This window comes from Catharus ustulatus, chromosome 2, assembly GCF_009819885.2.
Source record: "Catharus ustulatus isolate bCatUst1 chromosome 2, bCatUst1.pri.v2, whole genome shotgun sequence".
NCBI lineage: Eukaryota > Metazoa > Chordata > Aves > Passeriformes > Turdidae > Catharus > Catharus ustulatus.
Window position 1 is genome coordinate 58,892,261 of NC_046222.1, and position 266,585 is coordinate 59,158,845.

The following is a 266,585-nucleotide window of genomic DNA, read 5'->3' on the forward strand; positions in this document are numbered from 1 at the left end:
CCTTTATCTGGGCTTGCATAGGGATGGCGGAAGGAAGTAATAGGGAAAGAGAGTCTCCTTTTTTTTTTGAAGTGGGTGAGATACAGCAAGGGTGATTTGAAAGGAGAAAATCTGGCACAAAGAGAGAACTGCTTGTGCCTCCGTTCTTGATGGAGTTTTGAGTCATTCATGCAGTGCAGTAGCTAGGGAGCCTGAGTGACTCATACATTGCTAACTATGGAGGAAAAAAATTTCTGAAACATTCAAGCATTACTCACATTTTCACTTAGTATCAGCTGATTCTAGTAGCCTTATTCCACCTTTTGGGATTCAGTACAATGGGTTATATAAAAGGCAGATTGGGCTCAAGCTTCCTTTTAAATGATGTGCTAAATATGGCATCAGACACCTTGCCTAGATTAGCAAGTATTTTGAATGCTTCTCAGTTCAGCATGGAACTTACTATCTTTAACAGGGAAGAACCTTGCAAAATTCACATAGTTGACTTCAAAGCTCTTGATAACTATCTTAACTTACATGCTGTGATTTTCACCCCAGTCTTCTCAAATGTTTGGTAAACACAGCCTATCCAGAGATTTATTACCCTCTGTTAAACTGGTACGATTTCTAGGGTCTTCAGAACCCACAATCATGGAAGCATAGGAAAAAATTGATTGACTCTTTTACAAGATAAACAAGCCCAACTCTCTCAGCCTCCCCTCATATACCATGGACTAGTCACCTGGCCAGTTTGGTGGCTCTGCAGTGGGATTGCTCTACTATGCCCACGCCTTTCAGTATGGGAGAGCCCAAACTCAGACAGAGCATTTGGTCCAGATGTGTTCCCACTAGTGCTGAGTAAAGGGCAATGACCTCTTCCCTTGACTTGTGAGCCATCATTTTGCTATCACCAGTGTTTGTTTGGTCTTTGCCCCAAGGACCAATGCTGCTCAAGGGCACTCAGCAGTGACAGGGTGTGGACCAGGGCAGGCACATCCTGTGGCTGTGCAGTACAAAGATGCCAGGAGATACACATGTGTTAGGAGATCTACATATGGCCATGCTGTCCATAATTTCATCTACTTTCTGTAAGACTGTGTAGACTATTTGGTAGATCCCTGGAGTGAGACCTGAAGTTTGACATTATTAATTTCCTGATTTATTAGATAAAAATGAGTCATTTCAGTTTTAAAGTAAAGCAAAGTTATGTAGACCCGTTTTGCAATTTTTTTGAGGTCTATGGAGAAGTGCTGTGTAAGAACGAGACATCACTTTCTATAGTTTTTTGTGAATGTTTGTGTGAGGTAGGTCCCTGCTACAAAAATTCAATCTCAAAGTAAATTTTCAAATTCGTGCTGAATTACTTTAAGAACTTTATTATAACACTCTGACCAGGAGTTTAGTATAAATTAAAAGGAAACTGGATGTTTTTCTGGACAATAGAAATACCCAGTTTGTTGGGCAAACCTTACAAAATAAGTAAAACCTCTGTGAGTTCTGGAAAGGCTGAGGATCCTAAGTACAAGGCATGCTTGTATTCTGAATGAACAGGATGAAAAAACCATTTCTGTTAGAGTATTTCCACAATGGTCTGATTCAATTTTGTGCTTCTTCCTCTGAAGTCCCTGAAAGTCCTTCTCAAGGACATTGACATCAGATCTGAGAAGGTCCAAGATTTTCAATGTTGAGAGACAGAAATATTTCACCAGAGACCACTGACAGCCTTCACTTGTGGCTGAGACTGAGGTTGAATGTACCATGGATTGCCCAAATATGAAACATCTGGACAGACTGATGTTGGTGCAGTGTTGTGCTTCCCCTAGCACGCCTTCTCCAGCCCTGGTGTCCCTAGAGATATCCCTTTTGTAGCTCTCTGAACTCCTACCTTAACCCTAATGGGGGCTTGGGATTGAGACTAAAGTCCCTGGTACCATGAGTCATCAAGATCAGGAAGCTGCGGATGGAGCAATGTTGGTGCAGTGACGTGCTCTCCATGACATGTCTTTTTCAGCCCTGGTCTGAAGCTTGTAGGCATGGCCGTTCTCTGAATCCAAATCCTAACCCTTAATCCTAATGACAGCTTTCTACTGAGGCTGAGGTGGCTGCACCATGGGTGGCTCAGATAAGAAATTTATGGAGAGGTCAAAATTGGTGCAGTGCTTGGTGTGCATTTTCCCAGTGACACCCCATGGCCCCCTCCTCTACTCAACAGTATGCATTTTCCTGCAGCTGAATGAGGAAGAATCAGAGGTTTTGAGATGCTGAAGTACAAAAAAACATGGATTTTTCTCTTCTCTTCTTTCTCACAGGGAAATATGGGCATGGATGTAGACACAGCAAGATCAGTCTGGCTCTGTGGTGTACTAGGTTAAGTCAGATGGCAATCACCAGGGCTAACACTACAACTAAGCCTAATTCCAACTCATGATGCATTTACTTAGGTGCCATGCCTTTGCCAGATAGATAGATAAATAGACAGATAGACAGATAGATACATATAGACATCTTTTTGAATGTAATTAATAGTTTTTAATGGATTTGAATCCTTTTAAAATCTGGCTAATATTTGTTGAAGCCAACAGGTTTCAGTGGGATGAAATAGTGCTTCATCCTCTGTGTGGCGATCTCCAGTGCTCAGGACTGTCACAGGGGAGGCACAGGCAACACCAGGGCTTAGTCAGGCATGTTCTGCAGTGTGCATATTTCAGTTAGAGACAGATGGTTGTTTGCTCACTAGAAATATGTAGGTTAATTCCATAGAGGAATGCATACATCTTTACCTGATTGCACTTCAGGGGAAATTTGAGTAGAACAACTTCAATGGGAACTGTGGGAAGCACTGAAAAGTCAGGTCACATTTCCTGTGGACTGAAGTGTAATATTAGACAATACTGTTTGAAACTGTTAGCTAAGAGGTAAGATAGTGCTATTGAAAAAGGTTTAAAGGTTTTGTAAGGTTATTGTTAGGAAAAGAATCATTAATAGATCAAATACTGTTATATTACTAAGCAATGAGTAGTCCAACTGTGAATGCAGGATGCAGTGGTTTTCCCCCATCTCAGAGCTAGAAAATTTCGAGAGGAGGGTATGAGTATAAAGTGCTTTCCTGACTAAAAGAAGCAAAGTGGATCAGGAGTCTCCACGCTGGTTTACAGCCAGCTGAGGTTCTGTAGAGATCTCTATGTTCCATTGGGGCCCATTGAACTTAGGATGCCACAGAAAAGAGTGAAAGAAGTAAAGGTCATTTACTATTTCTCACAATGTAAGACCTAGAGGAACTCCAGCCATCAAGTTTTGTACAAAAGTACAAAAGAAAGTACTTTTTTCACAGAGTACCTATAAAATGATGGAAGTAGTTGCTGTACAAATTGTGAAGGTGGAAACCATACAAATATTCATGACAGACTGAAAAAATTGCCTCTGACTGTGATTATTAAGAATGATATTGCAGATACAATCTCGTGCTCAGAAGGTCCCTAATTCCTTGCAGTGGGTTTATACTGGCCAGATGACAGGTGTCCACCAAAGCTGCTCCATCACTTCCCTCCTTGGATGGGCAGGGAAGACAAAATATGATGAAAGGCTCATGGTCAAGATAAGGACAGGGAGACATCATTCAACAATTACCATCGTGGACAAAACAGGACAAAACAAATTCAACTTGGGAAAATCAATTTAATGTATTGCCAATCAGATCACAGGGTAATGAGCAACAAAACCAAATCCTTAAATTACTTTCCCTCACCCCTTCCTTCTTCCTGAGTTCAGTTTTACTGCTAATTTTCCCTACTTCCTTCATCCCAGAGCTGAATGGGGATGGGGAATGAGGACTGTGATCACTCATTACACATTATTTTTGCTGTGCCCTCTCATGGGACAACACGTCACACTCTTCCCCTGCTCCAGCAGAGGGTCCCTCCCACAGGAGACAGTCCTCCATGAAGTTTTCCATCATAAGAACTTCCCATGTCTGCAGTTCTTCACAAATTGCTCCAGTGTGGAGAGTCCTGCTGGTGGTGGAACATACTAAAGGAGGAATCACAGGGAGTAAAGGCTCCTGAAGGCACTCTGGAGAGGGACAACCTTGCAGGTGTTGTGAGACAACCCAACTACACACCCTTACTGGCCCTTTTCTCCCACTGCTTCTAAAGGGAGCTCATATCTCTTGGCATGACACTGGGGAAAAGGTTATCTGCATCTGAGGACATTCAATGCCCCATCCTGCTCAGGTGCCCAGTGTTGGTGTTGCAGCATGCAGGTCTCTGGCAGTGGTGAGCAGTAGCAGAGTGGTGCCAGGACCTGTGCTGTCCTTGCAGCCTCACTGCTTCTGCAAACCCACTCGATGGCACTGGGGACACCCTGCTCAGGACTTACCCCACAGGCAGCTGTGCCCCACAGCGTGACCAGCTCATGTACCCAAGTCACCCCAGCCACGGCACGGTTCACCTCTTTATCCATAACCTCCCTTCTCCTTCTGCCTCTGGCCTGCCTTATCCCATGGCTAGGCAGGGATGGACATAGCCAGGAAAGGAGTTGTGCAGTGGTCCAGGTTTTGCTTTGTCAAATGTCACCATGCACATGTCGTGCAGTGCTGTGCAATCAGGAAAGGAGGGCATCCTCTTGCTGCTCCCAGCCTCTTCATCACATTAAGCTTCTGCTTTAGAGTGGAAATGCTGGAGTACACTCTGCCATTTCCTATTATTCTGTGCATGACTTGGCACAACAAAGCCCTCTGTGGCAGGTCTCCAGGAGCTACTGTAACTCTGTATGCACTCTATACATTCTGGAGGAATCACAAGGGAATTAACACTGCTGTTTTCAGCCTGCTGTTGCAATGCATGAATAATCACAGAAAAAAAATTGCGTTCATTCAACAGTATGTGGGAATGTTTAAAATATAAAACTACTTTCATTTAATTAAGGGGGGAAAATACCAACAAAAAAAATCATTGTTCATGTTAGATAGTCTGAGATCCTTCATTTGCTTTAAATGAAAAGGTCGATGCCATTTTAGGTTCAGTCTAGAAAGATGAATAATTTGTTTGATCACTTGAGAAACAGGAGATCATGTTGCCCAGTAACTTGTTATTATATTTCAGCAATAGTGCTCTCACTCGAGGTTAACTAGAGGTGTAGAACCAACAAAGCACTAAGCTGCTGTGTCTCTGGCTCCACATCCTGTGATAGCTTCAGCTGAAGCAGAAGATGTCCTCACAACGAGACACAAAAATACACAGGAATAATAAAGAAAAAACTTTCTCTTGAACCTCTGTAAAACCAGTTTACATTTATGTGAATCAGCTGTATTTGTTATTTAAAAAAAAAACCCAAACAAAAAAAAATAATGTAGGAATTCACAGTAGCCAATTATTTCTTGGAATCACAACCTTTTGATCAAAGAAAGACCTTCAGGGGGTATTTTCATTTTCCTGTTCACAGAACAGAATCTCATTAATATGAAGACTGTCTTCTCTTGCCTGTACAGTGTAGGTCAGTCACATTTCTCATCCTTCAACTGGACAATGCCTTAGAGGAAGATCCCAGATGTAGGGTTTCTGGGTTCCACAGGCATAAGGGTGTGTGACAAAGTGATGGATGTGCAGTTCTGTGCCAGCCCATCTGCTCATGTGTCAGAACTGGGGGACACCAGGGGGGATGGTACTGCAGATGTGGGTGGTGGTGGTGCACATTGCTGGTGCTTACAGAGGACCTGTCCTTGCACCTTTCCTGAGCAGGATTTGTCCATCCACTCACTTCTCGTTAGGCATAAGTGCAATTGTAGGCTACAGTTCCTCTCCTTCTAAGGGAACCCTCTAAACGCATTTAGCCTATTCCTGCAAAAGCACTGCCTGTCTCCCAGAAGTGCTGTGGGTGACCACCTCATGCCCTGGCATGTGCTGCCAGCAGACACAACATGCCCTGATTTGGGGAGCCTTTTCCCTGCATGTGGCCTGGTCAGCCTGGCATTTACAGCTGCAGGGGGCAACAATGCTAATGGGCTACAAAACATGGGCAAACCCAGACACTGATGTGCCCTGGCTGGTAAAGCATCTTGTTGGCCTCTCTGACAGCCTTTCACACCCAGGTGATAATTATCTGACACGTCACTGCAGCCTTTGCCCTTCTCCTCCATCCTGTCATGCGAACCGAAGTCAGTCTGTGAAATGTCACGGTTCTCTCGCCAGGATCTGTGCCCAACTGCTCCCTCCACCCCACTGCCTGCTGCCGATGTTGCTTGTTGCTTGCAATGTTGTCCCTGTGCTTATGCTGCTGGGACATTGAAACAAAGGACTGGGTCTTTTGTTTCTAATGGGAACTGCTGGTTTCTGGGAAGAACATAGAGGGTACTTCCTGATCAGAAGCAGTCACTGTGGTTTAGGAAGGGACTGCTGCTTTAGTCCTAGGCACTTTATTAACTAGAAGAGAATTTGTATGAGGACCTCAAGCTATGGGCAAATCTGGGTTTGTATCCACTGCCAGATATCCACTGTATCTGCTATTGCAGGTCCAGACCATGGCTGGTGTGGTTATGAGCTCAGGAGGACCCTTTAGTCCTTCTCCTTCATGACACATCCTTTTCAGATTCCTCAGGTGACTGCTCCACCCTGAAAAGAGCCTCGACCAACACAGTATCTACTTGTCATACCTAAACACTGAGTCAGGAAGCCTTTGCTCATACTTTTTCTTTTTATATAATCCACCCCAAGACCCCCAGTCTGAGGATGTGATGACTACTCTGGACTTTTGTATTTCTCCTTATCCAAATAGTGCAATTAGAAAAAATTATTCCCTCTGCTCCTGCTTCTATGCTGTCTCTTTGCCATTTTCCTTTCCATAATGTTTCATCCATCTGCAGTGCCTGACGTGTGCCCGGTGAGCTTTTCACAGCACAGACTATATTTGGTTTTTTGCATCACTTGCTAGAGAAGCTCCTTCAACCTGACCCTTTCCTCAACAGGCTGCTACGAATCAAACTGCTGTGAAGTGCAAGAGGAAGAACAAGCTCCAGCTGTGTAGGTGGACCAAAGGTGCTTTACTTCATCTACGCCCAAATAAATACCGGTTGGTGAAGCTTGTGCATTCACTATGCAGCATGCATCTCACATGCAGTAGTAGCTATTTTCTGACAGCCTGCAGTCCCATCCTGGGGCCATCTCCTCCGGGCAGCAATGTCAGGACTTCTATACAGCAATAACACATCAGCCCTGTTGCTGCTGTGGATTTCAGGTGAGGTAGTGGCTGATGTATGAAAAACTACCACTCAAGAAAACAAGTGGAGGCTGATGAAAAAAGTCATTGCACAAGCCAGTACCTCCTAGCATATAAAATATTTTCTCAATGTCTTTTCACTGCTATTTCACCCTCAGCCTCACTTTTCATTTAAGACGTATTGCAACAATCAAGGGTTTTTGAACAGAAAAATGTTTTTTTTTTTTTCCTTTTTTCAACCCCAGCACCATTCATCTCGCTGTAAAGCAAAGGCTTTATGAACTCTAGAAATAGCATCAGTACCAGGGAAAATGAAAGGGTGAAAACCTCAAACCAATGTTTGTAAGACTGGGCTTCAGAAATGTGGGTGGTAGTCCACCTTTGACTTCCTGAACACATTGTCTAAGAGGTGTTACACAAACATGGAGAAATATCATTCAGATGCATGCAAACCAACAGGCCTTTTGCAACCTGTCTTTTCCAAACGCTTGTCTCAGCTCTTATATAGCTGACATTGTCTTTCCTGACTTCATTATGTTCCTTTTAGCTTAAAATTCATTTGATGCAGTCTAAGTTCTTGTTTCAATGGAGTCATCCAAGAAAGTAAGACAAATTCAGCTGGAAGTTAGGAGGGTGTGTTCAGTGACCAGATGAATATAGGGTAACTCAAGCTTTCCATTGAATAGATAGAACGCAAGAGCAAACCATCCTTGAGCATGGTGTGTGAAAGGAGTAACACAATGCAGTTGCCTGAGATAGCCCAGGCATCCTTTTAGGCCCTATGATTCACATGCATCATTGAGATTTGTGCCTTATTCTCAGCTTCTCAAGTATTTGCCTCTTTCTGTTATTATTTTTAGCTTGGTTTGCTAAAGAAGCAAGCCTGATGAGGCTGCCCATCTGGCTGTCTATTGCTCCTACCTACCCATTCTCCCCAAACTCCTGTGACCCTGTTTCATTCCAGTCTGATGGTAGGATGGACATCTCAGGGTGAATTATTGTACAGGCACCATGAAAATTGGCTGCTCCTCAGGGAAGGACTCAGCTCTTGCTGGAGATAAGGACAGAATGAAACCAGCTGTGGGTGCCCTGTCTGTGATAGCGTCTGGGTGGGTGCTGGGCACGTGCTCATTTATCAGGCCACTGGGACACAGAACACTTGAAGCCTGAAACACCTGATGCTGTCTCTTGCCTGTGGGATGATGTCCTAAAGGCCACAGGGCAGCTGGGTTATTTACATGCAAAGGCAAGGGGACGAAGGGCACATTTTCCCAGATAAACAAGACTTCTGTGTCTGCAGCTCACTGAGCAACTCCTGCATCCGTAACCCTGGGTAACTAACGGGTAAAGGATTCAGCTCTCAGGATGCAGCTGATTTTCAATGTTTGCATGCTGTTTTCTGCTTTGTATGAGCTGCTTCATACATATATTTGATGTGACTCCTGAAGCTGCTCATGCCTTGTTTGCACCCCACACCTACTCCAGTAGGAGAGGAACATATGAGGTCTCTTTGGGGAGCTTTGCCATCCAAGCAGGAGCACTGAGTGATCAGTCCCAATTCTGCATTTCCAGAGATGCTGACTTGTCCACCTTTCACATTGCCAAAGTGGTATATTAGCCCACAAGCAGATGTGGGAATGTGGCAGAAATGTGTGCTCAGATTTGTCTGATGGGGCTGCTCTGCCTCTAACGTTAACTGCGTGTTTTTGCAGGAACAAGACTGTTCTGTGCAACATTCTCATGCCTCTGAAAGCTTTCAAGATTGTTTGCATTTTCTCCCTTTACCAGACTGTCTTACTCTTCATTCTTTCAAAGCTACATTTCTTTTTCTGCAGGGCATTTCCTTCCTTCTCAAGTTTTGCCTCTGCTTTTTGCAGGCATGAAGGAGCACACACTCAGGTGTTCCCAGGATTCCTGTCTGACTGGCAGACAATGAAAGATCTTGTCATTTCATTTTCATGCTTTTTTGCTTCCAAGTGACTCAACAGCCTCTGCAGATCCTCACCTCCTCAGCCAAAGGGAGCTCATCTCCTTTCCATGCCTTTTTAAACTTAACAAAATTTAGTCCACATGTTAAACAAGGAAAACAGTGCAGGGTTATGTCCTGGCAAGATCACTAATGGCAAAGGCGGGATCTGGACAGGTAGCTGCCAGAGTCAGACAGCTCGTACACTGCTCCTTTTTTACCACTTCCATTAGGATCCTGCTCTGTAAATGTCGTGCTTGCTGTTTTGATGCCTAAGTTTCAACTGCAACCCCATGATCTGCTTGTCCATGATCTGGACTCGCCTTGTTTTAAAACGTGAATTAAAGTCATGAATTCATGCTTGGCTAAACTGCATGTTTATTCCTATACTATGAACTCTGCTCCTGTGGAGAGGAAATCATTATACACGTCAATGCCCCCAAAAGGGGGGGGTCTGAGGAGGAAGTAGCACAAACATCAGGAAAAAAGCCTAACGTGGTTGTTATGAATAAAATATCCATCCCAGCTTTAATCATGGAACAGAATGGCTCCAAATGGCATCGGAGGCCTGGTTTATGAGGCATAGGACTGATACTTCCCCCTCCTGCCATAAGAGCTTTATTTTAGGTGATAAAAATGAGGAAAAACCATTGAAAAATCAGGGTAAAGTGGAAGGATGCTTTGCAGCACCCGTGTCAGTTCGCATCTGTGCGGTGTGCTGCAGAAAAGCAGTTTCACCACACCCTGACCTCGCCAAAGCTCCATTCCCAAACATGGGCTCTGCTGACAGTCAGAAAGGAGCTGTTTGGAGGGGGCAGCAAACCTGCTGTGCTGAGGGACGGGCATGCAGGGACTGGCTGGGGATTGTGCTGCTCCCTCCTTGGGTGATCCCTGCACAAAGAGGGGACAGGTATGGACAGCATCGTCCTGCAGTGCAGCTGAGGATTCCCCTTTGCTGGAAACACCTTCAACAGTTTCCTTCCTGGCACTGTTGGAGGACACATGAGGCGTCCGTAGGTCACTGAAGTCTCCTCCCTTACGTGAAAGGCTGAGGAGGACATGGCTCATAAGGACATGGCTGACATAAGGGATACTGAGCCCTCTCTTCTCTTTCCAAGGCTCACTTTTATTTCACTGGGAATGGTTGCAAAAATACCTTGGAAGTATATTTTCTGCACACCAGCATCTCTGCACCATTCATAGCACTAAGTGGCATTTATTCCCTACATCACAGCAGTACTGTTTGGGGTGTCTCTTCCCAAAAGCAACCACATCTGGGTGATGGTAAAGGCTTGGGACATCTCCAAACAGCACATTTACCACTGCCATTCTTCAAAGGACAAGCAAGGGCGAATCATCCCTTTCTGGTTCCTCTTCCAAACAGGCATTTCTTCTACAGCAATCTTGTTGTATATGAAACTATAATCAGCTTTGATAATTGACTTTAGTAATCCAGCTCTTGTTTTGTTTCATAGTTTAATGTAACAACTATTAATTACCTTGTCTACAAAAAGAGTTTACCCCCTAATTATTTAATAGTGTGAAGGACAAACACTTTTAGGTTTTCAGTGCATTATCTGGTAGGTTTCTAAGAGAGCAGGTTTGTCCTCAGAGTCACCACCAGTTGTGGTGAGATACTATAGAACCGGGACAGAGCCTTAGGCCAGCAGCAGCTCAATAGCAATGTCCTTCAATGTTCACTTGACATCACTGGCTGGCCCTGAGTCCTTTCTTATCAACAGAGAGAGAGCTGTAGCAACACTGAACTGTGTCTGGAATCAAAACTTGGGGTGAAATAAAAGCCAGAACTGTTGACCTCTCTGTAGCATCATCACCTTGCCTGGTTTCCATCAGCAAAGTTCTGCTACAACTTTCACTGCAGTGAGAAAATCTATTGCTGTTTTCTTCTTTTTGCTGGCTTCAGGTCAAGAGGAGTCAAATGCAGCTTTTGTATGGAGTTGAAAGCTCGTAAGGACTTTTGCACCTGGGGCACCTTTGCCTCGGCTATCTGGTCCTATCCAGGTGCTGCCTTTGGGAAGACTTCTCTGTCTTTCTCTGGGGCAGTTTCTGGGGTCCCTTGTTGAGCTTTGATTCCTGATACCTGCATGATTCCAGTGTCAGTCATTTTGGGAGCAACGGGAGAGTCAGGAAGGTTTTCCTTGGAGCATACCACACATTTCACTGGCCACAACTCTGTAGCTTTAGCTGCATGTTGAACTGGCTGGAGCAGCTTCTCCAGATCCCATTAGTTCCTGGAGTCAGCAGCAATGGCATGCTTCCCCCTACAGATCTAGGAGCTGCCAAAGAACTTCAGCTCAATGCGTACTTGCCTGGTGCCAGACCTTGCATCCAGCTGCTGGCTCGCTGGCTGGAAGGGCAGAGATTCAGCTATTGGTTGAAACATGCCCAGTTATGCTGGCAATTTTCTACATGGATTTAGCACATCCGCAAATGCTATGGCCTATTTGGATGAAACCATCCCCCATGGCTGTCCCCTCACTGGTTTAATGTCCTTCTCTTGTGTTGCCAACAGCAATAATGGGGCCTGGCTGAAATGCCTCTGAATTTCTCAATCCACTCTGGTAGACCAAGGATGCAGGAACCCAGTGATCCACGGACAACTTTACCACTAAGGGAGATCATTTTCTTGGACCAACAGTACCACTAAATACCTTGAATTTGTGCAAGGACTGGCATTTATTGTAAGTACTTTATACTGAGATGCCTGAAAGGTGAGTAGTGAGCATCTCTGGCAGCAAGAAAACTTCTAATCATGTGTCTAAATCTGAACGTTGAAAACTGTGGAGACAGGGCCCCCTTTCACCATGCCTCCTCTGCCTCAGGGGAAAGCAGAGCACCAGCAGGGCTCTGCCAGCCTGCAGTGACCAGTGGCATGGAGCTGCAATGCAGGCAGGGACCTGTGGCTCTCCCATAGGTGTTGCTGCAAAGGACTATTGATAATCACCTCACTGTCAGTACTGCACCTTCTGAGACTTCCTACAGGTCATCAGCCCACTTGCATTCAGCTCCCTGCCTCCCCTGCTCATTCTTTTGCCTAGCTGTCAAGCTGGGGGTTAATACCTCTCAAATTAACAGTAAAAATTCATATGAACATTAAGTTCTTTAAACATCCTGTTCTAGTATTTCCTCTGTTTACAGTCAAATCCATTTCTGGCCTTATTTCAGATATCAATTGTTCCATGTAGAGCATCCTTCTTCTTCAGTTTAATATGTAGGGAAATACTGTCCCATACCATCAAAGTTTCTTGTTTTTGCACTGTCTTTTCTTCTGTGGCAAGTTTGTGCATGGATTACTGAAATTATTTCTTACAATTTCCAACAGAGGGAGATGAAATTGGTGTGTAGGTTCAGGGCTGTGTTTCGCAGCCTCCCACCCTTCTGTAGGGTGACTTTCTCATGTACATGTCCGAGTTACCAAAGCAGCTCCCAGGGATGACGATTCCTGACACTGAGTATTCGCTGAAGCCTTTCTTAGCAGCACAGAGAGGAGCTTCTCTCCTGTCTGGTTAGCTGTGAAAAGAGAAGTGCTGGCATGGGGGAAAGGGCTGCTTCTCTGGGTGAATGGAGCTGGTACCCACCAAAGGCAGTGTGCCCTGCCAGACTGAGCAGGGGCAGGGATATGCCCTGCTACTCTCCTGGCTCAAGGTGTACCCTGTCCTTTAGTCTTGAGGAACTGCTTTTCAAGTAACTGGTCTGTAAAACAGGGGTGAACCCTCCTCTCACAGCCATTCCCAAAAGATCTGGTAATGTTTTCCTTAGTATTTTCAATATATGGTGGTCCCTGGGGATACCTCCCGGCCTTGCTTGTGGTAACAAAGCCCAGCTCTCCCAGTGAGACCTTTGTTTCTGACTTAGCGTGACTCTGTGACTCAGCTCTGAAATGGTGTTTTTCCACTAATAATTTTGATAAGTATAACTTTAAACTTGGCTACATTACAGATGAGAACCCAAGAACGTTTTTAATCTCCTGTTATTTACTTGTAACATCATGAATCATAGCATTGCACAGTGTACATGATATTCTCTGATGATATAATTACAGAGCTCTGTATACTGTGCTTTCTTAATTCATTGTATTCAACATTCACCTTTTATCAAGGCATGCTCTAGTTCTCAAATGCATATTACTCAGCTCGAGATTAAACATGGGAATTGAAAACAAGACTCCAGATATCACAGCCACATCACAGTGGCCATGTGTCTGCTGTGTTTCCCAACCTAACACTGTAGCCTTTGCTCTCTTCCCACACATGAGCAGCACTGGGTTATTACAGGGTAGTTGCAGCTGTACTTTAGAATGCGTGACTGGGGTTTGTTCTCAGCCTTATCACCTGGGGTGTGTTTACATTATAAAAATAACTCTGAGGTGACTTGCAGTTGCTTGTTCTTGATGGGGGAGGTCTCAAAGTTATGTACTGGCAGTGCTGGGCAAGGTGGGGAGTCCGGGCACCTGGTTGGTGCCCTTAGCTCCCTCCTTGAAGACAAACAAACATGACAAATTGTGAGGAGTACTAGAAGAAACCATCTCCCACAGTGCCTCCACACACTGTGTCCCCTAAGCTCAGTCAGGAAGTGAAGTTCAGGGGCTTCACAGACTCAGGGGCCTGGAACTGTTAGTGTCCAGGGTGGGGAGAAGCCTATTATCCCATCTCCAGGCACAGCAGACTCCATCAGGATAAGCAGGGCTCATGCCCACATGGACTAGCTCCCATTCCTCCCCAAGGATTGCTGCTCTCAGACCATTACAACTGGCCTGGATGCTGGTTCTGAGTTTATCCAGCACCTTCCCCTTGTTCCCCATCATTATTTCCAGGTGAGTCCCAACTCATATTTCTACAGTGACGCTTGCCAGAAAGGAGGAGAGCAGCGTTTCCATATCCAGGTCCTCATCCGAGGCTAGTTCAAGAAAAGCTGGAAATGCTTGTTGAGGCTCAGTGTCAGATTTGAAATGCTGCTGGATACTGAGCTGCAGTGGATCTGCCTGGAGAAATGCCTTTGGAATTGCAAGCAGCAGCATCTCCAGAGCCTCCTCCAAGTGTGAAAGTCAGAGAGCCATCTGAATCTGTATTGAACAGGAGCTGATCTGGAACACCTCCTGCAAATTCCAGGGAAATGTCATTTGCCATGATAACCTTTACTGAATCAAGCATTGATGATTAGGCAGCTCTCCAACACCCAGGCCTTTTACCCCAAGCCTTCTTAAGATTGTATATTAATGGTTGGACTCTATGATATTAAAGGTCTTTTCAAACCTAAATGATTCCATGATTCATTATCTGCTGGGTTCCCAGCTCTCTCAAATTTGTAAATTTGGAATTTAGTAATAAAAATGTTTGCCCATAATCTAATTCTCTCCAAACCTTGCAAGAAAGATGCCAATAATTTTCCAGATTTGTCCCCTCCCTCCACAGTTTAGTCAACATTAGCTGCTGCTGTGTCACTGAGGGGCCACAGCCACCAAAAAGGTGAGTAAACAAAGTGCAGGCTACCAGCAAGCTGCTTTATGGGTGTTTTCCCATCGAGGACCACAGCTTACGAAGCCTTGGATTTTCTTTTGTTTCCTTGCCTTCTCCCACATCTAATTTTCATACTTATGAACATGCAAATGCAACAGGGAAATTTAGGAAATCTGTTACTAAGGCAACTGATTAGGTGATGATGCAATTACCTTGTTATTTGAAAGTCATGGTGCTGTGTGTTGCAATAAGCTCCTACCAAAGGGGGAATAAAAGTTTTCATAATACTTTCCCACTCAAAGGCAGCACAGCCCTAAAAATTACTTGCCTTGAGAACAGACCAAGAATACCAGAAGTCAGCAAAATCTGGCTGCCTTTGTTGTATCAGGAACCAAGGCAAAATCTCCTCCTTTCTCCTATGCCAACAGGATCAAGAGGGGGTAACACACTTTCAGAAGCTGTCAGGAAGTCCATGAGAAAAAGCACTCATGTGACATGAGCAATTAACAAGACATATACCTATAATTACGTTTTATTATGAAGAAAATAAATCATAGCAGCAAAGATTTAGGCCTTGAAACACAAACATTGTACCTAAATGCAATTACAGAGATGTCACTGGACCCCAGCACGCCTTGTTTGCAGTGAGTAGCCCAAAACTAGACACAGGAATTGAAGTGTGGCCTCACCAGTGCCAAGTACAGGGAGACAATCCCTGCCCTGGTCCTGCTGGCCACACTATTGCTGATACAGGCCAGGGTACCATTGGTCTTCTTGGCCACCTGGCTCATGTTTAGCTACTGTTGACCAGCACTCCCAGGTTGTTTTCTGCTGGGCAGCTTTTCAGCCACTCTGCCGCCAGCCTGCAGCACTGCAGGGGTTGTTGTGACCCAAGCAGAGGACCTTTTACTTTTCCTTGTTGAACCTCACACAATTGACCTCAGCCCATGGATCCAGGGATGCAGTTGAGTCTGACCTGGTTGTGCTGTTTCAGACCCTGTCTTTCCCTGCTTTATCCTCCTATGGCTCTGCCACAGGCATACCTACAGCATTTTCCTTCCCCCTTTGTGATGTCTCCACATATGCTGCCTCCCTCCCTTCTATACAGTCTTGGGCCCATGCAGCATTTCTTTCACTTGAGTGGTGCCCAGAGGTTCTGTCTCTGCATCAGACCCTTGCCTTTGACTTCAGCATGTGCTGAGCTGGGGAAGGAAGGGCCAGGGGCCAGCACAGGTGATGGGGACCTGGTGAGTCCCCAGTGAGCATGGCATCTCTTTCATTTTCCTCCATGCCTGTCCTTAGTCCATTCAGTCTCTTCACTGCCTGACACACCAGGATTTTCACTCCAGGTACCTGCTGCCTGTGCTTGGTGCTGACATTCCTCACTGGAGGAGTCAGCTCAGGTCTGCTGCTTGCTTTGGGACCCTACTCAACCCAGTGACGCATGCAACTTGGCTGCCTCTGCCAGCTCCCACTGTGAGTTTCCATGTCTCTCTGCACAGATCTGGCTCCTTCCAAATGCCAGGAGTCACATTCTGGGTTTTTTTTTTTTTTTTAACCTCTGCTTTCAATGTTTTTCTTAATAAGTCCTCACACTGCTGATTTGCTCACAGACAAGCCACAATTGTCATTTCTGGGAACCAAGAAAAGGTGGTGGAAGAATCAATAAAAGTCAGCAGATACAGATCTGAGGTGGTAGGGGCTGTCAAGAGATGCCAGCTGTGGCTGTTGGGAGGGCTGCTGTGATAGCCAGAGGCAGGGAATCTATCCTGTTGGAGAGTGTATGCTAAAAAGGAAAAAAAAGCTGGGAGAGAAAGCAAGCCTGCTGCTTCTGGTCCAAGATACCAGGAACCTTGTAAACGACCAGATGTTGACTTGCTGTTCTAGACTCGATATCACCTCTTTAGCCCACATTATTGCCCTCTTGTAGTGCATTGAAGTGCATTGGAAGTCATTGTTTTGAATAGCTTCAAAAGCAAAAACTCACTGAAGCTGGGGCTTGCCCAGTGAGTCTGGTATCACACAGCACCGCATGGGTCCTGAGATGTGTGTTGGGGCATCGGTCAGGCTGAAACACACAGACACTGTTTACCCTGCCAGAGTGCTTGGAGGTGATGGTGTCCAAAAACCTTGTGGAGAAATACCTCCTGAGGGAGCAGGCTGGAAGAGGTGCAGAAGACCTGCTCGCACTGCTTTGCTATCCAGCAGCTTCCCAGAGCCAGACCACAGTTCAGAGAATGCCACAGTTGGGACTGCACCATAAATCTCCACAGATGTCAACTTTACCTCTCAGTGCACTTCTCCCTGATCCTCTTCCTTGACCACATCATCCTGGTCACCTCTTGTCTTCCAGGTGTGGTGCTGAGAGGGTGCCAGAGCTGCCACCACCTGTGGGCCACGAAAAAGCAGCACACTGCTTCTGTAGGCCATTAATTGTGGAAGTGGTGTCATGGCCCAGGATAAGCTGCTTTTCCAAAGAACAGGGGCTGACTTGAAAATGCAAAACATATTGTTCATCCTCCTCTTTTGGGAAGGTGTCCCACAAAAGAGCCCAAAAAGCATAGGACAGAACTCAAGGGAGCTGCACACAGCCTTCAGCCTTAGGTAAAGTGCCATGGCTAATGCCAGAAGAGGAGAGCTGCTGCATGATCTCCTATCAGCCATCTGAACTGAGGCCTGCACTTGGCTAAATCCACCCTCTCTGGAATTGAATTTGCCATTGAGACTTCTCCTTAAAGTGGAAAGGCAAAGCCTTGGTGGGAATCCCCTTGCATGCAGACTCCTTGTGTGATGCAGCAGGCACCTGATTCAGAGATGCTCTCTGTCCCCAGCACCTGTTCAGGGCTGGCACTGGCCCCCACCATGTATGTGTATGTATGTGTGTGTATGCAGCTCTGGGCTTGCTGCAGTGATTTCCCAGTGGGCCAGGGAGGAAAAATGAACAGGACAAACAAAATTGCAAAACCACGTCTGCTCTGTGGGAAGTGCTCAGGTAGTATGAATTGTCACAGAGATGAGGGAACCCCCTACCACTTTCTAAATAGAGCCTGCAAGGGTATGCAACACTAATAAAGCTAAAATGATTATCACCTTCCCCTTGAAGAACTCATACACTTCTGAATTTATTCTCCTGATTGCTATAAACTCTGCTCTTTTTTCCCTTTTTATTTTTTTTAATACATTATCTTGTACCACTCTTTTACAGTTTTACAAGAGATGGAAGCTTGACCACAGCAAGTCAGTGTGTACATGCTGAAATCCAATACAGCAGTCAGGGCCACAGCAAGGTCCCTGTGGAGAAAAGCAGAAGTGAAAAAGTCAGTGAAAAGTGAAAAGGTAGTGAAAAAGTGCTTGGGGAAGGAACAAGGGTGCCTGCAGGATGTGGTCCCATGCAGGCAGCCTCCTTGGTGTTTGTTTCTGTCCAGGCAGGCCCTGGGCTTCCGTATGAGGCATTCAGATATGATCCCCTTAACACCTTTGCTTCTCAAAATCTCCATACCTCTAACACCACCCTACCCCTCCACCTAGGATTTACTTGTGTTTCTGAAATGGCTTTCCTCTGGTGACATCCTTGCTGGATTATATGGACTTTGCAACATGTGAGATGAGAGCAGCCAAGTCATGTCTCCCATCTGTGCTCCCCAAAGTGGGAAGCTGCTCAGGCCTAGAGGCAAAAGCAAGGTTTGCTTTCAGCTGCCTGAAACAAGCCTGTTGTCTTCATTTGTCTCCTGTGGTGTTTTACAGAGTGCCCTATGCCAGAGGAAAGAGGGTGCAAGGCCATGACCACACCGAAGTGTTTCCCACCTCTGTTGTCCTGGGAGTCAGAACAGCAGGGAGAGGGGTTCACTGGAGTGCTCCAGATGTGCACTGGCGTGCTCCTGCTGAGGGTCTCATGGGCAGCTGGAACAGCCACCGAGACTCCCAGTCCCCAAGTGTTTCAGCCACCGCATCTTGAAAATGATGGGGAGCATCCCAACCCTTGAAGCACAGGCCCACAGCTCAGCCTGGAGAATCACTTAGACCTATAGAGAACAGGAAAATCCAGGCACAAAACCACTTTAACTCAAGTCTACAAAATGGTGATATCAAGAGGTCATGATGTCAGGAATTTCCTCCCTTTCTAAGTCCAGCTCAAAGCTCCTGCCCTCACATAACTCTGCTTAGCAAGTTGCTCCCTTAGCCTTTAGCTGCAGTGAAGAGCTCACTGCTGAAACCACTGTTTTTCCTTCCTAGAGGCAAACATGGCTTGACCTTTTTGCATGCTTTCTGGGAAATATTTGCTTTGGTTCAGCTCAGAAGGACTTTGTGATGCCTTTAAAGAGCACGCCAAAGAGATGGAGATCTCCATAGTTTCCATTTAGGTTTTCTGCCTTTAGATATTTATTTTCCTGATTGTAATGTACTTTTTTGGCCAAAAAGAATTGGATACCGCAGGTAGAAGTCACCCTTTATTTTCATTGTAATGTTTTATATTCATGGCACTAATTATGGGTTAATTATGATGGTCAGTTTGCTTTCAAGTTGTTATGCTTCTGTAACAACTTCTGTAACAAATTCCTTACATACATGGAGCCATGCTGAAGCTCACTCTGAAGGGTACTCCAAAACTGTAGAGTTATAGGATTTTTGATGTGCATTTTTGTACTGTTTGGGAGTCAGATCTGAACTGAGAGTGATTAATGGAAATTCACTCTAATCGAAATATTTTCCAGTGCTGAGCCCTTTACAAACCCTTCAGCCCACCTCTGTTTCTTCTATAATTTCATTTGTCCTTCTGCTTTTTAATCCAGGAGTTGACATTTTCATTGGGTTTTTACAACAGAGTATTGTACAATACCATGACTGCTTTCTGTGAAGAAGCGCTGAACAAATACAGTCATAGAATCATACAATTGTTAAGGTAGGAAAAGATTCCCAAGCTTTCAAGTCCACCACTAAACCATGTCCCTGAGTGCCACATCTATACATCTTTGTGTCTCTAGAGATGGTGACTCAACCTCCCTCCAGGCAGTCTGTTCCAATACTTGATGACCACTTCCGTAAAGAAAATTGTCCTAATACCCAATCTAAACCTTCTTGGGTGCAACCCAAAGCCATTTCCTCTTGTCCTATTGCTTATTGCTTATTGCTAACACTTCCTTTCACATAGTTCCAGAGACCCAGAAAGTTTCCCCTCAGTCTCCTTTTCTCCAGTCTAAACAGCCCAAGCTCCCTGAAACGCTCCCCGTATGACTTCTGCTTTGGAGCCTTCACCTTCAGTCATGGAATCACAGAATATTTGACGCTGAAAGAGATATCTGGAGGTCACCTTGTAGTGCATGAAGCCTGGCTGATAGACCAAAAGTGTGATCCTCTTACTGCTTGTGGCAATATAAATCAGAAGTTAACATTCTCTGTTAGCTTTAGATTTCAGACCCACAGTTAAGCCTGAGTTGATTTGTTTTGGTAATATGTTTGAATTGCTTTGGGAGGCAAACTCCAGAACTTCAGAGAGGATCTCAGAAGTAAAGCTTTGCCTAATCCCCTGTGATCTGGACTTCCAATCAGAATAGAGTTCATTTGCCCTGCAAAATATGAACTCTCATTTTGCACAGCAAGCGCAGTATTACTGACTTACAGAGCCAGAGAAGAACTCAGGCTAGGTAGGGCCACTGAAGGTCATCCCTCCACCAACCTTCCACAGACTGGATGTGGGTGCAGTCCATCCCTTTAACCAGGCCACTGAGAGGCATCTGAGAGGATGCTTGTGGAAAATGGGAAAACATCTCCTGAGTATGGAGGTCAGTCTGAAGTCAGGAGTACGTCAGTGTAGGGAAGGAACAAACCTGAGCCAGGATCTGATGTAGAGGCAGCCTGGCTGAGAGGCCCACCATTACCTGCACACAATGGCAGCACACTCATCAATTGCTGCCAGCAGTGCCAAATCCTATTTTCCAGGTCATCAATCTTACCAGTCACAGCAAAACATTATATAACTCCACTCTACTTGATATTCAGCTTTCATCACATCTCTGTAATGCTTAAGCCAAAGATCTGGGCAGATTTTGCAAAATCAGATCCAGCCTGTTAATGGGTGCCTCATGCTTTTGTTGTTGTGGCTTAGTGTGTGCTGCTCCCTGCCTCTGAGACACCATGTCTCATTCACACAAGTTGTGCAAGGGCTGTCAGGCATCCCCCCAAAAGATTACTAAAGTGTGCTACCAAGCTTGATGTAGCGGGCCACCCAGTTAAATATCTGGGAGAAGCACGTATCCACTTGATGAAATGAGTTGCTTGGCTTTGCTGGAGTGGCTTTCTGTAGCATTGAGCCTGTGGCAGGACCAGCACTGGCTGGCAGTACTCCAGCCTTGCCCTCCATCCTCGCTGATGGGAGACGCACGCAGTCCAGAGTGAAGAATAAACAGGGAGGGTATGCTCAAAGGAGGAGCTCATCTCTTTGAAACCCCAGTAAAAGGCTGTGTGCTGGGTCAGAGCATTTCTCAGAGCATCCCTTAGGGCTGCCACACAACCCACAGGGTTGGTTTCTTTGCTCCCTGCATCAGCATTCCCTAAAATATCAGCCGACATTCATTTCTGTTCCTTCAACCCGCAGTCCAGACTGAGGTCCAGTGTTACCCAACCACACAGAGCTCTACAGTTTCCTGTAGAGTATTTTTACAGAATCTGTTCTTCACCTTATTCTACTCGAAAATTTTGCAAAAGGCAGGAGACAGTTCCAAGGTGTGACAGTTTCAAGTGCAAGAGGTAAGCAAATGAGGACAGCCTTAGTGGACCAGACCAGAAGTCCATCTAAGCAGGAATTCTGATGGTCCGTGGATGGAGGAAGTTGATGCATAGGAAAGAGTGCAAAGACAGCATGGGAGAACCCATTGTACAGCTTTCCAGCTGGATAGCAAGCCTACTGCAGCTAATAACCATCTAAGACCATAAAAATAGGAACAATCACAAATCTTCACACCCCCTGCATGCAAGATGCATTGCTGCCTTTTTTCTTAACGTGCCATGCGGGTGTGACAAGAAAAACCAATAAAAACGCGGAAAGTAAACTCTCCACAAAATTCACCATGGGGTTGCTAATACAATTCTCTCCTGAATGACCAGCTGGGGGATCAACCACACCTGAGAGACTTGAGTTGCTTTGCCAGGGCACCATTAGACAGCACTTGGATTTGGTGGAGATGACGGTCCTGGCCAGCCCTGCCTGGAGTTCAGATATGGCTCCTGCCCGCAAAATCTTTCCCCCGTGCTCTCTGCTAGCATTTAATATCTGTGCTCACAAACACTTCAAAGCCCCAGCTAGTCACCACAGGCTAACTCTGCATTTAAATATTTGTGGGGGATAGATATCACATTATATGTTTAGGATAAGACAAATCACTCTTTGCCTTGAGTTGGTTAGACAGATGACTGGTTGGTATGAATCACAAATGCTACAGTCCAATACATAATTCCAGATTGAGCACGGTGTTATGGCACATGGTTATGTTCCCTGATTTGATGGCTTATTTAACTAATCAGCACAGCAGGAGCAGTTCATTTCAACTATTCCAATAAATGAGAGCTCTGTAATTTGCACATGCAGCTGTAATAGTTGTAATGCTTCATTCCTGCTGTGCTGCTTAGTTACATAAACCATCTAGTTGGAATCAATACTTATTTACTGTACCTAATCAACACAGTTTGAATTATAAACATTCAGAATTTGCATATAAGGTGAGCTGCTGAGATTTCCCCCAGGTACAAATATCTGAGAGTTTCTTAATCCGCTCAAAAGGTCAGGAGAAAGAGATGTAAAAAGCAGTGGAATGACTAACAGCCCATGTGAAGGCTTTCTTAGGTCTTTTCGAGGGAAATGCAGGGGTTTGACATTCATAACAACAGGCTGGAAACCATGAGGCAAATACACAAGAGCAGCCTCTCCTGTGCTGCAGAAACTTTGACCAGTAATTTTCTGGCAGCTTTCAATTAACAGTGGATGGGCTGATGGGCTGGATGCAGAAGGAGATGAGAGACCGGATCTCATCATGAAGCCTGGTGACATTTAACAGCACCTGGGGCAGGCAGGGGCTGGTGAAAACTTCCTTGCACATCAGAGTTTCTGTATCCCAGCTGGTGAACAGCACTCCCAGAGGAGGCCTGGCAATAATTGATCCTGTCCATTTCCTACCTGGTATCTGATAGATATCTGAGGTACACAGGGCTCATCCTATGTAACACTGCTTCTTTTCAGACCCCCCTCAAGCCTGAGCTCTTGCCAAAACTGGTATCAGCAGCAAAAGATTGTTTAGGGAATGGCTGACCACCTGCTCCATAGCCCATTCTGGCATCCCCCTTGAAATGCTGACCACAGAGTACCCCAGGTGCCATTGGGGTGAGCTGTGCAGGCGGCAGAGAGGTCTCTGCTTTCATGGGCAGAGGAGCTGCTGGGCCAGGTGGGGGCCAGGGCTCTGCTGGACCCATCAAGGTGGCAGCCAGGATCTGCCCAACTTCCCCTCACAGTGCACTCAGCTTGAAAAGTTAAAAGAGCACTGTACCCTATGTCCGTTTGAAAAGGAACTGGACAATTTTGATTCCCAAGATAATTTCCTCCTTGTATAAAAATAATAGAGGGAAGAAGGGGGAAATTGAAAAGAACTTCATCCTCTAAATGACACAGGTGAGAACTCCCAGTTCTCAAACAGGTTTGCCTTGTCAGTTTTGTTTTGGTTTCAATTTAAGATCTTTGTTTTAACAGAATATTCTCCTGGAGGAATGCATAGCCAGTTTACCACAAACATGTTTAATCAGAGCAGATGGAAGGCAAAAGCTGGTGATTGCTGTGAGCTCGTGTGCCTTCACATGGTACATCTGGGGCTGTCTTTCAGAACTGGCTCCAGGCTTCACAGTAGTCTATGCAAAACTGAGTTTTTCAGCCCAAAGTAGGCAGATGAAATAAGCTTGCCTGGGGAGACAGCTTTGCTGCCCTGGTATGGGAGAAGATGCTGTCTCTGCTGGTATCCCACTGCACAGCCCCTGGCCCCTTTGGGAGCAGCAAGCTGGGGAGCACTGCTTCTCAGGGTGTCAGTGCTTGGTGCCTCAGCCCTCCAGCTGAACAGCCCTCTTAGCTCAGGTGCACAGGCACCTGATTCTGTTTTCAGTGCTTCAGCACATCTGAGACGTCTGTTTGGAACAGCAGCAGTGGCACAGGTCATGGGGCAGCAGCTAGGGGCAGGTCTGGTTTGTTGGGGTACCTTAAATGCTCATCTATTAAGCACCATGTTTTAAAATAGGTAGAGAAACTGCTGAGTGTTGTATTCCTGTATTTGGAAAGCAGTAAGACACATGAAAGAAGCTTGTGGACTCAAAATGTCTCTCTGAAGCAGAGTACATACTCCCTGTACTTTCTGCACCATGGAAAAAATATCCCAGTACAATGCCACCAAAATACCTTGCAAACCATAGCCCTCTGGGCATTAGCTTGCTTTATGCATCTCCCTCTGGCTTTTCCAACAGTGCTGAAGGAAATTACATCAAACATGACAGCCTGCTCCCCTAGGTTTAGCAGGGCAGGTCCCTGTAAAGTGCTAAAGGCTTTACATGGGGGCTATCCCAGCAGATGAAGGCCAGTGTCCCTGATAGGAGGGTGAGTTCTGTTCCCAGCCTACTGAAAGACTTCATGAGGCAAAGACATGGGCTCTGCATGTGCTTTTCCCGCTAAAACGTGATGAAATCTTTTTGTGCACAAAGTATGTGACCTCGTGAGAACAGAAATCTGTGCTTCTGAAGCAAATGCAGCACACCAGTGAGCAAGCATGAGTGTCTTCTAAAAACAATGTTATGGTCAGCATAGAGAAGCCTATGTCCCAAGGTTAATTTTTGCTATTAATTTAACAGGCATCCTTTGATGTACCTGGAATAAGCCTTGAATCCTCTCACCCCCACTACCTGTGACTGCAGAGTTGGACATCTGCTCCAAAATTCAACAGAAAACCCTTCAAATCCCACAGTCTTGTTAGCAATATTTGTATCATGGCACTTGGTTGGAGCATGCTTTTCACAGCATCCCATACCCTGAATGCATTTCCTAGCTGAGCTTCATGGAATGCTGGACAAAAAGAATAAATTGAGCACTACTCAGATCTCAGCTTGCCCTTGTATCCAAAGTGTTCAAATCCTGTGATCAAAAGAAACAGATTTAACACAAACCTACAGACTTTTCACCTACAAGTCCATGCACTCTGGCGGCCTCTGCCTGAGTCTGGGGAAAATCTAGTTATGGAAATTGAATCTCAGAATCACTTTGGGCATCAAAGGATCCCCTCCCTTAGGACAGAGGTACCAGCCAAGGCAGGCTGTTATCCTGGTGCACAAAGGTGATCCCCAGTGTGAGGACACCCCTGTGCACACATGTTCCCAGTATACAAGACCAGAGGAGACCTGCACCGAGCTGCCTGGCTGTGCAGGTAGAAAGCCTTGAACACAGCCCAGCAGGTTCCTGCCCTTCTGCTCCTCCCTATTTTGCTTTTTTGCTGGGAATGCTCTGCACTTGCCAGTTTTATAGCATCACAGCATCCTGCTGGTAAATGGCTGGTAAGACTTCTTTAAAACCCATCACAGCTGCTATTGCATTTGCATCCTGAGTTTGTCCCAATGCACTTAGCTTTTGGCTTTGCTGCCTTGTCAGGGGGTTCTGTTCACAAAATCTTTGCTTTGGGGTGCTTGTTACTGTGTTCAGGTTATGGGTGGAAACTGGCAGAAAAATGCAAGGGTCTCCCCCTTCACTTTTTATTTCAATCAAAATATGTTTTCAGTCATTACTTATTCTGTGTCCATGAGCATTTCAAATAACTGATTGGATGTGGATACTCAGATATATTAGTTGGTGCTTGGGTTTACTCCACTACTTGAGATACACACAGCTGAAATATAAGACTAGGAAAAATCAAAGTATTTAACAATGTTTTCATTGGGGTTTTTTTGGCTTTTTTTGTTGGTTTTTTTTTTTTTCCTCAACAAAGGATGTTATCTTTTTCTGATATGTTGGTCCCAGATTTTAAATAGCTGTCTTCGCTCCTGACACAGCGCAAATTCTATTGTGTGAACATTTTAATCTCGCATTTCTGCCAATAACCATATATGTACCTATATTTAGTCATAGCTCTCTCTCCATGACAGGGAAGAAAGCAATTCTGGCATGAATGTACTTGTTCACATGCTAAATTTTCATTTGCTTGAATAAAATTCCCGCTCCAGACATCTGTTTATCTATCCATCCAGACAAGCAGAAAAACCCATAAAAATATTTGCAGAAAAATAACCCAAAATGGGTACAGTTGCAGTTGTAATAAACTGTAGGTAATGGAGAATCTTATTTTTATATTTTTTTTGACAACCCATCCCTCTCTGATTTATGCTGTGCTGCCAGTATATTTATGAAAGGAAAACTAGTTGAAGAAAACAACTAGTTGTCGGTTGAGCAGTTTTTTAAACTCTGCTTTAGTGTTGCTGTTTGCCTTCTGAAATATTAGCAAATGATCAGGAAAGATAACTTGGAGAGAAATTCTGCTAAAATCTTTCCTCTGGTGTGTTTTTTCAGGCAGGTATATTAAGTAATAGGAAGAGACTTCTGCTTTTTGACAGATGGTATGTAGGTAAGAAATGCAAATGTTTTAAGAATTAAATTTGTTTATCCTCAAGAAGGGGAGGCTCAGGGGGGACCTCACTGCTCTCTACATCTCTCAGAAAGGAGAGTGCAGTGAGGCTGATCTCTTCTACCTTGCCTGCAGTGGAAATGGCCTTAAGCTGAGACAAGGGAGTTTCAAATCAGATATTGGAAAAAAAAAAATCATTCTGACTGTAGTCAGGCCTTGGAAAAGGTTGCCCAGGGAGATGGTTGAGTGACCATCCCTGGAGGTGTTTAAGAGGCGTCTGCATGTGGCTCTGGGTGATGTGGTTTAGTGCTTACAGTGGCAGTGCCGGGCAGGTGGCTGGATTGGATGATCTTAAAGGTCTCTTCCAACACTAATGATTCAATGATCCCCTCGTGTCATTATGATAAACATGGTACTAGCCAATGGTGGAGGGAAGAGCTCTGCACAGTAATGCTCAGTACTTAAATCTTCCAGGTGCAACTTCAGTGATTCTTCAGGATTCAGAAATAGGTGTGGAAGAGGTTACACAAAATTAAGTCTGACAAAGGAATGTATCTGAGCAGAAGCATTGAAGTATTTTTGCTCCTTCACATGGTTTTGGCACCACAGGCAGTAGACCTTAGAAAGATATGAAAATTACATATTTTCTTCCTTTTGACTAGTTGCAAGTTTGTGATACAATACCCCAAGAACACCTAAGCAGTGCTAAATAAATTATCTTCTTATGAAATTGTCAATTTTTGCAGCATTCTTCACCTTCTCCCCAGTCTTCCTGCACGCCTCATAATTTCCTAGCCCCACCTCCCACAAAAGCATGACCAAAAATAAATGTCCTTACACTCACTGTCCTTCACCAGGTATTTGTTGCTTTAGGTCCTCCTTGGACTTGATGGATTTTGCCCAGCCACCCTCCCTGGAAAACAGCATCTCTCCAGCTCCATCATGCAATACTCTTTTCCCTTTGGGTGGTCCCTTCTTCTCCCTTGGAATCCAACAGGAGAGGTGCAATAAACAGCAGGTGAGGGAGGTTCCTGATGGGAACATCCTCCTTGATCAGCTCCACCGAAGCCTCTGCAGGGAAGGGTCTTGGCCAGGTCAAACACAAGTGTGGAGATGATCTTACATCTTTTTTAAGCTGACCTGGCATTGTAGGGAAATCAAAGTCAGTATGGGACATGCCAGAATACAATCCTGAGCTTGTGCTGCTCTCTTTCCCTAAAGCTCAGGAGGTTTTCCATTATTTATTCCTTACACACCAAAGCCATTGATTTATTGATATCTCCATCCTAAGGAAGTGTCTAGATTCCCTTGTGGGTTTGATACCATCAATAATTTAGATATTGCTTCAGCTGTGAGCATTGCTTCTGCTGGTCCCTAAGGATTGTGCCCTCCCTGGGCTGCTCTGGTGTGGGTATCATCCCTGTTTTACAGAGGATATTTAATCTATAAAAGCTATTGACAAATCTATGTCAGAAGGAAAGCAGAAAAATCTGTAGGTGATCAGACTTTGACATCTTTGGTTTTAACATTAATACTCTAGCACATTTCTATACCATTTCTATGCCATGTACTTCATGTTATCACTAGAAAGGTGTGTTGAAGCCTGTGGACTAAATAATCTTACAGGGTACTGGAACTGAGTCTCTAAACTAGGGAAATTGTGTAGTTCAGATATAAAAATGGAATGTGGTAAGCTAACAAAGGGAAAGCCAATTCCCTGTTAGCTCCCAGCAGTTCCAAGTCAATTTAGGGCATGCACATCACAGAATCTGACAATGGGGAAAACCAGGCATATTTCATTCCCTGCCTTTCAAATCCCAATAGCAATGATGAACTCCGGACAAAGTACTTGTTTGGGAATTTATGATCAATTGAAGTTATTGGCCCTTGGCCTTAGGTCAAGCAGGTCCCTAGGGGTCATTAATATCTATTAAATGCTCTGCATCTCTTTTATTGCTGTTTAAATGATGAGTAACTGGGAATTATAAGAGTGTGAGCCATATATATCTAGTGTTTCAAGGTTGCTAAGTCTGAAATACATTAACGGAGGCAAACTGAGCTCTAATTAAGAGTTTGTTTCCATTCACTTGTACTTCCTGTCAGACCTGGTGGTTGGGCTGTACAGAAAGATGAAGTGAAATAAAATTTGCAATGCTTTGCAGAAAGAAGGAAAGGAGATACTGGAAAATACAATACAAAATTATTGTCTACAATGCCATTTATTGAATGAGATATGCTTTATATTGGCAGCATGAGTCTTGGAGGAGACATAAAGATGGGGAAAACAATGACAGAGGGAGTGTATTTTTGCATACATCTCATTTTCAGATAAAAAGAAAAGAAAACATGAAATAAAACAGTTTCTTAATACATAATGTATTTTAAATAGAAAAAAAAAAAAGCATTCTGAAGATCCTTAACCTTGTATTCAATTGACCACGATGGACAAAGTAATATTTACAACATGGTTTTGGTAAAAAAAGAACCAGTGTGAAAGAGAAGCTGCTGTGAGCCACAAGTGTTATTTTCTAAAACAAAAAGTCCAATACACCTCTCAGGAAAAAACTAAGCAGTATTGTATATGGGAACTGCTTCTGGCCCTAAACTTAGAAATCCATATGAAGTTTCCCAATATTGGATGTAAAGCTTTGCTTGAGGCATCCCTCTGCACGGTAACTTTTTCTGGTGCAGGGTTGTGTGTGCAGGCTGGACTGGACACAGGGAGGAATTTTGGCAGCTAAGATACCACTGACCTCTGCTGGGAGTAACCAGACACATTTAGCTTCTGTCCTGGGTCCTGTGCTGCTCAGATGTGGTGGAGATTCCTCTGGCAGAGGCTGAAGTGTGTGTGTGTGTGTACCTATGTGTAGCTGCATGCACCTTCCATCCTTGTTGTTGCTTCAATTTCCCAAGTGGCCAAGTGGTTCCAAGAAGTAAAATCCATCCTGGACTTTCAAAAAGAAATTTTCTTGGCAGTGAGGAAGATTTAGACCTCCTAAAGAGAAGAATCCCTATCGGATTTCTCTAGAATACAACATACAAATGTACGAGATTCATGGGTCCTTGAGTTCCTTAAGGGTTGAAGGGTGATGATGGGATTCTGAAGACCTGGGCTGGAACTGATGTGACTGGAAAGCAGAGGTGTTAGTAATGATTGACACAATTTCCAGTTTCCTGATGGACACACTGCAAATGCACCAAGCATGAGCAATACAGCTCCAGTTAAGTAAAGGTTTGAACTGGCAATGCACAAAACAGAGACAGATTGTGCAAATAAAAGAGCACAAATAAAGAGGTGTCGTAGAGGAATCATCACCTTTCAGTACAGCTAGTACTGAATCATTTTGTCAATAAAGAGAAAAGATCTTTCTCTCCATGACATCCAGTGTAGCCATTTAGTCTGTGGCTCAGAGAAGAGCACAAGCTGGAAGCAGCCCATTGGAGAAAGTGTTCTGACAGGAAGAGCCAGAGATTATAAACTGAATTAATGTGTGCCCTTATAGTGAGTGCATGAAGTAATTACTGTAGAGCAGAAAACAGATCAGATGACCCTACAATGGAGTAGTAAAGGAAATTCAAAACACCACATGAAATTTTATTCAATAATGTTGAAAAGTGGTATTGGCCATAAAATTAACAGCACATAGAACAGGACTATATCTGAAGTCTGCTCTGTCCATGAAGAAAAGTCAGGCCATGATAAAACAACAAATCATTCAGATTTAACAAAAAAAAATGTAGACAAGCAGGATTTATTCCCATACTGAAACATTCTAGCAGCATCCAGTTACCTATGTATTACAGGAATTTATTGCCATAAGGACAGAAGATGAATCAGGTGTTAAGACTGGAGACAGCAATGAAAAAAGACTGATCTTGATTTTTAAAAAAAGGAATGACAAGGTTTAATGAGACAAGATCCAGTGTGGTTGAAAAAGAAAAGAGAGGTCAGCTTACAGGACAGAGACAAGAAAACTGAGCTGTCCACAGTGACAGATAATGCAGAAAAGGTCAAAGGGAAGAGACCTGGGTTTCATTGTAAGGAGCTTACATTTAGATAGTGAATAGACATGCATAAATGTAGAAGAAATTAAAGGCAAAGCTGAAAGAGAGAAGTTGAGCTAGGTTTGAAGCTCAGCCAGAAAAACAGTATCTGTAACCTCTGGGAGAGGTTACAGCGGCCATTGGAGAATACATTAGAGGCGAAAACAGAGAAATAGGAGGCAGAATCAGGAGGGGGGAAAGTATTTTAAATATATATAAGGAGAACCATTTTTTCTTTTCTAGACATTTGGATGATCTGGCAATATCTTCACTTAAGTTGTCTCTTTAGTATGGAGGGAAGCTGTCAGTAACAGAGGACGCCAGTGAGAAAGGACTGGAATTAAAAAGAGCTGGTTGGACTGCACCTCGAACTGCAGCAGGATTTAGTTCCATTTTCAGGCAGAAAATAATGAATGTACCAGCTGCTAAACATTACTAATCAGCCATGGAGATCCATCCTGTGCTAACAAAAAATTCCGTGTGACCTTCAAATAGCCACACAAGGCTGTTCAGCACTCTCCAGCTGGGAGGTGGCAGAAAAGACAACTGTGGCAAGTCCCACATGAAAAAGGAAAACCACATCCTTTGTGCTGCGCAATAAAAAAAGACAGAGGGCTACTTCTCCTTCCTTCAGGCTCTATGGGTTGGGTTTTTTTAAAGCAGCTTAGCCTTTGACAAAGAAGAGCCATCTGTGGGCTGTCATCTTGTCCCTCCCAGTTGCAATGGCCATACAGATGCTGTCAAACTCCCACCTCTTGGTGGGTAACACAGGGCCACACTCAGGTGGCACATATGCCACCTACCTGTCTCTTCTAAAAACAAACCACAGTTCAAAATCTTTATGTGTTTTTAGTTATTTTATTTTTGCTTATCTGAGGGAAAGGACACACTTTAATGCTCCCAATGCTTAAAATTCCTAAATATTTCTAAATAGATACTTCAGGTTGTCCTTTCCAACCTTGAAGGACTTTTAGGCATGGACACGGAGGCAGCTAGAACTGAGACTGTCTGTCCTTATGCAGGCCAGATGGTAGAATTTTTTTCCCATGTACATTTTTGTCATATTCCATATTAAAGACATTAGCACTGTGGTTTGTCCCTGTGCATGTTTCTGGCTGCTCCTATGAACATCCCAGAAGAGACAGGAATGGATTTGCTATGTGAGATTGTCAGAGTCATAACTTAGCTGTTCAGAAACTCACTGGAGGAAACAGATTTTGCCAAAACCAGGTGCACACAAAGATCTCCTATTGGGTTATGACTGTGCTGAAATACTGAACTAACCCAAGCTGTTGGGCAACAACTTTGGAGCAAGGTAAGTACCATGAAGTACTGGAACCAAAATTTCAGCAGAAAGCCTACAGCTTTTAAGAGCATAAAACCTGATATTGATGTGCATCCAATATCATGCTTATTAATAACAGATGCAGAAGAGTTAGCAGGGAAGGAACACAGGACCAGTGCGGAAAAAGTTATTTTAGATTAGTTTATTTGATTACCTGGAACACAGTATGGGTGGAAGCAGTAGGTGCCTTGTGCAGAGAGAGCAGCGTAGGTTGTACTCATCAATGTTAAAGCAATTACCTGTACAGATGCAATACCAGGCTCTGTTACAGCACTGAAATATAAAGTGTTACTGTATTGCTATCACATGTTCATCTTGTCAAATTACTAGGGAAGGATCCTGGATGGGCAAATGCCAAAACCCTTTTTCTTAGGAGGTAATAGCTCAATTTACCAATCTGATTTGATGGATTTCAATTTGGGAAGGAGACAAATAAAAGTGCTTGAGTGAGCGTTTTGTGGGTTGATTTGAGGCTTTGCTGATATTGATCAAACTGTACTGAAAACCCAGGGGAAGAAGTTGCAGTTGCAAATTTCTTTGTGATTTAGATATTTGGGGTGGGATCCAGGTCCAGCTTGGATTCCTCCACCTGGGTGTCTATGCTGCCAGCTCCAGCCAGGTGCATCTTGTCACCTCATGCCCTCTGAAAGGCTCTGTGGCCCTATAACACCTTGTCCCGTGGCAGAGGGGACACAGTGATTATAGTAAGTCCATGCCATGTTAGACCAGATAGAAAGGATATCCTGCACCATTTAAATCAGTATCAGGTTGACACCACAAATTGGCTCCATGTTTGTAGAGATATTTGGACAACTGAAACCTAGTTCCATGTTGGTACAGCCGCAGAAGCCTAATGAGCCTCTGAACTGAGCAGTTGTGAGAGGGGAGTCTCTGCTAGCATCTGTCATACCCTGGGGTGCACTTGGGTACTCCAAGGTTCATTGTCATGTTTCTTGGCCCTGTGACCATGTTGGAGGATTGCTCAGTGGCACTTCATGTGAGTGGCTGAATTGAGCCTTGAGTCACCACTGTTGAAAATTTAGGCTTCTCACTGACACAGAGACTGATCTGCACCCTACCCCAGTTGTATGTGACGGTAGGAGAGCACTGAGTGTGTGTGGACCTGTTGAGAAAGGGTTTTCCCTGCACCCTGAGATCTGGCAGCCCCAAACAACAGGTCTCAAGACCAGCAAGGGATCACCATTAGGCTTGTTTGGGAATGGACTCATGCCTAAGACACTTCTGTCATGACAGTGAAAAGTCTCTGATAGACCAGGTTTGTCTCATGCCTGTCCTATGAGGGGTAGTTTTGAGATGGTTATGCAATAAGAAGTTAAATAAATCCTTACAAGAAAACTTTTCCCCAACAACTTTTTCCAGGCTTCTCAGGCTTCTCTTATCTCAGTCCATGTGGGTGGTAGGCGCCCAGGGAAATGGCTGTCTGCTGCTCCAGTGCCCAACCATGTCCATGGTGTGGCTTGCTGTGCTCTGCTCTTTCCACCTCTTGTGACTGACAAAGCAGTTTCCTGGTGTAAGGAGGATATGCACTTGTGTGTGGACATTTATAAGAGTTTGCTCAATGCCCAGGAAATCCCAATATAAAAACAAGGTTTGCAGCAGCTTTTCAACTCTAGTGCTACTTCATCTGTAAGGTGTGGTATGATCTGGAGCCGTGAGTACCTCAGCATATAGCAAGTTTTCAAGCTAATGATTAAGTAAATTATCAAGTATTCTGTTAATGATAGGTAGATAACTTAGCTGACTATATTGATTAGTCCCTTTGTTTAAATCACCAACAAATTGTTCTCTTGAGTTCTTAAGTTTTGGTCCTTGGTGGGTGGGCAGGTGTCTGGAACAAGCAGAGGCATGCAGGGTGAGACATGGAGATGTGTCCAACTCCAGCCAGACATTACAGATGAGAAAAACATTTTGAACTGCCACTCATGAGACCTTAGTTCTCTGCATGTGCATGTATGGCTGTGGATGTGTGTGAGCAAGGGAAGGATGTGAGACCTTACTTTACAATCCCTATGGAGAAATCCTTTCAGGCTCTCTCCACCTAACAAATCCAGTGACACCCCAAATAAACAGCAAAACATCCTTATTTTCCACCCATTAATTGTTTACCAGAAATTCACTTTTACTAGTACTGTGGGAAAACAAGATGTTTTATAATAGGAAGAAACACTGAATCTCTATTTTTTTACCATGGCACCTACAGATTCCTGTACCCTGCTCCTGTTCCCAGTGCACAAATCCTACACCCTTTTGTGTACCTTACTATAAGAGAATATTGGTCTAGCTGGGAGGACAAATGATGGCAGCCTTTTGTTCTGTGGGGCAGTGAATCTGAGTGTCTCTCATCTCCCCAGCATCATTATAAAACATACACTCCTTTAATATAAAGACCAATTTCTTAAAGCCTTCACCCCTCCATTGTCAAATGGGGTCATAACTGGCTTGCACATTCAGAAGTTGGTGCAGGGAAATGACAGGCTGATGACATGGTCATTTAACTTTGTTTTTATAGTGAAGCAGGGTAAAAATACAAATGATAGCAAGCATTTACAGGGCTGAGCTCCTGGGGAGAAGCAGAGGTGATGGTGGTACTGTCAGGGAAGAAAAAAGTACTGTCCCCAAGGGGAATTGCTGGGAAACATCATCAATCCATCTCCTGGGTCCTCTGCTTTTGGCAGCTCTGGAAGTTTCTGGGATGTAGTTACCAGCTGTAGCAGGTGCTCAGATCCCTCATTCATCCCTCTGCATCCTCCATTAGATGGGCTCATCTTTTACAAGAGGTTGAAGCTGAGCAGCACCCACGAGTATTTTCACAATCTTTAGCTGTGAGTAGGTAGCAGGAATGACCCATGACCAATTGAGGATATTTCCTTCAACTCCATTTCCTAACATCTCCTTCTGTTCCTCCTCCCTCCAGGCTGTAGTCTGTGGGTAATGGGATTTGTCTGTGATAACCAAGAATTCATTGCCTTATACATTTAATCTCTGTATTTTCCTTGCGGAGATTCTTTGTGTATGGCTGAAAGCACCAGAACAAAATGACCCTAGAAGTGACTGTAACAATGCATTTCTCCTCCCTGATCACTTCATTTTCTAATGAAAAGTCTTTATTCACCTGGGTGCATTCCCAGCTAATGGGCTATTTAAAAATCCATCACTAATATAGTGAAAAATATGTTTTCTCCCCTCAGAACAATGTCAGCAGCTCTCACATTGGCTGCACCTGGTGATGGCTGATGCAGCTAACCCTAGATTTCCCTGTAGGCAAAGTCACAGGTAATAAAGCCATAAACCTTGCAACTGGTTATTGTTAATTGGAGCAACCTTTACAAATGGATCTTGAGTGCCTGTGCAGCTCCTTTTCCTTGTACCTGACCCTCACATTCAGTCCAGTTCTGCTGCTGTTGTTCCAGAGCTTTACATAAAACTGAATAGCCCCAAAAAGGCAGCTGAGAGAGCTCAGTCATGAAAACATCCCAGCATGCTGGAGATATCCAAGTTGTCACGTTCCTGTTTCTGCTCTCATGGGGAGCTCTAGAGATTTGTGCTGCTCTTTGTTGACAGAGTCCTGTGGACCTTGCCTCTGCTCCAAATCCTGGAAGTCTAGGGATAGGGCACAAAGAATCGATTTCTTTATTTTTGTATTTATGTAGGTATATGAAGTAAAAGAAAACCATGTCAGGCTAGGGGGCTGTCGTGTAGGTAGGAGGTCACATTACTCATACCTCTGGCAGCCACTTCGCTGAAGGACTGATTTTGTTCCATTTTCATGTAAAGCAAGGCTAAAGCCATTCACAACTGGTGAGAGATCCTCCGAAATTAAGCCTGAACATAAAATCTCCTATCTCTCACAGTGGTTGTTGGGAAGGCTTCTTTCCCAGCAAGATCTCTGGTCTCACAGTCTTCAGGCAGTCAATCTCTTTGGAAATGCAAGCAGGTAACGAGGAAATCTGGGATTTTCAGGATACCTACAGCACCTTCCCCCAGCTATTTGGGGTCCATATTTCATGACAGCCATGGATCAGACTGCCAAGGTCAGCTCTGAATGTTTTTGCTGGATAACATCACACCATCTCACCTTCCTGCTCCTGCACAGGTCCATTTTTACGAGGAACTGCTTGGTTACAGTCCCTCTTAACTTAGAACTTATATGAGATAATTCTATGAAACAAGGAGCTTATAAATCCAAGCCAACACATGTTGATTCTCTGTCCCAGGAGAACAAAATGCTCATCCTCAATAGTCATCCTGAAACATCTACATTTTTAAAATGTGTCGTGAGCTTTGAGTCTTTGCTGTGAATTTCAGTTCCTTTAATGTTTCTGGATGCATTGACTCTGATTGCTGGCAACCACCTCTCTTCTTGTCCTTTATCTGGAGTACTGGAGACTGGATACCTAAGAGCTTAACCCTACTCTTTCATATGTCACAGTGCATCACCATCAGCCCATCACTGTGGAATTGCTCTAGCATAGTGGGAGATGGAAAAGCCCAGCAGAGCATCTTGACAGGACTGGTGGATATTTTTAATTGTCTAAGACCATCACTTTAACAGCCTTAAATCATCCAGCGCTGACACAGGGCTATATTTGTCCTCAAATCCAGAGAGCTCTCTCTGCATTTTAATGTGTAACTTGAGTGTATGCAATTTATTGGTACAGTGTATTTTTAGCAAGAAAATAGGCTACCTTTGTTTGGCTCAGATAGGTGAAAGTTTTTCACTTAAAGAGCTTGATGGTATCATCTGTATGTAAGGATTTACTTCTATGAGCTTGTTCTGTCTGTTGCTATGTGATGGCTGCATTTTAAAAGTTTGCATTGTTTTATTGAAAAATCACATTTAGGAATGTCAGGCTGCATGCAGTAATTATTAGTGTGAAGTTGATCTAAAAGTCTATGTGTTGGGGCAGGATTTGGTTAATTTATTTTTTTAGAATTTATTTTTATTTACTGCAAGGTTGCTCATATTTTGTAGGCAGTTTCACCTATAGGAATCCAAAGCATCATTGACCTCTGTGGCACTACAGAGGATTTACACACTGGTGCAACAAGGCAAAGTTATTCATACTCCCAGGGCCCTACTTTCAGCTGAAATTCTTCAAACTGATAAAAACCTCCTCACTTGCAGTCTAAGTATGGAGACATTAGAGTTACTGTTTTACATCATACAGGTTTCTGTAATACTTGTTGCATTTTGTTTATGGGAGAATAAAAAGGCTACATGTTTAAGTGAGTGTCTCAAACTTGCGTAGTGGAGAAGTAACAGAGTTTGCTTGGCGCAGAAGAAAAAAGGTCATAGTACAAAGAGGCTGCCAGCGCACCAGGGCACTTTCATCTCTCCTTATTTCAGACATCTCCACTGTAATCAGCACCTCAACCCAAACCTTCCCCTGATGTCACTGTCTGTACCTCTACACCACTAAAAAGAATGGTCCAGGGTCTCCTATTTCACTCTGAGACTGAGTGGTGCAACGTGGCTCATGCCCACATGCTAAAACTCTCTTCCTCTTTGCTCCCATGTGAGCAAAGCCTTCTAGAGTGGTGTCTCAGACCCTCTTGCTCTCTCTACCTCTCAAACATGCAGCCTGTAAGTTCTGGGTTCTTTCAGTCATAGCTTGATGTATATTAAGATTTTGCATAGTACAGTAGTTTCACGAATACAAGCCGCACGGATTATAAGCCGCACCCCCGGTGCCTCGACAATGTTGCTGTCTTTGTCAATAGATAAGCCGCACCCCGAATATTAGCCGCACTTTCGTTCGTCGCGAGAATCCGTGCGCAGCTTTCACAAATTGGCCAATTAGTAACAGGATCGCGGCATAGCGGGCTTTACTGGCTCGGGGCGGGGCCAGGAAGGCTCGGCCCGCTCATGGTTGCCGACGGGGCTGGGTGGCCCAGCTCAGCGCCACGGCTCGGCGGGGCTGGCCGGGTGGTGCTGCCGCCGCCGCCGGGCTCGCTGGCCCCCCTCTCCCGTCAGCACCGCCCCGCTGCTGCGTTCGCTCGCCCGGCTGGCAGGGCTGCCGCCGCCGGGCTCGCCGCCCGCCCCGCTGCCGCCTTCGCTCGCCCTGCGCCGCGCCTCGCGAGCACCGCGCCCGCCCCGCGGCGCTTTCGCGAGCGGCGCTTTCGCGAGCGGCGCTTTCGCTCGCCGAGTGGCGCTTTCGCTCGCCCCGCCGGCAGGGCTGCCGCCGCCGCCACCAGGCTCGCCGGCCGCCCCCTCCCGTCTGCACCGCCGCCGTGTTTCCTCGCCCTGGCCGGCACTGCAGGCCCCCGCACCGCCGGGCTCCCCCACGCTGCTGGCCCCGATTCTGCTGGGCTTCCCCCGCTGCCAGGCAGCCCCACCCGCCGGCCTTCCTGCTTCTGCCATGCTCCCCTGCACTGCTAGCCCCAGTTCTCCCGGGCTCCCCCGCCATGCTGGCTCAGGCTCTGCCGCCCGCCCCCCACACTGCTGGCCCTGCCTCTGCCAGGCTTTCCCACCTCTGCCGGGGCCGGCCGGGCTCCAGCTTGGCTTGGGGCTGCCGCGGGCTCTCACTTCCGTGTTGGCAGCTTTTAGAATTTTGTTAATAGATTAGCCGCCCCGGAATATTAGCCGCACTTCCGGGTTTCCACCAAAATTTTGGTCAAATTGGTGCGGCTTGTATTCGTGAAATTACTGTACTCTATTTGCAGCATGTGTCTTCCTCTCTGTCACTGAATGGCTTTCCTTCTTTGGACTTCAGCAATAAGATCTTCTGTCTATCTCCTTTCCCCTCTCTTCTGTCCCTTTTCTTTTGCTTGTACATTTCCATACTGCCCACTGTTTCTCCTTTTTCTCCTAGTCCTCATGTCCACACCAATGTATACTTTCCTTCCCTTTGCTTCTCTTTTCCTTTCCTTGGGTCAGTGCCTCACTCCATTTTTCTGCAGCTGCAGAAGAGACAAGTTTGCATGGTGCCAGAAGTTAGCACCGAAACACAATTATAGCCATACTCCCAGAACCAAGGAGCTTCTTTCAGCATTCATTCTGGTGCAAAGATCCTTCTTCCCAAGACATTAATTTTATCAACATCATCTTTCCCTGATCCTCCTCACCGAGGCCAGGTCCTGGCCCTCTCCCAGCAGTAAGAGCAAGGAACCTGTGTCTGCCTGGCTGACTCCTCACACTTCCTCCCCAGGGGCAAGCCATTCATTCAGACACTGACACCATTTCTTATCTGACAGAAATAAGGAAAGCCAGAGGACTGTCCCTGGACCTGTGAGAAAAGTCCAGGTCTGGTGCCATAAGCTGACTCATGCTATAATGGGTTATCCCTCTAAGAAGTTTCCATTTTTGTTTTCTTTCCCATTTCCCTTTCTTCTTTCCCTTTCTCCCCACCACTCTTTTTCTGCTTCTGTTGTCCCCTGCTTCCCTCTCCTCACATTGCTTTTTTTGTGTGCGTGCTGGTACAGTAGATGGGAAGGTCCCCACTTGACCATGTAGATCATTGTGGTCTTGCCAGCAACCTGTTCCCTAGGAAATATTTTATAGACCTATCCCTGACTGGAACGATTTCAGGCTCCTTAAGTTGGTGTGACAACATTCACATGTTCTGATGTCACCAGGAAGTAAACATTTCAGTATCTCCCTCAAGTGGAGGTGCACTCAATGACTAGCAGTCAGTTCTGCTACTTAAGAAGGAGCAAAATAGACGTAGGTAAATGAGTTCAATAATAACTAACAGATGTTTATCCTTCTCTTGAGAAAGGTCACTGCAAGAAATGCTGGGGAAGGGAATTAAAGTTTGAAGGACCTTTGGACTGTGGATCCTCCAGAATCAGATCCGAAACTCACTCTTTTTTACCTTACTATTGACAATTCTAGCACCAAGCTTTGGTATACTATAGAGAATTTAAAGCAAAGAACTTTTCCATCCTCTTTAAAAACCTGTGGGAAATGGAAATCAGGAGCAACTTTAGTAGTGCAAAACATGAAACCACACGCTCTTTGAGTGTCTCCACATCACTAGATAAAAGAGAACCAGGCCAAGCCCAGAGGCTGATTATCTGCTTCTCTGCACACTGTTGTTTCACTCCCAGCTGCATTTTGGAGGATGTCAGCTGGTTCTATCCAATGCACTTCTATATGACAGTGTGGGTGTAAGCTGGTCTGGGCTTCTTGACCTCATCTTTCTCCAGCAGTGTAGGAATTGCCATAAAGACTAATGACAGAAAGCAGAAAAATTATTTTTCTCTGATGGAGAATAAAAAGTTGGGCTGTATAGAAGTATGCTAGGTAGCCACGGGGCAAATATGATCTCCAAGAATGTGATGTAACCATGAGGTAATCCACTGGGGTTTGGAGATTTACCAGTCAGGTAATTTAATGACAAGGCAAGAAAATAGACCATTGCTGATTTTTCTTTCACTTGAGCTGAAACATTGCGTACAGCTCTAAACATGCACACCCAGGAAGATGCACTCAGCCCCAAGTGGAGGATGATCGGGATGATCAAAGCAAATGGAGACTCTGTGCCACGAGTATGTGACATGTTTAACCTAGCAAAAACTAAACCAAAAATGTATCCCCTCAAAAGTATACCTGGCAGACAACCTCTAGATGGAGAAGAACAGCTTTGCAAAGCACAGGAGACAGTCATACAGGAGAGTGGGAACTGAAAAGTTATTTCTTGCCATCAAACTACTGTCACCTGGAAAAACAGTGTCAAAGAAATCCTAAGTAGTGTAATCCTTTTCAGGCAACTCTGATTAGTTTGTGTAGATGGACATGTGGTGATGCTGCTGCCAGCAAAAAGCACCATTTCCCAGAAGTCCTCTTCCAGTGCTGTGCCCCTGCAGTATTCATGAGTGAGAACTGGAAGATTTAAGATGGGATGTGTCTTGCCCAAATGTAGTTATTTGTAAGACAGCAAAAAAAGGCTGGAACTAATCACCCTGATTAGAGGCAATGGGAACAGCTCCTGTCAGGGTGACTCATGGAGCAGGTGGGGATGCCTTGGCTGACAGTGGCACTGGCCCAGAATCTGTCCACCAGCCGGAGATGCTTGGCTGGTGGAGTGAGTGCTATGCTGCAGGAAACCAGCCTGGGCAGAGATCAGGGAAAAAGGAGTCAACCTCTGCAAGGACAGAGCAAAATCCATCTGGAGGGGGAGAGCCTACCTGATGGGATGAATTGGGGAAATGTCAAGGAGCTGGAGCTGGTTCCCTACACCAAAGATCTGAGGAAAATGATGTCTTATCTTGCATTGAATTGTGTTAAGAAATGGCACCATGTTTTATGTGCTGGAGTGTTTTCTGAAACATACTGGGGCTTCCCTCATAGCCCTCCGGCTTGGGACATGTATCTCCAGGCAAGATTATCCAAAGTGAATCTCTTGCACTGGAGTTTTATAGCTGACCATGGTCAGAGGTACTTGGGATGCTTTCAGTCCACATCCTCACTATGTGACCTCTTTACATTTCTCTGAACCTTTCACTGTTATGATTTCTATCCCAGCTTGGTTTGTGAAAAGAAAATCCTTGCTCTTTTGGGCACTGTCTTGCAGATTTCCACACAGTCATGGTTCAAACTTTCATTTTGTCTAGACACCCATTCCATATAGGTTTATTGTACACCACAGTATGGTACAGAAATATTGAGGTCTAAATAACCTGACTAATTTTAATTAATCTTGCTTAATTCAGTTCAGGAAGGCATCTGACCACACAACAATGCACAACTTCATGCTCACGAATTTGATTTTCTTAAGAGTTATGCTCTTTATACTCCTCTTCCTACTCAGACTTACTTTTTTACCTAACTCATCCCATAGAAATTAAGATAATTCTCAACATCCTTTTGTATATTTCTTGGGTTTGGACACAAAATACTCTGCTCAGAGTTTGAAAATCTACTATCAGTGCAGTTTGTATCTTATTTTATATTTTTCCACAGTTGCTAGAGGCAGCTGGTCAATCCCACAGTTCCTGAGCAGAAGTTCCCAGAGCAGCACAACATTCTGACTGTTCTCTTACCACGTCCACTTATGGTACATCTTTTCTGAAATGATAAAATTTGATTGCTTCTTACACATTTGTGTATGAGAAGAAGATGTAATACTGTCTTCTATTGGTAGATTATATTGGCCTTCAAATCAATTTCAATTTCTCATGAGTCTTCAATATCATTTTATTTCAGCTTTATTTTTGGGTATTACATTTTCATCACTTCATTCTATTTTAAAGATTGGAATTCTCCTGATGCCCTCCACAATGATAAATTAGTTGTAATTGGGAACATTGCCTTTGATAGAAGTGAGTGGGTTTAATCCTGAGTATTTTAATAGGTACCTTTTACTTTCTTTAGTGGGATGTTGAAGGGTTTGAATTTTGTGAGATCGCCTTCTTTTCCTCATACAAATGGAAATGCTCAGGACCCCAGGCAGCATGCAGTGATCTCCCAAGGAACTTGTGCAGAATTTCTCAAAATGCAATGTCAGCCTTGCTGCTCTTAAACTCTTGTTTGCGCATGCTGGTAGTGCTTACACAGAACACAGACATTTGCATTTTGGGAAGGGACAAGTCTACATTTGGGAATGATGCTTTGTGACATCTTTCTGCTTTCCTCTGGAGGTGTGAACCTTCCAATAGCACATTTGATCTGACTAACAACAGATTTGATGTATTTTCCTACACACTGTGGTCTGAGAAATATCTGTGGACCCCACCAGCCTGTGCACCACAGGGTAAGAAACGTTATTTTACTACACCAGCATCAGGCCAAAAACCTGTTCTTAATTTCACAGCTGTCAGTAAAGATTTTTTAAATCTTTTCCACATGGTTTTCCCAAGTGTGAAAAATAGACAGCTTGTCAACTTCTTAAAAAAGACAGCATGTCAAAGGTTTTACCTGTCACCTCAGGCCTAAGAGGGAGTCACAATGAAACTGGAAGCAGAAATTTTCTTATAATAGGAATGTCAAACAAAATTCAGCAAGATGTAGGACAAGAGGCATTTGGGTTTGAATTTCCCTCTCTTGAAGAACGCTCATCAGAGCAGGTATGAATTTTGATGCATCACTTAGAAAACAAGTTGAACGTTCTTATACTTCAGATCTACATCACAATTTCATGATGAAGCAGTGTTAGTCCTGAATATGTTATTTTTAAAAATCCGTTACTGAGATATTAATGAAATGGGGTTATATAAGACATTAGTTTTGAGAGCTTTGAGGCTAACTGCTAAACATATATTCACTGACTTTTCAAATTAAGGTCTGTGGTCATGTACATACATATATAAACACATAAAAATGCGAACATAAATAAATAAATAAATGAGAGTGTATGTTTCTGTATATATATATATGTATATATGTCTATATGTATGTATGTATATATGTGTATATGTATACACTTAACTCTCTTACTTACTATGGGTAAAGAATTTTATTTTTCTGCTGCTGTCTTTAATTACTGGATGCGAAGTATAAAATCCAAGACTAATAAATCACAGAATCACAGAATGGATGGGGTTGGAAGGCACCTGTGGAGATCATCCCATCCAACACCCCTGCTAAAGCAGGCTCACCTGCAGCATGTTACTCAGGATTGTATGCAGATGGTTTTTGAATATTTTCAATGAGAAGACTTGTCTGGACAGTCTGTCCCAGCGCATGGGCACAAGAAGTTCTTCCTCATGTTTACATGGAACTTCCTGTACACCAGTTTCTGCCCATTGCCTCTTGTCCTATTGCTTGCACCAGTGAGAAAATCCTGGATCCATCCTCTGGCATTTCCGGGGCACTAACATAATTTAGCAGCAATCCTAAATTTTCACTGTCTTTCCCTTTGTTACTTGATTGCTTGAAAAAATAAGGAATCAGGATGGCACTCTGAAGGCAAGTATATTATAGTTCTGTGAGATGGTGATGATAATGCCTGTTATAAGCCAGAAATTAAATATCTTGAAATGTACTGTGTGTGAAACACAAAGAAAATTCTTTGGTGTGAGATGCAGTCTAAGCAACAGAGGCATAGTTCTTTGTGACTTCTGAGGCTCCTTCCTGGTACAGAAGTTCAAAGTAGATGAATTTCTGAAATGGTGATTTGGCCATGACTTTCTGTTCACAGAACACAGAATCACAAAATACCTTGAGTTAGAAGGGACCCACAAGGATCATGAAAGTTCAACTCCTGACCCTGCACAGGACTCCCCAAGAGTCACACCACGTGCCTGAGAGCATTGTTCATTGAGGGCTGTCAAGCTTAGTGCTTCGACCACCTTCCTGGGGAGCCTGTTCCAGTGCCCAACCACCCTCTGGCTGAAGAACCTTTTCCTGATATCCAGCCTAAACCTCTCCTGACTCAGATTCTTGCCATTCCCTTAGCTCCTGTCACTGGTCACAGAAGCAAAGAGATCAGTGCCTGCCCCTCCTCTCCCCTCACAAGGAAGCTGTAACTGCAGTGAGGGTTCGCCTCAGTCTCCTCCAGGCTGGACAGACCAGGAGTGGCACAGCCATTCCTCACACGGCTTCCTCCCAAAGCCCATCACCACATTTATAGCCCTCCTTTGGGCACTCCCTAACAACTTAATGTCTTGTTTATATTGTGGTACCCAAAACTGCCCCCAGCATTCAAGGTAACGCTGCCCCAGCTCAGAGCAAAACAGGACAATCCTCTCCTTTGCCCAGCTGTGATGCTGTGCCTGATGTACCCCAGGACAGGGCTGCTGGGGCACTGCTGACTCAGATTCAGCCTGCCACTGATCAGAACCCCTTGGTGCTTTCCCAAGCTGCTGCTTTCCAGACTCTCATTCCCCAGTCTGTCTGTACATCCAGGTTTGCCCCTCCCTGGGTGCAGTATCCAGCATTTGTCTTTGTTAAACTTTATATAGCTGGTGATTGCCCAGCCCTCTAATCTGTCAAGATATTTCTGCAGGGCTTCCTTGCCTTCAAGGGAGTCAACAGCTCATCCCAATTCCTGGAAATATATATAGTATAGATATATACTAGGAATAGTATTTCTCATAGAGTTTTGCCAATTTTCTTGATTTTTGCAGCTTTCTGAGAAAGTCTTTGGCATTCGTGCCCTGGCTGATGATTTCTCTTTGCCAAGTGACCCAGGGTTGCCTATGAAAAATGCAGCTGAGTCAGTCGTATCCATGGTCAATTCAATATTTTCCCTCTGGTTCTCTGTTCATTGGACTTTCAATGTGAGAAAGTGGTCATATATCTGTTTGAGTGGAGAAGGGGACAGGGAAGATGGGCAGGTGTCAGGATATTCTTGATGGCCAAGCAGCTCAGGAACAATTGCTGCCATTGTCCTTTCTCTTCTGATCAGGTAAAAATCCTCTGTCAATATGTCAAACTGTCTCTAAAACTACCTTACTCACATGGGCCCTGTCCTTAGATGGGGTACAGACTGTAGGGGTGGAAACAGCAAGGTTTACTAGACCAGGACAGGCATAGGAGGGGGGAATTTTGATTTGGCAGCTTCCTTTTATCAGGAGGTTTCTCTGAATTGATCTTGCTAGCTTGGCTGAATGGGTAGCTCTGTGTGCAGTCTTGCTCTAGAGGATGTCTTAAAAGAGCACAGGTGCCTAAGGATTTTCAGTAAGAGATCCTGTGGCCTTTGAAAGCTCTTAGTGATGCTTTATTCAGGGTAGTGGTGTTGGGAAAGGCTTGTTTAGATGTGCTCTGTCTTTGCCTCAGCACGCTGGTGACCATGGTGTCTGCTCCACTGGTGATGGGTTGGGAGTAGCTCCACCCATGGTCATTTGCAGTGCCTTTGAATAAAGCCAAGGAACATCTCTGTGGTGGATGGTGGCTTTGAGGTCTGATTTTTTCATGGCTTTGAATAATCCCAAGATAATATGTGGGGAGACAGCAATAACACTTTTCAGTGATAAGAATGTTTTGACCCTTGCCAGTGTAAAGTGAATCACTGAAATTGGTGTCTGAAGCACATTCAGCATTTCCATATATTTTCTCTCCCACAGTACAACCCAAAAAACATGTTCTTCTCCCCATGCCAGCCTGCCCGTGTCATGTCCTCCTGTGCTGCTGAGCTTTGCTGATTTTAGGGGTCTCCAGGTTCCCTCCAGAAAGACAGACCATAGATCAAGTGGTCAGAAAATAAAAAGACACCACAGACCATGTCAGTAGTCCTTGAGCTTATCTTGCTACTTGCAAGAGTGAAGATAGATTCTCCCTGTGAGAGCATGGGCTGCTACTTGCTCTGTGATGGTCCTGACAGTAAATGCCACAATGAGAGATGGTTCTGCAGGTGAGTGTCAGCTCCTTTATCTTTGGGCATTGACTTGAATGTCCTATTCCTCTGAAAATAGGGTGACATGTCCCTATGCCATTACCAGCTGGGCCATATGTCGATCCACTCTTACATTTCACAGGCCAATTTTCATCTCCATAGCCCAGCTAGCTCAGGTGTAACTAGATGCCATTAGGAATTGGAAGGGAAAGGAACAGGGAAGCAGCCAATCTGGAATTGTGCCTGGCACTAACAGGTCAGTGGAGGCGGCACGGCCAGACATATCACTTGGGCGTGTCATGCATGCTGGTGGCTGCTGGAGCATGTCCTTCCCATCTGGTCTCTGCACCTGGTCCTCCTTTCCATGGCAACCAGCACACACAGGTGTGGGAAGAGCTGGGTTTGTGCAGGTGTGGAGTCAGGTGTATCTGGACTGCTCCCAGGCAACAGAAACGTTCACAAACCTGGCTGGCCACAGGGCATCCTTCTGCCCAGCTCCACAGACTGCCCCAGTGCCTGTGAAAGACTGCTGTGTGCCTGTGAAAGGCTGGGGTAGCAGCACTGAGCCGGGTACTCCACACACCACCTCCACTTCTGGAGGATCCAGGTGTGCCTGTGCTGCTGATAGCAGCTTTACCAGGGAAATTCTATGATATTCAATGTCTTTAGTGGTTGCGTGAGTGAGATTCAAAATTAAGAAAATAAAACACTGAGAACACTGGTTTTTAGAGCATATTCTCATTCATTATCTGCATTGATATTGTCTTTTTTAATGGGGAGGGACCACCAGAAGAGACTGCTCCAGCTGCAGAGTTAAAGATCAAAAGATGTATGATGGCTAGTTCTTGAATGGGATTATTTTTCTCATTCCTGCTGGATTGTTTTTCCTTATAGTTGGCAAAAAAAATGCTAACCCACAGCATGTAAGGAGTATCTCATCAAAGAGCAAAAAATCCTTAAACATCCTGGAACTCTGGTGAGAGATTGTTTGCAAGGGGAAACTAAACACAAGAAGGTATCTATCTGTTATGGAGGGCTTTTTGGGCTGGACATCAGAAGGGTCCTGGAGCTGATCTGCCAGAGACAGTCAGGGTTCTTGCCTCCAGAACAGAAAGCTAGTGATAATGTAAGAAAAATCTGCAGAGAACAAAGATCCTCTCTTCAGGGGTTTCTTTGCCAAAATTTTTGTCATGAAACACAGCTCCGTGCTGAGTGAATCATCCCCATTGCATCTGCCATGGCTGTTCAGAAGACATAATATCATCCAACAGTTAACATGCTCAGCATCTCAGCATTTGAAAATGCAGACAGCACACAAGACAAGCAAACCTGCCAGCCACCACTCAAGCTCACTTGAGCATTCAAGCTTTGAGTGATGCAATACGAGAGGCGGACCAAGGCCCAGAGCTTTATTTCTCAGCTTCAGAAGTAAAGGCTCACATTTTGCTCCTGTGAACAGGAATGTGACTTGTGTGAACAGGTCCCTGTGTTAGGCAGCTTCATCCTTTCAGCTGTAAAATCAAAGGGAGAGGCAGTGGTGCAATTCTATCCAGTTTTTCTGAAAAGCAGAAAGGGAAATTGGGACAAAAAAAGTTACTTAAGTTCTTTGGCCTCCTTAAGCTGTTGACTGGTGGATGAACAGATGTAGCTACATAACATCAGCTGAATGCAATTAAATATACTGCTTGTCTTTGCAGATGTCCAGGAAGGTTCCTGTATATACACAACACAACACATGAGAGGGACAGGACTGCACAGCATGTTGGGACAGTCACAGTGCAGGTCGTGCTCAGTGCTGGCCAGGAAGCTGATGCACCTCAAGCAATGCTGGACCCTAAGGAAATCTGTGCTTGCACATCATTTACACTGTCTTTTGAATAGACCAGCATTTAAACTGCCTCAGATACAATTCAGGAATTCTAAACACTAGCTCAGGGATGGCACCACTGTTGAAACAGCTTCGGACTCCTCTTGAGTGTGATTACACTTGGTTGTTTTGGATAGATCTTATTTCCACTCCTATCAGCAGCAGGCCATTTCTATCTTGCCCATCCCAAAGGACCAAGAGCAGTCAACACCTCTAAGATGGAGAAAAAGTCTGATGCCTGCTCTGCTGCCAGGACAGCATGCTGCTGTAGCATAAAGGAATAGGCACCTTGGGAGGAGATGCTGATCAGCCAAATCTGCACCCTTTTCTCCCAACACACTTCAGAACCAAAGCAAAATATAAGCTATGGTGACAGTATGCGTGTTGAGGAAGGCAGAGGATGTATCATGAAAATTAGTGGGATAATACATAGATTAAAATAAAAATAATAAAACCATGGGATGATAGAATGGTTTGGGACCTTAGAGATCACCTAGGTTCAATCTTCCTACTGTGATCAGGGATATATTTCATTAGACCAGTGTGCTCAAAGCCCCATCCAGCCTGACGTTGAACACTTGGAAGGGTGGAACATACACAACTTCTTTGGGCAACCAGTTCCAGTGCCTCACTACCCTCACAGTACAGAATTTCTTCTTAATTTCCAGTCTAAACCGGCCCTCTTTCAGTTTCAAGTCTTTTCCCCTTGTCCTATCACTACGTTGTCAAAAGCCCCTTTCCAGCACTTCTGTAGCCTCCTTAAGGTACTGGAAGGTGTTATAAGATCTGCCTGGAACCTTTTTTTCTTCAGACTGAAATACCCTCAGCTCTCTCAGCCTGTCTTCATGGGAGCGGTGCTCCAGCCCTCTGACAATCTTCATGGCCCTTCTCTGGACTCACTCCAACAGGTCCAAGTGTTTTCCATGTTGGAGGTGCCAGAGCTGGACAGAGCTCTCTTGGTGGGATGTCCTGAGGGTGGAGTGGTGGGGGAGGATCGCAGTCATGCCATGCTCCCCTGCTCTCTGTGACACCACTCCATCAGGCAATCACAGCCATACGTGGCCTCAAACTGAGGCTTAAAAGCTGATGTGAAGAGTGGCATTTCCTTCTGCTGTCTCTCTATGACTCTAGCATAGCTTTGAATGAAAAATTAACTTTGTCTAGAAGTACCAGGGGTTCCCAGAATGACAGGAAAACGTGCATATGAAGGTAGATTATTTGCTCCTGCTTAAGGGTTCCAGTCACTGAAGGACTTTATTTCCTCTTCTTCTGTTTCCTTCAAGCTCACAAGTTTACTGTTGCTTTAACTTTCTATGCACATAGCTAGTCTTAGATTTTGCCTCCCGGAAATCTGAGGAAACATATCAATGTACTTTTTAAGGGGAATGTGGTCCCTTGAGGGACCTAGAGGCACTGCTAGCAATTTAACCGTCAGGAGCTTTATTTTTTAGAATAGATATGTTGGTGATTTTTTAACTACATTTTTTACTATGATACTTCCACAGTGAAAAACCTTAATCTTTAGCTCTGTGAGTAGAGACATGCAAAAGCAGTAAATGGAGAAAAGGCAGTAAATGGGAATGTGACATGTTATACAAGTGTTGTTGAAACTTTGGGAGAAGATCCCTAACAAGGATGGTCTTGAATCATTTCGTAAGTAAATCATAATTTAAAAATTCTATTACTTTATCTGCACCTCATATTTTGACTCATGTTCCCCACTATTTTGTCAGTAAAGTGAATAAGGCACCAGGATGTTCTCACACCTCCAAGGACATTTCAGTCTTGTGAAATGATGACCCACTTACAGAAACTCAGCATCTGTTTCTTGTTCCTTCTCCCCTGCACTCAGAGGAGATCCCTTGTTAGCTGTGCGATCAATGAAAAACGTATCTTCAGCCACGAGTAAATCTAGTTTATTAAAACACAGGTCTCACAGTTAATTCAATTGCCAGCAGAGTTGTAGCATGGTCAATACAAAAAAAAGTGGCCTCATAAGTGAGATACATATATCCTCTAAATGCAAAATTATCTGATAATCGGATGCACTGGACAGATACAGACAGAAGCATGTCAGTGAGATTAGACTGTGGCTAATTTTTTGCATTCTCTTGCAGTATTTGAAGTGGGTGGTGTCTCATACTCTCAAACTTGTCACTTGTTGCTGCTCAGGTCTACTCCTGACATGTGAAAACCACAGAAAAAGAATTTGCCCCTTGCTTCCAATTATGTGCCTGCTATATCTGCACAGTTACCATATCAATCATATTCCCATTGTAAACCACTGCTAATATTCTCTTTTTCATCAACAGCATGGGATCAAGGAGTTCACATGGCATCATTAGGTCAGCTCTCAGGTATGCTGTTGCATTATTGAAATAAGCATTTGGAGCACGAACTTCAGTGAAGACTTCCGATAAAACTCTCTCCTTATATCAAAGGCAGCATTGAGTGAGTGAAATAGATTGAACATAACCCTTAGACAGCCAAGAGAAAATGTGCCTTTCCCAGTGATTTGCCAAGTATTTTTCCACCTGACCAGCAATGATTTGTTTTCTGCATATTTCAGACAGAGCTAAAAATAGCTTACTGCTGTTATTTTTGTTTGGGAGCAATAACATTCAATTTATGGAGTTCTTTCTCCATAAAAAGTTCAGAGCATTGAGAAGTATCTTCACAGGCAGAAACTTTCCTTTGGTTTAATTTCATGGTGAGAGAAGGTTTTCAGCATTTTTGTTCGTTTTCATGTAAGTCCAGCTGCTTTCTTGGAAAATATGACTAAACTTCTAGTCTGTTTTTAGTAAAAGATGAGGTAATTAAACCCAAAATCTAAATATGGTCTAACTGAGTTTGGAGCCTGTTTTCACTCAGGTCTGATTTTCAGAAAACATATTTTAGAAAATATTCAGACTCACAAATACAGACAGCTATTTGATGAAATTTTCCAAAGTACACATAGGAGTAGATTCCCATTGCTTTCTAAAAAAGCTCTCCTCCACCTTCTCTGTTGCCAGTCCTTCCTCTTGTGCCTGGATTAGTGCTTGCCTGTTGCATTCTTTCATGTTTGATGTAGGAAATTAAAACCAACAGGAAGTTAATCCTATGAAAAAAGGGATCAGTTTCCTCCTCAGAGGAGACTGAAGATGAAGGATTGGGAATGCCTTTGGCAGCAGTTTGGTGTCAGACTGATTTACTCACGCAGAGGAAACCACTCCCTAACTACCCTTTTGGACCAAAATAATTTTAAAAGATTGTCTTTGGATCCCTGCATGAGAATGGAACTGCTTAGCCTTGGTTTTGTGAAAAGCGCTGGCAACACTGGGCACAAAAACAAAGTGTTGTAGTGACCTTGAAGGAATTGACAACATATGAAGATGCAGCCCAGTGTCTGGGCACCTGCATCCTGCCCTCACTGCCAGCAGTCATCTTATTCACAACGCTCCAATGCCACTTGCTTGAAATCATTCTCTCACCTGACAACCTGTGAAATGTTAAGCAGAATACCTTGGTGGCTGGCTCCGAATGGAAAATTAAGAAATTTAATAGTTAGTGACTTCTGAGCAGCCTGAGCCAGTGCTGGGTCCTATTTGCTCTCTTCCTGCTTTTTAAGTCAACCTCCATAGAAAGCATCAGCGATGCTTTACATTTCTTTATTGTGAAACCCCTTTGCCAGTGTTTGCAAGGGGAATTGGCAGGATACTGTAAATGTGTAGGGAATCATGGGGTCTGAACCCCTGCACATGCAGGGAAATGGAGCGTTGAGAGGTTCAGGCACAGGCATTGAAGTGGTCAGGTGAGCAGTTTCCCTTTCAGGTTGCTCAGTATGGTGAAATGAAACAAAAGGACTCCAGTAGCAAGGTGAATTCCTTTCAATGCCTTGTCCTGGGGAGGGTGAGCAACAGCGGCATCTCTACACTGCTAAAGAGAGGACAACCAGGGATCATATCCAGCCACTTGACCTCTGATCATCTCAACTCAGTTTTGATCACCCACAAAGAGCTCTTTCCCAAAGACTTCTACTCCAGAGATGCCTGACAGTGAGCAGCAGAGCTGCAGCTGGCCAGCAGCACAACACACAGCCTGTCATTGAATAGCACGAGCCCAGTCTAGAAATCCCATCAAGATCACACATATACATATATGTACACATATTGTTTTGCAATTCTGCACCAGCTACCTGCAGCACAAACTTCTGATTTTTGCTTTGAAATCTTCAGCAGCAAAGTAATAGAGGAAGGGATCGAGGCAGCTGTTCATGGCAGCGAGGCAGAGAGTGACCACCAGGGCCTGGTGCAGGCTGGCCTGGCTGCAGCTGCTGTGCATCAGGTGGGCAGTTCGCAGGATGTGGTACGGCAGGAAACAGATGAGGGAGAGGATGAGACTGATGGTAATGGTCAACAGCGCCTTCCTGTGACTGATTGCCCCCTTGCTCAGAGCAGCCCTGGGCTTGAGCAGCGCTCTGATGGCAAAGACATAGCAGAATACAATTGTGCAGAACGGCAGAATGAAGCCCAGGACGAGGACAAAGCTGTTCATCATGAGGAGACTGTGTCTGCTGGAGGGATGGAGGTCCAAGCATTTGACTGGGTTGCGGTAGCCAGCGATTCCCTTGTTTAACAGAGGGCTGGCAGCTGCCAGCACAAAGATCCAGATGGCCACACAGGTTATCCTGGCATACTTCCTGTTGGTCACTTTTTCACGTTTGAACGGGTGGACGATGGCTATGAAACGAACCACGCTGAGTACAGTGAGGAAATAAATGCTGCAGTACATGTTCACGTACAAGGTGTAAGTCATGATCCTGCAGAGGATATCGCCAAATATCCAACGTGATCCCAAGAGGAAATATGAGGCCCGAAAGGGCAAAGTGCTCACAAACATGAGGTCTGAAATAGCCAAGTTCTGCATGTAAATGTTTACTGAGGTCCTTTTCGAAGTCTGGAAGAAAACATAAATGGAGAGGCTGTTTCCAACAGCACCCAGGAAGAAGATAAAGAGATACATGATGGGATAGATTACTTGTTTGAAACCATCAATTGTGCAGTTGGAGGAGTCATTAGTGAAGCTGCCATCTAGCATCATCTTGGAAATATTCACAGTCTGAGTCAGCATCTCCATTTTTCTGCCAGAATGAAAAGAAGTGGTGTGAGTGCTGGGTTACAGGTTGGGCAGGGAGTTTGGCTATTTGGGACTATTTCACTGAGGGTAGAAATTGTGAGATGCAGACAACAGTGGGAAGTAAGGGCTCGTTAATAAGTAATTACTTGTGATGTCCCAGTAAATGCACATCTCAAGACACAAAGCCCCAAGTAAGCTCTAATGAGTTTCAGTATTACAGCAGCTGGTTGTTGTCTCAGCCTGTAAAAGTGCTGCCTTTTAGAGGTGCTATATGTGTGTTTTAATGACAAGTCTCTGATCTTTGCTGTGCAAAACAAGCCAACTTGCTGTCAGCCATTTTGTGGTGGGGAAGTTTTGAGTCCCCAGTCACCTACCATGGAAACATCAAAACCTGATCAGAAAAGAAATCACTACCCACTGCTAGGCCTGCATTTCAAATTAGGATGGAAAGCCAAAAGAACTGAATTTGCCTTTTGGAACCAGGGAAATTTTTCTAGTATGCTTTTGGCAGTATTTCCTGTGCAATACCAGATGTATTTTGATACATGTAAAAATTAAGGACATTTTGACCTTAAACACTGTGCAAACACTGCGCTAATTATGCACGGCTCCTGTTTTAACTCCCTTCTCCTTGCACTGTCTCTTCTTTCTTGTTGGTTTCTAGTGGCTTTCTATGTCTCTTTTTGTGGGGCTTTTGCTTCACGTACCACCCTCTTAACCTCTTTTGTGCTCAGCTGTGCTGCACCAGTCAGTCATCCACACACACTGCAGCTTTAGGGCAGCCCACATTTGCAGCCCTAATGAAAATGGCCTCTGAGAAAATGGGCTGTGCTCACAGAGAGAGGCATTTTTCCTCCTGTGAGGCTATAATTCAATCAAATCAAAACCACTCACCACTAAAACACTCAAAATAATAATTTTTTTCCTCATTTGTGCCTATTTCTTTTCTGAACTCTTGATTTCTTATCTCGGCTATCCTGCAGCTAGCAGTATTTTCAAAGGAAGGTGTCAGTATTATTTCTTGTTTGACAGTGGGAGCAATTCCCTCTTTGAACCTGCCAATATATTCTAAAGACGGGACATGGAAATTTTTAGCCTGAAAACCACAACTATATGGCATTTCCAGATGCATGAAAAAGAAGCTTTTAGTTTTCCCCAGTGAGAGTGAAAATGTTCCCATGGTACATGACTGCATCCTATCTCTTATTTGGAACTTCACTGGCTTCACAATTTGAAACTAATTTATTTGTAGAGGTGGAGCCTCACTGGGCATAAATTTGGCTTTACATTTGGGTGCCTCAAACACCCAGCTATCCTGTGTGATGTTGCCAGTGTGCTGTAAGTGGGAGCTAATTTGCAAACTAAAGCCATGGTGTGGGAGTCTGAGCTATGTTCAGAGCAGGCCATGGTATCTCCAGAGTCTGTCTGAGTCCCTTAATACAGCAACCAGCAGGTGTCTTTTTATCCAGCCTCACTGAGATGGGAAGCATGGGAGGCACAACCCAGGCTGGGCTCCCAAGGAGAACTTCATGGATATTGGGTCTCAGCAAAGCCCTGGACTGACTAAACACATGCTCCTAAAGGTAATCTCCTCCTTGTTTGAGATCCTCTTTCTTCATGGAGGAGATGGAAGAGATAATCTTTCTAGAGAAAAATTTTTGCAATCAAAGGACTTTTAATGTTTTGATTTTCTTTATGGAATAACTGGGATCAAAGACCAGTTTTTCTCCAGATTGAATATGATCCACCAGTTTTGCAGGGAAATATTACAGCCTGAGGTATGGCAAAGGGAGGAGCCCTTCTGATTCTATTTTCCTGTGGTCCAAGCACCCTTGCCTTTAGAAACCCCAAAATAAAAAGTATTAGTGGAAAGATCTGCCACCTGTTGAAGCATTCTCGTCTGTGAGAGCTGTGAGGTAGAAGAGTCAAATGAAGTTGTGGACAAATTCCTAGCCATGCTCAGCGCTATGAGTGATGGCTTGTGTCCAGTGCTATCTGATGAAGGATGGGATTGGGGTGATGAAGATTCAGTTGATGAAAAGCTCTTGGTCCCTGCACCCTAGGGAGAACACTATAAGCACAGTGGCTGAAGCACTTTGCTCAGGCTCCTCATATGAGGATATCTTGCTAACAGCTGCCATTTAACCTATTTTGTCCTCTAGCTGCACAAATGCTCCTCAATTCTCTTTCCAACTAGACCAAGACTAAAAGTAGAATAGTGCACGTGCAATTGAGAAAATTCAGTATCCTTGACCCTGGCAAGAAAATCTGTTCTCAGACTCCTCTCCAAGTTATCCAAACACAAGTTTCAAGCTATTATGGGATGTCAAAGAGAAAGAAGCTGGAGATGAGTCAACAGAAAGCTCTTAAAGCACCATGGTGCCTGCACTCAGTAAAGGGTCAATAATGACCCAGGCAATTTTATATGTAGACACTCCCGATAGCTGTGACTTGACACACAGATCAATGCAGAAAGGAAGGTGAAGAAATATTTCACATGGAACTACCTCAACCAACTACAGATGACAAGGGGAGAATTTTAGCGTTCCTTGAATCCCAGAACTGTTATTAACCAGGTAAGATTAGGAGATGGCTCCTAGATATACAGAAAGAATGATCTAGCTAAGGACAGGCAAAAAACTTTGTTTTCAGCAAAAGTATGCAGATGGTCTCCTGGGTCAGGAATTAACAGGATGGGTTAAGGGTGAGAGACTAGACCTATAGGAATTTTCTGTGTCCCCCAAAAGAAGGGAAATTTACAGTAAGATCTAGCAGCCCACTCTTTAAAACAAAACAAAACAAAACAAAACAAAACAAAACCACAAAAAAAAACCCCACAACAACAACAAAAGACAAACTGAAATGGGATTCTCTCTTCAGTGGTACTGCAAGACTCCCCTGTAGAAATTCTCTAACAGGAGATTTTTTCTATATGCGAGTTTCACTGATGGAAGCTATCAAATGGAAGCAGCTGACACATGTCCTGAGGCTCTGACAATTTCCTTGGCATGAGAAAGAGAAGATCAGCTGGGAAAGAAAAAGGTAGCCTTTCCTGAAATAATGGCAGCATGAGTAGATTAGATGCAGAGTTTGGGTGTGATTTTCATCTTTTCTCCATCTCTGTGAAATCTTAAAAAATTATTTACATCTTGATTGGCATGGGTTTTATAGATAAATATTTACCTTTCATTACAAATTACATCTATATTATAAATGACACGTATTTATTTATGAATATGTATTTTTCCCTTTTTCTTAGCCTGGCTTGAGTGCAATTTTAGATAAGATGATAGTAGAAATTGCCTAAGGTGGATTTTACACCCTTAAAAAATGAATGGGTAGACATCAATGCAATAAATGCTAGACAGGTAGGGGGCTGATAGAGCAAAGGTAAGAGGAGATTTATTCAATTGAAGTAGATACTAAACTAATAAAAATGCCCCAAACCTGTCATATTTTAAGCTCAGGATCCAACTGCCCACAAATTCAATAGACTGGCACATGCTATCTTGAATGTCTGATCAAAACCAAACCTTACATGTAATTCTGCACTGATCTCAAACCTGAAAAAGAGACAGGGCACCCATCAGGCTTGGCATGAGACCAAAACCCTGGTGCAAAGGAAACCTCAGAGACCTGCAGGAGAAAGGATAATCAATAGAAGCCTGTGTTGCCATGCGACCAGTTTTATGGTAATGATACTGTAGGATGCTGGGGTGGAGGAGTGGCGCTGTGCAGGAGGGACTGCATAACTCTCAACACTGTAAAAATATTGTGGCTAAAGAGAAGCGCAACAGGGTTCCTGTAGGCAGCCTCTAATAATAAAAATATACTAGTAGGAATGCACCACCAGACTCCTTACTGTGATTATGACAGCTGCCAGAAAACATTAAGTGAGGGTAGGAAGATGAAAGCAGGTAGCAATGGGAGGAGGTTTTGGGTGTCTTTATAAAGATGCAGTGCTGCAGCAGGATGAGATGTTGTGTCTATACGCAACAGCCCCTGATTCCTAGAATAATTAGTCTTGCAAAAAAAAAGTTAATGCACAACACAAGATGCCATTCTGCCTTGGCATTCTACCTCTACAAGATGCCACTCGATCTTTAGCGCTGCACAGGCCCTCATCCAAGCAGGTTTTGGTGGAGGGAGCTCTGTTCTATTAATCACAGCAGAGCTGGGCTCAGCAGCATTGTAGGACAGAGAAGCAGTCCCAGAAGAAAGAAGCCTACAAAAATTTGCGGTCTGTTTTTGAAAACAAATAGAAAATTCAACAAGCTTACATTCCAAAAGAAATACGCATTCTAATAAATATTGAGCCCAACGTCTATCAGCAAAATAGTTACCAAGACTACTATAAGGTGAAGCTCTCCATTTGGAAAGTAGAAGCCTTGTCAAAATGAGGACGACAGGAAAGTCTGTATCATAGCAGATCAAATGTGGAAAGGAAACTGGAGCATTAAAAAAAAAAAATAGCGAAGACCTTCTGGTAAAGGATGTTCTGGGTTGACAGTAAGTTTTGTAAACTTACTGAAAGATGAAAAACCACTTGGGAACTGGCAGGGGAGTTTGGTGGCAAAAGATCTCTTAGGAACAAGGTCATAGTAGGAAAACTCAGGGAATTCACTCTTCCCAACCAAAGATGCCAGGGTATTTTCATGGCTAGTGCAGTAAAAAGGACAGAGGAGTCCGCTCCACTCAACAGATGTGGGCAGGAAGTATTAAACCAACTAGATAAGTGAGAGTCCAATAAGTGATTGCGACCAGATGGCACTCATATCAGTATCCCAAAGGATCTCAACCGTGAGACTGCTGGCCAAGGCACGTAACCCACCATTGCAATCAGGCACTGTGCCAGGGCACTCATGTGTCATCAGTGCAGATCTCATTTACCAGAAAGCCTTGATAAGGCAGCTCAAGGCAATGAGCTGGTCATCAGTCCTGGGACTTACTGACCACTAAGATAAATTTCCTCCTCTGGGACTTTTTGGGGGCATCTGTAATGAAGAACGAAGGCACTGAGCTCATTGATATGCCAGTCTTCTAGGAAAAAGTAATTATGTCTTGTGAAGAGGGAGATCCTGTTTGACTTACCTACTGAAGGGTTGTGATGACAATGGATGAAGGGGACCCAGTGGTCATTTTATACATATATATATATGGATGTACATATAAGGCCAACGGAGATTTTCTCCTCTGCTTTGCTTTTGAGAGACCCTGCCCAAGCACTGCATTCAGCTCTGAAATCCTGGCATAAGAACATCATGGACTGGCTGGAGATGGCTCAGAACAGGATCATGAAGATGACCAGAGAGCTGGAGCTCATCTTCTGTGAAGACAGGATGAGAGAGCTGGGGCTGCTCATCCTGTAAGAGAAGACCCCAGAGACACCTTACAGCACCTTCCTGTACCCAAAGGAGCTCTACAAGAGAGCTTGAGAGGGACTTTTCTCAGGGATGTGCAGTTATAGGACAAAAGGGAATGGAATCCTTGGAAGTGTTCAAGGCCAAGTTGGATGGGGCTTTAAGCAACCTGGTTTAGTGGAAGGTGTCTCTGCCCATGCCAGAAGGCTTTGAATGAGATGGTCTCTAAGATCCCTTCCCACCCAAACCATTCTATGATTCTATGATTCTATGATTCTATGATTCTATGATTCTATGATTCTATGATTCTATGATATATGTGCATTTATAGAGTTGCATTTTTCAAAGCCTTCTTCATAGCTCTGCAAGAAAGGTTTCTTAAGTACCGAAGGTGCCAGAGAGCTGGAAAGCATGCTCTTCTGTGGGCTGAAAACTGGCTGAAGTGTAGGAAGCAAAGTGGGGGCTCAATAAATAAGCAATGGAGTCCTCTAGGGTTTGGTACTCAGACCAGATGTATTGAGTGCCTCTATCAACAGTCTGGAGATGACAGTTCTCCTCGTTGACAAATGCCATGCTGGAAGGGTGGCAGATGATAATTAGTATATTTCAACATAAGGTGATGCATGTTGGGGAAAAATAATCTAAATTTTACCTAATTACGTGAACTTTAAACAGGCTGTTGCATTCAGGAAAGGCATCACTGACCATTTGCTGAAGTCAGTTCTGCATTGGCTACCACAGCAGAAGCAACCAAAACTGTCAGCAGAATGAGGAGGGTATCACCTTCCATAAAATCTTCATGCATTGCCATAGTGGACAGTTCTTGTCTCCACATTGAGGACAGAGTTATGGAGTTTGAGAATGTGCAGAGAGAGACAAGTAAAGTAGTCCGCAGCCCTGGGCTACCCCTGTTCTTACAGAGGGCAGTCAATCAAGTAATCTCAGCAGATTATGGGACAGATTTCTGTGCCAAGCCTGGACAGAAGGGCACAGTCCTTTTGAAGATGTGTGGTGGAGCGGCACTGCTTCTGAAGGGCTAAATATGACACCTTCACTCTCTCTAAAGGTGTAAAAAACCTCTCCATTTCCAAACTGCTGATCAGAAATCTGCTGCTCTGAAACACCGCATTCACTATAACATGAGGAACGACAAAACAACAACTTCATTTTAATAAGATGTTCTCCATATGCAAAGTTAAATAGGGAAATTAGGCTGTTCTATCAAAATATACTACTTTGCTGTGTAAAGTGATAAGTGTATAGAACCTCTTGTATGCCAGGAAAAAAATATGATCTTTGCATCTCTCACAGTAACCTTTTGTCTGAAGAGGACCCCAGACACCTGAGTCTGTTGTTTATTGCCTAAATAAGAAGCCAATTATAGTATTGCTGCTATAGAGGAGATCACTTGCATTTGCCACTGAACTTCCAAGAAAAACAGAAGTTCTCATGTTTTTTTAAAGTTACTACTGGCTTTCTTGCTAATATTCACTTCATGTTTCAGGCACAGCATTACCAAGAATAAATGAAAAAAAAAAAAGTAATATTTGGAATTAACACTAAATTCATCAAAACATGGCATATTATTAACCTTTCTAAATGCACAATAATGAAAAAAACCCAAGACTCTGACATTTAACACCTTTTATTTTTAAAGTTTACCATGAGCCAAATACATGTTTTTCATCTGTTTAAAAAACAAGGCTCACTTAATCAGATCCACAATTTCATTGTTATCTTCCATCTGGCAAACAATTCTAGTTACATAAACCTACCCTTCTTTTCTGCCAAAAAAATTTCTCAACATCAGCTTTGTTATAGAGAAGTTTTGTGACCTATCACTGTTTCTGGCAAATATACCCTAACTTCAAATAATGAGAAGGTTATATTTTAATCATTGCAACCATTTTATCTACAGCAGAGAAGGTAGACAAATCTTGTCTTACCTCAGCTCATGGGCCTTCTGATGTGTTCAGTATTTCCTTCTTTTGCTTGCTGTTGCTCACAGACTTCAGGATTCTTAATGGACAAGAAACCCACAAAAACTTGATGCAAATACCAAGTGCTACTAATGCAGAAGCCAAAGAAAAACCATGATCGGGGTAAAGGGAAGTAAATTCTGATTAAAAGTTCTTACATATTCTTAAAAGAGAAATGTTCTCAGCTCAAGGAGTGGTGCTAGCAATCACAGGGCAGTCTTTCATTATTTTCACTCAGAGGTTTTACAACTACATCATGTTGAGAAGCATTCTGAATTTCTGTGTTTGGGCCCACACTTCTATATATGGCCTTTCATTAGTCAGAGTTGCCCAAAGTAGTAGTGGAGATGCCCAAATAATCTTCGCATGAATCATGAAAAATGTTTTAAAATTAGGGAGAGGATACTTGGTTTTGTTTACTTCCCAGAAAACACATAAGTTACAGAAATGTAAACAGGCTGCTAGGATTTGATGGGTAATCTCATTCAATTTATAATTCACGGTTGAGTTAAGAGGCTGAAGGAATAATTTTCCTTGAATTTTTATAGAAACAGATAGAGCTCTGTTAGGCCATGAGCAAATGGCTGCAGTGAAAACCCCCTCTTAAGTTTCACCATTTCTAAGTGGAGCAATGCTGACTGCACATCTGGGTGCTCTGAGCCCACTGCTTTGTGAAATAGGTTTCTATACACACTGTAGGTGTAAAAGCTTGTGTAAAAGCTGTTCTTGTATGTGCTGTCAGCACGTGCAGGTGGACCAGGCATATCCAAGTACTTTCTGGTTGCTGTGCTGTATTTCATATTGGCAGCAGGTCAGGAGTCTACACATGGCTGCTTAGCACAGCAGATGGAGAGTCTCCAAAAAACCCAACCTTCTTGCCTCCCACACTTGTAGTTATCTACACCCCAAGTGCTTTGGATAAAGATCTCTTCTCTATCTCTCCTCTATTTACCACTTGTACATGTCAACTTGAGAACAGCCAAAATAGTCCTTTGGGTGTGCTCCCCATGGGGGATCATAGTGCAACGTGCAGTGGCTGCAAAGACTTGTGTCACCAGAGCTCACAACTCCCTAGACCTGCAAACAGCTCTGTGGGTTCTCTTTTTCAGAGTGGAATTGAAAAGGGACATAGAAAATCAGATTATCTAAGAACTAGTCTAACTCTTTTGCTTCCAAGGTGGGTATAAAAAAGTGGGTTTTTGACACTTGCCTGCATTTGAGTTGACAGAGCAAAGTCAACTTAAAAAGCTTCCCAATAGAAACCCACATCAAGTGAATTTTCAAGGTGCCACACAACAATGAATTAGGACCCTCCTGAAACCATTGTTTGCCCACTCTTGTGGTACCTAAGCCCATGGATAAGTGTTCTCTTCCAGCTGTGGTTGTGCTGGCAGCTTTGGTTGCTGTCCCAGCTGTTTCCCTGTCTGCCAAGATCTGCCTGCAGAGAGGCTCCTGGGTGCTCCCTAATCCCACCCAGCCATTGAGGCAGGTACTGCAAACACCTGAAACAGGATGTATCTTCTCACCCAGGTCACATGGACTAAAGCAGGGTGGAAATGATCCTGTGAGCATCTTTGTGAACAGAATCCTTTAGGAAAGAGACATGACATGCATCAGGGACTGATGTCAGTGAGACCACTGCCAAAAGACAGCTCTGGCCTCAGTCTTCTCTTGGGCATTGCCCCAGTAACTCAGACTGCATCTTATCTGCAACTGGCAGAGACTAATTTAAGCATTGCAGTAGCAGTATGATGACATCCCCATCATAAGGCATGTGGCGATAATCACTTTGGGACTGATAGGCAGGCTGTTCTCCGATACAGAATCAGAGACTGAAACACGCAGAAAAGTTAAGACATTGATCACATTTTATTTTCCTGAGATATTTTGAGAACATATTTTTCGCCATGTGATATGAATATCTTCATTGCCTGGGTAATTTCCCACATTCACCTTCTTAAATGCCCTGCTTTCTGGAGAGTACTGCTTCCTCCCTTTTATAAAGTAATTCTATGTTTTGCTTTTAGCCTGGCTTTGAATAAATGAGGTTGACTGCCAACTCACTCTGCACCTGATGAGCTAGATCCGGAGTGACTGCTTGGAATTTTTTAGAAACATTCACTGTATGACTCAGCTTCCGAGGAGAGTTTATTACATTTCTTACTAATAAAAACTTCAGTAATTCTGGAGAAGACATCTCAGAATATCATGAAAAATCAAAGACTTTCATCACAAGATGATGCATGAATATCACATATTTAACAGTTAATAGCCTAGACCATTTCTGAATTTGAGTCCATAAAATGCATAGATGCTTATGGACAGCAGAGTGCAAACAACTTCTCTGGGCTGCAGTCTCCATCCTGCCTCTGTCTCTGTCTCCTTTTGCATTTCTGGCTCCACAGCAGCACAGTTTCAAGACAGAAATGCAGGAGGGGGTTACTCATCCTATTCCTTTCCCTTGCTCATAAAACCACATGCCCTCCAGCCCTGCACAGGGGTACTGCCCACAGGGGAGGGCCCCAAATGTGTGAAGAAGACAGAATTTGAGCCTGGAATAAGTACTCCAGGCAAGTAGAAGCAAAAATTTAGATTTTCCTTCACCTTTTCAAAGTTTCCTATAGGCTAATTCAGGTTCCTTATGGGCTGAGCAGTGTCTGCTGGGGATACCAGTCAAGAAGTCTGTGTACCACACTCCTGTGTAGTACACCTTGGGCAAATACACATCCCAAATACACATCATGCCACCCTAAAGTCAGGTGAGGAGCATCTCGGAATGGTCCATCCCTACCCCCTTTTCTGGTGCATCCCTCAGCAGAGCAGTCGCACTGGGACTCAGCTGATTCACACTCAGCAGAGATGCTGAGAGCACCTGGAACCCACGTGGGTCTTGCTGGATGCACACAGCCCAACAGAGTCCTGAAAGCTCATCAGCTCACAGAGTATGGACACCCTTGAACAGCTCCAGTATTTCAGCTTCCCACAGACACAAGGACTGTGCATGGGAGGCACAGCATTTCCCAGCACCAGAACTGGGAGAATACCAGGTCTCCCAGGCAACCCAGGTGAAGGAGCCTGCATATTTTTCCAGTTGCTCAGTCAATGTTTTGCTGTCTGGAGGCACAAACTTCTAGTGGCAGAGTTTCACTCCTTTTAATGCCAAAAGATTTTTGGTAAAAATGGATCTGTCAAAGAACCAGAAGGGATTACCTCCATTGAAGATTTTAGCACTGCATGATTTCAGCATGGCAGCGTAGCCTACTAACACATATCTATTTCCAGACATCAAATTTACAAGCCTACATTCATTTTCTGTGCAATCCAGAAAAAAACAGCATCCTATGTTAGTAGCTCATCTGCTGTCAGCCATAAGGCTGGATGGATGGGAAGACAACAGTGACAGCAGCATGAAGAAGGGGAAGAAGCAGGGGCAATTTTAAAAGGAATTATGCAGAAAGGAGAAGCACAGACGGTTTTCAAGCTGTTTCTTTTGCAACATTAGGAATGACATCTTTTTAATTGCCTCTGGTCCTTCCTTATTTGTTTGCAGTTCCTCATTAAAATACTGTTGAGAATGGAGGAGAATTAATATATAGTTGGGACGGAAAAAGACATCTAATGCTGTCTTTAAGTAAAATAAACTCTTCTTTTTTAACTATGAAGCACTAAAACTGGTGATGCTTTTGCCAGCTCCTTCAAGGGTGGCTGTGGGCCTTGGGAAAAATTGATTGTCTCCAAAAGCTGTGGAACTGATGGCAGCTGAAGCATTAATGCCCTTCCCAGAGAATAATCGATCCAATTCTTGATTCTGAAAAGACTGAACTGGAACAGGACAAAACACCAGACACCTTCTAGGGCCTTCATCTAAAACCCATTGAAAGCACTGGAAAGAATAGTGTCTCTTTGGCTTAAAACCTAAGTAAGACAGACTCAGAAACTGTGACTGTAAAAAAGCAGCTCTTTTTTTCTTTTTTCTCCAGGTAGCTAAAAGCATTTCAGATCTAACATGTGCAAGCTTGTCAGCATGTCAGGTATATTGTCTTCTCCATGTAATGTAGTTCTCAAAACCTTTCTGCAGCCATTTCTCCACCTACCAATCACCATGGTGCTGGAGCTGCTTTCTGCTTGTGTTATTATTTCTGGTTTGTGTGTTAGACATTGCAGGATTGCAAAGTGGCAGGATAATGAAAGTGCATAATTTGAAGGATTTGGCAGTGAATCTAGTTACTTCTGTCTTAAAATTCGGTCTCCTGAAGACTTGTTATTTGTAAATGTTGGCACATGCATGCACACAGTGTTGTGTTTTGGTCTGTGTTTGCCACATGTTAAATGTTCTGTGAATCCTGAGAATTCCGCTGAACTCTACTTCCTCATAAATATAGAAACTCAAAGGAAAACAAGCTTCTTTTTTTCTCTCTTTGGTGATGCTTTCACAATATCCCTGAACCAAGAGCTGGATAAAATCCAACCACAACATTCTAAAATCAAAATGACCAGATGTAGGTACTCTGCTTCTTATATGTGATGGCGAAACACCACTGCAAAATACAATCCTTATATAATGGACAAAGTTGCTAAATTCGCAAACCCAGAGGTGTGAGCCACAATGGGGGGGCGGTGCCGTGGGGGTGTTGAGTTGTGAGGGGGGCGGGAGCTGGCAGGAGCTGTGCGGGGAGGGAGGGAGCTGCCCCGGCCCTGGCTTCGGCACGGGGAGGGCACCTGGGGCTGCATTTAAAGGTTACGCCAGTCTGTGAAAAATGTTTGCAAACTGCCAGTAATTAGTTACTTTGTTGCACGCGGCTCAGCTCCTCACTGCGAAAAAAAAGTGCAAACCGTGAGCCGAGCCACAAGGCGGGGCAGGAGCGGCCAGCCCCCAGCCAGCGGCGGCCGCGCAGGGAGAGAGGAAGCGGGCAGCCCCCAGTCAGCAGGAGCCACACAGGGAGAAGAGGGAGCGGGCAGCGCCGCGCCGCCCCGAGCTGCAGACGGTCCCGAGCCGCCCTGAACCGCAGCAACCCTGAGGTGTGAGCTGTGGCCGCCCTGAACAGTGGTAGCCGCGAACCCCGCCTCGCTAGCCAGGGGCGGGCGGGAGTGCCAGGGCCCGCACACGGGGAGGGCGCCTGGGGTTGCATTTAAAGGCTACACCAATCTGTTAAAATGTTTCCAATTTGAGCACATGCCAGTAAACTCCACAATCGTGGGATTCCGTTACTAATTAGTTACTTTTTTGCGCGTGGCGTGGATCTTTGCCAAAAAAAAAGTGCGCCTTATAGTTCAGTGTGCCTTATATGATCTACAAAGTTGCGAAATTTACCAACTCCTGGGGGGTGTGCCTTATAGTCCGGTGCGCCTTATAGTCGTGAAATTACTGTAATTAGCTTCCAAATAGTGTCCCCCCAGATAAAAATGAGAATTCGTTTAAGCTCATCTTTGTCACAGGCTACATGTTTTTGTGACACGATCTGTCACTCCTCATGGTAATGAGTCCCCTTTTTTTTTATCCTTCTTATCATCTTTTTTTCAGATAGGGAGTCTCCAGCTCTCCAGTAATCTCCTCTGTATCTTCTGGTTACTCCAACATGTCCTTGAAGGGCCATACATTCAAGATCCCCAATATCCTATCTTAGACTCCCACAAGCTTTGTTTGTTAAAGTTTACCAGGGTAAGTTTAGCAAACTTCAGGTTTTGGTAATTTAATGATCAAAGTAGCAATTAAAGTCTGTGAAAAAGGAACTTAATTTGTGCTGGCTACAAGTGGGCACTGCTTATAAATAATAGAACAACTAATTGAAAATTAGTTGGGAAAGTTACATAATTTCCAATATCAGCACCACTCTTTGTGGTTGGTTATCATCAGGTGTCCTTGTTCACCAGTTCAAGTAGTGTGGGGGACCATTCTTGGTAGCTCTGAGCTGCCTGGCATAGGCTGGCTACACAACTGGATGATAGTTAGTCAATCTTGCATAGGGTTTTACAGTAATGGCTAAACTACCTTATGTTTTGCTTTCAGAGTCCTCAGTCCAATGTGGAGAAGCTGGGCAGAGGCTGACTGGTCTTTTGCTGGAAGAAGAAACTAAGGAGAAATACACAATTTTATTCAGTTTTGTTTGGCAGAGATGTTTCTTCCACTTTGTTGCTGTTGCTACAAGACCAGAGATGCAATTCTCTGGAAATACAGAGCATGCCACCAGAGAAGAATTAACACAATGGTTTTAGTTTTATGCAACTTTCTCAACACCCAGGGACTGATCATTGAGAAGAGAATAAACAAAATGAAGTAAGCAGTTTGTTCAGCATGTTCCAACACCCGTCCATCTGCTTCCTTTTGTACTCACAGTCTCTCAGCCACAACTTTTCTTATCAGCCACATTCAAAAATATGACTCATTTTTCACATAATAGACTGGGTGGAAAGTAGAGAAGTTTTTATATGCAATAAAGCTTTCTCTTGCCCAGGATCTCCTGCATTAGCTCATATTCTATTTCTCATTAAAGAGAATGACACAATGAAGATGTACTCTTTGTAGCTCTAGTTAGCTGCAGCAGGACACACTGTCCGTGCCACAATTAGTTCTTCTTGGCTTTTCAAGGGACCAGCTACGTGAAACTTTGGTATGGCTGATTCTAGGACAAGGAGGAGCCACACGGGGACTAAGTGTTAGTGCAGTTTATACACAGCCCTCTTCTCTCTACTCAGGCCTCTTGTAAGCTCAGCTAAATCCACTTACATGGCTGCAAAGCAGAAGCCACTCTGAAGTGTGAACACTGACCAAAACCTCTGCCCACTCAGCTCCCTCAGGTTTTGAATTTGTGTTACAACACCATAAAAGCCATATCCTCAGGCAGATGAAATGGTCCCATGGGAAAGGTCCGTGTAGTCTTGTGGATGCTGTTGAAAGCTCAGGGAAAAATCCTAACTGGATTTTCCCAGGCTGAGAGCTTTCTCAGTCTCAGCCCAGGTTTCTTTCCCAGCCTTGAAGTTTTCTCAAAGGTAAACATAAAAAGAGAAAGGATTATAACCAAAGATAAACACCTGCTGGATGCATGAGAGCCATGACAAGAGGCGTTGTTTTCTCTGGACCAATGAGCTGCTGTTCCTTTCCTTGCTTCCGATCCTTTCTATAAATGTAACACTGGTTTGTAATAAAGTGCTCCTCTTCACCTCAAGAAGAGGGGTCATGTTACTGTGTGTCCTTTCGCCTCTCCACAGCCCCATACACCAACATAGCCTGCCCTGCTGGTGACATCTTCAGTAACCATCCCTTTTCCATGGTGTCACGTACTCTGCTGGCAACAAGGCCGATCCTGGATTCCCAGGTGAGGGCTTTGTTTGCCTAGCACATTTATCCCCGCTCTTGCTTTCCACATGCTAGACTGGTTTTAACAACATCTTGCCTGGCTGAGAGACAAGAGGCAAAACACACAGCAGTCTGTCAGTAGATTTCTAGCACAGATGAAATCGCATGGCTTTTGTCACACAGATTTCGTGCTTTGTCCCAGTGAGACCCTCATATGCATCAGACAACCACTGCCTTGGCAGGAATCTCTCACAAGCTCAATCTGTTTCCCCGGGATCAGAACATCATTTGCCAAGCAGAAAGGGGAGATATCCCGTACCCTCAGAGGTGCCCTCCCAGATCTGCTGGGGCCTCTGAGCCACTCATGCAGTGTGTGTGTGTGGCACTGTGCTGGGCTAAGGAAAGCTCTCATCAGTGCAAATTATGTCTCTGACTGACAAACTGATGTTTTGCATTTCTCAGTGCTGAGCAATGCAATTTTTCTTTCTTGCTACAATCACAAGTACCCATCCATAGGACAAGAGTGGGACTGAGGACCATCACATCTGGTTGAGATGATCAAACTTTGCTAGGTTATTTTGTGACACTAAAGTTATTACAGAAAGTCAAAATGCTTATATAAGATGAAGTTAATATGCTTTAAAATCAAGGCAGCAATTTACCTTTTGTATCCGATAATGACTTGATGGAACTACATGATGCAGACTCTAAAAAACATCACTGAGGAAAGCTCCAAAGAACAAGACCTTTAATACGTCTTTTGCACCTCATTTGCTCCATTCTACATTTTAATTTCCAAAGCATCGCCTAAGTGCATTCAGTAGGATAGTAAGTATAATTCCTATGAGCTAGCTAAATTACTTCTAGCAAATTTGTATCAGCACTTATATTGTATTAGCATCATTACATCATAATTTAAACCTTTCATTTCACCACTAATCAAAGACAATTTTTGCAAATAAACCAAATCTTCTAATTTGCCTACAGTGTCACATGTTACTTTTTTCAATAAGTAAGCATGGTCACTGTAGCCTCTCTAGGTAACAGAGTAGTTTTTATGTATCAACAACATTTGCTTTTTGTCAAGCAAAATTCCTAGGTCTAATGTCCTCTGCTTGTATCTCTGCAAAGCAGCATTATGTACAATATCCACCAGATAGAGCACTGGAAAATTCTGCTTCCTTTTGACAGGCAATACTGCAAACATCTGCTAGTGTAAGCAAATTGGCTGAGGAAACTGCATGCTCCCACTTTAGGAATGTTTTCTGTTCATTTTTCATCTCTCTAGTGCATAGATCCATCACTTGTATTGCTGACACATATTAGAACAGGAATTGTAACACTGAAGTGCTGGAATTATCCAAAAGACAAAAGCACAATTTTGCAATGTCAAGAGTTTGCAAATGGGTGATAGAGGCTATTTTCTATTTAAAATGGCAAACTATATAAGCCTAACAAAATTTTAAATATTTTTAAATCATAACTTCCTTTGCTTCAGCACAAGAAATCTTAGCCACAGCTAGAATTCTCATCAATAAAGATACCATGTAAATTATGTTAGGCTCTTTCTTAAGAAACAATATACAATGTCTGCAGGCCATAGCCATAGAAACATAAATATTTCACTTTGCTTTATGTAACTATTTGATAGAAGGAAAAAAGAAATCAAAGTAGTTATGAAGAGCTGGTCTATATGTATGAACTCACTTCTGCCTGGGTGATCATCAGGCCATGCTTGTGTTCACCGGCAACAGGAGAGACTGTAGCTAGAAAGCAGGGACTGCCTTTGATAGTGCACAACAGTAGCCTTCTTTAAACTATTCAGAATGATAAGCAATGCAAGAAAAATTAGCCTTGTATCTCAGTCATTTGAGTGTTCCTGGGTAAAAGATCTTTTTGGTGTCAGTGATGGAATTAAAAGAGATTATATACCCAACATACTGCTGCCAGCTGACTGTTAAAAAAAAAACAAAAAAAAAAAAAAACAAAAAAAACCCAACAAGCTTTATCCTGAAGACAGGTTTTGGAAGATCAAACCTATGGATGTACACACACACATTCTTCACATCACTGCAAGAGCAGGCCAAATGTCAAAAAGGCCACACAAAATCAGTCAAGATGCTCGCTTTACCTGGCACCCTGATTGTAACAGGGACAAATCAAGGATGCCTGTGGAGCAGTTCAATAAAAAACAAGTACATAGTAATGTTTTCCTAGAACAGTCTTTCAACTGTCTACAATTCTTGCTTAAAGATTTGCTGCAGGAGAAAAGTCTGGAGATTTAATAATCCTTGATGGGTTCTCCTTCAATGGATGTCAGCCTTTGGTAACACAACATCTTGTACAGAAGAATTCCTTTGAATGAGTACATATCATGGTAAAAAATGCTGCAGAATTAGATCACCTACATTACACATATGTACATTAGAACTATCTGCATGAAAATCACATTCTTTCATCTTTATTGCACCTACTGTCACCTTTCTTTGAGACTCCTTGTTTCTTCCACTGAAAAAGGAGACGAAAAAGATTGTTCCTTTCTACATAAGAAGAAAATGTGTGGTTCAGAATGAGGATGTAGCTAGAGCAGCATTCCGTCTTCTGTGTGCGTGACAAAGAAGTACAGGAACAAGGCAAACTTATGTACTACTTCCCCTTAGTATTTTCCCGTCTTGCAATTATTTTTAACATGGACAATTTTGTTTGTTTACTCTGAATTATTTTTGGCCCCTTGAGCCAGTACAGAAAATCATGGTGCATTTGAAAGAAAGCAAGCCTCTTACTGGCATTTACACAGGTGAAAGATTTTCTTTGATTTCCAAACTTGGTGTGATATAGTCAAATTTTAACCACCCCTTCCCAGCTGTAGACCTTTGGCACAACCCCAGGTCATGTATGGCAGGCTGGAGGGTCCCAGCCTACACATTCATTCCATGTATGGAAGCCAGGTTGCTCACCTTGGCCATTTTAAACTCTAAACCTTATTGGAGTTAATAACGACTGGGCAGGGCCGCTTGATGTTGCACAGAATGTTAAAAACTCTGGATTTACCCAGTGGCACAGTAACCTGGGGGTTTTGTCTTCTCCTGAACTCCTAGATCTTCATACAATGAACTTTTGTGTTTGAGAGGCAGTTGTGAGCTCAGAGCGCTCCATCTCAGGGATAAAGGTAAAACTGCTGAACACAGAGGCTTCTGATGAGCATCATTTTGCATCCATCTCTGCTAAATTTTATGTGTCACTTAATTGCTCCATTATTCATACTCACATGGTGCTTTTGCAGTTCTTCAAAATCAATCGTCATCTTTGCTATTTTGCAGGATAGCAAAGTATTCTGCATATCGTCTTCAAATTTGATCTCCTCACCTTTTACCTTCTTTTCTGGATTGTTCCATTATGTGGAACAGCTAAGTCCCAGCAAAGGCTTTTGGAACACAACAGTAGCAACCCCTTTTTGCCCTAAAAAAATATTCTTTTTTTCTACCCTTCCTCCTGACTATTAATACAAGGACCTTCCCTTCTATTCACCAGTTGCTCAATTGTTTGAAAGGTTGACATTTAGATTTTTCAATATTATTTAGCTATCATCAGATATGTGGAATCCAGACCACCTTGATTCTCATAACTTTTCATTCAGCGGAACTCAATATTTTTTTTGTGACACAATTTAGCACTGTAAAATTTCTTTCTCACTAGAAAAAGGTTCAAAGGTTCTTCCTCACACTGTCTGGTTTATCCATGTACCCACTAATTCTCTCTGGCTCTTTAAGAACATTACTAGTAATTTGCCCAGTACACATGCCAGGTTTCTGAATTAGTGGCTTAATTTTTCACATTAACTCTCTTCCATTCCTTTGGTAGTAAGACAGCTCTAAGTGCAACGTTCTACATTACAGTGAGAAATGCAGCACTTTCTGTCTTGGGTGCACTTTGGATAAAAACCATCAAGTAATAGGGACTCATTAATGTTAATACTGTCTGCTTGTTCCAAGACACTTTTAGTTAAAATTGAGACGTCCACTGACACATTCTCTGCTAGAAGGTCTATCCAGACTCTTCTTCAGTAGATACATCCAAAAAGTATGAATACTTTTTTTTTTCTGCCTGTGGCTTTTTCTTCCTTGCATGTTTCCCACTCCAATCATTGAGCTACTGAAACAAGCCCCTGTTAGGCTTTCTGAAGTGGTTTTAGGATTTATTAACTGATTTTAGTAAATAATCCCCTAGATTATTTGAATTTGGAAGGGATTTTTAGGAGGATGTTTTTGGGCCTGCCTTGCCACTTTTGCCCTTAATTACAGCAAACAGATCTTCCCATTCACCCTATCTGGGCACAACTTCAGCAGCTCAAAGGAAGTCTTCTTGTCTATAACAGCATTCCTTTCAATGGTGACTATGTATGCTGCCTTCCTTCTGTGCTTTCTCAAATCTTTTTTGATTAACAGACAGCACTTGTTTTTTTTCCCCCGTCTGTGGAGCTCTCACCTGGTACTAAAGTTGTGTGCAGAGATTCAATGCCCTCGTAAACACCTAGTAAGCACCCTCTCCTTCATATAGCGCCTCTTAAAAGTTGTAACACAGTTGTTGTTTCTTTGAGTATTCTTGCTTTTTTTTAATCCTGAAAGTGTCGTAAATTCACATACACCACGGTCACAACGACCAAATGGCTCTTCCACAGTAAGTGTCTAAATGCTAATATTGTTCCTTCCTGAAGTCCCAGGTAACCTACTCCATCTGAGGCAGAGTGACTGGACTAGACAGTATACAGAGGTGCCTACAAGTGTTCTGTGATATTATTAAGTAATACTATTTAATAGCAATAACATACCCAAAAATAATGTAATATGGTGTTATGATTTAACCATGAGGTTGTTGGCTAAGAACAGTACAATAATTGAAATAAAGTTAAATATAGTACTGCTACTAATAGCAATTGTAATGAAAAGGAAGATTGCAAAAAATGAGAAAGTAATAAAGCAATACTTAGTACATTTTACTTACTGCCCACTGTCCAATGCCCAGGCAGTTCCTCTGCATCCATTGGCACCTACTACCTCCCTCCAGCTGGAATTACATCTCTGCCTCTTCTTGGCCTTGCACGGTGTGCCAGGGGCCTTTTGGACAGTAGAGCCAGAGAGGTTCTGATACTCAGCTTTCTGCTGAACACAGGTCACAAGTTCCAACCTCTCCAGTATTCCCTAGAAGTTGGTTCAGATGTACCTTGAGGTTCACTTGGCAAGCAAGCCACTGCTATGAGCTCAGTTATTTATGTGGGTGATGATCAAACTGCCACTGCTACACCTTTTCCTCCCTTCCATGGGTATCTCTGCTTCCAGAGATAACCTTCCAGGTTAACCTTATGCAAGCAGCTTAAGTCCGATATTTAAGACTTGGGGAAAGAAAGGGAGTGATGGCAGCTACTTCATTCTGATTAGTAAGGGAAATACAGCAATATCAGGGCACCCTTGGGAAAAAATTCATCTTCTTGTGGTTTCCACTGTAAGGTAGAAATACTTCAGTATCAAGTTACTCCTGAAAGAGTTATTTAAGGACTTAATAAAGGACTTCATTCCTCAAATTAAAGATCGGGGGATTAATTTTAGCTTGAAAAGTACACATCTGATGCGGGAGAATCTTTTTTATAGAAGCCAGTAAGTCAGTTGTAGGCCACACTTGGATCATACTGGAAGTGAAATGCCTTCCTAAGTGACATTAAAACTCCATGGCAAAAAAGGGGAAGGTTTTAAGACTGAAGATTTAACTGAAAAGCTGTAAGGGGGTTTCTTGAAGTGCAGGAAGAGTAAAAGAAATCAAGGGGAAAGAGTGGATTTTTATTTTTTTTTTTGCACAAGATGACTAACTCAGACACTTTTAGTGCTTGTCAGACCGTGACTGGAAGGACTCAGAAGGTGGGCAGAGATGTCTCTATCTCTCCCTGTGGCATCACTAATCAATAGATAAAGACAGGCTGAGGAGCAAAGCACACAGATCAACACTAAGACCTGAACTGACAGAGACAAGGAATTGTCTTGTGGGAATTACAGTGTGTTCATCGCAATTATATCTGCTTATACTTGGAAAAGTATTCATAAAATGTGCACAGCAATAGAATGAGGTGGATTGTTGCTAACACAGCTAAGAAAGAACATTGATATTGCAAATGCTTGTTTCTCTCCCAGGAACTGGGTTGGTAAAGTTGGGTTTGATGGAACCTTGAACACTATAATTCAAAATAGTGTTGGGAGAGAATGTGGGCTTTGGTGCTCATATTTATTCATTAGGAGCACAAGTCAGGTCTTTTGAACGTTGTCTTGGGTTTGAGCATCCAGTTGCTGCATGGCTAAAATTCAGCCCTGCAGGAGGACAAGAACCAAGGTATGCAATTTGTTGAGCATGACTTTTTAAATCAAGAAACAAAGGAAAGAATAGTTTTGTTAACAGATTTCATCCAGCTGTAGGAAGGATATCAAAGAAAGTCTGCAACATATAGAAAGGACTGGGTACACCAGGGAAATACAGCGAACAAAGAAGTATCCTCAGTTTCTGAGGCAGGGGAAGATTGTCAACAGGATCACCAGCTGTACTGTGTCCACTGGAAACTGTCCCTGGGATGTCCTCAAGTAGGGATGAGGAGGTTCTGGCAGCAATTACCAATGACTCTGTGTATCTAAGAGCTGAGATTAACAGTAAACACTAGCAGCATTTGCAGTAGGAAAAATGCTAACCTTAGATGTTATTTCTGGAAACCCCCCACTGGGAAATCTCATAAATGGATATTCCTAGGGAGACCATGAGTCTATGAAACAGCTATTTTAAGACATGCAGGCTATAATTAGAAGAATGAAATTATACATGCCCAGAGATGTTTTCAGATGTCAGAAATGTTCCTGGATAGTCTGCAGTGCTAAATGGTTAAAACAGTCTGGTACTGGGAATGCCAGCCTGGGGACTTCCAATTTCCATGTATGTTTTGGAAGTTACCAGGGTCATTACGAGGGGTCATTTGGAAAACAGAGAGTCATAAAGACTGAAGCTGTCACAGTTTTGCAATGTGGGTGTTCAGCTCAGTGTTAGGGGATGGCTCATTAGTATAGCCAGAGCTATGGGAATTGGGATAGGTCTGGGAAGTGAGCTGAAAAATAGGTATGACTAATACCTATCAGAGCAGACTCATCTTCTCTGATAATTCAGAGATTCAGGACAAGAGCTGAGGCACGATCTGCTTAGGAAACAGCAGATTTCTGAGTAAATAAAAAATGAGTTTATAAGAAAACAGACAGATCTGAATTGAGGGAGAGTAACCTTGGCTGTAAAAACAATTTAGAGTGGCTCCCAAAGCAGGGAAAAGATATTGAGGAATATACTAACAATTGCCTACCATGCAAAGACATCAACACTAATTCAAATGAGCTGAGCATTCCTACTTTTAATATAAATATCTTGTCCATGGAGAAGATTGCAAGGAGATTTTACAAAACCACTGCCACTTGGCAGGCGTGCATACTGATTCAGCAGTTACAGGACTTGAAACATTTCCCATTAAAGGCAAAAGAGAGAAAAACCTACGTGGAGATGTCCAGGAGAAGAAAGACTTTGCCAGAGGAGCTGCTTTTTTGGGAGACATTACTAAATTGTACCTCAGGTCCAAAATGATGAATGAATTAGCCAGTGAGCCCCTATTCTCCTTTCCCTCAGTGCAACAAACCCACAGAGAGCACACCAGCTATGACATATTTTGATTTCACTGCAGCAGAGAAAACAATACTAGAATACTGATAGAAAATATTCCAGTAAATTTAAAGGATGCCTCTTTTTACTTTGTTTCTGGTGATGCACAAACACCTGCCTATTGGCATAGGGTGTTGCTTGAAGTCTGGTTAAAGAATTATTTGCCTGAACCAAGGTAGTCCATGGAGCTGGGGTGTGCAAAGCCTTGCAGAAGTACGACCAAAATGTGTGCAAAGGAAAATGAAGACTAGTCTTACAACCCACCCATCCATGTCTCTTCTGTCCAAAAGACCAGGTATTCTATTAATGCAATCTTCCTTGTCTCCAGAGCAAGTCTTGAAGTGATGTCTTGTCTTTGTGACTGTACTTACAGGTGATGGAGTGATATTTCACTAAGCAGGGTATGTACACTAAGTTGCAGATAGCTTTTTATATAAACTATTGTAAAACTCCCAAAATAAGCTGAAGGAGCAGCCTGTTTTATTTTAGAGTGCATCTGACTGAGGACCTGAACTACTTATGCTAAACTAAACCTTTGTCTACTGAAATTCACGTGGATATATTTTTGTTTAAAGACTGGTTGTTCATGGCAACTTATTAGCAAAAGCAACAAAAAGATTTTAGAAAATGGCTTAAGGACTTTGATCTAAGCAGTCAGCAAGCAAAAGCTGCAGATGTCTAATGCATGCATGGACAAATAGGAAAGGGTCTTTTTTATATAGCAAAATTACTTACCTCTGAAGTAAGAAAGGTTCTTTGAAGTGAATCAATATGTATTCATTTCTGATAGACACTAAAATCATGGTTTCATCAGTGAGAAAATCATGACAGTGAATAAAATGCAAGGTTATTAATTTTAAAATAATTTTGGGCTGTTGTTTCATTATGATTGTATGCCAGAAGAACGTAATGTTCAAGGCACTTTGTAGATCCCACCCGTCCAGCCTACCTGTGGAAGGAACTTCTACTAAGCAACCATCTTCATAAAGGTATACAAAATAAGTCTAGAATATACCAAGGAGCAGCTAAATTATATCTATTTAGGGAAATATCTATAAGAGACTTCACTTGGAGCTCTTCCTTCCCACACTCTGGTATATTGGTAACTGCACTGCCTACCCGATGTGCCCAGGAAGATGAAGACTGCAAAATACAGAAGTGTTACTTAAGGTACAGCAACACTGATTCTCAAATGCAGTATTTTCTTTTCAGTTGTATGTGTTTCTGGTTACTAACTATAGGTAAATTATATGGCACCTAAAATAGTCCCTCTGGTACTATTGCAAGTAATGGTTGTGCTGTGCACAGCACATGAGCTCCCAAGCCAAGGCTTGAGGACAAGGTCATAAAGTGCACCGAGTTCATTATGTGCTTGATCTCTTTCCTGGCCAGGTGCTAATGAAGAGTGATGGGTTTTGTTGGGTTTATTTTGGGTGAGAGATGATTTGCCAAGAATGATCTGAGAGGTGACAAATCCCTGACTGTCAGAAGGGACAGAGACACTTCAAGGATCCCAGGGGTGCTGCAGCCCCTCAAGTGAATACTCCAGCAGAGTTGGAGCGCTCTGAAGAAATTAGATAGCGGAAGTTACATTTTAAAGGGCCAAAATGTGGATGGTCACCTCCTCAACACAGCGCTCCTTGCATTTCAGTTCTCCAGTTCAATAATATCTCCATGCAGACAGAAGAGAAAAAAAAAATCCAACAAACAAGCCTAAGCAAAGAACTAGCTGAAAGCAGAGTTGTGATTTCAGAAGACACATTTTAATGTATCTACAGTTTTATGAACTACCAAAACAAGCACAGGCAGACACTGAATTAAGAAGTACTTCAACACCCTCTACAGGAATCAGAAATGAAAAAGAAAGTAATTTATACCTGCGTTAATTCTGACAAAATTTAACAAAAAGACTAAAATTATTTTGGATTACTCAACCACTGTTGGAACTCTCATTTTCCTGACCAGTTTAATAAGTGTGTTATATCCTAGAAGCTATTACATGTCTTGGTTATATCTCAGAAAACATGTCTTGAAGGATACAAACCTTCCTCACCTTGTCACTGGCCACTGTTGGTTTTAGGAATGAATTGTTACCACCATGCACTTTCTAAAGAACTTCACAATGTTAATTTTGGAAGTAAATTTAGTCCAAGCAGTCCATGCTGTATCTAGAAGCCAAATGTGCCTCTTGGCCAGCATCTACTATCAACATTGTAGATAGTTTCTGTGTAAAATTCTAAGCCCTAACTTACTTTGGAAGTGCTGGGAAGTATTTACTTAATTCCTACTAGCTCCTATTGTGCCTCAGCACACGAAAACATTGTTTTCACCAAGGTGGCTTCCTCCTGTCACAGAACAAGGGAGAACAAGACCAGGTGGTCATGAAATAATGTAGACAGACAGACAAAGCACCAGCACACTGAGGGCTGCTTCTGGCATGTGAAGGAGACAGGCAGCATCAAGAGAACTTTTGGTGACACAGCTCCACAGATCTCACTGTATCCCTAGTCTGTGGCACAGTGAGGCTCCTCAAAGAAAGATGCTCTCTTCCCAAGTGGAGCTTGTGGGAGAAGTCAGTCACATGTACCCACAACCCACATTCCACAGGAAATCACCAAGGCAAAATCAGGGCTTCAGTTGTGTTGTTTGGGTTTTCTCTCTCCATCTGTTATTTAAATCTGGCCATGTGCTGCAATGCTCTGTGCCCTAAAGGCCTATCTGTGCTGTCTCTGTCAAAGTGTTGGGAGGGTGATGACAGATGTTCAAGCCAAGACAGGCTGTGGCTGCAAACAGCAGCTACTCAAGCATAAAATCTCTTCAAGCACATACCTGTTGTGAGGAAAATTTGAGTTCCTTGGCAGTGGGGCGGCACTGAGGCAGGAGATGCCATTGAGGGGTGGTACAAGGTCTGAGCAAGGCCAGATGTGCCAGCTGTTCCAGACTGGGACTTGACAGCAGAAGAGAGGAGCTTGCCTATCCTGGTGTGTGACAGCACTTGGACAGCAGTGCTGGAAGAATGCAGGATTTGGTCTGAGGTACTGCTGACAGGGTGGTACCTGTGTAAATACAGGCAGAATGCCAGAACGTGCAGCCACAGTGCCCACAAGCTTAAACATCTCACATAAAATTGGATAATTTGTGAGCCACAAGCCTCTTGCCCCTTCTTGTAGCTGACTTTATTAGCTTCTCCTAACAGATTTGATGTGATTCAAGACATGGGATGGCAAAGCCTCTATTAGCCAGAGCTGTTCACAGTGAAGCTTCAGTTCATCTTTGAAAAGGTCAGACTTCTCGCTTGTGTGTTTGGAAAAAGGAACAATTGTGTTATAGAAATACTAAAAATACCTAAAAACTGACCTGGAATTACTTCTCAAAGAGGTGTCAATCTGCTTGTTAAGTGAATTTGTCTGAATAGGGAGAATTGGTGTGAATAGGGAGAGTAGAATTTCAGGCATGCTGGTTCTTGCAGTCTCTTAATGGATGCCTATTTGTCATATAATTTTGCCATTTGCTATTTGATTAAGGGGTTTTTAACTTTTCCAGTAATCTGCTGAATTATGTGTGATCTGTGGGTGTGAGCATTCTTTGATCTCCATTTATATCTACAGAGTTAGCAAAAGTCCCTGCCAGTTCCTGTTAAAGGAAGAAAGCAAGTTCTTACGTGTAGAGTGGCTCATATGACACTTTGCAATCATCTGGATTAAAAACAGTGCTTTTTTTTACTGAAGTGGTTTTAGGATTAAAATTCCTCAATTAAGCCTTTTTCAGTCTGAACTCAAAACTTGCTTTCATATACATTTCTATTCTCTGTCTCTCTGTTCCATGCATGTTGAAAAAGAGACCAGGGAGTCTTGTTCTTTCATATGATTGGAGCATGTGGGCTATTTTTAGGAACACCACTGCACAATGGCAGAGGACTGCCATCTTTGTGCTTATGATGCACCAGGAATGTTCAGAGAGGTGCACATGCAGTTCTGTTTGCAGGTTCTGCAGCTGATAGCTGACATACACTCTAATGCTGGAAGTTTGTTTTTGGAGGAAGCAAAAAAACACCACAGGAAAGAGAAGATAGAAAGGGGAAACTGTGTGCCAGAACCAGGAAGAGCAGTGATGGGGACCTGAATGAGACGCCTCCTTTGGTTGTCCCTTAGGTGCAAGCATTGCATGCAAATTTCCAGACAATGTCCATTGAGTATTTAAATTATTTCTATCTACTTTACTAAAAGCTGTGTTTTGGGTTTCTCTGATTCAAACTACAAAATGAGAGATAAGGAAAAAGAGGAAATAAGGGCAGACTTATGCCAGTGGTAATTGTCTCCTGTGAAAATACATTACAACCATGTCTGGGTTTGCAGGTACAAAACCATAAAAAGAGCATGAAAAACAAGAGGATGAGCCCAACCCCAACAAGGAAAAGGCACCACTTCAGAAGTTCTGAAATCTGCTTCCACAACAGCTGTGGTGAGAGGCTGTAGTGCTGGCAGTAAAATGCAGGCTGCAGGGCTGCAAATAGCAGGACCTCAGCACAACCAAGGCAGTGGTATTGAGGTATTGAAGGTGCAGAGCAGCACCCCTCCTAGAAGGTGGGTAGAAAAGCATCAGGTCCAGGCACAGATGTCTGCTGCAGCAAGGCTACCTCTTCCCTGGGCCACCCAGGCTGCTGCTGGCTGCTGAAACAAATCTCAGCATCAAAGCAGTGAGTCACAGACAGATGTTTTCAGTTCAAGATTTCCAATGGGGAATGAAATCCCGAAGGAAACCAAAATGATAAAAACTGTTATTAACCTTCATGTATTTCACAAAAATCCTCCTTCTTCTTTCAACATCCCTACTAGAAAAGCCAGAAAATCCCAGTTCCACTGAGGGCGTTTGGGGGTTTTGGATGACACATGCTATAGAAAACCTTGTGACAGGTATGGATTTTGACTAGCAGAGCAATATAATAAAAAATCTGTTAGGCATGGTGGGTAGACAAAAAAAAAGTTAGCCCAGACTTTAGAAAGCAACATCATCCTTGTAACAAAAAACATTACTTTAAGGAATAGTTCTTTATACCTAACAGCTCCTTTTCTTGGGTATTTTTATGATTCATCTGAAAGTAAAAGGTATCAGCTTTTCTTGAAACAAGTGGGTGTGGAAAATCACATTTCTCTGTAACCAGAGACATGCATCCTGCAGGAAAGAACCAATTTACATTAGGTGGTAAAGCATTTAAAACTACAGTGGCATAGAGAATACAAACTGAACTGCCTCAGCTACATGTGAAAGGACACCACAAACCCCCTGATTTCCTCCTTGCACATGAACTGCAATACCTCAGCACAAACAGGCTCCATTCTGCTCTTACAAAATGTCTGTTTGCTCTCCTGAGGGCCCAGGAGCATGTAAAAATTACAGTAATTTCACAACCATAAGGCGCACCGGCCTATAGGACGCACTTTTTTTTTGCAGCGAGGCTCCGCCCCCAGCTCACCCAGCGCGGTTACTGGCTGAGGCCCCGCCTCAACCTGGCAGCCATTGGCCCCGGGGCCCACCTGTACCCGGCAGGGGTGGTGCCGCGGGCCCCCAGGCCCTCCTGTATCAGGCAGGGCCGGGGCACGCCCGCCGCTGCTCCACGCCGCTTCTCTGGGGCCGGGCTATGCCTGCCACCCCTCCGTGACGCCTCTCTGGGGCCGGGCTATGCCTGTAGAGGGGCCACCCCACCTGCACAGGGCCGGGGCGAGCCCACTGCCGCTCCGCCCCGCCTCCACCTGGCAGCCGCGGCCCTGCCGGCTCCCCCCGCGGCTCGCAGCTCTCACTTCCGGGTAGGAAAATTTCTGAACTTTGTGCATCATATAAGGCGCACTGGACTATAAGGCGCACTTCCGGGTTCGGGGGAAAATTTTAGTCAAAAGGGTGCGCCTTATAGTCGTGAAATTACTGTAATCTTCTTTCATATTTCACATTAACTGGCATGTTCCATTTAACAACAATAAGGCATAAAACAGGTGTAAAAGAAATACTAAAAAAATGAACATCTGTAGAAAATATTCCATACCATAAAATCAAGACTGTGTGAAAAATAATATCCACTGGCAAAAGTTAACAGAACAAGATGCAAACCTGGCTCTTGGCAAATACCCATTTCAGTCCTTTACATAAGAAGTCACTAAAATAAAAACGTAAAAATAAGATACATGGAGAGCAAGGAGCCATCTCAGTAATGAGACACTGGCGCCATCTAGAAGAGGAATAGAACACATACAAAAAAAAAAAACAAACGTGAAGCGCAGCACAAAAAGCAACTCAGCCTGGTTTACAGAGTGTAAAAGGCATTTCATATCCACAGTACAATTATGTACAATTATGACTCATTTCAGTGAAAAGTGTTCTCCACTTTTCCAACTCTCAGTGATTCTAAAAATACTTAAAAGTGTCTTAATCCTGTTTTTACACTTATTTTTCATGTGACTTAGACCCTGGGTGTTTCTGCCCCATGAAGCAGGAATTTTGAGGGAAGACTTGGGCAGCTCCTTCCCCCACTTTTCCTATCACTGGGAGGGCCATAGCAAGGCTGACAGAAGCACTGTGAATTGCAGTGGTCTGTGTGACTGTGGCTTGCTGCTGGGAAAGTTTAGGGAGGAGTGAGGGCAGGAATGATGGCTTTTTTCTTTCTTTGCCACAGCAGACAGTTTAGGACAGATGAGGAACCATTTCCAGATGGGAGAGCAAAGGTGAGAAACACAATTAGTTTTGGGGGCATGTTGAAAATTAACTCTTTCTGTTGTCCTTATTTGTACTCTGGTATTCACAAGCATTTTGGACATTATTGAATGTGACACAAGAATCACCACTCACATATTTGATGGATATGTGGAGTCTCTCCCCTCCTTTTATGAGAGAGATATTGCACCACATTCCTGCAACAAGGAGATACAGCAGATGCAGCTCGTCCTCTCTGCTAATAGAGTAATACAGGAGAAAGACCAGACCAGATGAGCCATAGCACAGCTCAAACTGGCCTGATCACCACGAATCAGAGGATCCAAGATACCCCATTAACTGGGAATTCCCATCTGCAACTGCCATGTCTTGAAAGCATCTACCCGAGCTGTGTTTTTACACACACATCTCTAATTTTGAAAACCTGTCTTCTTCTTCGTGTGTTTTACTAAAGATCTGACTGCTCTTCTTAGCTCCACTTTCCATTAAGAAACTGTTCTGCCCTTTCACTTACAAAGGATAAATCAAGGGCTCTAGCAGATGCCCTCTTCCAGGTTTAAATTCCATCTGACATCCACCTGGGTTCAAATGACTCAGTTTGATTTTGTTTCTTTTGTGTGCTTGAGTCAACAAATTTCATAACTGTGGTAGAAAATCTCTAGTATGTTTCCATGAGATAGACAGGCCATAATTTCTGAGTTCAAAACCTGCCTACACATCCACACTGCTCAGAAAATATGTTCAATCCATAAATTAGCTAAAAAAAGGGAGAAGGAACACATAAAAGTATTGTAATTTGTGGTTCCAGTACAGAACATTTGGACAATATGGTACTAAGCAAAGAGAGTTTTAAATGCCTATTTACCAGAAGGTTTATGTGTGATTTATGTGCCTTGTGCATCCATTCACAGCAAAATCCAGGGCAGAAGCCTTTAACGGGGGTCATATTACTGGGTCATGTAAGTTCACAGAGTTAGCTACTTGAAACACCAGGGATAGCATCACCAACAAAGTAGGAGTAGCTGAATGAAAGTATGTGAATATGATGCATCTGCCTCTGTGGCTGCCAAACAACTGGCTTGGCAGGGCTGTGTTTTTGAGCTGCCCACTGCTGGCATTGTCCGCTGGTCACTGCCGCAGGGCAGCTCCAGAGGCCCTGCTTGAGGAATTGCAAGGGAAGAATCAAACATCTGCCTTTGAAGGGGCAGCTGTCATGAGACATGGGTAAGGTCACTGAGAGCTTTCAAGATCCTAATATAGCCATCATGACATAGACATAAACTAACTATGCTTGACCTGTGGGGAGCAGCCAGAAAATATCCAGAAAATTACATGATTTGGGCAATAGCTGAGGAATACTTTTGGAAATGCCCCCCAAGCTCATTACCCTTACATCTGCTCTTCCTCTAGCCAGAAAAGCATCTTGTGAGCATGAAAAACATAATAAGCTAATATAAAGTTATTCTTTGCGATTTTATTTTAATACATTGTAACAATTATAAACATTAGCTCTTCCTCCTGATTTCTGTTTAAGCTACTAACTTCAGTGTTACACTCTTGAAATGAGTTATCCAAATAATTCCCAGCTAAAATAAGTGTTCTGCTGGCACTATGCCCAAACTCAAGCTAATCAGATGGAATTCTAAGAGTTTAATTCCAAGAAAACTGAGATGAAATTAAAATCCAAAAGTGGACTCCAGGCTTTATGGTCTCTGACGTTTCAAAACATTCAGACTTGGTTCAAGATGTCGATATGGAAAACTTGAAATGTAGGAAAGTTGTCAGTCGTGTTTGATTCTGCCTCTGAACTTTGAAGGCTGGCACACCCTTTTCCCTTGTGGTAAGCATAAAGTAATAGCAGTCATGACATGACACAAAGTCCATAGGGCCAATATTTTAATGAGGTCAGGCTTTTCTTTGGATGAGAAACCTACAAGCAAAGCCAAAATGTGACAAGAAAAACTACTGCAACTGGAAGATAATTTATCTGAACCAGAGCCTCAACTCAATGCTGGAGCTGACCTATGCACTGCTGGATATTCTCTATTTCAGATGCAGCTTCAAACCAGAGCCAAGACAGTTACTTAATGCCAAGACAACTTTTTAAAGAAGTTTCCTGTAAAGAGCTGTTCCTGGGAGACCCTTCCACTATACTGAGGGTAGCTGAGGAAGTTTCCTGATGTGGCTCAAGGGAATGAAAGCCCAGACTGAGGTAGCTGGAGAAGTGAAGGGGACCAAGAGGAAGGCAGACCTGGAGCAGGAAGACCTGAACTAACAGAAATTGTAAGACAACTGATTAATGAGGTAAGGGAAGGAGAAGAAAGCCACGCAGTTCAGCTGACAGAAAGGTGCTGTGGAGTAGGAAACTCTGCCCTTTCCAGGAGACAGTATTGTGAATGATGCTGAGCAGATTGTCTACTCAGGACCACTCACAGTGGCTCACAAAGTGCATTTTTCTGGGCTTGCCCTGAATCCTGTGACATGATCTGGAATTCATGTATCGATACAGAGCTACAGACAAAGGCAACGAGAACTCCCTCTCAATTTATATACAATGCAGAGTACACAGAAGCCAAAATTAACAGGTTTTTAAATTGTTATTCAGGATACCAGGTCTCAACAGACAAATGGGAGTTGTGTCATCCCCTCATTTTAGAGAATCTTGAAAAAATATTGTAATTTGGAAAGCACTAAGATACTGAACCAATATGTAGCATGGCAAAGCACATAGGGAAATTAGCCATTGTTTGGAGAAAAGGAACAGAATATTTTCTGTAAACAAGGCCTATGGAACAGCTTTTGTTCACCTAAATAAATGCTGATTTAAAGCGCATGATACAAGCAGTTATTCACCCTAGGTTCCCTGCTGCAGAAAGGTGAGTAAGAAATGCTTCCAGAAAGTAACTCAAAACCTATGCTGAACTGAAAAACTGTAAGGAAGCACTATTGTCTTTTCATTGACTCCAGAGAGAGCTTTGGACAACTGTCCTCTAATTCCATTGCCAGTAAATCAGGCCAAAGGCTGAAGGCTAAAGCAGGATAAAACAAACTGAGAAGCAGCCCTTGAACAGTCAGCACTCTTCCTCTTTGTGCAGATCAAGGCAGAAATTCTTTGGAGGAAAATTAACAGCTAAAGCCCCTATTATAACATGTCTGTACAAAGGAGAAAAATTATGGTTGCCTGAGCTTTTTTTTTCCCGTGGCATTTCCTAACTTCTTAGAGATTGGGTCCAAAGCATCCACGCTCTTTTAGCACAGCTTGTTGTGCCAGATGTGCAGGTAGCTCTCATGCATTCAGGCTGTCTCTGTTGCCAGCTCTAAATACATCAGTCTCAACTCATTGGGCAAAATGGTAACCAAAGACCAGTCTTAATACTTGGCCTTTTTTCTTTTTGTTACCTTTCAGTTTTCAGTTGGATACAGGATTTGTTTAAACATCAGAATTGCTCTGTGAATGTGTGAGCTGGGTTTTAGATCATGCAATCTCTTATTTTAAACACAATATGCTGAGATGTATTATAATACACAGTATATTTAGGAGTAGCGTTAGGTAATAAAAACATGCCTGAGTGAAGAAGATTTTTTAGAGGAAATAACAATACCTCAGTGATGACTGGATTCTGGTTTTCCTTAGATTTTGTGAGATGAAGAAATGTGGCTTTGACAACCCCCTCTTCTGTATTGTGTTAAAGGCAACAGAGCTACTCCCTTAGTGAGGCTGAAAAAGAGGTTACAAACAAGTTGCCTAATTGAAGTACAGATGTTTCCAGAGAGGATGTAGAGCTCATTTCTAAAAAGCAGTGTTGAGCAGCTTCAAAGGGAGCTTTCCAGGAGCCACAGAACATTTCAGCCTGCAGCAGCACCACTAGCAAAATGCCTTTGGCCAGAATTGCTGGTGAGGTGCCACTTCTCATCTTCCCCTTTTCCTGCAGCTCTGGGTGGAAAAGTCACATCACTGCATATCTGGAACATATGCCACTGTATATGAAAACATTATTTATAGAGTATAATTGTGGAAGTATCACTGTGTTTGGGTTGAATTGCATGCAATGTCTTTCCTCCTGTAGTTCTCCCTGCTAAGGGAATTAGCTGCTGCCACTTGAGTAGGAATATTTGAGTCAAACCTTTGGTTACTATTGTTATTGTTATGTTAGGAAAACAGCCATGTTATAGCAAGCTATTTTGGTGAAGTTTCACTGGAATAAAAGATATTTTAGGAAAGAGGATTTTGCTTCCATTTCCAACATCTGCCATCAGATGCAAGCAAGCAGTGACAAGTTACAGCTATTGACACATGGCAGCACCCACAGACTGGCACAGCAAACAGTGCTGTGGTTCACAAAGCAAATACAGCTGCACGGTGTCATGCAATCTACCTGGCCTGCTCTTTCTTGTGCTTTTCCAGGAACACAGAATTATAAAATTATAGACAATCTAGAATAAAATCTAGAACCAATTATAGGCTTTGGTAAAATTAAGGCTGATCTCTTCCTTTATTTATTTTCTGAATCTATATCTATCTATGGTCCGTCAGGATTTTTCTCCACGATCTAATTTCTGGCTCATTTGTGGCCAGGAGTCAAACTTCGAAACCATTTTGCTTCAACTCAGTAATTTCTCCGTCTGCAGTAGCTCTAAGTGTTGGCACTGCTCTCTTGTTTTCAGTTATTTCAGACTGAATATCCTATTACATCCATGATCTGATTCAATTCATAAAGCATTGGCTAGGGTCACAGGAAATGTTCAATGTGCCTTTTAATTCTGAGAGGCAATTCCAATCCAAATAGTGTCTTACTATAAATTCCAAGCAAGCTGGAAGACACTATTATAGTGATACGGAAAATTAAAATTTGGTTTTAAGGTGACACAGTTTCTGAAGTAGTAGTAGTAGCACAAATTTTACACAAACTACAGTCTGTGTAGATATATTTATATTCCATGCTTTCTTTGCAGTAAAAGGAAGTGAGTAGGCATGTCTGAGGCAGTGCACCTGACATAATTCAGACATTTAAAGAGGAATCAGGCCCCAACATCACTGTCCCTCTCTAATGACTCACAATCAGCTCAGACACAAGTGTGGACACAATACTGCCCAATTTGTTCAGAAAGATCCTACACAAAAGCTTTAGCTTAATAAGTCAGTATATAAAAACCTTATACTTACATGAAAATAAGAGCATGATTGTGCTTATACAACCTGCTGAGAGCAAAGGCAGAGTGTGGGTGCAGAGCCCAGGGAACAGGCATTGGTTGCTGTCAGCAGAACTCCTGACTGCAAGGACATGATGAGCTCCCTCTTCTCTCCTGTGTGCCACATCCCGTGAGTTGTGCCTTTCCATCTCTCCCTGCCTGTTTGTTCAGAAACACAGGTGCTGGGCCTTGCATCTTGGGCACAAATGCCATCAAACTCAATGTCTGTAATTGTTTTTCACTGGCATGTGGCCTGTGGAATCAGAGATGATGAAATACCATGTGGCTGATGTACTTTGCCATGAACAAATGCATACATATCATGTGATTCTCCCCTAAGAGAGAACAGGCTCACAATAAAATTGAAAGCAACAACTTCCTGATTCTTTGGTTCCCTTCCAACACATCTAAAATTAGTCTGTAGATTCTCCTGATTTGCAGTAATCAGCCAATGTCAGCTGTACATTGCAGGAGTGGGACACAATTCTGCCACTCCTTGAAATAAAACTGCCAGCACAAAGAGGAGTTGAATCAGGAAGTTTTCTCCATAATCTTTCCTCTATTTTAAACAGGCTAATCCACACTAACTCTTTCTTCAAATTTTGCTTCAGACTTTCTTTTCCAATCCAGAAGTAAATTTTGAGGTCAGAAACTCATCTATCACAGCATCTCCCTTGGTTCACTGCAAGTCTAGGTATCCATCAGTCCAAACACAATGATCTGCCTTACAATTTGTGGTTCAAAACATAAAATTCTCTTATGGGTGAAGTAATTGCAATCCGTGAAACTGCCAGAAGAAAAAATAGCTTATTTCCATTTTTTGGGGAAAAAAAGCACGTTTTTAAGTTTGAAAATACTGTAAGTACTCCTAGAAAAGAACAATAGGAAAAGGGTATTTAGGCTTCAAAATCCAGTAGCACTTTTCTGGAAGATTGTGTTGATCCCACCAACCCCAGTCATCATCTCTGGAGGTATTTAGAAGATGTGTAGGTGTGGCACATAGGGACATGGTTTAGTGATGGACTTGACAGTGCAGTGTTAATGGCTCGACTCAATGTTCTCAGAGGTCTTTTCCAACCTTAATAATTTTTAGATTCTTTGATTCTATGCTCCTCAGCAAATTACCCAATCCACCCTCATACCAGATTATGAATTTTTAAGAGAAAAGTTTCAGGGCTATATGTGATAAGGAGTTAAAAAAATATTAATTATTAACATTATTTTTCTCTTTCAATTTCCTCAAGATGTACCAAGGTAAGAATTTCAAAATATCTAATGTTCACAGCCAAGGTGGGGTAAAGTCTCTTCTGTGCTAGAGTGTTACAAACTTTACAGGGTTAAGGTTTTTACCTAGTTAGTACAAAATCATGAGAGTGCCAGATGCATCATGATCTCCTCCTTACAAAGTGATAATTTTTTCTTACAGTGACATCCCAGTTTGAGTTAGAGCCCAAGCCCCAGAGTGGAGGGGCTGGTCTGCCCATTTCAGGGCTGTGGGTAGCTCACCCCATGCCAAGAGAAAGTTGCCATGACCAGACTCAGATGGATCCTCCCATAAGCAGGACATCTGGGCAAGAGTTTCAGGACTGAGCTTCATCACCCAGTATCTGAACTTCCAGACGGGTTTTTTGTCTTCAGACAGCAACAGGTTTCTGCACAGGGCAGAACAAGCCCAAGGAGTTTTTCCAATCACATGCAAATAATGAAACTGAAACAAATGCATTTGTACAAAAAGGAGTTTCAGTTCCAGATAACTGGCATTTTGTGTTGACAGTTGCCTTTCTGAAAAGCTCTTAGCCATGTTAATCTACATGGAAAACTTTATTGAATGTTGCTTCTGGTTTGTGTCTCATTCTGCCTTTTGCACACACGCACTTGTAAAACATCAAGCTCAGAGGCCACAATCCCCATTCTACAAGTAGTGAGTAAATGTAACACTAATTGCAGTGTATCCACAGTGTGTGTCATTCTCTGGCACAGAAATAGCAGCTCTGCCTCTGAGTTCAAGGAGTTCAGGTTAAAACTTTGAGCTCACAGACCACTTTTCCTGGAATTTTACATACTTTTCTTAAAAACACTCTGAAAAGCTTATTCTGAGGCAGTGAACCAAGGTCAAATGGACTCTGCTTTCAGTCTGTTTGCATATTTGCACAAGCTCAGAAAGCTCTTATCAGTTCATTTAAACAGGGTAAAGTAAAGAAAAACAAACCAGGGGGCAAAAAAAAAGGCAGAGAAATCAGAGAACATGATTCATGAAAGACACAAGTAACAGATAAATTAGACTTCTTGATTTGGTACCACTCCCTGTATGTGCACTTAAGAGCTCATCCTACAGTAGCCCAAATTCCCCCCAAGTCCCCTTAGAGTCCTCCAAGGACCACAAAAATAATTGCATATTGGGGCCAAAGCAGTGTCAGGACTGAGTTTGTTTGTCCATCAGCAGCACCTTTTGTCCAGCTCTTTCATCTTCCTAGCTGTCAGTGTTCACAGATCTGGTAGGAATGTAATTATTCTGAAAATCCCTCCCTCTGTTTTATTTTGTTGAAACAGGATAAGAGATGTAGAAGTCATTTGCTGAGGGGATGGGATGGGGAGAGGTCAGCAAATGAAGTGATCACAGGGACTTCATTTTTACAAAAGTTGGTTTAAAACTCCAGGAAAAATTTAGACAGTGAGGAAAACACAAAATAGGAAGAAAGAGAAACAGTACTAGGATTATTATTAGCATGACAAAAAAAGAAAGTACTAGTCAGTGACAAGAATAGATATCAATAATTAAACCTTCAGGTCTGGGAATTTTCAGAAAGCATTTTGCTTTTTAAGTAACCCAGTACATAGTGAAACGAATAATATCCAATGTCTGTTTTATTTTTTATGTCAATGTTCTAAAGAGATATCAAGGTTTTTTAAAATTATATTGTTTAATATCGTAACTGCAATTTAAATGTCCAAAGAAGTTATCAATTTAAAATTAAACCTGTTTATTCAAAGATTATGTTCAGCTTTTTCTGATGGAGTGAGAGAATGGATATTTTTAATTCTTTGTGCAGATCAGAGTAAAAAAAGTATGACTTAAAGTTATTTGTCCTGTTGAAAATCAACTGAAAGCATCAGATATCATTTGTAGTCCACCACAGTGTTGCATACAACACCAAAGAGACAACCTCAAGTTCTAATTGTCAAAAGATTTTCCAAAATCTCAGTGCATTTCAGCAGATAGTCATGCTGTTGCCTTGTAAACAACCATGTTCCCATGAAGACTAGTACCAGTGATGGATTTACCCCACCAAACAAGGACTTCTGTGCCAGTCACCATCCCAAATTCCAACTACATTAGCAGTGAAAAAGAGCCACTGCCAGGATTTAATTCACCTTGTCCTACAGGAGACATCTAAAGTAAAGTAAATCACCCCTTAAAATGTGGATTGGTCCTCACTGATTAGAAAGGATTCATAGGTGATTGTAAAGGTCTGCCCTGTGGACATCTAAAGGTAGGAAAGATGCTCCTACCTGGGATGCCTGCTTCTGTGGGGACTGGATCTGGCCTCACTGAGGAACATAAACATTGCAAACATCGCTCTCAGCTCATGCCACTGTGAACTCCAGTCCCTGCTTAAGGGATCATGGCATGTAGAAAGGAATACTTTAGATTCATTAAAAAGGGAAGTCATCTGCACTTCTGTGAGGCCTCTTATTTTTGGAGAATCAAGCCAGATTCCTCTTGATATCCCACATTATAAAAAGACTCACTTTTAGCATGGCATCCTTCAGATGGATTAGCTTCTACACATATTTATTTAATGTATTTTTTGCCTGTCTCTGACACATTTTCCGATAGAGTAGATGGCAAAGACTACATGTGCTGGGAAGATTAAGGTATGATTTGAACAGCACTTCTTGGTTCATATTTTAATTCCTAATTACCTTGCTTCACAGAACTACATGCTATCAAGATTCCTGTTGCTCAAGCAGAACAATGAACAAACTGAAGCTTCAAATATGATTTAAAGCTTCCTTAATTTAGGCTGTGATACTGAAGTTAAGCTGCATCCCTAATTTAGTACTTACAAAGGCAAACCAGTATTAGTTTGGTTTTTTGCCTGGTTTTGATTTTTCTCAGTTAAATTTCAGGTTTGATTAGCCATATGGATTCAAACAGGTAGAAGAAGTCAAAGTTTTCTTTTAAAAGATTGGGTAGACAATAGAAGAGAACTGGTTTTATAGGATTGTAACCATATGTCTTCCTTAGAAAGAAATTCCACTAAGGAGGAATAAAAGCCAAAGGAAGAGATTCTGAAGAACAATTCCCTATACACAAAGCCCCTGTGGGGGGCAAAATTGTACTGAGGTAATACTTTTGGCAAACTGGAGCTGGGAGAAACTTCTCTTGAAATTTTGAATAGCTCCATCCCAGGATTCTCCATATGAAGATTGCACCCAATGAAAAAATATCTATTTTGACTAAACCCCATTTAGTCCCATTTTGCTTCTTTATCTGTCCACTGAACCATGCTAATCTGTACCCTTATCCCTGCTGCATGTTCTGTCTCTTGTCAGGCAATATGCTTAGAACTCTCCAGCCTTGCTTCAGTCCCCTGGCAGCAAGTCAACCAGTCAGATGGCAAAGCTGGATAATTACTGCTTAGCCCTAAGGAGCTTGAAGTTTGTTTGCATGGACCTGTGTCCTGGCAACACCAAAGCATTGAACCAGAAGGCAAATTTTCCTTCCCCCTAACAATTTCTGTAAGTGGAGGAACATGGGGAACTTTTAAACAGACACTAAATGGTGGTTACCAGGAAGGACTACCAGGTACTGAGATATGAGGACTATCTTCTATGGTTGATTTGCTGTCACTACAAGGTAAAATAGACCACTGGGCTTCATTCTTCCTTCCCTCCTTTATGCTTTTATAGAAAACTGTACATGGCCTCACTGGTCAAAAGGGGTTTTTGGGAATTGCCTTTGTGGAAGTACTTAGAAGACCTGAGAAGCAGGCTGTGGTAGAGACAAGACAAACATAGACATCAGGTTACACATTCTAAGTAAAGCTGATGTTTTCTTTGTTTATTCAGTGCTATTTGCTCAGGATAACTTCTGTCTTTCAATTTCTCCCAATTGTTATTGTTGTTTTCCATGGCTGAAGCAGCCTGGCTGGCTCCATCTGGAAGAAATGACACACAGGTCAGGACGATAAGGAATGTAATTAAGTAAGACTGAGCCACATACAGCACTGTTCCTCTTGGCTGGCTGCTCCATGGTGTCCGTGTACAGTGTGTAGGATGCTACACTGGAGCACCACCAGCAGCTGAAGAACAGCTGCCCTTCGTGTCACAGTCATGCCTGAAGTTAGGTGATCCTACAACCACAGAATGGAAGCCCTAAAGTACAGTAGTTTCACGAATACAAGCCGCACGGATTATAAGCCGCACCCCCGGTGCCTCGACAATGTTGCTGTCTTTGTCAATAGATAAGCCGCACCCCGAATATTAGCCGCACTTTCGTTCGTCGCGAGAATCCGTGCGCAGCTTTCACAAATTGGCCAATTAGTAACAGGATCGCGGCATAGCGGGCTTTACTGGCTCGGGGCGGGGCCAGGAAGGCTCGGCCCGCTCATGGTGGCCGACGGGGCCGGGTGGCCCAGCTCAGCGCCACGGCTCGGCGGGGCTGGCCGGGTGGTACTGCCGCCGCCGCCGGGCTCGCTGGCCCCCCTCTCCCGTCAGCACCGCCCCGCTGCCGCGTTCCCTAGCCCCGCCGCCGGGCTTGCCGGCCGCCCCCTTCCGTCTGCACCACCGCCGCGTTTCCTCGCCCTGGCCGGCACTGCAGGCCCCCACACCGCCAGGCTCCCCCACGCTGCTGGCCCCGATTCTGCTGGGCTTCCCCCGCTGCCAGGCAGCCCCACCCGTTGGCCTTCCTGCTTCTGCCATGCTCCCCTGCACTGCTAGCCCCAGTTCTCCCGGGCTCCCCCGCCCTGCTGGCTCAGGCTCTGCCGCCCCCCCTGCCCCGCCCTGCTGGCTCAGGCTCTGCCGCCCGCCCCCCACACTGCTGGCCCCGCCTCTGCCAGGCTTTCCCACCTCTGCCGGGGCCGGCCGGGCTCCAGCTTGGCTTGGGGCTGCCGCGGGCTCTCACTTCCGTGTTGGCAGCTTTTAGAATTTTGTTAATAGATTAGCCGCCCCGGAATATTAGCCGCACTTCTGGGTTTCCACCAAAATTTTGGTCAAATTGGTGCGGCTTGTATTCGTGAAATTACTGTACTTCCTTGCTCATAAATCATCTTGAAAATGTTGGCAATCAGGTTTTACAATCCTGTTCATAGTCTGAACACAAAGCATTAAAATAATCTTCAGCATTTGACCTAAGTACCCTCATGTTTCAGCTGTGCTGCTTGTAGCCACGTAACTCCAGCAGCACTCATGCAATTGCATTTGTATTGCAAACTGATTAGCACTGGGGTGATGCAAAGCTGTGTTAAATATGATGGGTGCAGGGAGAGATGTAGCAAGACACCCTGGAGACCAGTGTGAGCATCACGAAAATAATGAGGGGAGTTGCATCCTACCTCATTACTCAGCACTGCTCCGCAAAAGCAAACTTGAATTGCCTTGGGACCAGATTTTCTGTTTGTTCACAAAAAGCCTGCGGAAGTCTTCTGAGGCAGCCTAAACTGTATGTCCAGAGAAAAAAAATACTGCTTTTTCAGAGAGTTCTCAAGGTGTTTGTCAGCCCTATAGTCCAGTCCTGCAGTGCCTGACCTCTCCAAACCATTTCAGAACATACAAATCACTCCACGGTGTTTCCTGGAGGAACACCGGCTCTGCTGTCAGGGAAGGTAGATGCGAAGTATAAATAGCCTTAAATTGGGATAAGAGAAGTGTAGATGTTCAGGGAGAGGTTTAAGAAATGCTTGAAGCTTTGGGTTTGCAGCAGAAACATAAAGATATCTTTAGAGGGCTTTTTAAGACAGAGAGGCTGTGGTTTGGTGTGCTTCCCTGAACCTTGAGCATTAGGTACCAGAAATACATTGTGCCTAAGACACTTAATCCAAATTTATTCTTGAACATATTCTACCTATGTCCCTTAAAATGTTAGATGAGCCACAACTCTGAGGAGTTGTTATTATCTGGCAACAAATGGCACCCAGCATCTCAGGGATCTGATTAATGATTTAGAGATGCTTTTTACTTGAAATTTTTATGTGGTTGGAATAGTACTTAATATGTGATATTCCAGTGCAAACTTCTCTTACAGCAAGAATACCAATCACAACTTGCAAGGTTACTGTGTTTGTCCATTAACAGCATGTTCCTTTTTTCTAATTCAGGTGGGAGGTTTTTTGGAAAGGTGTGTATGGGGCAGTTGTTGAACTTTTATGGATAAGCAGTTCCAAAGCAAATTTTTTAAAAATTTTGAAAATGTGCAAAGTGCAAGTCTATTCTCTAGTTACTGATGTGCTCCCTTAAATCTGTCTAGCAAAATAGATGGCATCTTAATATTTTCTTGTTTACTTAGCAAATCCTGCGATGCTGATGTAATCTTGTTTTATTTTCTTGGCTGGTTCAACTAGTGTGGCAGAAACATAAAAACTGTAGTGCTTCCATTAATGATGCATGGGAAGGAGTGACAAGCACTTCACTTGGAGAACTTACGTACTGAAGCTGGGATGTGGATGGAATGCCAGTTCCTGATTCCACATTGTTATGAAAACTGCCAAAAAGCCATTGCCCAGCCTCAGACATGAGTGTCCTCAAGAAGCGAGCACAGCTGGATACTGGCCCTGTTGAAAGGCTGAGATTCTCATTTGTTCCTTCATCCTGACCAGCACTCAGGGACAAGAAGAGACAGATGTTCTGGGCACATTCCAGATGGTCATTTCAGGGATTCTTTGGGTTTGCTTGGTCCATCTTCTCCCAAAAGGGAAGTAGCAATGCACATGAAAGATGCACAAAATCTGGCTTCTTGACATCGGGAAAGAAAGTCTCCAGCCTGTACTGCCTACAGAGCTCACAGCCAGGCCTCCTTCTCTCAGGTGCAATCACACAGGTCAGGTCTGAAATCTGCATTGGCCCAGATGCCAGCTGAGAGAAAGCCATTGGATGCACAGGCATACAGATCTGGAAATGGCATTTGGACTCAGTTTGGGAGATACAGTCAAGTCCTTGAGAAACTAGGCCTTTGTGCTCTTTCAGAAGTTATTGAAATTCAAATATTCATTCTTCTCCTGCCTGGGAGAAAGAGAAGGCTCCTCAGGGAGAGAACTGGTCTCATTAGAGGGCTTCTCTAGCTGAATACACAAAGTGCCAGCCTCTCCTGGCTGGGGGTTGTTCTCCAAGGGAGCCTTTCCCCTCACATCCTTTCCATCTGCTACAAGGATGGTGCCCCGAAAAGCCTGATGGCAGTGGCTAGAGCAAGCAGCTAAAGTAGGGCACAGCTCTGCTGCTTATCCCCTTTCCTTCAAATGAGAACTTTACACTTGTTTTCTTTCTGAAGCTCATCCACCCAGACCATGGGACTTGATAGGAAAGAGCAAATTAAGACGTGATACAGCTGTATCACAGCGTTCCTGGAGTGAACTGTTCCTGTCTGATGGGATTAAGTAACTTCAGGGCTAACATAAACCATTATGTTGTATCCAGTGACCTGGCAGCTGGAGTCCTATCATCCCACTACACAATAGCTTTTATACACATATTTTTAAAATTTAATTTAGTTTTGCTTGTTTGTTTGTTTAATCTGCCCCCATTAAATTATTTCACAAGCTGTAGGATAAAAGTTTTTTCAGTCATTAAAGTCTTCCTTCACATGAGCAGAATACCTTTAGAGATGGTAGACGTGATTTACAGATAAGCAAGGTGTGGGTATGGAGCAGTGACACAAGTCTGCCCTTTGAAAACTGAGTCAGTGAAATGCATATCTACAAGGTGAACTTCTGAAAGTGATACACACAGGAGTTCTTAAGGATTTCAGTGCTAAGGTGGTCCAATCCATTATCCAAGTCCTAGCCTTTTTACAAATTAATATGTAGAACCAACATCTGCATAACAAAGCAGTGCACCAAATGTTGGTAACCCTTCTCTGAAGTTAGAAAACAAAGGAAAGACTGAACAGGCTGTATTTAAGATATTGAACTTTTCTCCAGGAGGACTTACTACATTCCTGGCTGCACTCGAAACCCTCTGATTTTGATCAATGTATTTTCTAGTTTAGCCTCTGTATTGGATTTGAAAAAGGAGAGGAAATAGTTCACAGCAAGGATGTTTATCATTGTAGGATCTTAATGTTTTAGATAACAAGAAGTACTAATACACTGATGGAAGATAAGTTACTTAACTCTCTTCTTCCAGAGAATCCCAATTCAGACACATTTTTTGGACAGTCAGGACCAGTTGGGACCCTTCTGCCTTTATCGCAAAACAGTGAATGAGAGAACACCACTAACCACAAGTAGAGTTGTGGTGAACACAAAACCATGTGACCTCCACTACTGAAAAGAAGTGGAATTGACCATCACTTGTATTCCTTGAACATTGTCCTAGGAGAGTTGTGTGCCTCAAACTTGACCCCAAGACTTGTTTATACCACACAGCAGTGCTTATGCATGATGCCCAGACGCAGAGGAAGTAGCAAAGAGGAGTGACATCTGAAATGGTAATTCTGTTTTGGTGCTTAATTATAGGTCTGGGCTAAGCACTCTACTGAAGAATGTGATTTACATATCAGAAGTGTTTCCTGGACTTCTGCATCTATTGTTTTAACAAGTGGGTTTTGTATTATAGTAGGGCAGTCAGAGCCCTGCTTTGGCCACTTAATGACCAGGCCAGAGGCAAGATTTGAATGAAGCAATTTCACCCCATTTGTGAGATTTTCAAGACCACTACAATACAGGAAAGGTAGAGGGTCGAGGGAGGAGAACGGAAGGAATACTATTGAATATGTGGTGTATAAATGTGCAGTAGTAAAAGAGAAAAACATTGCTCTTAAAGACAAACAAGTGGAACAAAAAAGATATGTAATTAATTTTCCATGCAAATCAAGAAATTGAGATTAACTATTCTGTTCCATTGCTGAACTGTAACACATTATTTGTATCTATGACTCCAATAAATTGATTTTACTTATATTAAAGGTTTTTGACATTAGAATTAGGACAAAATTATAATTTTGGCAAGACATCTATATTTTTCCAACTTCTCTTGCAAAAGCAAAAGTTCCCCTGAATGGCAGAGTTTCCATCACATTTTTCAGAACCATCTTCATTTTTCCATTGGAAGAGAAACTGACAGGGTGACTGATGAATTGTCACACACCATGACTTGCACTTAGAGAAACATATGAAAAAGCTGTGAAGCACAGTGTGAACAATTTCCTAGGCTACAAAAAAGAACATTGAAACCTTGTGGTGATCCAAAGACTCCTGTCACTGGGAAAGATTAAGAGTTTCAGGAATATTTCAAATGAAGCTGAGAACTCAAATTGTCCGTATCCAGTTTATAGCTCCAGCTTTTTCCCCTGAGCAACTTGTTTATTTTCCTTTCCCCCATGTATTTCAAGAACTAATGGTTACACAACACTTCAGGGAAAACAAAACATGATCACTTCCTCAAGTAGACCAAGATGTGTTGCTTAATTGATTTGTCTTCATTTCAAATTCTCAGTTAATTTTTGATGTTGCTGTTTAATAAACATGACCATCTATTTCCCTTATGTAAGGAGCTCTGTAAATCATCTTTAGAGCTGCTATATCACAGATTAGTGTAGCATTTTAAGTGTATCAAGACCTATATATGGAGTAGACTTCATAATGTATGCTTTAGTATAGCAGTATATAAGACACCTTCCGTGTTAAAGTCAGTGTGGGTTTGGGCATGCCAAACCCAGCTGGTCATACATGGAATTTCTTAGACTTGTCCAAAATCTTCAGTGCCTCCGACCTTAACAGAGAATAATCCTTACATCAACAAACAGCAGCAATGCTTATATTAAAAACAAAACATTAAAAAAAGACTCAAATCCCAGAAAGCATTGAGCATTTCCTCACGGGAAATAAAAAGTGCATATCAGTGTTATGCAATGTCAAAAGCTAGACACATAATTAAACATGCTCTACATAAGGACACATAATGGGAAAAGTGCCATAAAGGGTCAGGTCTTCTAACAAAATCTGTTCTCTGGCAGTGAGTTAGAAAAGAACAGGGTAAGTAAATATGAAACTTCCTTTAAATATTATCCTAGGCTTTGAACATTCATAGCTCAGAGATTTCTCAGCAGGAGACCCTCATGAGCAATTTCAGTCTAGTGCTCTCCCTTGACTTGTTCATGCAAAGGTTTAGCCCTTCCAGAATCTTAAAATGTAAAGTTCTGAAAGTTGAATTGCAGGAGGAAAACTGTTTTTTTTAACTCTTAGCATTAATGCTTTACATTGAAAATAAAAACAAAAAGTCTTCTTCTGACAATTAATTGCATAAGTTCATACTTTAATAGCAATCATAAGCAATATAACATTGTTCTTGGCTTCTGATAAAACAAGATGCTTCTATCATCTGAAACTTTCTTTATAATACATATGCAAAAAGCAATTGCTTGATTTTATTTAGCTTTTCAACAGCCTATAGAGTGACTTGCAAATTATTTCCAATGAAAAAGATGCAGGCTGTTTTCAAATTGTTTGCACTAAGTAATATAAATCCCACAAAACCTGAGATACAAGTCATTACCTATTAAAAGGTCACTGTGTACGTTCCTTGTCAGAAAGACATCTGAGAGCAATGCTAAAGCATTTGCTTAAAATTAGCAATCCATAAATCCATAAACAGCATTCACTTTGCCTTACTTATTATTTATTGCTAGAGTCCAATAATAGAAAATCAATCTACTCTAGCCTCACCATTACTGGATTCAGTGCAAACAATTTTGTTTCCTTTTGGAATTATAAATCAAGGTTGTGAGTTCATTTTCCTGTTCTACAAACATGTCATATTTTTACACTCATCCTCAGTGAGTAACGTGTCTGATTACATCAGTGCCACCTTCTTTCAGATGCCTGAATAGATTGTGCAGTCAGCAAAAGGCTGCATGACTGGCATCAACTCTTTGCAAGAATACTTCGTTTACTCTCTTCCAGTCTAATTAAAACAAACAAAAAAACAAACAAACAAACAGCCCCCAAAAGACACCACCTTTCAGATTCTGTTTCCTTGGATATTTTTCAAAGAATACATTCAGGATGAGCATTCAAAAATAGTTATACATAACAAATCAATATTTTTTTTTTTCAACTCTATGCATGTAGGCTTTTCCCAAAGCCTTGACCTCCACATTCTTCCTTCCTCAGGCCTTTCGAGCAGACATAAAGTTTAAGGCAAAGTGTTATTTAGACTCCATAAACTCCTCATGCCTGACCACTTGATCTCTGATCACCCAGGCGGCTGGTTAGCAGACTTTCCAGCACACTTGGCCTGTGCCAGCTAGAACAGTTCAAGTGTAGTGCATGTTAAACACCATTTCCAATGGGCTCTGTGGATAACCCTGCTCCAAGTCCGCCTTCTATGCTATTCTCAGACTCCCTCAATGCTACGTCAGCAGGTGTTGCACCCTCAACTACTTAATGCTTTCATTAAAGTGACCTAATTTAGGTTGTTTAAAAAAAACCCCAACCAATCAACCAACCAAAAAAAAAAAAAAAAAGAAAAATGTGGAGGTGAAACTTTTAAACAATAGGTAATAAACTGTCACTTTCAAATACAATGAACTGGATAAAAATCCCTGCAGACATAAGCAAGTCATGTTTGAAGGCTACAGGATGACAAACAGCACAGGGGAGCTCCAGGGCAATTTGAGATGTAGTGTTGATTGGCCAATCTGATCTTCAGGGGAATACAGCCCAAAATAATATGGACATGAGCTAGGCTGTGTCTCCAGGCAGGGAGAGAGGCTGTGTCCTGGCCATCTGCAGTTTAGCAGAGGCATAGCTAAAAATGCCTCCAATCTTTGTGTGACTGAGAACCAGACTGAGCTGTATGCAAGTGATACCCTTACCACTTACAAAGGAAGTACAAAGGTAGGTACAAAAATGGCAAAAGTGGTTCTGCTGACTGAAAAGATATTTTGGTAGCTAAAAAATGTGATTCATTTCACAGTTCTTCAATGAAGTCTTCTTTTAATATTAGCTTGCAAGGAAGTATTGCAAAGCTGCTTAGAAAGTGAAAAATTCCTTCTGGTATTCCTCAGGTCAATTCAAGTCCAAGTCTGTATTAAACAACAAGATCCTACATGAAGTCCCACCTTCTCATCTAAAGTTATTTTGGAAGCTTACTGAAACCACTGAGCTCACAGCAGACAATGCTCTATTTGGAATATTGAGGAACCTCCACCCTTCTGGGAATTCCCCGTTCCCAGAATGCTGCCTGTGTATTGCTCTTTCATTTATTGCTCCAGATGAAGTTGAAATGAAGGGAAATGGACAATATAAAATCTTGTATGACATTATAATTAAATGTGTGACTTGTCAAAACCTTTGTTTACCAGGATGAGCACACTTAGCCAGATCCCATATGTGTGTTAATTATAGCAAGAAAGCAAACAAAATGTCAATAGTTAAAACAAATCCTAACAACAGGAAATGGTTATCAAGCTGTGATAAAATGTTTATCAGGAAATGTTTTTACACTATCCAAAACATTTCCTGTCTGTAACATTTTTTTTGTGGGAAAAAGAATATCTGTGGTGCCAGAAATAGCATCTTTGCAGGGAATTAAATGACAGTGCTTATAGAAAATAGCAATAGTCACAGATCTGGCTTCTTTCCTGTTTTCTTCTTTGTACATAGTATGATGTAACTCTGGAAGAAAACTGTTTACACAGACATCACTAAAGTAAAAAATAATTCAAAAGCAAATTTTTCATACATAATATCTAAGCAATGCAATCATGGAGGTACTGGAACCTCGATCCTTTGCTCACTGAGACTGATAGTGAAACAGTATTTTTATTAAAATAGCTGGGAAAGATCAAAAGAGATTAATTAGGCTGAAAAACAATATATTGAAGGCATGAAAAGATGATACTCAAGGGGAAGAGGAGCCAGACATTATCTGTTGAAATGCTTACTCAAAATAAAAATCATGAAGAATTATTTTTCCATAGTCATGATTTTCAAAATTAGGAAAATTCTGATTTGTTGTAAACATTATGAGTAGTGTCACAAAATCACAACAGAGGTGGCATTTGAATATAAGCAATCTATGAGACTTCTGAATATAGAAGCATAATAGATGATTCTTTCTAGATTTGTTCTATCAGCCATATGACGTCTAACTTGTGGTCTGTTATTCCATTCTTAAAATACTCCATCCTCCCAAAAAAGAACAGTGAGCTTTAACGGTTTTTTAAAGAAAATTCAGCCACTAAAACTGCTCAAGTACTTGGAAAAATTAGGTTTTTGCAAAATAATCTTTGACTTTTTGCTTTGGTTAAAAACTGTTATTTGTTCCTATTTTAATAGTAGGTTCTATACCTTTTATTGCATTTTTTTCCCCTGTACATGGAAACTACAATGGAAAACTAATTTCTTGTACAATGGAACTAATGATAGAATCCTAAAAGTGGAAAGGACTTCAATAGATCATCTGATCAATTTTCATAACCTGAATTAGGATTTAAAAAAAAGTTACTTTAATTTTGATCTACAAGCCCAAATAATGGAAACTACAACTTCACTGGGCAATTAATTCCCAGCTTTCTTGTCACTGTGAAAGCTGTTTTCCTCATTGACAATGATGAAACTGCTTTGCTTCAATAATTTTACTGATCCTGCAGTGATCAAAAATTCTCCTTGCTCTTTGCAGTAGCATTTTCTCACAACCCAGCAATGTTTCCTTTCTAAGATACTATTTTTGAACATACCAGTATGAGGTTTACCTGTTTTTCTGTAATGTGATGCTATTGTACAAGCTAAAATTGGACTGCCTTGCAGTGCACCATCAGTCCTTCCCAGCTTTATGTCAAACAGAAATGGAATGAGCATCATCCTTGCCATTAATTGAAATATTGGAAGGAAATACAAACTGCTTGTAAGATGAGACAGGCACATATCAGAATCATACAATCATAGAATAGTTTTGGGTTGGAAGAGACCTTTAAAGGTCATCTAGACTAACCCTCCTGCAATGAGCATTCCTTTCCATTCCAATTCTCTTCCATTCATTGCTGCTGAGTTCTAAATTTGGCATTACATTTAGGAAACAAGAAAAACAATCAGGGACAGTTCAAATGAAAGGAAGAAAGCAAGACAGGAGTTCAACAAATAGCATGCAAGGAAAGGCAGAAATAACTGGATCAGATTTTTACTTGAAGGCATAAATAATGGAGGCAACTTTCCACTTTCACTGTCAGAAATGTGTGTACCATTTCTAGTTTGAACTCCTGAGGCTTTAATATATCTCCACTGCTTCTTATTATGTTTTTTTCTTTTCCATTAAATTAAAATGCCACTCAGTACCTACCTAATATTTTCTAAGCTATAAACCACAATTACCTTTGAAGTCTTTCCAATAAGCTAAACAAATAATCCCTTTAGCTATGTCTTATTTTCAAACCATTGATCATCTTCATGTAGCCTATCCCATTTTCAACATCCCTATCAAAATGCATAGTAAAATTATATGCAGTATACTACTAGCTGGTCTAAAATACTAATTACTGGATGCAAATTACCTTTCAATTACTGTTGATTCCTCTCTTGGCACATTCGTGAATGAAATTAGCCTTTTTTGCTCCTACATCCTCTGGCATTCAGCTGTTGTTCAGAACATTTAGCTGTTTAGCTAAATGTTTCAGAAAGCAGTTTCTCTGCATGTAGATCCACATCTATTGCTTCTAGGTTTAGAGACTTCACTGTATCAAACTGCATTTTGTTTCAGAGGATCAAAATCTGTTACACTGCCTCTAAGTTCAACCTTCAGCCTAACACAGTATGCAGCACTTCTGTGAGTCAAATCCAGCATAACATCTAGAAAAATATCCAATTTTTTTTTTAAATATGCACTGAAGAATCGGCACACACAGTCGTTTTAGGGGACAATTACTCTTTGCTTTACTGCCAGTCTGAATAGTAACAGCTTCAGCTCCCACTGGGTTTTGTTCCCACTCTCTGCTTGGCTGAGATCATCGGGTATTTTATTATACCTATACACCCATCTGAGATCCAGCAAGGCCAGCCTGAATGGGGCTCTGAGCCACTTGGTCCAGTGGAAGACAGTCCTGCCCGTGGTGGATGATCTTTAGGGTTCCTTCCAAGCCAAACCATTCTGTCAGTCTGATTCCATGCATTGAGGAGCACATCAGGGAAGAGCACTGGTAGCTGGCACAGCCAAGCCAAACCATTCTGTGAGTCTGATTCCATGCATTGAGGAGCACATCAGGGAAGAGCACTGGTAGCTGGCACAGCGCTGCAGGCACTTCATGTGTGATAAAGGTGAAGAATGGGATGAAAGGCACGTGTACCCTACAGACTGAGACTGCCATGCAACGTAGCAAGTATGGAGAACATACACCTATGGATCCTCTGCTCCTGTAGTAACTCTAAGGGCAGGGCTTTTGCAACTTTAGGTACTTACACAAACCTCATTTTTGGACAGCCAAAGACTTGCATCTGAGTACATCAATCTTAAAATGTCAAAACATCCTTATGAAGCTGTGATTCTCACAAGAAAAACTGAGACCCTCCCTAGGTCATAAAGGAATTTAATTTTTTGCAGGAAATCAGTTCCTTAGCTCCAGAGCAAACTTCCTCCTTCTGAGTATTCCACAGCAATAATGTAACAATATCGTTGGGTATGGCTGCAAGGGTCTCTGAGTATTCCCCACAGCAAAGTAGCAGGCAAGAGACACAACCAAGGTAAGAGACACAACCAGGTGAAACAGCCAGGGTGCTGCTTTTAGGAAAACTTATCAAGTCTATCCTCTTTGGGAGTGCTTGATTTTAAACATAAGCCGTGGGGTAAATAGAATATTTAATACCCCCTCAGTTCCTCAGGGAAAAAAAATACATGATCGCCGGTTGGAATAGCAATATTTGATATTCCCCTTTGACCATGTCTCTCAGTGTGTGGTTGACACGGGTATTTCGGCCCAGGCAAAAGCCTGGAACGGGCTGCCCGGGGACCTGGTGGAGTCACCGTCCCCGGAGGAGTTTAAGGAGAGACTGGATGTGGCACTCAGTGCCCCGGTCTGGCTGCCATGGTGGTGCAGCGCCACGACTTGGGCTCAGGACCTCAGAGGGCTTTTCCAAGCTAATCGATTCTGTGATTCGGACGGGGAAGGGCTGGTGTCTGCCCTGTTGCCGTGCTCGCTCAGGGCACGTCTCTTCCCAAAGCAGCCACGGGCCAGGCCCCGCAGACAGCTCCCGCGCTCCCCACAGGGAGAGCTCTGCTGCGGGGCCCTCCGCCGCCGGGCTCCGAGGACAGCGGCTCCTGCTGCAGTGGGTGGAGCCCTGGGAGGTGCCAGCCGCTTCCCTCCCCTTCCCCTGGCCCTCCCGGCTCGGCGGTGAGGAGGCGCCTGAGCGCGGCAGCATCTTCCCGGGGCGGGGGGAGGAGCCGCCGCCTGCGGGGAAGGAAGGTAAGCTGGGGTGGGAAGGGGAGGGAAAGGAAGAGAATGGGGCTGGCTCCCCGCCTTCCCTGCGCTTCCCTTCCCCGGGCGGCCCGCGGTGGGCAGCGGAGCTGGGGCTGAGGGAGGGCGCGGCCGCCCGAGCTGCGTGTGCTGGGCCGGGCTGGGGCTGCGCTCCCCGAGGCCTCGCTTCTCAGGCACCCGGTCTGTAAATGGCCGATAGCGGGGATGGCGGTGTGTGCCTCTGTGTGTGTCCGTGACTCTGTCCGTGTGTGTGTGTCCGTGCGCTCCGCCCCTGTCCCGCCTCACGTCGGTGCGGTGCCGGTCGCGCTGCCCGCAGGTGCGCAGAGGTGTGATGGTGCTGGCGGCGCTCCAGGCGAGCTGAGCTTGGCCAGCCGGTCATGGTTTAAAGGAATAGAGAGGATACTTTGGAAATCAAACCCTGTTTATTTATTGTGTGGGAGATGGGAGGATTTCATGGCGTTCCCTTGAAATTTCCAGTATCGGGCGCAGTCAGCAAAGAGGTTTTACTCGGGTTACGAATGGGGTGAGGTCTGTAGGGAATGATGCTTGTACACCGTCAGAGACCACTTGGGTTGATGGACCCATGTGCCTTGCGGTACGTGAAGGGAGCTTACAGGAAAGATGGGGCAAGCCTATTTACAAGAGAATGTAGTGACAGGATCTAATTGAAGGGGAGTACATTTAGATTAGATGTTAGGAAAAATAACACTTTCACTGTGGGTGGTGAGGTACTGGAGCCGGTTGCTCAGAGAGCTGTGGATGCCCCATCCCTGGCAGTGTTCAAGACCTGGTTGGATGGGGCTCTGAGCAACCTGGTCTAGTGGAAGGTGTCCCTGTCCATGGCAGGGGTTGGAACAAAATTGTATCTATGGTCCCTTCCAACCCAAATAATTCTATGATTCCATGTTGGAGGATGTGAAAGCAAACACAGGGTAAATGAAACATTTAGAAGCAATCATCCTGCTCAGTGTTGATAGAAGGGATAATACTGTCCAGATATAGGAAATAAATGTGATAGAATTATGCAGGATGTGAATGATATGATGGACTGTCAAGTTGCAGGAAGAGACTGTGTGGATAAAGAAAAAGAGTCAAGCATATCATTGCTTTGAGACAAGAGAATTATAAGAACTTTTGATGGTGTCTGCTATAGTCCACAGGAGTTGGAGTTGTATAAGCATATCACTTACAGATATCACTTCTTTCTTAGACTGTAGAATCACAGAATGGTTTGGGTTGGAAGGGACCTTAAAGATCATCTGGCTCCAACCCCCCTGCCATGGGCAGGAATGCCATTCACTAGACCACGTTGCCCCAGTCCCATCCAGTGGCCTTGAACACTGCCAGGGATAAGGTGTCCATAACTTTTCTCAGCAAACTGTTTGTGCCCTCACCACCATCTGATTAAAGAATTCCTTCCTGGGATCTGATCTGATTCTGTCTTCTTCTTGTTTAAATCCATTCCCCCTTGTCCAATCAATACCTGCCTGTGTAAAAAGTTACTCTCCCTCTTTTTTATAAGCCCCCTTTAAGTAGTGAAAGTGAGGTTTCCCTGGAGTCTCTTCTCCAGGCTGAACAGCCAAGAGATACAGATGATGGCATCATTTAGACATACAGTGTTCCAGAGGATCTTTTATACAACTGCTGTCAGCTTGCCAAATAAGCTCTGAATTGCCTTTCAGGTAAGCAGTGTGAAAATTCTGGGAAAAGGTGGTTCATCAGTCAGCTTGTGATCTTGGATCACATTTTAATTAGATTAAATAAATAGAAATAAAATAGGTAACTGAACAGGTTTGGGCAAACTTGGAAAAATCAAGAGGATTAATTAGTGATGTTGTTTGTACAGGAGTCCCGAGGGCTCTAGAAAGTAACAAAGGTAAAAAGCTGTTTTATTCCAAAGGTAGAATCCATTTGGAATTTATATCCAAAAATATTTTTAAAAGGTGTATTGAAAACAACTTCAACCCATCAAAAAGGATTTTAGAAATAAAGACTAGAAAAAGGATAGTTAAGCAAAGTGAAAATGAAAAGGTCAAGTACCAATTCAAGAGTAAAACTGGCAAATGTAGTTCTGAGTTCGTTATAGACAATTGTTTTTTTAAGCTCCTTTAATCATGTCAGTGAAAACAATAATAGAAATAAGACCATGGAGTGGGAAAGTTCAGGTAACATGGCCTTGGCATCATGATGCATATCACCTGTTGCAATATGGAGTGGACTACTGCAGTGGGTAGATTTAATGTTAGATGTTCAAACTTTTACCTCGAAAGAATAACAATTTGTCTCTTAATTATTTTTTAAGGGTTGAGAATCCCCTGTGTCTTAGATCTACTGCTCTTGCCACTTAATGTTCAGCAGTTCCAGTACCAGAAGACTGGAACAGTACATTTAGTATCATTTATTGGTAGAGGAAGTGGGGTATAACTCTTCTTTCTCATTCACATTCTGTTTACTGTTTTATCTCTCCTACAACATGCAATGTCTTTGTATGCAGACATTAAGAGTTTTAACGATCAGAATTCTTAGCTCCAGACATGTAATACCTGTTTGATGTGTATACCTAGGTAAATTCTGGCTTGGTCAGGCTCCCACATGCAACTGAAGCTGCTACATGATTCATCCTGGACAACTGTCCTGTTGGTGCTTCTTGAAGCTTTAATATTTTCTGTATTACAATTCATTAACTTCATTAAAAATAATTTTAAAAGCTGCTTCTTTTGCATATTTACTGCACTATTCTGAATGGTTTTGTTCTGTTGCCTGGTCAATATTTTTAAGAAAGTTTTTTTTTCTTAAAATGAATCTTTGGATTAATTTTGTTTCCCTAAAGCTGGTTCTGTGACCTCTCATGTTGGAAGATAAAAATGAAGATGAGTTTTCAATTCTACCAAATCAGTTGTGTGGTAAATGATGTTTTGTGTAGAATATAAAATAGGCAAGAACCAACAATTACAACAGTTGTATTTTATTATGTTTGTGTTACTCTATGGATTGCAGGAGTTGAAGTTTGGGTAACAATTCACCAAAGAGAAGGAACTTTTGAAGTTAATTTTCTGAAAATCTTGGATTAGCCATATCAAAATTGTGAACAGGTGTTTTTCTTTAGCACCTCAGGCTATATTTAGGTTACATTAGATTGCAATGCATGAATGACATCTTGTTCCCAAGAGACTGTCTGTCAAAATGTTTGATTATTTTAACACATCTCAAGGTCTAGAGATAATGCTCATTATGTTTTTTTCCTTTTACTGGAGAAGTAAACCAGTAATTATGTCAAAGTGACTCCAGCATCTTTCTATAATACTTTTCCGTGCTTAAGTAGTTCTTACATTTTTTCCATGATCTGAAACACTTGTTTGCCTTCAAAAGGTACTTTTGCATTTGTAGAAGGAAGTGTAAATACTTTTAAGTGGAAATGTATTTTGATTGACATTTTCTTATGTTGATATTAAGTGTACTGGAGGCTTAATTCTTTAATAAACTCTACTGTTTTCTTGTCTTTTTATTTCTGTCTTTCATTTGTTTGTTATATAGCTTCTCTTTCTTAGTAGTTACCAGTCACTTTCTTCAAATCTTCTTCTTTTTTTAAAGTCAAGTAGATAGAAAACCAAAGGTGTGGGTTCTTTTTTTCAGTTTGACTCTAAGGTTTGTAAAATGAGAAAAGAATTTAGGATTATTTTTTTATTTCTGCTTTAAATATTTTCCTTCTGGTGGGTGATGATGATTTTTTTTCCAGAGGCTTCCTCTCTTGTTGCTGACTGGTCAACAATCCACCATTCTACATCAATGATGGTGATAGACATTTCTAAAGGGGAAAAGTAACTGGACTAGGAATGAGAAAAATGAAGAAACTTAATATGAGCACTTGTCTTACCATCACTTAGAATATGCATTCTGTGCATGTGAACCTCTGGAAACTTCAGTGGGGTCATACTGGAGTTCCATCCCTGGAGCCAACAGGTAGAACTGGACGTCATGCCAAAAGAGAGGTGGTGTCTGACAAGATGCTTTTGGCTGAAATTTTGTCTCTGAAGGTGGAACCAATAAAGAGTTTCTGGGATCTAGCCTCTAAACCGTGTGTTGATTTGCTTGTGTAATGAGTAGGCACACAGTGGAACTTGTGTTAGGAGCAGAGAATTCACAGTCTGGTGTCATGAAGCAAGAAAGGAAGATTATACTTCAGTTGGAGTTAGAAAAACAACCACTCACTGTTTGTCAAGGTCTGCAATTTCTTGGTAGTGGAAAATGCCACCTCAGTGGAAGAAAGAATGACAAGCTGAGTTCTGTCAATTTTTTGTCAGCACTGGATATCGTACTGGCATTTCACTGTATTCAAAGAAGGAAGATAATTTTGAAAACAGTCTTCCTAGAAAGGAATGTGACCTGTTCAATAGGAGTACCTGTTGGCAATATTGCTGATCTGATCTCTCCTGCAAAGTGGCTTGGACCGCTTAGCATCATGTAATGACTACTCTGGTGGGAAACTGCTGAGGAATCAGGAATATCAGAGAAGATTAGATTCCTTTTCTGAAAGTCTCATTGAGTCCCTTTTCTCTGTGACTTTTTGTTTGTAATCTTCTCTAAGCCTGTGGTTAGAGTCCTTGGGGAAGAATCTGCAGGCAGACCTTTGAATCAGCAGATGAGATTCATAAATGCTCAAGTTAAGTGGGAGGAAATACTAAGTGGAGTTCTGAAAATTTTTGTTTGCTTGCCAAGTTCCTAGAGAGAGAAGCTACAAGAATGTTTACATTCGGATGAGTCAGTGAACCTGTTTAAATATTTAGGGTTAAATGGTCTTGGACTGCTAATGAAGCTTGGCTACTAGAATTGGTATTTATGTTCTTTAACTCAATCTTATGTGTACTGCAGAAATGTGTGTGTCTTACCCAAAGATCTGTGGTGGCTGGACCAAAGCAAGGGTCAGAACTCCTAGTTTCCAAGATCTAAACAGACTTCCAGAGTATGCTGTCCAGATTCTTAATTGAACTTGAATTCCAGATAAGAGATTTGTGGAAGTTTAATATAAATATTTTTGTATCCAGAAGCAGTGCCCGTCCTCAATAAATGGATGTTTATAATAATGATGTTTTCTCCTTTAGATCTGCACTTCGGAATTTTTTGGGGGAAATAAAACTAGTGAAAATTATAAAAAGTTTTAACGCATGAGAAATGTTTCTTGTTACCTTTTAACTTTCTAAAGTATTGAATTCTTTTAAAATGTAGTGACTAGCTATTTGAAAGTAAGGGGTTTTAGCATTTATGTACATATTGTAAGATTTAGGAGACAAACAAACCCAATAACTTGTCTGAAATAGCTAGGATATGTTTTTCTCCTGTACCTGATTTACTCAAATATACAGGTTTTTGTCTTTTCATTTTTGATGAAAATACTGTTTTTTTCTTTGCTTGACTGTATTGACAATGGTTATTTTTCTGGAGGACAATTCTTGCAAGTGGGCAAATATAAATCATCACTAATATGTTTAAAGTATATGTTCTTAAACAGGCTCAATTTTTTTTTTCTGTCTTTATTTTCGGGATTCCCCGGGTGAATATATACTGTTAATTCAATTACAGGTTTTTAGAAAGAACTACTTTGCAGATACAGTTATGTGGCACTCAATATGTACTTTCATTAGAAGAGATGAATTTGAATAAAAGAATAAACTGGCATAATTTGTGTCACCCTGTGTACTCCTGTGGGGTTGCTTAGATATAAGGTGTCTATGTTTGCAGAGAAAACTGAAAATGAAGCTGCAGGGTAATTTTCTCATATTTATATATAAAAGTTAAAGCACGTTCTAACTTTTGAGTTGGGAGGACATGTAACTGATCTTTGTTATTGAAAAGTCAAGGCAAAGCTGTTGGGAGTCTGAAAAGTAATGAAGTGGAGCACTTTTTATTAGTTAACTGAGATGGTTAGATCATAATGTATCTTTATACTAGCAAATCAACTGCTTTTTACAGGAAACTATGCTTTTGTCTGCACAGATGCAATTGAAGTGAAATACTAGAACCTGAAGAATCATGGATATCAGTTTTGTATCAAATGGCTTGAGGAAGGAAATATGGAATTCTATGTTTGTTTAAACTAGAAAATTCAGTTAGTAATTATTCTTTTGGGGTCTAAGTGTAGGCTGAGGATGGTCAAGAAGTGGGTAACATATGTCAGCATTGCTAGGGAGTGTTGGAAATTGATGCTGCAAAATATTGGATGGCCTCGATAATCAGCTTCACAGTAGGACTACTGGCATACTTGAAATAAAATGTTTCAGAACAGTTCAGTAGTACAGGCAAAGGGGGTTTTGTTTCTACTTTAAATAGGGATAATGCACACAAAATCAACTGGTTGCATTCTTATTTGAACAAGCACGTTGAAGAAAATAAGAAATTGCTTAACCACAAGAGCTCAGCAAGTTCCCGCATTTCTCTGAAGGTGTAAAGCTTGGTAAATGGCTGTGTGTGCTTATTCAGGGCTCTGCTCAGTAGCACAGGCAGAACTGTCTGGTGCCATTTAGCTCTTGGCTGCTGCTCCAGCTTGGCATGGATATGTGGATATCCTGTGGGTCCTGTATCGTATCTGCCAGCACCATTTGGTGTCAGGGATCCCCAAGGTCATCTCAAATACCAGTATTGATGTGTAGGCTACTGAGTCAGCCCTTTAGTTTGTTCTAGTTGAAAGGGAATATAACTCAGCTTCCAGTTGTTTCAGTTTGGTTGTGTGTTTGAGCCTTAAGCTCAACCATGGACTTTCACACATGAGCTGAATTCTTCATTTAATGTCTCAAAAAATACACTCTGTGTGTGGATTTGTGGGTTTTGTTGAAGCTTGTCTGTGAATATTCAGTATGGACAAGGTGCAGCATTTTTTCAGGTTTTTTAGCATTTATTTATTTTTTTATTTGTTTGGTTCACGAAAATAATTTTTGTCTGTTCATTCCATAGATTACATGGTGCGTCATTAACATTTATAATACTTAAGTCATACTAATTTAATCTATTTTATGTAATCAGATTAGGTCTCATGGCATGAAGTCTTACATAAGAGACATGTCTAGTAGTAAGTTAGGTAGTTTTTTGCAGTTACATTTGATACTTGTTTTAATGTGGTATTACTCTGAAAATTAACTCAGTAAAATGGTAGCTTGTTTGTTGGATGTTATTCTGCCTATAGTCAGAATTTTACAGACATGTAACTTTATGTGAGAAGTAAGCAGATTTTTAGCTATGTCTGAACCAATGTTCCTCAAAGAAAATGATGTGCACAACTTTCATCATTGTTCAGTGAAAGAGGCTTGTACAGCTTCAGAGCTGCTTCTCATTTTTGTAGTTCTACTGAAAATGGAGTTGCATGGCTTTATGTTAGGAAATAATTTTAAGATTTTAGGGTTTAGAATTGTGCATATTTGTGAAGAAACATCTGGTCTGAAATTCTGTTTCTATTGATAATGTATGTCATAGAAATTATACAGGTAATTTACATGGCTGACAATATTTTCTGAAGCAGAATGAAATTTTTAGCAGCTCTCAGTAAACCTGAAAAGACACAAATGTTTTTCTAACATTGGTTTCAGAATGGAACTGGAATAATTGCATTTGAAGGCTTAAGCCAGAAATTGAATTCTCTGAGCATTGTGCTTTTTCTTTGCTGAAAGAAATGTCTTAAAGCATTATGTCAGGAAGGTTCTCAATTTATTTTTACTGCAATGAAAAGACATTGGAGTATGGTGCTCATAAAACATCTCTTTCCAATCACAATCTAAGTTTCCTACTTGTTTTAAAGCAATGTTTTGTCCAAGAATTAATATTTTAGATAAGAATACACAGTCTGCCTAACTGATCACAGTACAGTTGTATATAAAAGCAAAACTGAGAGAGCTTTGCATTTCTTGTTTTCTCACCCCACAGAAGAAGATAGTTCTGACTTAATATTAAATGTGCATAGTTTCAGAAAGTATTGTTGCAGCAATATGATATGATGAATTTAACCACAGTTCTCTCTCCACAGGGTGACACAAGCACAAATCCATATGGAGGATGAACCTCCTCCTCAAGGAGTCAGTGCCAAGGTCAGAGTGTCGATTTCTATTGGGAATTCTGTGCTGCTCTGCTCAAAAGGTTCCATTTAGCAGTAGCTTAGTACATGCAAGTACTTTTCAAGGTAGACAGAAAACAAAAACTATAGGTAGAAGAAATGGTACTAGGTGAAGGAGTCTTGTTCTTCCAATATTTTTTGGATGACTTAAGCAATGTATACATATAACATCTGAGATTCATGTCTAAGTCTGCCTTTCATGACTTTGTGCAATATAATGAGGGAACTGATCACTTACAGGATATCTAAGAGTTGAAGCTGGTTTTTATATTTTTGAAGCAAAATATAATGTGGAACTGTGTGAGGTGAGAAAGTCTTGAAAAGTGGAAGAATATCTCTTACTGAGTTGAGTGTCACTAATAATTCCAGAGACAGGATTTAGGTTATGGAGGTTTTTATGTCTGATAAAGTTTTGGTTAATTCTTTTTTTTTTTTTCTGAAGATTAGTATCATAAGTATTTCCTTGGGTGGTTCTTATAAGAGTAGTTGGAGATTTTTTCTTTCAGTATATTATTTTAGTGTTAACAAATGCAACAGTTTGGGTTTTGTTGGTTTGTTGGGTTTTTTTTAATCTGTTAATTGTGAGCGTAGGATATGAGTGCTTTGAAAAACAAGGTTAAAGAAAAAACATCTGGGTTCTGACCCACTGAACACTTGGAATTTGGAGCCCACATTATAAAGAAACAAATATGTTATTCCAGTAAAGGGATCTGTAAAATTGAAGGACACCCTGACTGTCCTTTTGCATTCAAGGCTTCTTCAGTCTTGAGCAAAAGTGGGATGCAATTTTGTTGATGCAGTTGGAAAAACAGTCTCTGATGCTTTTAGTATTTATTATCATATCTTAAGAGGGCCTAAAATTCTCTGTAGAATAAATGGTTACCTCTTAATATCAAAGAAATTATTCTGCAAACAGCAAATGAACCGACTGATTCCATATGGATTCTAGTCCTTCATCCCTGATAACCCTGCTACGTGTCACAGGGGAACAGTGTTTGCTAGGATTAGCTTAGACCTACTTGCTCACTGACTTATTTCATAACATAATGTCTGTTTGTCCAGCTGCCTGCTGCCAAGCTGATTGTGTCAGCAGAATCTTACTTCCCTTTCACTTGCAAATTTGGCTGAAGTTGGTCAGTTATTTGCTGCAAGGAGATGGGGAAAGAACTGGTGTGATTAAAACCACAACTTTTTTTTCCTGTGAAGATGGCCAATCCTTCTTTCCCCTCCTCAGAAGTATATAATAATGAAATGTGTGATTAGCTGGTATTTGTCTGGAAAAGAATTTAATTTAGGATTAATTTAGGGTTTTGGTTATGATTTTCTAATGTTCTGTATATTTCTGTGTATATTTTTTCATAGTCAGTGATACTAATTGAAAAAACAATATTCTTATGGCTGATATGTTCCAGACTCCAAACTAGAATTTATTCACACCTTCGTATAATTTGGTGGTAGAAAAAATGCATACATGAAAACAAATATCTATGTTTCTCAAAGATCAGTGTGTTCTTGGGCAGACTTCTTTTATGGTTTCTTATTTTAAAAGCAATTTTAGCATCAATGGAAAATACACAGATTTCAAATTTTGAATATACACTTTACACTTTATATTGGAATGCTGTCTTATAGAATTCTGTAATTATATTGAATTCTGTAAGACAGCACTTATATTGTATATACTATCATATAATTAATATAATATATTAATATAATGAAATATTATTAATATAATGACTATAATGAAAATACGACTTCACCATTTAACCTCTTACATGGCGCTTTTCTCCAGGTATATAGATCCTTTATTTCTATTTTTTATGTCTTCCTTTCAAGCATTGCTGTAGAATTAAAATACTGGTTTGTGGCTGAAAAAGGAAATGGTGCTGTTTATCTAATTTTTTACTATGCAAAGGCATGTATTTCTCTCTGTGCAGGTATTTGATAGCATTTTTTTATTATGCCAGGCCTTGGAGGCAACACTGTTGTCAGCCCTGAAGATGCTGGATGTTGGGAAATGGCCGATTTTTTCTCTCTGTTCCTCAGAAGAGATCAAGTTAATTCGTCAAGCCTGTGTCTTTGGTAGTGCTGGCAATGAAGTGTTGTATACAACTGAAAATGATGAGGTAATTGTCCTAGAGTGTGTATGAACATGACATGTTTAATCAGTTATGTGTCAAGTTTTTCTGAAGGCTCAGTAGTTTAATAGCACAGCTAGAGAAAGTTGCATGCAAAAATAGATTGTTTTGTTTGCTACTGAAACATTTTCAGTTTTAATTTAAGGCTTCCCACCACAATGAGAGAACAAAGAGAAGATGGAGTTAGACATTTGTTGCAAGTGCTTAGTGACAGACGAGGAGCAGTGGACACAAACGGCAAAATGGGAAGTTCTGATTCAGTACTAGGAAAAAATTACCATAAGAGGGGTTATATCCTTGAGCAGTTGTGAGGTTTTTTTCCTTGGACATATTCAAGAATCTTTTGGATGTGGCCTTGAGTCAACTGATCTGTTTAGATCTTTGTTGAGCATGAGAGTGGCCTAGTTGACCTTTGGAGGAGGGTTTCCTTTGCAGCCTAAATTATAAGTGTGATTCTTTTATAACAGGTTTTTGTGCTTGGCATGAACTGCAGTGGCTGTTTGGGAACAGGAGACATGCAGAGCACTATTGAACCAAGGAGGCTAGATTCCCTGTGTGGCAAAAAGATAGCCTGCCTAAGTTATGGAAGTGGCCCTCATGTTGTTCTTGCTACAGAAGGTAAAGTATGATCTGAATATTGCTTTTTCAGAGAGTCCACTTAAATTCCTCCAGCAGGTGTGAAAGGTCTGGGCTGGTAACATAAGAGAGAGAGCTGAGTATTCTGGGCTGTTAAGTCAGAAGTATTTTAATAGGCAAACATGACATGTCAGCTAGCTTGTTATTTTCAGAAGTTTTTCAAGCCCTACTTTGATCTTGTTACTACTTTTGGAAGGGTTTTTTCTTCCACTTCTCAGTTAAGTTTGAAACTTCCGATTGCTCTTGAAATGCATTAGTGACTACATTATGCCCCTGTGTTCTTGTGCCAACACTGTCCTTCAGCTAAAATACATCTTTTCCCTCCAGTACCTACTTTTTGATGTGCTTTAAAAACCCATTATGTTGCTTCCCAGCCTTCATGCTTCCTGCAGTGACACTCTATTATCTGCATCGTGGTAGTGGCTTTTGTGTTCATAATTATGTTACTCTTGAGGAAAAAAATTATTTACGTTATGTTCCCAGTAAGGTTCTGTTAGAGCCTAATTGATGATATTCACACTTATTCTGTTAATGAGAGGAAATGTTTTTCAGTATTCTAGATTATGACTGAAAGCAGGTGAGGGGAATTATGTTGTAAATGTGTTCTTTTACATTCAGTTGTGTTCCATCATTTTCTCCAGTCTTCATGGCAGACCATTCTGTGTGCTTTTTTATGTATGCATCTGTATTCCTCTGAACTTTGTTACTGGTAACAAAATGTGTCAGATCCCACTGACACACTCATACTCCTTAACCTGATGATGAAGTACTGCCAAAGAGCAGGTCCAGAACTCATCCTTGATGATTTTTACTCATAACTCCATTTGCGTTAATGGCTTTTCTTCAGCACAACGTTTTTTAACTTGCCTTTTAGAGGACTGTTGTATGTTACACAATTATTTTGTTAATTATTGTCATTTCCACTTTGCTGTATGTTTCTGTGCTGTATGTTTCACATGTTTACTGAAATTTGCATTCACATTCTCGTGAACTGAGCAAACTGTTGTTCACTTTTGATAGGATAAAGTATTTAAATTGAACCAATTATTATAGAGAAGTATTGCTTTAGTGTAGCATATTTTGCCTTTGTAGTTCTGGGGAACTAGATAGTATATTCCCTTCTTGGGGAATATGCATATTGTAAGGGAATTAAAGCTTATTAATTGAATTTTCCAAAGTGGGAAACAGTGCCAAGAAATTCTGATTGATTGTCTGTAACAAAGAAATTGAAATGGGAACTCTGACTGTCATTTAATACTTTTCTCTTCTGTATTACACCATCCCTTTTCTTGCAGCAGTATGTTTTCCTTTACTATGATTATGGTGGTACTACCCTTTTGGATTTGTGGTCAAAACTATGTGAGCCGGGTAGCATTGGGACATCCATGGGCTGAACAGCCCCATAGGTCATATAATATGATACGCTTATTGATACACATAAGTATGCATATTGTTACTGAATTTGACTTTTTAGTTTGTAATTTTATGCTGTGTACTCATTGGAAAACTTGAGATTTTTCAACCTGGTCTTTACATTTTTCTTGCAGAAGGAGAAGTGTACACGTGGGGTCATAATGCTTATAGTCAGCTGGGCAATGGTACCACAAATCATGGTTTTGTTCCCTGTCAAGTCTCTACAAACTTGGTGAACAAGAAGGTCATTGAGGTTGCCTGTGGCTCTCACCATTCAATGGTGTTAACCTCTGATGGAGAAGTGAGTATAGTGGGAACCAATATCTCTTTTCTCTTAATGAAACTCATGTATGGGAGAAACAGGAAAACACTCTGCACCTATAGCGTTAGACTTTGCTTCCTGCAATCCTCACAGTGCTGATGTAACACAAATGTTTCCAACAAATTGAAATTTGTGAGGGTGTAGTTGTTTTGAAGTGTGTGTAGAGCACTGATTTTGTGCCACTTCTGCTTGTAGTAAATTATGCAGTTCCTTCCTATGCTATACTCTAAATGCTTAATGGCATTGAAGCTGATATTGATGTAAATCACATTCACTGTAAGGAATTCTACCTGCCAAAGTAAAAAGTTTCCTGGAATTTGCCTTGTGATGCCATTTGTGCCACTTACCTATTCAAGTTTGGATTCTGGAAAAGTAGCAAGGGGTTGTTCCAGCATTAACTGCAGCCATCATGTTTCCTCTTACCTTTGAGTGGAGGAACATAAAAGAATGGAATATATAAATACTGAGATTGGCATATTTTTGTTAGAAATGCTTCAGTTGTAAACCTATGTGTCTTCCTAGGTCTGTAAAAAAATATACCCACTTTCACATAAAAATTAAATTTTTTATTCATACAGCTTTTTCCTCTCTTGAATATATGCTTTGAACTATGTATTATAAAGCTGTCTTTGATGACAATTCTTTTGCAACAGGTATACACGTGGGGTTACAATAACTCAGGCCAGGTTGGATCTGGTTCAACAGCAAATCAACCAATTCCTCGTAGAGTTACCAGCTGCCTACAAAATAAAATAGTCGTTAATATAGCTTGTGGACAGATGTGCTCTATGGCTGTGGTGGAAAATGGAGAGGTAAGAAATTTCAAGTGAATATTTGGACTGAATTTTACATCATGTAATAACTTGGCATGTAGATAATTTCAAACCTGGTAGTAATGAGCTATTATTCAGAGAGGACATTTACGTTTCCAGACTCCCTCAAGTCTAGCAGCTTATACTGATCATAAAAACCTTTGTTATTATACCACTGTTGTCTTTGATGTGCATAGACAAATACATTATTGTCTATACTAGAATCTAAGTATTGTGAGAATAATCAGTGAATGTGAGAATAATCACCAAATGTTATTTTAATTTTTAGTGCTCATATTCACACATCTTGAGAGAAAAAATAGTACGTTGTATATATTTGTTGTACTGGAGTACCTCTTGAATCTCTCTCATATTTTTTTATCCTCTTTGCAAACATACAAGGAGGTTGTAAAGGTCTTGATTTAGTTCATATGAGCTGATGATATTGGGCAGTATACATCTTGCTAGCTCTATTTCTCCAAACACTTGAGTTTAGAACTAAGTAGCTGTTGACTGCAGTAAAACGTATGTCACTGAAATTATCAGAGCTCAGTATTTTCCCTTTTTCTTACGTTTGGCATAAAGCTACCTACTCGAAGTGTTGTGCATAGCTTCCATTTTATACTTATTCCAGTGTGTTTTCTGTTAGAAGATTTTGGAATGAGAAATCAGCTCTTTGGAAATGGGAAGTATTATGCTGGATTTACTCTGTGCTGGCAAGCAGCCATATGAATCATTGATTTTCTGTTCTTCATATTAAAATATTGTAGTCCTAAGTAATCTAGCTCCTAAATAACATGAATGTGTTCTAGATGAATTCTAGATGAGCACGTAAGTGGCATTTTAAGCAAAAATGTGTGTGTATACATGTTTATATAGATAGGTATATGTGTGAATATGTTTGTGTTTACCTAAAACAAAAAAAAAAGGAAGTGAATAGTGTCAAAGAGCTAAAAGTACCTGTCTCTGTTTCAAGGTCTATGTCTGGGGGTACAATGGGAATGGTCAGCTGGGGCTGGGCAGCAGCGGCAACCAGCCCACGCCGTGCCGGATCGCGGCCCTGCAGGGCATTCGTGTGCAACGGGTATGTCTGTGCTGCTCCTCCCCACAGCCTCCAGGAGCCTCTGCGGGAGTCCTGCAGGCAGCACGTGCTGCCTTTGGAGGAGATAGTGAGACTTGTTCAAAGTGGCATCAGAATAAAAAATGTGTGTCCTAAAACAGACCTCTGCCAACAGGGGGGAAACTGTGACCCTGTGGAGTTCAGTGGGAATTTTGCCATTGACTTCAGTGAGGTCAGGATTTTACTTAAAAAGGACTAGACCATTAGAAACGTTTGTTTTATTTTGTTCTTTTTTTGTTTTCCTGTCAGAGTTAATTAAAAATATATTTCTGTTATTTTAATAAGTAAGAGTCTTTCTAGGCTATTCCATTCTTCATTAAACCCTGCCTTTTTTTTTTTTCTGGAACAATGCTGCAGTTTAGCATTTTGTCTGTCTTGCAGGCTGAATTTCATTTTAGTGACTTACTGGTGTTTGGAGTCTGAACAAATTTCCTCCCACTGCATTTGGCTAACATTTGGGATGATTCCACAGTCAGTCTTGACCTTTGGAGGTTGTTGCACTTTACCAAATAACAGAGCTGCCACCAGTGTAGCTAGCAAACTCCTAACTTCTTTTGGCTAATAAGAAATATTTAAGATGACTGCGGGACTGATACTGACAGTTTGTAATTGTTTCATGCAAAATAGAGGATACTGTCAGGAAAATGATACAAACTATTAGAAAATATTGGTTTTGTAACCTAGTGAAAATTTGCAAGAGCATTTTGAACTTTGGATACTATATATTGCATTTATTCAGGAAAGCTATGGATTTTTAAAGTCTTTTAAAAGAAACTCATTTAATGACATAATTTTACATTCAGGGCCTAGGATGTAGACAGTAGCTTTGTTGGTAGCAACTACTGTTGGATAGTAACATAATAAAGTGAGTATTATGTTCCCCTGTATTTATTATTCTGTTTAGAGAGTGGATGCTCCAGCAAGTTTGGCTTAGATTATGCTTCCATCCACTTCATTTACTTGATATTGATTAATACCGTGTTATAGATCTCCAGTCAGTAAATAACTTGATGGTTGATTTCATTTAAAGTACATCACATGCTTCATGGATGTCAGTGGAGTATATGTGTTTGTGGTGTATCTTTGCAGACCATGTAAAGATAGATGAACTAGTTAGGAATAATGTAAATTGGTTTTTGGTAGCAGTCTATCTCTACGAAGTTACATTAACTCCTGCAGAGCAAGACTGTTGCTGCTAGTGTTACCACTGTATCTGTCCCCCGCCAACTGAGGGGCATGTGCTGCATAAATTAAGTGGATTTTTTGAACAATCTGATGTGAAGAGGCAGTTGATACAGTTGTGTGCTACCATCAGAATGGAGAATTTTGTTTCTTTTCTCTCTGTCCTTGCTGATTGTTCTTGTTGCTTATCTTGTGTCGTTCTCAGACTGTACTGTGAGAGTTTTCTTCCAGTGATGTAAATCTGGAGAATCACAGAATGGCCTGGGTTGAACAGCACCCTACAAACCGTTCAGTTCCACCCCCTGCCATGGACAGGGCTGCCTTCTACTAGACTGGGCTGCTCAGAGCTCCAGCAAACCTGGCCTTGAACACATCTAGGGATGGGAGTTATCTCAGCAGAGGGTCCTCTGAGCAGTAGAGCTGGCACAGGAGCAGGCAATTTTGTGTGGCTGTCAGTCAGGGATGAGAGGATCATACAGGGAGACCTTACCTGTTTTTCTGGTGAAAAAACAGTTGCCCGTGGAACAAGGTCAATGCAAGACAGACAATCTTCAGTTTTCTGCATATTGTTCAAATTTGTCATACAGCTTTTCTTCTTTCTCAATTTCCAGCTATTCTTTTTGCTCTGCTCTTGAGATTATCTGTCAGGGTTTCCCGTTGGTAAATTCTTTTCCCCAAAGTCACCTCATCTATTTTCCTGCCGTTTTTAATAAACTTATCTGTATTTGTAATTTTTATACTAGTATAAAATCAATGGCATTAACCTATAGCATAAGATGCATCTATCTGTATTAACTTATTATTACATAAAAATTAGATTTTCTTCTTTTTGTTATTCCTTACAGGTTGCCTGTGGCTATGCACATACGTTAGTGCTAACAGATGAAGGTCAGATATATGCCTGGGGAGCCAATTCATACGGCCAGTTAGGTACTGGGAATAAAAGTAACCAGTCTTACCCTACAACAGTTATTGTGGATAAGGACAGGTAATACTTACAGTCTTGCAATCAGACATTGGTTGACATACTCACAGAAGAGCTACATAAAATGATGGTATTTTTAATCTATATTTGGGGGAGAAGAAGCCTATAATTTTTTGCAGTGGTGCATCTGCTAAATGTGAACAGAATTTTCACAGGGAGTGCTTGAATCAGCCCCATAACCATCCCTGTGAAAGAGAAACAGAATATTCTGAGCCTGAATATGCTATTTTCTGCTTCAGCTCACACTGTACTTTACAGGCCTTAATTGCAGTTTCCCTTCAGTGGTGTAGTTTCATTGCTTGAAATCAACAATAAAGGCTTTATTATCTGTGAATAGAAATTGTATTTTAATATGCTACTTTTGACAAGAAGTGTACTCAGAAAAGGTGAAGGGTGGACATCTGCAATTAAATCTGGCTCATAACCCAGGAGAGAGAGAAAAGGATGAGTTCTTTCTTGATATTGTTGCCTAAAAATTAAACTTCAATTTTTGCAAGTTAAATATTTTCCTCTAGGTCCTTGAGTGACAGAGGGGCGGTTATTTCTGTTGCTGTTGTAAAGCCATGCATGTATAGGGTCAAAAATCTTGATTTTGGGCTCCTGTTGTGAATAAGAAGGAAAGCGAGATGTCCCTCTCAACCCTGTGTCTGAGTGTATCATTGTGAGGAAGTGGCATCACTTCTCTGTGGATGAGACATGGCCTGAACTTGAACATTGCTTTGTGTGTACTTGTGGTTTTGCTTCAAATGTTACTGGTTTTATTCCCAGACACTTTAGCTGCAGTTAAAATGTTATAATAAAAATTTTATACAACTCTTAATGTTGCATGCTGCCTTTGCCTTTTGTTGGTCAGAGTATAAATTCTTGGTGTCAGTGAAAATATTGCCTCACTAAAGCCTGCAAGATTTGTGCATACAGCTTTAAACAAGTTGTTTCCCTGCCATTATCCCCAGGCAGCTGAGAACACAAGTAAACAAGCAGTAGTTCAGACTGCAAAACAGTGGATTGTGTAATGCTGTACACAGTGGGAGTTTTGAAGTCCTAAATCAACCTCAGGATTAGAGACGTAGCCTAGCTAAAAGACACTTCGAAACAGATTTAAGTACTGTTTGATTCTAAATTTTAATTTGCAAAGTGCAAGTCCCTTAAGCATAAGTAATAATAATTGTGTGAGTAGGAAGTATGTTTAACTTGTTAGTTTATAACTGTTACCAATAAGCAAACAGAAAAAAATTCTTCAATTATGTTTCAATTATAAACCAAAAAGCAATATTTATTTTTTTTTAATATCTCCTCGTTTCCTTCTTCATCTTCTCCAAGTATTTTTTCTCTACAGCTTAATACAGCCACTCATCTCACTGCCCAGCACCACCAAGGACATTCAGAGACTTGAAGCTCATCATAGCTTTGCTTGAGAGAGCTGAGGGGTCAGCAGAGCATGTGCTGCAGCAGATACAGGGCTCTGCTGCAGCACTGGCTACTCGCTCCCCAGATGCTTTTCCAAAGAGAAACTTGGAGTGCATGCTGTTCGCAGAAACACTGCCAACCCTTTTAATTTTGCTATGTATGACCAGAAAGCATTCTTGCTCGCATGCATGCTTAAAAGTATGCCTTACTCTAGAGAAAGCCAGGAGGCAGTGAGTTTATTCACTGCATTTTGTTCTTGATGGGAGTGACTTGCTTTTTTCCTTGTGTTTGTTTTCCTTGCAAATTCAGGGTTGTGGAGATCGCCGCGTGCCACTCTGCGCACACGTCGGCGGCCAAGACCCAGAGTGGCCAGGTGTACATGTGGGGGCAGTGCCGGGGCCAGTCCGTGACCTTCCCCCACCTCACCCACTTCGCCTGCACTGACGATGTGTTCGCCTGCTTCGCCACCCCTGCTGTCATGTGGCGCCTGCTCTCCGTAGGTGAGCTGGAATACTTTTTTCTTCTGGCACCTTCTAAGTAGAAGCATTGGTTCATAAAACAGTTTCATGTATTTGAAACCCAAATATAGTTCCTCACAGAAATTTACACCAGGAAGCGTTGTCATAATGATACGTTACACTTTGTAAGTGGTAATGTGGAATTGTAAAAAATTGCTAAAGCCTGAAAGCAGGGCTAAATAATTGTCTGTTTTATTGATGTGGCTCATTTCCATGGGAAAATGCCTCAGGTTTGGGAGAGATTTTTTAATGTAACCTCTGTATGTGACTGTCAGGTGGCTCTGGGTGGAAAAGCTGAGTTTGAATTTGGAGATTTGAGTTTAGGAGCTCTGAAGCTTTCTTTGATACACTTAAGTAGACTACTAAAAATTGAGGGATCCAAATTCCCATGTCCTGAATTGACCACAAGCACTCAGTCTTGTCACAAGTGATCATGACCTGGCCTTCTGAAGAGACAAGTTGCTGGATCTCAGATGTTTGATGAGCATTGAGATCTGTCTTGCTGGCCTTGACTAGAAAGAGTTAGGTATATAGCACTGGCTCCCAGAGAGCTCATTCTTCAGCTATCATTTAATCCCATAATGGTTTCTAATAAAGTTGCTGGGGTGTTGTTTTGTTTTCTGTTTGGTTTGTTGGGGTTTTTTTTGTTGCTGGGGTGATTTTTTGTTTGTTTCTTTTGGCTTGTTGTAAGTTTTTATTTATTGCTGTTCTTGGGGGGGGTTGTGTATTTGTTTATTTTGTGGTTTTTTTGGGGGGTTTGGGGTTTTTTTGACCTTGACTTCTTGGTCCCTTTGGACTATAACACTGTAGTAACATCGTACCAAAGCATAAAGTGAAACCCAACAGGAGGAATAGGTTACTTTATTTTTAAACAAAATGAGTTTCAGATGCACTTTTAAAGCCACTTTTTCGTATGTGCCAAGTAATCTCTCCAGCATCCTGGCACTTTTCAGGAGGTCTGAGCAGGGTTCCTTGTGATAACACAGGATAAAGGATGCTGGCTATCAGGCCCTTGTCATGTCTCCTGGGTTGTTTTTAGTTAGGTGACTCTATGCTGGTTTCAGTTATGCCTTTTTGCACACTCCAGGAGCTGAGGGTGTCTGGCCTCTTCATCCTGTCCCACCCTGGCAAGCTGTCAGGACTGACTCACTGTTGTTTGTCATCTGATGTGTGCATGGCGAGAATCCTCAGGCAGCTGTGCCCTGGGTCCTAGATCTATATGCCATGGACATCTGCCATGCTTACAGCCCTTCTTCTGTCCTTTTTATTCTGATGCTTTCACACCCAGGCATTCCCATTCTCTCCATGTTTGTGGCAGTTCTGACATTTCTGATACAATTCTTAGCACTGGCCACTAAGGAGTTTTCTTGGCTTTGTGCCTTGTCAGTGGGAACTGCCTCTTCATTTCCTTCCTCCAGTTCCCCTTTCACTGCTCTAACAAATAAAAGCATCTGGTTTTCCTCTAAGAGTTTCAAAGCTGAGCCCCACTATATTCAGTTTTCCTCTGATGGCTGTAGAAGTCAACTGGAGATGTGTCTTGGTGGACATATGGATTGCCAGTTAACTTCGAAGAAGAGTTTCAGCTTTGCATTAGTTGCTAAAATGCTTATTTGTTTAGCTAGCAGAGGTCTGAATAAATAAACCACACATTGTGCAAAATGAGAACTAACAAAGTATTTTACAGTACCATTATTTCAGAAATTTTTTTTTTTTAAATCATCATTATATTTGGTTTCTTTTGTCCATCCATTTTAGCTGTACCTACCCAAATTGTGTATATGTAACATTCTCTAAATGAAATGCAAAATGACTATGCTAAACAAAGTGTAACAGTATCAAAGTGTATGTGTGTGTTAAGCTTTTTTAGAGCTTGTGGGGAAGGTGTTTCCATTTCCAGCAGCATACTATTCTAATTTCTAGCTTGATAGGCTACAGGACCTAGCATTTATGTAATTTTCTGCAGAGAGCAACTAATTACTGACCCACAAGATCTGTGTAAACCCATAAAGTGTATTTATATGGTAAGAAGATAAAATGTTGTCACAGTTAAGAATGAGGTTTGGGGGTGGAGTGGGTTGTTGATTTTTTTTTTTGTGGTTTTAAAGAAGATGCTTCTCTGATGGAGATTTGAATCAGTTCGGGAGGTAAAAATTTTGTATGCAGATAGTGGAATTTTCAAAACTGTTTGGTAAATTTATAGTGCAAATATCATGTGCACGGTGGGATATACAGACATGACACAAACAGGAATATGAAGACATGGACACACTGTGCTTCTAACACCATTAAGTCTAGGGAAAACTAGTATTTTAGAATAAACTTGTAAGTGTTGGTATTTACTTTCAGGGACATTGTACTGGGCAGTTTCACTGCAAACCAATGTGTTGTTTCTGTAGTCGTTTCATTTGTGCTGTAGTATAATGTCTCCTCATGGGAGCATTTCAGACAAATTTATTATGATTTTTAATTGATCTTTTGAGGATCTTATAATAACTAACAGTTTTAATTTGATATAATTTACTCAGTAATGGTTGGTAGCGTTTTCTATCGTATGGAGCAGTGTAACTTCTGAGACTGTTAACTTTTATTTTCTCCTGGCCTTGTATAGATGAGTTAGAGGAGTGGAAATCACAGTTTTTTAAATAGAGATATTTGTTTGGAGCGGGAAACTAAAAAGGACTGAAGAAAACTGTCCTTTCTTTGCTTTTCTGGCCCATACAGAACACATAGACTCCTGGGGGTTTTAGTAGCCGTAAGGAGATGTATTTATGAAGAGTGTTAATTGCTGACTGATACCCAGAATATTGTAGTGGGAGATATTTGTATTGCTTACTACTTTATAGTAAGTCCCCTATTTATTCTAGAGCCTGATGACCATCTAACAGTAGCCCAGTCACTAAAGAAGGAATTTGACAACCCTGAAACTGCAGATCTGAAGTTCCTAGTGGATGGGAAATACATTCATGTTCATAAAGTTCTTCTCAAAATTAGGTAAGAACAAACCTATAAATTGTATAAACTTAACTGTGTAGTGTAGTCCACTGTGCTGAGTCATTACTGCAAAAATTTCTGGACTTATTCTTAAAAATTCCCTTTTCCCTGAGCCAAGGATTCATCTGCTGTTCTTCACTGTTACTCTCTTTGTAATTATCAAACATGTTGCTCTAGTACCTGCCTTTCCATCACATCCCTTCATCTGACATTTATCCTCCTTTGTGCTCCTAAATGGCCTTCACCTTGATTTCCAATAACCTTTTCCTGCCAGGGAAAAGGCTCGCTTCCTTCTGCTGTCTTCTCAGTAATTAGAATCTGGTTTTTTTCTTCCTTTATATGCTTGGTTTCCTCCACCAGAATGATTTGAGGGGGTTGTGTTTATTCTTGGCACTCTTTCCTTTTACAGGACCCTTCACTTGTTTCAGCATCTTTTTTCCCCTTTTATGACAGATTCCTTGTTCAATGTGTTTTAAACATTCTTATCAGTGAGTTTGATTTTTAAGCTGTCTTTTTTTTTCTGTTTTTGCAACTTTTTACAAGTTAAGACCACTTTACGGTGAGATTTGACATAAGCAGATCTACAGAATGATCTCGTTGTTAACATGCAGAGAGATTAATTTGCTACTGCTGCTGTGGTTTCTCCTGTGATATTTTAGAGACACCACTTTGCATCTCTTCTGCCTTGCCAACTGCTTCTGCTTCATCCTCCTCATTGTTACAGTATTTTTTTTTGCTATTTTTTTTCTCAAAGTACTTGGCTATCACATTCAGGTTATCACCACTTTTATCTTCCTACTTTTGCTCCTGAGTCCTGTTAGTGATTCCTTGTGTATTACTGTGTAAAATTAAAAATCCCTGTTAATTCTTGCCTGTCCATGTTTTGTTGGGGTTTTTTTCTGCCCTCCTCTTAACACTCTGATTATCTGTGTTACTTTTGTCTTCCCTTTACTGACTTCATTGCTTGTACATTACACTTGTGCCTATAGTACACCCTCTTCATTTGGAATGCCATGTGTTCTCCATCAGATACCACACCAAATCTTGTGTATGTCCAAAATGTTCCCTGAGGTTTGTTTTCCTGATAATCAGATATATGTAGCATTCCCTTATTTTCTTTTTCTTGCTCTACTTTTCTCAGATTATATGACATTCTGTGAAGGAAATATGTCTAATTCTAAAATGGATTTGCATATATGGTGTTACCAAAATACTATGAAGGAATAATAAAACATCAAGCAGAGTCTGTAAAATCAATCTTTTCTTTACTGTCATGATGCAACTGGATCAAAGTATTTAAAATGTTTTGCAACATTTGGTCTCTTCTGGAGCACTGTCACAAAAGCAGTGCTAGTAAAAATTCCTTTTCATTGTTTAGTAATTTCTTTATTTCTCATGAGGACTTCTTTCCATCTTGTTCTATTCCTATTCTTGACCTGGAGCCCATTGTTGGTGGTTACATGCCAGCCCATGTTGGCTGGCAGTGGTGAAGCAATGCCAGGGAGCACCCAGCTCAGTGAGAGCAGCCCACGGCCAGTGCTGCCTGCAGCAGCAGACACCCCAGTGTGCTGTGGGATTTGCCAGCTCTGCATTCAGCCAACCAGAACTGGGTGTCTGGGCTGTGTCTGCTGGGGGATAGTGAGAGGGAGTGAGACACTGCAAAGGATGAGTCACTCCAAGATACTTTGCAGACTGGAGGATGCGTGCTAACCAATTTCTGTTTTCACTTACTGATTTTTAAGGGATCAGTGTGTGCCATCTTCTTTCTGACTTTTGTGTGGTGTAATTGAGGCACAGACCATTCCCAAGGTCTGATCCATGCTGGATGGATAGCTTGATTGATCACCACTACTTAGCTTGGGGCTCTGGGAAGCAAAACAATGAGGTTTTGTCTGCCTCTCCCGATGCCAGAAAGTGGTAGAAGATGTGGCAGAAGCTAGATAATGGCTTTTATTTTTTTATGAATTTGACAAGAGGTTCCATTATTTTACTAAAAGCCCCAAAATACTGAGATTAAAAATTCTCTCAATAACCCGTAAAATGTGAAGAACTTAAGTCATTATTTAAATAATACTTTTTTATTTGGATTTAAGTGATGCTGTCTTTATGTTGTAGTTTTGTCTCAGAGACATTAAAAGGAAACCATCCTACTTTTTACAGGAAGGTTTGGGTAAAAGAAAATTCAGATGTGGGAGAGCTGCAAATTAGTGTAGCACAAAGAAGCATAATTAAATTAGGGTTGTTATAGGAAAAGTTATCAGAAGAGGAGATGTTAATTTTTATCAACAAAAATTTTGAAAACAATGCATATGTTAGGATGCTTTTTAGTGAACAGTAAGTTACAGTGCATTGTAAATTACTGTGAACTGGAAGTCGCAAATTACAGCTACCAAAGGCAGTGCTTTGTCCTTGTTTGTATCTTGTTTTGTGTCACAAAAGTATTCAGACTTGTTAGAAAAAATAATGAAAGATCTGAGTGAGAGGGTCTTCACTTTCAGTAATTTAATCCTTGAATGTAATGATTAATGCTAAATTGTGTATGGACTCTGACACTGGAATAAATTATATTTAAAATTATTAATAATTTCCCTCTTCATTAGGAAATGCTGGAGAAATCAGGGTCAAATCTCAGAAATGTCTGAGTTAATTTTTAATTTTATCTGCTACAATGCAGGTAATAAAATCGTTAATGTAAAATGTATTTAAGAAAATGGCATCAAAGCCGGATGGATAATCCTTGTAGATATTGTAAGTAGAAATGGAGCGTGCCATAAAATATTAACAACAGAAATAAAATTCTGAATTGTATGTATCAGGCTTAAAGAAATGAGCATGTTCAAAGCAAGAAATCATCTGCTTGTGTATTTAGTCTGTTAGGACTGATCTATTTTTTTTTACCAACTTTTTGCTGCAGCTCATCTTTCAAGCTTAACTCTTTACAGTGTACAATCTTTGTTCATGTTTTGTAGGTGTGAACATTTTCGCTCCATACTCAATAATGATGATGAAATTATAGAAATGAGTGAATTTTCTTACCCTGTTTACCGAGCCTTCCTGGAATATCTGTATACAGACAACATTAGGCTCCCTCCTGAAGATGCAATAGGTATTTGCCATAAATGGAAATTACTCCAGATTATTGTTTTTGAGAAGTTCAATTTATGTATCATTACAGAGTAAGGAAAGCAGGGCTTGTTAATTTTAGTTTCATTAGCACTTAAATCTTGAGTTTGGTAGGTGTCAAGAGAAAAGGATACAGTAGCAGGAAAAATGCCCAAGGACAATGAATGGTGGGCATGGAATGAGATCAAAGATTAAAAGTTTTCAGAAAGAACTCATGTTGCTCTTTTTAAGTACTTTCTTTTATTTACAAAGGAACTAATGCCATCCTGAAACTTTACTTGAGTAGCTGTGGTGATTTCTGATCCTGAATGAAAAGGGAACTCTTCCTTGCATGAATTTAAGAGGATGTAAGTCAGCAATTGATGTCCAGAATGAGAACAAGAGAATGGAATGCTTGCATAGTAATAAAATGGTTCTTTTTTTGAAAGATCTGTAGGGAACCTTAAAAATGCACACATCTTTTAGGGGGAAAAAAACCAGAGCAAGTCTTTGATTAATTCAGCCTAAAACAAAAGGGTAATTGATTAATTTGAAAAGACACTAATATATTTTGCACCAGAATAGTTAAAGCTGTATAAATTTTCACAGGCCTACTAGATTTGGCAACACTGTATAGAGAAAACAGACTGAAAAAGCTTTGCCAGCAAACGATCAAACAAGGCATTTGTGAAGAGAATGCCATTGCTCTTCTTTCTGCCGCTGTCAAGTATGAAGCTCAGGTAAGAACTTCTCTTCAGGTAAGCAGTTGTTTTCTGAGAAATGAAGCTGCCTAATGTAAACATGACTGTATTTAACTGATGAGGCATGATTACTGTAATTTCCCTTTCTGGCTTAACAAATGTCTGTTTTCCCCTTTTTAAGCTGTAAAATAAAAACTAAAAAAACCCCAGTTTAGTGTTTTCTTCCTGCCCTTTTAGCTTGCCCTCTGAGTCAGGGTACTTAATCTGCTTCCTTCCTTGTCATGTGGCATGACAGGGCATGGCATGGAAATTTCTATGGCCATTTACATCTCTGCCTTTGGATTTTGCCCTTTCACTCGCTGAGTTCTCCACCTGATTATTTTGTCTGCCAGTGTCTGGTACAGTCATTCCGGTGCTGACTTTTACAAGGCAGTGGGAGAAGTTACCTGTAAAGTCCCTGTATATTTACACTTGTGCTTTTATAAAAAATCCACTTTTGCAGAACTGCTTACAATGAATTATGCTGACATACAACAAATTACCTATTGTTAATACTCCCCCCATATCCTGTCATCTGGTCTGCCCTTGGTTCTGGAATGAGTCTCTAGCACTCAACCTGCTATCAATGCTCTTTTAGTAAACAAATAATTTCAAAGATACCTTCCTTTTCTCGTCTTCTTAGTTCTGTGATGGTTGGGGAAATAACTGTAGTGGGTTTTATTATTCAAAAAGTCTGCTTATGTATTTTAGATGTAGGGGCCATTGCTATAAATGCCTTTCAGGTACAGGAGGTGAGTAGAAAGAAGAGACAAACAAATGCTGAGTTAAAAATGTTGCAGCAGTCAGTGCTGTATGGAGATGGCAAACTACAGGAGGTGAATTTGGGTAGGAGTTGCAGAGAGGAGGATGGAAGTCTGAGTTCTGTGCCTCAAAAGGGGATAACAAGAGGTTAGTAGATAGTAAGATCGTGAGCTGCCAGTTACAAGGCATTTGTAACCCATGTATCAGAAACAGAGGACATGGATGGCTGGGGCAAAGAGGTGTTGTGCTCTCAGTGTACTGGGCTGATACAAGCTCAGCATTGCAGGGAAAACTTTACAGGAAGGCATGACCCAATGGTTTGGTTCTCTTAACGGCAGATTTTAAAATTTTATTTTGTATTTTCTCCTCTTACAAGATTTTCAACATTTTTGAACGTCTTCATAGCAGTAGGATTTTTGGTTGGTCTGTATCCAATGAAGTAGTTAAAAGAGTAGTTAAAGATACGTGTAAGTGTAAATGTGATGTAGTAAAACTAGCCTGGACAAAGTACCAGAGGTCATAAACCTGTGACACAACAAAAGAGATTGGCTGGATAACTAAATACATGTTATCCTCCTCTTCCTTCTATGATTCAGTATCCAAAACATGTAACAGTTTAACACAGTTGTCAGATGATAAATTGGGCCAAACTCAGGAATGTATTGTTGCCCTCCTCCCTACACCCATAGCTCAGAAAGGGATGGAAGTGCAGCAAAGATTTCTTTATCAAAAACATGGGGGTACCCTCTGGCTAAGGAATCATGGAATAAACCAGGATCTTCTAGTGTACTACATTAATATAGTAACTCCTGGTTTGAGAGCCATGTGCAGTGTGTCAGGATTTGAGTAGAAAACTGCCAAAAGAAGGATTATGAAAGAGGCCTCGTATTTTGGATGTTTGAAAAGATAGAATTCCTTTTTTTAAATTATTATTAAATGTGAACATTGCAAGTGAAAGATTATAGTGGTGTGTGACATGCTATTCACATTGCAAATTAAATGAAGACTGACTTGATTACTGTATGCATCTGTTAGGATTTAAGATGTGTGAAAGTATTTTTTCCTATCCTCAGAAAATACAAAGAGTTTCTGCTACAGGTTATTTTAAAACATATTTTTTACATACGCTGTAGCAAAGTTTAGGCTAATCATCTTCTATAAAACTGAATAAAAAAGACAATGTCTTTGAAGCTGCAAAATGAGTGACCAGGATTCTCTGTAATCTACAGTCCTCTTCATACCAGCACCAGAAAAATTAGCTGCTGATAGTTTTAACTAGTATAAAAGTTCACACATTGACTGCAAAGCAGCTCAGGTTCTGACAGTACCGTTTCAGAAGTCTGCTGGAACTAAGTGTCACTGTCTTTGATGGTCTACATTTTTTATTTCCTCTGTTTTTTTGCTTCTTCTATTCTCATTCCTTTTCTACTTTCCCAGTAGTTGTCGATGAGATACTTGCTATACCATATTTTTCTTTAAGGATATTTTGTGCTTCAGTTTACTCTTTAGTTACATCTTGAAACACAGAATCTATGGAGAAATTTTCAAAATGGAAATGCACAGGTAGTTTGCTGAGTATCTTTCCACTATTAATGCCAGGCTACAATGTTTGTGTAGTTAACATAGAATCAAATTGGCCTGGGTTACTCTTTTTGCTGTAACCCCTGAAGAGTTTACAGTTTAGGGATCAGTTCTGACTCCCTTGCTGCTGGCTCCAGCTCTGGCTGCAGAAAGTAATTAATTTTTCTTCACAGCAAGTTGTTGCATAGGTCCTAATTAAAAGGGACTGAACCAGTGCATGGAGAGAAGGATTGCACTGCTGTGAGGAGTTTGAGTGGGAAGAATTTGCTGTGTGCAGTCCTGGTTGTTTGTCTTGAGGGTTTGTATCTATCCTGTGCTAACAGCTGAGCATCCTCTTACATACTTCGAGACCAGGACAAGACAGAACCTTTTGTGCTATCTGGGAATCCCATTAGACAGAAGGATACAGTTCCTGGGTTTACCATGAAAGACACATGTATCCTAACATGCAGTTTGTGTTTCAGCAAGCATCATCACGTTTTTCATCATATTTTGCTTTTATTTCCAGCATGACTTGCATATCTGCTGTTTTTCACAGGACCATTACTGAATGCAGTGCAGGGAAGACAAGAAAGGTGTTATTGATGTTCTGTTAGTTCTGTTTGGGGCAATTTGATGGTTTCACCTGTTGGTAACTTTTCTAATGAATGTGTAGTGAATTCTAGTAAATGTGATGGTGTTCTGGAGTTGATTTAGGTGGCTACTCCTGTTTTCTCAAAGTGGTTTATTGAATAGGTTGTATGATCTCATCAAAAGGATCAGAAAATTGATTGATAATGGGAACAATCTGGTATATTCTCTGCTAATTAAATGAGAACTTTGAAACAAAATAATAATGTTAATAATTTTATCAGTCATTCATACTAAAAATTACTCAAATTTGTTTCTAGGACTTGGAAGAATTTTGCTTCAGGTTTTGCATAAACCATTTGACTGTTGTTACACAAACTCAAGGCTTTGCAGACATGGACCATGACCTCCTGAAAAACTTCATTAGCAAAGCCAGCAGAGTGGGAGCATTCCGAAATTGAGGTCTGACTATTACCAAGCTGAAGAGCACATCATCTTCCCTTCTGGAAATACTTTTCCTTTGGAGAACTTCTCTGTAGTCAGAATGTGCAACGGTTTGGAAGGAAAGTCTCAGTATTCATCAGCTTAGGGAGTGTGTACAAGTCCGCTAACATGTAGGCTTTGTTGTAAGGATGGCTACAGTGTAGATGTGTGGTGACTGTTCATTGCCAACAGCCAGAATTTTTAACACAAAAATCTGATGCAGTAACTACCCTTTCCCACTCAAAGTCAAGCAAACTAAGCATCTCATTATCTAGTCTGTCCTTTTTTTTTTTTTTTTAAACATTCTGTGTTTGGATTTTATGGGACAGTGACCTGTTTGCTGCTAAAACTTTCATAGTGTATTTTTGTCTCAAAAATCAGTTAATATACCATAGTGGGCTTCTTTTTATAATCCAGTGAAGATACAAACTTGTTTTTCTGGATATATGGTAAAATAACGTAAGTTCTTTAGGATGAGAAGCTTCCTGATTTGTAGGAGGGTATGTCTCGCTTTGTGTTTATTTATGAGGAGCTTCAGCAGGATATTACAGTTCTGAGTTCCCAGCAAGTCTCATTATTTAGCCAGGAGGAAAAAGATCTCCCTTTCCATTATACTGGGCATGATCCCTGCACCCCAATGGAAGCACTCACCAAGGATGTGAATTGTCACGCTGTGAGTTTTACGGCTAAGAAAACTACCTAGTTACAAACCCAAATAAGATGTCAAGAAAAGGAAGTTCCTCTTGAGGCTTTTTTATTCCTGTGTCACTGTCTCAGACAGATCAACTTCAGAAAAATGAGAAAAAGGTGATTTTGAAGTGGTAACTTCAAATTAATTAAATTGTAAGAGTGAACTGACACTATATTCCAGATGGTGATAAAGATATTTTGTCCAACTACGGCGTTTCACATTCTCCTGTGGTCAGAGCTGTGAGGTGACCACACCACTTTCCTTTCAGGGCTGTTCAGGAGAGAGGAGCAGCCTTCTGGACACCTCTCTCCCAGCATGATCATCGGTGGCTAAGGCAGAGTACATTCCTAGCTGGCCGAAGTGAGTTAAGGTGAAAAGCCCACCCAGTGCTGCACAGAGGGAGGTTTGCCCCAATACAGAAGATGTGGAGCCCATGGAGCATTTACTTGAATTTTCTAACAGGTAACTGTGAATTAACCCTGAGAATTTAAGATTTTGACTGAGTGAGATGACTTCAAGTGCCTTTTGCAGTATTTTATGATTAGGGAAGACAAAAAGCTGGATTACCAGGCTCAGTACACTAATATAAGTAGTCATGCAGCCTTCCTGCAGGTGTCTGCTGTGCCACAGCATCCTTCAATGATCTTTTCTAATCCTCAAATGTGGTTTGTAAGAACTTAATTCCCTCAGATTATCACATTCTCATGTCTAAGGTGGAAATAGCTGGTCTTTACTATATTGGAGGCTCATTTCTCAAACAGTCCTGTTCTTTGAGGAAGAGTAGGAGGCAGACGAGCAGCACATACTCAGAAAGGAGTAGTGAGTAGTACCCCCTTCACCTCAGGCCCTGTGGGTGTAAGTAAAAGGTGAAGTATGCAGGTAGCAGAATTTACTTAGGAAGAGGGCGCTGAGCAAGTATTTTAGAAAATGCTGTGGTAAATATTTATTTGTGTTTGAGACATTTGCCTCAGACTCTCACTAGAAATATATTGGGTCATCTACTGCTAACAAGCACATTCTGCCACCCCCTCAAAGATGAGTACGACTTCCTCCAGCAGTGTTAAGTCCATTCTTAGCAGCTGTGTCAGTATTTTGTATTCAAACAGAAGTGGTCAAAACCTTTCCAATACATAATGCAGATTCATCAAAAACACAGCTTTGCTGGGGGAGGAGATCAGTTTTGTTAAGTTTATGTTGAGAAGCACTTGACACTAGCACACAGCCAGAGATTACTGCAAACAGTGAAACGGTGTTATGGTAGGGCACAACTTTACTGCCACTCCTGTGTGCTCTAGCCCAGCACTGATCATACCAAAGCATGAATAATGAAACCAGCTGGGCACCTCCACCCCGGTACTGGTTTGTCAGTGGTCACTCCTGCTTTCCTAAGGTGTGTATTACGGAAGGTCTCTCCACATATTTGTTGTTTTACTCAGAAGAATCAAACCAAAAAACTATAAATGTAAAATGATGAGGGTTTTTTTACTCAACCTCGAATCAGAAGCCCTCTTTGGGGACACCACTGCATGGAATGGTAGCACTGGAGGGGGATACCACTGTCCTCCATTAGCTCAAGTTCATAACAAAGTAGTTCAACAGAGATTGCAGCTGAAATGGCGTGCTGCTTGTAACAAGACATTTTTGGCTTAATAGAACAAAGTGTCTTGATTTTTTCCAATTTACTCCCTTCCTGCTCATTATTTCCAGCCACCCATACACATTAAAGTCTACTTACAATTTCAGAATAATTGACAAAGCCTGTAATTTTGAGAAAAAGCATGTCTGGACTGAGGGTGATTTTAAAGGTCCGATGTGGCAGCATTGGCTTTTATTCTGTATCATCTGGCACGGATGTGATAGTGTTACATTCATAGAAACATTTATTTATTTAATTTGTTAATTTTTGTTGCATGTGTTCAAAAAAACCCCACCCTTCCTGGCTTAGGCGGTTAAATATGGGTGCATGGATGTAAATATCTGCTCAAAACCCAACCATGGGACATTTCAGAAGAAATTAGTGATGCATTTTACTGTTGTGAGGTAGTCTGCAACAACCTTGTGTTTGTGGATCTTGCAGGTTAAATACTTAATAAAGTATTGTTCTATTTTAGGATACCACAGACAAAAGGCATATATTAAAAAGTAAAAATCTGGTCAAGCAGAAACTGTGTCTAGGGTTTAAATAAAGAGCAGTGTTCTACTTTCCAGAAAGGTGTCTGGAAAGAAAAATAGTTAACATGGGTAGGGTCTTTTGAAGGTTCTCCTGTTACCGAAGCTAAAAGCCAGCACTGCGTTGGGATCTAGTACCCAGCTGTAGAGTTTTGTTACAATGCTTGTTAACTATGTAAACTGCTGTTTTTATATGACCCCAACACTTTCCATGGGATTTTCCTTGTTAAACAAAGCATTTATTTGCCCCATAGCGGCAGGATTCATTGGCCACCACCCAACGATGTAGAAAGTTTACAGCCTGAACATAAATGATTTTTTTTTCTATACAGACTTACCATTAATAAAAATGCCATAATATTTAAAACAATTTGAGTGGGATCTTTTTCCTTTCTATGCAGGAAAATGAAGAAAGTATGATGCTTGTAGACTGAACTGACTGGGTGCGGGGGGAAAGTAAACCAGATAATATTTCACAGAGGTACCTTGAAGGGTATCTGTGTTGTTCAGGAAATCACTGTCACCAGGTAACACATTTGTAAGCTGGAGAATTTCTTCAAGTATATTTCCACCTCTCAAAGAAAGCAATGCCCTGGTGACTTAATAAACTGTAATTAATAAAATGGTCATCAGATACCAATAATTGTTTCTTAAGCAAATGTATATTAGGCCCAGCTTGTTACACTTTAAAATATTTCAGCTCGGTGTACTAGTATCACACACACAGCCATAATCTTCTCCAGCTGCTTCACATTTGATAGAGTTGTCTTCCTGCAGCCACTCCTGTGCCTGAAAATGTGCACTTCCACAGTCCCTGTGGCTGTTCTGGTACCTGTGAGGAACCTGCTGTTTAGTACAGCCCCTCTGCGTGAGCACTGCCTAAGAACAGAACTCTTCACTTGCAAGTCCAAAGGCAGGGAGGAAGAATTAAGCTCCTATGACATCTAACAAATAGCATTTGGAAATAGTGGACAGCAGGAAGAGATTAAGGTATAAACATCAAATGGAGAGGCTGAGTCAGTTCATCCACCTTGAGATGGCTTCACAGCCAAGCCAACAGATTCAATTCCCGTAAGCACCAAACAGAAATGGGCCTTTAAAGGATGCAATTTACCTGACCTCATCTGACACCCAGGGCTTCAGCTTTCTACAGAAATTGATGCTTGGTGTTAAGCATCTAAAATGACCAACACATTTTGTGCCCAGCTTCTGCTGTGATTCCAGATCTTCTTCTTTCCTGGAACAGTTTCAATATTCCAGGCCATTTTTAGTACAGCAAGGTCTCACTCTAAAAAGCACTGTCAAGCACAGTAAGATTTCCATATCTAACAAAAAGCCATTAGTTTCAATACACATTTATTTGGATAGGTAACATATGAAATCACCTAATATAAGAAAATCACTGACTACAAATCCTTTAAAAGCTATTTTATTTATCTTGAAAGGTGAGAAACTGATTAGTTGTATAAAATAATATTGTACATTTGATGTAAAGCCTTCAGTCTGAATTAAAAAAAATACATCGTCACAGTAAAGAAAGAATGAATCTGTGTAGATACTGGACTCTGTATCGTCCCTGTAGCCAAAGGACTGCTCTAACAGAGCTTACAGTCAGTGCACCCCAATGTTAACATATATATCCTGTCTGTAAAACTGCAAAAAGTGAGAAAATAAATGTAAGGTACGTACTCTGGAAAGTTCTGTGCATTTTACAGTGAGAAAGTTGAAGCCATACTGAGTTTTTAGACTCAATATTACTTTAAAATTAAAATTAATTTACAGTTTTTGCTGCTTGTAGAATTTTTAGTAGTTCTAGGGTTAGCTTTGAATCAACACAAGACTGGATCTTTAAAAAGCTTCCTACTCTAAGTACTCTAGATCAGCTAAACAACCTGTTAATAAGCTACCTGGAAGACATTGATTTAAAACATTTGTGTCATGAATAGCGTGCTTTTGTACTGTACCTGTTCTTAACTGAAGTAGCTGCAAAAGCTAAATTTCATTAAAATGGGTAATTTTAAAGCAAGACTATTTATTTGCTTGCATTTTAATCTACTGGAAATAAAACATATGCTTTTCTTAACTGGCTATTTTAACAAAACTTTGTTGTTGCAAGAAAAGCTCCAGTATCTGAATCAGTAACTTACAAATACAAAATATGAAGAAAGTACTGGATGGTTTTGTTTGGGTTTTTTGCTAGTTGCAACTGTTCACAAGTTGCTCAATGAACTGCCTTTTCAGTAAAGTAAAGGCAGATGGATTTTCCCAACGTGGGTTCACCACGTTCAGGTTTTAGCAGATGCTGCAGTAAGGCCAGTGGGAGATGCCCTGTGCTTTTAGAGACCAGGCTGCTCTTACCTGGAACCCAATTGCAGCCACTCAGCTTCCAGCTGTCTCTCAAGCTGTTTAGCTTGGCTACAATTAGGTGAAATTTTGAAGAAATCAAGAAAATTCTACATCGTTAGAATTTTGAAATCTCACATGTACCAGGTATGGTTTAAGTTTGTGGCTTTGGGTTTTGTTTTTTTTTCCTTTTAATATTTGAGATTTCCCAAGATAAGAAAGGGCACATTAATTACTCTGCATACAGAAGAAGCTTCAGCTTCTGGAAAGATTCAATGTGGGATTCTGGGATGAATCTCTATGGGATTCATGCTCCATGAAATTCAAACTGAGGGACAATGTAACTGCCCTCTAAAATGAAACTGGGTGAGAGCTGGGGAAGCAAAACTACAAAATATTACAATAGTGTTGGTTTCAGTAGTAAGGCTATGAAATGAGTTCACTTTGAGTTCAGGTTGTACTCCTGAGGCAAGGCCCCTTCTCTGCAAGGCCTCCAACTGCTGTCCAGTTTAAGTTAACAGGAATTTGATGTGCTAATTATGAACAGAGACAGAAATCTTTGCACTAATTAGCCCACCATTTTCAAAATTTGCAAGTAATGAAAGTCTAAAAATTAAATCTAAGAAACAAAATTAGTGCATTTCAAATCATTCTAGCTAACATTTTATCTTTAGACATAAAAAATCCAATCCAATGAGACTGAATTGGCTTAAATCAGTAATGCTGCAACAGGAAATTCAGACACTTTCCAAGACTTTCAAAAAATCCTCAAAAAATATATAAATTAAATTCAGTGGCTTAAGTTGTATATATGCTACATCATAAGGCAAAGTATCATGGAAAACATTTAACAATTTAAAAAGTACAAATGCTTTCAACTAGCAGGTTGGAATATAAAGCAACTAAAGAAGCAACTCTATTAATGAAGGCTGTAAAACAAAAACAATCTTAAGAGGGCTGGCAGTGCAGCCCCTGGTCCTGAGAAGAGTCTCACTTTTCTTCACTGGCTGAGGTATCATTTCCATCATTCAGCTTCTGCTTTTGCATTCTTGTTCGAGTAGATGCTACGAGAAAATCCAACAAACAAAAAGAATGAAATATTTTCTTCATAATTACTTTGGACTGATTATTAGAAAAATCTGTAATGACACAAGGAATAGAAGTACATTATTCTATTATAAACAAACTGAACCCCTCACTGTAGGATGAACACCTAATTTTGCGTTGTTTCAGCCATTCCTGCTCAATCTTACAGATCTTAGGAAATTCCTTCTACCTGTTCACTCCAATTCTCATTGTCTCTGTCCCCTCACTGTGTCCATTTCCATCCTTCAGGCAGGCAGATGATCTGTGTCACATCAGGAATCTTGCCCTGTAGGCAGGCAGAGGTTGTGGGCTGAGCTGTGCCCACATCCCAGAGACAGCCTGCCCAGGGAATGCCTTTTCCCCTCAGTGGCACACACCAGCACCACTGGACATGAGACAGAGCTCTCCTCCTTAACCTCTGCCACATGGAAACACTGAAACATTTTCCCTGCCTTAAAATAAAGGAGAGGTGCCTGGATCCACACTCATACCTATCCTGATGAGCAATGTAAGAGTTTTTAATGGGCAAATCTGCTCAGCTGCAGGGCTCAGATTCTCAGAGAGTGAGAATGCCTGGCCAGGCCAAGTGTGCTCCTCATGAGTGGAAAATACAACTCAGATGGGGGGTTGAGGTCGTTTTGCTTTTCACGAGCAAGATTTGAGTTTCATTTCAAAACAGAAAAGTGATCCCATAAGATCTGAAAGAAATGCTGACCCACAGCAGAAGAAAAAGCAGTCTCAGACATTTGCCTATAAAAGCAAAGCAACAAAAAACCTACATATGGTTTTCCTGTGTACATGAATTTCCAATTTGTAATCTACATTTTCAAGATTAATTGCAGCAAGTACAAAAGCTAAGCAAATCACATCAGTGTTGAGCAATGTTTTCATCTGAGTGTGCCCAAACTTGGATAAAACAGTTTTATCCAAGGCACTCAGTGCTGTGCAGATTATGAGAAAAGTAATACTCACTCATTTCTGCAAGTTTTTGTTGGAACTTGGATTCCTGTGGTAGGTGTTTGCTGCAGAAAGAAAGCATACGGTTAAGTTAATAAAAATAACTTCTTACTTTCATAACCTGAACTTTAAATCAAGGGGAGTTGGTTCTGACATCAAAGCATGTAACAGAAGAGCTTCATGCTTCCATCTCTCATTTGATACAGCTGCTGAAGCTCATGAATTAACACAAGATGGGATATCAGGAAGAAGCTAGGATGAAGGCCCTGAGAACCCAATATATGCAAGATCTCTGAAAAACCCAGGACAATCACTCACCTTCCATCTGCCTCGTCTTGCCCCTCTATATCGAAGCGCAGCCTCTTCAGTGGTTTCGGGGCAGCAGCACCGACTTCTGCACTGCGCTTCAGCTGGCACTCACTGTTGCACACCATCTGGTTTATTTTTTGAAACTTTTCAGAAGTCTGAAGTGACAAGAAAATAGGGAAAGAATTGCCAATAAATCCTGAAACCACTCCAACTTTCCAGATTATCCACAAAAAAATTAGGAGTTCTAAAACTCTGGAGTTTTAAGAATCCTTATCTCGTGCCAATGTAACTAAAATAAAATGCAGGCAATTTTGAAGTGAAGTCTGGATATTTGAAAGGAGTTAACAAAACTTCCCTGTAATTACTATATTAAATCAGATACATCATTGGCTTGCTCTGGAGATGTGAGCAGGCGATCCCTTTCCTCCAAAAGTTACACGCATTTAAGACCAGATATCAAAGATGTTAAAACTCACCCCAAATGATTCTCCAATTGACACCAAAATTCTGCCAAATGAAGAAGAGAAGTTTAAGCCACATTTAGCAATGACAGAAGCATCAACTCAACTAATCTGCACTGGTTAGCACAAGGCCTTAACAAGGTCTCTTCCTCTCTGCATTAACAGTGCAAATCCACACTGTGCTTTACTGTGTTGAGATATTTCTCTTTGAGCCAGTGAATGCTGAATCACCAAATTAACTGAATCACACAGAAATGAAATTGTGGCTTGAAAGAATCAGAGGCCTTCATAGTCTATCCTGTATCAGCAGAAAAACCCTTCAGTGCTGGGTACTCAATCATCCTCTCATCTCTAACTTCAGGTGTTTGCTAATCAAAATCATGCAGGACTTAAAATAAAAATACACAATAAGATTTAAACTTTTGTGCACAGTGGGACTCACTTGATCCTAGTCTGAAAAGCCACTGGAAACTGGTACATTTACTGTCATCCTCATTTGCTAAGAACTAGTAAACAAGAGTTTGAAATGTTCTGTTCAGCCAGCTAAACAAACTTTTTTTTGGTTTGTTTGTTTTGTTCGTTGTTTTCTTAGTTTTGTATGTTTTGAAAAAGTATTTTCCCTTTAAAGAAGCATACAAGGCTCATCTGTGTTTTTCAGGAGTGTCATGCAGGGTCATAGTCAACAACATTTAAGCAACCAGGTAGGAAACTCCTCTCTTTGGTGGAGGGTAGGAAAAAAAAGAAAAAAAACCCCCTCCTTAGCACAAAAGAGAAGTGTTGAATAATGAATAAAGATTCCAAATACAGGACAAAAAAACTATTAACCAGAAATTGTATGATAGCGACAGACTATTGACAAACTAGACTGTGCAGTTTTCTAATTTGCTTCCACTGAAATCCCCCAAATACCATAAATTAAGTCAAAGAAATGTTTGTCAACAACGCACCTAGACCTTGGAGTCATCTTTGTGGGTGACTGAAACCCATCAGAGAATTTGTATGGGCTCTTCAGAGGTGAGATGTAGATGTTATTGCCAGCAGAGACACGCCGAGGAGAGTTGGAAAACTGGTAAGGACTGCGAGGAATGTGTGGGATAGGTGACAGAGTGGGAGGCTATAAAAACAATAAAATAATCATAAGGTTTTATTGCCTATATATTTCTAGTCTACTGAAAAATGAACAGAGCTAATGGCTTACCCTGCTGGAAGCATACTGCAAAATGTTTGTTTTCAGCTTCTGCATAAACACTAAGTTGTAAAAGACTATGATGGAGTCATATTGTTCTTCCCGGATAAGAACACGTTTGAAAGTCTGCATAGGGTGAGAAAATCATACATAGATTTAAAAAAAAAAGGAAAAGAATGAAAATTTTACATTTGACAAACTCAAAGTCACTCAAAGTCTGTGTAAGATTAAGAGCTAGGATGGCACATGGGCTGTATGCAAGCCATTTTAATGTCTCTGAACTGTTGGGGATTTTTCCAAGCGTGTTTGAACACCAGTACAAGCACCTACTTCATTAACTGGCACAGTCCCTTGGTGTGAACACAGTTCTAACATTTTCCAAATTTAAGAACAATTTGCTTTCACACATACTTTTCAAAAAGTCTAGACTACTGTGCATGCCTTGGAAGGCTAAAAAACTCATTACTGACCTGATGGGGATAAAATAGTTCTATAGGCTTGGAGACAAAAGTTTGGAGTTTAGCCAAGATCCACAAATACACTATGAGAAATTCTGCTACTGAGAGGATGTTACAGTTCCATTAACTGATGAGGGTTTTTCTATTGATTTCATTACTGTGAAATTTTGCTGTGCAAAATTTCAGTACATTAAAGCTCCTGTGAAGAAAGAAACTTCTTCATGTTAGAATTAAGCCTGAAACTTTAATACATACACAGCTGTTTGATACAGAGCCATAACATCTCTACGTGGTATCAAACTGTGTTTCTCTTGAAAGTTTCTGTGGAAAGTCATCTGCTTCTCTTCCCTTAATGCTCTGTAGAAATTAGACAACTCAAAGGAACTTGTGTTGCTTTTTGAAAATCCTGTTAACTCCAGACACAAATTTTTGATTTAAACTCCAAATAGAATAATAAACCATTATTTGGTATCTCTCAAAAGATTGAATGAAGTTTGTCTTCTGAGGAGAGTTACCATTATGCAAGATGTTTAAAGGAGATATTTAGTATTAGAGCCAGATTTCTCCTCCACAAAATGAAGATGCAGAGAAGCAGAAGTCTTCTTTTGTATGTTCAAGTGTAGTTCATTTTTATTTCAGGGGAAATAATTAGTTTTTAAGATTTTTATGGAAGAATAACATTTAAGAACTTCCATACCTCTTGATTTGTGTTGCAAAGCTCCTTGTATGCTGAAACTATTATTTTAAATCGGAGATCTACGTTCTTTACTTTGCATATGCCATACATGGAACACATCATGATCTATTAAAGAAACAAAACAAGACAACTGAAAATGCAGAAAATTAATTCAGCTTCTTCATGTTCAGCAGAAACGTTCTATTACTGATTGTGCTCTATAAACTAGCAGGCAACTCAGCTTACAAAGAACTTCAGAACGTAAGTCAACATAATGCCACCTCCATTTCTATGCGACAAATAACTAACTGGAGCTGATAGTACCTTCTCAAACTCACCACATGCTGCAATTTTAGAGTAGAATAACAAAAAATTTATCACCCACACATGTTGTCTTTCCAAAGAAAATCACTGTATTTTTATGTAAATTACTAGAGATTATGGTCTGTCCTCATTACTTTGGAAATAGCTGAAAATGGTATTTGAAGGTGCCATATTAAGTAATTGCCAGTGCTTAAAAAACTGAGATGACAGACTTCAGTCTAAACTAAGTCCTCCTTTCAGTGATCAGAAGATTAATAAAAACCTCAGAGTACAATTTCTAATGGCTAAAGAATGTACAAGGAACATTTTGTTCAGAAAAGCCTTTTTAAGCTTTTAAAAGCATTTTTGTCCATGTTACCTGGTCCAGGTGCCTGTCTCTCATTAGCTCATACTCATTTTGCAGCGTGTGCTGGAAGAGGGTCCAGATCAAGGGTTCCAGGTCAGGATGTTCAGAGAGAAGGTGAAGGAACAGGGTATGGAGTCGACGATAAGCCAGGAGATACACTTTAGAAACAAAGAAAAATAAACTGAAATTGTAGCAACAGGAGTATACAAAACAAAAGGAATGCAATGGAGGAGGGACACTGTCTCCAACAAAAAAACTCTACCAGACAGTAAATGAAGGCAGTAAAAGCCAGGATCAAAATAAATGGAAAAGGTTTTCACACAAGAGACAATGGAAGCCACACCAAACAACACTGCACACTTGTGTCTATGTCACTTCAAAAAGAGCCTGAACAAGCACATGGAATGTGAATCTGCTTAGAGCTACTAAGCAGACACAGCACAAAAAGTCCAGAAATCCCCCTAAACTGGACAAAAATCAGGCCTGGGAAAGCACTATCTATGTCTGCCCAGTTGCTCAGCTTCACATGACATCTCTTTATGGCCACTGCTGGGAAAAGGATGCTACAACAGAAGAACCCTCTGAGCCCATGGGGACATTCTTACAGCCAGGACAGGTAAGTTTTCAGTTTGAACTCATGGAGTGCAGAGTGTACACAGTAACCACCTGCTGGCACCATTTTGCTCCTTCTTCCAGAGGTCTGCCTGATGTTCACTACAGATTCTACAACAAACTTTTCAGAAATGTTGAGTGCCAAAACCCAAAAAAGACATAAACCAAGAGACAACTTTGCAGTGTCAGCACATGCAGAAGGAACAAACCTTTTTTGTAGAACAAAGAGAGGGAGGTAGATTTCTGTGGTTTCTGCGTCTGGGGGATCACAGAAGGTTGAACATCTGGAGTGGAAGTAGCACTTAGAGGAGGTCCAGATGCCTTCTTCTTAGGAGATTTCACAGGAGAAAGATAGCTAGAGGTTCGACATAAGTATTAAGTATTAATATATATTAATATAAATACATTAGGTATTTAACATCACAGGGTGAAGGAACAATTCTATATGAATAGTACTTGCAGGAACTCTTCCCCATTAGAAGAAACAAATTGCTATTGTGACCTGCTATCCCCAACACCTGATACAGGGACTTATTTATTCCTAGGCGAGTAATGTAACAGTTTAAAATTATAAGCTTGATAGGGCTGGGGAAAATATTCCAGCATTTGATTTAATTTTTTATACATAATAAGTATCTGCAAATAAAATGGTTTAACAAAACTTAAGTACCAAGCCTAAGAAGTAAGAAAACACAATATAGGTGGATTTGAATATTAAGGGTGATATCACCTTTACATTTTCCTAGACCTCAGGGATTCACTTACAGGTCTGCAGCAGTGTGGTTATGCTGGAGAGGCATATTGAGAGTAGAAGTGGGTTCAGGCTGATCAGTTTGCCCTTCTCGCTCTTTCGACTGCTTGATAAGATCAAACAGAGGTGACCCCTGGAAAAATTACAGGATTCTTACTGCAATGAAATCCTACATTACACAAAGAAAAGACAACCACTCTGAATGAATTTTGTTCCTTGTCTAAAACCAACCACCAAAATGTGAACCTTGAAAGAACATTAAAGCTTTAAGGTACTTCAGAACACTCATACTTTGCAAGAAAAATTTTAACCATTTAACTTTGAGCTATTTAATACATCAAATGCTTTTTTTCCTGTTTCAACAGTAGTCCATTAGATACAGGTTAACTGAAGATTTGAGACAGTTGTATTAGTTGTATTCTAGAGTCCCTTACTACTTCCTGTTAAAGCCATTTCTGAAGAGTAATCAATACAAGAAAACACATAAAAGGTCACATTTCAAAAAACACAGAACAATACAAACAAAAAATCCTCCCAACCCCCCAAAAAATCCAAAACCAAACCAACCAACCAACACCAGAAAAACCCACCAAAAAACAGCTAAAGGAAACCTCAGCTCACTGGTGACTGAAAGTTTCTGCTGTACCTACTGTCAATCCATTTCTGCTACATCTACCCAATATTTTACATTTGATACTACATAAACCACAGCCACTTAACTCTGCTGGGGACTATTTAGTCTCTGCAGCATCATGTTCCAGAGCCATCTCTGGAAAGAATTAAAGTGACTCTGGATACATTCAGTCTCTGCCCTCATGGCCCAAAGCAAACCCTATTTTGATTTGAGGCTAACTATCAGTAATTTAACCAAGGCCTCTGCAATACATCTGAAACTAAGAGCTCAAGGTAGGAGGCGATGCATAGAGGATGTAAGTGGAATGGAAGAGGTTCTGGCTGAAGCCACATCAGGCTTTCTGCTGATGTTAGTAATAAACAGCAGTCCTGAAGAAACAAAATCTCAGGCTGCTTGTGTCACACACAGAGCAGAATTATGCTGAGACAGCAAGACTACATGGGAAAATATTTTTACACCATATTTATAAATAAATTTGAAAGCACAGGGTTGATGGCTTCTGTTTGTTTTACTCTCTTTAAACAGGAGACTCATCCTTGAGTACAATGCTGCCTCTCAGCAGTGCAGCATCAGAACTCCTGAAGCAACAGAAGAGCATTTGAGTAGCAAATATGTGCCTTCTTGAGAGTAGGAGGCAGGGGAAGCAGTATCCATAAGACTCAGGATGAAGTGGGCAAAACCAGACATGCAGCATTTCCCTCAAATGATCACCCCAAAAGACAGCAGTAAAACCTGTCAGCTCATTGCTTTGTACACAATACACTTTCTGATGGTTCATGGTCTGTTTGATCCTCCAGATTTTTAGTATTAAAATGCATTGCAGAGATTTCAAATCTGTGGCTATGAACAGGAGCACAGCATGCAGGTAAAAAATGCAGCATCACCTGCCTAGGGCAATAAGAAATGGTCTAGTAAAATTAGACTAGATTTACTAGAATTAAAACTAGCATTAAGACATTCCTCATTTAGACCTATTTCTAAAGAAAGAACACTTTTTTCTCTAAGTACATAAAATAAAAATTCAGAGTAACAAGATGAGAGTGATGAGATTTACAATTTTTCACACTGCCATTTTAAAATTATGATTTTGACAATACTGGAGCCATTTCAGCCATAGCAGAAAAAACATCAGTTACTGATTCATAACCACAGAGTTGTTTCTCCATCATTTCTCCAGTTCTGCTCTTGGGCTGGTTTGCATCATTCTTCCCTTCATTTATGAGCATACACACTTCTCACTTGTGTTTCTCTTCCAGCACTGCCTTTGCTGGAAACAGAGGCACATGACCTCCATTTCTCATTCTTCTGGCCACTTGGCCTCTTCCTTTTTTATTATTCCCACCAGCACTTCACTTTGCTCTGAGGAATCCAAATTTCTCTCCCAGAACAATCATTGCTGAGATATCTTGACTACGAGTGAACCCTGCTTGATTAATTTCACATTTTAGTGATAAATGACTGCAAAAGTATTGCTTTTAATAAAGGAGGAAAAAGAGTTGATGAAAGGGAATGAGAGGTCTAGAAAGAGAAGCAAAAGTTACTATTCTTGAGTTAGCACTTGAAACCAGCAGTTCTAGGTCCTGCTCCAACTTTGCTCATGCTATTCCAAGTGTGATTCCATTGGGTAAGGTATGGGGACACAGCAGTTTGCTACACATGGATCTATCTATTTCTGCATCATTTCTACTTCTACTTGGAGCCTCAACAATCAGTCAACCTCCACATAAGTCAACTAAACCACCAGAAAGCTAACAGAGGAAGCAAACCCAGATTTAAATCTGCTCTGCAGAGAATCACAAACAGAGCCAGAACAAGCTGTAAGAACAGACAGGGCAGCCACAGCACAAAGGCTGGGAGTAGAGGAGAACAAAGTACAGGGTGCTTTTACCGCATTTACCGACAACAACCTATTCCATAACCTGCTTGGCATGTGGAATTTTATCCAACAAGAACATACAGAACTGACTGCTGCTTCCCATCAGTTAGATAGGCTACATTCAGCAAGAGGATATTCTTTGTGTGGAGACATCTACCCATAGAGCCTGAGCAACAAGATGCAGTGAGTCCAATACACCTCTTTTGGTTCCCACAAATACTAATTGACGCTGTGGTTAAAAAGGTAGCAAGACAAAGAGTGCTAAAACCCAGCTGGCCCCAGCAGTGCAGAGCTTCCAGCACCTGCAGTGGCAGGGTGTGAGAAAGCCCCATTCAACGTCTCTCAGCAAAACACAGCCTTGCCACCTAGGCTGGCTGCACAAACTTGTCAGCCCAGCGGCTGCACGAATAGAAAGTGGTTACTTAACTTTCAGACCTGGTGACATTTAAAGTGGTTGTTTTGTTGATCACAATTTCCACTTTCCTCTCAGACTTTAGGTGCAGACCCTCTGCTCTGTCCTCGGGGACCCCTACCAATCTCATGGGTACCTTTCCAAGTGCATGGCCACATAGCTGGAGAAGCAGGTGCTGCACTGACAAGACTGATGCCTCACAAAAAACCCCTGTGTGCCACAATGCAGAAACACAAAGAGATGGGTTTTCTCAAGTGCAGCTGCCCCCCACACTGTAAAACGATGAGTTTAATGACAGTCATGTCTCCTTTCTTCGTACTTAAACATGAAAAACACTTATATTCCGTGAATTCAGAGCGCATTCTGCAGCTTGCAGGGCGTTTTCCAGCTTATCAGGGCAAACTTCAGCTTCAGTCCCACAATTTGATATTTAACACTCAAATGAGAGAAATACAACATCATATTAACCAGGCAATTACCATTCCTCTAAGTAGTAATCACACAAGAACTTTAACCCCTGGGTCCAGCTTAATCGAACAGGAATGTTTATCAGGAACTCGTTACTAAAGTGATGTTACACATGCTATCTTTCACAAATTTCATATTGCTTTTTAAAGCTTTTAAGCAGCACTTAAGGTGAACAGGTCACCTCCAATGCACTCCTTTAACATGAAAGGAGATTTGCAATTTTCACTTCAATTTAATATGTACTCAGTAAGTGATTAATCTTACTAGATGCAGCCACAGAATGAATTTCACTAATTAAGCAAAATGCTGCTTTTCATTTGAGACTTCCCTGTGATGGCTACAGAAACCCCATTTTATTAGTGCAAAAAGCAAGAAAGCAATGAAGACTTAAAATTTCTCAGGGTCAGAAGGCCACTGACATCAGAATGAAGAATAAGACTCAAATTTGACTCTGTTCCCTCTCAAAATACCCAGGGCAAACTAACTCTCCAAAGCTAAACTCTGTGAATTAAGTGGGGCTTTGTTAAGAGTGGCTTTGCAGGATGCTTCCCTGCAGCAACGCCTCCACCACAAGCATCTGCAATGATTTTTCCCCATCTGAAAGCTCCTTTTATGGAAAAAACAGGCAGAATTTCTTATTTGCTACTCTTTATTTGGCTACAGTGAAACTACAGGACACACAGGTGCTTCCCAGCTTCCCAATCTTTGTATTGGCTCTATCCCAACTACATGTTTAATTGCACTTTGTTTTCCATGAAAAGATTTTAAAAAAACCTTAAAGCCTTGTATATGGGGAAGAGCCACCCTGGGGTTTGGGTGTACTCCACTGACCACAGAAGAAAAGCCCTGAGCAGCTTTACTCTAAACAGTGCTATTAGCAGTTCACTAATAAAAAAACCCTGCTTTTGTCTTTGTTTTCTACATGCTTTATGTTTTTGTTCTCGGCAATAATTTCCTAATATATTTTCAGGTTTTAGTTATCTGTTAAATTTTAACACAGTGTTTAGCACTTAACTATGTATATGTCTCAATGCCAAGGTCCCTTGGGTGTTGGGTTGTTTTTCTTTTGCCTCGGGTTTTTTTTTCTTTTGCTTGTTTCCAAATTATTAAACTAGTCAATACAACACATAATGTTAAGACATGTTCTTCTTCATAATGTCATAAAAGATGGCAGTGATTTTGCAAGGCAAAACAAAGCCAATTTAGAACTGACAGCTTTGGAATGGAAGTGCAAGGCTTGGATCAGCACAAGCTATTTCTAACCCTCTTTCCCAAGGGGGAACTGCATGCCCAGAAAGTTAGTTTTTGCTTGCAACCATGTTTTCAGAAGTTTCACATGACAATTAGTTACCAGAATTCTGAAATAATTCAGACCTGCTAAAATAAAGTAGACTTCACGGTCTAAACTGAAATACTATTGATGATGAAAAAAAAAAAAATCAACAAAACTGAGGAGTGTCCTAATTTCACACGAGTTGTGTTATATAAATTATGTCTGTACTGGGGCTTGTTCATGTAAAATTTATAAAGAAAAACATTAAAAACGATGGGGTTAATAGATTAATTCATGTAAGAATACTGACAGATTTGCTTTTAACTCCTTACAGTGTGCATATGTTTAATTACAAGACCTATTCCTATCCCACTCATCTCAAACATTTAAGAGTCATTGAGCTTTGTGAGGATCTCCTTTTATCTAGTGATAAAGGAGTTCAAATCCCTCCAGAGAAGGAAAGCCAGGCTGCCACAGCCTGAATATACATCTTACACTTTGTTGCTTTAAATGATGCTGCAAATCCATTCTCCTCACAGCTTTGCAATAGTCTACTCTTCCTCAGAAGTGCAAAGACTTGGCAAATCTCACTAGAAATCAGACATTATTTCAGAAAAATCAACACAATACCTTTCAGCCCCTCCACTCCTGAAATTATTCTTCACTAATTGAAGACCAATTAACCAATTGTCTGTGATTTAAAGGCTCTCTTAGCAAAGGTCCATGGAACCCACCTCACTGTACAAGAGCAGTACAAGAGCATCATGAAAATATCTTTCCTAGCAATGCAAAAGGAATTCTGAGGAAACACTTTTTAACCATAAGGATGATAGACCTTCTGTGTCAACATGGTGACTACAACTATTAGCTCAAAAACATTACACAGACAGTGATAATGCTTGGCAAATAGGGAACTTCTGCACAGTTACTGGTTTGTGGCTCTGCAACCAATCACCAGTTGAATACTGAAGGAAAAAACAAATCCTGGTCATTAGGACTGCTCATGTTTGCCAAGCCTGCGAGACTAACTTCTAAAAATCACTTTGAAAGGAATTTTGAAAGACAGTCTACGAGCAGAACTATGTTTTTACACAACTGTTTTGTTTGAACTTCTCAGGATGACCCTGGGCAGGCTGCTACTACACACTTAGCAGCTCTTGCACCACATCCTTCAGCAGTTTTTCTGCTCAACTCACATAGCTACACATGCAGGTAAACAAAGCACTACAAAATACAATAACCCTTGCTTTTTTTTGCTGAACCTATTAAAAAAAATACAATTTTAGGCTCATTTGCCACACCTTTTTTTCCTCAAAACAATTGCTATGAGCATCTTCCAGAGGGATCTGTGTTCTGCACTGGCAGTGCTGCTGCAGAAACAATCTATCTGAATTAAACAGCAAGTTTATTACTCAGCTCACAGGGCAGCCAGGCTTCAGTATGACTAATTCTTGGACAAATCTCAAGATTTTTAGGCAAGAGCCAAAGGTCCCAAGGACAACTGAATCAATACCAGTTTCCCGCTACTATCCACACAGGAAATTGTGCACAATTAACCAAACCCACCTGATGTGAACCACTTGACTGTTCAAAATGACAATGTATCAACAAAAAAAATCTTCAGGTTGAAAGTTTTTGCAACAGCTTTAAGTTGTGAAAAAAACTACAGTGCGTAAAGGTTTTCAGCACAGGAAGTAGAGGAGAGATGCTGTAAGGGACCATTATGTTAACTAACATCACACAGTACTAGAAATAACAGTTCTATAGTTATTTCTATGCAGGAAAAATTCTTCCACTGGGGAGCAAAACAGCACTCAAGCACTTACTTTCTTCAGAGGAACTTTTGCGTCAAAAAATATCTAGCTTGGTAAAGGCAATTTATTTATGTCATTACTGCTGTAACAGCCAAATTGCCATATATCTCATCACATTTTCTATCAGTTTCATTTACACAGTCTCAGTCCCCAGAACAACAATTAAGAATGGTTCTGCGAAATATTTTCACAAGTGCAAGTGGAAACAGGACAATAAAGTGCCTCTGAGACCTTTGGTTAAAGCCCGTGATTCAGCTACCAGAGAAGGGCAAAACCAATAAAAAGGTACCAAAAAAATCCTAAACAATTTATCTAAGATCTAAGTGAGTTTATGGATGTGGTAAATGCAGACCACACTTGGACCACGTCAACATCTGCAAGAAGTTTGAGTTCACATCTCTGCAAACTAGGCCAGTACTATTTTTCAGAAAATAATGTGAGATGTGATATTCAGTGCCTTTTCTCATGGCCACATGAGAATCTTTTATGAAGACTGATCAGCGATGGCCAGCTCAGGCTCTGGAAAAATATGCTGGAAGATTAACATTTCCCCCTTGGATATTCAGAGCAAAATCATGTGGATATTAGAGAACCACAAAATGGTTGGAAGGGAACATAGTGGGGCATCTGGTCCAACCTCCCTGCTCCAGCAGGGTGTTTAAAACCCAATGCATTTCTATTTGGGATCTAGGAAAACATTTATCTTCTTCAAGGTTTAAAATCTACAGCTATAAAAAGATAAAGATCATGTTTGATTGGGTTTTTGGCAAAACACCACAAACCAGATCCACCACCCCCCACGTCAGACGTGAGCAGCACCAATGCAGAAACCTCCCTCCCCACAGGAAACCTTTGTGCTACACGTCTATGCAGTGAAGGACCCACACTCAGCATCCCACCTGCACCCCCTTTGCCCACCCATTGTGGAACCTGAAGCCAGAACTTGGGTTGGAGGCTTTGTGCAAGACCCATGAGGGCAACCAGTTGCCTCACAGAAGCTCTACAAAAGCCATGCTGAGAAGCACACACTCAGCTGGGGACTAAAAAGCCAAATCTTGCCCAGCCAAGGCACAGGCATGTGGGTCTTGGACCTTCATAAACATAATGAAGAAGCCAAGCCTTCTTTTAAAATTACAACATGTCAAAAGCAAGGATTTGAAAGACTGTCAAGACTCTTGATGCCTCCCCCTTTTTTTCTGTGCTCAGATTCTCCTGAATGGATTTTAAATCAAGAAAATTTCATGGCCTCTGCTCCCTCCTTCCACTGTGCCACACTTGCTCCTTTTAATTATATAACCTTGGCATATAATAAAAAATTGCACCATGTACATAGAAAGAACTTATGAGATGTTCCCAGAAGCAATAAATCAATGACTCAATATTACATTAGGCAATACATGAGGAGTACATATCAATAAAGCAGTAAAACTCACAAGTGATCACAAAATGTTTCCCTGATCTCACTGAATTACAAATATCCTGCTAGAAACTTAAATTATTCTGTACATCTATTCATACACTCCTGATATTTCAGAGAAAGATGGACAAAGAACACATGGAAGCAACTGTCAAATTTAAAAGAGTTCCTTTGATTTGAATGCACTTTTACTCTGCTATCTTTACTTTCCCTGTAAGGAAAATGCTTTTGGTTAGTGCGGGATCTGTTACGGGCAGTTCACTGCCTTCACCACAAACATACTGATATCAAACTCATGGAGAAACCAAAACCCAAAGTGTGCCCACGAGCACAGAAGAACAGCAGCCTTACACATAAATGACTTATGAAAAACTCATACAAAGCAACTTAACTAAGATACTTCAATCCAGTAGGAATTCTGCTATGTAGGTTTCTGTATTTTTTTTCCTTAAGTATTTAACAGGTTCTTTGTTTGTCATTCAATGGGCATTTTCCATAGCTATTGTGAAGCATAGAAACCAGTGACTGAGCTACAGCAACACCAAAACAGGTTTTATTATTTACTTCCAAGGAAATAAGAGGCTGAAAATTAATGTATTTCTGAGGCTGGACCCGCAAATTACAGTCTCAACCTGAATCCTACTACCTGACTCTCTATTTTGTCTATTTTAACTGCAGGTAATGTGAGGTATCTGTAGCATATTTACTTGTCTGCAATTTTTTAACTCTCTAGACTGGCTGGCCTGAGGCAATGAAAACAAAAAAAACAGTATAAGAGTGAAGACAATTTGTCCAAAGCATCCAACGCCCTGAAGTCAGTAGGAAAACTTACAGCATCTTCAGTGCACTCTGAATTGAACATTTGCTTAGAAAGCTGTCATCCTTTATCACCTCTATCAGTCTTCTACGGGAAAGCATGACTATGCATACTACGTCTGCAACACTGCTCATTTTTATCCTTCTTTGTGTAAAAATCAATTAGGCATACATGGCTCTCTTTTATTACATTATAAATATCATTATTCCAAACAGTTTACATGAAAATAAATTACACGGTAGTAGGCCAGGAGCATAGATCTCACCCTTGAGCTTAGCTGAGGCTTTTAAACCTCACACCACCAAACACTAGGCTAACGTCTGGCCAAGAGTCAAAACAATACAGATTTGAAAGCCTCAAAGGTGAACATTGCCACAACACTTTCAGCACAGTTTCACCACTGGCTTAAATCAGTTTAAGCATGCTGGTGCTTCTCCAAGTTACACATCCGCACTTTTTGCCTCATCCCTTGCTTTAGCGTTATCACAGCTGCGACTGCAAATTATTAGGATGTTAGGATTAGCTTTAAACCAAATAGCTGTCCTCATTTGTACACACAGTACAAGAGAAGAAGCAGAGAGGCTTAAATGGACAGCAGTAGGATTACTTCGAGCAACAGCCCACACTTAAACTGTTTACATCAACCATAATAAACAGTATCAGAACCCAAGGAAATAAAAAATTACAGAGAAAGTTAAGGGAATGTTTGTGAGCAGAAGTAGGACCTCTGTGATCCTTCCATAATAACAGGTACTTCTTACCTACTAAACTACCACAGACAACAGCTGAGGAAGTTTGGCAAAACCCAGAAACTCGAGCAAAGGCTGCGCAGGACCTTGCAGGCTGCACAACACTACTTGGAGCTTCCTTCACCACCTCCATTGGAGGAACAAAATACTACTGCATGGATATCTCATGGATATCAGGTTATCCATGGTATACCTGGCATCATGGATACAAGGAATTGCAGCATAAAGTTTCTGTTCTAAGTGTAGAGCCTTTTTCTGAGGCTAAATACATTATCACAGAACAGTTTGGTCTGAGAAAAAGGACTTTAAAGATCATCTAGTTCCAAAACTCTCACCAGAGGCAGGGACAAATTTGCCTAGAACAGGGGGCTCAAAGCCCCATCCCCCCTGGGGCTTGAATACTTCCACAGATGGAGCACCTTTCTTTCAGAGGACTCTCTTCCTTTTGGCAAAGGATAAAAATCCCTCATAACAAGAGCACTTGCTCAGGGCATGAGATGTGGGTTCCAGCTTCCATTCCCCTGCCAGGGTCAAACTAATGTCTCCCAGAAAAACACCTTGCCACTTCCAGGAAGGTTATTAACAGAAATTCAATGAAAATAGATCATTTATGTTTTGCATTTCTCCAAGATGGCAGCAGAAAAAATTCTGACATTTCCTTTCTTATGTTCTAGTTATTAGTTGATTGCCACATTGAAAAAGCAACTGCTAAATGTGGTCAACAGTGTAGTAAAATGGCTCATAAAGTACCAAATTGGTTCCATTAAACTTCAGGATGTGGGCTGGAAGGAAAGAGTAGTTGTAAGGGAAAGTCAGCTGAAGTATTTGCAATTGCTGTTTACCAGTACTAATGATATGCTAAATAATCATTTAAGTAATCTTATCAGGCAGAATTTAAAGAGGTTATTTGCTGACTTACACATTTAGAAAGTAATAGTTCTTCACATTAATCAAGCCCAAGTTCTGCTTTTTGGCAGCAGTTTTCCCCGACAAGCATTTTCATGTCAGTATTTATCTAAACTAATTAGCTTACCAGCTTGAATAATTCTTATGAAACTTTTCTCCCCCCCTTAACTTCTTACATTCCAGTTTCGTGAAAGAAACCAAATTAATATAATAGGGTTTTGTTGGGTTTTTTTTAAACAACATGAACTCACATAAATCTTACTGAATGACTATGGCAAATTCTTTCAATAAGTTCATAATGTTATACATTATAAAAACCAGTATAGGAATGTGACTGTGGGCTTTGTGCTGCTTCTGACAAGTAGAGGTTAAAAACCTCTCTATATGAAGTCAGAGGCCTCCATTTGGCCAAAACTGAAAGAAGCTGTAAACACTGGATGCAGTATTTGCAAGTAATTTGGCATGAAAATAAAACATATCCTCAAGAACCAGTGCAGTAACACCAGTAATCCTGACACAGAACCACACTACCTTAATTAGTCCTGCCCAGAGAACATATTTTGGGCAAAAACTTACACTAAAGATATGAAAAATAGTAATTGATTTAGAATTACACAAACTACAGATGCTCTTCTACAAGTTCTGTTACCCCTACCATTTCATCCCATATGTTTGGAAGAGTTTCAAAATAATTAATGAGGCTTCTTTCCTATCATTTCTAATATTTGCTTACCATAGCAAGCAATTTTTAAATTTATTTTAGGTTTTCTTAAAACAATCATGTTCTGCACTTGAAAGGTATTTTGAGTAAAAAAATTTAGCCATGGAACATCTGGCAAATTTCTGCCAACTCAAACTTTGAATTTTTAATCCTGGGACTTAGAGAGTATAAGAATGAGTAGAGCCAGAACTTGCCAGAGTGTTTGGGAAAGGCATTCAACTTATTTCCTGCATCTACAGCAGACAGAAATTTCAAGTATTGATGTTATTTCAATCACGTTTGCAGAGTAACTGCATAAACACTGTTTTTAAGTTAGAAAAAAATGCAAATAAGTTTAGAAACTCAGATATTTTGTTCTAGTTAAAGCATTTCTCTTCCTACCTGACATCTTAGAGATTCCTCTCATTCTATTTCTATCCACTGAAAATCATGTTAAGATTGTTTATAGTCTTTTTTCCATTTTCCTTCCCTCTGAAGAACATCAACATCCACTTTTCAAGCTTTTAATCTCTACGATCCTTTCCTTTGCTGTTTAGTCCATCCCTTTTTAGCCAATTAAACTACAGATTAAAGACTGAAAAGATTTCTGTTATCCAACCTCTACTAGCCTACTATGAAATCAACTAAACTTACACCATCAACCCAAGAGTAGAGGCAGAAAAAAAGTACTCTAGCAGCCTAAAAACTCATACAGAAGGAGAGAAATTGTTTCCTCTATCTACAAGCAGGAGAAGAGCAGTTGTCTCGTAAAGGAAACTGAAACAATCAATTTCAAAGAGGAAGGAGAAGCACTTCAAATGCAGAAAAAGGAAGAAGTCTGGAATCTTATTCTGAGCATCTTTTTCCCTTTTTAAGGAATTACACAACCAACTTTTACTTGTAACTTGTGTGTGTGATTTCATGTGTTAAGCTAACAAGTTTCCTGCCATGGAGCAGCCTTTAATGGCCTCTGCAGCAGTTGCAAGGGATTAGGCTGGCTAGATAAAAATATTCTGTTCATCATGTTTTATAATGCCCATTTGAAAACTTGCCTGCCACTGTATTTTTTCCAATACAGGAAAAAAAGGGAATTTTCAGTGCCGTAACAGCTTCACTCTATCTCCCTGGGTAGAGACCATCACTGCATTTTAAGACAGCAGTGAGCCACTTCTCAGAAAAAGCCTTAGAGTAACTTCAGAGTGGCTGAGCAGACAGCCCCAAAAGACAGCTGAGAAGGTCAAAATGCCCAGCCCTGTTTCTTCTATACCTATTTTTCCAGAGACTTATGGAGATGAAACAAATTAAGTCTCTTAATTGATCCTTTTGCTTGGCTGGAATCTAATCTAAAAATACAGAATTTTAATCTATGTTTTTGCCACATTCAGTAGCCACTATAATTATCTCAAGACGATATTTAATAGAGGGTTCTCCATCCAAGGGCTCCAAACTGTATTTAGTTTAGATCAAGACAGCTTCACATGCCAGTGTGGAAGTGAAAAGCTCCTATGTGGAGGGAAGCTTGAGGACCAAGTCATAGAAAACTTTGCCAGGACGGGAACTGAAAATCTGTGGCACAGCCAAACAGATTTCCTGGCTCTAAGCCCTACTTCTCAACCATAATAAATTCCTTCAATTACATACACATATTCAAAGAGAAACTCGAGTAAACAGACAAAAACAACCCCCAAAAAACCCCAAAAAAACAACAACAAAAAACCAACCAACCAACCAAAAACCTAAAGCCCATCAAAATAACTACATAAACAACAATACTTAGGTCAAAGAAAACATTGTCCTGCCAGGGTTTGTCTTCCCTGCACCAGACAGCAAAAGTTCTTTGCATAAGACTGCTTAACCAAGGTGAGAACAAAAGCCTGCACCATGATACAGGCATGCCTCTAAAAGCAGTAACAGTAGTTACTGACGAATGGTCTTACACAGAGCATTTTGTGCACCTGACAACCCTCATTGCGTATTCTGGCCTTGGAAACACTGGAAGAAATTATTTCAATGCTATTAATGTTGAAGTAGCTTTTTGCCCCCTAAAGAGCTTGCAGTATTAGCATCAGCACAGACTGAATGCAGTAAATTAGACAAGTTCAAATGCATTTCATCTTTGACCACAACTTCAGTTTAATTCCATCTCTGAAGGTGAGGGTACCACCAGAGGAACATAAAACACTGGTCAGCACAACTCCAAAAGCTTGGAAAGCCTTCAAATAACTTGTTTTATTTCAGTGAAATGTTTTTTGTCACTCAACTTGGACTTCCGAATTTAAAGGATCCTGCCCCCCCATGTCCTAGAAGACAGCAAGTAACCACTCTGTGGCATCTTGGAGAGGAAGGAACAGTGTCCTAGACCCACTCTCCCAGCACACTAGGAAGGTTATAAGCATTTTCCTTCTGAACCCCTGTGGTGGAGTAGGTTTGCCACACAAATCCAAAATCACTTAAATAGGTATCTGAACTCAGAGAAGCAGAATTATGTGGCAACTGCCTGAAGCAGCGCAAAAAACTCGCTTGCTGCTGAAGTGAGAGATTATTTCAAGCATCTCATCAGCTCCTGGCTCTAAGGAGCCCATTTTTACTCTGCCTTTGGTGCCTTTTCAAGAGCCACAGGAAGCCTGTTGATGGAAATGCAGGCTTTGCTCATACAGCACTAGCAACAAATGACAGGTCCTAACTCATTTCCACCTCTGATGCAGAAAGGCAGACAGATTCGCATATGCATTTCTCTGTAGCAACAGAATTGTTTACTTTGGAGACAAAAAAACCCTCAGAGTACAAGGCCTGCCCTGCAGCTGCTTCCTCCTGTTTCCCCCTCCTTCCAATCCTAGAGGAAAATGGCCTGTGGTGAAGGAATATAAGCAAGGCCATTACCCTGTCAATTCTCCCCCCATAATTGTTAAATTTCTTAAAATTTAAGGTGTTGGGGGCGACTGAAGTCTTTTCCAAACCTGTCAGCACAAAGCCCAGCATCCTAAAACATGATCCAACAAAAGGAGAGTGTGAAATGAGGCTTCCCCCTGCTCCTGCTGGAGCCTGGCCAGAAGGGAGGCCACTCCTGACTCCCAACTGCTCCCAGCACACTCACACGAGTTCTTCAGCTTGGACACGTTCACCCAAATGAACACACTGCTTGGTAACAATCAGTTGCATCTGGATTAAGAAGGTGGGTATATAGTCTGCCTGTGCCCTTCACACTTCTACACTGAAATGACTCAGCCTGCCCACTCAGACGTAACTCTCCTCGCTGAAACAAGGAGTGAAGGAAATATCTGTCAATTCAGGGGATTTCACATTTTCATCTGCAGATGGAAAAACTCTGCAGCTGAATGCTGTTTCTGGACATGTACAAATATCACTTAGGTTGTCAATTAGTGCAAAGTTCATGTACTGTAGTGCACCAGAAGAGTTCAGAGCAAAAGAGTCCTCATGACAACCTAGCCATACAGCCCTAAAATCCAGCTCTGAGTAGTCTCCACAACTGTAACGGGAGCAACAACAAGGAACCACAGCAAGGCAGGAGCTCTGACAGAGCAAAGGCTGAGGATGCACCTTCACCACTGCTTTAAAGCACAGTTACAGTGGAAAAATGGACCAGACATCCCATTCTGTCTCTGTGCACCCACACCTTTGTCCAAATGCCAAATCAAGTTCTAATCAGTGAGATACACACTCATTGCCATTAGTTTCTCTTTAAATATGAATTATTGCTTGAGGCTTTGACCTGTGACATCAAATTTCTGTACTGAAGGGATTTTCATTCCAGTAACTCAGCCTGCCCCACAGAGTTTTCCTGTGCAAAGTTGGAGCAGTAAAACTGAGAGCAGAGCTCCTGTGACCTGATGCAGAACATTTGCAGGAAAACCCTTCTTTTACCATGCAAGGTTGCCAGTAACAGAAACAAAATTTAGTGTCTGATGACTGCTTTTGTGAGAAAAGGAAAACATTTATGCTACATGTTAAGCTGGACAGGAAAGACTCTGCCAAGCTCACATTTGCATTTCCAGTTGGCTTAAAAGTTCAAGATGCACTATGCTTTACATTTAAGCATGAATTTCAGTAGACATCAAGACTTCTTGTGATTATAGCCTGTTGAAGTTAAACTGCTTGATTTCACCTCAAAAATCAAGGTGAAAACATTTCACAGACAACTACATGACTATAATAAAACTTGAAACAAAATAAGCAAGACCCACTTTTGCATGTGTCTGAATTTCATCTGACATACCTTATGTTAAGAAGCTGTGCCAAAATCCTGTGAAGTGCTATTATTTACTCTCCTTCACAGTAGACAAGAAAGGTTTTTGCCCAGAGCCTTGCTTAGGCACAACTGATTAAAATACAGTTCAAAAGAACCATGCCACCCAGCCAGATATGAAGAGATTTGTTATTATAAAACTTAGAAATAGACTGGGTTTGATGCCAGAAGTGAGTCTATCCAAGTTGTTGTTTAATAAATGAGTCTGTCTAAACTGAGATTTATCTCACAGCTGCCCCTAAAGGCAGTAAGAGTTGCTTTTTTTTTTAATATTTACTTAACAATGTAATTAGTTACAACATGTTTTCGTTTCAATTATAAGTGACTAATGGGTGTATTTTGTGCATACGTGGTAATTGTCCCCCTTGAAATTACCAGAACCAAGTGCACAGTACACTACATGCATTTTGTTGTGTTAATTCTGCCTACATATTTAAGAAAACGCTTTTTGCATCACAACATTTCAAAAAAACACTGGAGTTAATTTGTTTTTTACAAAAAAGAACCACCTTTCTGATTAGAAATAAAGCTTGCAGTGTGCCTTCTAATATAGAACAAGTTAAAAAAAAAAAATCTCTCCTCCCATTGCAACACATCTCAGTCCTGTGAATATCCAGAACCAACCCGGTCTTTTTCAGTAATTATTTGGTGTAATTATTTAATTACCTGTCAGTGTTACTTTGTCCCTGCTGAGGTTTGTACTGGTGTATGGGGGGAATTTAGGAAGAACTACTCAGCTGATTTCTGGTGATTAATGTGTTCTCTATTACAAGCAAAGTTATTAACAAAAGGCACAATGTTAGTTCAATCCTGTATAAAATCCCACAATTACTACTATCTCCAAAGGAAAACAGCAATTTAAGGGCACAGGAGTTATTTAGACACTGCAAAGTCTCGTCATAACTGAAGAGAAAGGTTTCCAGACTCCAGCAACATTGACAAAGGACCTCTCGGGGAGCATGGAAAGAGTTAAGAGGCAGCTGCAGCACTCCATAAGCTACATCTGCAAGGTACAGCAAAGACAGGGGAAGGCAAACAAACCAAACTGAAACCATTCTTCCGCGCCCGGCCTCTTCTTCCTGTGATGTCATGCTACAAATTGCCTGGGCGCTCTGCTCCGCTCTCCAGAAGGAGCTGGGCTGGCAAGAGCAGCCGAGGGCTGTGGGCTGCAGGAACAAACACGCTCTGGAATTCGGTTTCTGCCCTGGCAAGCAGCTCCCTCCTGCTTCTGCTTCCCGCCCCATGGGGCCAGCCAGCGAGCCGACAAACTTGTTGTACAGAAAGAAGGGAGAGGGGGAAATGCAAGCGCCGACACTTCGCAGCGGCCAGAAAATCATTTCCTAAAGCACACGCTCCCAGAAAATTCGGATGGACGAGGCTTTGCCGTCACCATCTGCAGCCAAGAGTAAGGCAGAAAGTCCTACAATGGCTTCATTGAATAGAGGCGGGAAATGGAACTAAGCAAGCTGTGGGGTGACCTCATCTGCCACAAATGATGCATTTTCTGACTTTTGCAGACTGGCGATGTGATTACAAATAGCACTCGGTAGAGAAGAGAGACTTCCTGGTGATTTCTGCTGGAGATGTACTCCCCTGCCACAGAGCTCATCTGCCTTCCCTGAAACTTCACAGCGTAACAAACTTGCCAAAGCACACCATTCAAATATATCTGACCTGCAAGTTCTTCTGGAATTTCAAAAAAGTTGCAATAAAAATACCAGAGAAAACGCCAAATCACAGGAATTTCTAACATACCATTATAATGGTAAGCTCTAATTGTTCCACTGAGGACTCCTTTAAATATACTTTGTATGGGTGTATCTTTAGCATGGTGTTTGTTCTCGGCCTCATAGCGAACTGTGTAGCGATCTACATTTTCACTTGTACTTTAAAAGTGCGAAATGAGACTACAACTTACATGCTTAATTTAGCCATATCAGATCTGCTTTTCGTGTTTACATTACCCTTCAGGATTTATTACTTTGTAACCAGAAACTGGCCATTTGGAGACATTCTCTGCAAGATTTCTGTCACCCTCTTTTACACAAATATGTACGGGAGCATTTTGTTTCTGACTTGCATCAGCGTGGATCGCTTTTTAGCTATAGTACACCCCTTCCGATCCAAGACTCTCCGGACCAAAAGGAATGCAAAGATTGTCTGTGTCGCAGTGTGGATAACCGTGCTAGCAGGCAGCACACCAGCAAGCTTTTTCCAGTCCACAAACCGCCGGAACAATACAGAGCAAAGGACGTGCTTTGAAAACTTCTCAGAGGACACATGGAAAACCTACCTATCCCGGATTGTCATCTTCATTGAAACTGTTGGGTTTTTTATCCCGCTCATCCTGAACGTGACCTGCTCCACCATGGTCCTCCGGACTTTGAATAAACCGCTTACATTAAGTCGGAATAAAGTAAGCAAGAAAAAGGTACTCAAAATGATTTTTGTCCATTTGGTGATATTCTGCTTCTGCTTCGTGCCTTATAACGTTACCTTAATACTTTACTCCCTTATGAGAACACAGACCTGGGTCAACTGCTCAGTGGTGACTGCAGTCAGGACTATGTACCCCATCACTCTGTGCATTGCTGTTTCAAACTGCTGTTTTGACCCCATAGTCTATTACTTCACATCAGATACCATTCAAAATTCCATTAAAAAGAGTCGGTCCACCAGACCGCGGGACGTGAGTTTCTCTGAAAGGCCAGTTTCAGAAAGCTTCATTCAACACAGCCTTCAGACCATAAAAATGAAAATATTTGACAGTGACTCTACAATATGAACTATACTAAAAGACTGTTGGGACTAAACTGGAATTAGAAGCCTGCACATTTCTTCAGCTGTGGACATGTAGTCTTATATGTAAAGGCTGTGTTTCCTTCACAGCTGAAAAGTTTATTACAAGGCTGTAAAACTGTTAAGCATAATAGCACACAGAAGAAGTATTTAAAAAATTTATGTCAAAGGTCTGTTCTGACAGATTGTATGTTAGAAATGAACTTTTGGGTTGAGAGGTTAACCAAAGTCCAAAGACTGTTTGTCAAGTCAAACACAAATGAAAAAGTAAGTTGTTTTCCTTCCTGAAGCTAAAACAGTTGCTCAATTTAATAATGAGATCAGTTTCCAAGTTACTGAGGATGGGGGGTGAAGCTACCTGCTCTACACTGCAGGAAAATTGCCCCCTTTTCGTCATATCACTTCAGCTACTGTGTCCTCTCCAGCTTCTTGTCTCTCTTATACCCTACTGTCTTTTTCCCTGCACCTTCCTTCTTAGGGACCATTATGTTCACAGGAGGATTCAATCACTGGGTTAAAGAATTTTGTTTCCTCACAGGTTTATCTGATAAAAATACATGCTCTCTCCACCAGCCCGGCCCCCATAAAGCAATTAAGTCTCCTGGTAGTTTAGAGCACTTGGAAATGTCTCAGACAAACTGGTTTTTCTTCTCACCTCTCTCTCAGAAGCCTATGTGATTAAAACAAAGTAACTTGTGATGACTGAAGCTAATGCTTTAGGTACAGTACCACTTTATTAAACTCTTTTGTGAGGAGTTCTTAAACTCAGCATGACTTTTGAGGAAAATAACATCCTCTGAGTAAGTTAATTTTATCTCAAAGTATAGCTTCTTAGAAAAACAATACCTTTTCTAACTAGAAATAAACATGTGCATCAAGTTGATTATTTCTTCCAGGAAACTATTTGGTGTCCCATAAAGAAATTCAAGATAATTTTGGAGTGCAACTTCTTCTCAATTTTTGCATCCTAGAAATCATTTTAACATGAGCATTTAAAACTTCAAATGATACTTTCTTTCAAACTTTAAAAAGTATGACAATAAAGTACTTGGGGCTATGTCCTGGCAAAATTAATCGACACTTTGAAATGTCAGCACTATGTAAAAGGAGGAATCTACTGTTACAAACAGGAATACATAGACAAAACTGCTTTACAACATCCTGCTATGTATGCTTCTCAGCTACTAGAACACTGTGTACATTTTCCTCAGAATTAATTTAACATCACTGTAAAATAAAATAAAATTTAAAAAGGTAAAATAAATGTTGTTTTTTCTTTTCCAAAAACAATGGAGTCAAGAGTGAAAATTGAGCCTACATTAATTTGCATTTAAGATTTAGGGCAGTCAGCTACAACACACATACAGCACTGAGACATTTTTACACCAGGGCTGTATACAGAGGAGTAAATCAATGTTGGAAAAAAATGTATATTGAGCCATCAAACTACATGATAGGTTGTTATCTGGATGAACTTATCTCCCTATGCAAAGCTTCTGTTCAATTGTTATAAATCAAGCATACACTGCCTTATACTACCGGGAAACTGAGTTACTCAATGACTGATAGGAACTAGTGTTGATTAAAATTTTAAATTTAACAGCATTTTCAATCTTTATCCACATATAATTTATGAAAGGAAAATTCAAATAATATGGGCTTGAGCTCCAAAGATAGCATAGATATAAATGTCTGCATAACAGCTGAAATAAGCAATTATCTTTGTTGGGAACCCTAAACTCTTCTGATTCATATCCATCTTCAAAAAAATGCACAAAAATCTTGGCATGAGTAGAAATTCTCTGTTTTCCATATGCCACTGACAAATCCAAAATTCAACACCAGATATGCATCTCTAAAGTATCAATGCCTTTCTCCCTCTCTAAGGGGAGTGTTTAATATTAGACTCCCTCCAAGAAATGTGAGACAAGAGCCCCTAATGTCACTGCTGGACTATGTTTCCAGGGTACTACTCCCCTGAGCTTTTCAAGGTTGTTACCCAATTGAGTGACAGCTTTTTCAGCAACACCCCTCTGCCTTACAGCAGTGAGCACTCCAGAGCCTCACCCTGAAAAACAGAACCTACGCTTTCTGAGATTACAAAACTGCAGGGGAAAAATAAAAACCCACCAAAAGCAGAACAAGCAGACAAAGCCGCATATGAGTGCCCCCCTTTAGACCAAACTTTCTTTGGTGTATTGCCTCAAGTAGCCTGCAGAAGCACAGACAGCAGCTCTCTCTGCTTTGCATTCACTCTCCAGAAGCAGCAACTTCTGTTTTTTGAAAGAGCACGGTGCAACACAGTACAATAGCTTTCTGATCAGTTAATAGCTCAGTGTCTAGAAGCTATTTGAGGAAACTTTGTAATTTTTTTATTATTTAACATTTTCACAGAAGAAAAAAAAATCCAAACAAAATATAATAAATACCCTAAAAAAAAAAATACCAACCCAATACAGTCAAAAAGCATTATCTGTAATGCTGAGAATCAAACCATTACTTAAAAAATTCCTGATCTGACTGATTCCCAAGAGGGGGAGTAAAACTGTACCCTCCCATAACAAGGTGATATAAAGACAGGGTACCAGCTATTCAGGACTGGATGAGGTTTTCTCTGCCTTTTCTGGTTCTGCAACAGGATTATCCTGGAGAGCTGTGGATGGAGCAATGCTTTTGCTGGTGCATTCCTCAACAGATGCACTCCCTCTCTCTGCTCTTTACTTTGATAACAACTCTTCTGTCTCTGGGAATTCTGTCTTATGACAAAATTTAAATGTAAAATCTAGATGGGAAGTTACCTTCCTAAGTCATGCCAAGACATTTCAAATAAAAAAAGGCTTACATTGTCAGAGCTCCTGAGGATCTGAATGTGTTAAAACCAGTACTTCCTAAAAGTGCATAATTTTTACTCATATGCCTACCCAGGAGATCAGTTTTAGGATCAAAAACTTTAAAAATTGTTCTTTGTAGCGTGGTTCCTTCATTTACAGAGAGCAGAAAATGCATACTTGCTATAAAAATAAAAGCAGGGCAAATTTAATTGATTCCAAGCATGTTTTTGATCTAAAGGCAGGTAGATACTGATAACTAGATAATTAACCAACACTTCCAAAAGACAATGAAAAAAATTTGCTATAAACCTCAACATATTATTACTTCAAAATCAAAAGATATCCTGTTTTATACTTTCTGTATTCAGCTTGAAGTTTTAATCCTGGCTTTCACAGGAGCAGAATGCCAGGCAATTTTTTTTCCCCCTCAGTATACAAATATTTCACAAAGAAATACCAAATCAAATATGTCTGTCTTTTTAGTCTAAAGTGTGTAAAAAAAACCCTATAGAAAATACTTCAGGCAGGTAAGGAATCCTTAAATGAAATCAACCTCCAAGCTTTTGTTTCTTAAGGAAGTCACAGAAATGCAAAAATTGGAAAAGAGCTCTTGAGACCAGGTAAAAGATAAGACCAGCTGTACTGATTAGACCACAAACATGCAGCTAATCTACAATCCTGACTCCAGTGGCAGACAAGGCTGGATGTCTGGGGAACAAGATAACAGCAGGAGATGCACACAAGGCTTTCTCAAGTGCTGTCCCACTTCATCAGTCATATCTCATGACTTTCTGATATATTTGTGTGTTGAGCAAAAATTTTCTTCTGTGAGCTTAATCTGTCTTCCTGTAAATGAGCATCAAGTTTTTAACGTTCACAGCAGTAGAAAGTTCACACTTTGTGTGTGCATAGGGGGAACAAAACTAAGAAACCCAAACATCCTTTGGTTTCAAATCCACTAGTTTCATTAGTGCATTGGAAAGAGGCAGGGAGCACTAGATTGTCATTCAGTCTTTCCATACCACTCCTGATCAGACAGTCTTTTACCATCTCTTGCAAATGAGAGAAACTTCCACTTGCAATTTCAAGCACCATAATAACCAAAAGATGAGATTTCTAGAATTACGCAAAAAACTGAGCTAAAATTAGAGAACCCAGTGAGGTTCACTTTCAGACTGGTAATTTTGAAAATCCCACCTGACCACAGTATCCTCCAACCTTATTTATTCTTGCAAGTTATTTTCTAAGAGTTTTATCAATGAAAATCAATAGGTTTTTCCACCTAGGCAGACCTGTGAATCTTGACAAGTTCCCTTTTTTGCTAGGCTATTTTCATTTAGACCTCAGGTTCCTGGCATTTGAGCACCAGTGACAAAAATGAAAGAAGATACATTTCAAAAGCTGAAGCAAAACGTAGATCAGAATGATTCTAAATCTAGAAGACAGAAATACCTGGGCTGCATTTGTTATCCAATTACCAGAATATTGAAGACATTGTATAAACACAACTATCATTGCATTAGCCCATTTACAGAACATACTGAATAGGGCTCATTTAAGATGAGGCAAATTCAGAAAGTCTAGCTTGCACAGTCTAATACTTCAGCAAGAAGCTGGATGGAGAAGTTCTGGTTTGATACTGAAGCCTTTTATATTTATAACCTCACACACATCCAGTTCCTGTCATACAGCTGCTCATAAAGCAAGCCCAGCTCTTCCTGTAAGAAAACTGAACTTACTACAAAATTAAAACAAACAAACAAAAAAAGAACCCTTCACACATTTTCAGGTGTTTTATAAAACCTACCACATTGTTGAAAAACTAAAAATTCCAGAGCTGAGAGTTTAGATTTTAAATAATTATTTTTTTCTACTTAAGAAGAGTTTTTTCTACTATCTCTACAAGAGAAGGGCCATTCTAGTTCTATCAGAACTAAAAGCTGTCCAGCAATAAGAAGGGGCAAATTTTCTGTAGTTTAAAACCTCAGAATCAAACCACAAGCTATGACAAAGGAAGGCCTCTAGGAAAGTTCTAACCCCTTTATGATAAAAAAAATATTTTTGCACACACATAGCTTTAATATTTCCCCTAGCTCTATCCTTCTTAAACAGTGAGTTCCTGCCTTAAAGAACAAAATTCTTAAACAATGCTAGCAACAGGAGGCACCCAAAATTAATGCAACCATCTTGGGAAAATATTAAGTCTACCTCACATGAAAACAACTGTGGCTAGGTTAACTCTGCTTTTCAGATGAATTCTGAGAACTACTGCTGCTTTATGAAAGGAAGTCAATTGGAAAAGTTTATTAAGTACATAGCAAAACATGGACAAAAATGAGAATATCAAGGGTGAAACAAGTACCTTTTCAGCTTAACAAAAAATATGCTTCATTAATGAAATCAAATCTGAAAACTGCTGGACTACTTCAGTTATTTTACACTTCTCACATGTGAAAGACAGTTTACCACATATACTGCATGTTATTGTATTTCATATGCTGCCCTGGGTAGCAAATGCCAAAAAAAAAAAAAAAAAAAAACTCAGCAGCAACTACTGTTCAGATAAGATCTAAGTTCCTCCCAGCTGCTGGAAGGTGCAACATGCAGGCAGAGAGCGTGCCAAGCACGGGCTCTGGTGTGGGCAGGGTGACTCCCAAAGGGAAAGCACAGGGTGCTGGCAGCCCAGGGATGTACCCGAGCCAAGTTCAGACCAGGCAGAGTCTACTCGGGTGAGCCTCCAGCCTCTGCTCAGGGGCTCAGGAGATGCAGCTGCAGAGGCTCCACACTCAGCATTTACTAGCCTGCACCTACCTCATTCTGGCAGGCAAACCCAACCAAAAGGAAAAGCTTCCACCAAACCTAGAGGGATTACCCTTCTGAAGGATGGAGAACACCATATCTGCTCATATCTGTGAACAGGGGCATCCACATCCCCCACAAGGGCTTTTTATTACTGGAAAGTTACTGTAAGATAGTGATAGAGACACATAACCGAAATACTATATATATACAGTATAAAAGCAGGCACAAAAGCACTTACTGACCTACAAAAATGCAATTCAAACCCTGTGCTTTTATACATGCAATAACTTAAAGAAAGTGCAGTAAGAACAGAAACAAAAACATCTTCCAATACCATATCATTTGACAGTTTGACACGATAGTAGTATCACCTTAAGCGCTTGAAAATTGAACACACAGTTGGAAAAAAACCCCAAATCTCCACATTAGAGTGGGTTTTTGGCACCCACTTTGCTTCTTGACATAAACTAATTTTACCTTCCATAGAAAAGTTACCAAGACAGTGAGTCACAGGACACAGCAATAAGGAAAGAAGCATAATAAAAGGTTGCGACAGTTATTCAGGACTTTGGCTCAGATAACAAAGGCCAGACCAAAACAAAAACAAAATCAACCAACCAACAACACTACCACCACCTCAAAAAACAAAATGGAACTTCATTGTATTAATTTTACCAGTTTCACTACAGAGATTTATAAAACTACAAAGTTAGAGAGCATAGTCCCATCCAAGGAAGGATCAACAGTCAAAAACCGTACCTCAAGCTTTATTTACTTTTGTATTTAAGGAGAGTCACATCAATTTTGCAACAATTCAGCATGATTTTACAAAACTGAAGAACTGCCAAGATACCTCCCTGACTTCTAATATATTTTTCCCTCATGGGCAACCTTTAAACATTCCTACTAAGTATTTACAATGCACATATAGCAATGTTGTAGGATGAAAAGCTGAAGTTCAAACTACCTAGGAAACATAGTAGGACTAAAAACAAATTCCTACAGCTGTGATATGACCACCAAAACATTAAACAGTATTAAAATAACTTCTTTTTTTTAATTAAAATTTTAAGACCCCAACCATTTGAAAAGCAAGGATTCCTAGAAAACTATTTCACTATTCCTTGTTACTTCTAAGGCAACCTTAAAGAACAACAGACTAAAGAAAAGTCTATCATGTTAATGCAGACTTATTTCTGTGACTAAACCTGTACTTGGTACTGGTGTACAGACAAGTGAGATATCTTTATGATGCACCAACAGAGCAGGCAGCTCCACTGAGCACAGCCTATAAATCCCAGCTCCCTGTCACAGCTGTAAATCTATAACCAGAGAGATCCTGACACAGCCTGGGTACATGACCCCCACGTGAAAACACAGCAGTGGTTACAGGCAAGATACACAGCATAAGCAGCCACCTAAAGCAAACCTAGGCATAATTACACAACCACCTCTTGCTAATCTCCCTTTCATGCTTTAAAGAAGGCATAAACACAGTTATGAAAAGTAGAATTTATCATATGATTTGCTCCTACTAACTTTAACAGACAGAAACTATAGATCTAGCCTAGGTTTGTCATTGAGACAGATGACAGTGGAAAGTGAATAATCCCATTGTAAAATACCTGTTTAAAATAAATCGAATTAACTGCTTCCTGGAAGTACAGTTCTGTCTCAAGTACAGTGGATACCTTAATATCTAAGTTATAGAGGTAGGATTTATATCCCCCTAATCAGAGAAACTCTATACCTTAAAGCAGTAGATGCATTAGGAGAAAGCTTAAAATCCTTAATCAAGAATGGCATCTAAATGTCACAGAATGAAAACTCTGCATAGCTGCCGTGTCTTAGTAATCCCTTTGGTCGTGTTTGTACTTGAAGCAGGAGCATCTTAAGGGTTGGGCTGACTTGGTATACCTGCAACAGATAAACCTGTTAACACTGCTAACATAACCAAAATCCTCCAGTCCTACTGAGTGCTTTACACACTTTGTGAGTGCCTACCAAGAAGTGAATACACTGTCAACACAGACAAAAGCAGGAAACACAGGACCTCAGCTTTAAATATTCTGGTTTCTCTTCCAGTAGCCTAGAGGATTTGCTCAAATGGTAACACCCAACCATGAATAACAGCTTGAGTCATCTTCACAATAAATAGGAGTGGCAGGGAAGATTTTCAAAGTGATGGGAGAGAACAGTGAAGACTATAATTCCCTATTCTTCCTGGTTTTTCAATTTGCCTTCAGCTGCTAAGGCAGATAAAAGTTTCAACCCTCAAAAAACACAGCCTGGTTTTCATTAAAGGAAACTCTTCAGGAGTACTAGAAAGGCATGGAATAAACACACTTACATACATTATTTAAGCATTTAATAAAGAGTGTGTTTATCTACAAAGGTAAAATGAAAAAAGCATATAAACATAAATATATTAATATATTTTTATTACATAAATATATTAATATATTTTTATTACACTATGTGGTATTTTCACAAATACTCAAAAAGCAATCATCTTACAGACTCCTAAAAATGTGCCCTGTACAATAAAGGCAAAATCATAGCCACAGCTGGGACAACTGAAATGTCCTAACCTTAAAAAAATTTAAAGCACATGCAGCAGAATCAGTATGGGCCTTTAGCATTATCACGCCGAGGAGCAGTGGTGGTCGTGACCTCCCTCATCCCACATGCTTCTGGAACACAATCATGATGCAAGCAGAAATATATTTAGTATGTACAGACAGAAAACCTCAAATATGTTCTCAGTTCCTTTTTGAAGGTTAAAGCTGCATACTCCTAATGTATCTTTGGTCAAAAGGAGTGTGGTGAGCATGTGACAAGCCATCCTTTGGAGAACCTTACCATGTTTTGTCCCCTGCAAGAAAAACCCTAAAAATTCCCTATTACAAATCACTGCCCATTGCAACTGCCAAGTTGAGACAAGATACTAGATGCCTAAAATCCAGAAACCCACGAGACATGGGTGATGTCTGCGTGAGCAATCTGATGCCTGCAATTCCTGAGGTGCCTGTCTTTACACTGATGAAGCTCCCTCAGTAGATTGCATCCCTGCCAGTGAGCATGCTTGCAGATGTTGTCACTCTGGACATGCTGAGCGTTTCTTCTGTGCCTAAGGCTGTCCCCCATTGACAAATTAGGTATTCCTGTATGTGAGTAAAGGCAAAGTTTAGCAGGCATGAAAGGACTAGCTGTCCCAAGAGAAGCCAGCTGCTGCGCAGAGATGCGCATGAGTCCTGCAGCCCAGAGGGAACACAGCACAGGAACATGAGCGTGACTCATTTGCCAGCACTGGAGTCACTCATGGTTGAACCCACGACTACATCTGGGGCTGGTAACACAACGAGCCACAGCCTGTCCTGAGGCCTCAAGGGCAAGTGGCAAAGCACAGCTTCCACCCACACAACTACACATTCTCCACTGCTAATCCATACCAGCAGCTGAAAATAGTCCCTGAGCTGCATCATGCCCCAAATCTTGCCTAGGCATTGTCCAGAGGAGAGCTGACAAATGCCAGAACAGTCCAGGGAACACATTACCAAGGATACCCTGATGACTGTGGGGCAATACTTAAGCCCAAGCTATTGTCCCTTCGAGGCCAGTAGTACAAACTCAGGCTCAAACACCCAGCCCTTGCTGCCTGGTCTTACTTGGCTGCCTATCAGAAAGATTTTAGATTCATTCCTTTAACATAACAGTAAACCACTTATCCAGCAACCTAATGTATCAAATATTAACAGTGTGACCATTCCTACTTCTTCCTGATTTAAAAAGGAATCACTTAAGATATCAAAACCAAAGAGGATCTTAAACAGCATGTTTCATATGCTGTTAACCTACTTTCAGAGTAGCTGTAGAACTTCCTGCAGCTGTAGAAATCCCTACTGAGAAGGCTACAAACCAAAGAAAATATATTAACTCCCCTTTCTAGATGCTCAATTCCTCCTTACAAGGAGGACAGAAACCTAAATTTGAAATTGTACATCCAAAGAAAGGCACTAAGCACTCAAGAACAGTGAAATCCACAGTAATTGTGTCCCTGTACAAAGAAAGACCAGGAGGCTGCATAGCTAAGCCTGTACTATTCCAAAGTACTAAGGAGCACTTGCAGACCTGTAACTGCTCGCAGGTTTACCCTGACCTGGATTTGTCTAATTCCTTTTACACAAATCTTAGACATATTATTTAATATTTTCTTCCTTAATGAATGATCAAAGTAGGTCTGCTGTTATTCCAGCTCAGTGAGTTTGTCATATTAAAGCAATAATATATTCTTTGGGAATACACGGTTTTGAGCACGAAGGCACTTCTGCCACAGTGAGCTGCATAATTTAAAAGCAACAGAAGTCTTTGGTGTGGGATGAGGTATTTAAGTATAAACACTGACTACACAGTTAGTTGACAAATACTTATTGCAAATATCGAGTTATGTTAAATCAATGCTGCGTGATAAAACAATTTCACTGCAAATATTGCATTGACAATAGAAACCACAAAAAAGAAGAAGCTAAAAAAGGAGAAACATTATGGAGCACAGTTCAGGCAATGCTACATGAAAGAAGTTATAAATAAAGTAAAGCACACTTGTCTATTTCTACTCATATTTTAACCATTAAGAGAAGTAACTTCATGAAGCCATCTTTATCTTGCATTAGTTATTAAAACTCCAAAACATACCACAACTCCAAATCACAACATATATCAATACTGCTGTTCCTCCCTCCTTAGAAAAATAAAAACACTACTTAGGACACCACGTATTAAAGAGAAATACAGCCAAAGAAGACTACAGTGTCAACAGCTGCAGTGCAATGCACTGCTTTAATTTCACATCTGTTTGTTATTCACACAAAGACAAACATGAAAACCACAGCTGAAGTTACCAGACCAAAGCAGGCTGTGAATGAATTCCCTTTAGCCTGCCACAATGAACCTTCACATTGTGTTCTGAGTTTTTGGAGGGCTGCAGGTGGTGATGCAGCTGACCCTCATCCCTGTTAACAGCAAGAGCTACCACATAACCTTTTATAACTCCAGTCCTAAGGGAAATACCCCTTGGAATACTCCTAGTGCTTACACGGACAAGCCAACGAGTTAACAGAACACTATGGTCTGTAAAGCTAACCAGGAAAGTGTGAAGTGCTTCTGTCTCCAGCTTGCTTTACCTTCAGACAAGGCTGTAGTTGACCTACAACTCCAGTGCAGAACAAGACTTTCACTACCCCAACACCGTACACATGAAAGGGCATTTGCAAGGAGCACATTCTCTAAGCAGCAGCATGAAAAACATAGTACCTTGCTGGTATCTTCCCATTCAGACAGAGTAGAATGGAAGCTGAGGCCAGGAAATAAAGCTGGATTGCTTTTCAGATACAACAAAGCATTTACTTCCTTGAATGGCACAGCAAAACCACCCCACAGGTATTTCACTCAAAACAAGATTGAAAACTGACAGACTTTGTGTTTGATTTGCTTGCCTGAAAACCTGCTCTTCCCTGTTTATTCCTAACAAACTGCAGCAAACAGCAACAATACTTCAGTCAAAGATGTGACATGGCAGTTGACAGGGCTTTCTCTAAGGGAAATTCAGATATTCCGTAATTTGTTCATATAACATTGAGATATTCAAAACAATTACTTTTTTGGGTGGCCACAAAGGAGGTCAAATTCATAGAATTATGGACAAGGCTGAACATGAACTCCCAGACTGGCAGGTAACAAGCTACCTCTTTCACAGGAAACAGATTTCAACTACGGAAGAGTTTAAATTATATTTCTATAAGTACGATAAAAATGAAGCAAAGGCTATTTAGCATCTTTGAATCTACAGTAATTTCAGTTCCCTTTAAAGTTACGAAATCAAAATAGTGCTCAAAATACAGTGAGCACAAATTCATAGTAAAGAAAGAATATTGTACAGTGTATTTCTATTTTGCGAATAAAAATTATGCAGCATTAACATATTCTAAACTGATCTCCACGTAATCTTCATCTGGAAGCACCATAACCTCACTGGTAAATATTTGAGTGGTTATATGGGACTTCTCGTTCCAGGGTCTGATAAGGACTTTTAAAAAAGGAAGTACTTTTCACATGATTTAGTCAGTATGTACTTGCCCCTTTTTAAAAATCAAGAATTATTGAGAAGAACCTTCAACTGGTTTCCACCCTTCATTTTGTCTAGCTATGTTTTTTTTTTTTTGTAAAAGAAAGGATGACCTAGAAAAGTTTCATTTCCTTCCTAAAGCACAGATGACTAAATCAGCTAGCTATGCAAAAGCAATAAACATATTCACAATGAGTGGCTAAGGAGTAGTATATTATCTTCAGAAAACAGTAAAAAACATTCACTTGATGCAGCTTCCCAAGTCAGGTAAAGGTCAGATGCATTTGAGACTTTTCTTTGAGAGAAATTACACAAGGCATTTCTCCTCACAAAAGCTCTGTGTCAAGTAAAACTGCAATAAATTCAAGCTATTTGGTATTAAATTGCTCAATCCTTTTAAATCTCTCATTGAAGTCCTGTTTTTTAAAGCAGTCAGGAGAACGAGCAACAACAGAAGCAGACAAGCCTTGTAATGAAATGCACTACCTGGGAGCGTGGAGGACACAAGAACTAAACAAAAATACATAGCAAGCAAGTGGGGAAATCAAAGTTGCATTAAGGAAATACTTCTAAATAAATGTTTTTCAGAAACATTTTCTATTCTTATTTACTAAGCTAGATGGTTTTGGGTCTTTTTGCATAAACTGCACTCGTTCCATGCTTCTTCATTTTAACACTTTTTTGGGGGGAAAAAACAGCAACAACAACAACAACAAAACAAACAAACAAACAAACCCCAAAAAAAAACCCCCAAAATAAACAAACAAACCAAAAAAAAACCACCAAAAACCAAAACCACTTTAACCATATGAGGACACTTGAACTTTCTCAAGATTCCATCTTTCTTGGACTGTTTACAATTACCCCAAAGAAACTACTTATGGTGAGACATTCTTGAGGAGTAAAAAGGCGGCATCTGGCTTTTCTCTACTCCTTTATCAAGTGTTTGGAGGTTCAGAGGTATTTACTGGTATGAACTACAATTCTCTAATTGCCTGCCCATTCTTGAGGGAATTGCTAATTAAGTAGACACTTGCAAACCTTGTACACCACCGCATGGAGACAATACCCAGACAAGGAACTGCAGAAGAATACAGTAAAACATTCTTTTGTTCACTAGCCAAGCCTTTCTGGGGTACCTCAACAGCCTCCTGAGTCAGCAATGTCAGTATTTTCTCCTTTTTCTGATAAGCTAAACTCTTCAGGCAAAACCAGCCACTATTCAGATGTGAGGAAGGGGTAGATTTTCTGCACTAGAGGACCCATGTCTTTACATTTCTGTGTGGGGCTTCAGATCCTTTGCTGCAGTGACCCAAAGACTCAGCAGGACATTTTGGCACAGATAATGTTTCACTACTCCTCCTCTACTGAGCACTCTGCCATGTACAGCTCACAGCCCTTCCACCCCTCGTGGGCAGCCAGAGGAGGCAATGGAAGCCAGCACAGAATCTTGGGGCACCTGTCCTGGCTGTCACAGCAGCCCTCAGCTTTTATGGGAAACCTGCTGTGCCCTCTGGTGCCAAGCTCCCAACAATGAGACACTCACTGTCTGGAGCCCAGGGAGACCCAGACCTGGTGATATGGAGGCTGGTGAAGCAGTAGGATCCCTGGATACATGTCATGCACATTTCTCTACATCCCCTCCATTGGTTTCCACTCCACGTCCTTCTATGGCACTAGGTGATCTTTGTAGGCCCCTTCCAACTGAACTATTCCATAACACTCATATCAGTCATCCAAAAATAGTACCAAACACATCCCTTTAGAATCTCGAGAAGAGAGTCTAAACATTAAAATACATTCAAGCAGAGCACTCAAAAAAACTGAAGAAATCCTGTTGTTTCACAAAAGCCTGCAACGCCCATAATTTTTGAAAACACAACCCTCTGGATTTTCCAGTCTGAAAGCCCAGATTATTTCCAGAAAGTCCAGTCTAAATTAGATTATCCTGCATGCCTTGTCTGAGTTTTTGGGTAGAAACTGATGAATATGGTGTACTGCTGATTAGTAAGCTAGCTTCAAGGTGGTTTGGAGAAGTTAGCAGGAGCCACTTCTTGTTTGTAGAGAGTAAAACCCAGGTAGTTCAGTACCTCTACCTTTGGTCCTCTTAAGGTTACAATTCCCAAACAACTTTGGCATGATTGCAAGTTTCCTAAAACAGTGTCTGCCTCTCTGCCTCTTAAAATACCCCTTCCTCTCCAGAACTAAAAGGTATGGGATCAGTTCTAAAATGGTTGCTTTATGTCTCTCTGGTGAAAATTACCAGCCTCTATAGTCTCCTGCTTTGTGGCATAAATAGCCTATTTCTGCTTTATAAGTAACAAACAATGAAAAGAAAAAATGTTTGATTTACTGAAATACAGTCTAAAAAAAACAACCCAACCTTCCAGCATTTTGTTTTAATGGCATCCAAAAATACCAAAGTGACTGAAATGCAAAGGACAACGCAAAACAATATTTTAAGTACTATTAGCAAATATATCAGATGCCCAGAACTGAGACCCTATTGCCAAGTAGGAATAGCAACTGGATAAAAATTAACTTTCAAATAAAAGCATATAATTTATTGCTGACTTTGGTACCAAAACACAGTTAAGGGTATTACCCTTTGATTTGTTCAAGACTAGTAAAATGCTGCTGAGTTACAATCATGTAAATCAGCAGACCTATGTTGACTTCTTCCTCCGATATGTTCCCTTTTTCTAAAACCAGAAGACACGCCAAAACTAATCCTGTTTTGCTCTTTTAATTTATTTTTCTACAACCAAATCTCAGCAAGACCACAACTTACTCTACAGAGTTGGGGGTTGCTTCTTTTTTTCTAGATAAGCACATTATACAAGGGCAAACTCTACTTTAAAGTGTTACTTACAGATTGCCAAGCAAGAGACTCCATAATTCGATGTTCACAGTGTTCTAGATGCTTTATCGTTTCCCGTGTTAGGCTGGGTTCTGCTCTAATAAAGCTTTCGATCACCTTGTAGAAGTCAAAAGCTTTTAAATCAAACACATTGAGAATCCATGGGAAAGACAAGTCTGTTTCAGCACCAGCACTGTCACTTTGTGAAGCATTTCCTGAAGGGAAAACAGACTAAAATAATCACATATTCTACATTCTTCCACCTTTGAGATGTTTTTTCCTTTTTATATTTATTGAATCATTGCTAGCTCAGACATTTCAGTGAGTTGCTTATTGCATTTTGGGCAGGTTTTTTTGCTATTTACTTTATATTAGAATGGATGGTAACAATTATCAATAAGTAACAGTGAAGTTAAAGACTTCAGGTTTAACTTACTGCCATATGTAGCAATGACAACCTCAACAGCACATGCCAGAAGAGATGTGTGGAAGATGTTATCATTCAGAAGTTTGCTGAAGAGAAAGGAAGTCATTAGTACTTGACTCAAGACTGCAAATAGCAGACTTCAAAAACAAGCTAGGGACAAGTACCTGAAATTCTGCACTGAGAGGCGCTCTTCCTCCTGAAATAAATAAATCAGATGAAACTTGTGAATATTCTTAGTATTTCTAGAGGTACTGCCAGTACTAAAACAGCAGTACTAAACTTACCGACTTCAGCATGGACTCCATTACTTTGTAATAGAGACGCACTCCAAGCTTGTACCTCTGTTAGAATGACAAATTCAGGAATATTACAAGAAGTTTTGACAGAATACAACAGGCAGACTCCCGTGTTTTAATAATCTTGAACATTCTAGTTTTTGACAGAGCTACTATATACGAGTTACAGTCCCCAGTTCCACTGGTCAGTAACACTGGAGAGGCCTCAAGGGCTACTAAGGTGTGTGACTATCCCAACCACATGAAGATTTAACCAAGTGTAACAACATGAATTGTGTTCGCATTAATTCACAGCTAACAGGATAAAAAGCAGGGCTGACAGACAGGAAGGAGACTGTCGAGTACAAACTTGGTTGGGTTTATTTTCCAAAATCCATGTTGAAAGCACAGCTGCTCTCCTGACTTTATAAGGAAGTGAGTCACCTTTGGCAGTTTCAGGCCAAGTTAGCCTAATGAATGTAAATAGATATTTCACCTAATGTGTTTTGCCCAAAACTTTTCCATTTTTCAGTAAAGTACTTCCAACATATTTCCACCCACTTCCTATTGTTCCTTACATATTAAGAGGATTTTCTTAAATGGTATCTTTACAGTGTTTCCTCTATTTGAAAAGCATGCTGTTACTTTACCTTTTTACTGATCTACACTGAATGAGGACAGTAAGTCAGGTCTCACACCAGCTAGTGCTATCTAACAGAGCTCAAGTGAGTGATATTCAACCCAAATACTGACCTGTGAGCCAATTTCAGCCCATCCCTGTCCAATTGCTTCAGCAAATTTCTTTTTGAAGATGTGGTCAAAACTTTCCACTCTTTTCAGGATACTATCCTTAGGGTTCACTGTGCAATTCTAAAAAAGTACAGGAAGCAAATCAGGGGAAGGAAAGACAAAGAAAACACATTTACTTCAAAAACATTTCAATCATTTAAAAGATTAGAAGTCCTGCTTCCCTTTGTAACACTTCTCAATAAGGTCATCAGCATAAATAAAAACGGAATATTTAAAAGAGTGCTGTGCATCTTTTTCTCTTTTTTGTTTCCCTTTTACATCCCCTTTTTTTTTCCATTCAATACATACATAAAAGAATTTCAATATGTAGCTCAGTAACTAAAGTACTTAAGCACTTAAAAGGTTCCAGTACACAACAGTTAGAGAAGTGCTTTCTAAAATGACTCATTACATTTAAACCAACTCAATTAAAATGTACTTTTTCAAAAAAATATGCATCAGATCTACAGGTGTATATTTTGCTTGAATGAATTACAAGAATCCTACACAAATCTTCTTTGTAGTCACTTACATTGAAGTACATGATGAGAGTATCTGATGGTTTATCAGTTGTTGAGTTTAAAATCATGTTCAACTGCTGAATGTTATTCATTGCCACTCTGGAAAAACACAATGAAATGCATAATAAGCTTTAAGGTTGGCTTGACAGTTGCCAGAAACTGAACAGCAAATTCACACAAAAAAGAACTATGATTTCAGTTCTCACTCCAGTTATCAAACAAACAGCTTGGGAAAATCTATTGCACTATGCCAACTACTATGAATTCAACAATACAATTTATCTAATTATTTACACATGGATTGTGATAATTTTAATAACCAAAAGAATGTCTTAATACCTAAGAAATAGTTTGCTTCTTCTCTGGCATTGTTACTTCCTGAATTTTTCATTGTGGTTTTTGGTTTTAAGTAGAATTTTGTGTGTTTAGTTTAATTTTTAGTTACAGAAAAAAAAAATCCATGAGTAACAGAAGTGATTCCCTGTAAGGACCTTGGCAGCTTCCTTTGGACCTGACAGAACCAACCGGTTGGCTAGTTTTGGATACTGACACCCTGTTAAACCATACAAGGGAGCTGAATACACCTCTGTGAAATCACATTTAAAGGTGAGCAAGCCCCAGAAAAAGCTCTTGCTTCCAGCCTTGAGCCACTGAGCCATCCTACAGGCAATGCAGAAAATCATGCGGCTGAGAACAGAGGCAGCCCTGCAGCTGGAACTGAACACAGCAAGGGCCAGAAAACACCCAGAGCAGCCACCTCCCAGCAGAGATCACATAACCACCACAGGCCCAGGTGAGATATTTACTCCTTCAATGCACAGATGAAACTTGCAGACATCAACCCTCTCTCTAGTGACAAAGAAAGGAAAGGCTGAAGACACATAGAAAACAACATGGAGACACTGCGGTCAGTCAAGGAGGAGTCAAATCCCAGATGGCAGGAGAATGAGGAGAAGCCTTAGTCTTGGGCTGAAATTCTCTTGTAAGGCTATGGTGAAGATATAATTGATGCATCAGATTTTTTTTCCCTGTAACTCATGGAATGCATTGGGGGGATGTAGCATTCTAGCCACAGCCATGAAAAGAGGCACTCGTGTTGAAGCAAGCAAACGTAGAAGTAGCTGTGCTCCAATGAGAAGCTTGAACAGAGAGAGATGAAAAAGATGAGAAACCTTGCCCCAGCACAGAAGAAGAAAACCTTTGTTTGCAGAGATAAGAGTTTTGTTTCTATACTAGAACAGCTCATCCTTAAAATTGTACCCCAATAAGCTAAAATGACTCATGGTAGCAGTTGTGGGAAAACTCCACACTGTGGGAGGGACTTGACAATTGCAGATTTTCTGTGTGGCTGCTATTCGTGAAAATTAAAACCATGAGAGAACTGTTTCTTGTGGAAAAGCCTCCATGGTATGGCAAGAGAGACTCCTCTCACTAAATGAACTGAAAAAAAAGACTATAGAGGTGGTAAATTGACTGAAAGTTCCAAGTTTTGTCTCTCTACATTGTCAGTGGGAAAGAAGAGTTGGGGGGAGAAGTATTCTAAAGGTTTATTCTGATTTCTTTTTCTTTTTAGTTCTGTTAATAAAGTTTTCTTATATCCTTTAAAGTTTTGAGCCTGCTTTACTTTTCTCCTAATCCTTATCTTGCAGTAGAAAATGAGTAAATAATTCTAGTGAGTGCACTGTTGTTTGGCCAGTGCTAAACCCACTACAGCTGGCCTGTTTTAAATTTCTGCACCATTTAACCTCAATTTGGCTCATATCACCAGTCAAATAAGTGCAAACCCAACAAAAATGTGTTCAATCATTGCAACTATAGCAGTAAGATGCATTTTTCTTTCATCTACTTGTCACAAAGTATAGGTGAAAATCGCTTCTGTCACAACTCTCCTAATGATAAGGAAAAGCATAAGGACACTGGAAAAAACATAAAATGAAAACATACAACCCATTCTTATTATGCTCATAACTAGTACTTACACCCTTTTTATATATTAATTTCTACCTAAGTGACCAGATACAAATCCACTGATAAAAATTATTAAATTCTCTCCAGTTTCAGAGGGCTTTAAAGCAGATTCTATGAATGTAAGTTCAGAAATATGACACTGTAAGGTAATTCAAAGGAATAAGCGTGCTTTCAGCATATACTATACAGGGTTCTGTTTAAATAGGGAGAGGATACACATTCCACTCTAAGCCGGTGATCAAACCTTTGCTGCCATCTACTGACACTTCTGTGGCTTCATGGAAAACAGTTACTACAGCCCAAACCTAGTGTTGGTGAACTGGCGTTCACATGAATTGCCTTAAATAGCATCAGTTTTGGAAAAATCAAAGCAAAGCCCAAGTGTGGATGGAGAGAATCTAAATATCACTAGACTTTCTCTCAAGATCAAAGCTGGTTTAGAACCATTCAAATTTTTAGCAACACAGAAACTTCATACTCCTGGACTTTCTTAATGTCAAGAACTTTAAGGAAGCATCTTTGCCACTGCTAGAGGGCTTTATATCTACTATAGATAAAAAGTATTGGTGATCAGAACTACAGTATTGTTTACAGGAAAAAACAACAAAACTAACACCATAATTCCTTAAAAATTAAAAAAAGGCTACTCTAAAGATGAGTATTTCTAACTACGATATTAAAAAAAATATATATTTAAGAGAACTCATACCGAACAGGAGTCTGTGGAATATTGATTTCCTCATCAGGATTGTTTTTTAGTGGTGTCCTCTCCAACTGTGAGCTACAGAAATAGAACACAAACTTATGAAAGACTACATTCAACACAATTCAAAAGACAGTGTTTTCTATAAAGACTTATTAATCTGAAAAACAAAAAAGGGGGTAACAGATTTTTAGAAGATCTAGATGACCAATTACTCCAGTTGTTTAAATTCCCAAGTAGATCTGCTTTGAGCAGGATTTTGGACTAGACAAGCTCTAAAGTTTCCTTCCAAGCTTTTTTCTTTTCTAGAATTTTATTTACAAACAGCTTAATTTATATGTAGAGATGGTATGTTGCATTTTAATCCAATTTTAAATTAATGTATTTTCATGGCATAGATAAATTCTGATTCACATGGTGAGCTCACATTAAATTATAGAGATGTTGAATTGTCAGAAATTGCTAGCATATAAGTGTAGGACTGAAAGAAAAAATTAAATCGAACAATCATAGAATGGTTTGGGTTGGAAGGGACCTTTGAAGGCCATCTAGCCCCACCCACCTTCAATGACACGGGATTTCTTCAGCTAAATGAGTGTCCTCAGAGCTGTGTCCAGCCTAACCTTGAATGTTTCCAGGGGTGGGTCATCCACCACCCAAACCATTCAGTGCTAGCTGGCTCAGAGCCATAACAGCATCTCTGGCACATCCAATCAGCTAGCATGACATGCCTCCTCCTCCTCATGATTCCTCAGCTTTCCCTGGATGACAGGGCCTTGCACAAAGTAAGAGTCAGAGCACAGCCTCCAAATAATTTTGGGCAGTCACAGTCATAATTATTTAAGTGATGACACAGAGCAAGGCTGGTGATGCCAGAAATACCTTAGCTGTACTACAAAGCTAGGAGGTCAATAGGATAGAGAGATCTCCATTTATAACACAAGGGGGCAGAGAGCAACACAGGTTCACATTCTGAGTTATGGAATGAGAGCAGTAAATGGAAATATTACCACGGTATGACGTCAGGCTGCAGAGTCTCATCGTGATTCAGAAATAGTCTCGCATCTATATCTTTGTTTTTGAGATAGAGCTCGTCATACTGTTTCAAAATAACTTCAACCTCAAAAAGACATTTAAAAAAAACTAAATTTATTTTACAGGAACAAGTTGACGATCTACTGAATAACATAAGTTATTCCTACTTGATGATTACAATGCTGAAATGCTAAAAGAATGACCTTGGAGCTCATAAAGTTACTTCTTATAAAACAGCTGAAACAGAGGATAATTATTGTTTATAAGAGAAAACAATCCAAGATCATAAGAACATTTTGATGAAATGTAAGTCTTGACACTGTAAAAATAGCAAAATTAGGAAACAGACCTGCAAACCAATCTAGCATTTCCAGATTTTTAAATCTTTTCTTCCAGAAAATGAGGTGTCTCCAAGAGCAGGAAACGCAAAATGCTTGTTCTTAGAACAGCTGTTGAGCAATTGGCTCAGTCCCTGTCTTTGCTGGTTTGAACAGCAAGGCCTAAACTCAAACCTTCCTTTTCTCAGTAGGAGTTTCCTCATTTTATATTAATATATTTGCACTGGAATAGTTTTTAAGAGACGTGCCTATTGCTACAAAAATAGACTTGTTATTTCACAGCCACACTGTAGATTTTTTAATAACTGTTAGAAGTTTCTTAATTGACTAAATCCCAGATTGATATTACTTCACTTTGCATGGAAAAGTTTATTGGATTTTTTTAAATGTTTTTTTAATTACTTCTTTTTATTTTTACTTTGAGTGCTAACATTAACTGGAGTCTGCAATTTTTTTATCTGGCCCTCCAAATCTGCTGCTGTGCTCATGCAGAAGCAGGCAGCCAACTCAATTATCTGCTCCTGAGCCCTTAAACTTATTAAACAGTGCTGTGCTCTGGCTAGAAAAACAGGCAACAATGCATATGAGCCCAAATTAGTCTCCTCTCAGTCTCAAGAGAGAAAGCTGCAAATACCTCTCACAGAGCTTTTTCCTTACCATCTTCTTTACCTTTGCCAAATGGATTTGCTCCAAACTGATCTCACAATTAAAACCTAGGTCTATCAAAACAAAGATTATATTTCAATTCTCATTATCGCTATTTTTTTTAAACCTAATTATATTTTCTTTTTTCATTATCTTCTTAATGGCTCATGCGTTCTTTTCATCTAAAACATTTCAGTATTTCATAAATTTCTAAAAAAGCCAGTAAGACAAGATGGTTGTACTGGGTTAACTTGGAAGAAACCTTCAGTCAAAAATAAGAGTTTTGTATCAATCTATTCATCAGTGCATAAAGCCTGACCAGTAAATGCATGGGAAAGAAACAAAATACCAACATTAAGCCTCAAAAGCTTTTCTTGCTTTGGAAGGAACAATAAAATTTTTCAAAAGCTCAGTGTTTTTTTATGAAAGTCAATTTAAATGTACCACATTACTAGCTATTGTACTGATGATGTCATCCATGATTACTGGTTAGTTGATTACATGTATGAACCAACTACCTCTCAAATACAGCTCTAACTTTCTGCTCTGGCACTCAAGGCTAAGGAGTAAAGATCACGTGAATGGATTTTTCTTCAAATGCATCATTTTGTAATATTTTCACCAGAAAGTTATATGCTAATAATTTTGATATTGTGCTCAAGTTGAGCAGCCTTGGATGAAAACCTTCTAATTTGAGAATAAGCTGTATAATGCCCTTCCCTGGAAGTTCAGTTAAGGTTTCCCAACTCTACATACACACAAATTAGAAAGTCTAAACAGGCTACTGATACCCCGAAATTAATTTAGGAAGAGATTAAGATCTTCAGTGAGTCCTGCACTTTCTCCCCCACCCAATACACTATGACACTGAACAGAAGATAAACTTGGTTGAACCCTGCAGACTCATTGCTCTGATCAGCTTCAGAGCTGCTTATTTTCAGGTTACCACATCTATTGGTGACACACAGCTAAATTTACAGTTTTAAGAATGATGAATGTAAACACGTTGCAAGAAGTTGCCTATTAAAATGCACTCTGGATGCAATTGCATAGAGGTAGAGTCTGCTGCATCCAGGCAACAGCTCAGCAAGATGAAAGTAATTCTGCACAGACACAGCAGTCCAAACTCTGCCAAGTTGTGAAACTGAGACTAATCTTCTGGATATCTTTCCAACAACACTACAATAACATGTCTCATTTATATTTAAATTAAGGTGTGTAATTTAAGACTTTAAGCATTTATAGAGTGACTTCAGAGACCTAATATTGTAATAGTTGTATTTTAGATTAATGACCTTACCAAGGTCATGGATATGCAATGCTGACTTTTTGCTTGGAGCACAAGCTTTTTGCTTTGAGCAAAGCCTGGTTTAGCCTCAGGAGATTAATTTATCAAATTCAAATGTATAAGCTAAATACACTTTATGAATACTGGAATCCCTGCTAACCCACATTCCTAAAAAACAGTTCATTTTGCTAGATGATTTTAGAAGAACCTATTAAAACTCCACCATGGGTAAAGGGCATCTTAAGCAATTTGGCATGGAGTAAAACACAGTTGTTGAACTGTCTGTATTGGGTTTACATGGGAAGGTTTTAGTAGGTGGGGGGGCTACAGGGGTGGCTTTTGTGAGAAGCTGCTAGAAGCTTTGCCATGTCCAGCAGAGCCAATCCTGATGGCTCCAGGACTGACCCTTTCTATTGGTCAAGGCTGGGCCAATCAGGAATTATAGTAGTGCCTCTGTGGTAACATATTTAAGAAGGGGAAAAAAAGTTAGTACACAGAAACAACTGCTGTCTTAGAAAAGAGGTGTGGAAGTACGCAAAAGGAGCAACTCTACAGTCACCAAGGTCAGTGGAGAAGGAGGGGCAGGAGGTGCTCCAGGTGCCACAGCTGGGATTCCCCTGCAGCCCCTGGTGCAGACCATGGTGAGGCAGCCATGGAGGTCCATGGGGATGCAGAGATCCACCCACAGCCTGTGGAGGAGGTGGATGCCTGAGAGGGGGCTCTGACCCCATGGGAGGCCCATGCTGGGACAGGGTCCTGGCAGGGACCTGCAGACCCATGGAGAGAGAGCTCACACTGGAGCAGATTTCCTGGTAGGACTTGTGACCCTTGGGAGAATCCACGTTGGAGCAGACTATGCCTGAAGGACTGCACCCTGTGGAAAAGTGACCCACACTGGAGCAGTTGGTGAAGAAGTGTTGTCTATGGAACAGACTCATGTTGGAAACACTCATGGAGGATGCTCTCCTGGACACCCCACTGGAGCAGGGGAAGGACGACACTCCCTGTGCAGTGGCAGGAATATGTGATAAACTGACTCCCCATCTCCTGGCACTACTGATGGGGAGCAGGTAGAGCCTGGGAAGGAGTCAGGGGTGGAGGGAAGGTGTTTTTAATATTTATTTTACTTCTTATTGTCCTGCTCTGATTTTGTGGGCAATAAATTCAACTAACATCCTAAGGTGAGTCTGCTTTGCAGTGATGGTATTAGGTGAGCAATCTCTCTCCCATCCTTTTCTAAACTCATATAACCTTTTGTTATATTTTCTCTCCCCATTCTGCTGCAGAGAGGAGTTAAAAGAATGGCTTTGGTGGGTGCCTGGCACCCAGCCAGGGTCTGCCCACCAAAATATCTTCAATTCCTCCACTTACTTCTGGTAGTCCATTTGAAGCTACAGTACCAGCAGAATTCAAGAAAGGAATGAAGCTTGTGAAATACACATTTTTGACCTAAAAAAAAATGAAAATGTAACATTAGCAAGGTAGAGAGTCAGCCATGCATACACTGCTTTCACATCTTTAAATCAAGAAACTGAGACATTTCCATAACGCACTGTGGTTTGTTTTCAATAAAGCAAGAACAAAACTCTTTATACATCCAAAACACAGCAATATGTAAAAGCATGCAAATACAATCCTTTGCTAGAATACTAAGTGATTAAACTGGAAAAGAACTGCACTCTTTCCAGCCCTCTCACATTTCTGCTTCCATCATCCATCTGGGTATTCAAAAATCAGTCCTTTTCACACAGAAATAAATTTAACAGCAGAGGAAAAGGTGAATGGGGTCTTTTAAAATCTCCCACAGAAGCAATGTGCTTTTTGCATACATTTTCTCATCATGGGATGCATGAGAGCAGCCCTGCATCCATATGCTACATGCTGTGATCAGCCTGTAACTTCATATTGTATTCTTCACAATTCCGTTATTCTGACAAAGTTATCACCCATACCAAAGTACTTGTTTTGGGTGGGTTTTGTTTGTTTTTTAAACTACTGACTACAGAAACTATAGAATGGTAAACTACCTTCACTACTGAGGGTAACTACTTGACAGCATAGTTAAGCTGGCACAAATGATGACATTTTTTAAAAAGACCATTTAAATATATTCCATATTAAATGTAAACATATTCCAGATGGAGTCTAGAAGCAAGATCTATCAGACTTTAAAGTGCAGGCATTACCTCATCGAAATTACAATCATGCTCTTTACAAAGGATTTCGATAATTTTTGTGTCAGTATCAAGCTGCTTTGCAGTACGTGAACTCCTGTTCTGACCTCTTCTTGGAGTGCGAGCTGAGCCATTTACAGTCACTGCAGACACAGAAGACTCTGGAAAGATTCAGAACCATCACAAGGTTAGACACATCTTAAGAAAGAAGAAATTTAAGCTATTAAACCTAGAAGATTCTACTTCTTATATACTTTTTCAGGTCTTCCCCCTAAATATATTTTCTTTTTCATTTGTTCAGCTAGGTAAGAACCTTCATTACAGAAAACCTATACAAAAATGAAGCTAATTTTTAAATTCCTGTATCAGTATTTAGACATTTTACTTTTAAGAAGCTACTCTACACAGAATGTAAATGTAACAGAACTTTCTGCAAGTAGCTTTTACTGAGAATCTGTTTTGCAAAGTTTGGAAAGCCTTATCTTTTCACAGATTAATAACTATTTTTTTGATTTTTAAAGAACTATAAAACGAGAACCTGAAGGGCAATAAATCAATGCAGGACTTAAGTGATGGTGGGAACCTGGAATATGGTCACGGAGGGAATTCCTTCTTTCTCCAAATACCCCCAGACACACAAACAGAAACAAACAAGTCCACCTAAAAGAAAGTATCAAAAAACCCTAATACAGGGAGGTAAAAATACTTCATTTTGTTGAACTCAAAATAGATGGGTTAAATGTCTGAAATACGTGAATTATATTAATAACATACATTAATATGATTAAATATTGTTGGTTTAAACCTGACACTGCAATCAGCACGCTGCTCTCGCCTGTAACTTCATTTGCACTTGACAACTGCTCTGAGAAACTCTGAAACTACACTGCAGAGGTGGGTGTGCATCTTAATCCCCTCAGCCTTAAATCATGAAGCTTGACATCATTTATCACAACACGAAGTCTCCTGATCACGAGGGTTTGAACAATGTATTGTGCTATTCTCTCAAAGAATGCAGAGCTGTTTGACAGTTCATACACGGCTTCATGTCACAAACCCAGTGCTTTGCACTTAGGACAGTGACACTCACATCTGCAATTTAGTCTCAAGTGGCAGAATATTTTTTCAAGACATGATGCACAGAACCAAACTGTTTCTAAAAATGAGCTCCTATTCTGCACGGTTTCACTAAGAAAAAATAAATCAGTGTGAACACAGAATTCAAAACCAGGTAGTTTCAATTCAGTAGTTTTTGAAAAGGACCTGCTTTATAACACCTGAAACAAGTTGCAGCATATGTGTGTCCTACTAGGAAGGACAAATTCAAAATAGTACTGGAGGAGAGCAGGAATTGCTTGTCCTAAGTCCATCCTTTTCTTCCCTTTATTCACATTCACACTAGAATAAGAGCAAGGTTATTTGTTCTTACCTGCAACAAATAATTGCTAGATCAGATAAATATCCTCCAAAACATAGAATTTAAAGAAAACAGCAGTGAATACCTTCTCTATTCTGTGACATTACAACCTAGGTGGATGTTTAGTTGCCAAAGAAAGAAATAAAGCAAATAGATTTAGGTTAAATATACTAGGGTTGCATCTTAACCCAGAGGATAAACCATTTAGTACAAATATGTGAGTCACATCCTGTGGCCCCAAATATTTCAGTATATTAATTCCATTTCTTCCTGAAGAAAATAGTTAACTCAAATAGAATTTTATCTTCAAAAGTTGCTATAAATATTTACTTTCTCTACCTTTCTAGTGAAGTTTTCCAAGTCTTAGGTATAAAAACTTAATGGATAAAACTTTATGATGAATAGAAGCTTTTACAGAGAAGACCTATTATATTTTTCCTTAAAATAGTGATACTTGTAATAGCAAACAGGACGTAATAAAAGCAAAGCTGTCTATATTTTACCTCTACTCTTTTGAGCTGCTACCCTCTGTATATTTGTTTTAAATATCTGTATAGTCCAGTATCTTGTACATTTCTGCTGTTATCATACTGTTATACATCAGTAAGAGTCATACCGCCACATTTCCCTTTTGTAACTCAAGACAAACCTAAATAATAGTTCTCAGTTATAATCTACCCAGAATCTGAATTCTTTTACCAAATTAAACTTGCTGTTTTAACAAGTCCCTAAACAACTAATAAGAGGAGAGGGCATAGCAAAAATTATATTAAATATACTGCCACATTCAGGTAATTGAATTCAAGTTTATTATCATGTAAATTTAACTAAAACAGAAAAAATGCATTTCAATAAGTCAAGAGGTTCTATTATGTTATTATGAATGGTAGCATGGCTAATAGAAATTTAATAAATTTACTTTCTACTTCAATTAATAAAACAAAAAAAATTCTTACTGTATGGCTCCTTCAGCATAGCAGGAGGTGACAGTTTGATAAAATAATCTAAGACACACAGCAACAACTGGAAAGAAATCACCAGGTCATCTTCCACTTGCAACACTTTACCTGCAAATATTTAAAAGGGTAAAGAAAACTTTTTTGATAATGTTTGACTTAAAATTAAAAGTGATTTTGCAAAACAAAGATTTGGAAGTTCATACAGTAAAACACTACCACTAGAATTCAGGAAGTATCATACAGGATGCCAGTGTTCTTTAAAGACTATTGATTTAAAAACTCACGGCGCTTCAGTTCACGGCTTTAGAGACAGCATACACACAAATAAAATTACTGTGTACAAAATCCTGCCCTCAGTGCTCAGTCCTGATTTATTTTCCTTTTTACTGTAGAGGAATAACCTCTTATTTCTGTGTAATTCCTCCCTGCTATCACACTGTAGGCTCAGCCTGTCAGATTTTTATGAAATTACTTAAAAGTCACACAAGTAAGAGCATGAAGAACACTTTTAGAGCTGCACTATTCCAGTTTTTCCCAAATGATGACTCATATGCCAGAGAAGATCTACAGGGCTATCTCAAGACAGTATGAATTGCCATGAAAAATTTAGGAAGTCCATAGTGATTTTGAACACCTACAGATCAACCCGTGCTCTACTTACAGGTGCAATTCTTGTATTTATTTTCTATCAGAAATAGTAAGCGTTACCCAGGCTCTTCTGAAGCTCCAAATATTTTCCAGTAAATTTTAGCTTTCTTTGTTCTCAAGAAAAGGCAGGCTAAAAAACCTTTTGTGGGTTTTACTTATTGCCTATGCTTGGGGAATTCTAGTGACAAAGCTCCAAAAAATTCAGCTGACTCAAGTCTGATTTTGATATCAGAGATGCATACATTTCACTGATAACACACACTTGCAGTAAGCAGCATTTGAGATATGTGATTCAATCCTTTTAGTAGGAGTTCAATGAGACAGGAACTCCATGGACTACTATAAAGGTTTCATCACACAACATAACTGTAATTTACACATTTTCAAGATTTGTAACATTCAAATGGCATGCTTTCAGGAACTTACTATAATACCTCATTACTAAATTTGCTTATTAAATTATATATATTTATCTATAAGCTTATTTTAAAAAATATGCCAGTTTTTTAAGGTAATTATCCATTACTAAAATGCTGGCGGACTACAAAGCACCTCAGAATAGAGTTAAATACAGAATAGCACTGTTTAAAGTAAAAGAAAAAAAAATAGACATTTTAGACAGCTTAAATATGTATCTTTATATACAGAAAGTATATCAGTGATAAAAACAGCCAAACTGTATACAAAGAAATATTATTAAGCAGTTAAAAAGTCAGGCACTCAAAACATTGTGGGTCTGTACAACACTTAGTTGTAATAAGGATACTAGTCTCTTATTGGACATGTAAAACAAACTCACTCACTTTAAAAATATTCAGCAAAACTACAGTGTTTTAACCAAAACTCACCTTTTGCCAGCAAAAAAGTAATCCAGTAATTTTTTAGGACTAACACAGAACTGAGTTCAGCAGAAATCCTGCAGGGAAACAAAAATACTTTGCATTGATAGTTCGGTAATAATTTAAATACAATGTCTGAAAACACGCTTCAGTGCATGGAACTATTTAACAACATGCTTAACTCTATTTCCCATAGAGTTAAGTTCACTAAAAATCTCATTCCATTCCCTCTGTAATTATGACTACCCATTTGAAAAATTTAAGTTCCTGTAAAGTCATTGAAGAATCAGGAAATGTCTGTCTCATCCTCAGAAAAGAAAGTGAATGTAGACAATTCACTGAACTGCTCTGAGCTGTCTTCTCTCATGCTTTTCACTAATGCCCTACTCTCCAGCCACAGCATGAACTCAAGCTCATTTGGGAGCTGCTAAGGCACCTTCCAGCACACTCATTTGTTGCTGTGATTAGGAAGTTCACTCTCCATCCAAATGTTCATTTCCACCATGCTGAGACATACGCCATTGGGTGGCAATACTTCATGGAGGAGGGATAGAGATACAAAAAAATATATAAATACAGTGTGATATATATCTACTTACATATGCATACACATATATACACATTTTTATAAAACTATATTTATATAATATACATAACATGTACAGATCACATATATAGAGATATATACGTAACATACATAATTTCTGCATCTCCCATCATCTCATTGAAATTTGAAGTCCACACTAAATCTAAAGTAAACACATAGCATATTACAACTTATGTCAGTCCTGAAGGGTTACAAGATAAGATGTCAAACATGATGGCATGTTATCTTGACAAACACAATTTAGAAAAATCAAACTTACTCACTACTAGGTTGTTCCAGATAAATAAGGCCACAAGTCCTAGAAAATCAAAATAGATTATTATTTTTGAACATGCCTCTGCAAGCAAACTATGCAATATCCTTGACTTCAATGCAGCTTAAAAAAAACCCGCCAGTTCACAAAACATTTTTATAACTCCAAAAAATGAAAGCTGACTCAAAGAACAGATTAAGAACAGATCAACTATAGCCCTGACAAGCCTGAAATAATGTTGTTGTGTTGCATATTTATGTTCAAAACTTAGACAGAAAAATTATTTTAGCTTGGTATAATAAAATTGCTTTCTTCCAGAAAGACAAGATTTGTACGTACATTGTTACCCAGTGTTTTGTACAACACAGCACAGTGTGCTGCAGTTGCACAAAATACTCAATAAAAGGGCATTTTAAAGTCTTTAGTATTTCTTCAGTGTCACTGCAAGCCCTGTGGTGTAATGTTGCTTCCCAATTATTCTAGGTACATATCACTTCAAGAAAAAAACTCAGTTTATGCAAAAACAAACTAGGATATATATCTTCATTCTATAAACTACCAGAGAGTGATCTCCCACCCCTTTCAAAGGTTATTTAAGAGATATTTGAGAGTCTTTCGTGATTCGGAAGGCAAAATGTTTAATTAAAAAAATATTTGGATAGTAAACCAATCCTCTTTATATCTGTAAAAAGCTTATAGTGAGTAGCAATCATTTGTCATGCTACTCTTACTACTGTTTATACTGCAAGGGGGTTGCTTAACACAGCATTGTGATAGTTATGGAGTAAAATGTAAGAGGTATTTATTTAATGCAAGTAAACAGCTCAATTTCACTGTTCTGCAAACATTAGCACACACAGTTAAATGGGCTCCTGTAACACACAGTTTGAAAAATTCAGACACTTAAATGTTGACAGACAAAGAAATCAATTGCAAAATGAAAAAGCATACACTACCTTTCAAACTTGTGGTATAGTGCAAATAATACATCGTATTTCTTTTTCAGCCTTGATACAGTGCTATCAACTTTAGTGCTTACAGTATCCATGTTAACATCCACCTCTTTCAGAAACTGAAAAAATGTGCATACACTAAAAAAATAAAAAAAATTACGTATTATCATAACTTGTGAAAACAAGTATTCTGAAATAGCTCTTAAAAATGAGAAAATAAAAATACATCTCCATGAAAACCCATTGCCTTACTTCACTAGACTCCAGCACACTATTACCAGTGACTGAACCCTTGCCTTGGGAAATGTTACTTGTTTACATTGAGCCTCATCTTTACATCTTCCAGACAAAGGAATACTGTTCAGCCTGGCAGCAGAGGTATCTCATGATACAGGCTCTACTACAGAAGGAAAATTTTCTTGCCTAGCACAGATATTATCACTGGAAGTCAGAATTTACTAACTAGACACACCTTTGTTCTTGCACTGCTGGTAATACCAAAAATAGCAACACACACCTCTCAGCTCTCCTGTTCTGCTTTAGAAACACCCCTACTACTCTGAGAACATGAACCTTAGCTCCATCCATGCTAAAGAAAGACCTAGGTGATGAATGTGTTAAATTACATAGAATTTCAGGTCTTTCAACAGGACATCTCCACTCTTTGAAAACATTATTACACTAGGAATCAAAGTTCTCCCTAATCATCCATGTAATATTGTGGTCGTCAAGGAAGTATTTTGTTATGTTTATAACTAAAATGAGCAGATTGCTAAAAATTAAAGAGGAGGAAGCTATTGAATATTTTCAACTATTTCAACTGTATCAAATATATTTTAATCCTTTATCAGAATAAAATATTCTGAGAGACTTTTTGATCTTTGTCAGATTCAAGATACAAAATCAGTCAGAAGCTCATTTAAGAACTCTTACCATGGAATGAAAGATCTTTCCAATATATCTAAGGCTCTAGAGGATAAGATGACTAGTAGAAATCTCTGTCAATTTGACCTTATAGCTGAGAAAAAGGCCAGGGCTAACAAGCAATTGAGTATTGCATCACAATCAGCAGAGTAACAGCTTACTCTTTGAAACCGTAAGGGAAAACGTCTCTCAGTTTTCAGCACAAGTTGATCTGTGGAAACTGGGTGGAATGTCGCTGAATGCTGAATGTTGCTGCACAAATGCAACTGGCTTTCAGCCACACAGTTCCAAGGCAGTCAACACTGAAGAGATTAAGTCAAAACATTGGACCTGACCTGCTCTGCAAGATGATGCAAGGTAGAAGGTAGCATGGAGAAGTCTAACCATAACAGATGACTTCAAGGAAAAGGAGATTCTGGCCCAAGCCTGAGGTTATTGCCAGGATTTAGCCTCCTGACCTACAGCATCAAAAGGCTCTGCTCCTGTGCGTGCTTTCCTCAAACAGCACAGTTCCGAGGCAGATGGCACTGGAATTCTTTCCTTAGATGAATTTAACACAAGGCTGCTGTTCCCACCGAAATTCACTTAACAGCAGACACCATAATCTTAATTTCTGCATTATTAATTTAATTAATATACAATATAACAGTAACATTCTCCTAGCAAAAAGGGCGTATAAAGTACAAAGTTTAGCCCGGCATTGAAATGTTTGAGAATGAACGGTTTGCCAGCATGCTGCTCTAAGAGTAACATTTTTTTTTCCCCCCACTTCTTGATGCAGCCTAAGTGTAATGCTGGGAAAAAGGTTTCCTGGAAAATCATCATAGAGGGAAAGAAAGAAATATTTTAAATGCAATTTACACCAACCTAAACTGATGAATACTTTAGAGAGAGCAAGAACAAGCATGAGATGAGGGATACAACCTAAGCCAACCACAGATGAATCAAACAAGTATCACTGCTCCCTAAACTAAAATATGACAGCAGAACTTCTAGGTTGCCAATATATCCAGAATTTCCATATGTAACCTTCATTGTAAAGTCAACTAGTCTGATACACACAAAGATCCATGATACTTTAAAATGTTGACAAGTTAATTGTTGAAATCTAAATTCACATACTTAAACTCACTTACCTCATGTTTATACTTTTCAAAAGCTCAGTGAAAGTAAATGTCACTTCATCCAGATCAATTGCTACAATGAAGATACATACTCCCCATGTTTCCTTTTTCTTTTTGTTACAAGCCTTTTTGAAAAAAGAGAGGGAAAAGTTTTTATTAATCAATAAAATGCATGGAAGGCAATAATTTGTCCAAACATGATTAGAAATTGTTAAACATCCTCACACAAACATTTGACTAGGACAGCCAATTATTTGATAACGGAAAACCATTCCAGATTTTACAATACAGGTAAAAGACCAAGCATTTCAACTCTTATTCCTACAGTACAAGATAAATTTTACCCATTTAATTCAGCAAAGCTTCAAAATACAAGCTTTGGTTCCATGGAATGTTTATACAAAGTAGAACTCATGATTCCTTTTATTTTTCCCCTAAATTACCATATTTGACCATAACAAAACACTGAAAGTTAAGGAATAAGAAGCCAAGCCATAAAAGCATAAATGAAATCTTTACAATGACAGGCAATAAACACTCATAAGTGAGTACAGCTGTGTCAACCACTCATCACTGCTGAAGCACAAACCCATCTCTGCTCAGTAAAGTGTGACAATAACAAGCACTTCCAGTCATTCTCCTACCATACAACATTTAAGGTCTGCCTTTTGCTATTTAGAAGGTGCAAGTTATAACTAATCATCCCTAATCAAAAGAAGCCAACCCCCAATGACAGACATGGCATCCACATGGAGCAGAACTCCTGATGATGGTTCACAAGGCACTCATTTAGAGCCAGACAGGCATCACTTAAGATTCCAATACCCTTCCACCAAAACAGCAACTCAGGGAACTCAGGGAAAACCCCTGAAGAACACCCCTTAAGCAGGTATATCCCAAGTTTTGGAAACAAAGATATCTTGAAGACAGAACTAAGCACAGCTGCTGGCCAAAACTGCAGAAACAGCCAACTTGTAAAATATTTTTCAGACATCCAGCATCCTTGTAAATAAAACTGCAACACCACCCAGGCCCACAGCAAAGGAGCAGGATCTGAATACATTGTCCACAGCTCTAGGTCAGACATATCTGTTGGAGGACAGAGGTGAAATGGAGCACCAGGAGCAGGTGAATGGAAACACTGCATTCCTGCTCTTCTACACTGCTCAGCTTTAGCCCACACCCTGGCCTACTTTTTTATCCTTTCCCTGATCCGAAATCCTCTGCACCGTCAGCATCCACTGATGTCCTCACTTAGTCAGCACTGCAACCATGACCAATAATGGCACTGTGCCCTTAAACGATACAATTTCACTAATACTGCCACCTTTTTTTTTTTTTTTGCAATTGTGCTGTGTCTTTCTTGCGAACAGTATTTATACATCAGGGAAGACTGGCTGGGGGTTTTCTCCAAGAACAAAAATTTTCACTTGTTTGTGCTATTGTTAAGTTATAGAACAGCCTTCAATGCAAAACTAACCAGCCACCATCAACAATGTGGTTACTGACAATTATTTAATGACTATTTTCTTCCTGCACTCCTATTTGAGTGTTTCTACAAATCATGATTCCTTGCACAAGAGAAAATTATTTTGAAATAAGCTATTAACAGACTGAGATGCATTTGTTAATACATAAAGGGATATAAAAAATCGTGAAGGTTAATGCTAACTAGTGAACTACCAAGAAGGATGGCTGAGCACACCCCTGACCCTGCAGTCAGCTGACCTTGTTTAACAAAGAAGTTCCTTTCACTCCATGCTCCTGCAAACTCAGACCACGATGTTGTCCTGTAAATACAACACCCTGTAGGGCAGGAGCACTGAGTGCTACCAAGCGGTGAAATTGTTCCTGGTTTGTTGCCTACCCAAACAAGCCCAGCTTTCCTGGGCAGCCTAGCTCAGCGCTGGCAGGATGAATGCTAGAAGGCCACAGCAATGGTTTACGCGACAGAAGCGAAGTCTGGTTTCACAAGAACGACCTTTAAACTCCTTGTCCAGTACAGCTGGGGGCAACAACTCATTTGTTTATACCATTACACAAGAAGGCAGCCTCAGAGGTAGCCTACAATTCATGAGATTCAAACCATTAGAGTGAGCCAAACTCCAGTATTAGGGCTACTCCCACACCCATTGCTGATGGTACAGGATGCTTTGGACACCTCCTCAGCACAAGATGTTGGATGCCTGCTAGCCTAGCAAGAAAAATTACACATAACCCAAGAGAAATAGATTATGGGTTGGGTTTTTTCCTAGTAGCAAAGAAAAGGTGAGCAGCACCTGAGTATGACTGCCCTAAAACATAGCTGAGAGAAGAAGGAGAGGAAAACATGAAAGAATACCAGACTGAGACTATCCCCACTAGCTACTGCTAGTTAAAACAACCAAAGACACAAGTAAACTGCAGTTTTCTCAGAAAATAAAGGCATCTGCCATAGCCATGCATGAAGATTCCAGTGATTTTAATCCATAAATATTTTCATGGTTTAATCCCAGCTAGCAACTAAGTACCACACAGCGGCTTGCTCACTTTCCATCCCTGCCATGGGGAGGAGTGTCAGAAACCAACCATCACTGCTTGAGGAAATAACAGTTTAATAACTGGAACAAAATAAAATGCAGCAATAACAACAACATTAATAATAACTGCAATGGAAATGAAAGACAGGGAGAGGCATAAAACCCAACAGAAACAAGTGATGCTCAATACATTTGCTCACCACACACTGAAAAATGCACAGGTCATCCCTGAGCAGCAATCAGCAACTCCCAGCAAAACTCCAGCAATTTATATGGTGGGCAGGATGTCCTGTGGTATGGAATACACCTTTGTCCAGTTCAGGATGCCTGTCCTGGCCACGCTCCCTCCAGATCTGTGTGCACGCCCACCGGCAGAACATGGGAACCTGAAAAGTCCTTGACTTATGGCAAGTACTACTTGGCAACAACTAAAACACCAGCATTGCCAACATTCTCATAAATCCAAAACACAGTACTATACCAGCTACTGGGAACAAAATCAGCTTTATTTCAGCTGAAACCAGAACAAATATAAACATCATGGGGTAGGAGAAGTGAAGATGTCTTCCTGGCAAGTCACAGTCATAAGTACTCTCCTCTTCACACCTCTTCCCTCCCCAAATTCACTTCTTTCCTATACAAATGAGTTGAAGTTGACTGCTGAATAAAAAGCACAGCACCATCATTCCTCCCAACTGTTCTGCTTTGTTTACAGCCAAGGCAGATGATTCATCTCAGATGGACTTGAATGCATGGGAATGAAATGAAGACAAATTCATAGCCAGGAATTAATTCCTGAGGCTTTTCTTCTTCACCAGTCTGATTCAAGATCTTTATTGATACAGCATCACTACAGAAAATGGGCAGAACAACAGCTCAACATCTGCCCTTGGCCATCCTTTAGTTTCAGTAAGATGGTTTCCAGTGACCTTAATTCAACTCATCATGAAGCAAAGCCTACCTGCCAATCACCAGCCCTAAGATTATTTAACACCTAGCAGTCTACAGAGATTTCTCTTTTTATCATCTTTTATTTAGGATTCCAAGGAACCAATGCTATAACTTTGGGCAACTTAGGTCAGTTCTGCTGAATCAATATAGTTTTCTGCAGGAAAAGATCTAAAATTCTTACAAAAATCTTTCAAAATATTTCTCATTCTGGACTTACCATTAATTTTATTAGATTTGATTTTTACCAGATGACTAGATTATTTAAATCTAGTGAAAACAACCTGGGAGGAATCATTGGCACAAAATGCTCTTCCAACACTTAACTATTGTAAAACAGGATTCTTGCCTCTCTTCTTTCTAGATGTAGCTGAAAGGTGTTAAAGGCAGTAAGGGAAATTCTGTTCTCTGCCTCCAGAGGCTCTCCAGTGCTAAACCAGTCCTGAGGAAGAGATGGTCACAGGAAGTCTCAGCTCTAGTATGCAGTTAGAGATGTTTACTCTTCTGCCAACAACTGATAACAATTTTGATAACAGCCTACAAAACTGATCCTCAAATAGAAACTTCAAATGATGCTGTGTAAAAGAAGGTCAAGGGAAATGTGCGTGAGAAACATGCAAACACAGATGGATATCTGAATCAAATGGGATATAGGATGCCTCACTGTAAATACCAAGCACCTGATTTTTGAAGAGGAAGATGCGGAACTTGGCTTACTAAAATAAAATCTCAGTTACTACATTCCAGTCAATATAGAGAACTAGCTTGATGATACAAGACATTTGTTAGAGAGAGTCCAAAGGAGGCTACAGAGATGATCGGGGGCTGGAAAGAGTTGGGATTGTTCAGCCTGGAGAAAAAGAGGCTTCAGAGAGATTTACAGCATCTTGCAGTACCTAAAGGGAGCTATAAGAGAGCTGGAGAGGGACTTTTTACAAGGACATGTAGTGATAGGACAAGGGGGAATGTCTTCAAACTGAAAGAGAGTAGGTTTTGATCAGGTATTAGGAAGAAATTCTTTATTGTGAGGGTGGTGAGACACCAGCACAGGCTGACCAGAGATGCTGTGGATGCTCCTTCCCTGGAAGTGTTCAAGGCCAAGTTGAATGGGACCTTGAGCAACATGGTTTAGTGGAAGCTGTCCCTGTCCATAACAGGGGCGGTTGGAATAAAATGACCTTTAAAGTTTCTTTCCAACCCAAACCATTCTGACTTTACATGTTTATGATTACAGAGGGTGGGAGATGACTGAAGAATAGACTCAAGAAGCTTTCACAATAGAAAACTGCTCAGAATAAAAACCTGCAGGAAAGATATCCCAGGGAAAAAAAAAATAAAAAATCTGTGACCATTATAACCCCTGTCTACATATAAGAAGTTCTGTGTAAATACAGATCCTCAGTTTTTCAGCAATACCAGTTTTAGATATTCTATTGAACATTGTCTGTGATGGAAGATTATCATTAGTTCAACAGATGAGATAAAATTCAAATATAATACTAGCTAAAAGTACAGTAATTTCATGATTATAAGCGGCACTGAGTATAAGCCGCATTTCCGGGTGCCAGCAACTTTTCATTCTTTGTCCATATATAAGCGGCACTGATTATAAGCCACACGTTGCAATACAGAGTGTGATAAAAGGTATCTATTCTATCACCATCTGTTCAGGGTGGGGGCAGTGATCCTTATCTCTGTGGGAGATATTCTGCTAATGGGCCATCCATTGAAACCAGGCGGGGCATTGTTCTTTATCTTTTCACAACCCATCCTTCCTCGAGCGAGTCATTTTCTGCTAATGGCCCATTGAGTCCCACTGTGTGACTGATAAAATTACTGCATCCCACTGGGAGTTGCTCCAGCCAGGGGGAAGAGCCCAATATTTCTTACCAAGATAAAAACAGAGGTTTTGGGACACTAAGGGAGCCCCTTTCTCCACTGGACTCCAGAGGAAAACCGGATTTCTCCACATCACCACTGGACCTTAGAGGGAAACTGCACCTTCTGCAGGACCACTGCTCCAACTGAATCACATCTGTCACTGCAGGAAGATGCAGCCACCATGGAATGGGACTGCTACCAACACCTTGCCTGACAGGGTGTCAGGTTGTACTCTGACTTTGTCAGGGTTTGCAGTTTGTTTCTTTGTAGTACTGTATTTCTATTTTAATTTCCCTAGTAAAGAACTGTTATTCCTAATTCCCATATCTTTGCCTGAAAGCCCCTTGATTTCAAAATTATAATAATTTGGAGGGAGGGGGTTTACATTCTCCATTTCAAAGAGAAGCTCCTGCTTTCTCAGCAGACACCTGTCCTCCAAACTAAAACAGCAACTTTTTGTTCTTTGTCCATATATAAGCCGCACTTTGGGTTCGGACCAAAATTTTAGTCAACATGGTGCGGCTTATAATCATGAAATTACTGTAATTAAGTCACTGAAAAGAACAGAACTAGTTAAAATAGTTCATCTGATATACAAAGTTCCCATTATACTTTTGCATGTAGCAAGACTGGAGGGGTCATCAATCTCTCCCCGGGACAGGCAGAAGATGAGTAAAAAAAGAAACTGTGCAAGGGCACATACAAGCAATGCATCTGCTGCTAAGATACTGAGTATCATCAGCAAGAGGTCATGGTGATGATTTGTTTGTTTTGGGACTTCAGTAGCTCTTCTTTTTTTAATAACAGAGATCCTAAAATATCTGCAATTTTGCTCATCCATCCAAAGCTTCAATGGATTCAGGTTCAGTTCAGCTCTGGTTCTACAAATAAGAGACAAAGTCTAGACAGAAAACACTTTATTAGCTCATATGTGTTTCATGCTTTTGCCAGAAGCAAGAGGCCTCTCTGTCTTTTAACCTGAGGACGAGGTGCCTTGCCAATTAAAATACAGTAGTTTCACGAATACAAGCCGCACGGATTATAAGCCGCACCCCCGGTGCCTCGACAATGTTGCTGTCTTTGTCAATAGATAAGCCGCACCCCGAATATTAGCCGCACTTTCGTTCGTAGCGAGAATCCGTGCGCAGCTTTCACAAATTGGCCAATTAGTAAGAGGATCGCGGCATAGCGGGCTTTACTGGCTCGGGGCGGGGCCAGGCAGGCTCGGCCCGCTCATGGTTGCCGACGGGGCCGGGTGGCCCAGCTCAGCGCCACGGCTCGGCGGGGCTGGCCGGGTGGTGCTGCCGCCGCCGCCGGGCTCGCTGGCCCCCCTCTCCCGTCAGCACCGCCCCGCTGCCGCGTTCGCTCGCCCGGCTGGCAGGGCTGCCGCCGCCGGGCTCGCCGTCCGCCCCGCTGCCGCTTTCGCTCGCCCCGCGCCGCGCCTCGCGAGCGCCGCGCCCGCCCCGCGCCGCGCCCGCCCCGCGGCGCTTTCGCGGCTCGCGGTTCGCGGCTCGCGGTTCGCGGCTCGCGGTTCGCGGCTCGCGGTTCGCAGCTCGCGGCTCGCGGCGGCGCTTTCGCGGTTCGCGGTTCGCGGCTCGCGGTTCGCGGCTCGCGGCTCGCGGCGGCGCTTTCGCGGCTCGCGGTTCGCGGCTCGCGGCTCGCGGCGGCGCTTTCGCGGTTCGCGGCTCGCGGCTCGCGGCTCGCGGTTCGCAGTTCGCGGCTCGCGGCGGCGCGCTCGCGGCTCGCGGCTCGCGGCTCGCGGTTCGCGGCTCGCGGCGGCGCTTTCGCGGTTCGCGGCTCGCGGTTCGCGGCGGCGCTTTCGCGGTTCGCGGCGGCGCTTTCGCGGTTCGCGGCGGCGCGTTCGCGGCTCGCGGTTCGCGGTTCGCGGCTCGCGGCTCGCGGCTCGCGGCTCGCGGCGGCGCTTTCGCGGCTCGCGGCGGCGCTTTCGCGGCTCGCGGTTCGCGGTTCGCGGCTCGCGGCTCGCGGCTCGCGGCGGCGCTTTCGCGAGCGGCGGCGCTTTCGCTCGCCGGGCGGCGCTTTCGCGAGCGCCGCTTTCGCTCGCCCCGCCGGCAGGGCTGCCGCCGCCGCCGCCAGGCTCGCCGGCCGCCCCCTCCCGTCTGCACCGCCGCCGCGTTTCCTCGCCCTGGCCGGCACTGCAGGCCCCCGCACCGCCGGGCTCCCCCACGCTGCTGGCCCCGATTATGCTGGGCTTCCCCCGCTGCCAGGCAGCCCCACCCGCCGGCCTTCCTGCTTCTGCCATGCTCCCCTGCACTGCTAGCCCCAGTTCTCCCGGGCTCCCCCGCCCTGCTGGCTCGGGCTCTGCCGCCCTCCCTGCCCCGCCCTGCTGGCTCAGGCTCTGCCGCCCGCCCCCCACACTGCTGGCCCCGCCTCTGCCAGGCTTTCCCACCTCTGCCGGGGCCGGCCGGGCTCCAGCTTGGCTTGGGGCTGCCGCGGGCTCTCACTTCCGTGTTGGCAGCTTTTAGAATTTTGTTAATAGATTAGCCGCCCCGGAATATTAGCCGCACTTCCGGGTTTCCACCAAAATTTTGGTCAAATTGGTGCGGCTTGTATTCGTGAAATTACTGTATTCTTTTTTTTAATAAGAAACCACAACCAAAAGAAATTGATCTAATTTAAATGTGAAATTTTATGGACTGGGGACACTCAGCCTGCTGAACATGAACTCTTTGGTCTACATAGACCAACCTTCCATATTTAAGTCATCTTTATTTCATTCCTCAACTTAAGCTACAGTTTATCTTGTACATTTTTTTCACTAAGAAAGCAGTTCAACTCCTGCACAAACCAAATGCTCGGCAGCATCTTGTGTACCAGTGTAAGTCACCAGCAGGGGAGAACTTCAGGACGTAAGATAAATAATTAGAAACAAGAAAAGATGCCTAAAATGTCTTCATATGCTAGAAACTTTCTGTGGGAAAAGGCAGAAATAATACATTTCTCATGGGATACAGAATTGGCTAGTACAGAATTTTATGCCACTGGCTTGAATTATAACAGAGACAAATTAGTACAGTACTTGGGGGGGAAAAATACATGGGCAAATAAAGCTAAACTAGGAAGACCTAAGTATGCAGACTGCAGATCTTTCACCATGACAATTTTTTAAGAGCGGGTTAGACAAATACTTGATAAAAACATCTCAGGAATTCCTGAGTCTGAACAGCTGAGCTGCAGCAGGAGAACAGTGAGCCACATTTCCCAAACAATGCTATGAACAGCCAACAAAAAAATAGAGCTCCTACCCACGCACCACATATTACAGCCAACTAAGATGAGGAGCTCCAAGCATACCAGACCCCATGCTTTAAGATCCTTGGCAGACTCCAAATTCTATCAATTTCCTAAACCACTTCAATTTTCTTTGGAGAAGTTTGGTTCCAATTTAGTCACCATATCATCTGTTCCTCACACAGGTTCTTTCCAATATATTCAGCAACAATTCAGCTCAAGCTTTTTTTCCTGCTTACATCACCCCATGTTCTACTCTAGACTCTCATTTTGTTGTTCTCTACAAAAACAAACAGTAGCAGAACATAAAAAACGCCCTGAGCTTTTTCATAGCACTATTAGTATGGTTTCCTGGACTACCTCTAATATCCCTTACACCAACAATCACATACAGCTCACCAAAGTACATTACTAATTCCATTAAATCTATTCACTCAAATCTAGAATTTACTACTGGTTCATAACATAGATGTCAGTAGAGTTACAAAAGATCAAGAGTACAAGAGAAGCAAGGATCAGAGCCAATGTTAAGCCAACAACAATCAGCATGTAAAAGTTTTGAAACTAAGACTGTAAAAACTACAACTCTAAAAGATTCTGTTTATCTAAGTAGCTTGGTTTGATAAAGAAATGATAGAGCGAACAAAAATATTTGTATGACACCAATGAAAAGCTCTTGTTTAGATAAACACTTCCATGTTCACAATAAGCTTGTATGGGAGTTCATCAGATATCAAAAGAATTTTAAAAGAAACATCTTTCTGATTACACATCAGACACTTTCCTCCTCCCCACACACCAAGAATGCTGATTCAGCATTTGGGGTTCTAAGAGATTTTGAGTTATTTTATTGTAGAAGAATGTCATTAAACTTGGCTGTCACAGAGGAAAGCTTTAATGCTCTCCCACCATGAAGGAAAACACCACCATATTTGGCAGCTGCTTTTGAACAATCCCTCTCTACAGATCTAATTTTTACAACTACAGGTCAGCCACATTTTCCAGAAAAGTCATGTTACCATCTTTCTCCTCCTCTACACCTCTCAAAGAGGTTCAGCTATTTCAAGGACTCACAGCCCAGCTGCAATAGGGTGCAGCTGTATATCCTTGACTCACACGCTGCGGAAACAGATAACTGGAGAGCACTGCAAGGAAAGCTACAGTGCACGGAAAGAAAGTGCAAGATAAGAAAGCTGAAATTTCACAGTATCATCACTAGTAGCTCAAATGCTCAAAAGAAAAAATACCAGTGTGGAAAGGTGTGACATCCTAAAGGAAAAAAAGCAATGGCTCCAGGGGGCATTGGCATTAATTCCAGGGAGTAGCAGATAACAAATTCTCTCCTCCTGGCTGATGCCTTCCTGGCCACTAAAACCTCTCACATTTAAGCACAGGCACATTTAGGCTGGTAGGTCACTATATTCTAGCTTTTTTTTTTGTGTATACACCTGCCAAAAATAATTGCTTTATACTTTTAAGCCACATGTACCTGGTTTGTTGAGTCTCTGCACATGCACCCTAACAACTCAAAAAGGACAGTACTTCATTTCAAGTCACTAAATATTCACTGAGCAAGGATACAGCAGATGTTCAGACTACATCCAAACCCACATCTGCACCCTGAGTATCTGCCAATTGCCACAGTACCAAAGGTCTGGGCCACTGCTGCTTCCCAGTCACCACTACAAGTGCCCTTCACATCAGAGATTTGGCAGGCACAATTCTAATATCAACCACAGAAAACAAGGCCAGTGATCCAAGAAAGGCAAGGTTTCAGGTCTTTGTACTTTGTAAATGGCTTAAGAGAGGGATTCTTAGATGCTGCCTCTATTTCCATCAGCGGCCTTATGATTTAAGCTTCCTCAAGTCAAACCACCTACCTTGCCAAAGAGAAGTGTTCTGGTAAGTATTTACCTGAACTGGTGCCTGTTGAACTTTTTGCTTGAGAACAGAAAGCTGCTCCTGGAGCTTCTGCTCCAGTTCAGAATTGAACAGGTTACTACTGAACCTCACTGATTAAAACACATGCAGCTGGTGCTTGCAAGACATACCTGGGGACAGCCCTTCCAACACAATATTTTTACCAGAGGGAAGGAAAGAGCAGCCTCCTCCTGAATCCCTGCAACATGAACTAGAGTCTTCCTGAGAAGCCAGGCTCACCACAACAGCTTAACTTGGGAAAAGAAGCAGCAATTAGCAGGCTGTTAATTTGCTTGACTTCAGAGTCAGATGAAGCCTGCTCTCAGCCAGAAGTAGCAAATCCAGTGCCTTCCAGGTCCCCATGGAGGCACACACTAGACAGCTTACTCATTTCAACACCCTGCAGATATATCTGTAAATTTGAGGAAAAGGCCTTGGATTGAAACACAATATAATGTAGATTTTTTTTTTCCTCTGTACATTGAAAGACTCTCAGCATTCAGTTCTAAGTGCAAAACAGATATTAGCTATATATCATAATGAAGGTCTGGTTCTGAGTAAGTAAAGGAAGCAATCTTCAGATGCTGAAAGGCTTCAAACGGCATGTATTTTATCTGGACACTGCCAAGTAATGATCAGTGAAAACAAAACTTCATCTGTAAATTAAATTTACAGGATTATACTGAAACCTGCCTTGTTTTTGTTTCAGTCAAGGGACTACTCCTGTTTTAATTCCTATAAGGGAACTTGACTAGGCTTTTAGGTAAATGCTTCGCATGAACATTCATGACCAGAAATTGTATCTGTTACTGAAGGAGCTGTGCACAGTCTCCTTTCCATGCTATGATTACTCTGTGATGTGAATGCATCAAGACCTGGTATATCCACACTGCAGTTTAGGAAACACAGACAATAAACTATTAGTAGTGACAGCATAGCTGTGGCAGGTCAGCTCAAGTTGCAGAAGGGTAAGCAGAAGTCAGAACATGTACATCAATGCAAGTCCACACAGTGGGAACAATGCCCCAACCAGGTATTCTAAAACCACATCTGGACTCTATAACAAAGCTTCTGCCATGATTTAGCTGTATTATAGCTGTTCTCTGAGACAGCTTGTTCACACAGCAGCCACACTGAAGAGAAGGAAAAGCAAAAATCAAGAAAGGGCCTAACATTTTATTAATCTGTTTACACATGCCCAGTGACTAACTTTGAACGGAAATGCCTCAATGGTAAGCACAGGTTAACCTTATGCAATAGGAAAAAAAAAGTTCCTGTTTCTGCAATAGTCATCTCCATACCCTTTCTGCAGCCTCATAAAGGATGCAGAGGGGAAAAAATACACAGAAACACACAAGACTACATGTAAAAAGCTGACTAAGACATATTTGAAATAACTTGCAGTTCGACGAATTAGCTGATTGCATGGTGGTATTTTCTACTGCCACTTGTTAGTACTCTAAAAGGACTCCTGAGCACGTACCTTTGTTACAAAATATTAACAAAAAAAGGGCAATCTACAGAAGCGAGTTTACACAGATGTGAACACACCCCACTTCAGTCTACCTCCACTAGGAAAAAGCTCAGTCGCACCGTGTGAGCTTTGGCTGTGGGACCCTCGGCCGCCGCTGCAGCGAAGTTACGGCTCAGATCTGAGCACAGACAGACAGATGGACACTACTGCCGAGCGATGGATGCTACGAGCAGCAGCAACTCACCAGAGCTCCATCCGCTGCCGACAGGCTCTCGTACGTCTTCCACGCTTTCTCCCTCACGCTCTCCGGTAGCTTCAGCGCATCACAGAGCACGACGAAGTCCGCTTCGCCGACCTCGAGCCTAGGAAAGCATCACACATCGCCAGCGGGGACACCGCACCGCGGGGCGACCACGGAACCCACGCCACCCGCTGCGGGAGCCGCCCCGGGGTGACACCGCCCCGCAGCCCGGACCCCCGGGCGCCGAGAGCGGCCCGCCCGCCCCCAGCCCGCTCCCGGCCGGGCGGCGCTTACCGGGGGGCGGCGGGCGGCGCGGAGCCGCCCTCGGGGCTGGGCCGCTGTGTCCTAGCGGAGCCCGCCCTGCGCGGGGGCTTGGGCGGCATGGCGGGAGCGGCTGCCGGGAGCGCCAGCCGCGGCGGCACTGACCAGGGGCCGCCGGCCCCCGCCCGCCGCCCGAACCGCGGGAAAACGGCGTCACCGCCACCTTCCGTCACTTCCGCGCCGGCGGCCGCGCCCCGCCCCGCCCGCGGCCCCGGGCGCGGGGCGGGACCGAGCGGCTGAGGCGGCACCGCGGCCCGGCCTCACCGAGCCGACCGGGCCCCTCGGCCGCGGCAGGGGCGGTAGCGCTGCCGTGTCTGACAGCCCAGGTACTCAGCAAGTCCCGGCCGCCGATACATCTTTTCCCTGAGATGGGAAGAAACGCAGACTTGCGGATAGCTACACAGGGTAACTGTACAGGTGCAGGGCAGAGCAGGAACTGCAGATCCTTTAGGACTTTGGTTCAGCCAGACCAAGTGCCGGGTCCTGCACTTTGTCCACAATAACCTCAGGCAGCGCCACAGGCTGGGGCAGAGTGGCTGGAAGGTGCCCCGGGGGAAAAGGAGCTGGGGTGCTGGTCAGCAGCGGCTGAACCAGAGCACACATGAGGCAGAGAGTGCCCAGGTGGCCAAGAAGGCCAGTGGCATCCTGGCCTGTATCAGTAATAGTGTGCCAGCAGGACCAGGGCAAGGACTGTCCCCTTGTACTCAGCACTGGTGGAGTTACATCCAGTTCCTCGCAAGAAAGTCCAAAGGGGTGGCAGTGGAGCTGGGGAAGGGTCTGGAGCACAAGTCTGTGAGGATTAGCTGAGGGAGCTGGGGGTGTTTAACCTGGGAAAAGGAGGCTTGGGAGACACTGCTGCCTGCAGAGAAAGGCTGTAGTGAGGTGAGGGTTGGCATCTTGTCCCAGGTAACAAGTGGACATGCACCAGGGGAGGTTTAGGTTGGGCATCAAGAGGAAATTCGTAATGGAAAGGCTTGTTCAACACTGGAATGGGCTGCCCCATATGGGCAACAGTGAAGTCACCATCCCAGGAGGTGATCAAGAAACAACTAGACATGATAGCATTTGGTGTCTCGGTCTGGTTGACAAGGCGTTGGGTGACCAGTCAAAGGTTGGACTCGATGATCTCAGAGGTCTTTTCCAACCTAAATGATTCAATGATTCCGTGGCCTCTCAAGCTGACATTCATCCAAGTCTTAACTGAAATGTTACTTTTAACACTGTGCAGTAAAATTACACTTAATATAAGAAGTTCAGGCTGTGGGCATCTCCTGGATTTTAAGTCAATGAAATTCAAATCACCAGTGCCTTGATTCAAAGATCTTAAAAATCAGCTTTGTTGTCTGCAATTGCATACTCATATTTAGAAGGCCAATCTCTGCTCCAAACAAGCACATTTATTTTCAGACTTACATGATGACAACTGCTTAGAAAAGGAAAAATATTTGTATGTGAGGATTCTTACTACCTGCACATGCCTGTCATTTGCCTGTAAAGCAACTACTTTTAGTGAGACTGCTGTCAAAACTCTGGATATAAGAAAAACCCAAGCAAAAATCAGCATGAGCATGAATATATTATGCAATTAAAATTCACTAGTATTTTTACATTCATACATTCTAGTACTTTGTTAAGGTTTTTCCCTTATATTCATTAACTCAAAGCGGAGAACAGTGTCTGACTTTCTGCTTTATAATTAGAATTAAACCAGTTAGAGAAATGTGAATACAGAACAAATCAAAGTACATAAACTCCAAATTAAATGTTTGAGTTGCAGACTGCAGTGGTTTTTGGACATTCCTTATTATGATTCTAGTAAAGCTGTGGCAGTAACCTTAGCCTGCTTCTAAGCACATTTAAATACCTTTTGTATTCAGATGGTACCAGATGCTGTGGAAAGTTTGGGGTTTAGGACTGTCTGTCATTGACCATTGAGCCACAGACAAGTAGAGGCCAGCTTGGAAAAGTAAGCTGAACCCATAAACCACAGCTGAGTCCATCTCCTTCTCCTCACAACTGGCTTTAAGAGCACAAAAGAATTTAAAAGGAGAGCAAAGCATCTCAGAAAACTTGGTCACAGCCAGTGGAGAACATGCCAGCTGTCAGCAAGAAGGAAACACACCCTCCTGGGTGGCTTCTCTCCCAGCTGCTTTGACATGCTGTTAGAGCCAGGCCCTGCATCAGCCAGATGGCAGGCAAAGAATTTGTCTCATGGCCCTCTGTGCATTGCTCCTTTTAAAGAGTTCACAAACCAGCCTCAGTGTAAATACTAATTTTTTTTTAATTGTTAGTGCACCAAGCACCTTCTCAAGTCAAATTTCATGCACTTTTTAATCGAGCAAGGCTCTTAGGGCTCCTCTCCATAAACAGGTAAAACCAAAATATAATCTCAGAATGCTTCAAGTTACAGCTGGAGGGAGACAAAAGGAGGCAATAGATGAATCAAGAACAATAACTTAATAATCCATCCCAAAGCCTTGGATATAATAATTACATCTAAACTGCAATAAGAAAAGTTAGCATGTATTTACTTCCAAAGAAAGGCATATCCTTGTGTAAAACCATATTTAAGTTGCTGCAGTTTTTTCCCTTTTTCCTTTTAAGATGTACTGATTTGAATGTTTTAATCCTGAATTCTAAAACATCTTCTAAATGAAGTCTTTAGACTTTTCAATAAAATTACAAAAGAAAGAAAAGAATCGGCTCCTACTGGAGGAAAAAAATAAGCAAAGGAAACACTGCAAAGTCAACTAAAGTATTAATGATAATTTTTGCATCTGACCTGACAAAATGTTTATTCTGTACATCTTGCTACAACTGCTTTTTAGGTCATGGACTTATGTGAAACATTGTCCAGTTAAGGCAGTCTTGACTCATTGTTTCCAGCTGCTACTCAACCTGAGGTAATTTTATTATCTTAATTTTTTCACTCAAAACTGTTGCTGTAGTTTCATGGTAATTGCCAGTGGGAATAAAAGCCATTATTTCAATTATAGTAAAATCAGTTTTCTGAAGCTGCATGACCAAAACCTATGCATTTAAAAACCCACAAAATTGAAAGCTTCTGGATATTAGTCCAAATCCTAAATACTGGCAGAATTTCTGCTTGAATAAAGCCCATAGGCTGTAAAACTCAAGGATTATAAAGATGTCTGCATGTATCACACCCATTTTCCTGCATGTAACAGGCAGAGTTAACCAGGGAGGGGACATAGCCTCTCCTGGCCAGCCTTTTCTGTGCATTCACATTCCTTGCACGGTGCAGCAGCTGCCAGCCCTCTACCATCAGTGTCACCTGGAGCCCAGCTGTCCCTCTCAAGCCCCAGCACAAGTGCTAACAGGTGCAAGGAGGTGACAGACCTGCAGGCCAACTCTTCACCAGCTGCTGCCCTACAGGCCCCAGGCCTTAAGAAGAGCCTTGCTGGAGAAGCACCTGGTGCAGCAGACAGACCCAAGTGAAAAGTCTCGCTGTAGGAGAGCCTCAGGGACACTCAGGCCTGGCTTGAACAGGCCCTTTGCACTCCCCAGCATCACCTTGCTGTGATTGTGTTGGCATCAGCTCTGCCTTTGAAGCTGGAAAGGGTTTACTGGGGTGATGGGGTGAGACTGACTGGTTGTGCCTCTTGGTGGTGGTGAGCCTGACCTCTGTGTCATTGTTTCCTACACAAACACACAGATATGAAGAATAAAAACCAGGGATGTAAAATCCATAGGGACCATAATAAACATCTCCCCATTTCTCTTTAAGATGAGAGGTATCTGTCAGATGTTGCCACTTCCAACAGCCCAAAGCCTCTCTCTATCCACTGACATTATTAATAAAAAGAATATTTTTCCCTCCACAGTTACTCACATCTGTGGCTTGCTCTTCTCAGAGCACTACACAGGGCACTGCTGGACTCACAGGACTGCAGTGATGAGTTTAAGGCAGGAGTCTCTACCAATAAATAAAGCATTTAACCAAATTGCCAGTGGGCTCTGAAAGGACACCACTGTTGTTACTGGGTGGGGAAATGACCACATGTAAATGATCTCTATGTGCAAAACCTCAACCCTTCACAGATACTTCTAGTTATTTTTGCTTGGACATCACAGAGGTTTTGCATTGATCAAAGGTTTTAGACTTGAGTGTCACTTATTTCTCTTTTTACACAGTTGTATTTATCTATTTATGGAAGAATCACAACTACTTATATGGACCTTCCACATTTCTTGATCTCTGTAAGAATGGCTGTCAGAGCTGTGTTTTAAAAGATTTGCATCAGTGCTGAGAACCAGGGTACTAAAAAAATAAAATCCCTGACTGATGCAATTTATCAGATTAAGCCCTAGTGACACTGCAATTACATCAGACAAAAATGATCATTCCTGGTATGGCTTTCCTTGCTTACAAAGGTTTCTGGGTATCAGTATAAATCATGCCCTTGCATGCACAGCTGCATCACACCCTGTGCTTTGTCATACAGGTACCACCCTGTGTCCTCGGCTGGCAAAGCCCTTCAAACCCTGGGTACATTCTGCCCCAGGAGGGTGTGGAGAGGGCGTGGGAGGGCATCCTGCATCCCCTCTGCAGGGCAGTTCATTTCAGTTGGTGCTGCCAGCTGGAAATGAAATAAAGATCAGCAAGCAAACCACAGCCCTCTTGTTGCTTGCAATTACACAGCCACATTAAGGACCCTGCAGCAATCCCTCCCTTCCCGTCCTTCTCGGTCCCAGGTTCTGCTTCCTCACCGCATGAGAAAGTGCGCCCTGGCACAGGCAACACCCTGTCCTGCTGCTGGCCATCTCCTCAGCAAGGCTGTTTCCCATGCCTCCACTTCCAAGATTTCCTGTGACCACAAGTAGCAGAATGCACTCTCCTGGAAGCAGTTCTTAGGAATCAAACTAATCTTAACCAACAACCTGAAAAGCAATTGAAAATTAGCAACCATAGCCTGTAGTGAGTGAGCATAGGCATTTCTCCGAACTAAACCAACCCGTGATCTTGTTACTTTTTGCTACTAGTAGGTCTAAGAGAAAGACATTCTTTACTAATCCATGGCAGTGAAATACCCTAATTAGGTGAAAACATCTGTGTATAGCTTTCCAGAAAAACTCCTGGTGTGACAACAGTGCTATAGGCTCTTCTATGTTGCATCCTCCATAGTAATAAAATCTCCTCCTCCCACTGGAACAAGCAGAGTCAGTGAGAGTGCAGCTCTGCTGTTGTCTCTAAACCACAAGCTTTTGCTAACACTGAGGTGTCAGATCTCCATCCTCCCACCCAACCCATATGAACCAACTCACGTATGCACCCTGACAGGCATCAGGCAACCAAACTCTTGCATTTTCAGTCTTGCGGGCCCAAAGGATTTTCTTCATGCCAAAACTTGCCCCGTGCCTCTTTACTAAAGCTACAAGACTTTAGCTGGAGGAGAGAAGCCTTGGAGCTTTTATTGTGCTTTGCAAGCCCAGATTACATCGATCACGTTGACTGGTTGCAACAACTTTACTCATGTAAAGACCAGCTGAACATCGGAGGCTCTTTGGGACCCATGAGAGAGCAACACAGCCCCCTCCACCAACTAAATATGGTGGCACAGGATGCTGATTTTGCTGCTTCAGTGATAAAGTATGTCTCACCATTAGCACTGATTTTATTTTTTTATGAGGGGTTTTAAAACTGTTTGCAAAGATAATTGTCCAATGAGGTCATTTTTACACTAACCCTTTTCTGGAATTCACTGGGCTGGAAATGTGGTTTCTTCAGTGAAACACAGCTTTTGTTTATTAGACTCTTAACTATTATTAAACTTGTATTTATTATACTTGGTTATTTAAAAAGGAAAAAAGCTCAAGCATCTCCAGGAGCTCTTTCTTTCCGTGGATTTGTGTCCCACACTTCATCCACTTGGTCTAGGAGGACAGAAGTTCCAACATGAGCTGCATGCTGGGTGTTTTAGGTTGTCTTCCTACACAAACTGCCTCACATTTAATAACACATGAGCACATGCTGGGAGCTTTTCCTCAGTGCACATGAGTTTCTCCCTCCTTCCCCACACTTACTTTCACACTGCTCATCGAAGTAAATTTCCTTCCAATGGGCTCAAAAGCTATTAGGGATGGGCATCCACCATGATCATAGAAACCTCCTGTCTGTAAGAACAAATCTGTTTCTCCCCCTCCTCCACCTCATTTGCTGGTGTCTCCATTACAGGGCACACCACAGATCACAGGTTTGGCTACTCAGTTTTATTTTCAAAACAAGTTAAAGACCAGATGAAGCTTGATTACAAATTAACAAGTTTCATGTTTAACCTAGGGGAAATAGCAACAGAACGCTCCTGAAAAGGTAGAAAACATCCTTAGAAGTACTTCAGCGTGAATCTTGTGTCATACAGGGCTCCAAAGAATGCACCAGCACCCTTGTGCTGACATATACTTGACCTTTGTTGCAAGCACACAATTGCAACATCCTGAATGTCTGTAGCTAAAGTTTTCCGAGCAGGTTTTCCAGCTTACTTGCACATACATTGAAGTGCAGCTATGCAAATACAATTTATACATTAACATCTAGCCTTTATGCATGTGAGGCCTTATTTGATGTTCATGATTGCCATGCACAATCAAAAATGGATTTTAAAAGTCCAGCTTTGAAATACAGCAATCATACTTTCCAATTTACATATAATGCACTTACACCAGGACCAATCTGTAAATTAAGCCACATGCAGATGACAAAAAAAGTATTGTGTATTTAGGAAACTTCCTTTAAAACAAATTATTTTATCTCAGTCCAAATATTCACAATAGCAGGAAGCTGGATCATAGCATGTTTACAATTGTATAATAGCTCTAAAAACAGTAGAGCATCCTCCCACTGTATTAAGAAAAGATGAAAAATAAGCTTAGTACAAAGTCTCTTGACTGAATTAACCTAAGACAAATGATTTGGACACCTATGGTGTATATTATTTTAAAACAGCTTTAAACAGTTGTTTTTTGTTTTTCAAATATGCAATTATTCTAGAAATATTCCTACTTTTCTGATGAAATCAATGCTCAAAATTTGGCCAGAAGACAAGTCAGTTCCTATGTCATGGAAACTCTCATGTGGGTCTAGTGGGAGATTTTCCAGCCTTGTTTCAATGTTACTCCCTTTTATTTCTGTCCTGTATTTTTTCTTGCAAACAGCTTCAGAACAGCAGGTATATCTTATTCATCTTATACATCTTATTCTGCACTCTCCCTTAGAAAAGTTGGCATTACAAGGATACAAATTGTATTAGAAAAAAATAAAATCATTCTTGCTTTAAGTAGCTGTTTTAGATGTAGAAGGCACAATACAGAACGGACTGGTGATATTAGAGCAAGCCCCAGATTACCTGGCAAAGCTCAGTGGCACAGGCTGGCAGAACACCACGATGGGGAACAAAGGGAATGGTAAAGTCCTGCAGGTAGTGAACACTCCTGGCTCTCAGCTGGGTCAGCATGACTCCTGGCACATGTTGGATGATGCCTATCATTTGATAAATATTCAGGACAGGTATTTCAGGCATTAACATGTAAGATCAGCTTTGGGTCTCTACTTGGATCATATGTACTGTGGAAATACCCATCCAGTATTGCCTTTAATTGAAAAGGGACAGAAAAGCATGCTTCTCTTCATATTTCATTTCTCAGCTACCTATTCTATCTTTAGAAACAGCACTTCAAGTGAAATGCATCAGTTTTAACTGTAGGCCCCTCTGGATTATTTTTAATTAATCCAATAGTAGCAGAAGAAAACACAAGACTTTTAGACAAACAGGTTTATAAGGTTTATTTTCCATTGCACATACATGGATTATATACAAGTTAGTAACATAAGTTACTTCTTAATTCTCTAAAAGATTGTTACAGCAAACACTTGCCATTTTAAAACATCAAGTCAGAAATCAATCTCAAAAAGGTAAATATGACAATATTTTAAAAACAAAACAAATTGCACTTGGTTAGGAGAGTCAAATACAGGTTTCTCTATAGCTGTAACAAACTATATAGCAGGTAATATTACAGTTAGAAGTAGCTCTTGCAGTCCATTTGTACATTAATAATTTTTTTCAATTTTACTTATTTAAAAACTGTTGGATATTTCAAAGACTTCTTCTTCTTCCTAGTATTCAAGATTCACATGAAATGCACTAGCAACTAAGTCTTTATACAATTGCTATTCAAATATAAGAACACCACACCTGAAAATAAGGAGAGAACTAAAATGTATTGATTTTACATGTATCATGAGATGAGAAGTATGCAAGGTGTTCAGCAAGAAAGCCCTGTCCACTACTTACATAAAATAAGATTTTAAAAAATAATCACTGCACACAATACAAAGGGTGGGGTCATACTGTACTTTTTAAGTCTCCTGTAACAGTATTATTCCTCATTACTGTTCACAGATGAGTGTTTCCATAGCAAACTTGTTCTCAAAGTGTCGAATCTTTCGGCAGTTGACAGCTTCACGCTTCTGAATTCCTGTTGTATTGGCAAAGAACAACAGAGTGTCAAGAGAAGAAGGGCTGAGGTACATCACAGACAGAAGTTTTGTGTTTGCTATGGTAAAATGTCACCAGAAATCAGAACTACTCCCCTCCAACCCTCTCCTTCAGCAAAACACACACAGGCACACATTCAGATGGAGAAAATCAATTAGCAGGGAATGATCCTGAAAGTGTGGTGAACCAAATCCCAGTACTGGTTTTGTAAAAACCAACCTGCCAAAACACCCCACTGATATGAGTTTTTAACATCAGTTCCCATCTCCCTCTCTGTATATCTGTAAAAATGCTTGTGGTGATGTGAGAGAGGAAACAGAAACAGAATAAACTGCTATACACAAAAAAAGGAGCAGATTTGTAGTATTTAAATATTATCTTGGAATCAGAGAAAGACAGAATTCAAGCAAATTGTAGGCAAACATGCTCACTGCCAACCTGTGCTCACCATTTATTACTACAAGATAAACATACTGAATTTTTCATTGGATTTTGCTATTAAAACTTTTTAATTTTCAAACATCAATCTAAATTGCTGTTATAAACTTCTTCTCTTTGTTTTCCCAAGCAGTCAGGTCTCACAATATGACAGAAGCAATTAAACTGCTTTGGCGTGCACTTGCACACCACATGCAGATTACACAACAACAATACATCAACAAAAAGCAAATCCGAGTAACATCTGAATGCAAATTTTAAGGCAGTATTTAATAGTTTTTCAAGACTCTTCCAAATAATGCTTTTCATCCATTTTTCCATAAAAAAGTACCAAGCACTACAATCTTCCTGTGAAGACAAGCTCTTACATTCACTGACACAAATAGGAAAACATGTAACAATGTATAGATGGCTTTAATGACAAAAAGAACATGCAATTCTGTATTTGGACGACAAGGCTAAAGCTTCTCCTACTTTAAAGACTTTTCTTTGGTTTGGGGTGGGTTGTTTAGGGTTCAAGATTAAAGAAAAGCATCAATGAATGCCTGAGCTCCAGAAAACACACCATGCACACACACACACACACACACAGACATTTTGGCACTCCTAGGTTGCTGGGGCCTTGAGCATTTCTGCACCGTGACATGACCTATTTCCACGGCTACAACAGGAGAATTATCAAACACACTGAGGCCCAGAGAGCTGGTTAGTGCAGCAAGCAACCCCTGCTTTAATTAGAGGCTTTTCTTTGAACACACTCAGGCATCACTGAAGCTTTTGCCAATGCACAAGACTGTGGGGGGAGTGTTTACCTTTCATGGCTTCTTTGCGCTGTAGTTTATAGGTTTCCTTGCCACGGCAGAGACGGTAAATAAAGAATCCCAGCTGATCCACATTTTCAATGCGATCAGTAACAATCATCTGCTCATGAATCAAATAGGACTGAGGCAAGTATGTCCCAGCCTGTTGAACAAAAACATAACAGCTCAGTCAAAAGCCATCTCTTCATGATCTGGGTACACAAGAAACACTTTGCAATGTTTTTCTTCAACATATCTTTGAATTATTTCAAAACATGTCTTATCCACAGACTTTCATTCTAAATGTGCAAAGTTCACTACAGTACAGAAACATCTAACAATTACATTCAAAAAGGTCACAGAATTTCCAGGGATGCTAACACCCCCACTGCCCTCCTGCTACAGTAACATCAGCCCTCAGCAGGTTTTTTCTTTCTAGCGGTACCTACTGTCAGGGGCAGTTGTGCACTTACGATCCAAAGTTTTCACTTAATTAATAACAGCCCACCAGACCTCAGTGGCAACAACTCCCAAGCAGGAGTTGGCAGAAACCCGAGATACATGGAGATACTCCTGCTGATGAAGCAGGCCAGCTGCAGTCCATGGGGTTGGGAAACTTTGAACTTATTCACAGTGTGGGTCACTGCTCTCAAACCAAAGCCAAGATGAGACCATCTATTCCTGCATATTATTAATATGACTTCCACAATTGTTTATGTGGAAAGGCACTACAAAGCCAAAGTGGGTCTTTCAAACCCTCTCTAGTCCCCCCAGTACTATTCTGCCACAGATGAAATGATGGAGGAATCTGGCTCTGTGCACACCTCACTGTACACGGCTGAAGATGCACAGACTTAGCTGCCGGTCAGTTTCCTAATGCCACCACTATTAAATAATTATCCATTTTTAAAAATACTAAGAAATCCTGTTAAATGGTTCTAATTTATAGCAGTATAGAAGGCGTTCCCTTCTTTTAAAAATAAAATGATCACTTATTGTGAAAACAAATTCACCTTCTATTGTGAAAGATCTCTATATTTTTTAGTGACAATAAACAACTTGAAATTTCTGCTGTGAAACAAGATCATCTTTTCAGCTTCAGTGATGTGTTCAGAAACTGATTAAATGCTATTCTTCCCAGTAAAGAAAGAAAGAACTGTATAGAATTCAGTTTAAATTTTGCATGAATTAATAAACTGTAAGTATTTTCTTCAATATATACTATGACGAAAACAGCAACTTTTTTTCCTTTAAGTAACAGCTTAGCAAACATCACTCTCTCAAATTATCCCACTCACTATTTTGTGATAAAACCTCTGTAAATTACTGGATCTTAACTCCTGGTCTCTCGAATCTCAGGAGGGAGCCCTGAGGGAGTGCCAGCGCACAGCAGCAGTGCAGGGCACTGGCAGGGTGGGCAGCAGTGCTGAGGACTTGGGGGGCAGCCTGCAAGGATCCTCCTGGGCTCATGCCCTCCAAACCACTGGACCTCCCAGCCCACCCCCAAACCCAGCCTTCCCAGTCCTCCCTGGGTGGGACAGGAAACTCAGCACAGGAATCTCCTCTGCCCATTTGCTGCAGGAGCAATTATCCAGTGCTGGGATCCAGCACAGCCACAAATATAATCAATTTTGAGACATCCTGTGCACTGTGTACAGTTAAAATTAGCCAGCTGGCTCAGCAGCAGGAACGAGGTGGATGAGCAAATACATCTGGGTTTCAGTTTTGTTTCCCAAAGAAACAAAGGAGGCCTTTCATGTCTGCCTGAAAGCAAACTGTATCAATATATAGAAATGTGGATCTTTAGGCTAAAATTAAGGTGTTTCTTAAACACCAGAACAGCCCAGAGCTCCTCCATCTTCATAAAATGCCCTCTGTATTTAGAGCTTATTTTAATGAAACTAGCACATCAATTTCATACATTTTTTTGCTGGTGCTACCAATGTGGCTGTAGCACAGTATTTACTCACTTAGTGTATCTGCAGCATAGTTTTCCAAATTCCAGTTACAAATGTTTAGCCTGATTTTCTGTGACATCAAATGCCCACAGCTTTTTGTCAATACAATGAGAATTAAACAGATGTCTCATAAAATTAGGGCACCCACTGCTGGGGACAATGATCAAAACTGTTTGCTTTTGCACGGATTTTCAGTTAAATGCATGATGCCTAGTTATCCTCTTACTTGTAAACCAAGCATATCTGATTCAGTACTAATGACAGACTAGGAAATTAACAGATTTTAATAGTGAAATTTGTGTGATCTAAAAACGAAAAAAAAACAGTACAGACAAAGTCAGAAAAAATGGGGTCACTGAGTTTTACAGACAGCACCACATCATCCTTATGTACAGGAAATGAAAGTGTGGTTAAATAGCCAGTCTCAAAATAGGAAGCAAAACACAGCATAGGACTTACTTGTGGTAGCTTTTCACATGAAATTTATTTATATATACTAACCACTCAGAAATGGCTAAAATGGTGCCTGGAGTCCTAATTCCAAAGCCTTTTTTGAAAGATGGAAACCCAAAAATGATGTAACTGTTCTAAGATTACAAAAGCCCACTAAAATATTAAAACATTCTCCCCAAATCTTAGACACATTTCATCAGTTCTCTTCCCCACTGGACTGTTTTGCTGTTCTGTGAAGAAACCAGGAGGCCAGAACCCAAGGTAAATTCTATTTAAATCTGCAACTGAAAGCATACATTATGTAAAGTGCACAGTAGATCCAACACATCTCATGTGCATCACCCTCAAGCCACTGGATCGAAGTGGACAACCCCAGGGATAAACATTTTAAACAATGCCCCTGTTAAAAGGATTTCCCAGTCTTATCTACCTCATGCCTCTCAGCTAACCAGTCTTAGTCCAGTGCACACATGAAACTTTAGTCACAATGGATTACAAATTAAAAACCACACAGATTACTATCAAAGAGTCCAGCTACATCACATTTACATGGCTTTGTCTGCCAAATTTACAGCACTGAAAAAAATTATATTTTTTTGCCTTCCTCTGAATTAATGATTCCTTCATGATTGCAGATCATTGTCTAAATAGGTTATAGACTTTTCTTCTCTTTACAAAGACCTCTAGTGATCATGTGCCTTGTGTGAATGTCAGAGTTCTGCAGAAGGGGAAAAAAAAGAAGAACTTCTACTTGTTCCTGTCTTAAGAATAAATTACTTGTGATTTAATCATACCTTGATATTGATGAGCAGCTCCAGGAAATTTTTTGGTGGCATAACAACTGAAGTGTTCAGAGGAATCACATAGCACTTATCCAGGCTAAGGTCAAGATAGGCAGTGAGTCTCTGTTGAGAAAACATTTATTTCAATCAAAATAACAAGATCAGAAAACTGACAAACAGACGTTGCTGAACTGCTATTGCCTTGTGCTGTTTTTCAAATTATTCTTTTGCTCACTGTAAAGTCTGTCCAACAAACTCCAGTCTTAGGGCAAGTAAATATACAAACAAAGGGCAGCCTTGATAGTTTATATTTTCAACAGGGATTTGGGCAAGGCAGTAGCTCAAACGCACTAAGCAAGGAAACTACAAAGGTGTACCTGAGCTGTTATGGAAACAAGTACAGTGTCCATTTATGGCTAGTGCCTTCATTGTGAAACAACAGGGCAAAAACCTGGCTCTAATCTTCATGCTTTTATATTTTGTTATAGTCTAAAGAGGAAATGCTGCTCTAAGAACAAAACACAGAAGGAAAAAATATTGCTACAGATAATGAAACAAAAGTAGTTTTAGGTTCAAAAATACTACTGACTTGCAAGGTTAATGATTATTCACAGTTGAGTTATGATCTCTATACAGTACCTGAACTGCAGTATTTGCCATCATTTGATAAAAAGCTCAGGGAATTACCCTGATGAATCCTGCAGCTCTGTTCACTGAGCTGTGGTTTACTGCACCTGTTCTTACTAAAGAAGACATTATCACTAGCTGCCGAAAGCTCTGAGGCCGTGTACATATATAAAATACTGAGCACCAGGAGCCCAGCAGTCAAAATAATGCCAGGACAGCAGTCATCAGTGCAGCTAATCTCATTACATGGAGCAAGTGCTGTATCTATGGCAAATGACCCTTGCACTGACCTTTAGAGCAAAGCCTTTAACTTATTAAATCAAAAAGTAAATTTCCAATATTACATTGTTCTTACTTGCTTCTTGGATGATGCTTTCTTTTTTCCTTTTCTAGTTTTCCTCTTTAGAGTCTTTATTCTAACTCTTAACAGAAGCTCTCTAAATATATTCTGAAATATTATTTAAATTACATAGCTTGTGCAAGCAATGTTTTCCTCCAAATCTGGCTATGAATATTTGATAGATAGCACTTTAAACTCTGAAGTTTTGCATAAAAAAATAGGACACTATTCTTTTTCAGCTTAGCTTAAAAAAAGCTGTTCAGCGAAGTCTTCAAATGTTCACAAAGATTCAGCTTCCTGAAAACCAGCTGTACAACATTTCACTGCCATAAGAGAGCTCCAACCATGCTGATACAGAAAAGGAAGGCTTTTAATTGTTTTACAGCTGCTCTTAGCTCTGAAAGCAGTAGGCCTGTCAACTGCCTTAACAGAAATTTATTACCATGATCCCTGTCAATCAAGGTTATTTCTCAAAAAAAAGGAAGACAGCTTTGAAACCCTAGTTCAGCACCTCTAGGAATTGCAGTAGCCTGTGGTGCACAAAGAAATTAAACTTTGGCTTCCTGTGGCATCTGGAAAATGAGCTGTGTTCCATGGTCCTTCCCCTTTTGCTGCTGCTTTGGGGGTTTGAGCCATGCTAGGAGAGCACCTCTGGGAGTGCTTGAACACACCCAGTGACATCGGATGCAAACAGCCCCTCCAAACTGATGTCAAAGCTACCTCAGCCCTCGCCAAATTTCCCTTGGCACCGCAGCAGTTGGTCAAATTCTGGCCCAGTGGGCTCAGCAGAGCAAGAACAATATTCTGTTTAGTTTCTCACAGTATGGGAAGCAAATAGATCCAAGATGTTTCCCTTTCTAAAAACAGAACTGTATTTGCCAATGGTGGTTTACACAGTACTGATGATGACTGTATCATGCTGTACTTTATGCCCAGTTAATAACTGCTTGCAGCCTCCTGCTGATCAAAACATTTCTGCTGCCTCCTCCACCCCTCTGCTTTCCCCCACCATAATAAATAAGGCGTATATTTATCAGGATGACTGAGGGGGAACATTTTTCAAGTTTTAAATGTTTTCAACTTCTTCAGACAAATTTCTTACCCGGTGGAAGTCATGGACGATATCAGCAGGATCGCTATCAGCAAATTCAGGGACTGGCACACTGATAAACTCAACATCTTCCTCCTCCAGGATCTGAATATTTTGCTCAATTGTGTGGTAGCGAGCACTCTGAGCCTCTGCCCCAGGCTCAGGTAAACTTAAGCCATCTTCAATGTACTTTATTCCACAGAAATACACACCACCCTGCTAAAAACAGTAAACAACCCAGCAACAAACAGATCAGTAATGCAGAAGTTTAAAAGTAATATTCCCAGAGCACCGAAGAGAAGAAAAACTTGTCAGACTAAATTAAATTTTTTTGTCTTTAATTTGATTTGTACACCAAAGCAGGAGCCAGTTGCTACCTACAAAAGGACCATGGCTAAAACCTCAATTACACTCAACCCAGAGGGAGTTCTTCCCTTGAATTCAAGGAAAATAGGATCCCATAAGCAGGTTCTTAAAATCCAGTCTTCTATGTATTTTTAGAAAGATAATGAAGTTCCCACATCTATACTAATTATTATTATATTATTATCAATTGTGATCTAACTGTAGTTAAAATTACAATTAAAAACATTAAAACTGGCCATCCAAATAATATTTAAAAAGCAAGTCTAACTCCAAATTTGGTCCTGCTTGCAGCAGAGGGCTGGACTAGATGACATCAAGACAAGACTTTCCTTCCAAACTCAACTATTCTGTGAAGTTGCTTAGATTTACAAGACTTCAAGAGTCTGGAAAGTCAGATTCTAAAATAATTTTTAAACAGTTTTAAGAGACAAAAAGGCAAAAAGAGAAATTGAAATAACTACTTTGCGTCCCTTTGTCACAGTGCATATGGCAGGCTACCTAAGTGAAGTGTAAAATACAGTTCTAAGTCACAGGAAGTCATGTACCAAATTTACACTCCAGTTAGTTTTACACTGAAAACGTGTCTTCAGTGCAATGTTAGCTCAATTCCTGAATGTTTCCTTTAAGGCAGATCTGACTCGTAAACAAGAAGCACGGGTTTGAATTAAGTGGCACTTTCAGTTTCATCTCACTGGCAGGTGAAAGGTGGAGCACGAAGTGCTAAGCACAGGTGAAATGCGCATTAGAAATGCAACCGGCCTTCAGCTCCTCAGCTCCTTAATCCACCCATCGGGATAAACTGTGCTGTTTAAGCATCATCGTTTGCAGCACTACTGCTCCTCTGTAAATTTGGTTAATGTGATAGCCAAATAGAGTACAAACTGCAAGTTCAGCTAGAATTTCTCAAGTTTAATCACTTGGCTTTCCACATTAGCAGCCACTAAAATGGGGGAAAAGCAACAGTCCCACTATCAGGGACACTAACATGAATTTTTACCTTATAATTAGGTGCAGTAACCAGTAGGCTAGAGAGATTCGTGTTTTGCTTACCCTCTCCCTTTCTAGCTCTGTGATCTTGCAACCCCAGCAGTTTCTGAAGCAGGGAGGGTGTGCTCACACCACTTGGGCAACAGCCCAGCACATCCAGCACTGCCCAGTGACAACTCCCCCCAAGGGAGACAATATGTAACTCAGATCTCCCATGTTTCAGGTAAATGCTCTATTTCCCTGGCACTGCTGCCTTCACATAGCTCCTTTTGCAGCAGTGCCATTTGTTAAAAGACTGAGAATACATTTTGTTAGAGGTCTAATCTTGTCAGTGTGGATTAGACTTGATGGAGCATGTTTAAACCACACTGACTGTGCTTTTCCCAAGTTCCCTGAAGGGCCCATATTTCTTATCCATGTGGAGGCTAGGGAAGGGGAGAGTCTCCATGTTGCTTTCACAAGCAGTCCCTTTCCTGTACATTGGCAGTGCCTCATGTGTTAGGGAACCTGGGATCAAACAAGGAGGCTTTCAACGGGTTAATCCACCTCCAGTACTTGGCACTGCAAAAGAGAAAAGAGAGCAGATAAAAATCTGGGACACCACTGGGGTTCCTAAACCCAAGTCCTATTTAGATACAATCTTTCCTCTGCAAAGTGAGGTTTTCAAAAGTGTTTCTCTCTTTTATTTGCCAGCTTCACTTCTGCCCTCCTCTGCTGATAGGTAAATTCAGAGAAGGGAAAACTTTGGCCTTTAGAAAACATGAAGTTTTGGAAAGAAAAAATAGTTTACTTTCTTTGGTTTAGTCCGTTCCTCCTCTTCCAAATGTAACACAAAAGAACAGTCTGTTGCTCCTCTTCCCACAGAGAAAAACAGCCCTCCTCTAATGAATATGTGACTTACCTGGAATGCAAAATATTTGTACAGATAGGCACCACCCAGGAACACACCAGCCAGCATAAAGGCCAATCCAAAGCACATGCACCAGCACCAGGCCCTTCTCTGTCCAACAGGCACAGGATCCTCAGGGTCCTGCAAGGCATCAGAGAGGGACGTTCAACACACTGTTCCCAAGGCAGGTTAAGACAGCAGATACTTCAGGCCCAGCAAATACAAACATTACATCTGCCAGAAAAGGCTGTACACACTTCAGCACAAGTGTTTAGAAACTTACCTTATTTGGTAAAATTTAAAACAAGTCTATTTAAGTTGAGGGTCAGTAAAACTCGTACTTTTAATGTCATCATCACTGACTAGATCACCAGACTTAAGAGAAAAATATAACAAAATCTCCTGAGATACATTATAATACAGTGAGCCATTTCCCAGGCTGAAGACAGAAAAATATGCATTCTCAGGCAACCTCCATGCAACAACAGCAGATCGAGGAACTCAGAAAGGTCAGATTCCTTTTTACCTTAATATATGCAATATAAGTGAACCTGAAGAACAAACAAAAGATCAAAGGCAGTAAGAGAAGCAAAATGCATCCTTTCCTAGGTTGTTCCATCAGAACAAAACAGCATTTATCACAACTTGGCTGGCAGAATAGCGAGGGTGGGAATGAAAAAAATATAAAGATGCTTTGTAAGTTGTTGTTAAGGAAGCTTTCTGCTCTAAGACAGCATTTGTCATGCCTCTATCTGCTGTTCATGTAATACTGAAGGAATGACAGGATGTTTCCCCTTTAGGGCACTAGTTTGCATAACCAGGCAATCCCCACAGGCATCCTAGGCAATAAACTGCTGCTTGCAAAATCTTTCCTCTATCAGCACATTACAATGCTCTTTCCTCTCCCAAATGTTTGCATAACTCAAATACAAAGAAAAAAGGAAAAAAAAATAATAATTAAAAAAATCCTACTTTGTGCTACCCTGTTCCAAGCCAGGATAATCCTGGGAAAACATCTGAATTCAAATAAATACAAAGAAATTCATTACCCCTTTGCAACCACAAAACAATAACATAGAATGACGACCAGGGCAAAATCATTATGACTGAATGAACAAAAAACAACAAACCAGAAAATTGAGGAAGAGCAGAACAGAAGCGCTGGAGAAGGCTTTGACAGCTATAGTTGTTAGTCACTGTTCTGTCTGGTGTGTTGGGTCTTTTTGTTGCACTTGCTAATTAAGATGATACCCCACTAAAACAAAGGTGTGGGTATTGGACCCAGCTGCCTTGGCCCAGTTAAGGAATTCCCTTTATCTGGCTAAAGCAAGTCTGACACCAAATGGAAAAGGGACCCTCCCTGTAAATGGTGGGAGAAAGTGGCATTTCCTGGGAATGACTCAGCCATCCTAGAGAAGGATAAATAGCATTTTGGAGGGACTTACTTCTTTTCACGGATTATAGAGGGAAATTCCTTGGTTAACAAAGTAGGTACCTAATTCATATGCAGCTAAAATTAAGTGATGTGAAACCCATCTTTACAGTATGCTGCAATTACCTTTCACACAGAAGTGGCAATGCAGCTTCTTTGCAAGCAACAGCTCCCAAAATCTGATTCAGAAATATTTAGAGTCAAACTGAAGATATTTCACACATTTTATTTTGCTTTACCTTGCTAAATACCACAGTAAATCAGATTGCAAAATCTCCATCTTTGGAAGTTTTCAAGACTCAACCAGAGAAAGCCATGGCTAATCTTGCTTTGGCAACCATCCTGTTTCTAAAGGGAGGCTGCAGCAGATGACTTCCAGAAGCCCCTTCAAACCAGCATTTCTGGGATACATTACAAGGCAAAGCGAAATGAACAAAATAACATTTGCTGTGGACTGAAAAGATATAATGTAAAGACAAGAAACAACTTTTTAACACTTTCAGAATACCAATTGTTTAAGGAATTCAATGTAAAAAATTACAGGATTACTAGCTGCCTGATTTTTAACCTGGCCCTTTGCAAAGACTGAGAATAGGACATAATACCCATGCTAATCTAATTAACACTCGGGTCAGGCTGAGAGTCACTGTGGATTCTTCTATAAATCATCTCAATTATAAATCTAAACTAGGTAAACCAAGGATTTTTATTTTTATGTTGCCCTGTATCATTAGGTAACTATTTCCCCAGATATTTCAAAGCATACAGGACACCTGATTGAAACTTTTTAGAACAGTTGTCACTTAAACCGTTCCAAGTTAATGCCAGAAAAAGGGATAGAAAACTGCCTTTGGGATACAATATCAAAATATTACCTAGTGAAGAATATAAAGAGTATCTTTATTCTTTCCCAGTGCTGCTTTCAACCCCCACACCTTTCTCAATTCAACCAGAAATGTCCATTAGTGGAATACCTGACTCTCCTATTTTTTTTTTCATTATTTTGTAAGTCCAGAAAGACTAAGAAAACATGCATCTGGGAAATGGTGAGGAAGGCATGCAGAGTATGAACACCTATCTGAAAATGGGGGTTAACATCAGATCAGTTTTCCACAAGCCACAAAAAAAATCAGAAAAAAAAAAACTTTTACACTTTTACGATGCTAGGAGGAACCTGAAGGACAAGTTTATTAGTATTCCACCTTAAATAATTTTGCTTTGATATATGAGCTGAGAGATGTAAACAACAGGATTAATATAACTCTTTTATCCTTTACCACCTGGAAAAGGCTGTCATTATTATTTCTCAAGGTGTTCCTTGTGGTGGCATGTCAAGCTGTTTTGTATTTGTAGTTGCCTACCATAGATTTGTCCCCAGCCTACCAAAAACAGCCCACCAAATTTAGAGCAAGAGTTCAAGCCCAGTTTAGGCTCCTGCTTAGGAGAATGAATGAAAGCACAGTACCTTAGCACAGGCAGAACCTGAAACTGACAACACTGATAAGGTTTTATGCTGTTGAAAGAGAACAAAGAATTGACTTCCCAGCCTGAAAACTAAGTATATTATCATGCATTTTAAAACCAGCTTAAATTAAAATATAAATAATGTACCAAAGCCAAATTATATATGTAGCTGATCTATGGCTAAGCTCTCTAAGCTTTTGTATTGTTGCCATGACAGCTTAGTTTGGGCTGTATTGACCCAAAAGAATAATTTGTCCCTTGCTATATAAATCTGACCCTCTGCACTGCAAGAGAAGAAAGTGCAATGGATGCTCACCCTCCTTCCAGGTGACTCATGTTCTGAAAAAAAACAAACCCATTAAGTGAAAGCAGATCCCCACTAAGAGGGACAGTGCTGAATTAGCGCTTCTCCCCACATGGTTACAACTGCACTTTGTTCCCCGGCAGCAGCGCTGACTTCTGAAGCCGGAGCACAACATGAGACTGCAGCCTCAATGACTAATTTTTCTCTAGGCCAGCTTTCCACTGCCAAAGGTACCTCACAAAAGAAAGCATCATGTACTTGATGTGAAGACTGACCTCTAAAAATACACCTCTCTACCTCTGTGAGCAGTAATAAATAATCATTATTATCCTTTCTTTCCTCTCTTCTGCTTCATCCCTGTCCCATGTACCTTCAACTCCCGTGTGAATCCTCAGCCTTAAGATGATGCCACAAAATTCATCTCTGATGCAAAATGCCTTAGGAGGAACTGGATGCAGGCCCAAAACTGGCTTGTTTCCCTTGATGAGCTTATTGTTATAATTGGAAAACAACATTTGATTAGCCTATTTCCCATGGATAAGACAAGAAACAGAAACATCTCTCTGCCACTTGTACACTAAATCCTACAGTGTTGAAATTAAATGGTTCAGAATTTCCCAACCTGAATAGTTCCAAGCTCTGCAGTAACAATTTTCCTTCAGATAGAAAACAAGTATTAAATTCTCTATTATTTGAGACTAGCAAGATTCAAATCTAGAGTCTTCTCAAAAAGAAGTGACAAGATGACTGCAGTTTTCAGAAAAGGTCCCTTCACTGGTGACCACAGCAATGAATGTAAAGCTGCTCTCTGCCTTCTTACTGAAACCACTCCTGAGATGGGCACATGATACCAAGAACTATCTACCAGAACACTTCTCAACTACAGAGAGATCTTCACAAGATCTTCACAATGACAATTAGCATTAACTGTTCTGCAGTAAATTAAAAAAAAAAAGTTAATAACCCCATAAACTTGCTAACACTAGCAGTTATTAATGGCTAGTGGCTATATATTCTCTTGCTCTTTTCAGTTCAGTTTTAATTCTCTCCTTTTTTTGTTGTTGTTTTTAATAAACACTGAATTTTAGAATGGCCAATTTCATGTTTGGGGTAATATCACAAATGTATTCTAAGAAGCTCCAATACTGAGCCACAAATGTGTATAATTAGACTTGATAATTACTTAGATTTTCCCCTTGTGGCTTTTTGTACATAGTGGAATATAATTGCTTTAACATTATAATAAGTAAAGCAGTCTGTAATCTTACAAGGCATATGTCTAGTTCGTATTAAAATGAGTGAAAAGTATCAGACCTTGTTCCTTTGCAGAAAGTAAGGACACATCTATCTAAACCAGATATGATAGACAACATGCTGTGAGATGTCCAGAATCTTGTATGACTGCTGGACAGTTATGCAAAAGATAATGTCCCAAATTTAAAAATAGATATGATAGCAATAAAAATAATTTTTGGGAGGGGGAAATGTCTTTTGGAATGAAGTCTTGGATCCACAGAGAAAGCTGATGCAGAGCATTACTGAGTATTACAAACATTACTAAAAATGTCTACAGCATAATACACGTCCATAATGAAACGTCCATAATTATGCATGTAAGAATAACATCTAATATATATACACAAACACACATATAAAAGCTTACAGTTAATGTGGGTAGAACAGGCTGGAAGCTGTTGACAACAGTTTTCCTCCAAGGTCCTCTGTGTGCCACTTAGCTACATGGATGGACAGAACACCGGAAACTGAATCTCCTGAAGGCAAATATTGACCAACTGCTGCTTTAATTAGTGGAACAGGACGAAGGAAAGTTAATGATGACTCCCTAGAAGTGTTTTTTAATGAGAGAGGCTAAAAAGTCCTTAAATAAAATACTGACCAATGGCTGTATAAACTGAATTCCGTTGGTCAGGCTCGCCTGCTCTGACTTGTAAATTTGACATCTGTAGAAAATCCTCACAAAAGAAAGTCGATTTAAAATGAACTTAATTTAGAAAGAGCTCTGCATTCCTTCAATGGTATTCCTGCCTGAAGACTGCTCCAAGCCTGGTATTCTATTTATTACTTGTTGCAGATGGGAAATTAAGGCAGGCTTTTGCAAGACTCCTCACTTGGCAGATGCTGCGAATCTGGGAGGCGATCATACTGATCTGCCTCTAAAACAGCCATTTTATGCTTACTAATAAAATTAAATTTAAATTTTCAGTAAAATCATCTTTTGGAAAAAAACACTCTATATACAATAGATGCTTCAGAGATTTCTCGCTTGTCTGGAAAACAAGCTATGGCTGTTTATACGCAGTTGGTATCTGAACATTGCAACTCTTCAGCGCCAGCACTGCCAGCTCTTCTGTCACGATGGAGAGGAACTTGTCCATCTGACCAAAGGCTCTCTGCCTAAAGAACAACATGAAAACACAACCTTAGTTTTGCTGTTGTTTGCTGTAGTCATGTAGCCTGAATAACCAAGGAGGTTAATCAATTAGAATTACCTATTAGGCAGTTGGTACTATTAATCTCTTCTATTTCTTGTATCTGTGTATGGTCTTTGAAATAGTATTGTAAATACAAAATCTTTTAGACAGCACTAGGAAATCCAGAAATAAGAATAAACTAAATTCCAGAAGCTGTACAAGTTCAAAGTCCAAGGTTGTTTTAATTGGTTGAATGCTATCTTTGGCGAAATAATGGGGGAGTTTTATTAAAACATAAGGTGTCTGTCAAATGACTCATTTCATTGTTCAAACATTGTAACTATAACAGAATAAAAACATCAGTATTAGCAGCCAGCTCAAGATCATCTTAAAAGGGGAATGAATGCTGGTGGGTAGGAAGGTAGCTGCAGCTGTATTTATCAGGAGAGACAGAGGTGAAGAGAGAACAAAAATTGGAAAACAGGCTAGAGTAGGGGAGCAGGAAATAAAACACAGAAACATGTTCAAACATGAAGAGTTCAAATTTTCTTCAGGAAGTAAAGGAAAATTACAACTGCCAAGTGAATGTTAAGGACAGGAATCAGCAGTTCATCTACAACTATGTGATAGAAGGACAACAAAAGAAGCATATCCTGAAGAGTAATCCAGCACTCCCAACCAACATGAGTAATCCTGATTTACCTAAACACTGCCTTCATTTCTGAGATAAGAGACTGCAAAACCTGATGGCAGTCAACAATTAAAGAGGATTGGTAAAGAAGGAAAAAGCCTGTTAACTATTCAAATTGCTGTTTTTGTTAAATTTTGGAGTAGCACTAAGATGAGTCATTGTTAGCTTTGGTCTTACATGGACTAGAAAGTGACAGGGTACTTAAATGGCCTGAAAGTTGTATTTTTAAACCAGGCAAAGACTTTTATCAGGTGATTCACCTGCACTTTTGGCTATATCCTCATCCCAGGCTGTCTACAGCAAGTGTACAACTAACCTCACACTGTATTTCACTGTGTTTTTCAAACTATGTTCCCCAGATTGTTCCTCTTCTCTGTCCAGTTTCAAAATCTACCAACTTCCTTCTCTGGCCACTTATCCTATGTCTATGCCCCCTGTATCTTTCCCCACCCAAAGCAGAGTTCTCCGGTATCTGACACATGCAGAGTAACTGGGCACATCTTATCTCCATTTCCTCCCTCCACCGTTGCCCCAAGATAAACCAGTCATCACCATGCTCTGGTGAAGAGGAGCTGGGCTGCAGCCACAGAACTGCTGTGGACTTTGGCCTGCCACATCAACCTGCACAGCACTCCTGTGCCTCACGGTCTGTGTTTTCACTGCAAACACTCCGGGCAAGGACTGTTCTCCTGTGTCTTTTTCTGTACAGATATTAGCACCACATGACCTTAATATATCTTGTACTCCTACTGAACATGGAAAACACTTCTTTTACTGCAAGACCCCAAACACTGGCACAGCATGCCCAGGGAGGTTGTGCAGTCTTGCATCCTTGGAGATACTCAGAAGCTGACTGGAGGTGGTCCCAAGCAACCAGCTGCAGGTGGTCCTGCTAGAGCAGGGGAGTTGGCCCAGGTGGCCTCCAATGCCAGCCATTCTGTGATACATATCTACAGTTTTTAAGTAACACTAATACTATACAGGGTGAGGATTAACAAATAACTCCAACCACTTGCTTCATTAAAGGAAGAAAAAAAAATCAAACTTCCAGGAGTGCCGAGTCTGTGCTAGACAAGTAATACAGCACCACACATTCTTTACTTCCCTTGCTTCAGAGATTTATGGTTCTTCTGCCTTCTCACCACTCCCCACCATGAAAACTTCAACAAACCTACAACATTTGGAAAATGTCTTGCCTCTAAATATCTGGATGCTCAGGGTGGAAATCAGGTTTATTTAGAAAATATATTAATGTTGCTGATTTTATCTATACATTTTCATAAACGAGAATGATGGAAATTTGCTTTGCATTCCAAACTTACCTTCTCTCACACATTTAAAGAAAAGAGAAGTGTTCTGGTGCAAGTTCACAAGTCATAGACCAAAACCCACAGGTGGAAAGCTTGCACATATATCTGGCAAGAGGGATTAATTTTTTAAACAAAACCCATCAAACCTAAGAAGTCATATGGGACATTCTTCAGAATGCATTCTGCTTTCTGAAAACAACATCACCACACCCTTTATAGTTACAGCATACCAAACATGGAATTTTATAAAATGTCCAGTTTTGAAAAACGCTTCATTTTTAAACTTTGCCAAAATAAACCCTTTACCCACATGCATTTTTTGACTTACAACTGACTTACATTCTACCATACTTGCAAAAACTACACTAAATCTACCTATAATTTTAATGAAGTATTTCTTTCATCTTTATCCTGAATTAGATCAGTGTTTGAAAACAGCAACTCAGAAGGTTCCTATTCCACTTAAAATGGATCAATACTAAATTATCTCTTTGACCTTGATTGTTCCAATCCCTGTATCTCCCTTACCCTGCTCACTTCTTAATTCTGAAATTTCTTTTTTCCTATGACTGCCCGATTCCCAGACATCAGAAAGATGGAATGCTACGTGAATTTAACCTAGATTTCTCTCAAGGCTATTTTCCCAAGTGGCGTTGGCTCTTTCACCCAAGAGATCTCATTAGCATGCACATATGCACCACTGAGCCTCGGAATTTAATAACTCTATTCCCAGCTCAGCCACAGACGGTATGTCAGCTCAAGCAAGTTACAAAGACTGTGTCTCAGTTTCTCTCAAAAGTGGAATCCAGCAGCACAAAACCCACTTTTGAGGTCTGTAGTCCTGCTTCAAAGGAGGGTAGAGTCTGAAGCCTATCTAGGTTGCTCAGGGCTCTTGACCAGTCAAGGTTTGAAAACCGCTAAGACTGACACTTCAAAGCTTCTCTGGGTAATTTCCTCAGGAGCATTCAGTTCTCCTCAAGACTGAAAAATATTTTGCTTCTATCAGTTAGAAGCTCTCCTTTTTAAATTTATGACCACTGTCTTTTCAGTCACCTTCCCAGGCACTGGGAGGCTGCTGCGAAATTCCCCCTGCAGCAGTTTCATCTCTGGGTTGAACAAGCCCCGCTCCCTTGGTCACTCCTCATGTGGCATAACCTCCAGCTTCTGACTATTGTGGTGGCCCCTGCCGGACTCACACCAGTTTGTTGCTGTCATTTTTTGGATCAAAGAGCTCTCAGCCTTCAGTGATGCCAGTGACTAGCGTCCAGCTGACTGTCAACAGAAGCCCCGGGTCTTTTTTGAGTAGAGCAGCTTCCCAGCGAGGTGGTGCCCTGTGTATCCTGAAGGCTGGGATGAGTCTGCTCCAGGTACAGGAGCTGGCACATGTTGTTTCTGAAACTCATGAGATTTTGTAGCCTGGGGAGGCTCTTGTGAATGGCAGCCCTGTCTTTTAACACACTCTGCTAATGCATGTATTAGTGAATTAGAATGCATTGTACCTGTACAACAAACACAGTTCTCTGAGTGGAAACCATTCTACATGCAAATACAGAATAGCAATTGATGAGAAGCAGTTTTGAGTATCAGCATAGGAGAGCTGACCTCGGAAGGCTGATGTTTAATTACGCCCTTTTCCAGGCAAAACTGTTGTACCAAACTAAAGGGCTTCAGTGCAATTTGACTATTCAAAGTCTGAAGTGGAGCAAACACTCCAGTGCCTAGCACCAGATCACAGACCTGGCCAGTGTTCAAACACCTCACCAAGATCTCCCCAAAATTGCAAACCTTAGGTAAGACAGCTCACTGCACTGTGCAGCAGCCTCGGAGAGTCCGAAAGGCTGCTGCATTTTCAAATGTGTAAATCGAAGGGTTTTCGATTTCTGTGTAGGCTTGATGTTTTAAAATAAATAAATAAACAGGCCTTAGTGATTCAGCAACTATGTGAGATCCACCCCAGAGATCACTGACCCCTCCCAGTTACGATCTTCCCAGCGTACTCTTTTTTCTGCAGTCATTCCACCATCTCATCCTACCCACAAAAGAGCAGAAAGCTGCCATCAAAGCAAGAGTTTGCTGAACCCTAGGACAAAGACAACCACAAATTAACCAAGGACTTGCATTCAAGGAACTCTACTCTTAAAATGCCTGTGGGTTTTATTTTTATGAACATACATATGTGAAATTATAACTATTGCATACTTAATAATACATAAACTTTAGAAAAATTTAGAAAAATATTTGTGTACACAAACACACACCCTGACACTACATGGAAAGGATAAACAAGATACCAATTTTTTTTTTGCCAGGATCTCTTTAATAACAGTTGGGCAAATATGACTTTGGCATTTTGTCATGATGAATTTTGTACAGCTGTTGCACAGAGGACCCTTGCTTGTAGATGACACATGGATCACTCAGGAAGGACATAGTGCTTTTCTGTATGTCCATTGTGGCCCAATCCCTACCTAGGCCACATGATGTCTGCCACAAAACCATTTCTGACTTCATTGCAGAGCTCAATCTTATTAATTATCTCATTCCTTTGGTTTACCACATCTGTAAAATTAGGACAGATATCTGAATTTTATAAATTAGCATGCTTTTCATCTGTAGATTCAAAGTAATTTCCACTGAGGATAAAAAGCAGTACATAAATAGTAAAAAAATGAATGTTGTATTATTCATACAGATCAGGAGACTAAAAGCAGATAATGCTAACCTTTGTCAATCATAGCATAAGGGGAGAATGGAGAGAAAAAATAGAAAAAAAAAAAAAGAATCTGTGTAATAAGTAACAAAACACGTAATTACTTATCCCAGCTGTAGTTACATTTTAAAATGCTTTTTAAATGTCATAATGTTTTTGGAAGTACAGAATAAAGAACATTTAAAATTACTAGGACTTAAAAAGGCGTTATTTACTTTTGAAGGTATTTCCTGAGAGTCACAGAGAGGACTATTTTTTTTTATGAAGAGCTATCTGATGCCTGTATCTACCGGCTACTGGATAGAAAATACATATAAAGCGGACAAATATTCCAAAATCACAACGGCAGAACAGTTAACTGAAAACATTACCGAAGGTAAGTATGCTTACCATTCTTACATACCCCCTCAACGACTATTAGCATCAACACTTAGTAAAATGCTGATAAGAAAAAGGGAAAAAACCTACACAAATAACAAAGAAAAAAGATTTTGAAATAGAAAATAGTCTATAAAAACACAACTGTTAGGTTACATTTGCAACTGCAAACATTTCATTAAAATACTTAACAGAAGAAAAACATATACACATTATATTTTGAAATTCAACTTTCCTTGAAATAGATGTTCACATGTTGGATTAAATATTCATTATAATGGCATGAGCTGAAACCATTTCTCAAATACTGCTGATTCCAAGAAAACTTTCTTTCAAATTATTTCCACAGGAAAGTCCAGCATTTCATTTTGATCCACATCTTCAGAAATTAACCAATTTAACCTGATCTTTCCCAGTGAACAGAACCTATTTCAACAGCCTCTGTTTCAGTGGTATTCTCCATAATAATATGCAATGTTAATATCTAAACTAGTTTCTTGAAGCTTATCAAAAAGAGTATTGCAGCACAGGAAGACATGAGTGAACATAAGAGAAGTACTTCTGGCATTTACTGTAAAGATACATTACAGTGCAGGAAAGATAGTTTTTCTAGATACTGCACTAAATAAAACATCATTTAATTACAGACTTTTCCATATGATGATATTAAGGGGAAAAAAGGTTCTCCAAATACATTTTTAGGGCAAGGGGTCTCAGCCAAGTGAAAGTCTGGGAAACTAAAGAGAAACTATTTAGAACTGCAGAAAGTATACACAGTGTCTCTCCAGTCATCCCTACACTGAATTCACACGAGCTGTATGGTACAGCCATCAGCTCTTGCTCAGTCAGCCAAAAACGTGAATGATACAAACAACTGACAAAGCAGTTATCACAAAGGTCTGGCAGAATACATCCTGTTTGAAACATTAAATATCATTCTTCTGGGAAATGCTTGTATTTCTCAACCAAAGCTTTGTATTTGTTATTCAGGTTGGGAAGTCATGAGAGACAGAAAAGGAAGTCAGATATGGAGCACTGACAGAACTCCTCTGTCCCACAGGTTCATGCCCATTGCTGGGGGATGACACGAGCTCCTCCAGATCACATTTGAACATTGTAATTCCAAATCCCTAAACTCTCTCCAAAATATCAAGAGATTGTCAGAGGAGCACCACAAACTTTTAGAGATCTTGGTTTTTTAGTATTGTCTCAATTGCTGGCAGCCTTTAAAGAATATCTTCAGGAGCCAAAAGTCTCAAGACCACAGTTACTTCATTTTCAGGAAGCTGCACTACTTAACCAGTAGCACAAATTCTTAATGTAAAAGGATGCAGGGGAAAACACCAGCCAAGAGGCTTCTTTTCTTAGGAGAAGTCCCTCATTACATAAATTTTGTCCAGTAAAACTCAATTTACTCTAATTTTTGGGTACACATTAAGTCAAATAAAATATCAGAATGAGCCCTGGGTACTCTTTGTGCCTGAAATGGGAGGATTTTCATGTATGGTTTGCTGGATTTTCATTAAAATTTTACCAACATCTGGGAGAAGGGGGAGAGAATTGACTTTGTTAGGATTTTTACTTCTAGTCCTCTTTTAAATAATCATGTCTTAATCTCCACAATGCTCTGACAGATAGCAGAAGCAGGTTGGTTTCATGACCTAATTGCATCACAGAAAATAGAGGAAAATGCAAAGACTGCTCTTTCCCCAATGGCATCTGGTGTAAGGCCTACAGAAACTTGGCTGGAGAAAGCCTGTACAGGGAATATGGAAACTCCTGAAAGCAAAAAAGAAGTGAAAAACAAACAAAACAATCCTAAACCATCCAGCTCCAGAGACATTTCATAAAGTGGGAAAACCAACCTGTAAAGTTAACACCTTTATTTCAGAAATACTTAATACAAATTAAACAAAATCTGAGGGTTTTTCTACACAGTAAAATAGTGCTCATTAGTTTTTGCTCAACAGTATTTGCTTGGTGGATCCCTTCACTCTGTTAAAAATATCTATTTTAGCATGCTTTAGACAAGATTAAGCTAAAGTGAAAAAAGAAGGTTAATTTTAAAGGTCACAGTAATAATGTTCTTATAAGGAATAAATGCAGAAAGCTGCTGCTTTTAAAATTCTTAACATTTACACTTTCACACTGAACTCTCTCCCAAAGGTCAGCCACAATATTTATGTGAGAATCCACAGCTTCCATGCACAAAGCTGGATGTGGTAAAGATGCACCGTGTTGAGCACCTCAAAAAGAAAAAGACAGTTTCAAAAGGTTGCCACTGAGCCTGGCAGAAGGCACCAACAGCCCGAGTCACTGAGGGCACAAAGATTTTTGGGAGGGTTTAATCTACTGAATGGCCTTTATAAAATGTCTGAAGACAGCTATGCTCAGAACCATCTTTGGCTCTCCAAAGATCTATTGTAGGGAGAAATGTTAAAATACCACACATTGTTTGTTTGTTGGGAAACTGGGTCATAAAACACCCTATTGTAAAGACAGTGAGCAAAATGGAAAATGAAATGTGGCCTAAGACCCTTCACTAGCAGTATTCTGTATTTTGGCCAAGAATTATGGCATACAACAACAGAAACAGAGTTGTAATGGCTGCCTACAGTAATTATGGAGACACTTTCACTACATGCCATAATACCAAGCAGTGATTTATGCAGAGACAGGATTAGCACTCTAGATTTTTCGACTCCTTTTTAAGTAACATACTTTATAGCATAAGACCATTGCCTTCTGCAAAACCTATTTTTTAAGACGATGTTTCCATGACACATCCCCTACTCTTCTTGCCTCTTCCTGTCTTACCTTCCCTGATTAATTTCCGATTAGTATCTGCATCAGAGGTTACTGGGCAAATTTTCGCAAGATCAGAGTATTTCCAAGCTGTATCATCAGCATATTTTAGCTGCAAATGCTCTTTGCTAAGTCCTTGGAAGATTATGTATTTGAGAGTAATCCTGCAATGGCAGAGTGGCAGTCTTAAAGGCACTGTGCTGGGAAAAGCAGCAGAACGAGACTGTCAAAGAATTAGCCCAAAAGCTTGTTCCATGAATTTTTATTTCCTCGACATTTCAGAGTATTTGGCTTTATTCATTAATCTCAACTAGTTTACTGATTTCTCTAGCTCAAATATCTTCAAGTAATTTTTTTTTTTGTAATAAAATTGTGATAGTGCAATTCTGTTGATCCTCTTCTTAGGGCTTTCCCTTTACTTCAGTCCAGAATGCCTCCCAGGAATTTGTTCATAAAAGAGATCTTCATAAAGTACTGTAATATTTTTCATGTTTACACCTGTGATCCAGATCTATTTATTTTCCTGCTGAAACAATGTAGAAGAAGGGAAAACAAATGTGCCATATATGCTGTTTTGGAGATGTGACCTTTTTCAGTCTACCAGAATTCTTTCTTCCAGTATACATTCCCACACTGCCTTCAAACCTCACTTGAAGCTAAGGGTTTTCCAACAACTACGTGATATGAATAATGCGTTTGTCAGATGTGGTTTACTTTGTCCCCTTTCCTCCAAAGAGCTGCATAGGCAGTTCAAGTTGTGGAGGGGTGGGGAAAGATCTGTTTCTAATGCAGTTGTATTAGAGAAGGCAAAGTTCAAAGAGTGGATCTTGCACTTACCTCAAAGGTATCAAGTTTTACAAGGGCCCTCAGTTCCTTTCCACCCGCCCCCCCCACCAAGATCTGAGAATAAGCTCCCAGACTTGAAGAATCACAATACCTCGAGAGCTACATGGCACTGTTTGTTTCACTGCTATTAATCCTGCATGGATTGCACAGCCTGTTCTGCAAAAACTACAGACAACGCTACTGTACCAGACCTGCTTTTATTGATGCTCTAAAACACAAAAGCTCAAAAAAAGCTTACTCAAGAGAATTTTGCACACTGTTAGGTGCAGGTCTGCAGTTCTGCAGACAGAAGATAGAAATGTGTCAAGAAGAATGTCAAAGACTCATCCCTCAAGAGCACTCGTTTGTTTTTGGAATTTTCATCCGTACTGAGCATCCCCTCCTAGCAAGCTATTTTAGGAGTGTTTCAAGTTTGGTTCAGGTGTGTTCATCCCCTGACAGCAGTGCAAGAACTTTTAAGTAGCTACTGTGAGATCAGACTGCCTTTTGACCTGGTTAATAAATGTTTACAAGTCTCATTTCTAGATAAGGAAAGCAAAGTCAAGGCAGATTTTGTATGTCATCCTCAGCTGCTAGAATTTACAGCTCCGCATTAAGGAAATCACAGTCAAATAACATGCTTCCGTCAGTATCTGGACAGGGTCAGGAGGATTTGTTCCCCAGTGTACAATTAGCCAGATGTATTTTGTTTGTATAGCAGCAGAAAAACAAGCCAAATTTGGTAGGCTATCTGGAAACAAACATCATCCAGGGCAGATCTGGACTCCAAGCTAATAAGAAAAACCCATTTTCTGGAACATGTAGCTTGTGTCTTGCTTATGTGCTTGGTGTCAAACTGACCACCAAACCTGGGGTCAGGAAGGAATTCTACAGTTTAGGGGAAGCCACTACTTCCTAGAGAATAGCAATCCTCGAGGAACACGGAGCTCCTAATAGATTTCCCATAACTGCAGGCAATCTGAGTAACAATACTGTCTCGTCTGTTGTGGCACACTGTTCTAGAGACTTAAATACTCTGGTGAGAGTTTTATCTGAAAGTGCAGTATACTCAGTAGAAGCGTGAAATTTAACCACTTGCTGTTATCAGGGAGATGTCACTAGAAGAGCCTTTCTGGTTCCCCTCGGCTGTGAAATGACAGGTTCTGCAGGTGAAGAACCTGGCCCCAGCGGAATCACAGCAAAACCTTCACCAGGGCACAACTTCACACAGAAGTTCATCACAAAGTTATAGGAAATTGATAAACACTATAATTTTGAAGAGTCAGTCTGGTAATTCAGAGCCTGATTGCACAAGAGACTGTGAAAGCAAATGAAAACAGCAAGACACTGTTTATGTGCTGCTGGACATTTTTCAAGTTTTCATTCCCTTCTGAAAGAGCTTAGAGTAAGTTACATTACTCCCAATTAAAAATTGGTTTTGATTACGGGAGCACAGAAATTGCAACCAAAAACCTTTATATTCTAGGCAGTTTTGCATTTCAAAAACTTTAAAAGCCGCTGGTGTTTTTTTCTTCATTGCTGTTTGCAGAGGGGAGGCGACAGCAGCGCCAGGAGTTTGGGTGCTGTTTGGGGGCGGCGGGGAGGCAGCTCTTTGTTCCTTCACTTCAGCCAGCCCAAGTTCCGAGGCGAAGTTCCCCGAAGCACACAAGCACCAGGCTCTGCGAACACGCTGCGGCACAAGCGCGGCCGTACCCCCAGCTTCACCCTCCGAGCGCTCCCTTGCCCTGGAGCATCCGGGCTCCGAGAGCTCGCCAGCAGCCGGCCGGGCCCCGCCGGGCGGCCGGGGGGGATCGCGGCGGGGGGAACGGCGGCACGACCCGCCCTCGCCACACAAACCAGCACAGCCGGGGCTGCGGGAGCGGGCGCGCAGCCGGCCCTGAACGCTGAGGCAGCCGCGGTCCCCGCGGCTAACAAAAAAACCTCCAAAACAAAACCCCGACAAATACCCCCGACCGAGCAAAGAGAAGAACGGAACCACCACAGAGATCGCCGGAGCCGGGAGAAGCGGAGCCGAGAAGCTCGCTCCCTGTCAGCCATTTTAGAAGCGTGAGGCGATGGAGCGGCGGGGCGCACCGCCGCGCAGCCTTCCCCCGGCCCGCCCGCGGGCCATCGCCGCGGGCAAGGGGTGTACAAAGCCCGGCAGCGTCCCCGCCGCGCTCCCTTCCCCGGGCAGCCCCGCCGAGCGCAGCGCAGCAGAGCGGAGCGGAGCGCCCGGCACTGCCGGGCCGGCCCCGGAGGGTCGGTCCCCCCGCCGCCCTCACCTTGGCGTCCGGCGGCAGGATCAGCACCTGGCTGTTCTCCTCCTCCTTCTTCGCCGCCTCCTTCTGCGCCAACGCAGAGTTGAACGACACCTTCACCATGGCTGGTCCTCAGCGCCCCGCACGCCAGGAGAACGAGGACGAGAAGCAGCCCGGACCGGCGGAGCTTCGCCGGCTGTCCTCTACCTTGCCACCCCCCGCTGCTGCCTCGCCGCGGCTGCCACCCCCGTCCCCTTGTCAGGCGGCTGAGGAGGAGGAAGAGATGAGGAGAGGAGGAGAAGAGGAGGAGGAGGAGAGGAGGAGGCGGTGCCTGACAGGGCGGGCGGAAAGGGGAGGTGGTGGCAGCGGGCGGAGGGCGAGGCCCCGCTGCCTGCCCTGGCGCGGCCGGGCCGGGGGCTGTGGCCGAGCAGGTCTCGACTTTGGGGGGGTAGCCGAGGGGCCGCCTCTCGCTCGGTTCCTGGCTGTGCCCCGGGGATTGCGGCTCTGGTCTAGGGTCAGAGACCCTCGGGGGCCCATTCCCCCCAGCCCCGGGCTTGGCTGCTGTGCATGGAGGAGCTCTGGGCTGACGCGCTACTGGCGCTGCGCTTCCCGCGGGCACGGCTGGCACAAGCGGCTCGGCTCACCTCGTGCAGTGCCAGCATTTCCTCGGTTGCCATTTTAATTTGGGGTGTACTGCGAAAAGAATATATTTGGGCCTTATGTTCGTGAAGAAAATCCCCAAACTGCTATATAGGCAGCGTGGAGGTGAAATCCACCAGTTGTTGAACCCTTGGGGAGGGATACGAGGCGCACCGGGGAAAGTGGAGGTGTGACCTTCCCCCTTCCTCTCCTGTGCGATGGGTAAGAACTCAGTGAGCTCAGCACACCATCCCAGCAGGATGCTCTCCAGTGAAACTGTGCAATGCATACATTCGAATTTACACTCTGGATATGGTTGCGGTCTACTCCAAGAAGTTAATTTTGGTGACTCATCTGGGTAGAGTTGATTTCCTGGCAAGAGCTTGGCAGAGTAGGGCTTCTGTCACTCTCAGAGAGACACCAGGCATGCAAAAGGCAGTCCGTCAATTCAGCGGGTGCTCTGCTGCTGATATAGTCAAAATCTGGTCTTTCTCCCTAGAGCATTAGGTGGCACCAGGACTGAATTAAACTTATGCTTTGTACCTCATCATCGACGTCCTTTAAAACTGTTGACCTAAAATGACTAACAGAAAAGCTAACTTAACCTGCTCCATCCTATCATCCTAAGGTATTAAAAGATATACAGATAATTTAAGGATATTTTTTCTAATGAAGATATAAAATTCACAAAACAAATATTAGTAATTTTATATGCTCTCAAGATAAAACAGCTGATGACACAGCTTGCACCCAAGTCTGTAAATTGCCCAGATATTCCAAGAATTCGATCTAACTACCTTAAAATTCAACAGATGTTGACTGAATTATTTGCAGATATTTCACTGAAGTAGAAAACGTCGTGGACTCTAAGGAAGACAAAATACAGAGATTTCCCTAGGCAGTTTCTGACTATATTTGGTATGACCCTGGAGGTTTTACTTTAGTAGGAACTTTCATTAAAAGTATTTGAGCATTCTTCATGAAAACGATAAAGTATTTTAATAAAGCTTTCATAAGCTACAGTTTCCCAGGCTACTACTATGGATCTTTATTTTTTTTTCTTACAAGTGGGACTCTATTGTCTCACTCCCCGATTGAGAAAAGCACCAGGTGACACCTCTGCTCCCATTTCAAAGGGAGTCTGTGCAGGCACACTGTGTATTCAGGACAATATTTAGTATGCAAAGGCTGTATTTTGGAGTTTTGCTTTGCTTTGTTCTCCGTAATGACATCTTTAGATATTCCTTACAGGGAGATGAGTATGCAAAAGACAGTCAAGGCTAACGCATGGCATCTTATTATCTGTGTCAAAGTACATCTAACTCTTCCCCAGGCAGCATACACTCTTATCTTTCCAGATCAAATATACTCTGTCTGCCTCTTGAATCATGTTTACAAACCATGGCAGTGACTGCAGCTGGATTAGAGCAGCACCCTTGTGTGTTGCCAATTCTGACCTTTTTATTAGTGAGAATTTAGGATATTTGGATTATTTCTGTTAGAGGCCAAAGTAAGGATAAAGCATGAAGAGAACCTCCTAACTTGCTTCCTGACTGTACTTTGCTTCTATGTGCTTTCAGGCTGTGGTTTCGCAGGCAGCTGAGCTGTGGGATGGCTCCGTTCCTCCAAATGGAAATCTCATCTCACCTCTTCCTTTTCTTGTCCTTCATCATCCACCTCATGTCACTCTTCATACATCCTTCCTTTCAGCAGCACTTCCACCCAGTGCCTGTGCTAGATGTATGACCCATGCATAGCTACATTTTTCTGCATTAGTTTTCTGTTGGGTTCGTGAGTTAGGTCTGTTCAGAGAGATATCAGGACCAGCATCAGCATGAACAGTGGGCCTGTAAGACTAAGAATGAGGAGGAAAGGGAAGTGGGAGGGAAGGTCTTCCCACTTCTGCATAAATCCAAGTAGTAAATCAGCCCATCACATCTCTCAAAACTAGTGTTGTTTTTTCTCAGACAAGTAGGTTTATATCCAGAGGACTTTCTCATTCTCTCTTTTCTTTCACATACAAGTCTTCATTTCCTTCAGTCCCCTGCCTCATTCATGCACTGGATATTGGGAACTCTCACAGGAACAGATGACCTACACTGTTTAGATCTGTCTGTGTCCTTGGGCACATGCTTTCTATTTAGCTGACACTAAAAAGGGGGCAACTCATTGATTCCTTGTTTACCCTGAGTGGAAAATGGCTATTATATCTATCAGGACTGGAAGCTGTTTTCTCTTTCTGATGTCCCTCATAAAATGTCACAATGCTTCAAGCAGTACCTCTGCTTACTCATCTACAATTCAAAATCAGCCTATATGCTATCTCTTACACCAGGTTTATTAATTTCTAATACCTGTACTAGACATCTGTAGATTCAAATATGTAAAACTGCTGGGGGGGTGTTAAATATTGATATTGTTTGCTTACAAAGGACACTGTTTTCACTGTTTTGAGGTGAAGAGAATATAGTTGTTTAATTTAAAGTTTCTTTTATAAAGCTTTTCAATGCAACCAAAAGTAGAAAGTTCCATATTATGTCATGGTATTTTTTAATTGTTTCTGCTCCTCCGTGTTTCTTGTTAACCGTATAACATTGTGATATGGTGTGTCTTACTTTCCCCTCAACTGCTCTTCCCAGTTTTATCTCTCTATCCATTTATCTATCTCTGTATAAATATGCATATCATTCTCATTTCTTGAGGAAGGGAAGAGACAAGCAGAAGTTGGTCCTGTGACAGACATTTATTCAGCTTGCATTCTTAGCCAGAAGTTCAAATCCATTTGCACTGTTCCAAGGCTTTTCACACTATGGCTGGCTCTTCCTCTCTGCCTTATTCTCCCTTCCACCTCCCTTCTCTGCACAGCCCCCATCAGCTTCATCTGAGAGAAATCACATCTAAAGATACTTGCCCCAATGGCCCACAACAAACATGCTATCACCATGTCCCATTTGTTCAATCCCTGAATTAATTCACAAGAACTTGTACTTAATCCTAGATACATTAGAACACAGGTAAGACTACTAGTTTTATTTGTACAATTCCAGTGACAGAATGGGAATGCCATTTTTATCAGCAAAATGGGGGGGGGGAGATTTCATTTCTTTCCCAGATATGGTAAATTCTTTCGCAGATTGTTTGTTTGTTTTTATTAGATGGGGGAATATGGCCATGGTAGCATTTTTTAAGCTTTGTCACAAGGTAAATCTGCTACCACCCACAAGTCTACCTTTTCTTCAACAGCTCAAGACAAAAAGAACAACCTAAATTCCTGAAGGCTAAAGCAGAAAAGATGGCACTTACTATTTTAAACAGAATAGGATAAGAAAGAGAACATACTAAAAGCCACATGAGCAAGTCTGTTTCTCAGCCTCTATATTCTTTTAAATATGCCAGAGCCTGCTGAAGTTGGCAAACCAAATGGTGCATAAATCTTTGCCATTCTTTAGCTTGCAGATGATTGGGATTGCAGACTGTTGGTCTTTTCACAGAATTTTGGACCCAACATTTACAGCCGAATCTCCAATTTTTATTAATCTCTAGGCAATACTGTAATCTGAATCTCAGAAATAGAATAATTTTCACAATCTATCTAAAATGCAGCCACCACAACAAAGCATGAAATAAGCCTGACAAATCTATTTCAACTTGGCTTGTGCCTCCCGGCACCTCAATCATCCCTGCTGTGAATAAAGCCCTTTAGAGTGAGTAAGCTGTACCACAGCAATGAATTATGCCTTAATCCAGAAAGCTGCTTTGCATGGCCGGCTTCTGCACCCACGTGGAGCCCTGGGGTCCACCAAGATGCAGCAGCTTGCCTGACTGCGTCTGCAGTTTGTCTGGTGTGAAATTGCCATATGCAATATGCAGAAATGTCCCTGTGTGTACAGTACCCAATTGCACGATCTTAATTTCAAAGAATTGTTTGCAACATGAACCAGAACCTCCCTTGTTTGAAGGCAGTGGAAGGGCTCTTATGTTCTTCCCTTGAAGCTGATTCTGTCAGTCTTAACTGGTGTCATCTATTAAATGCAGACAAGAAACCTTTATATGAATTTATCAACACTTTATTTGCTCATTAAGCATAATTTGGCCAGTACTGAAGAAAACTCAAATGAAAGACCATTGCTGCCCTAGGGACTTTATAATCTAAATCAGATACAGAAACAAAAAATTCTCAGGGAAGCTAAGGACATGGAATAACCTTGAAGACTTCACTCTCTTTTCCCTTAAGCTCTTTTCCTTGTCTCATTTTTGTTCACAGAAATAAAAATTGTATACAAGCCCTTGTCCTCTAGTTTTCTAGCAGCTGCTTCCTTCTCCTTACCAGCCCAGCAAATGCTATTTCCCCTTTTTTAATACATTAAGTACATGCTGCAAATATCTTTTTTCTTTTAGACTTAATTGAGCTCATCCTAATGCTCCTTTTCACTTTGTCCATGAGCACCTAAGACTTCCAGAACTGTTGGGTGCACATCACTAATTTACCCTAGGACACCAGCTTTAGGAAATTAAAGACAAATCTAGCTTCGTCCTTTACAGTATATCCTAGAAGACAATGTCATAGTCTCAAATTTCTGTTTAGGCCTTGGGGATTTTTTTGTGCCTGTCTTTTTCTGCTGCATCAAATGCAAACTTCTTCACTTGGCCTTCCTGGCCTTCCCTGGCTGGCACGTGGCCCTGTCCTTATTGGCTGTTAGTTCTTGTGGCAGGTCCTACATGTCACTACTGGTGCAAACCTTTCTTTTCTTTGACCTTGGCTCACCCGTACAAGGAAGGAGCTGTCCTGTCCCATCAAAGCCCATAACACTGCTAAAACTATATGATCACAGCCCAACAAAAAAGCCACATTTGTGGCAGCTGGGTCACCACAGATTTGTAAAGTTGACCTTGTCTCATACTTCCCAGCCAAATCACCAGGATCTCCCATACTTGCATTTCGTGTTATATTATAGCGTTGATCTACCTTGGGCAAACAGAGCTTTCCAGGAGAGAAGATAAAGCTCCACCCAAAGCCTCAAGTCTGCTGGATGGATTCACACACTGTGAGACCCTACTGCTACTGTTCCTCTGCACTCCCAGGACTCAGGATACAGCCTCCTGTGCACGGATGTGCAGGTAAAATGACAGCCCTGTTGAGGTGAAGTGATGGGCTGCTCACCTGACTAGTCTGATCCTAGCATTGCTAGGATACACACACATTTGCTGTATATCACTACATTCCCCTGGCTTTTCTGGACCTGTGGTTGTCTTTTCATAGACCTTGTGGAAGTGTGAGCATGCACACAGTGCTTTTTGACACCAGTTAACTCACCCTAGGCACTCCTGTAGTACAAACCATTCTGATAGCATGGATGGAATGTCAGTGGTGTGGGGTGCAACAAAATCCTCGTTTACCAATGTTCTCAAAATTTCTATTAGCCAAGGTCTTTTAAAAATTGTTTTTGGGGGTTTCTTGGTTTTTTTCTGGTTTAGTTTGGGTTTTTTTGTTCCCTCCAGCTTGGCCTTGATGATTTTCAAATCTCTTCTGTGTTTGCCAGCATTCCACAAAAAAGGGAAGAGCTGGCTTTTCCAGCCTGATGATGTAAGACTAATTCTACCTTGCAACTGGTGGTTTTTAGGGCAAACTTCTGCAAAACTGCATAAGTTGCACACTGCAAATCATGAATGGCTCTGTCCTGTTTAAGCAGGTTTTGATGTGGTTGGCTCTTGATGCTGCTCAGAGCATGGCTTGTGTTGGAGAGTTAATTTCTCTGCTGGCTGCTCTGCCACATCTCAGACAAACCTTCCCAAACAGCAGGACTCTTAGGCTGCCCCTAGATGTGCCTGCTTAAAACATCACCTGGTATCTTCAGGAGAAGTTTCATGTTTCACCAAATTTTGGATAACTGCATCTATCTGCTACAGTGACAGCCCCATTGCTTCCTATGAGTTAGGCCCTTGTATGATAAGGGATAAACTGGATCCAAGAGCAAAATCCTGCTTTTCTTATGATTGCCCTTGCTTGGTGGATGAGATCTCAGTGGATCAGCTCTGAGCTTCTCACTGCTCAGCTGCACCATCCCTGGAGTTGCCTCCAGGGAAGCAGCCAGAGCTGGCTGATGGGGGAGGAAGGGGAAGGAGCAGTGGGAGGGCTCCTGGCAGGCAGCAGCCACAGTCACTTTACTTTGGATGTAATACAAAACCTGGTTCTTACTGCAACTGACATCCTCAGTCTGGCAATGGAGATGCTGGGGGCGAGAGTATATGTGTGTGTGTGTGTGTGTGTGTGTGTGTGTGTGTGTGTGTGCAAAAATGGCCCTGATGCTGGGATATCTTTGTACAGCAGTTTAGGGGGTTTTGTTTTTGTTTTTTCTGGCAATACAGAAGGACCAGCAAACAGGAATTATGAGAAGCTGCAGGAAAATATGGTTAACAGAGGATGGGATCCACCACTTGTCCCATGGCAGTAATCAGAGGTGTCTTTACTTTTGCATTTGAGATGTTTTTAAGATGCTTGGACATGACCTTTCTACTCAGTTTACAAACTTGTAAAATACCCCACCCCATTTTATATATATTTTAAAAGCAACTGTAAGCTCGATAAGGTCACTTGGTTTAATATGACCAAGGAAAGATTTCCCCAGGAATGCTCAGCATGAGGGAGGTTTCCTTTAAGATATTGTAATTCTAGTAAAGCAGAGCAATAAGCATACATCCTCAGACTATGACTCATTATCATGCAGACTTTTCAGTACTGCTCACAATTTCGAGAAAAGAAAAAGAGAGAAGAGAAGAGAAGAGAAGAGAAGAGAAGAGAAGAGAAGAGAAGAGAAGAGAAGAGAAGAGAAGAGAAGAGAAGAGAAGAGAAGAGAAGAGAAGAGAAGAGAAGAGAAGAGAAAAAAAATTAAAATCATGGGTTATAATCACAGCAGAATTTTGAGCAGGCTGCAGCATACTGCTTGTTAAATGTTGTCCCTGGGCCAAAGAGAGGTATCTGTCAATAATTTAAACCCGTTTTAAAATTTCTTAAAGGACCACCTTCTCAAATCCTGAATGGATTTGAGAAAATATGTTTACTCCCCAGAAAGCTTCAATGTTTGTCTTATTATAGAGACAAAAAATTAAATAACATGCAATCTCTGTCCAACACTTTTCTCTTCAGGATTATTTAAAACTATAGAGCTAACAAATCAAGTTTCCTTTATATTTTTGAGGCTGATTAGTGGGGTAATGATATAATTACAAGGATGAGAACTGAAAGAAATGAAAGAGATATTTCTTAGTTTCTCAGGAAAATCTCCTCTATCTGCCATAACACAGCACTGATGGCACCAACACAGGGTGAGGTGACTGCCTACCTGTGCAGGGTGGCTCAGACTCTGCCCTGGGGAGATAAACTGCGCAGGAAAGATAAAGGTAGTAGTAATTTGTATGGAAAAATCAGGACTCAAAGAGAAAACTGTAGTCACAATCTAAGAATTCTCAGCTATCTCCTCTGGGGAAGCTTAGACACCAAAACAAATCTGTGTTCCTGCCTATGACTTTGTTCTGTAGTTATTGAAGTCAAGAGCAATATTCCCATTGACTGAAGATGTGCAATTATGAGTCTTGACTGCCTTAGAGGTAAACCCTCTATCTTCACTCTGCTAAAAAAGGAGTTTACAATCCCTTTTTAGGATTCACAAAATGTATATACCCAGAAACATCTGGCCATTTCTGGAGGCAACAATGAAGAATACAGTTTTTTTGCAGAAATTGCATCACTCAAATGATTGAGAAGATGTCATCATTCAAAGTTTTTACACAAAAATATGTAAAATATGTAAAAAATATATGTACCTTGCCAGAAAATCAGTCAGTTTTCCTTCAGTCTTCAATAATGCATAGCACAAGAATCATATTCCTAAATAATATTGGCCCTTCTGAATAGAAATCATTTAAAAGTAAGTTATAAGTAGTATATTTTATGAACAATAGATTCTTTACATAGATTGTTAATGGAAACATAGTATTAACCAGTCATTTGTGGTGAAATCTGAGACTACTTGTATGTTGGTGAATATCCCTACCATCATGCAGCTTGTCACAGGAGCCACAACAATCCTAATATGAAAACCACGGATCATTTCCATTGCCTTTTGGCCAGTAAGACTGCCATTTACTTTCAATAAATAATTGCCTGAGTAAAGACAATAGAAGCAGGTCTCATATTTGAAAAAGAAGAACAAACACAACTAAATATGAATCAGGAATGACAGAAGAGCCAAAAATAAATTTCCAGAGAAAAAAGAGCAATAGACCATTTAATGAGACCCGGAGTGTGGAGATTAAGACAATTTTCATGCTAGTTTTAAAGTCAAATTAAGAAGAAGGTAATAAGTATTTTATTAAAAAATTGTTTTGTAGGCATGTTTTGGTATATCATTCTTTTCTCAGTAGGTACAGGGGGCTATCAGCTTGTTTCAGTTTAGGAGAACCTAAAGAGATGTCTATCAGTGAAAACATCTTTGAATAAGTCACATTATCATATTTGCCTGATTGTGTTTTCTCCTATATTTTGTACAAGTCACAGTCTGAGTTTGTGAGCACTACATTCAAGTCAGTCAGATACCTGTGCCTTCTCCAAAGCAACAACTTCTGAACACAGTTTCCATTTATTTCTCAAGTTTCAGGGTGTGTTCTTGGCACAAGTGGGCAGAACTCTCTTGATTTTAGTAAATATTTAATAATGAAGGAGAAACAAAAAATTAATAGGATAAAAGACCTTTTCTTTATGTTTATCAGAACTACAGTCCCAGGCACTTTTCTAAATGTATAGTGAACCAAAAATCCATTAACACCTTCGTAGATAACAGTACTCATCCATCCTCTTTGTTCTGTCAACACAGCTGGGACACGTCCACACTTTGAATAGTTTCTCTCTCAGACAGAAATAAAACCTCTTAATAGTAGTGGGGAAATGAGTGTGAACCCAGCCATGGAAATAGGGAGGGAAGGGAGTGGGGAGAGCCTGAATTGTAAAGAAAAAAACAGTATCAAGTCCTTAGCACAGATAGAAAGGGCATAAAGTCCTTAGCATAGGGAAATTGGGGTCAGCTAACCTAAGAGTGGGACAAATGAGAGGAAGAAAAAATCCTTCCACGGAGTAGGAGAGTTAGTGGCAAGGGAAAATTATATGGGTGGAGAGCATTTAGCATGTGAAAAGAATTGAGGTCCTGGCAGAAAAATCGGGGTACACTGGTATGCATGTCTCAAGGCAGGTGTGTTTACAGTATATGCTCAGTGGGGAGCAGGTGAAGAGGGACACTGAGCCACCAGCAGAGTAGTAAAATATTGGCCACACGGTGCCTTAGGTATGAAACAGAGGCTTGAGGGAGCCCTGAAACAGAAGGTATTACACAGCGGGGGTATTTTGTATTTAGTATGAAAGGCGACTTTAAAAGGAAAAAATCTTAAGATTCACAGAGTGAGGCAAGACAAGTGAGGGTTCCAGTTAAGCTGGGTGTTCAGGAATCAGTTCCTCTGGAGTCCCTTTGCATAAATTCCCCCACATTGCCTTAAGGAAACTGGAGACAGGAACCTGCTGTCCTCAAAGGACTCTTCAACCACTGGGGTGGAAAGAGTTGTCAGGCAGGCTCTCATGTGGGAATGTTAACCCTTGACACTTCTACAGCCACCACAAATGTATACTTGCCTCTTGGCTGTCCATCTCCTCCGGGGAACCATGTGTCACTTTGGAGAGGGGTGACTGAGGATATGCTCTGCTAGGGCAGCACATCCTCATGGCCTGGACAGCAATTTTTTAATGAGTGATGGCAAGTTGTGTTCAGTCTGTCCAGAACTTTGGGAGTGCCTTCATGAAACAACAGAATGAACAGATGCTGAAGAGACAGTTTACAGGGAGCAATTTCTCATTTCTCCACAAAACTGTGACTCTGCACATATGGCCTGTCCACCCATACCCCATGTATGTCCCATTTTTCTCTCTCTGAAAACATAGAGGCATTAGTATCTTTCCAAGATTCTTTTGCATTATTGTTATTATGTAACAGTTTGTATATTTTTCTCATCTGACAATCTCAGTTTAGGTATATACTTGCATTCTTACTAAAACACATGCAGAACTGCACAGCTTCAGACAGCTTTCTCTTCACCACAGAGCTGCTACCAAACAGCAGCACAGGAACTTTTTTTAACACTGTGGTTATAGCTGACTTCATGTGACAGGTTCATGTCTGCCTCGGGAAGCACCCGCACTGGAGCAAGACTGTGCTCTCAGTATCATCTCAAACTGTCTTGTGTTTGGGAACAGGTACAGGAAAGGCAGGCCTAGCTGGGAACTTCTACTGCCAGTATGTGCTACAGAGAAAGGCTGCCCATTTTGGGGTGAAGCAGCAAAAATCCTTGGGAATTGTGGGGTTGAGTGGCCTGTTACCCTGTGGGTATAGCACTTTCATAGACATAGGGCACCAAAGTCCTCTGTAGGATTTTGAGGAAACACACTACAGTCCCAAAAATTAATGAGAAGTGAAGAAAATAGGTTTTTGTTCTCCATCCCTGCAGATTTTGCTGCTCTGAGTATAATTTCATACTCAGGCAGAGAGAGTTGGATTACACAAAATATGATAAACCATTAGAAATGGAGAAGAGCAATTAGGATCAATCAGTGCATCCATTTTTAGAAACCTGAAACAATGGACACAGGATGCTGTAGTGCTGAGTGCTGTACAGACACAGGACACAAGGTCTCTACCTCCCAGGACTGAGCAGTTAAGTTTTAAATCAAAGACAACAGACCAAAACAGACAAATCAAGGCAGGACAACAACTCAGGTATCCTGACAGACCTGCATGGTAGCTCCTCACTGTTGCCAGCTCTTCTCCAAAAAGGGTAGTTTTGAGGAGTGTAATGAAGTACTTGAGGGACAGCATATAATGACAAGCTTACTGATGTTTATGGAGAAAGTCTTCCTGTGAGAGAGATTTGTGGGGCAGGAAGGCTGGAGATCTCTAACTGAGCTCTGGCATCAGCAGATTCAGTGCATACATTTGACGTGGCTCTGTAGAACACTTGAACTGGCTTTGTGTTGGCCTAATCTGTCCAAATGATCAAAAAAGTCATTGGATAGAGAGAAGAGAGAGGAAAGAGAAAGAGGAAAAGCCACATCTATTGTGTAATGAGAGCCATGCCATAGGCTAGGTGGAAATGTAGCATCATTTCAACTACATGCTACTCCCAACTTGGATGCAATCCTGTTTTCTAAATCTCTGCCTGAGATCAAGGCTGGATGTGAAGAGGGGAGTGGACTTCTGCAGAAATGCAATGTTTTGCCTGTCTTGTGACCAGGCATATATGTAGCCTGAATCTGTCAGTCAACAAAGTAGGATGTCTCAGTAGGATGCGTTAATAAATTCCATGCTGGAACTGCTTTTGTTCAATCCACTTCAAGTTTTGCATGGTGTCCCTTGACTTGATGCTGACCATCTCTGTGATAAATGAAGTATTTTGCATGTCAAACTTGGGACATGGCAGATAATCAACAGGTTTTCTACTTAGAAAAAAGTCTGACCTTGTTCAGGAAGGAAGGACATTCTGAACAGTCCTTTTGCAGTATTTCCAGGCAAAGAAGGGACCTGTTTTTGTCCCTTACCACTTTTTCCTTCAGAGCTGTAAGCCAGCCTTGGCCCCTTTAGTCTCCAGTTGTTAAGTTTGTATAGGCTTTTCCCTCCCAATTTTCTTGGATGACATAATTGGCAATCACAAATTTATTGCCCACTCACAAGGAAAAAGGCAAAGACTGGTCATGGAGGTGAGATGCTTGTGAGCCAGAGGTGATGTGTTCAAGTAGAAAATATGTCTACAAAGCAAATATAGAGTATGCGAACTTTTTTACTGTCCCAGATAGATCACCTTGAAGCAATTTCCTGATGTAAATTAGCTTCCCTTGAAACATCCCAGAAAAAATGCCAGTCTACTGCAGAGAAACTGAAATATTTCTCATAAAGAAAGATTAATAATAAAAATACAATCTGAAAAAAAAGAGTCCTCTATAGGTGAGTATCAGCTACAGTAAAAATGTGGCTGTAGAGAGAGGTTACAGATTAACTGATCATAGGAAGGAAATTTGTTGGTTTCTCACATTTAATATCACAAAGTGCTTTCTAAAAAATGGAAGTTGCACCGAGTATTATTTTGCAACTGTAAGATAGATAGGTAGTATCATAATATCCAGAGTGGTTCTGTAGCAGCAATCAAAGAGTAATGAGGGAAAGAATGATGCTTGAATAAGACCATAACTCTGAATAAAAAAAAAAAAGAAAAATTCCCTAGTCCTATACTTGCCAGCAAATTCCTTTATCTAGACCCCAGTGCTAATGGAAGTTTTTCACTCTGGAGATCTATTGTCACTTGTAAGAGGCGATGTGCAGGGTTTCAGAGTGTGTCCCTCCTCTGTCCTTCCCCATCCTAGTCCTTGCTGCTGTTGTGATCCTGTGCCTGTTCAGATGGAGACCAACTGGAGCACACTGTAGAGCCTTCTTTTCCCATCCACCTGAATTTTCTCCCAGTGAAAAACAGGATGCAGGAAGGGGGAGAAAATCTGAACCTTATCCTTATATGTATTTAAAATGTGGCCAGGATATGTTTTGGGAACTGTTGTTTCTGGTCCCACAGTTTTAGGCACACATGGAAGGTACAAGTTGCCTGATATCAGATTTCAAAAATTAGGGATTAAACTGTGTTTTTTTCTGCCTTCCACTGTAAAAGAGTAATAATATTTTACAGCAAAGCAAGGAATGCTGACAAAGTCAGCTTTTTTTTTCATCATTAGATAAGTGCACCAGGAGAATAATTATTTGTCTATTAGCACTTGATTTGCATATAGCTTCAAAATTATCCATGAAAGATGCTGTTAATATATATATTCTGAATGTCTGAATGTGAAATGGCTGCTGTTGCAATTAAAAAGGCTAAGGAAGCCTATGGAAAATTGATAGGGAAACCTCTGTGTGAGATTTTAGTTAATTAAAGCATGTAATTTATTAAAACAACAAAACACAGTGAACTAATTCAAGACCATCTGTCCTAGTTAATCCTAAGTATATAGTCATAGTTTTGCATCATTTGAGCAATAACAATAGTTGAGCAAACATTTTGAAAGAAAGATAAACCCATTAAGCATAAGTTCTATGTGTGAGTCCAGTGAGGACCCTAGTCCTCAGTCAGGACTGGGCCTCTAGGCTTTGACAGTAAAACAAAAGCAAGAGGGAAGGGGAGTGAAAAATATTTGAGGACTAAACAGCATGTTTTAACATGTTTAAAACCGTTGACTAATAGAAAGAATATTTTGACTTCTTAATTACTCAAGTTTTGTCCCGTTTAAACAGTATTTTGTTATTTTGAGCCCTCCTCCACAGATTTTTATCACAATCAGAATGAACAGCAATCAATATATGGACTAGAATGTTTTCCTTTCAGGAAAAAAATAAAAATAAAAGAAGAAAAGCATATTCCTCCTATGACAGTGTTTGAATTTTAATGTAAAATGCATTCTGAGATAATCCTCACTTACAGAACCTTGTTCTTGCACTGAAGGATGACAGGCTTTTAAATCTGCCAAAGATGAGTTCAGAACTTTCTTTCTGGCTCTGCATTGCTTCTGCAGTACTTGCTGACACCACTGCTGCTTAGGCGAGCATAAGCAGTCTACCTTAATTTAAGGGTGAGCTGTGGAAATGGGAAATGCTGACAGCTGGGCCTCAAAGGTGAAGAAGGAACTGACGTTAAAATCATCTTTCAAAGAACAAAATGGATAAGCAAGGGTAGCAAATAGCCAGGCTTTAAAGGAGATTTTTTCTGTACTCACTAATTTACATTAGCTGTATTCATTTTGTCAATTGAAGGATGTCAAGGCTATGCCTATGCTAGCAAATTAAATATGCTTATGATCCCGCTGAGGGCCACCGTGACTACCCATTTTGTTAAACTCTCTTATCTCCCCAAACAGGGTGGCTGCATCCAGACTGCACATTGCAAATGGTCTGTGACTGATTGCCACGCAGCATCCAGGGGCTGTCTGGGGAAAGGGCTGCACACCCTAGCACAAGTATCAGGAGAGCCTTCTCACAGGAGCCCTTGCTGGGATCCTTCTTCCAGCTTAATAGTCTGGATGCTCAAATTCTAGCTCCAAGGGACATTTACTATATTTGTCACCAGTACAGGGAGAGCAGTGCATTTGGCTATAACGTGAATAAATGTGCTGAAGTCATCAGAATAACTCATACTGAAGGCATGATGAAGGCATATATCTAGTATTTTGTACTATTGATGTAAAACTACAAGATGATTAGGAATTATTACAACAGCAGTCTCTGCATAGCCACATGCATTTATTCTGTGAAGCCACAGACCTCTGAAGATCTAGTAGATATTTATATGGCCAGAGTTACTTGCGTACTTCAGGGTTTGACAGCTGTTGTTGAGACACAAACAGACAGTAAAATCCACTGGGAACACACTTTACAACATTCAGTTTATTTCTTTTGGCAACTGAAATCTATATCATACTTCTGTTAGTTCTTCATTGTGTCCTGATTCAGAAAATTGGTATTGTAAATTATTTGATTTGGGGAAGGTAAGGCCCTCACCATAAGACAGGAGATGTATGAATAGTTGAAAGTAGCTAGAATCCTACCAGAATTTCAAAGCTAGCAGAGTTTTATTGTGTTTTTGTTCAAGAGAACCTTTTGATTCACTTATAGGAAATAGTATTTCCTATAAGATAATGTATTTCCTAAATACAGGATATATACTTCCTAAAAGGATTACATATTTTATAGTTTCAGCAAAGGACATACCAAACATGCAGTGACTTGCTCAGACCTAACCAATGTAGGAAAAAAGATGAGATGTACAAGACCATGAGAAGTAAAATACTCCTTGTTCAAATTTATAAGCTTCATGAACAGTCTCTTAAAATTAAGCCTTGTATGCACACTTATCAACCCCCACTTCCTGGTCACACAGGATCTGTTCTAGATTACAGGCCTGCAGCAAAAGAAGCAAAGCAACAGAGCAGGAAAGAGTGGAAGACAAAATTAGTATTTATTTTTTACTCACCTAAGTAATCAAGTATTTCCATATGCCACACAGCAATTGAAACTGGGTTTCCAACTAATTTTCATCTATGGTGGATCTTCCACCATCTGATAATGGTGTGACCTCTGAGTAAAACTCTTTATGAGGTTGGGACATATAATACTTCTCTCCTGTGTAGATTCCTTTTACCTACAATGGTACTTTTCTTATATATAAGGCAGTAGGCTTCCCCTCTACTATCTTCAACTATTTTCCTGATATATGTATGCACCCAGTATGTTTGAAACTGCTGTCTCTGAATAAAGCTGGGCTCAGAGTGGCCAGAAGTTGTTTGCAGAGGAAGGACAGACAGACACATGAACACACATATGCTCGGAGCAAGACTGCATCATCATAATTTCCATAGAAGCTAAAAAGAAATAAACACGGAAGTCTGATTTTGCTGCACAATGTCCTTCTTAATTGTCAAAGTTCAGCTGGGCTAGAAACTGAGTTAACCACATTTTAGTGCTAAGCATATCTGAAGACTCATGCTGCAAGCCTAAGGCAAGTGTGTTCTCAGAAAGTAGGTTCCACACCAGGCATTGAATATAGCCACAACAAATCATCTTCCTTTGCACATCTAGATCCTGAAACAGGGTGTAAAAGACCATGCACACTGCAGCATAAGTGTGGGAAGAAGAAAATAAAACCACCCTCACAAATGAAAATATGGAAGCTCTGCTGCACCACCGGTGACTCAGACCTGCTTCTTTCACCCCTGCCAAGAAATTCAAGACACATCCTCTTCAGAAATCCCTGGCCATGTTACTGAAATACCTGCACTTTCCAAATTCTGTCAGAAAGTGCACACATCCTCTTTCAAGATCTTGGCAGCATAAATCGAATGATTCTGTGAGGAAAAATCTGGGGTCTCAGGTTCCTATGTCTCCTTACATACTCCACAACAGCTCAGCAACAGACGCTGTTGGTAGGAACTTGGTGTATGTACTGCACAGAGGAATTTTCACTGAAGCAAATCTACTTAGCTGTGAAGGATGTTGGAAAACTCGTGTGGGAGGAGAGGAAAGGTTCCTATGTCTCCACCACAGCTTCCACAAAATCCCAGTGGGTTTCAGCTGCTCTGAGTGGATACTAATAACTGGCTGTCTGGGGTTCAGGGACAGTTAGTTGCTTTTCTCTCAATATAATGTGTATGACTTTATAGATTATAATTACTCAAACTGTATTCTGCTGCTCCTCAGGGGCGAAAGAGCTCTCCCCTCCACTTGACAATTGGCCAGCTGAAATCACTTTGGTTTGGGGAACAGGAAAAGGCCAGAGCTGTGACCTATGAAACAGACTTGTGGATCTCTGCTGGTTTACAAATCCCAGCAGAGAGAGGCTGGCCCCCTTAAGACAGCCGCCTGTAAAACCTGTGACCTGACAGCGAACAAAATGTCAAGTCCTCTTAACAAAGGAATCACTAGACTGCTGCTCAAAGAGAGGAAGTTCTCAAGTAGGTATTTTGTCATTTAAGTGACACTCTTCCCTACTGAACACAGGCTTCATCGCAGCATTTCCTACTATTGTTGCCTAGCATCTGGATTCCTGCTGCTCCCCTCGAGGGTCTGGTGATACTTCTCCTGAAGTTTCAAGCACATAATTAGATTGCTCCCTTAGTAAGCAGAATTTCCTGGAGGGGAAGCACATTGCAGCACTGTTCCACAACTTGCCTAAGCTGCCAGCAAGAGCCGAGGAGAAGGCTGGTTCTTGAATCCATAAGGATCTGCAAACTCAGCTAGCCCAGAGTACATAGCAGTAAAAGTTTGGCAGGGCTCTGACATAGGAGTTGCATGTATTTAATAATATGTTTTGGATAACAGAGCCCAAGTAGAGCTGGGCTGCAATTTGGCAGGAAACTGGACCAACCTAACAGCTTGGTGTTGCCAGCAGGCTGTGATGCTATTCCCATCTTCCTCCTCACCCTTCTGCTCCCATCACAGCCTCCTGTTCCTTTCACGAAATGGCTTGGTGTTAACTCAGCCAAACATGCCAGGTGACCAAGAAAGCTCCTAAGCTCAGGAGACCACTCGCTTTTTTGCTGGCTTTGTTTTCTGATGTGAATAGTGAGATAAATTGACCCGCTCTTAAAATTAAGTGCAAGACGAATGCTGGCATTGGTGCAAGGCAAGCATTAATGGCATGTGCCTGTGTGGGAGGAAATGCAGGACAGAAAAAAGATGAGCAGCCCCCTTCCAGCAGCAGCAAACTGTTAAATTGCATTTAGTAACACATGAACCTCCACCTTTGGGCCTTGCTCATTGCCAAGTCCTTTTTTTTTTTTTTTTTTAATTCCAAAACCCTACAGTGGGTGATATCTAATTTATTTTGGGACTCAGTTTGCATTTCAAACAGATTTATTTTACAGGAGGTAGGATGATGGCAACCCACTGGGCAGATAACAGGCCAAACTGTACTTTGGAGTACGATTCCTGCACAGCAGAAGCTGCTCTAAATTTGGGCTACTGCTGCCTGATTCCCCTCCCTCCTTACTCACACATTTCTTCTTTTCCTGCATGTTTTGGTCTTAGGTTTTCCATAGCATTGGTGCCAGTGGAACCAGAAGATGAACTATGCTCAGGGAGCTGACCTAACTAAAATCTAACCTGTCCTGTCCTGAGAGTTCTTCCCTTGGGAAATCTGTTTTCTGAATCTGACCACTGCACAAGTCCATCTCATTAAAGGGATGGGGTACAAACATTTAGTTGATGGCATAAACAAAGGAAGAAAGTTGCTTTGCATTTTTTACAGCCTGTTAGTTTTTTAACATGTGATAGGTGAATTCTCAAACTTAGGCACTAAGAACAAAAAGGGAAGATTCACAAGGGACTAAGATAGAGTATTTAATCTCTAGGCAGGTACTCAAAGACTTTAATTCATGAGATTGATTTAGGCATCTCTCTACACCTTCCAGAAACTGAGGAAGATAGGTAGTGGTGCATCCTTTGTCTACCAACAAAAGCTCTGAATGTGGGAGAGCATCATCTTTTGAAGCCAGCCAGAGTGAAAGACAAGGCAGAGAAGAGCTGAGATTCCTCTTGTATTTAGACTTCTCTGTGTGTAAGACAGGAACATTTTTTCATGCCTCCTTCCTTTCATTTGTTTCTTGATTTAGGTAACTACCTCTGCCCTGGGAAATAAATGTGTCCTTCTGAAAAGTGGCCTCCGAGGAAAAATAGGCAATGGTTTAAATATCCAGTTTTCGTGGGTTGACACTGGCTGGATGCTGCTCACTTACTGCCCTCTGCAGCTGGATAGAGGGGAGAAAATTTAACCAAGGTTTCATGAGTTGAGATAAGGACTGAGAAAGGTCACTCATCAAACACCATCAAGGGCAAAACAGGCTTGACTTAGAGATATAAGGTGAATTTGTTACTAACAAAATTAAAGCAGGATAATGATGGGTAAAATAACCTTTTGAAAAAACACCTTAACTGCCCCAACCCCTCCCTCTTTCCCACCAATTGAGCAGGGAGATAGGGAATGGGGGTTTGGTCAGTTCAGCACCTGTGGTTTTTCTCTCAATGCTCAGGGAGAGGAGTTCCCCTGCTGCATTGTGGGGTCCCTCCCACAGTAGACAGTTCTCTGTGAACTCTCTGACGTGATTCCATCTCACAAGCAGCAGCTCCCTGTGACCCGCTGCAGTGTGAGTTCTTCCCACAAGCAAGAGTCTCCTTCAAACTACTGTGGCCATGGGTCCCTTTTCCAGGGGGTTCTGTCCTCCAAGGACAGGCTGCTGTAGCGTGGGATCTGGGCATCTCTCTCCACGGGTCTCCCACTGGACCCCAGCCTCCTCCCAGGCATCCACCCACTCTGTCATAAGCTCCTCTGTGGGCTGCAGGTGGATCTCTGAATTCCCCCATGGATCCCCATGAGCTGCAGGGGCACAGCTGCCTCACCATGGGCTGCACCAGGGGCTGCAAAGGAATCCCAGCTCTGACACCTGGAGCACCTCCTGCCCTTCCTTCACTGGCGTTGGTGTCTGCAGAATTGTTGTCTCACAGATTCTCACTCTGCTCTTATCTAGTCACGACTAAACTGTGTGACCACCTTTGTACAGATTTTTTCTTAAATGTGTTATCACAGAGGTCACAGAGGTGTTGCCACTATTTCTAATTGGCCCAGATTTGAACAGCAGCATGGTCCATCTTTGGAGCCAGCAGGGATTGGCTCTGCAGGACACAGTTAGAGCTTCTAGCAGCTTCTCACAAAAGCCACCTATGTGGCCCCTCAATACCAAATACCATGCCATCCAAAACCAATACAAATGACATTAGGTGAAATGTCAAACATGGAAAATCCTGGAGTAAAGTCAAAACAACAAAACTGAATTGAAGAGAAAGGAAGACAATCAAATTGAGCTGAAACTTCAAGAAATGATTGCCGAAGAAACCTTGAGATTTCATTTCCATTCAGAATTTTCACGTTTTCCAATTTCATGTTGTTATATTACCTTTCCTGTCTTTTATTTCCATTCATTCATTTCATTCTTCTTCTTTCATGAAATGACATCTCAAGGTTTCATTGAAAATGATGTCATAAAGTTTTCGTTCATTTTGATGTGCTTCCTGTCTTTCCAGCACTTTTCATTAGTTTTACTTAATTTCAGGATTTTCTGTTTTCCAATTTCATTTCCTTCCTCTATCCCAGTCAGACCCAATAACCCAGTCAAAGAAAAAAGAGGGTTTTCCTTAGATGGACACTGTTCAAACCTGAAGTGCCCTTCCCAAAAGGAGACCTTAAGCCAGAGCCACGAGGCTAAGGTGCATGATCATCCCCACCTACAGCAGAGATTTCTAAACAAAAAAAACCAAATGAAGAATTGAAAAGCCAGGAAAAGCACAAGCAATAATAGGAAGCCCAATTCTGTACCTTAAAGAGATGCTCCCCTGAGAAATGGAGGTCTTGGGTACCAGTCCTTGCTTTCAGCATAGATTACAGTTTTTTTATTTAGTGACTCCTTAAAGCAAACTACATAATTCCTGGGGCAAGGCTATAGGCGAGGTATTAATTTTCCTTAGTTACTAAATTCTTTAATTTTTTTAAAGCACAAGACATTTGTACTGTTGCTAATAATATGCTGCAAATGCCCAACAGCTCCAAGCAGGAAAGATAATGAATGCTTTGTTATTCTAGGAAAATAGTTGTGTATTTTTACTGCAGTCATAACAAAGGAAGCTTCAAGCATTTCTCTACATGCCAGTTGGGTTGTTTTTCTCATAACAGATATTCATCTGTCTGCAGACTGTAATGTCTTTCTATGTTCATATGTGATGCATTCTGACAGCTTTTCTACAGTTAGAATTTGATATTTCGAGAAACCCATTCACAGTCTAGCTTTGAATATAGCACGTGCAGTTACTTCAGCTTCTGCATCACTTTCCATTTTATTTTCAGGAAACTTTGGTTAGCATATTCCTCTATATGTGTGAAATTTCAAATTGGAAAGGACTTGTTTCAGTTCTCCATCTCTTAATGGAAGTTTATAATTTCTGCAAAAGACAGAGGAAATGGGATGTGACTGAGAGTTAGATTCCCTTCCTACATACTGTTACTTGTGGAAAATTAGTGTCCATCAGGTGTACGGAAGTGAACACATGATGTTGTTCCAGCAGGAGGTAGGATTGCCAGAGGTCAGCCTGAAACTAGGGACATTGCATTACTTGTCCAGCTAACCTACTGCTGGTGTGCAGCAGCAACAAACACAGAAACAAACAGAAACAGACCACAGCATTTTGTTTCCATAAAAACAAACCTTGAGGTAATCAGGCACGTGAGATTAACAGTAAACACTTGTAATAAGGACTGCAACAAAGAGGTACTAAAATTGTAGTTAAAAAAGGGCAAAACTACAGACTCTGAAAGAAATTTAAGATTTTTAAGTTTTAATGGCAGAATTTATTGAATTCTGAAACTTTTCTAACTGCCTGTGAAACAGAATTTCAATAAAATTTCCTTGCATCAACAATCTTAAATAATCTGTGTTGAGTCCTCCTCTTGTTCGCAAAGATCTGTAGCATTAGACTACTATTTAATTAATAATTTCTTTTTTTTCCTCAGCACCTATGTTTAGGCCAGGAAGAGAAGCTTGGTGAGAAAGGAGTATTATGGATTTAGGATTTTATCTCTGCAGAGTCTGGCATAGTCTTTTGATTTGAGACTGCACCTTAGTACCTGGATTGTCTGTTTTGGTGAGAGAGGCAACTGTTTGTCTAGGAAGATGACAGAACCAGTGGCACATGTGAATTCAAAAGTCAGGAGCTTTGTGCGGGTCTCTCATAAGCAAGGGACAATTTTGCAGGCATCTGACAGGCTGAGAGCAGTAGAAATCCCTCAGAGATAGGATAGCCTTTTCACAGAGACAAAAGCAAGCCTGTTTATGAAATATGTTTCCTGAAAAATAAATTTTAAAACTTGTATTATATTTTGTAATATATAAGACAGGCACTGTGAGTTAACAGAGAATTGGCCTCAGGTCCCTAAACCAACACAAGACATGGCTACATGCAGAATGCATGTCTGGAATACTAACACTGTGTTCTCTGCTTGGGGATCTGGAGGAATGTCATGATTGTCTTTTGGCCTGGGTATACTTCCCATGAATCAAAGGTGCAAAGAGATGGGTGAGGCAAAAGGATAGACTGGTGCACACCCAAGGCTCACTCACCCTGACATACCAGATATATGTTTGGATTTGGGACTACTGCAGAGGCACTCCTGCGTACTGACGTTTATCCCATGAGATTGTTTGATTATGCTGGCACGTAGCAGAAAGGGACAGCTGAAAGGTGTGAGGAAAGGCACAACATAGTGCCATCTCCAGCACTAACTTGTCACCTACACTGGCCAGGTAGGGAGTTGGAGCTGTTGGGTGACTGTGGGAAGATTTCTACAGCACTGGTCATTTCAGAAAGCAACCCAAAAACTTCATACAACTGCCTACAATTCTATAAACATCCTGCCTACATCCATGCTGAATGCTCATCCATTCTTGCGAAAATGCTCAAAGAAAGTAGAACTACACAGTGTTCTAAAGGACAAAATGTCACAGCTTGGAAGGCAGAAGCACTTGGCAAAGTTAGCAGCATCTAGAATAAATGTACTTGAGCAGTCCTAGCACAAATGTGTTCTCAGGTACTCTGTCCTGCAAGACAGAGGAATCTGCCAGGTACTGTATACTCAGGCCATAATCTACCTAACATCTTAAATGCATTCTTGATTGCAAGCAACAAGCCCAAAGCCCAAAGTTAAACACAGGGAGAGCCATGCTATTGAACTGAGGGGAAAAAACCCTTGGCACTTCACAAGGTTGACTCTTAGCAAAATTGGACCTTAATTTCTTGAAGCACCATAATTATTAATGTGTCTTTGAGCCTTGAATTTGGAAATGAGGGTGACTGTTACTTCAAGGTGTATGACTCAGGCCCTGAGTAACCAGAACAAAATCAGAGACAAGTGAGAATTAGAAGTGCAAGGGATACTGTGGGGGAAGAAGTGAGCGACTGAGTAAGAGGGTTCTCTGAGGTGAACTCCTTGCCACACTACCTGCAAATGCTTATAACTCACTCCTGTGGCATTCTTTTCATTGCCAACTTTACTACCAGATAACCTAAGTGTCATTTATGAAGCACCTGGGGACATGAAATACGTGCAATCCCAGCTTGGCCACATTCCCTATGATAGTGACTATGCAGCTCTTACTGGGATGGGGGCAGGGCAAGGCAGGCGTTATGAAACAAATTTGGTGAGGTTAAGAGAAATGAAAACATGTAAATTATTCTCCTGTCATGACACTTTTCAAGGTCTGTAAAGAT

The 266,585-nt window shown here is 41.1% G+C and overlaps 5 protein-coding genes and 1 long non-coding RNA gene across 7 annotated transcripts; 3 read left to right on the forward strand and 3 right to left on the reverse strand.

Annotated features, from left to right (window-relative positions):
* Positions 1–51,927: 51,927 nt before the first annotated feature.
* Positions 51,928–52,872, reverse strand: CYSLTR2 (cysteinyl leukotriene receptor 2). Its single transcript, XM_033052058.1, has one exon. It carries the CDS (start codon positions 52,870–52,872, stop codon positions 51,928–51,930), a length of 945 nt encoding a protein of 314 aa, XP_032907949.1.
* A 51,756-nt stretch (positions 52,873–104,628) lies between these two features.
* RCBTB2 (RCC1 and BTB domain containing protein 2) lies at positions 104,629–136,832 on the forward strand. The gene is made up of 13 exons (XM_033052046.1): positions 104,629–104,733; positions 112,754–112,814; positions 114,808–114,966; positions 115,446–115,596; positions 117,162–117,328; positions 118,003–118,161; positions 119,138–119,245; positions 121,309–121,451; positions 123,165–123,355; positions 126,238–126,364; positions 129,334–129,470; positions 130,076–130,206; positions 133,440–136,832. Exons 2-13 carry the CDS (start codon positions 112,776–112,778, stop codon positions 133,578–133,580), a joined length of 1,653 nt encoding a protein of 550 aa, XP_032907937.1. The 5' UTR covers positions 104,629–104,733; positions 112,754–112,775; the 3' UTR covers positions 133,581–136,832.
* Positions 136,833–137,875: 1,043 nt separating this feature from the next.
* On the reverse strand, positions 137,876–209,219 carry RB1 (RB transcriptional corepressor 1). Its single transcript, XM_033052045.1, has 27 exons — positions 209,131–209,219; positions 208,840–208,957; positions 196,617–196,729; positions 194,560–194,694; positions 193,610–193,648; positions 192,753–192,820; positions 191,254–191,364; positions 188,893–189,041; positions 188,078–188,155; positions 184,411–184,520; positions 183,407–183,478; positions 180,741–180,828; positions 180,173–180,289; positions 179,429–179,485; positions 179,309–179,340; positions 179,154–179,230; positions 178,730–178,932; positions 145,986–146,104; positions 145,430–145,575; positions 144,621–144,766; positions 143,960–144,064; positions 142,817–142,930; positions 142,566–142,732; positions 141,634–141,664; positions 141,167–141,312; positions 140,864–140,913; positions 137,876–139,869 (listed from the first exon to the last, which is right to left on the reverse strand). The coding sequence occupies exons 1-27, from the start codon at positions 209,217–209,219 to the stop codon at positions 139,796–139,798; spliced, it is 2,754 nt and encodes a 917-aa protein (XP_032907936.1). The 3' UTR covers positions 137,876–139,795.
* On the forward strand, positions 162,421–165,317 carry LPAR6 (lysophosphatidic acid receptor 6). The gene is made up of 2 exons (XM_033052050.1): positions 162,421–162,706; positions 162,819–165,317. Exon 2 carries the CDS (start codon positions 163,064–163,066, stop codon positions 164,084–164,086), a length of 1,023 nt encoding a protein of 340 aa, XP_032907941.1. The 5' UTR covers positions 162,421–162,706; positions 162,819–163,063; the 3' UTR covers positions 164,087–165,317.
* Positions 209,220–209,413: 194 nt separating the features above from the next.
* On the forward strand, positions 209,414–242,444 carry LOC116992216. The gene is made up of 4 exons (XR_004417018.1): positions 209,414–209,483; positions 211,986–212,060; positions 236,970–237,122; positions 239,291–242,444. It is a non-coding gene; the product is annotated as an uncharacterized LOC116992216 (long non-coding RNA).
* ITM2B (integral membrane protein 2B) lies at positions 216,944–243,334 on the reverse strand. Of its 2 annotated transcripts, none has more exons than XM_033051617.2 (6): positions 243,037–243,334; positions 226,416–226,544; positions 224,174–224,377; positions 222,117–222,227; positions 218,924–219,074; positions 216,944–217,653 (listed from the first exon to the last, which is right to left on the reverse strand). In XM_033051617.2, exons 1-6 carry the CDS (start codon positions 243,133–243,135, stop codon positions 217,565–217,567), a joined length of 783 nt encoding a protein of 260 aa, XP_032907508.1. In that variant the 5' UTR covers positions 243,136–243,334; the 3' UTR covers positions 216,944–217,564. The 2 variants fall into 2 exon arrangements, with proteins under 2 accessions (XP_032907508.1, XP_032907507.1); XM_033051616.2 differs by having other exon boundaries at positions 224,174–224,380; positions 243,037–243,333.
* Positions 243,335–266,585: the final 23,251 nt, after the last annotated feature.

Excerpts from the sequence above, each read along its gene's own strand:
- CYSLTR2 (XM_033052058.1), bottom strand. The coding sequence starts at position 52,872 with ATGGAGATGCTGACTCAGACTGTGAATATTTCCAAGATGATGCTAGAT.
- RCBTB2 (XM_033052046.1), top strand. The coding sequence starts at position 112,776 with ATGGAGGATGAACCTCCTCCTCAAGGAGTCAGTGCCAAG. Across the intron at positions 121,452-123,164 it reads GTTATTGTGGATAAGGACAG|GGTTGTGGAGATCGCCGCGT; the intron begins GTAATACTTACA and ends TTGCAAATTCAG. Across the intron at positions 126,365-129,333 it reads AAAGTTCTTCTCAAAATTAG|GTGTGAACATTTTCGCTCCA; the intron begins GTAAGAACAAAC and ends CATGTTTTGTAG.
- LPAR6 (XM_033052050.1), top strand. The coding sequence starts at position 163,064 with ATGGTAAGCTCTAATTGTTCCACTGAGGACTCCTTTAAATATACTTTG.
- RB1 (XM_033052045.1), bottom strand. The coding sequence starts at position 209,219 with ATGCCGCCCAAGCCCCCGCGCAGGGCGGGCTCCGCTAGGACACAGCGG. Across the intron at positions 192,821-193,609 it reads CTGGAACAACCTAGTAGTGA|GATTTCTGCTGAACTCAGTT; the intron begins GTAAGTTTGATT and ends GTTTCCCTGCAG. Across the intron at positions 139,870-140,863 it reads ACAAAAACTTGCAGAAATGA|CATCTACTCGAACAAGAATG; the intron begins GTGAGTATTACT and ends ATTTTCTCGTAG.
- ITM2B (XM_033051616.2), bottom strand. The coding sequence starts at position 243,135 with ATGGTGAAGGTGTCGTTCAACTCTGCGTTGGCGCAGAAGGAGGCGGCG. Across the intron at positions 226,545-243,036 it reads TCCTGCCGCCGGACGCCAAG|GACCCTGAGGATCCTGTGCC; the intron begins GTGAGGGCGGCG and ends GATGCCTTGCAG. Across the intron at positions 219,075-222,116 it reads AGCTGCTCATCAATATCAAG|GCTGGGACATACTTGCCTCA; the intron begins GTATGATTAAAT and ends TTTGTTCAACAG.